Here is a 257185-nt window from a genome sequence, read left to right as displayed (position 1 = left end):
GATCTCGGAAGCTAAGGTCGGGCCTGGTTAGTGTTTGGATGGCAGAAGTACTTAGAGTTAAAAGGCATTTTTTACATTAATAAAAACGTGTGCATTTGAAGAGGTAGATGGCCTCTAAATCCATTATCTTAAAAAGTCCTGGCCTTTTTAAATAAAAAGTCTTTGCAAGTATTATTTTTCTAAGCTATTAAGTAATATTCAGACTTCCTGAAATTTCAGAGAATTTTTCTAGCTCCCTCTTCAAGGTGAATGCAAATGTTTTCAAGTGGAAGGACTCAAATGACAAAGAGTAATACACACACACACACACACACACACACACACACACACACAGGTCACCAGAGCAGGAAGGGTCTGCATTCAGGACTTGCCCCATTCTCTGTCCTGTGGGAATGCAAACATGCATCTGGCAGGTGCAGCAGGGCGCCTGTGCTGAGTCCATGTAGCAAGAGGATCCCAACATCAGACATATTCAGCATGCTTTCCGCACACTTGCATTCTTGGAGCCACACAGCTTGCTGCCCTCACTCGGTGCTAGCAGGCACCCACCATCTGACAAGCAGACCAGCTGCAGCGTCAGTGGCCAGGTAAGGCTCATCAGCTTTAGCAGACACATCTCCTATCCATTCATTTAGCAAAGATGACACTGAGCTTCCACTCTTGAAGAGCACTGTGCTAGGTCCTGAGAGTATAAAACAGGACCTGAGCCTTTGAGGAGCATGCAGTCTGCTGTATGAGAAAGAAAGATGTACAAAGATCTGTAAAACAAGCAAAAGAGCCTCAAGGAGCTGCCAGCAAGATATAAACACAGGCTTTCACAGCACGGAACAGGGATCAACTCATTCTGGGGTGGCCTCTAAGAAAAGGTGGGATTTGAGCTAAGGCTTAGAGGATGAGTAAGAGCTCAATAGGCAGAGAAAGAAGGGATGGGCTTTCCAGGAAAAGCAGGAGCAAGGACTCACAGGCCTGGAAGTACAGGGCATGTGTAGATGATGTCAAGTTTTCCCAGGAGGATGGAGTATTGGCAAGGGGAAGGGCATAGAAGAAGAGGAAGCTAAGCTGAAGGGATGATTTGCATGGCCTTGCATATCTCTTGAGTACTACTAAGGAATTTGAACTTTAACTTGCACTGAGTCGCACAGCAGGCATGGCGCTGGCACTGTCTTAAGCTTTTGATTCCTTTATAATTGACCACCCGTCTTCTGTTTCCCTAATGTGCACCACTGCTGACATCTCCCTAACAATGAGATATCTATGCAAATGAGTAGATGTTAATGGGCAATGTTGAGGGTAGGAGGTTTGCCAAAGCAGAAAAGATGAACACCAAAGTGAACAAAGCATTTTGTGGGAAAACCTGGAGTGAGCAAACCAAGGGGAACTGGCTGTGACGGATTCTGGGGCCACAGCTCTGAGAAAGGACAGAATCCGTTCCTAGGAAGCATTGCCCTCTGGGTTCTAATGAAGCCTCCAAGGTAGATCCTTTTAGGAAACACACTCATTGAAGACACAGAGTTTCATGATCCTGTTCACTGCGTGTCACTTAACAGGTGCTTCATAATTATTTATGAATAAATATAAGAACTGCTAGCCTCCTCACAGTCCTTTCTGAGACCCAGCCCTGGCTCCTCAATCCTAGACCTGCTGGGTCCCTATAATTACCTTTGTAAGGTCTTGCTCTTCACTCCATCTTTTGTTCCCGCCAGCCTTGCAGGGTACAAGCCCTTCTCACCTCTCACCTCAATTATCATGAAGGCCTTCCCAATAGAAAGTCAGCTCCAGCCCCTTCCTGCTAGACTGTCCCACGTACTGACCACCGTTGCCCCGACCACTCCTCACTCTTCTCTGTCCCCTGTTGTGACCAGGCCTTGCTGCCACTCTGAGCATTGCTAAAGCTGCAATGCTCTCCTCTTGCCTTTTTTCTCACTTCCCCTCCCAATCCCTCAGTCTCTCAGTTCCTGCCTCTTCCGTGAAGCCTTTCTCAGCCACTCGGTCCCTCTGTGTGCTCCCTCTACACATTTGATCATCACTATTGTAATTGTCAGTGCATTGTGCACTGTTACGATCTGTTCCACACCATTTCAAAATTATTTTAGATGTTACCTTTGTGTTTTTGTTTGGGTTCCCCAAAAACATTAGGCAAGCACTTCAGTGCAGAAATGTATTTGGGAGGTGATCACAGAAAACAGGGGCAAGGGAGTAAGAAATGGGGGGCTGAAAAAGAGGAAAGCCAACAAAGGGGGTGCACTTGAGATGATTACTGATGCAGCCAACTGTGGCTTGGCCCCTCTGGGGACCCTCTGAGGAAGCACGTACAGCGTACTTGGGTGTTAGGAGGCTGGGCGTTCATCCTCTGGCTTACATCTTGGGTGCCATGGTAACCAGTGGCCAAGGTGGCTCAATGATTCTTGTCTCCTGATATTCATGTTCTTGTGTAGTTCTATACCAAATTGGACAGGGCTGGCCTGTGTAACCAATACACTATTGCAGAAATGACAATGTGTAATTTCCGAGGCTCAGTCACAAAAAGCATCATGGATTCTGTATTGCTCTCCTGGATTGCCGGCTCTGGGGGAAGCTAGGCACCATGCCGTGAGGGCTCTCAACTGGCCCTGTGGAGATTCCATGTGAGGAGGACCTGAGGCCCCTCACCAATAGCCAGCACCAACTTCTCAGCCACGTGAGTAAGTCATCTTAGAAGCAATCCCTCCAGTCTTGGGTTCATTTCCCTTCCACCTCCAAATCCCAGGGCTATGCTCACTTACGGGCTTTGGAGACAGAATTGAGACAGAAAAACCAAGAGAAGCAAGGCAGACCCTAGAGGCGGGATGCTGTTAGCATGCAAGGGAATTGTCTGCCACAGCTTCAGCTGAAATCAGAGGTGGGTTTCGGGAATGTGCCAGGGACACCATAAGCAGCAGCTATACTCGGAAACTGCCTGAAAGATGGTTCCTGGATATTCTTATTTCCCCCTCAAAGGGCTGCACATACATGTAGGTATTTAGCAAAGGCATCAACAGCAGCGTATGAGATCTCCTGCAGCACCACAGTGAAAGTTGTTCCCTCCTCTGACACCCACAGTTCCTTCCTTGTACCTTTACCAAGCATTGAGTTCAGTCTGCTCCCAACTTCAAATATATATTATTAAGGATTCTTTTTGTTGTGAGTAACAAAATCCTAACCCTAGCTAGTGTACACGTAAAGGAGACTTTGTTGGCAGGGAACAGAGCATCACACAGAATTCAAGAGAAGAGAAGCTGCTGACCCTCATGCAATAGAACCAAATACTGAAGACCTGCAGGATTCAGGAAGTTCTATCTCACCTTATCTCTTGTGTTTACTGCTGTTCTACAGCCTCTTTGCTCTCCCCTCTCCTTGTACGCTGGTTTCCTCTGGTCCCGGTAGACCGGACAGAAAACGGTCACTCTCAACCTGCTCATGTTTGACATGCTGATCTCTTTCATTCCCAGATACAGAAGTCCTAGGGAAGGACTGAGTAGCCCCACCTGGTCCAGGGGCCTGACTCTGAACCAACCAACAGAGGTCAGGGAGATGGAGATTAGGCACCTGCCACTGCCAACCGGCAGATATATTAGACAGAAGCGATTCCTAAACAAATTCTGAATGTGGGTGGCAACAACATCCCAATGTCTTAGGGGTGAAATGAGGCTATATATATGAACTTCCCTTTGTATACTCTAAAATGTTAGACAAAGGTACAACTTTATAGGCATTTGGAAACCAGTATAATGTAGAGGGGAAACACACACACACAAGAATTAGAATCAAAGACCTGGCCTTGAAGCCCACCTTGTGCTGCCATCTAATAGCTGTGTGATCTCTTTTTAAAATTTGAGCCTCAGTTTCCTTATCCAGAAAATGGCACTAATAATGTCTACTTTATAAAGTATTCATGGGAGTTAAATGATTAAGGGATAACACTTTGTACATTGTAAAGTACATGTCAAAATAGATGCATGTGGTTGTGGTAAGAGTCCGTGTTTACATATGTGGTCTCCCACTAGCCACCACGTCCCTACCCCACACAGAGATGCAAATACACACGCACTCCAAACTCTTCATGCCCACCACAGCCCCCGCCACGCCGAAGCCCCAGCAAGTAAGTAGTGGGTACGTGGAGTGCGGACTTATAGCGCAGGAGGGAGCAGGGAAGAGGCGAGGAGGGAGGCAAGGAATCAGGCAGGCAGGCGAGCTGCCAGACTGAGGCTGGGAAAGGTGGCCAAGTCTACATGGAAGCCCAGAGAAGGGACTGGCTGGAAGTCAAAAAGGATATAATTAACTTAAGAGTCACAATAAACTTGTTGCTATGCTTAATAGGTTTCAAATATTTTCTCAATTCATCCTGGTTTCATTATTCTGGGTTTGGTTTGCTGTGACTGGGGAAGAAGGGAGAGGAAATAGCAAGGAAAGGACTTAAAGGGGCAGCACCCCCAAGTTTGGAAAAGGGGGGAACTGGTCTAAGCTGTGAACAAACTCCCAGTGGCCTGCCATGACATCAAGATATCTGCAAGGTCACTCCTGCGGGAACACACTGAGCCAAGCCCTGAGCCACGGACTTGAACTGCAGCGACAGGAGGACGCACACACATCTGAGCTGGCTGGAAAGCTGCCGTCCCAGGCCCCGGGCCCAGGCGTTTCAGGTCAGTGTCTCGGGAAGAGTTGAGGTAGGGTTTCCTCAGGATGCCCCACTTGTTTGGTCATTCCAGCTTTCTTTCTTTGTTTCTTGCTGACCAGACAGAAGTGGACGTTGGTATTTCTGGAGCAAACGTAAAAGCATCTGGAAATGAATTCACAGTGTGCATAGGAAAAGAGACCATGTCTGATAACGGAGGTTCAAGTTCAGAAGCAGGATGATTGGGTGTCATAAGAGCAGCTCCTCACTCGACCTTGGGTTAACTGCTTAATGCCAAAGCCCGATCTTCATGAGGCTCAGTTCTCTCTCCTCTAAAACTAAGAACACAAAACCTCCCCAGCCTCTGTCCCGCGTACGGTGGCCCAATCAAAACCCCCCGGCATGCCTGACCCTGTGGCCCTCTGTAGGATGTTCCCTTTTATCTGTAGCATAGATATTAGCTGCCTGTCTGTCTGCTGGTTCCTGTGTCCCTCCTGCGGCCCCTGGCTTCCGGCCTCCTAATAGTCTACTCTCAGGAGATCATTAGTGAGCAATGTAGGTCTCACTGATGTTTCTACGGGGGAGAGAGCAAAGGGGGTTTTATTGCACAACCCACGGCAAGAAGGGGCCTCTCTCTTGGCTTTCCCTAACCCTACTGGATCCTCGGTTCTTCCTATTCACCTCAATTTCCCACCATCTTTCCTTTCAAGAATGAAGCAAATTTCTTTCGACACCGTGAGCATAACAGTTTCAAAGATGCCCCCTTTATTTTTTGCGTGCACGTCCTTGGGATTTTACCCTCCAACTCAAGTAATTTATCGGAGTATTTCTTTCAAACCAATAATATACCCTCTCCAAAAGAAATTCTAGTAAAAAAATGTATCTCCAGCTCTTTGGATGGCCATAATTTGGAATTAAAGGTAACATTGTTTTTTTTTTTTTTAGTTTGCTGTCAATTTTATATTTAATTTTAGAGATTAAAAACAGATACTGAAAATCGTAGTTAATTTTTTCTGTTGAGGCCTGGTTTTTAAGCCATTGTACTGAAGAGAACTTGAGGTGAGTGTGTGTGCAGTTATGCTCATAGATGCTGAAGAGAGAGACGTCAGGGTCCCTCTGCAGGCTCCCTCCCCAGTTTACTCCTGTGGATTATATGATCTGTGGTCTGGGCAATCCATGCTGTTAGCCTCTTGGCTTCTTGGAAGGCCAGCAGGACTCCTCCACAACACCCAGCATGGTGTTGCCTTCTGAGAAGAGCTCAGCACATGGGCCATGGGACCTTGCTAGAGGGGAGGGGCCTGCGGGGGTGCTCTCTCAGCCCCTGAGGCCCGCCATTAGGGAGCCCCGCAGGCCTTGAGGGAGGGCCGAAGCTGCTACCAGGGCCCCTGCAGAGGGCCCAGGGTCTCACAGCCTCAGCGATTCAAAGCTATAGCCCCTGCCGCTGTGGTCCTGTTGCACCACCCCAGTCCCAAATCTAGAAACCTGAGTGTCTGATGTGGGCCCCTGAGAGCCCAGGTGTGCACTCACACTCATACACTTACACTTACACACCCATCCACAGCGCCCAGCAGAGAGATGTGAAAGAAACAGACCTGGAAACCTAAAACTTCACTGGGGCCACCATCAAATTTCCTCTGGAAGGTTGAGCTCCCTGAACTCCAGAAATCACGAGGTTAATTAAGAAAGAGAGGCTCACATGCCAGGTGATCCCAAAGAGGAGACAAAATAGCAAGCAGGCAGGGAAAGGGCTCTCCTAACCGAGCCCTCACCTGGTTAAGGCTCATCTCCCTGTCCTGACCTCACCTGCCCTCATGCCAGAGGCTCGGACACAAATCCACACCGTAATCCTGCGAGGCCCCTGCATGAGCTGCCCTCTCTGTTACTTCCTCCCCAAACTCACAGCAACATTGAAAACTGGTTCAAGGCCTCTTCTTCCAGGGAGCTTTTCTCACTGCAAGGTCTGACCTCTCTGGGGCCCCAGTAGCAGGACGTGCACTGACAAACACTGCCTGCTCCCTTCTCCTCTGCCTGCTTCACATAGGGTGAGCCTCACCTCCCCAGTTAGGCTGAAAGTCGCTCCAGGGCAAAGACTGCATCCTCCTCCCTGCATCTCTCAACACCCAGCCTAGAGTTCATGTGCATAAATTAACATTTGATTCCCTATTCACTGGGACAAAATACATTAGATGGAAGATGGCTCAGTGGCTTCCAGAAAGACACTTGTGCTTCAGTGCTCAAGGAAGGCAGGAAGAAGGAGGGAGGCAGAGAGGGTGGGAAAGAGGGCGGGAGGGAGAGGAGGCACTCGCTAAAAGCTTGTGGAATACACAGAAGAGCTGAGCACCAGAACAAAGCCTCATTTAAAAGGGCAAAGGAAACACTAGATGTCTGTTAATGGTGAACTGAATATGATAAATTATTACTTAAATCACTTGGTTTCACTCCTTGTTGTTATGCACAGTTAATTGGAGGGAAAAAAAATGCTGCAGAGAAGAGCCTCAGGGCTGTGCCTGCCTAAATGGGGGTGGGAGGTGGGAGCCTGGGGAGCCTCCTCGCAGTCTCAGGCCTGTAGCTTCTCAGGGACCACAGAGCCTCCAGGGAGAGCTGATAAGCCATCGCCCACGCCCCAGCCCCCTGCAGTGGCCAGGTCCCGTTTCCTACACTCTGGTCCCCTACCAGGCTTGAGTCATTAGCAGCCAGGTGGCCTAAGGAAGACAGAATCCCAGAGGTGGGCTGAGTGGCCTGACATCACCTAAATGATGCCCCAGGCTCTGAACAACCAACCAGGGCCCAGTTGAGCCCCACTCAGACGTCTCTCACCCTAAAGAAAGCCAGGTGGCCTCAACAGCAGATTTAACCTCAGCTCAAAAACTTGGATTGTGGCTCTGTTTTCCCTTACGTTTCATATATATATGTATATACATACACTGAGTTCCTACTAAATTATAAAGCACTTAGTGGGAAGGGGGTCAAAGGAGACATACAGAAATGAGTAAGATACAGTTTCTCCCTTCACTCACTTACAAAGACAGATACGAGCATATTGAACTCATTGTGGGCTGCATAGGAAAAAAAATCGTTCTAACGCTTAATTTAAGACGAAGAATCTGTTAGAGTTTGGCATTTTATTAACAATCCTGTGGCCAAAGGGAGAAGAGGCAGGCAGCGTGTGCCTGATAACACCATCAGCAAAGAAAGAAATTCAGGAACAGAGAGAGCAATGTTACAGACCAGGATTTCACATGCAATGTTTACGTGGGAACTAATTAACAAGGCTGAAACAGTTTAGTTACATTATGTAGGAGACAACATTAAAATGCTGAGGTCCACATGTCTGTAAGATAGTTTAACAAATATTATCAAAAGTCATTTTTATGATCGTAGAAGTAGAAAAAGAGGATTCTTAAGATATACCACAAGTGTAAGTTTGAAGACCATGTCACCTTTTTTAAACATGCATCTAAATTTATATTTAATCTAATGTTTTAGAGACTATTCTCAAGCTCAGTTTTATCACAAGAAAAAGTTTTTAATTGCTATACTCCTTTGAATGTAGCTTTTTAGTATAGGAATGTTATCTCAGGAGAAAAAGCTTTTTCACAGGTCTGTTAATTAGAGGCTCACAGTTTTTTTCTTGTAGTCAGAAGTCAACACCAATACCACGTATATGTTATGTTGGTTTATAAATATATATATATAATTATATATATAAAACAAAATCAAAATGCTAACAAAGAAAGGAATAAGAGATAATGGTTTTTATACTAAGAAACTGGTGCTTAAAGAAGAGTCAATATGTCTATCAGCATAAAGAGTTAGATAACTTGAATAATTCTTGCAATTGAAACAACCAAAATCCTGGATAAAATATGAAAAATTAGGACATTTATAAACTGATGATTTAAGGAATCTCCAGATAAATAGAAAACAGAAACCCTAGGATAGAACAGAGTGCTGGAACCTGCTTTTACCTGAAGGATCTCTGCAAACCCTGGAGATTTTATGCTTCCATTTTGATGACAGCACAGGATTAGGGACAGAACAGAAGGCCTGGGGACCATCTATAGTGGGATACATAAGAGGAGTCCACCATGTAAACCTGGAGCATCAAAGGGCTACATCCACAGGGTAAGGTTAACAAGAAATAAAATCTGCTTTTAGAAAGAGGCTGAGAGAGGCCAACAAAAACCCTTTCTGGAGGAATTCCTCTCTGACTCAGGCCTCAATTCCCACAAATAAAGTTTTAATGAAAATATCAGCTTACAGTCAAAATCACAAAACATGTAAGGAAATAAGTCACCATGAGTGAGAAGCAGTCAAAGCAATAGACAACATAAAGATTTTGGGTACTAGAATTATCAGACAGAAAATGTAAAAACCAATAGAAAATATTAAAAGCATGAGGGTACAAGAGACCATAGGAATAATCTTAGCAAATTTTAAAATAAAAGAAATAGAATTTCTAGAAAAGAAAATATTTAGCAATTGCAAGTAGAAACATAATGTACAAGTTAAACAGCAGATTAGACAACTATGAAGAGAAAATTAGTAAACTGGAAAGTAAATGTAAGGAAATTAAATGAAAATACAGCACAGGAATACAAAATGATGCAAAATAAGTAAGGGGCATTAAGAGACATGGAGGATAAATTAAAAAGGCCTAATATAAGTCTAATTGAATTTCCAAAAGGAAATGATAGAAAGAATAAAGAAAATACAATATATAAAGTATTTTATAATAATGGAGATATTTTCAGAATTGTTAGGAAAACACCAATCTTCAAATCCAAGAAGCTCAATAATCCAAAGCAAGACAGATTTTTTTAAGAAATCAATAATTACATGCATAATAGTGAAATTTCAGAACATCAAAGGCAACTAGATTCTGAAAGCTGCCATAGAGAAAACACAGATCACATACCAATGAATGGCAATTTAATTGACTGCTGACACCTCAATTGCAATAAAAGAATCCAGAAAGCAACAAATCAAAATGTCTAATGTACTGAGAGAGAAAAAAACCCAAAACGGTCAATCTAAAATTCCATGTTCATGAACCTATCTTTCAAGAACAACTGCAAAATATAGACAATTTCAAACAAAAACTAAGAAAAGTTTATCACCTAAAAAATTTATATTTCAAGCAGAAGAAACATTTTTCCAGATGGAAAGACTGAGACATTGAAGGGATGTAAAAATATGAGATAATATGTGGATACAGCTAAGCAAACACTGACTGTGTAGTTGATAATAACACTAACAATAGTAACAATCTAATCTGAGGAGTGAAAAGGTAGGCTGGAAACAAAATACTAAATAACTAAAGAGGCTAACAGCATTCTCAGATCCTTGTATTGTCTGTTTCAGCAGGAGGATTAAAATATTGATTGGCTTTGAACCTGTGTAGGCATGTTAAAATAACTTTCTAAAGAAAGAGACAGAGAGTGTATAACTTTTTCCAAACAAGTCGAGTGAGAAATTATAGTAAGAAAAAGAAAAGAAATCAAGAATGAAGATGATTGGACATTATACAAAGTGAAATAAGCCAGTCACAAAAAGGCAAATGCTGTGTAATTCCACTGATATGAGGCACCTAGAATAGTCAAATACATAGAGACAGAAAGTAGAATGGTGGCTGCCAGGGGCTGGGGGGAAGGGGGAGAATGGCGAGGTGCTGTTTAATGGGTACAGAGTTTCAGTTTGGGACAATGACAATTTTCTGGAGATTGGTCTCACAACCATGTGAATGTGCTTAACACTATTGGATGGTACACTTTAAAATGGTTAAGATAGTAAACTTTATGTTAGGTGTATTTACCACAACTTTTTAAAAAGAAAAAAAAAGTGGAGATTGTTTAAAAAAATTTTTTTAAAGAATAGGAAATGCAGTATAAAAAGAAGACATAATAAGACAGTGGAGATAGATCTTAATAGATCAGCAATCACTATAAAGTTAAATAGACTGAATGCTCCAGTTTCAAACAATTTATTACATTGAATTTAAAATTAAAAATCCAGTTATGTGCTTGTTAGGAGACACAATTAAAATATAAGAAGACAGAAATATTGAAAGTCAAAGAACAGAAATATATATACTGTCATAAACCAAGTTTCCATATTTCTGAGGATTGTTTCTCAGTTTTCACACACTGGAAACACCCATTTACACCTCCCACAGGACACTTTTGGGTGCAGCACACTTTACTGAAGGCCTGGGGAGATGCCAGCAGTAGCCTTGCATCACAAAACTACAAACCATTTTGAACCAAACATCGCACACTCCTGATCCCCAAGCCTCTCCCTCTGCCTTCCCCCCTCCCTCCCTTGCACCCAAAGTCCCTAATTCTTCCAGTCCTTCATACTGAGCTATTCGGCTTTCTCCTGTTGCTCTACCCAAATCCAGTCCACATCCAAATCCATATAGACGCTTGGAATATTGACAGGCCTTTTACTTAATGAGAGCCTTCCTTCTCAAAAGACAGTCATTTATTATTACATGTCGAATTAGAAGTAGCTGGGAAAGTATTTCAATATCCAATGCTGCTCAGAGTGTGGATCATTCGAGAGCACTGGTTCCTGACCAGCAGTGAGAATCAAACCTTTAGAAAGCTTCTCCGTGGACCCTCCTATAATGGATTTGGAGAAGCCTGTGAAACAGAAGAGAAAACTTGAAAGAACTGCTGTTGCTGAGTAGTTCGTAATCATTCAAAATGAGAAGAAAAGAAGAGTGGGTTTCTGCCCGACTCTTGACTTCCACCGGCCGAGGCTGGCTCTAGCAATCTGGCTGGAACGTTGCCATGGCGTCTGCTCTGGGCGATGTGCCTGCAGCTCCTCCTCCTGCCATTGGCCCCCAACGCACCATTTGAAGACCAGGGCTGCTCAGAAGACTTGGAGGGCTCCCCATTAGTGTTGGATGAGAGTCACACAACCTGAACAGGTTGCTTCACCCCTCTGTGCCTCAGTTTCTTCATCTGTAAATTGTAGATAACAATAATTTGTGGGCGGTGATGAAGTTGATAGAAGAATGAAGAATCAATATTTGAAAAGCATAAGTGCTCAACAAATGTGAGCCATTACCACTGTTCCTGTTGGTTTTTTTCTCTTGTTTTGATCACAACTCTCTACCCTGCAGGTAAAGCTGCAGAATATGGCCCTACGTTCACCTGCCTTTCTAGACCCATGTCCCACTGTGACCCAAATTGGATCATCTCCACCCCACCCTCCCCAAACATGCCTATGAGTTCTCACTTCCACAGTTTGCTCACTCTGTAACTTTCATTGGCAAAGTGTGTTTTTTCTCTCTACCTATTGATTAATCGGCAGGTAAGCCATTTTTTAAAGGCATAACTGAAGTTTACCTCCTCTACAGACTTTCCTCTTCTTGACAACTTCCTATATTAAATCAGCATCACTTCTCACCAGGAATTTTTAAAGAGTCAAACTACCCTCAGCCTCCACCTGCCATTCTTAATGCTTCCAGAAAATTATTTTCCCCTTAGAAGCACATACATTCACTGATTGCCTATGATGTGCCGAGCACTATTAGAGCCTTCTACAGCATTTTCTTACTCATCACAGCTACCCACTAAAGCAGGTATTACCATCCACATTTTACAGGCAAGAAAACTGATACTCTGCACCAAGATCACAGAGCTGGTGGTGGAGAGGCCAGGGTTCACTGCTCAATCCGCTTCCTCTAGCACCCAGGCTCCTTCCACTGCAGGCATCTCTGTGCCAGGTTTGCAATGCTTGCCAGTTCTACCTACCATCCGTATAGCCACTAACTTAACTATTTTTATTTATATCAAGTTAACTTTTAATCTTAAAAATATTATTTTAACAAAATTTTTATGTCACTACTGTCCATTAAAAACTAATAAAACTTGCCATAAATAGAAAGGAGGCTAAAGATAACACAGTGGAGATAACAAGATTGATTAAGTTTTAAACCTAATAAGCAAGAATAAAGAAAACCCCCCTAATGTGGTTCACAGGCCAGGCCCAGTGTGATCTGGCCCTGGCCCCTCAAGCCTTGACCCCTCCACTCTCCCCCTTGCGCTTTTCAATCCAGCCACAACAGCTTCTTTCTGCCCTTAATGCTTACCATGCTTCTGCAGCCACAGGGCCTTTGCACATGCTGTTCCCTCACTCAGAACCCTCTTCTCCACCATCTTTGCTTACTTACCTCCTTTCAGCCCTTCAAATAGCAGTGTAGGAGTCATTTCCTCTGGAAACCTTCAAAAACCTCCTAACTGGGCCAAATCCTCCCATCCTTGGCCTCAGAGCACTGTGGATCTTCCCTTCATAGCACTTTTCCAGTGGCAGGTTTTTTTTTCATTTGTTTATGAGATTGATTGACATGTTTCTCCCTCTAGATTATGTAAATTCCATGGGGGCTATGACCATGCCTGGTTTTGCTCACCACTGAAGTTCCAGAACCCAGTATGGTGCCTGATACATTGTAGGCATTTAGTAGTATTTGCTGAATGAATGAGTGAATGAACGAGTGATTCCCAGATTTCTGAGATACAGCTAGCAAAGTCCTGCAATTCCTTGTGGGCACAACTTTTCTCTCCCTACTCAACAACTGTGTTCTGATTTAATTATGTGGCATGAGAGATATTGCAAGCTGTCTCCAGCGGGACAACCACTGCTTCCTCAGCAGCAGAGGAACAGGTGGGTGTGTGGCACACAAGTTCTGAGAGTCAGTGCTGCCCAAATCTGAGTTCTCCAGATACTACCATTTCCACGGTCCATTCTCTGCAGATTGGTGCCATGTCATTCACATGAAGCTGTGACAGATGGCTTCCACATGGTAAAATAAATATGTAACTAATAAAATTTAAGACAGACTTCCATTAACTTTTAAACTTCATTCTTCATGAAACACCAAAAATCTGATCATTTCTCTGCCAAATCTTCATAGCGTTCTTCTAAAATCTCTCCTGACTTTGTTTTCTCATCTCCACTGCCAAACTAATTCACTCTTGTCCTCTGGCATCTAGACCATTCTAAAAGATCTCTCCAGCCCTTTTCTTCCCTAATGGGTTCTCTAGACCAGGGGTGGGGAAACTTTTCATGTTGGAAGCCCACATTGAAGAAACTTCGGTTAGATATACTCAAAAATGTACATTATTTTGTAAATATCAAACTACTATGTACTTAATAATTTCAAAAAATGAAAACTATTTGTTAATTTTAAAGTTAACTAACCTTTTAATGACTTTGTTGTGTCTGCTTTTTGTTGGAAAGCATTTGAATATTTGGTTGCTGCATGGAGGTCTGCATTTTCAGTTGATCTTCCAGATGGGTATCAGTCATTTGTGATCTTAAGGGCATCCTGGTTTGGGTTACGTAGAAGACTGTAGATTCACAGCAATAAGTGTTTGAAAAGCAAGAACGCATTTTTCAGGAATGTTGCCGAAGGTCTGGGTATTCTACTGCATTTTTCCATATTTCAATTGGATCTTTCTTAGCATCGATGACTTTAAAATGTCATCTGCTGAGAGCTCAATCAATTCCATCTGTAGTTCTTTAGGTGCCTTGGTGATACCAACTAGGTGAGGCTGAAATGCTAATCTGAGTACGATGTTGTGATTCTCAAAGTCAGTGAACCTTTCATTGTATTCTCCAATTAATAGGTTTATAGCAGCTGTGTATTCTTCAAATGATTTTAATATATCATCCTGCTCATCAGTAACCTTTGCTAACTGGGAAAAATGTTCATCTGAAATTTCCTTTTGAAGAAGAACTGTTTTGAAAAAAGATGGCTTTTTTTGAAATGCTTGCATTTTTTGCCACATATCATGTATAGACCGAGTTTTACGCTGCAAAGAAATAGCTGAGTCTTTTTGATTTGACATGATATCACACAGAAATGCTGCTTTCCTATAGAAATCTTCCTTCAATAATTCACATTGCTGATTCTGTTCTTCATAAAATTTAACGATCTGTTCTTCCAGAGATAAAATTTTGGCTAACACCTGTCCCTGTGATAGTCAATGCACTTTAGAATGATCTGTCAAATCCACACTGAATATTTCATCATTCAACTTTAGCATATTATGAAGCTGTGGATGCCATGTTGCATTTGCGGGAATATCGTTAACAATACTTATAATTTGTTGCAAAATGTCACTTAAAATAGTAGGTTTAGCACAGAGATTTGGCTGATGCAAAATACAATGAAAAGAAATGAGAGCATCTGGATCTGTTAATACTTTTTTTATCTGTGCAATAAACCCTTCGTGTTTTCCTGTCATGGAAGGTGCACCATGTGTACATAGGCTCACTAAATTTACCAAATTCAGTCCAACTTCACAACATTTATCTTGAAAGTTGTTAAAGATATCTATTCCCTGTGTTCTGTTCTCAAGAGTACCCAAAGCGAGTAACTCTTCATAGCAAAGAAAACCTTCTGTCATGACCCAATGAAGTATAAAACCTGCACTGAGTCAGTAGTATCTGTTGATTCATCCAAAGCAATTGAATAATATATATTTTCTTTTTGAAGTACTGCATGAAGTTGTTCTGTTAAGTTGAAGGCTAATTCATGCTGCCGGTCAGTTATGGTTCTCTTTGAAAGAGGCAGTTGTTTGTACTTTGAAACGTTATTGGGGTCTAAGCATTCACAATTTCTACATCACTGAATGGCGTCCTTTTTTTCTGAGTATATAAGCTACTTTATAAGTTGCTTCAGTGGCATTATTTCCAGGTCTTGTTGCTGCTTGAAAGAATTGTCTTTGCTTTTGCTTTTCATCTTTTAATTTCTGCAATACAATCTTCTACACCTCTACCTCTAATTTAAAGTATTTGTGTTCCTTATAAGTGTTATAATGCTGATGAGCATTGAATTTCTTTCATGTCGATATTGTAGTATCACAAAGCAAGCAAATCATTTATTTTAGCAGAAACAAGCTAATACTGCAGTTCCCAATCCTCATTTAAAAATCGTTTTCTTCCTTCAGCGTTCTCTTAGTCTTCTTGGACATGATGGGCTATTAAACAGACAGAATTAAAAAATACTGTGGAGCTGTGCAACTGTTCACAAATTCCACTTCAAACAGAAACACAGTGCACCACTGTCAAAAGCTGATAAAGACTGATGTGCTCGACCCCAATAAACTCTCACCAACCAGCCTCATGTGGTAGGGGCACCAGTCAGGCGGGGGAAGTCAGAACTAAATCATGAATGTAGCAGCTGTCAATTTAGCCCTTATGGTTCACTAATGTTCTAATTGTGCAGGCCAATCTGGGAGGATTATTTCACTGAAAGTTATCTTATTCTTGATATTTTAAATACATTCATTTTAAAAATAAAATAAAAATATAAAAGATGAACAAAAATGTATTAATAAAAATAAAAGGATTTGTTCTATAAAATTCAGATTCAGTCAAAAGGCCACGCTTAAGGACCAAGGATGCAGGTTCCCCATGCCTGTTTTAGACAGTCAAAAATTCATATATGGGCAAGTTACCTCTTAGCTGAGAAAACTGGGAGGTCCCCCAATTCCCTACAAAATCACATCAAGACTTGCCAGCAAAACATTTGACTCTGTTCACATTCTCTTTTTCTTCTTTGAACATCTGCCATTAAATTTATGGAGTTCTTGTTCAAGTGCTCGCTTTTTTTCTTCTAAACTTAAAAGGAATGGTCAAGCTTGCGTTATGGTTGGTTTTCCTGTGGAGAAATCTGCCTGAAAAAAAATGTCTTACAAAAAGTTATGTGCAAGAACCTGTATGTTCATTAGAGTTGATTTAATGGCATATTAGTAATGTAACAATCCAAAGATTTGGATATCTTCACTCATATTATGCCCTGCGTAAAGGGTATAAAATACTGTCTATATTATTGACAGTAACTAAGACCCATTCTAATTAGATGTTTTATTTGTGTGTGTGTGTGTGTGTGTGTGTGTGTGTGTGTGTGTGTGTGTGTGTATAATCTGTGGTCATTTACCCATTTGAACTTAAAGCTTGACTACAAAGATATTCAATAGTCTTAAAACGGTGGGGGGGAAAAAACTTCCCAGTAAATATTGAAGGCCCCCCTCAGGGTGGCCCCAAGCCTACTGTTCAGCTTCTTTGCCCAACAAGGGAAAAAGCAGCTGAGCCGGCTGTTCCATAGTCACCCTGAGATTCAGCCGAGGCCTGCAGCTCACCCACAGCCCACACCACACCCACACCAGTGCCAGGCCCCAGGGACCACACGGAAGGAGAGTGTGAGTGGCCCGTGTTAGTCCCCACAGCTGGGGAAACTCTCAGAGGAGCAGGTGACCCTTGCTGCTTGCTTGCTGCACATAAATCCTGGTGGAGACATCACTTTAGGTCCAACTCTGTGTATGCGAATGAAAGGATCTTTTTCTGTTTTCCTTGAGGAAAAAAAAATTTCCAACTCCCCTTGAAAGAATATAATCATTAACTTTACACAGATCCTGGAAAAAGCATGAAAAACTGCATTCAGACAGAAGCATGGCAGAAACGAGGGAAATCACTTCTAGGGGCAAAGCCATTTTTAAATCACCTCTCCAGGAAGGGAAGTTAATGCAGGAGCAGCCAACAGAAGACCCAGAACCACTAGGCAGCTGTGAGTCAGTGATGTCAGTCATCGATGGGAGGTAGCAGTGGCAGCTGCAATAAGCTCTCACTGCGGGGGCCCAGGAAAGTCACAGAACCTGTGAGCCTGTGATACGGAGACTGCAGAGTCCACGCCATTGGAGAGGTGGGAGCATAAGGGGAGATATGAGAAAAGATGTTACAAACTGTAACCAGGCTTCAAGTGTATATGAACCCAGGTGAGAGATTTGGAGGCTTTTTGAGTTTCCTGTAGGTGGTTGTTTCTGGCAGGAAGGAGCTCACAGATGGATCACGTCAGACCCAGAAGCTTGTCCTCAGCTTTGATGGTTCAGAAACGTTTCATTTAACTAACAAAATAGTCCTTCCCAGCATCGGGATACCAAGGAAGCCAAATTGATAACCAGAGGTTTACTCACTGTGGGTGGAAGCTGAGGCAAAGGGGACCAGATAGGCATAGATACATTTTTTAAACTAAAATTTGCACAGAGCCTGAAATTCTGATACAGTGGAGAAATGATCTAAAAGCCAGGGTGAGATGACTCAGAACACTAGACATAGTATCTCACTACCTTTGTGGCAGCTGAACAAACCCTGAAGTTGGTTTTCTCCAATTCGGGAGAAATCCTTTGTCTACCCTTTCTGTAGACTTCCACTCTTCTTTCTGCATCTGTCACAGTTTCCAAGGTTGCAGTTTCTCTGACGTGGCTCTTGGTTTTCATCCTTATCCTCCTAATTCAGAAAAACTCTAATCTGATCAACCACATGTTTACGAGCCTTCTCTGAGTTGGGCTTCCCATATATTATGGAAATTCTTATTATCCAGGAATGTCACTTTCTTTTTTTTTTTTTTTTTAATCTTATGTGCAGTAAAGGAATGTCACTTCCTGACCTGATTCAGAGTGTAAATGTCTCCTGTTGAAGCTTAATTACATTTCCGAGAAGTTCAGCAACACAGACCTGGGAAATGGCTTGAAGTTGGCTCCAATATGAATAGAGCTGTCAGGTGAAAAGGACTGAAAAAGCAGCAACACTGAACACCAAGGCAGCCAGTGCCTCTAGGGCCCGCCCCACGGTGGTGCCTTTAGGAGTTAGTCTTCGGTTTACTTTTTGGGTACTCTTCATCTATGGCCTAAGGAAAGGGCAGCAGATCATTCGATTTACGGCTAATTTTTTAGGTAAAGTGCCATAGTGGCCCTCACAAGGCAAAGCATGAGGCTAGCAGGGCAATCCACAGGGAGAATTCCTGTTCAAAAATGCGGGCACAGGGAGTGGCCCCTTTACCCTCAGACTTACCAGAATGGAGTGAATGTGACAGGGAATGCAAAGTGAGGTAGCATGAACTTAGAACCGTGGGAACGAGTGGAAGACGAAAGAACCAACCGAGGCCGACCCTGGGGCCCTGTCTGGAGCTGTGAGAGCCAAAAAGCCCAGTGCTAAGGAGGAAGTGATAGGCCTGCTGCCTACTCTGTGGGACCACACCTGGACCACTAGAGGCTGCAGAATTCCTGGAAGTTTTAATGGGAGTAAAGGGCATTTGTTTCCACAGAGTGAGAGGAAATTAGCTTTGCTCCCAACAAAGTGCACTAGTCTTCCTGGCCCTCTAAGGAGTTGTTTTTTTCTTAATGGTTTAATGGGCCCTGGGTAAACTGTAGGTGAGCCCCTTACTTACATGGAAAAGTCTGAGTTTATATAATACAGCCCTGCAGAGCTAATAAGGCAGGGTGGGGAGCTGCTTTAAAGCTGTTACTTTTATATGAACCTAAAGGGAGATGAAAGAATCCTGTGGATTGTTTTACTGGAACAACCTTAAAGAAAGGTTTCATTTATTAGGAGGAAAAAATGTCTCTGAAAGTAGGGAATCCGTAGAAATAATACATGAAAGATACAGTGGTGAGGCTGTTAGTTAGCATGTGTCATGGTACACAGTGACAACGGTGATGGCTCAGGAACGGGGTGGGGTCGGGAGAGGAAACCAGAAAGGAAGATCCTGGACCCAGGGTCAGGAGCCTGGGCTGTCATGTAACATCTGCTGCTAACTGCGATCTTGAGGGAGCCCACCATGGGCCTTGGTTCTGACATCTGTGAAATGCTACTATAAAAGCAACGAACACTTACTGAGAGCTTATCCCATATGCCAGACACATATTCCAAACACTTTGTATGAGTTACTTCACTTAATTGTCACAACAACATGAGGTAGGGGAAAAAAATTCTGACTTCTCTTGAAAAATCAGAAAATCGAACAGTGTTGGCCATGAGTCCAACATAGCAACAGTGCGCCAGAGCTGAATAGAGAAGGCTGCTTCAGATGAGACCATAAGCACAGACCTCAACCCTCTTACTGTGCTGCCCATTTTGTAGACAGCACCAGAGTGGTTCTGGCAGCATGTGGGTTTGTGACCCTGATCGGATGGTCTCCATGATTCTTCCTTCACTCCTGAGAAGTGATGCTCTTTGCTCCATGCTGCCCTGCCCAGAGTGGTCAGGCCGTTCCTCAATATTCAGACCTAGGCAAAGTGTGCAGGGTGACCTCGGCTTCCCCCTGTTAAGCCTCCTAGGAAGCAGGGCCACTGAGCTGGGGGAGGGTGCTCACTGTGCCCTGTGAATAGAGTTTCAATGGGACGGTGGGACTTGAAAGGGGGAAGGAGGTAATGGAGAAATTTATAAGGAAATTTTGAAACCCCTAGGACAAAGAAAGAAACCCCTATCCTAGAAGCAAGACCAAGTGTGGCCATAAGTCAAGTTACTTAACCTCTCTGTGCCTCAGTTTCCTCATTTATAAGTTACTAATAGCTTATACCTCGTAGGAGGTTGTGCAAAGCAGAGTGGGAAGCTCTTTGGGTTGCTAATGACTCTCAAGTTTCTGATTCTAGTCCTTTGACCATCATGACTGTCCTGTGGTTTCATTAAAGAGCTATTTATCTCTATTTTAAAAACACAAAAAACATAAAAACCTTTTCAGCTTAAGCTAACTTGTGTTGGATTTCACCCACCAGGAAGCTAGAAACAGAAATTACTTACGGATAAACTAACACATTACAAATCCTTCAGTTCTGTGTGCTTTTTCAAATGTTCTGTTTCTAAATGGGCCTCTGGTGAAGATAACGATCAGTTCATTGATTTGTTCCCAGGAGAATAGGGTAAGATGAAGTCCTGCTGATCACATTTCTAATTCTTTTTAGTCCCGTTGCTTTGGGAAAGTCTCTACACTGTCAAACTTCTCCAGGCTCTCCCCCTCCCCCCCCAACCCCACCCAGGCTCCTCTCTGTAACCACCAGGACATAGGAGAAATCAAGAGCAGCCTTGCTCCATGAGCAGCAGGTCCTTTTCACTAAGAATTCGCTTAGACCACAGTCCCCAAATTGTGCTTACTCTTTCTTCAATTGAGATCCCTCTGCTAGGGCAGGTGCCCTATTCATCTGGAGACCAGCATGTTCAGAGCTGCTTGTATCTGCCTCTTCCTAGCTTTTCAACATGGCCTTCAATCCAATGAGCTCCCCCTACCTTCCTATAATTGCTGCTTTGGAAAGACCTGATTTCTACTGCTTGCAACCCAAGAACCCTGACTCTAATATGACACCTCAGTGGTGAGGACAGGAAGTAGATGGTAAAAGGGAGGTATCGTGTTGGCAAGGAAAGGCTTTTAGAGCAAGTGAAATTTGTGCTGAGCTTTCAATAAAGTGCGGGAACAAGGCAGGCAGAAGTCTGGAAGGAGGAGCATTCCAAGGAGGGAATAGCAGATGCAAAGACTTTGACTTGTAAACACAGTCAAAGAGCACATGGAGGCCAATGTGACCAGAGTCAAGTGAGTGAGCAAGAGAGTGGTAGGAGATGAGGGCAGAGGGGGATGTAGAGTCTCTGGGCTGCAGTGAGTAATTTGAGTTTTATGATGTTGTATGAACCACTGAGGGGCTTGACCAGAGGAATAGCATACTCTGATTTTTAAAAAATACCTTTCTAGCTTGCTGTCTTCAGAATTAACCATGTAGAACAGTCAATTCACTGAGGGACAAGTGTAGACATGGAGAGACCAATTGTCACTGCGAGGATGCTATTGTAGGAGTCCCAGCAAGAGGTGACCATGGCTTGGGTATGAGTTATGGCAGTGAAGATGGAGAAACTCAAACAGGTTTGTGGGATGGCTTTTAAGAAAGCTGCCTTAAAGAATTTTCCAGCCGGGCGCGGTGGCTCACGCCTGTAATCCTAGCCCTCTGGGAGGCCGAGGCGGGTGGATCGCTCGAGGTCAGGAGTTCGAGACCAGCCTGAGCGAGACCCCGTCTCTACTAAAAACAAAAAAAGAAATTATCTGGCCAACTAAAATATATATAGAAAAAATTAGCCGGGCATGGTGGCACATGCCTGTAGTCCCAGCTACTCGGGAGGCTGAGGCAGTAGGATCGCTTAAGCCTAGGAGTTTGAGGTTGCTGTGAGCTAGGCTGACGCCACGGCACTCACTCTAGCCCAGGCAACAGAGTGAGACTCTGTCTCAAAAAAAAAAAAAAAAAAAAAAAGAATTTTCTGAGGTGGGGTGTGAGAGGAAGAGAAGAATCGAGGTGGAGTCTGGGATTTGGGACTAAACGACAGAAGAAGTGAATTTGCCATTTGCTGGGTGGTAAAAACTGGAGGAGAGAGACTTGTCATTTGACAGCCTATGTTAGTCATCTACTGCTGTGTGAGAAAGGACCTGAAAACTTGCTGGCTTAAAATTACAGTAAACATTTACTATCTCACAGTTTCTGTGGGTCAGGAATTCTGGAAAGCCTTCTCTGGGTGCTTCTGGCTCGTGGTTCCTCCATGATGTTGTAATCAAGATGTCTGCTGGTCAGTCTTGGTTGGGGCTAGAGGATCCACTTTGCAGGTGGCTCAGTCATGCGGCCAGGTTGTGCTGGCCACTGGTGGGAAACGACAATTTCCCACTGTCTGGACCTTTCCACAGTCTTGAGTGTCCTGTACAAGTGATGTAAGAAAGTAAGACAAAAGTCACAACGTCTAGCCTTGGAAGTCACGCTATTCCCACAGTATCCTGCTGGTTGCACAGGTCAGCCCCATTCATCGTGGGAGGGAACTATGCAGGGGCACGAATGCCAGGAGGTGAGAATCCCTGGAGGCCCTCTTGGTGGCCACCGTGCCATCCACACAGATGGCAGAAGGAAGTGCAGACAGAGCCAGCACTGTGCCAGAGGGGCCGGGCTAATGAGAAGGAACTGGAGGATGGGCGGGGCTGGCACTGGAATAAGCAGATTCCGAGAGACACAAATGGCTGAAAGGGAGTGATTGCAGACACACGGAATGGAGATGTCAGTGGAGCTGGATGTTCTCCAGTTAAGGGGGAGATGGGCTGGAAAACCCTCCTTCTGCCTTATTTGTCGACATCCCTGCAGTTTCCTGCTTAGGGTTCAGGACACACTGAGTAGTCCGCCAGAGTGTATGAATGGGGATGTGGTGAGGGGACCAGCAGAAGGAAGAGGGAATCCCAAACTGAAGACGTAAAAATAAATCAGTCCAGACTACTAACTGGAGTTAAGATGCAAGCATATCTCTCTCTACCTCCCTCTCTTTTCTCCCTCTCTCCTTCTCTCTCCCCCCCCTCCTCCCTCTCTCTCTCTCCCTGTCTGTCTGTCTGTCCCTCTCCCCCTCGCCACTCTCTCCACCACACAAGGGATTTAGGCACAAAGTCTGCAGCTGAGCCTCAGAATTAAGCCTGAAGGCAACACAAATGCCACCCTGCCTGCAGGACTAGCTACATAATTCATAGTGCTCAGTGCTCATGGGAATTTGAGGTCCCTTGTTCATAAATAATTAAGAATTTCAAAACAATGACAAGAGAACATTCAACCAAGCACCAGGCTCTTGTAAGTGCAGGGTGCTGTGTGACTGCATAGGTCACACAAACACAAAGCCAGCCCTGCCTGCCTCTTGCTGCTCCTGAGTCCATAGCCTTGATGCCTGCCCTTGACATTCTTCCAGCCAGTCTCCTTACACGCCGCTCTAGCCCTGGGTTCAGCCACACAAGGGCTCTGAAGGAGAAATATTCTTCCTTCCTTCCTCCCTCCCTCCCTTCCTTCCTTCCTTCCTTCCTTCTTGCCTCTCTCTCATTCTCTGAATGTTGGCACTTCCATCTTCCCACCTCCTGGGGCCAGTACACACCCTGTGGTTTCCATCATAGTCTCTGAGCTCCTCCCTCCTTCTTACAGCTCTTTTCCTTTATCAGCAGCAGCGACACCACACAGCCCACATCTGCCCTCCTGGATCGCACTGCAGCCTCTTCCCGTCTCTTCAGCTCTTCCTCACACACACCTCTCACCTCTGTCCAGCCCTTACTCCATCTCCTCAGTGTTGTTTCTGAAAGCCCTGTGCCCACTTCCCTCTTGTCACCAAGATTCTGCCCAACAAAAGAGCTCTTCCTGCAGCCTGGCAATATTCCAACCCCTCATAACAATTCGGTTCAGTTTTATAAGACAGCTACATTTTAAAGCTATTTTATTAAGTGACAAGAGATATCGAAAAGCTTATTTTTGTTACCACTCTGATTTTATCAATGAGGAAATAGAAATGTGGATGGGTTAAGTGACTTGTCCAAGGTCACAAGTGGCAAAGCCAAGGCAGGATTCAAGTACCTGAACATTACTACTACAATTTTTAAAGTAATTAGAAATTAATGGGGTCATAGAGGGAAAAAGGAATAACACAATATGTGGATTTTTAAAATAGTGGCTGCATAATTTTGGCACCACTGAGAGGTGGGGTCTGTGTCCCTTCCCTTGAGTCTGGGCAGGTTTGTGACTGCTTTGACCAACAGAGTATGGTGGAAGTGATGTCAGGCCAGCAAAGGTCTGACTGGTTCTCTTGTGGTGCTCACTCTGGGGGGAGCCAGCCTCCATGTAAAATCTCTAAACATCCTGGGACTGCCATGCTAGGGAGGGCACATGTGGGTGCCCTGGTCAACAGCCCCAGCTGAGCATCCAGATGACAGCCAACATCAACTGACAGCCATGAGATGAGCAGTCTTGGATATCCAGCCACTGGGCCTTCGGAAAATTCCAGCCCCTGCCTGTAAGTTTTTCCAGCTGAGGCCCTGGACACCGTGGAGCAGAGACCTGCTGCCCTGCCCGAATTCCTGGCCCATAGAACCTGTAAGTATAACAGAATGGTTGTTCAAGGACAATAGTTTTGGGGTGAATCCTTATGCAACAGCAGTAACTGGAACAGATACTTACAGCCTGTGCATCTGTCCACTGATGTTTAAGTCATAAATTTCCCGTTACTTTCTCTGACAGCTTTCAGAATTCCCTTCACAGGCAATGAGAAGGTGATGCTTTTGAAGCACGTGCTGAAAGAGAGCAGGGCTTCCCCTTCCTCATCCATGCTCCTCACTCCAGCTAGGTCTGCTTTCTGAAAAGAAGTGGACGGGCTGAGGTTTCAATGCCAGTTCCATATGGAACCTCTCTGGACTTCAGTTCCTCCTCTACGATATGGGAATTAGGGACGTGGAATTGTTGGGGGATTCCAGGAAAGAGAAGGTGTGAACATGCTCTGGGAACTTTACAGCACATTGTAAGGATAATCATTAAGGCTGCGCACAGTCTGCTTCCCCCTCCACCCCACCCCACCCCTTGCCTTGGCGCCTGGTGCATACAGCCTGATGCTGTCGAGAGAACTTTCCCAGCCCAAGCTATTAGCTTTCTACAGCCTTACACAGCTGTCATCCTTCCCCTCCAGTTTGCACCTTTCCAATAAAAGCATTGCCTCTTTTGATTACAGGAGAATTCTCCACTCTAATTGACTTCCAGGCATTAAAGTTTTACTGAGATGATCTCAGAGGCTCTCTGGGGAGCAAGGGAAGTGCCGAGCATTGCTGCCTTAGGCCCTGGTGCTTGTGGAGAGTTCCTAAAACTGTTCGCTCTAAAATTTTGGCAGAGTACCTACTGGGTAGTATAAAGAGCAGCTCAAGGCAAGGGAAGCATCCCGTCTCCATCTTGTCCTGGGTGCAGGAGGGAGGAGCTGCTGTGCCCCAGGCTCCCTGCTGCCACACACTGACCTCTGACACAAGGGGCAGAGCAGCACACAGACCGGGAGGCCCTCACGCCTGCATTCCTGCCCCAGATCTGTCCCCACGACGCCTCTGTGGGGACACAAAGGAACGAAAGGCAAGGTGTCCGCCCCTGAGAGGTCAGCAATACACCTGCACATAGATAGTGAGATAATAGGAGGCAATAGAATTAGGTACCAATTGGGTGGCATAGTTAGCATGAAAAGAGGTAAATTGGAGGAGGAGAGAGGAGCAGGGATTAGGGATAACTGAGAGAGGTTTCCTACTAGAAAGGAAACAAGTACTGGGCCTTCGAGAACAATAATAGTAAACAGTTATATACCACTTGCTTTATACCAAACCTTACCCCACCCCTTTGTATATTTTAACACATTCGTTCCTTCCAACAGCCCTTTGAGACAGATTATACTTTGAATCCCCGTTTTGTAGATGAGAAAATTATGGCATGAAAAGGTTGAGAAACTCAGCCCAGGTCTGAGCTAGTGCACGGTGGAGCCGGAGAGTCTGACTGGAGGGTCTGTGTGCTTCCCCACTGCACTGCGCTATCCCTCCGGGCACGAAAGGAGAAGGAAGAAAGGGAAATACCCTCCAAGCAGGACGCAGGGTCTCAGAGGTGGGACTCTGCTCTCTGTTCAATGGCCAATCACATCTTTTCTCCATTTCCTGGGGGGAAAAAGAATGTACATGATTTCTTATGTTTAGGAAATTTCTGGAATGATACAAAAATGTGATTGGTGATTACCTCTTAGAAATAGAGGGGAGTAGGCCAGGCGCGGTGGCTCACGCCTGTAATCCTAGCACTCTGGGAGGCCGAGGCGGGTGGATCACTCGAGGTCAGGAGTTCGAGACCAGCCTGAGCAAGAGCGAGACCCCGTCTCTACTAAAAAATAGAAAGAAATTATCTGGCCAACTAAAATATATATATATAGAAAAAATTAGCCAGGCATGGTGGCACATGCCTGTAGTCCCAGCTACTCGGGAGGCTGAGGCAGTAGGATCGCTTAAGCCCAGGAGTTTGAGGTTGCTGTGAGCTAGGCTGATGCCACGGCACTCACTCTAGCCCGGGCAACACAGCAATACTCTGTCTCAAAAAAAAAGAAAGAAAGAAATAGAGGGGAGTACAGTGAAGAAAGAGGAATTCTTACTTTTTATTTTATACTCTTCAAAAGTTAGAAAATTTTGCCTTGAATCACTTTAACAACTAAATATTCTTTTATAAAAAACAAGCAAAGGAAAGACTCTCCCCCACATGCCTAACATTCCACTGAGGGAAACGGCAGCTCAGATGTGGAAACAGACCAAACCATGACCAGTGCTTGGGCTGCAGATGTGGGGGGGGAAGATGAGCCTCTGGATTCTTCCCTCTGCCCAGCAGGAGCGGGGTACCGCTACTGGCTCAGAGGGCCCCTCCTGCAGTCTCAGGACGCCAGGCTCACTCCATCCCCTCCTCCCTCCTCTCCAAGCTTTGCAGCTTTCCACTCACCACCGTGTGTTTGCAGGGCTCACAAACAGAGCTGAAGACACATTTGTTTGACCCCATGACGTTTTGCAATTTTTAAAAATTAGTTGAGAACTTACCAAAATTGACAAAATTTATATAAACATCTGGATTCTGGATTTCCTTTGATTAAAAAACAAAAAACAAAAAACAAAAAAAAAGCAGAAGATCTGGCCATCCTAGGCCTGCATTCTCCTCCAGCACCTTGGAAGCTGAGTTGATTCCATCATCCCCTTAGACAGGACACGTGCCCTCAGTTTGACCCTATCCTCACCACTTCCTATATTCTCACAATGTCAAGGTCAAATGCCATTTATATTGCACCTATGCTATTGTTTTTCTTATAACTAGCAGCTTCCTCAGCTACATCACCTGCCAGGTCCTGGTAAGCAGTTGAATTTGCAGTCTGTGGTTTAGGTCGCAAATAACATCCAGTTGTTTCACAATTCTGTTCTTCCGAAGATCCCTGAGCACAGGAACAAAGTCCAGTACATCCTTCGCATTCCACACATCCTCTAATGGTGCAGCTTTTCATTGAAGGCCTGATGAATTGATCTGTCATGATTAAGTTAGAGAGCAAAGACCTGGTTTCAATCTACCCAGGACTGGCTGTGGCCACATTATCTGGGCAGCTCAACAGTCAATGCTCCCCGAGAATGCTCTGTGCTTTTATACCTCAGAAAATTGATAGACAACATGCTGCTCTCCCTAGACTTGTGGGTTTACTAAATATAACTGCTGATTTCTGTTCTCTGTCTTTAACAACCTGCATCCTTCTGGCTGATCTATCATCCCCCCTTGACAGCCAACTTCCCATTACATCTCTCTCCTGCTCATGCATATTATATGAATGACTCATGTATCCACAAAAGGAGGAATCCCTATACCTTCTACCTGATTCATTTCAAATAGTAAAAATACTCTGACAGTCAATGTGTCCTGCTAAAGCTCTTTCACATCTTTAATTTCAATCCTTACAGCAACACTCTGAGGGTGGCATGGTCACTATATTGCAGATTAGGAGAACAATGCACAGATGGGGTAAGTGACTTGCCAAGCATCGCATCTCCCAGCTGGGACCTGAATCTAATCCAGTGCCCTTTCTTAATACTTTAAGGACAAGTAGAGTTTTACTGGGTACCTTTGCATTTTCCATCGTGTTCTTGTCCACTGTCTAGCCTTCAGCTGTGTATCAGGCTGAGGGCTTCCTGCACCACTCTCCTTCCTCACTGCACATCATAGGTAGATACAGCCATCCTTGATTCTCAGGAGCAGTGGCTGATGCTGCACTGAGCCCACGCGATCCCAGAGAACCAGTCCTTAACGTGCTGCAGTGAGAAGAGGAAAGAAAAATGTCATTCTCCCAAGGCACCTCTCTGCCTCAGATGACCTGTGACTGTGGCTGTTTGGGATGACTTGGGGATCCACTTGGACGCCTCTGGGGTGGCTGTGGGAGAAGAATAATCCTTTTTGAGGAGCTTTGTGAGGAACAACAGATCCCAGACCCTGGAGCATGCCTAGGAGTCTTATTCATCAAAGAATCCAGGATTGAGGTTACTGGAATCGGCAAAAAGGAGCCCTAACAAAAGCAAATCCCAAGTGCTGCTGAGAGGCACTCAGCCAAAGCTGTGTCGCACCTCTGCTCAGCCAGGTCGGGCCACATGTGGGTGTCTCAAAGCTCTGCTGACCTTGGCTCCCTTCTCTGCCCTCTCAAATTACTAGTTTCTAATCAAATACTTTAATGCTAAAGAGGAGGCGGTTTGGTTTTACTATAAGAAACAAGTTATGTGTTGACCATAACACCAGGCCGATGGAAGCTTCCAGTCACTGAAATAGATTTCATAAAATTACAGGAGGCACTGTAAATCCAGAAGAAACAGAGGTCTGAGAAAGAAAAGTCTGCACATTCAAGGAAAGAAACACCCAAGCGGTTTTCACTCGTCACTTCCCTCCCAGCCTGTGTGCAATGGTGGCCGTCGCTGTTCATGTCCTGCCTGACATCCTTCTCAGCCCACCTAAGTTCCACAGCTCCGGAGAGGGTGTCCGGCCCTCAAGTGCCTGCATGTCTCTCTTCTTTTCTGCCTGATGGTTTTCTCCTGCATCTAGGGAACTTTGGGTGCGGGGCTGCTACTGATACCCCTGGGGGCAACTTCTCCACAAATTGGGTAGAAAGCAGCCTCCCCTTCCTCTGGTGGGAAAGTTGTGAGGCATCTCCCACCCAGTGTCTCAGAGGGTCCCCAGTGAGGTGGAGCCCGGGCTGTCCCCGTGGGAACCATTCATTAGTGTACCCTATATTGGCCTTTCTCCTTTCCCTGCCGTCACCTCTGTCCACTATTTTTCTTCTGGGGTCACCTCCCAAATAAACTATCTGCACCCAAGTCCTTGTTTCAGAGTTTGAAAGAAAGGACTCAAACGGGATGCAAGATGAGACTGAAAGCTAACTCCACAACATACTTTTGATAGCAAGTAATCTTATTTTTCTTAATTCTAACTAAAAAGTATTCCTATATATTGTTGTAGCTGAGCGAGGGACCAGCTAAGTTCCTAGATCCCTGAGTAGGGACCTGTAAAAGCCATGTTAAAATGAACACCCAGGATACCAAGTGCTACTTTTAGTGAAGTGAAGTGCTAGACTTGGATAGGACATATTCGAAACAGGTTTAGGATGTTCAGAACATGTCTAGGACTTACATAAAAATCCCACTTCCATGAAACTAGCAAGCTTTACAGGAAAGGGTAGAGGAGACAGAGTGTGACCTCCAGACCCAAAGTAGGCCCACATGGAGGGACAAGAGCAGTCTTAATTTAAGAATTTGAAGCAGGGATATAAACGAACCTTTCTGGATGAAATTAGTATTTGAATCATGGATTCAGTGGATTACTTCCCCAGTGTGGGTGGGCATCATCTAACCTATCGAGGGCCTGAATAGAACAAAAAGGCAGAGGAAGGAGGAATGTATTCCTTTTTCTTCCTGCCTGCCTGTTTGAGTTGGAACATCAGTCTCCTTTTGCCCTTGGAATGGGATTTACACCATCGGCCTGGTTCTCAGGCCTTTGGACTTGGATTAGAATTGGATTACACCACAGTCTTCCCTGGGTCTCCTGCTTGCAGACAGCAGGTTGTGGAGGCTTCTCAGCTTCCATAGTCACATAAGCCAATTTACCCCAACTAATGTGAAGCCGTAACCCCCCCATGTGACTATATGTAGAGACTGGGCCTGTGAGGAGGTGATAAGGGTCAAATGAGATTGTAAGGGTGGGGCTTTGATCCCATAGGGCTGGTACCCTTATAAGAAGACAAAGAGAGGCCACAGCAGCAGTGCTCATGCTCTCACGTGCGCTCTCTCTCTTCCTCTCAGTCTGTTTCCACCATGTGAGGACACAGTGAGAAGGTGGCCATTGGCAAGACAGGAAGAGAGCCCTCGCAAAGAACCTAATTGACTGGACTTCCCCAGCCTCCAGAACTATAAGAAATAAATTTCTACTGTTTAAGTCATCCAGCCTGTGGTATTTCATTTAAAGTGCTGAGCTGACTAATACATTTACACATAGTAAAAAGTGGATGGACAAAGGGGCTGGTTCACAGAGAAAATGCTGTCAAAAGGCAGAGTCCAGCAGCACCCAGGAAGCATTATCCTGGGCAGGGAGTGCCTCACAGATACAGCATTTCCATCTGCTTGGAGAATCTGTCGTTTTAAAAGACGGGTGCATCTAGCTGTCAAGCTCCATGACACCAGCCATCAGTCATCGAATGAGCCTCATTTGCAGGAATCCCTGGCGTCATGATTAGGTGGCTTTCAGGAAACAATTTCCTAAAGGAGGACTCCAGTAAGCTGCCATAAAGACCCAGTCCTCTTGGCAGTTTTGCCACTAGCAAATGAATAAATCAGCGTGCTCTTGGTGTGGGCTTTGAACTTGAGACCTTACCTTTGAGAAAATTGAAGCACTCAGAGGAGGATTCCCCCAGAATCCCACAACCACATCGGCCCACCTAGTAGTATCTGCATCTGTAATCACTGTCTTTCTTCCTCTGGCATATTGCAAAGGTGACCACAAAGTCTTCCCCTACCTGAATCTATGCCCCATTGCAATGTAACTTTGCAGTTTCTCCCATCAAGAAGGAACATTGCCAGGCACAGTGGCTCATGCCTGTAAAACCAGCACTTTTGGAGACTGAGGTGGGAGGATCACTTGAGGCCAGGAGTTCAAGACCAGCCTGGGCAAAATGGTGAGACCTTGTTTCTACAAAAAGCTTCTAAAATATTAGCCAGGCACAATGGCACATACCTGTAGTCCCAGCTGCTCAGAAGGCTGAGGTAGGAGGATCACCTGAACCCAGAAGTTCATGACTGCAGTGAGCTATGATTGCACCACTGCACTCCAGCCTGAGTGACAGGATGAGACCCTGTCATTTTTATTTTAAAATATAAATTTTAAAAAAAGAAGGAAAGTCTATTTTTCTAACTCTTGAATCTGACCTTGGCCACATGACTTGCCTTAGCCAGTAGAACATTAGAAATGTGATACAAACAGAGGCTTGAAAAATATTTGCACATCGGCACTTGCCTTCTCTTGCTGCATTTGGAACCCTGAGACCACCACATGAACACTCTTGAGCCAATCTCCCAGAGGATAAGAGACAATGTGGAGAACAACTGACACATCTCAGCTGACAGCCAGACAATTGTTAGGTTTATGAGTGACACATGACTATCAAACAGATGATCTGAGACCATCCAACTTGCAGCTAACTCCCCAGTTGACCACAGCTAGCCCAGGAAAGATCAGTCAAGCCACCCAGACAAAGGAACCCTCAGCTGACCTGCAAATCCACCTGATATACCTCCTATTACTTTGAATGAACTCTGAACGGTCCTGCCTAAAGCCAGTCTCTCCACTTGCACATCTGCCTCATCCTACTTTTAGCTTTAGAGACATTGTGTCATCATTTCTCTCTTCTCTCTCCTGCATCAAAAATGTTTCCCATTTTAATGAATAATTTCCATTACTTTATAAACATGCTATAAAAGAGAACAAAACCTTCTTTTGACTCCTGATTGCCAGCTTCTGCCCTGATTGTCTACTCCTTTTTGCAGCAAACTTCCGTAAAAGCATCATTTATTCTTACTCTCTCGATTTCCTTTCCTTTTGTTCTCTCTGAAACTCTATACAATCAGACTTTTGCCTGCACCCCTGTAACAAAACTCCTCATGTCAAGATCACCAGTGATGCCTAAGTTGTTAAACCCAATGCCAGTTCTCAGTCCACATGTTCCTCAATCGTTCAGCAGCATTTGACACAGTTAATCATTTGCTTCTCTTATATACAGTTTCTTCTCTTGGCTTGTAGGTTACCATTCTCTCCTGGTTTTCCTCCTATCTCTCTGGCAACTCCTTCCCAGTGTTCATTTATACGTTCTCCTGTTCTCAACAACTTAACATGGGAGTGCCACTGGCTCCATCCTGGGCCTCTTCTCTTCTCTACCTACCTTTGGTGATCTCACCCATCACTGTGGCTTTACATACCATCTATTTGCTGCTGACAGTCCATATTTATATAGCTCCAGCCCACATCTCTCTCCTAATCGCTAAACTCATATTTTCAGTGCCTATTTGATATCTCCACTGGGATGTCTAGCAGACATCTCAAATTTAAAATACTCTAAACTATTGAGAATTTCTTGTGCTGGAACCACAGTCTTCCCCATGTCAACTGAGGGAAATTCAGTTCTTTCAGTAGCCAAAAAACTTCACATCATCTTTTCTTTCACACCACATACGCAGTGCATCAGGATAAATTTTGGGTGTACCTTCAAAGCCAATCACTTCTTACCATTTTTGCCCCCACATGGGTTAAAGTGAGCATAAATGCCCACCTCAGCTATGGCAATGGCCTCCTAACTGATCCCCCTGCTTCCACCTTTGCCCCCTGCCACCTACTCTCAACACAGCAGTCTAGTGATCCTTCAGTAAAGTCATGTCATGTCATTGTTCTGCTCAAAACCTTCCCATGGCTCTCTGTTTTACTCAAAGTCTTCACAATGACCTACAAATCCCTGTTTAATCTGCTTCCCACACACCCCCATTTTATCTCTGACCTCACTTCTGATCACTCTCACCTAAACTCACTCCGCTCCAGCCACACTCAGCTCCCTGATGTTCCTGGGACAAGCCAGCCATGCGCTCACCGCAGGGCCTTAGCCCTGGCCATCCCCTCTGCTGGAGTGCTCTTCCCCAGATGTCAGCGTGACCAGCTCCCTCATCTCCTTCAGTTGTTACCTTCTCTGTGATGTCTACCCCAAATACCCTACTTAAATTATGACCCACAAGGAAATCTCAATCCCCATATTTTGCTTTATTTTTGTTTATTTTTTGTTTCCATAGCACTTATTCCCTTTTAACATCCTATACAACTTACTTATTCGGTTTGATGCTTACCCTCCCCGCCCCCAAGATTGCTATTTACACAAGAGCAGGGATTTACGTCTGTTTTGTTTACTGACAAGCCCAAGTGCCCAGAACAGTGCCTGGCACACAAATGAGGCACCTAGCAAATGTTTGTTGAGTGAATGAATTAGTGATTGGATAATAGAGATAAATGAATATGGGAATCCAAAGATTCAGAAAGGAGCCTAGGCCTCAAACAATGGAATAATGGGGCTTCCCCCCACCCCCATCTGCATTATCACATAATATCTGTAAGTATTCATTGTAAATACTAACCAATGTCTGTTAAGTTACATGTTTATGGATTAATAGTTTTAGTTTAAGCTATTCTCACTTAGGACAATGATGGTGTCTGTTGATATGAGAAAACTCAATTTTAAAAATAAATACATTAGACATCTATAAACTGGGAAATGAAGAGGGAAGGATTTCCATAATCCCCTTCCAAAAAAGGAGGGATTCTTTGCTTTAAGAACCTCCTCCCATAAAAGGAGGAGTCTCTGCTTTTTAAACATGAAATTTCCCCCAGGCCTTTAGAATTGACTTGGATTATAAATATTTCATTTACATGTACTGCTTTTTAAGAAATACAATTACTATGTTAAAGGAAGGAAGGAAAGACAGCTATACAGCAGCCGTATTTCTCACTAAGTCCAGAGAGCAGCTTCTATGAGCCAACCCAGCATTGCTGTAATTCAAGTTTGGAGCAAGCAGATGTAGCTGTCATAGGGAAACATCAGTCCTCTTGGGGGAAGGAGCTGGATTAGGGAGTCGGGAGCCAGGTTTGCAATCTCCACTAACCAAACACACAGCACATTTATGATGCTTTTATGCCTCATGAGCCCTACCAGTTCTTATAACATAGAATTAAGGAGTTCCTTAGAAAAAAAGCCTATGTGAGGATAACTGTTCCTGGGAAAAGGTCATTTAATGTGAATCCACTTAACTGGGAAGCAATGTTTTATAGCAAATAATGGAGGTAGGGGAGAGTGTGGATTAAGGCTTTATCTTAAACAGAACTAAAAATTGTAACACTAAATGTATTTTATTTTATATATAACTACATTTTGATTATAATTGCAACTATGGACTAATTCTTAGGACAGGAAAATGAATCAAGACTTGTTTTTGGTGTGCTTTTTTCTGAAAAAAAAAAAAAAATTGTAACATATCAAAATATGGAATCCATCACTTCTCATTTGACCTTCACAGCAAAACTTCAAAGAAGGTAAATTTTGCAAGATAGTCAAGGGCTTTACTTTCCCCAGGACCTCTCCTAACCCTTTGAATTGCCAATTATCCTACTTTAAAGACTCTGTTATGTCATGATCTTTGTTAATTTTCTCTTCTTCAGCTGTAACCAGACAAACTCTGCCAGAACCTCCCTTTTTGGAGGCATTCTAATAATTATTACATCAGTTCTCCACCATCACTTTCATTGTCTCAGTGAAATCCTACATTTTTGCAGATTGACAATTTCACTTCACAATTGGTTGGCATAATAATCACAATAAAAATGTCTGACATTAAGGAGTAGATGCCAGCGTTAAGCCGAAGGGAGGTGTAAGTGGGGACTAGATTTATAAGGTTCTGTTTTTAATGAACATTTCATGTTGGGATGACCTTTGCTTCCCACTTTGTAATTATGGGTTCCCGCATGCTCAGAAACAGGAATTAGCATTGCAGGTTCGGGGTGAAAGGATTCCTTGGGCGAAGGGTGACGATGGGCCCAGCACTGAGGAAGGTGGGCAGCTGTAACCTATGAATGCTGGCGGAAAGATTGACCAGGGTCCCTTCAAGCTCCCAGCCCCCCTGGGTTTAAGACCTAAAACCGTGGTCAACATCTAAAGCTAGAATACAAAAAAAAAAAAAAAGATAAAGTATCCAAGTAGCTTTGTGGTTACTGCCATCTACTGGATTTAAGCTTCATTTCCTATTTTATTGTTGTTGACATTATAACTTACTCTAGTGGGCAATACATTGTATGCAATCTATGACTTGGATAGGTTAGCTACTGATCTAAGGAACTTTGTAAAATCGGACAAAACTTAAAATCCCTTCCTCCTGTTGGAGATCTGTTGGGAGGTCCTGGATTTGTGTCTGGTTTGGTCTGGACTGGGAGGAGTCTGACTCTGCAAATCCTTAAGGCATGCATGGTGACTGGGACATTCAGTCTTGGGATAGGCCTGTTTTTTCATGTCTCACTTTGCACATGTTCTTTACACTACTGACCCACTCTCCGGATTCTCTTCGATTGCTCAGCAAAATGTTCTCCTTCAAAATTCAGTCCAAATTTCCCTCTAGAAGGATGTTCTCAACTCCTCCTGCCCCAACACACACACACAGCTTTAGATATTGACCACAGTTTTAGGTCTTAAACCCAGGGGGGCTGGGAGCTTGAAGGGACCCTGGTCAATCTTTCTGCCAGCATTCATAGGTTACAGCTGCCCACCTTCCTCAGTGCTGGGCCCATCATCACCCTTCACCCCATGGAATCCTTTCACCCCGAACCTGCAATGCTAATTCCTGTTTCTGAGCATGCGGGAACCCATAATTACAAGTTATTCCCACTTTCTTTCTGTGCTTTTAGATCAAGTTTTACTCAGTTCTGTTACAACTTTTACCACATGCAACTTAATTATCTCATAGTCCATTTGCCCCCTCTAAACTCAAGATTTTAGGGTGCAACTGTCATGATGACATCTTATTGGCCTATGTTCCACTACCTAGCACATTGAAGATACTTATTAAACATTTATTAATATTAAATGAATAAAAAAATACCACAATCCTGCCAAATGGCCCTTGGTTTCACCAAGGTTACATCAACCTCCTGAGCTCATTGTTGTAAATGAGGTAAAATTTACATAACACAAGATTTACAATTTTAATCGTTTGAAAATGTACAAGTCAGTGGCTGTTGATACACTACCACTATTATGCGACCATCACCACTACATAATTCCAGAACATTTCATCATCCCTCAGAAAAACTCGATGACCATTAAGCAGCTGATCTCCATTCTTCCCAACCCCCAGCCCCTGGAAATCACTAATCTACTTTCTGTCTCTATGGATTTGCCTCTTCGGGACATTTCATATAACTGTGAGCATATAATATGTGGTCTTTTGTGACTGGTTTCTTTTACTTGGCACAATGCTTTCAAGGTTTATACATGTTGTGGTACGGAATAGTATTTAACTCCTTTTTACAGTCTCATCAACAAAGTATGAGGGTTCTAATTTCTCCACACCCTTACCAACACTTGTTTTTCTTTTTATTTTTTTATTTATTTATAGCCATCCTAGTGGGTGTGATGTGGTATCTCATTGTGGGTTTGATTTGTATTTCTTTAATAACTAATGATCTTTTCATATGCTTATTGGCCATTTGTTATCTTCTTAGGAGAAATATATATTGGGTTCTTTGTCTTTTTGTTGTTTTGTTGTAAGAGTTCTTTCTATATTCTGGATACTAGACCCTTTTCAGGTCCTGTGATTTGCAAATATTTTCTCCCATTCTGTGAGTTGTCTTCTCATTTTCTAGATAATGTCCTTTGATGCACAGAGGTTTTTAATCTTGACAAAGTCCAATTCTTCTATTTTTTCTTTTGTTGATTGTGTTTTTGGTATCATATTTAAGAAATATTGCCTAATCCAAGGTCAGGAAGATTTACATCTATGTTTCCTTCTAAGAGTTTCATAGTTTTGCTTCTTACATTTAAGTCTTTGATCCATTTTCAGTTGATTTTTATGTATGGTGTGGAGTAGGGGTCCAATTTCATCCTTTTGCATGTGGCTATCCAGTTTTCTCAGCACCATTTGTTGAAAATACTCTTTCTCCACTAAATGGTCATGATACCATTGTCAAAAATCAATCGACCATAGATGAATGGTTTATTTGTGACTCTCAATTCCATTCCATGCAGCTATATATATCTATCCCTATGCCAGTACCACACTCTTTTGATTACTATAATTTGTAGTAAGTTTTGAAATCCGGCCAATGATTCTTAACCTGTAAGATTCAAAGAAGTCTATATGAGAAGCAAATATTGTGTATTGTGTACTTGTAAGTTTCCTTTGCCTACAATATGACCCACAGTCAGTGCTTTAATAAATTCTCCGTATTCATATATGCTTTGTGTAAATGGACTATGTTTGTTAAGTAAAAAGAGAGCTGAGTTTCACTATCTGGGGTGATTCATACAAGCAAAAGGCCAAAGGCAAAAGGGATCATGAAAACATATATAGTCCAGGAATTTGCTGGCTTTTGAGTAGGGATTTAGATTTCCACAGGCTTTGCAATTGAAGATGCAAAGCCATTTTACTGAGATCACACAAACCATGGAGGCTGCCACAGACATTAGGGGTATGAAAGATGTCAGGAGACAGAATCCAGTTCTTCACCCTTCCCTATATTCACGCTCTTTGCCACATGACTTTGAAGTTCCTTTCACTCCTTGATTTTTGATTTGGCTGTATGATTTGCTTTGGCTGATAGACCAAAGCAGAGGTTATGGTATGCTGGTTGCAAGTCTTAAGTGCTCTTATGTAATTTTCTTTGCTCTCTTGAACCACTAACACAGCCAAAGAGAAACATGCCTAGGTTATCCTGCTATGCCGGGAGAAGGACAAGAGATCATGAAGCCAAACTGAAGTACCCCAGATGAGCTCAGTCTAGATCAGCCAATCCCCAGACACATGAGAAGGCCCAGCCAAGATCAGCCAACTTTCAGCCAACTTACAAATCTATGAGAATAAGTTATTATTGATAAGCTACCAAATTTTAAAGTGGTTTGTTCTACAATAATACTGTGGAAAGAGCCAGCTAATACAGACACATATGAGGAGGGATATTCACTCCAAATTGGGTATTTTATTGGTATTTTCAAAGAATCAGCTTTAAGTGTTTTGATATTTATGTAATTCATTTGTTTCTGTTTAATTTTTTTCTACTCTTAGTGTTTATTTCCTTTCGTTTTTATTCTTTGTATTGTTTCTATTTTTTTCTAGCTTCTTGAATTGAATGCTTAGCTTACTTATGTTTCATCTTTTTTTATTCTCTAGTAAATACATGTAAGTCTACATGTTCACTGTAAGTACCACTTTGGCTGCAGCCCACAAGTTTTATTATATATCACTTTCAGACTTGGCCCTTAAAACCGTCTGATTAGTGATGCTCCATAGTCTTTGCCCCTCTGCCTACTCAATGGAGAAGATCTAGGGGAGCAATAGGTCTACGAGATGAAAGGATCTTGGGTCCCGCAGTCACTGTGTGGAGAATAGCTGCTTAGGAAAGTTCCCCAACCAGGACACCTGAATTGGACTTTTGTATGAGCCAAAGATAAACTTTTATTGTTTTTTATTGTATTTCTATTGTGTTTATTGAGATAAACCACTGAAAATTGGGGGTTGTTTATTACAGCATTTTGCCTACCCAACTAATATGGGATAAACTTATTCAGTCTTTGTATGAAAATATTTTCACTTTACCCTCACACTTCAACTAGATGTAGACTTCCAGGTTTACAGTTCTTTTTCTTCCACTCTTGGTAGATATAATTCTATGTCTTCTGCGTCAGTCTCATAAGATGCAAGGGTCTGAACAAAATCTGCCATCCTGTTCCAGAAGCTTCCCAGACACTGGCAAGTGACTACAACTTTTATCTTTAGCCCCTGTTGTATAGGCATGATCTAATTTGTTTAGGAGTGACAGGTAGATGGCCAAGTTATTTCTTGCACATCTATTTTTTTGCAGAAAAATAATAGAATTTGGAAAATGGAATAGATTAGTTCATAACAGCTAGTGGCTTAATGTTTTGATTCAGAGACCACCAGAGTAAATTTGGGATTTTAAATCTTGACTTGAGAAATGGAAGATTATAGTATGTTTCCCAACTGGGAGAGGGAATATAAAAGAGAGTCACAAGGGTGGGATTGCTAAGTGGGAATGTGCGTGGTTTGAAGAAAAACAACTGTTCTTTTGAGAACCACTAATATTTAGAAAAAGTGATGGTATAATTGAGAGATTGTGGATTGTGGTTCCAGCTCTGCCACTTACTCCCCTAAGTCACTTGGTCTCAATAAATAAGAGGGCTGCACTTGATGGTCACTCAGATTACAATTGAGTCTAAAAAGTATTGTATGTTCTACCAATAATATTCTGAACAGCAAGGGCAGGTCAGATTGATCTAGATAAGGAAACTTTTATCCTTTAAATAGAAATAAAAATACTTTGGAAAAGAAAATAATATTTGATTTGGGCCTTGAGATTCACAAATTAAATAATATAGAATTCTGTTGGTTGAATAAAATTGGTGAACTGGATCAGTTTTTTGTTTTAGAGACAGGGTCTCACTCTGTCACCGTGCCATATACCATGGTGTTCTTATGTGAGATCCTTGCCAACAGCTTTCCTGCTTCATAAATTCTACTTAGGAGTTGTTTTCTCTTCCTGATCTCTATGTGGGCAGAAAAAGATAGCAATGCTTGAGTAATAAGTGATGATGCTCATCTCTTACTTTTTCTTATGTTCATTTCTACAGTTTCTACTGCAATTATGTTTCTTTACTGAGGATGGCTAAAAATGTGCCTGCAGCTAGAGCTTGTAAATGCAAGATAAATGCTTGATTAGCTGCAATTAGGGGTTCCTGAAAATAAATACCAGGTGACAGTTTGCACTACTCATCAAAGAGCATTAACAGGTGAGAGGGGGCATACTTTTTTCCTTTTTAAAAAACAATCAAATGAAGAAAAGTCATTAATAATGCTACCACTTAGAGATAACAACCTTCAGTAGATTGCATCATTAATAATGTCTCCCAATCCTTTTTCTTGGCGGCTTCCGGATTTCTCTGGAAGCCTCTCTTCCACACAGAGGTCTGCGGGCTCTCGAAGCCACAGCAGTAGCGATCCAGGCAGTCCTGGACCTGCAGAGACACCCAGCCTCTGAGGTGGGTGGCCTGGCACCTGCCCCCACCACGCCCAACAATTAGGCCACCTGACTGCTGCTCCCTGTGTGACCCGAGAGGCTCTCTGTGCTGGTCAGCTGTGCTGCCGGCCTCCGCCACCAATGGGGCCTCTGCTCCGCCCCTCTGGCCAGCTCTGCACGCCAGGATTCCCACCCGGTGCCACTGCCTGACCTGCGCTGCTGCTCCTGATCGCCTGCCTGTCGCTGACAGGCCACAGAGTGCTGGCCATCTGTCCCTCTACCTAGGGAGCCCTGCACAGGGCTTTCAGCAGCAAATAATACATCAGGGAGTCCTCCCTTTATCCGAGGTGCAAGTCCTTTCATGAGCCGTACGAGGCTGCCTTGGGTGCCCCAGGGAATCCTCCCCTCTCCCTGCCGCGCACTGCAGGAAATTTGCAGAGAGTAGCGCGGGTTCCGGCTCAGCCAAGGGGTGCGGGTGGGGAATGGAAGGTGCCTTATCAAGGTCTTCCCCCTGCCCAAGAGCAGCAGTAAAGCTGATCGCCCCCAGTTCTGGGGAAGAAATGAAAGCCATCGCTGCCCTACGCAACTTTCCGGGTACAACTCCAGCCCCGGGAGGCCGCGCAGGCTCCGCGAGCCCATGGCCGTTGCGCGCCGCTCGCGGCCGCGTGCCCGGGGGCCGCCCCAACCGCCGCTCGCGCGCGCCCCCCTGCCCCCGGCAGTTCCTACCGAGTCCTCCGCGGCGGCCGGCGCGCTCAGCCGTCTCGCCGACTCTACCCGCCGCCACACGCCGCCCCAGCGCCGCGGCTCGCCGGTTCCTAAGGATTCGTTGCTTGGGCGAGTTTCCCGCCCTGGAGGTCCACACCGTCCCTGCCGCCGAGCGGCCCCGCGCCAACTCCCGGGCGAGCGATGGGCGCCCTGATGCTCCACAGGTGGGGAAGGCAATCGGGATCTGCAGAGATCTGCGGGAATCTGCGAACCTCTGGGATCTGCGGGGACCTTTGCAGAGTTTTCAAAGTCCCCGCGGCGCGTCCTGGCCCAGTCTCCCTATTTCCCCGAAAGTGCCAGAGGGGGGAGCTCCTTTCATAATTAAAGCGCTGGGCCAGCTGCAGCGTTCTGGAGCAGGGGCCCAGGTGCTAGGAACAAAAGGGCCCCGCCCTGCCCGCCAGCCTGCCCGGGGATGGCCCTGGCCCAGGGTCGCCAGGCAGGGCCTGGCTGCAGGGCCCATCCTGCCTCTAAGGTGTGGGGGTGCTCGGTGAGCTCGCTGCCACCCTGCCGGGCCCACTGAGGGTCGCCCAAACTGCCACCCTCCACTGCAAAGCCTCAGAAAGACAGGTCTTTTTTACTGACACCTCTTCACCTTGGGCTCAGTTCCGAAGGGCAGTTTGGAAAGAAAATCGGTTGACCCCTTAAGGTCACTAACAATGAACGGTTTTTCTCCTTAAGAAGGAATCACTGTTACGGTCCCTGGGGTAAGTGGCTGATTCCCACCTGTCCGCTTTGCATGCACAGACAGTGCCTTCTTGTTCCCTGAGTCACCCACTGCTGACAGCGGCACAGTGGAGGCAGGACCTGAGAGTCTGCAGGCTCCTTGTTGGGGAATGCTGGGCTTGGGGTCTATAGCCCTGGAATCTGGGCTGGCCCCACTGTTAACACTCTGATGACCTTCAACCAGCTCCTGGGCCTGTTTGAGACTTGTGTCCCTCAGTAGCCCAAGGTTTGGACCTCAGGATCCTTAAGAGCCAGTAGGCAATAGATGGAGTGTGGGCAGAGTCAGCAATAGGGTGCCCTGAGAGAATGGGGGGACCAGGCTGAAAAATTAACCTCCAAGATTGAAACTAACGGAGTCATCATTAGCTAAACAGAGACTGGCATCTTCCAACAATCACCTGCCCCAGAATGACAGGAGGTTGTCACCGATGGCAGTGCTTCTAAAGGGACCAAGGATCCAGAGGGCACCCTTAAACTGTGTATGTGGGGCAAGTATTCAGTCCTTAATGTTCCAGTGCTTTCTTTACATTATTTCATTTAATCATCACAAACAATACTAACAGGAAAAATTTATTATCATTTTACAAATGAGGAAATTGAGGATTGGGTAGTTAAAGTGACTTTCCTGAGGCCAGTACAGTAAAGGCTTCAGCAAACCTCTGTCTGTCTGCTGGAGCACGAGAGGAAGGGCAGACACTGAGACAGCAGGACCAGGAGGCAGGTGCAGAGCTGCAAACTGCCCCGTGTCTGAGTGCACGGAGCACTGAAAGGACAGGGATGTGAGCCCTGGATGCGGAATGAGGGAAGGGGGAGGGGGCAGTACTCACTATTGAGAGGTTTATTTAGATGTTTAGGGAGACAATGTGATCTTTTGAGTCTCTTTTTCTGACTTTGACCCCCATAAGAGGTACATTCTATGTCATGACCTTTTACACAAACATATATGTATAAATGTAACTAGAAGAACATTTCATAAAACATCACTTCATGTGATGCACTCTGATATTTTCTATTCTAGTCCATTTTAATTATTTTTAATGGCAGTCTCAAATCACTAACTGTATTTCACTAATTCACTGAGTACAATTTGCAAAACACTACACTAGACAGTACAACAGAAATACTTCTTTAGATTAATGTTTTCCAAAGGGTATTTTTTTGGTGTTCTGCAGAATATATCTGTTATAAATGAAAAAATCTTAAATGGCAAGGGTTCTGTGGGTTGAGTTTGGGAACACTGAGAACAGTTAAACAGGTTAGAGGGAGGGGCAATAGGACTTAGCAGAGCCTTCGATGCCAACCTACACTGAGATTTTCTGAGACAGGAAGAGAGAGCGCAGTGTTTCCCAGGCTTGCTGGAAGCAGTTCTGAGGACTCATGGCATACACATGGGAAAAGCTGCTGCAGGATGTGACCTAGCCAGGTGAAATGTCACACAACAACACAGAGTCCGAGTTCAATGTGTTGTTATAGGTGAAAACATAAAAGAAAAGAAAAAAAAAAAAAAGAATAGAGAGTCAAACCTTACATTCTGAAGCCAGACTTCCAAGCTCAGCATCGTTGTGTTCACCTGATACTCTGCTCAGGTTCGGTGCCCACATGGTGAGTGTAGGAATTCCATTTGTAAATGAACAACTGCCACTTGACTTATAAGCCAGATAGAATGTGAGTAGTCAGTACTGCAGGAATGACCACAGCTGGGGACGCAGATAAAACTGAGCTCTGGACCTATCCAGCTGAGGACGCACCCTGGACATGCAATGACTCCACCAACGGAGGACCTACCCTTCACAGAATACACCCTAGAAAAATCTACTTCCCTTTCTTTACTAACTTCTAGTTGATACTGATTCCTTCAAGCTCTGAAATCATAATTCAGACCACTGGTCCATATTATCTTAGATGTGACAATTTTTTCCCTGATAACATCTTTCTCCATAGAGCCATACTATGACTCTGTGACCCAACATATCTACAGTGCTCACAAGCCTTGTCATGCCCTTTCTCATTGCCTTTCTCCCTGCTCCCTCACTCCCCATGCATTCAGGGGACACTTTTACCAGTCACCTGTAATGCAGTATTGCAGGTGTTTGCTGCTAAATGTCAAGAAAAGAGGTCCATCACACTAGAAAGTTGCCTAGCAGTATGTAACAAATATACAGGTGCCCTGTGACCCAGGAAATCCACTCCTAGAGTCATACCCAAGAGAAACACCTACACATGTTCACCGAAAGCTATGTATGAGATGTGCCCAGCAGCATTGTTCATGGTGTCTTCAAACTGGAAACAACCTTGCTACTAGCTTTGGCCAGTGACATGGCAGTGGAAGTGACATTACTGCAGGGTGGAGGCTGTAAGGGCCCACGCACGATGGCCACATGCCTGCTCCTATGCACCTGTGGAGGTGGAGGCCCCATGAGCCTGTGTCCCTGGGTGAATATGGTGAGCAGAGCCCCCAGGAACCCTCACTGCATATGAGGGTCAATGGCAGAGGGAGGGCATGGGTAGTTGGTCACAGGGCACAGAGTTTCAGACAGGAGAAAGAAGCCCTGAAATCTGTTGCATAGCAGAGTGGCAAGCCACAAAGAGAATGCATTGCACGTTTCAAAATACCTGAGAGTCCCCTTCAAATGTCTCCTTACTTTTAGAGTGGAGAGCAAGAAGACCCAGAGCTCCCCAGACCCTGACAACACAGAGTGGGAGGTCGGCCAGGCGTGGACTCACAGCTCCAGGTGGGAGCCGGCAAGAAGCAGCCCGCGGCCTTCAGAGGCATCCAAGCCACAGTAGAGTGAGCTGAAGCTAGGCCTGGAGCCCTGGAGACAAGAGGGCCCCTCCGCCCCTACCAGGTCCCTTTTCTTCCTCAGTGTGGATTTTCTTTATGCTTAACAACCCAATGAGCGATCACCCAGTGCTGCTGTCCCTAAAATCCATACCTGGCGCTCACCCCTCCAGCAATACTTTTTTTTTTGTTATGTCATCACACATTACAATCCAAATATGGGAAATTCAAATACATTTGAATTATTTAGTGAAGAAACTTTATTTCTAGGGACCATAGTTCCAATTCTCTGGAAGCTTTCATCCTTCGGAGCTCTTCTGGACTTGAAAGCTACTCATTAGGTTGGCTGACCTACGTTCCTGGCTCATTTTTACCTCGAGGTCTCAACAGATCCTTTTGTTAAGGAAATAGAACATTCCAGATTGATATTCTATTGCCCTTCAGGTCTTTCTTGAGAATAGATCGATGTTGAAGGATCATTCAAACCTGTCTTGTCTTGTTAGTTGACTTTCTGCAGTTTTTACATGGAAGATTTTAGGTTTTATGGGTAGCTTTCAGAAAAACGGGTTCTGGCCTTTATGACCTGCCTTGTGGAAGAGGAATTTTGATTTCTATGCCTAGCTTGAGGGAAGAATTGGTACAAGAGGCAGGCAGAAAAGGCAAGGTTAGAGAATTTTTGCTTCTGAAACCTTCATTTTAGGCTAGTTTTCTGAGCCCTATCAACAAGATATTACTTCACTTTAAACTGAAAAAGAAAACTTCAACACCAATCCTTAGCACCTCAAACATTACAGAAAGCTGTAACATCATTTTTTTTACATGAGGATCAATATTAAGCTGTTTTAAAAACAATCTAAATAGTCTCAAAACATTTTTTCTCCACTTGGGTGTAAATTTGAGTACATACACTATTTGTAAAGAGTAAGACTGTTTTGAGATTCTCTTTGAATGTTAACAATCATTCATTTTTTACCTTCAAATAAATTAGTATACAAAAATTAACAGGTTAGGAATTTTTTTCTAGGCAAAAACTTTGTTACAGCAACATAATTTATGCCTAACGGGCTAGCCTGTAAAGAGTAAGACAAAAATGGACAAGATCAAGGGAAAACTAAAGCGTTCAATTTAAGCTCTTCTAACCACAACTTCTAAAACTAATTTGAATCTCTAATAGTACTTTTAATATCAGATGACAGTGAGTTAGAAACACTTTTTGTGTACCTTTCTACAGACATTGTATTAGTGGAAAGAAACTGTATCTGCAGTTAGGATTAAAAGAGCAAACCCAAACATTTTCATAAACCTTTTACCCTAAGTATGTTTTTGTGCTCTGTCTATTTGGTGTTTTATTTATTCTAATTTGCTGACACTTGGGCACATTTACAATTTTAAAGTTAAACACATAGGCATTTTTTGTTGGTAACTCAGATTTAATGATTATGATTAGACCAAATATTAAATTTGCCGTATTATGAAGAATCATACAAACACTGATCATTTTGTCTTTGGCTGAGTTTATAGCTTTATAATATTTATGTCAAATCTTGACACCTCAAGAATATAAAAAATGTCCAGTAAAACCCAGGCAAAAACAAACGTATGCTGACAATTCGAAAAGATTTTTACTGTTACTTTACTGATACCTTTTTATTTTTTATAATAATCCAGTTTATTTACCAAAGATTACTAAATTCACATGAACCAATTGGGTTTCTTTAATTAATTTATGAGGGCTCCCTTATTTTTAAGCCAGTCCAGAACCATGTAAGCACAAACATGTAATACATGGACATACACACAATATACCTAAACATAAACACTGACACACACACACACACACACACACACACACACACACCCCACACACACACACAGACACACAAAGTTCTAGTAGATTTTACCCTAGAACTCTATCCATGAGATGGTAACACAGCTCAGCAGTCTGTAAAAGACACCTGGATCCAAATATCTTCACATGAAACTGCAACTTGTTCACATGGCAAACTTTAGTTGCCCTGATTAGTAAACTAATCAGGCCTGTGGATCAAAGTTTTGGGAAAAGCAGTTTCCATTGCAGTTTAGTTTTTAAAAAACCTCTTTTACCCTTTTTGTTCTTCAGTTCAAAACGAGTTTTCAATGTTTGCATTTTAGCTACAGCTGGCAACAGGATCTCCAGGTAGACTTTCAATTTTAAATACCATAAACAATGAATTATCTTAACATGAATAGAAAAAGTTCGCAGGTTTTAGAGTAGCCAGAAAAGAAAAGAGAAATAGCATGTGAGACATTTTTATTTTATAGTGGTAGGTGGACCCTTTGAGCTCTGAATTTTCCTTGATGTAATTTGCCCTTCTGTAAAAACTTGTGCACAAGAATTGGCTATAACCAGCTGGAGCCCTAGAGAACCTGGCATGCCTTTGCACCTTTTCATTTACAAAAATATTTGCAAGTAAAGGTGCCACAAATCAACTAGGGTGCCCAAAGGGGGTCATTCTCCACATCTTTCCTCATTTTTAAAGGATATTTTCCCGTTTTTTTTCTTTTAAAGAAGCAACCAAACTTTAGTCTAAGGTTAGGTGTCATGGATCAGAGTGTGCTGATTGTGGGTGGAGCTAATCAATGTGTCACCAATGAGTTGGTCCCACCCTCTTATGTGTCTCAGTTTCTCTCTTTGGGAGTCTAGCACCTAAGAGAGGGTTGAAAATGTGGAGTGATCACTCTTATATGTGTTTCCTAGGTGAGACTTCTTTTAATTAATTGATTTGGAGTTTCCTATAGGGCCACTCACTCCTTGGGGAATCACCCCAAGCAACTCCCACTTAGGACCCTGGTTGCGCAGGGCTGCCTTTTAGCTAGGAGGAATAAAATGCCCCTTGTCTTTGGAGGTGTGAAAATTAGTCTCTAATTTATCTACAAACAAGACAGTTTAGTTTCCTCTTTCACAAATGCACAGAAAAGCTACTTGAGATTAATTTTAGGATAAAAAGACAATGGAAAGCACCCTTTGGAATGCACCTCCAAATCTTAAATTGGGATCGCAAACAATCCCTAGGAAAAGATCCAGCTGAGAGGAAACCAAGACCATCAAGCAAAAAACAGGAGGTCTGGAGCTCAGGAGGCCTTACCAGTTCCATCAAAAAAGAAACTTGGAGATGCAGGGCCCAAAAGGGCCATGCCAGTACCTGGAGCTGAGTTCAGACTGCTCCTTCAGCAGTCCTGAGTCTTCTCTGAGCCCCACATCTGGGCGCCAATCTTGTCAATAGAAAAGATGCCAAACTTTGTAAAATAATTTTGAAGAGATTTATTCTGAGCCAAATTTGAGGACCATGACCTGGAGCCACACCCAAGAAATGCTGAGCAAGTGGACTTGCTGTGGTTGGGCTACAGTTTGGTTTTATACGCTTCAGGAAGACAGGTATATTCATAAATCAATACATGGAAGGCACACGCTGGTTTGGCCCTAAAAGGTGGGCCATCTTGAAGCAGGGGGCCTTACAGGTTATAGGTGGTTTTTCAAAGATTCTTTGATTTGTAATTAAAGTCTGCAGGTTTGTCTAAAGGATTGGAATGTTTTAAGATAAGGAAGTCTGTTAATGAGAGGCAAGCTACTGGACATATATTTGTTGTGGAAATTGGGGACCTGAAGGTGGGTCTTGTATACCCTTAGGCCTGTTTTTTTGGTTTTTTTTTTTTTTGAGACAGAGTCTCGCTCTGTTGCCTGGCTAGAGTGAGTGCCGAGGCATCAGCCTAGCTCACAGCAACCTCAAACTCCTGGGCTTAAGCGATCCTACTGCCTCAGCCTCCCGAGTAGCTGGGACTACAGGCATGCGCCACCATGCCCGGCTAATTTTTTCTATATATATTTTTAGTTGGTCAGATAATTTCTTTCTATTTTTAGTAGAGACGGGGTCTCGCTCTTGCTCAGGCTGGTCTCGAACTCCTGACCTCGAGCGATCCACCCGCCTCGGCCTCCCAGAGTGCTAGGATTACAGGCGTGAGCCACCGCGCCGACCAGGCCTGTTAATGGGTTATACGGGATCTCTCCAGGGAGGGAGGGGGGCAGGATTTGAAGCATGTGTGACCTCCCTCCTTGTGTCAGACAATTTAGTTTTAGGATACCCCCTTGGCCAAGAGGGGGTACATTCCATCAATCAGAGGGAGGGGGAGCCTTAAGATTTTATTTTAGTTCAAAGCAGTTGTGCAGTGATCACTGAATTTTTGGCCTCAAAAGATTCAGGATCTGTGCGCCTGTGCGACCAAACGCACTTTTCATGGATACAACTGTCTCCGTGTCAGCACTTACAGAGTGATTACTAAGGGAGGGAAGAAAAACTGCAAATTAATCCCTTGATTCCTAACAAAGCCAGCGTGAAAAAGAAAACAGACGCCACCTAGAAAATGAGCTGTGCCCAAAACAAAGTCATGGGGGTGGGGGAAGAAAACACTAGAAAGTTGTCTCACACACGTTTCATCTGAATTTTATGACCATTTCTAATCAATTTCTAAGACTTCATTGTGCCTTTTACCTTCAGTTATTCAACCTATTAAAAAGTCATCTTGTTGTAGCCCCATTGGAAGTAAGAGTGGAGACTCTTTTGATGTTGATAAGAGAAAGAAAAAGGAGTCCCCTCCGGAGAGGAAAGTGTTCTAAGTAGACACCTGGAGCCTAATGGTAAGAAGTGGTGATACTTTGTCACTTGCCTTAACCCTTTCCAAGATTCATCAAACCAGAACATAGAAATTCATGTAATTAATGAATACAGCTTTCTCAGTAAAAAAAAAAAAAAAAACAGAAATTTTTCTTTACAAAAAAAGAACAGAAATCAGTGATATCTTATCATTCACCCATTTAGTTCTGCCTCTTGACCATTGTAATCCAGTGGCTTCTGCTTTCTGCAACATGAAAAGGGAAGTCATTGGAGTTCCCTGTCTGACATTATTTGTAAGTACTGCACAACAGGACACGTTTCAGTTAAGAATGTTCTGGTTTGCAGTTGAGGTATCTAGATTATTTTAACATCCTCTGTCTCCTCTAAGGCTCATCTTCTTCTGTATTTTTGAGTAGATTTTTCTTTTCTTTTTTTTTTCCACTGCATGATGTAAAGAGGTACATACGTAACTCCTTGCCCTAAAAGACTCCCCAGGAGAGATCTGATCTGAAATGCATAAAAGTGCTTTTTAAAAAGCTATTTTGCTTTTATTTCTATCCATAATAAAAAAAATATGACCACATTCCATAATTACATAAATTAGTGTTTTAGGAAATTAATGTTTTTCAAATGATCAAGATTTTCTTTATATTTCATATTAAAGGTATAAAATTAATGTTGATATATTGCTTTTCACTTTAGAAAGCACTTGTAAGCTATATTGGCAGCCAAAAGCAAGTCTAAATGTAAAAAGGAATACATAAGCATTCTATTAATAATTCCAAATAAGAAACATTTGCACACTTTTACTTGGTCAATTTCCTGTTTCTTGCCAAAGACAACCACCTGTCAATCAGTTCACCTAAAGCAGAGGGATAAAAAGCTGGCAGAATTCATCAGTGCTCCTTCAAGAGTTGGAAAGTATGAGTGTCTAAAAATATTATAAGTAATTTAAAATATAAATTATTAACTATAATTCCACACTCAACACAGACCTGACATGAATGTATTTCCAATTATCTTGAGAATTTATTCCATTGCTTTACTTGACAGATTTTTCTGGTAGCACAGTTGTTTTTGCCTTTTGAATCAAAGTTTAATATTATCTATAAAGTATTAATAATTAGTTTTTGTCATTTTGTCACCTCCACTCAAATCCCACAACAAAGAAAAAGCACATGAACACCCCTGCCATATATGCGTTCTAGGAAAACATGTGTTTATACTTTTCAGGATAAAGAAAACTTAGTCCATATTGTTCTGTGTGTGAGAATCTTCCCAAGGCTACATCAACACAAAGTAATCTGAGCTAGGATAACTTGCTTTGCCTTTTACTTTTGTTATCTGGGTTAGCAGCCAGTGGGTACTTGGTACAGGGAGACAACAATGACATGTTTTAAGTGTCTACATGCCAAATGAAACTTTCCTCTTTCTCTCTTCCATCTGCTTAGTAAAAAATAGATGGATATAGATGATAGTGGGTAGACAGACAGGTAGATAATAGATACAATAAGCCACAAGATTTCTCACCAAATAACATCTTCCTAATCTGCCATTACATTGTAACAGGTCCCACGAATTAATCCAAAGTTTACAAAGTTGTAATGTTAACTCACATTTTTTGAGTATTAGAAAGAGCCCAAGCACTGGGCGAAGTCAGTCATGTGTTACTTTAATCATCACAGCAGCCTTATAAAGTGGGTATAGCCATTTCTCTTGTTTTGCAGGTGAACAATTAAGTTTTCCATAGGTTACATATATAACTCACCCCAAGTCACACACCAGAATGAAGACCACAATGCCTATGTCAGAGGATTAAAGGAGATAATATATATATATATATGTAAATTGGCTGACAAAAGCTATGGCATTTAGTGGGTAGTCCAATGTGATTTCTTCTCTCTCCCCTTATTTTAAAAGGCTACCCTTAGAAAGAATACCTACCACTTCTGTACCTTTCCTCAGTCATTTTCCAAGCATTGTCTTACTTAGGTAGGGCAGCTATTACTTCTCCTGTTTCAGAAACAAGAGATGAAGCAACCTACTCATGTTCATAGGTAGTACAACTGAGACCCAATCTGATTCCAAGGCAGTAAAGGGTCTGTTCTTCAGGGAGCTATTCCCATACAGAATAAAACTAACATGGGAAAATTTAAAATATAAAACATAACCTCCTAAGGTGAAAATCAAGTTAGTTAGAAGTATAATATTGCAAATTTTCCTATAAACACATGGATAAGAGCAGAGGTTGGGAACCAGGAGAATATTTCAATTCTGACTTCAGGGAAAAATTGAAATGACTACCAATTTTTTGCTATTCTAACTGTTCTCACTATATTGGATATGCACTGTGATGAATTATGGATACAGCCAGAACTCTCCTACTCCAAGTCAATCATGCATCTGTGGAAAAAATGAGCTAGAAAAATATTTGGATGTCATGGTTCCTGTTTTGTTTTCATGCATTTTCATGTTTTTAAAGACTTAGACCTGCTGAACCTAAGAGTCTATAGAGTCCAATATCCAAAGTGTAGAAAGTCACATTTTATTGGTTTCAGTTGCTCTTTTAAAAAATATAAACAGCATAAATCAATGCGCACTGGCATCAAAATCAACTGGGCTAATCAATCAGACTAAGCCTTGAGGAAATTCTCATTTTGCTTTTTTGATTATCCCATTCTGTAGGTTTTCCAATTTTAAGTACAAGACTTTTAGACTTGAAAAATGTTACAATTTGCTATGACACTAAATTTTTCAATAGGAAACATAAGTAAATCCCATCATCCATTGTAGTTCTTTCTTATTTTACTCAAAGAAGCCCTACTGTCAACTTCTATGTCATTATTTTGCACACACTTATTTTCACATGTACAAACACTGAATTAAAACCAAAAGCAAAGCAACAGAAAAAGTATCATTTTCAAAATTTAAGATTCTCCTCCTCCAAATCTTCCCTTTGCCTCTTTTGTGATCAGAAAAATTGATAGCAATGATACAAGATTTCGCAGATTCCCTTCCAAAAAAACTTATTCTTACCCTCAACAAAAGAGAATGTTGACACTATTCCTCACTAAATCAAAGACAGTATGCCACTCAAAATTGTTCAGTGTATTAACACAATATAAAATAGAGCAATAGACTAAAATACAGTCAGTTTTTACACTCACCTTTTTCTCCTGGTTGGCACAACAAGGATTCATAACTAGAAATGTCAGCATCTAGGACAGTGCAATTCAGTTTCCACCTTGTGTCTTCTGCTTTGCAAACTGCAGAAAGTCAACTAACAAGACAAGACAGGTTTGAATGATCCTTCAACATCCATCTATTCTTAAGAAAAACCTGAAAGGCAATAGAATACCAATCTGGAGTGCTCTATCTGCTTAACAAAATGATGTATTGAGACCTTGAGGTAAAAATGAGCCAGGAACGTAGGTCAACCAACCTAATGAGTAGCTTTCAAGTCCAGAAGAGCTCCGAAGGATGAAAGCTTCCAGAGAATTGGAACTATGGTCCCTAGAAATAAAGTTTCTTCACTAAATAATTCAAACGTATTTGAATCTCCCATGTTTGGATCATAATGTGTGATGACATAAAAAAAATGTATTGCTGATGGGGTGAGAGGGACAGATTTTAGGGACAGCAGCACTGGGTGACTGCTCACGGGGCTGCTAAGCATAAAGAAAATCCACACTGGGGAACAAAGGGGACCCGGTGGGGGCAGAGGGGCTCTCTTGTCTCCAGGGCTCCAGGCCCTGCTTCAGCTCACTCTACTGTGGCTCGGATGCCTTTGAAGGCCACGGGCTCCCACCCAGAGCTGTGAGTCCACACCTGGCTGACCTTCCACTCCGTGTTATCAGGATCCAGGGAGCTCTGGGTCTTCTTGCTCTCCACTCTAAAGGCAAGGACACGTTTGAAGGGGACTGCCAGGTATTTTGAAATGTGCAATACATTCTCAATGACGTTTGCCATGTTGCTGTGCACCATATGTCAGGGCTTCTTCCTCCTGTCTGTCTGAAACTCTGTGCCCTGTGACCAACTACCCATGCCCTCCCTCTGCCATCCCCCAGCCTCTCATCACCATCAAGCTACTGTACTTCTATGAGGTCAGCTTTGCAGATTCAACATGTAAGTGACATCATGCTGCATTTGCCTTTCTGATGGGATGGATATGTTAGTTAGCTTTATGTCACTGTTCCACATAGTGCACATGTATATAAACTTCACATTGTACCCTATACATGTATACAACTATGACTTGGCTATTAAAACTAATATCATTAAAACCACAACACATACAATAGATGCAGGAAGGGTGGCTGGACCACCCCATATACTTGCTCTTGCTGCTTCAGCTGTCCACATTCCCTGGTACCACCCTGTTTAGCCTTGTGTGGCAGATCTTTTGGGCTGGCAGAATGCAGCAAATTCTTAAGAGAAAGTTGGCAGATTTCCTACTGAGCCCCATCTGGCCCTGGCCCCCTTCAGAGGGAGAGGTCGAGGTCTTCCTATCTGGCTGCCCACCTGGAGAAAGTTGGCTTTGCCAGATGTTTCCTGGGGAGAGGTGTGTCCTCCTTGCTCTTCCCTGTGGCTGCTGGTGCTGTGGGTGGAAGGGAAGGCCCTGGGGACATGCTGGGGGGCTGTGCCTTGATTGGGACATGTGCGCAGGCTGGGTAGAGGACTGGCTGTCACGTGGCTTTCCTGATCTCCTCTGGCATCTCCTGCCCATTGATCCAAATGCCCATCGTGATTTGAGGGAAGGTGGGCCACTCTCTGGAGTCAAGGGTCAGAAACTATTTCAGAAATGCTTTCAGCTTCTCCTAGAAAAAAACAGTTGTCTCCACCTTGCATGTGTGGTGTTGCTTTTAAGGTCCCCCTAGTTCTCTCCATCAAATGGAAGAGCCTTGGCTGTCATGGTGTAGAGGACAACCTCCAAGCTCCACACGTCCACCTCTGGTCCCATGTGGTCCTCATTCAGGAACATCTGGGTCACAAAAACAGGGAGTTCCACAAATCTTTCCAGCTTGATTTCTTCACTAAATGTCATGGCAAAGTCAAAGTGAGGTAGTTTGATACTGTCATTGTCTTCAAGTAGGATGTGGGGCTTCAGGTCCCTGTGGACAATCTGGTTCTCGTGGCACTACTGCATGGCGGCCAGGATTTGTCAGAATTTGGTCATAGCCTCCTTCTCCTCCCTGTGGCCATGTCCCAGTATATGCTGGTAAAGGTCTGAGCCATTAGCACATTCTGTTATTAAATAGAGGGTGTCTTCAGTCTCAATGACATCCAACAGCTTAAGAATGTTTGGATGATTCAGGTTCCTCTTGGCTTTGACCTCCATATAGACAGTTTCCAGGCCATGGAGGCTCTACTTGGACATGATTTTCATGGCTACCTGGGTCCCAGTAGGAAGGTGTAGGGCCAGCATCACCTTGGTGAAGCTGCACCAGCCAATTTTCTTAATGAAGTTGTAATCATAAAGCAGCCTCATGGACAAATTGGAGGCCATGCTCTGGTGCTTGGTCACCTCTAACTATGCTAAGTCTACCCTAGTTATGCTAAGTAAGTAATGAACAATAACAACTACACTTCCTAGGCTAGGGGTACTAACAATACTAGCTATATGAACCAGGCTAACAATCCCATTGATACTAACTATGCTCACAATACTAAGTATACTGTGATAACACTAGTGTCAGACAATACTAACTGTACTAACTACACAAACAATGCTAAGTATAAAGTCTGGCTATGTTCAAACTCTACAAGTCACCAGCAGCTTCCTGGGTGATAAGGACTGGTTATGGAATTACTAAAACCTAAGTTTTAGTAACCTAGGGTAAGCCTAGGTTTTAGTAATGCCTAGGTTTTAGTAATTCCATAACAATGGCTCTTTCTGAGGTCAGAAAAAGAAATGGGCAAATCAGGGCTGGGGAGAACCCAGAATGGTTTTTTCCTTTTTTGGTCATAAGAACATTTTCCTCTTTAAAGAAGTGTTTTTTGTTCACATGGCTGTAGAGGTTGATATTAAAATGTAAGGCCATACCACACTGAATGCACCCAATCTCAACTGATCTCAGAAGCTGAGCAGGGTTAGCTCCGGTTAGCACTTGGATGGGAGATTGATATTTAGTTTATTAGAAATTTGAACATATACAATGCTTCAGGGACCTTTCTATTTATACTAGGCGTTCACAGTGCAGGTGGAGAAAGATTTCTCACGCAGCAATTAAGATATAAATGTAAAAAAAAGTTTATTTTACCCTTTGGAGGGACAGAGAGACTGAGAGAGAGAGAGAAAGAGAGAAGGGGGAGAGAGAGCAGGGAGATGAAGTGGCATCCCAAAGAAAGAGAAGGGAGATGCCAGCAGCAAGGCCATGTGGCTTGCTGCTTTTATGGGGACAAAAAAAAAAAATAGTAATTGTTCTGGAGTAATTAGCAGGCAGTGGAAAGACATCAAGTTGTCTGTCTTTCTTGTTTCTTCTGTTCCTAGAGACTTGGTTATCTGTGAAATGTAGTCAGGCTTATCATAGGGCATGTGAGTTTTGCCCCTGAGATATGGTTTTGGGCAGGAAATGAAGGCCTGGATTTTAACCTCCTGCCCTCTAGTCTGGGAGCTTCTCAGGAACACCCTTAGGCTATAGAAACAAATTCAGAAGGCTGTGAGCTGGTGAATGTAAGAGAAAGTTTTACATTTCATTTCTTTTGGCTCTTTTCTGATATTTATGAAAACAGAGTCCTAGCAGGTTGCCTGCGAGCAGAGAGAGCTCCTAGGACTGATCTTTAGCTGTCATTAGAAAATTAGGGGATTGGATATTTTCCTGTTATTTCAGCAAGGCCTTCCTTACAGTTTGAAAATCTGTAATAACTTTAGGCTTTTAAAGATCTCATAATATCTATACTTGTAATATACCATTTCTTTTACTTTAAATTCTGATTGGTGTCAGAGTGATGATAAAATTTAGCTCACATCATGACACTATCAAAATGTGTTTTGTGGCATGTGATACACAATAAGCTCCATTGTTAACATCTATAGCTCTGCCAGGAAGAGAACTGTCATCATAATTTCCCTACACGATCATTGTTAGATTTGTCAACAAAAACCTCAGAGGCCAGGAAGGTAGACAAGATGGTGGATGAGAAACACCTGCAGCCAGAGCATCTGTGCAAGAAGGAAAGATTTTAGATGAATGTGAAAAAAACCAAACAGACAGACAGTCGTAGATTGGATGAGGGTCAGAAGGAAGGGTGCCTGAAGCTACAGGAGACTCCACGGGAAGAGGTTGTGGAGCAGAACTGGAAGGAGAAAGGCATCAGCACGGTCTAAACCCTGCGAGGCTTGGAGACCACTGGCAAGGGTAGGTGGAGTGGTTAAATTTCCCCTCCCTTGCATCTTGGACTGCTGGTGGAGTCCTGAGCTTCTGGAGGAACCTACGGACACCAGCCCAGACACAAAAGCCGCCAGTGAGTGGTGTGCCCCTTGGGGACAGACAACTGGGCTTTCAATTTCCTTGGGGCACGTCCCAACCCACAGACCCAACCCGATTGGCAGGTGCCATATTGCTTCATTCTCCCCTTTTCCTCTCCTACCTGTGGCTGCCAGAGACAGACAATTTAGCCACCACCCAGAGCCATCCACAGAGAATGGGACCTTTCCTTTTCTGCACCTGCAGCAAACTGAGGGGTACTCGGATGGTGAGCTCCATACCCACTGGCCCTCCCTGGTACTGCTTGCCTGGTGACTCCGGTAGAATGGGGCAAACCCCAAGACAGAGAGACATTGATCCATCTTGGGCACCCCATGGGTGACTTGAGATCAGCATTCATCTCCTTGGTAGGGTCAGTGATTGATCTGCAGGGCCCGGGGGACAGGCCTGCAGGCCAGATCCTGTACAACCAGGTCTCGATTGAATTGTGCATAGGCACAGAAGGGATATTTGTGAAGTAGTCTACTGAGGTACATGTGCCTTCAGGGGCAGATCGGAGTGCGTCCTAGCTGCAGCATGCTTGGGAGGCAACCCTCCTGCCATAAAAGGTCCATGCTCCCAGTTCCGGGCATAATCCTTGGAAGGGAACATCCTGGCTTGCATCATTGTCAGGGAGCTCTGCTGGCTTGAGGTCCTGCCTGCCGGCAAAGGCCTAGCAAAAACTGAGGAATAGGGGAGGGTGGAAAAGAGCAAGGCCTGCTCCAGACTGTGGGTCTCAGTCAGCCCCACCCCCACACACAGACTTTTTGGCTTAGTGGGGCCATTTCAGCCCTTCCTGGCAGCTTTGCCCAGAAGCAGAAAACAGACATTTAACCCCTGATAATAGTATTTGTGGAGATTGAGCACAGGCTCTTCCAACCCAGCCCCACCCAGCCTCACTCCCTCAGCTCCCTCTCCTGAGGTGGAGAATAAGGACACACCTGGAAGTCCAAGGACCCCACCCACTACCTGAGGCACTAGAGTGTGTCTCCAGAGGAATGAGAGCTGGTTACGGGACCCAACAACATTGCAGCTTGCCCCTGCCAGCAAGGGACAACTACTGACAGGGAGGTCGATTTTCATGCCCTTTTACTGCATTTACTGACTCACCACACAGGGTGTGGTTGAATCTCACCCACAAACACCACCTACTGCCTCAGAGACTAAACTGGGCATGTCATTATCTAAACGAAAATCAAAGGTAAGAAGCAACAGCCATTTCAGATGTGAAGGAATCAGCAAAAGAACTCTGGAAGTATGAAGCATCAAACTGAAAGGACACCCCCAAAAGGGGAACACCAGCTCTCTAGCAATAGATATCAACCAAATTCAGAACACTAAAATGACAGAAGAAGAATTTCAAACATGTATTGTAAGAAAACTCAATGACATGACATGCAAGAGAAAATGGATACACCACACAAAGAAACCACAAAAAAAAAAAAAAGAAAAAGAAAAAGGAAAAAAAAAGAAACAAAAAAAAAAAGCCAGAACTTGGAAGAAAAATTCACTAAAGAAATTGAAATATTAAAGAAAAATCAAACATAACTTCTGGAAATGAAGAATTTATTCAAGGAATTAAAAGACCCAGTGGGAAGCCTCAAGAATAGGGTAGATCAAACAGAAGAATCTCAGGGATTGAAGATAACACCTTTCAATTAAACAAGTCAGTTGCAGAGGTAGAGCAGAGAAATAACAGAAAAGAGCAAAGCCTATGAGAAATGTGAGATTATGTGAAGAGGCCTAATATGAGAATTATAGGCATCACTGAGGATGAAGAAGAAAATACACAATGGTTGGATAAACTATTTGAGGATATAATAGAGGAAATTTTCCTTGCTTTGCTAGAAGTCTAGATAGCCAGGTACAGGAAGCTCAAAGGACTCCTGGGAGATTCATTGCAAACAGGAAGACACCACAACACAAAGTCATCATAGAGGCCAAAATAACCATGAAAGAGAGGCCCTCCTATGAGCTGTAAGGAAAAAGCAGCAGGTTATCTACAAAGGAAAATCCATCAGACTAACTGCAGACTTCTCTACTGAGACCTTACAAGCCAGAAGAGACTGGGGCTCCATTCTCACTCTTCTCAAACACAATAATGCCCAGTCTATAATCTTCTATCCTACAAAACTAAGTTTCTTATATGAAGAAGAAATAAAGACCTTCTCAGACAAGCAAAGTCTGAGGGAATTCATCAAGACAAGACCAGCCCTCCAGGAAGTACACAGAACAGTGTTACGTATGTATAGGAACAATAATGACCAGTGTAAAATCATCTAAAAACTAAAGGACAAAGGCCAGATACCACAATGGCTCAAGAGACAAATGGAAGCAACAAAGTTCAACTCAACAGGATGAACAGAAATCTTCTCCACTTATCATTTCTTTCAATAAATGTGAATGGCTTGAACTGCCCACTAAAGAGACTTAGGCTGGCTGAATGTATAAATATACACAAGCCAAGTATCTGCTGTCTTCAGGAAACACATGTACACATGTAATCCACAAGGATGCATTCAGGCTCAAGGAAAAGAGATGGAAAACAATATTCCATGCAAATGGAAGCCAAAAGAAATCTGGCATAGCAGTTCTCATTTGAGACAACTTAGTCTTCAAATCAACAAGAATAATGAAACACAAAGATGGTCACTACATAATGGTGAAGAGTACAATTCAACAAGAAGACATAATAATTCTAAAGATCGATGCACCTTACTCAGGTGCACCCAGATTCATATATCCTACTTGATCTAAACAAAATGATAAACAGCAGCATCGTAATAGCCGGGGATTTCAACACCCCTCTGACAGAACAGGACAGATCCTCCAAACAGAAAATAAACAAAGAAACAATGGACTTAAAGAGGACTCTGAACAAATGGGCCTTGCTGACATTTACAAAACATTCTACCCAAAAACCATGGAATATATGTTTTTCTCATCAGCGCATGGGACATTCTCTAAGATTGATCATATCCTAGGCCACAAGGCATGTCTCAACAAATTTTAAAAAATTGAAATGATACCATGCATCTTCTCAGACCACAGTGGAACAAAATTAGAAATGAACTCCAACAGAAACTCTCATTTTTATATAAAGTCCTGGAAACTAAACAACCTTCTGCTTAATGATTATTGGATTAAGGAGGAAATTAAGATGGAAAGCAAAAGAGTCTTTGAAATAATGACAAAGGGGATGGAAGTTATAAAAAATCTGTGGGACACAGCTACAGCAGTCCTGAGACGAAAATTTATATCCACAAATGTCTACATGCAAAAGACAGAAAGATCACAAATCAACAAGCAAGTGAATTGTCTCAAAGAACTGGAAAAGGATGAGCAAACCAAGCCAAAACCCAGCAGAAGAAACAAAATAACAAAGATCAGAGCAGAACTAAATGAAATCAATAATAAAAAAATATACAGAAGATTAATAAAACAAAAAGTTTGTTCATTGAAAAAATAAACAAAATTGACACTCCTCTTGCTAGACTAATGAGAAGCAGAAAAGAAAGGACTCTATTAAGCTCAATCAGGAATATAAAAGGAGAAATTACAAATGATACCATGGATACAAAATATCGTCTGTGAATACTATAAAAACCTCCATGCACATAAATGTGAAAATGTAAAGGAAATAGACAAACTGTTAGAAACACACAGCCTCCCTAGGCTCAATCAGGAAGAAATAGAATTCCTGAACAGACCAATATCAAGTACTGAAATTGAAGCAGCAATAAAGAAACCTTCCTAAAAAGAAAATCCTGGACCAGATGGTTTCACACCAGAATTTTGACACTGGGTGTGGTGGCTCATGCCTGTAATCCTAGCACTCTGGGAGGCTGAGAGGTGAGAGGATCTCTTGAGGTGAGAAGTTTGAGACCATCTTGAGCAAGAACAAGATCCTGTCTCTACTAAACATAGAAAAAAATTAGCCAGGCAATTAAAAATAAAAACAAACAAACAAAAATTATCCAGGCATGGTGGCAAGTGCCTATAGTCCCAGCTACTTGGGACACTGAGGCAGGAGGATTCCTTGAGCCCAGGAGTTTGAGGTCGCTGTGATCTAGGCTGATCCAGGGCACTGCTCTAGCCTGGGCAATAGAATGTAACTCTGTCTCAAAAAAAAAAAAGTGTTGGTGAAGATGTGGAGAAATTGGAACTCTCGTGCACTGGTGGACAGAATGTACAATGCTGTCACTGCTGTTCAAAATAGCATGGTGGTTCCCTAGAAAATTAAAGAGAATTTCTATGTGATCCAGCAATCTCACCTCTGGGTATATACCCAAAGGTATTGAAAGCACAATCTCAAAGAGGTATTTATTTGTCCACTCACAGTCATAGCAGTGTTATTCATAAGAGCCTAAAGGTGGAAGTAACCCAAGTGTTCACCAGTGATGAATGGATACACCAATTGTGGTCTATCCATACAGTGGACTATTATTGAGCCTTAAATATGAAGGAGATTTTTACTCATGCTACCACATGGATGAACCTGGAGGACACTGTGTGGAGTGAATAAGCCGGTCACAAAAGGTAAATACTGTCAAATTCCACTTACGTGAGGTACTCAGAGTAGTCAAATTCATGGAGACGGGAAGTAGCAGAGTGGTTGCAGGGGGTGCTTGGGAATTAGGGACTTAATGCTTATTGGGTACAGAGTTTCAGTTTATGATATGAGCTGTGCAGATAAATGGTGGTGATGCTTGCACAACAGTGTGAGTGTACTTCACGCCACTGAACTGTGCATGTAGAAGTGCAAGGCTGGGAGGTTTTTTGTTATGGGTATTTTATCATAATCAAAATAAATAAGGTTTTAAAAACCTAATGAAAACATTGATGGAAAATAAAGGCAGGATGTAGGGCAACTGTCAGTAGCAGCTTCAGTTGATGGAATGACTTTGAGAAAGATATTTGGCAGTAACAGTGCACCCCCCATGGCCTAGGAATCTCACCTTTAGGGACACACCCAAGAGATGTGCCTAAGTGTGTTCCCAGAAAAGGAAAGTACATTGATGTTCTTAGCAGCCCTGTGGATCAGAGCCCCAAACTGAAAGGAACCTAAGTGTGCACGGCAGCATGGGTAAGTCTATTGCTCTGTATCCACACAATGGCATAATATATGTAATGTGGATAAAGGATGTACAATGTACAACATTTGAGGAATCCCACGAACAATATTGAGCTGAGGAAACCAATACAGAAGAGTTTATGCTCAGCAATTTCCTTTATAGAAACTACAGCATCAAGCAAAATTGAGCTGTGCTGGGAGAAGTCAGGATAGTGGTTTCCCTGGGGCAGGGGCTAAACATCAGATGGGTCTCCAGGAGAGTTCGTGGTCCCGATCATCTGTTTCTTGATCTGCATACAGGATATAGTATGTGTTCAATATGTGGAAAAAATATTATAAATTGTTTATCTGTGTGAATTATATTCAATTAAAACTTTTTAATTTAGAAGCATCAGATTGCATATCAAGCCTAGTATGAAAGAGGCTGTCATGACTTTCGCAGCAAAAGCGAGTTCACGGTGACCATGTGGTTCCCTTTGTGTGGAGAGGGTGCCACCACTCTAAGCAGTACACCCGCATCAGGGAGAGAGACGAGGCCCAGGGCTCCACCACGCTCCTGGTGAGCTACAAACACGCCAACTGCCACCTGAGTGCCAAGATCACCATCGCTGCCCACCTGCCGCTCAAGGTGAGTCAGGGGCCCTGCCCTTCACCACTCACCCTGCCCCCTCCTTCCCTGATGGGAATTACTTACTTGCTCTGACAAATTTGAATAAAAACCCCAATTGTTCAGAATAGCTATTGGCATAATGCCATCTCCCTGTGATTTTTCTGGCTGAAAACAGGAATTGATGTAGAAGGAGCAGAGCCTCCCCCACAGGGGACAGTGTTTGGTGACATCCATGTGATCACACGAGATAGTGCTTGGCAGGCTTGGCAGGCTGACCTGCCAGGGCCTCCTTATGAAAGCAAGAGTGTGGGCTCCAAAGGCTTCAAAATGTTTCCAACAAGGGTCAGAACAGAGGGGCACTTCTGGTCCACTCCACAGTTACCCTTCAGGGTCCCCACAGATCCCCAGAATTGGGACAGTGGCCTTTGGTGTGTTAGATTCTGGGGCCTTCCAAGACCTGGGTCCAGGGTGGATTCTGCCAGTGCCTGACATCTGTGAATCCCTCTTCCCACTGAGGAGGGAGGCGGTCGTGGCGTGTGCATGCGGAGCATGTGGCCTCAGCCACCACACCAGCCTCTCCAGGCTGAGTCCAGGTGTGACATGCAGCAGCTCTGTACTCTGCTCATTTAATTTCTCTGGCATCACATTCCCTGCCTGTAACATGGGGTGGACAGCACCTACCCTGTAGGGTTGTGCTGAGGATGAGCAGAGCTAATAAATGGAATGGGTTAGAAAGCATCCTGGGAGGGAGTGAGCGGTCACTAAGGGTTCTTTAGTAAAACATGAATAAAGAGAATTGGGCCTTCCTCCAAGGGTGGCTATGAAGGCTTCGCCCAAGGCCTGCCACACAGTAGGCTGGCGACTGCACTGGTTACTTACTGGGTTTGAACCCTGCCTCGTCCACAAGAGGCCCAGGGTGAGCTGGTGGGGAGTTCCTGCTCCAGGAGGAGCCCCATCCTCCCAGCCTGGGCCAGGCAGCCCTTGCATTTCCCTGCCACTCAGAGCCAACCTCGCAGACAGTGCTGGTCCCCATGGTCTGTAGTGATTTTTCTCCCTCTCTCCCATTAGAAGCAAGCTCAGTGCCCTTAGGATCTTCCAAGTCTGCCCCTCTAGGCCTGGGCATAGTGCCTGGCACAGAGAAGATAGATACCAACCAAGGGGGTTTTGTTTAGAATGAATGAGTGAGGAAATGTGCCCAGGGTCACCCAGCCAGGGCTGACACCAAGCCCATCTGACCTCCAGAGCAAACACAGCAACCCCTGCAGGTGTCTGCTGGTGACCAGAGGCCCAGCCCTGCCCCTCCTGCTCACCCATCCAGTTCTGCAGCACTTATCTGTGAACCAGGAAGCCCTTGGCTGGAGCTAGGGGCCTCCTGGCCTCCTGGCTGGGCCTAGACACCCTGACAGGATTTCTCCAGGGCCTTTGCACTCATGCTCTGCACCCTGGGGGCTCCCTGTCACTGGTGTGGCTCATGTGTTCCTCAACTTAAGGTCTCTGTTCCCTGAGAGCTGCTCTCCCTCCCAGACCCCTCCTTGCCCGTGGCACCCACACTGCACCCAGCACCTTTCTGTCCTTCACTCACTCTTCTCTGAGGGCAGTCACTGCACCCCCAGTGCCTTGCACGTGCCTAGTGTAGAGTGGGTGCTCAAACAATCCCACTGTGAGTGGGCCATATCTGGGCTGGTCTGGCAGTCTCCCTACAGTGACATGTGGCAGGAAACAGAGCTATGCAGTGTGCATCCCAAGACAGTGAGGGCTGTGCTTGTCCTCTTGGGAGACAGCCATGAGGACTCTTCCCATGGGACCCTTCCCCATATCCAGTGTGGCCAGCGACTTTCCCGTTTGCCCAGCCCCCATCAACTTCCCCAACACAGTATCTACCACGTGCTCTCAAGTTGGCCATCTTCTGTGAGGTCCTGAGGGTCAAGGTATGTGAGTCACCCACGCTGTGGGGCCTGGCAGGGTGGGGTGGGGCTGGCATCAGAGCAGGACTGTTTCTCACCCCACCTCTGTTTGGAGTGGAGGAGCCGGCAACTCACTCTGCCTTGGTTGAGGGAGGCCTCAAAGGGGATGTGGCCATTCAGCTGGGCTCAGGATAACCCTGATTTTATTGGGGTTTGTGTCCCAGACATAATGAGTGGCCAGGACCTGGGGCTTCTAGGCCTGCTCTTCCCCAGGAGTGGCCTGTGGGTAGGTGTACTTTTGGCCTGCAGTTGGCCATGACCTCCTGGATCTGATGGTGTTGGCCTTGCCCCTTCAGCACGACCCTCCTGTGCCCGTGTCAGCCTCCATACACCTCATCCTGGTGGAGGACGTGAGGGTGAGTGTAGAAGAGGTGACCAACCACAACCACCCTGGCATCCAGGTACGGCCCTTGCCCTGCCACGGCCCTGCTGGGGGCAGACTGACGGGGCAGCCCTTCACCCTCCAGCATGCAGCCCAACCCCTCCCTGCCTCTCCCTCCTGCAGGCCGAGCTGCACATCAGAGGTGGCTCAGGATACTCCTTCCTCAACACCAGCACTGCAGACGTCGGCAAGGTGGCCTTCCAGGAAGCAGGGGAGTCGCCGTGGTGAGTTGGCTTTAGTTCCTCATCTGGGCCACTGTGTGGTTGGTGGATTGACTATTTTAAAAGCTGGCACTTAGTCACATCAGCTATAATTAGCAGCGCCTTTAGATCCTCTGATTCATTCAGCAACTGCAGTCATTGCCATGCTACCTTTGTGGGTTTTAGTTCATATCCACAAAGTACTCACTCTATTAGTTACCTAATGGTTTCCTTTCAGTAATCATTTAATTAAGACTAAAATATTACTTCGTATGCAGCACTTTAACAATCATAAAGAAAATTGTTTTTAGAGGATGCATCAGCTTTTTCTATTAATATTTTTCCCATGTTTCTTTCTTGACCCTCTCCCTATCCTTGTGAGTATTGACTTAGGTATGCCCGTGGGATGACAGATTAGCATTCTGCCTTATCCAATTTTGTTATCCTAAGATTTTATATTTTTCCAGATTGCAATATAGGCTAGGTGGTTATTTTTATGCAGCCATTTATACTTTAGCCATTCCCTTTTTGTAGAGCATGTGGGTTGTTTAAAGCATCTTGTTTTTTAAAAATATATACAAAAGCATAGAATAAAAAGAGTAAAAACAAAGAAATGCCAATATCCTACATGTCTGTGTATCTGCACCATGGATTACCAGGCAATCGTGAAAACTGAACTTACTTTTAAAGGAAGCTCTAACCACTGAATGTGCAGTAAAACCACTCCCGTTAAGTCATAAATATCAAGGTTCAGCACTGACCTCCCCCCATATGATTTCAGTATAAAATTAGAGATGGGGACCAGGCTGAAGGACAATCCGAGGGAAAGATTCTATACTGTACAGCAACCTGCACAAAGGTGCTTGATGAATTTCATGCATGAAAACACCACATGTAACCACAATCCAGATCAAAGTATTGAACATTTTCAGCCTCCCACAAGATTCTACCACGCTAACTCCTAGCCACTAACTCTCCGCACCCAAAAGTAATAATGATCCTGATTTCTACCCTCACAGATTAGCTGTGCCTGTTCCTAAACTCTGTGTAAGTGGGACAATACAACATATACCTTGTTGTATCTTTTCTGTGTGTGAGACTCACCCATGTTGTTACTTGCATGCAGCTGCAGTTTGTTCTATTTCATTGCTGTGCAGTGTTTCATTTCTTGGAAATGGTACCACTGATATTTCCATTCCTTTGCTTTAGTCGTTACAAAGTATGTGATTTTTGTGGGTATGTGCACTTTTTTTAAACAAATAGACTGTATTTATTTAGGGAAGTTATAGGTTCACAGCAAAATTAAGCTGTGTGAAAGTCCAGAGTTCCCATATCCTCCCTCCCCCCACAAACACACAGCCGCCTCCACTACCCGCATCTCCCAGCAGAGAGGCACATTTGTTACACTCAGTGAACCTGCACTGACACATCCCTGTCAGCCAAACTGCCTCCTTTAGCATTAGGGAATGCTTTTTCCTAAATCCCTGATAACCTTTCTTGCTCTGAACTCTGCTGTGATCCCTGCTTTCTTTTGATTAGTGATAACATGATGTATTTTTCTCCATTCATTTACTTTTCATCTGGTGTGTCTTTGTATTTAAAGTGGGTTTCTGGTAGACAAACTACAGTCAGATCTTGTTTTCTGGTGCACTCTGACAATCTTTGTCCTATATTTTAACCATTGACATTTAAAGTCATCATTGATAGAGTTGGATTACTATCTACTACATTTGTTACTGTTTTCTATTCACTGCCTGGGTTCTTTGTTCTTATTTCTGAATTCTCTTCCTTTTCTGTCTTTTGAAGTTTTAATCAATCATTTCATATGATTCCATTTTTTCTCCTTTCTTTAGATACTTCTTTTTTAAACTTTTTTTTAGTGGTGTCTCTAGAGTTTGCAACTAATCCAAGTAAACTTTCAAATAACACTGTACCCCTTCACGGGTGGTACAAGTATCTTATAATAAAAAAATTCCTATTTCTTTTTTCCTGTCCCTTGTATCATTGCTGCCATTCATTTCATATAGACATCAGCACACACACACACACACACACACACACACACACACACACACACACACACATCTACTTACATTAAATGCATGTTGCTACAATTATCTTGAAGAAACTTGTCTTTTAGGTCAATTAAGAATAAGAAAAATGAAAGTTTTCATTTTTCCCTTACTTATTCTTTTGCCAATGCACTGTTTTTCTTTACATAGATCCCAGTCTCTGCCCTATATCATGTTCCTTCTCTCTGAAGAATTTCTGTTAACATTGCTTCCGAGGCAGGTCTACAAGTTCTAGATTGGTGGCTGTTTTCTCTCAACACATCCAATATTTCACTCTACTCTCTTCTTCCTTGAATGGTTTCTGAGGAGAATCTGACATAATTCTTATCCTTGTTCCTGTATAGGTAAGTGTTTCCCCCTTACCTCACCTGGCTTCATTCAAGATTTTTTGCTTTATCTTTGATTTGCTACATTTTGAATATGATATGCCTGGGGGTATGTATGTGTAAGGTTTTGTTTTGTTTTTTTTACATTTATCCTGCTTGGTGTTCTCAGAGCTTCCTGGATCTCTGGTTTGGTGTCTGACATTCATTCTGGAAATTCTTGGTCATTATTGCTTCAGGCATTTTTTCTTTTCCTTTCTGTTTTTCTTCTCTTTCTTGTATTCCCATTATATGTATGTTTTTGTAGATGACCCACAGTTCTTGGATATTCTATTTTTTTCAGTCCTTCCTCTTCCTTCTCAGTTTTGGAAGTTTCTGCTGGTGTTTACTTGAGCCCAGAGATTCTTTCCTCATCTATGTCCAGTCTAATAATGAGCCCATAAAAGGCATTCTTCATTTCTGTTTCTCTGTTTGTGATCTCTTACATTTCTTTTTTATTCTTTCTTAGAAATTCCATCTTTCTTATGTTACACATCTGTTCTTGCATGCTCTTGGCTCTTTTCATTAGACCCCTTAGCATATTTATCCTAGTAGCTTTAAATTTCCAGTCTGGTAATTCCAACATTCTTGCCATATCTGGATCTTCTGGATCTGATACTTGATCTCTCTCTTTTTTTTTGAGACAGAGTCTCACTTTGTTGCCCGGGCTAGAGTGAGTGCCATGGCGTCAGCCTAGCTCACAGCAACCTCAAACTCCTGAGCTTAAGCAATCCTACTGCCTCAAGCCTCCCGAGTAGCTGGGACTACAGGCATGCGCCACCATGCCCGGCTAATTTTTTCTGTATATATTTTTAGTTGTACAGATAATTTTTATTTCTATTTTTAGTAGAGACAGGGTCTCGCTCAGGCTGGTCTCGAACTGCTGACCTCGAGCGATCCACCCACCTCGGCCTCCCAGAGGTGATCTCTCTTTTGAAACTGTGATTCTACTTTAATTTTGCCTTTTAATATGCCTTATGATTTTTTTCAAAGGCCAGATAGGATGTTCTGGGTAAAAGGAACTCCAGTAAAGGGGCCTTTAACTGGTGTGACCATATGGTGTGGGGGGAGGGGAGTCATTCTGTAGTTGCACAGTAAGTCTCAATCTCTTGCGGAGCCTGTGCCCTTGAGCTGTGACCTTCCCCTGTGCTTCTCAGTCTCCTCCTCCACTCCCTTGGGTGGAACAGGATGGAAAGAGTGGGCTGGAGTTGGGAATTTCTCTTACCCTAAGACATTCAGGCTCTGATGGAGCCCAGTGGGTTAGACCCTGGTTAAATAGTTTCTCATGAGGGGTGTTGTTAAGAAGAACAGAGTGCTCTGGCTTATCTCCCATCCCCTTGTGGGAGGCACAAGGGGGATTATTCTCCAGTAGTTCCTATAAGAACCTGGTAGGACTCCTAGAGGTAAAACTCAAAAAAGTGTTGGGTCCCCCTCTGACTGGGCCTCCTTGGAGTGTTTAACTCTCAGACTTGTCCACACGGAGCCTCCAGCAATGTGTCAGCTGCAGGTGAGGTTTTCCCGACCTGGTGGGGAGGTTTCTGCTGTTTGGTCTGTTCTGGTAAGCTGTGATCTCTGTATTGTCTGTCTGTCTGCCTCCAAGTTTCAGGAAATGCTTTGCCCTGTCACCTCCCTTCTCTGCCAGATCTAACAAGAGTTATTGTTTCTGTTTGTTCAGCTTTTGCCTTGTTAATACAAAGTGATGACTTCCAAGCTCCTTGGACTGGAAACTGGAGTATGCACTTACTTTGTCACCTAGGGATGAGACTGTGGGATCATGAGGCATAGGTATATTATGAGAATACTGCCAAGGAATTTTCCAAAGTGGTTGTGACAATTTACATTCAATAGTGTATAAGAGTTCCAATTACTCCACATCCTTACTACCTCTTGGAACTGCTAACTTTTAATTTTATCCATTCTGTTGTGTGTATGGTGGTATCTCATTGTGTATCTGACTAATGATGTTGAGCACATTTTCATTCCACTGTATTTAACTTCGCTTTAAGTTCCTTCACTTTGTACTTATTTACCTGAGACTCTTCTTGTTTTCTGCAGTTAGCTGTAGTGGTATTTAGAGTATATTTCCCCTTTACCTTATGCCTGCTACTATTTGCCTGCTCTGCCCAGTGTATCCTCTCCCAGCTTCTGGGGAACTCAAGCCTCTTTGTGCTCCAATGACTTGTGAGAGTAATTAAGAAATTACCAAATTCCAACCTTCTGTTCCTATAACTCACACCCTCCAAACTCCCGCCAAAGCACCTTAGATTCCCATGTGAATAGACCCTTAGGGCCCAGCTGGGTCTCTTGACAGGTCTCATTATACCCAGGGCTCATGGTGGGTTAAGCACCATCTCAAGCTGGGGCTCTGCTATGCTTTAGTAAATCGAGGCACAAAGAATTTCACATTTTGATTCTGTGGATTTTTATTGAACATAAAATACTAGAGATAGAAACTGACTCTTCTTTGTCATGGCTATAGGTTTCTTCTAAAGGCAGTCAGAATTTGCACTTCACAAAGACCCCAAACCAAAATGTAACTATTGAGTGACTGTCATCAACACCTGACATGAAGTGCTATTTATTGTGAAGCCACAGGCTTGATTGAGGCCTTTAGATACTTGAAGTTCTCATGTACATTTGTGCTAATAAAAATATCTATCTTTACTCCAACAGAAACACATATCTATACACAAAGTCATGGAAACTAAATGCCTACTGCTGAATGATTATTCAGTTAAGGAGAAAATTAAGATGGAAATCAAAACATGTTTGAACTAAACGAAAAAGGGGATACAGTTATCAAAATCTGTGGGGCACAGCTAACGGAGTCCTGAGAGGAAAACTTATAGCAATGGACGCCTACATCCAAAAGACACAAAGGTCACAATGTAATGAATTATCTCAAAGAACTGGAAGAGGATGAGCAAAGCAATCCCAAACCCAGCAGAAGAAAAGAAATAACCAAGATCAGAGCAGAACTAAATGAACTTGATAATAGAAAAGCTATATGGAAGATTAATGAAACAAAAAGTTGCTTCTTTGAAAAGTAAACAAAATTGGCACGTCTCTCACTAGATTAACCAGAAGCAGAAAAGAAAAGACTCTCCTGAAAGCTCAATCAGGAATAAAAAAGGAGAAATTACAACTGATAGCATGGAAATGTAAAATATCATCTATGAGTACTATTGAAACCTCTACACACATAAACTTGAAGAACTGGATGAAATGGACAAATTCTTAGCAATACACAGCCTCCCCAGGCACAAGCAGGAAGATATGCAATTCCTGAACAGACCAATATCAAGTACCAAAATTGAAGTGGCAATAAAAAACCTTCTTAGAAAAAAAAAAGTCCTTGACCATATAGTTTCACTCCTGAATTCTACCAGACTTACAAAAAAGAACTGGTGCCTGTCTTACAAAAGTTATACCACAACATGGAGAAGGAAGGAATACTCCCCAACACATTTATGATGCCAATATCACCCTGATACCAAAGCCAGGAAAGAATTCACCAAAAAAAAGAAAACTACAGAGCAATATCTGTTATAAATATAGATACAAAAATGCTCAATAAAATCCTCACAAACTGAATTCAGGTGCTTATTAAAAAAATAATCACGACCAAGTGGGCTTCATCCCAGAGATGCAAAGATGGTTCAACATAACACAAATCTATAAATGTAATTCACCACACAAATAGAAGTGTGTCTGCAGGAGTGTGAGTGGACGAAGGTCCTCTGAAACCACGTCACACTGGAGGAGCCAGAGCCTCTTACAGCAGAGGGAAAAGAGGTTTCAGAGTTCTGACTTCTAGTCTCAGCTCTGCCACCTCCTGGCTGGGTCTCCCTGAGGATATCACTCAGAATCTCCGAGCCAGGTTCTTCAACAAGAAAAGCAGAGATTAAGATCACACCTAATGGGTGCAGTGCACACTGTATATGGGATGGACATGCTTGAAGCTCTGACTTGGGTAGGGCAAAGGCAATATAACCTAATGTAACCTAAACATTTTTACCCCTGTAATATGCTGAAATTAAAAAAAAAATAGAAAAAAAGAAGAACCACAGAAGCTAATTCAGGGCTGCTGTGCCCTACCTGAGGGCAGAGGATGTGAGGTTCTGAACTCACAGAGAAGGCCAATTGGCTTGGGGACCCAGAGGGTGAAGCTGGGTCTCCCCAGCTAGTCCTACAGTCAACTCCCAACTCAGATCATGCAGCTATGGAGTGGACTTCCCAGAAGGTAGTGAGCTTCCCATCACCAGAGGTATTCAAGCCAGATTTAGATATGCACCTTCCAAACTGGGAGCCACCAGCCACGTGAGTGCTTGAAATGCCCCTAGTCTGAACTGCAATGTGCTATAAGTATAAAACAAGCACCGGATTTCAAAGACTTATTATACAAAAAAATGTAAAATATCTCCATATTTTATATTGATTACATACTGAAATGATACTATTTGAGATAAATTAGATTAAATAAAATATCTTATTAAATTTAATGTCACCTCTTTTTACCTTTTTCTTGTGGCAACTAGGAAATATTATATTACATTATGTGGCTTGTATTATATAATATTTCAGTTGGACAGCACTGGTTGAAATCCTTGCCATTCAAAGTGTGGTTCCTGGACCGGCAGCATCCGCATCACCTGGGAACTGATTGGAAATGCAGAATCTCAGGTCCCGCCCCAGCCCCATACAGGGAATCAGAAGCTGCATTTCCACACACTCCCCACGTGGTTCACGGACACACTAAAGTTTGAGAAGCCCTGCAGAGCCCTTGGCTGGAAGTCCCAGAGGGGATCCCATCTTCAGGCAGACGGGGTGGGAACACCTGGCCTGAAGCCCAGCCCATATTATGTGAAATATGAAGTAATTGATGCCTTTGTCCCTTAGTCACACACTCAGCCCGGGGTGTCCTTTAAACCCAGCTCTCTCACCAGGAAGCACCCACACACTTTAAAGAGAAGAGGGCAGCTTTGCAAGGGATTAGGCTCTCTTGCTTAGAAGTGAGCACTATCATAGACTACACCAACAGCTGCCCTGTAACCTTTAAAGGATGGGAAATAATCTCAGAAAACAACTGAAATAGAGGTCTGTGTGTTTAAAACCAAAAACAGAACACAAAATTTAACCAACTCCCTGCTGCATTAATGGCACTAAATATAGAAATGGTGAGCAAGTAAACCACTCAGAGGTGCCACATGTTGCCCAGAGCCTGTGTTACGGTTGAGCTGAAAACCATTGAGAGCTGGGAGGTGTAATTAAAATGCTGACAGCCTCCCAAACATGATCCCAGGAGAGATCACAGCCAGGAATCCATCCCTTTCAAGGGGGTGCAGGGAGGCGGGGCCTTTCCAAAGTCAGATCAGCCCAGGGTCAATGTGTTTCATTGCTGTGCAGGATACAGCTAAAATCCAATTCCACACTCCCAACACACCTATCTGTGACCTCATCTCCTCCCTGAGAGCCACACTGGCCTCTTTGCCTCCGGGCTCTGGAACCAGTTCTTCCCTCCGACTCAAACACAATTCCCCAGATGGCCTCTTCCTCACTGCCTGTTCACAACTCACCTTCTCAGAGAGGCCTCTCCTGACCACCCACAACATAATGCCTCCTCCTGCCATCTCTGCTCTCTCATCTTGCTTTATTTTTTCATCATAGCATTTGTCACTCTGTGATGGTATAGAGTCTACATACATTCTATTATTTCTTTGTCATCTGCCTTCCCCCAGAATGCCAGCTCCATAAAAGGCAAGTACCATGTCTAATCCCAGAGCCTATAACAGTACCAGACACATAAGTAGGTCCTTAATATATATTTGTTGAATGACTGAATGCATGGATTTTCAACCCTTTCTTTCAGCTGGTGTAGTGATCTCACTGGGAAAATGTCCAACTTTCCAGCAATGGCCCCAGCTTTTCACTCATCTGTTCACCCAGCCATCCTTCCAAATAACGATTCATCCATCCATCCAAGTAGCCAAGCATCTGTCCAAACAGCTGGTAGTATCTATTCACCTAACCAACAATGCATCCAGCTATAACCATACATTCAACCACCCTTCCAAATACTGTCTATCCATACTTCCAATATCTATCTATCCACGGATCCATCCACATATCCACCTACCCATCCTACCACTCAGCCATCCATGAATCCAACCCAACCCCCCCCCAATTGTTAGACCTAATCTGGGGCCCACAGTCCTCCACACTCACCTCTACTAAAGCCACTTCATGCTGTCATGCTTATGTGCAGTAATTCACACTTCTCCCTCATGATCAGAATGTGAGACCCTCACAAGTAGAAATTCTTATTTATTTCTGATTTCCATGCCTAAAGCAGAGCTGACATATAGTAGGTGTCAGGAAATGTCTGCTGAATGAATATGTTTCTCCTTTTCCTTTATTTCCTTGTTCAGCATTTCCTTCTAGACTGCCATGATGCCATTTTTTGGTCATCTGTTGGTCTCTAAAATCTTGCACCTAACAACAAAGAAGACACTTTATAAATATTAAATGAACGAGTGAATGAATGCACAAAAAAGAGGAAGGATAGCGGGAGTGTGGACTCTTGCAGCCAGACTGCCTGGATTCATATCCTAGCTCTCTCCTTATTAGCTGTGTGACCTTGGGTGAGTCACTGAGCCTCTGTGCCTCAGTTTCCTCATTTGTAAAAGGGACGTAAGGGTGCTTACCTCACCAGGTTCTTCTGAGAATTTTATGAATCAATATATATGTAGTACTTAGAATAGCACCTAGAGTAAGACAAAAGCTATATACATACTTTAAAATAAATTATCCATTCGCTGCTAGCCTATTGGAACGGGGTTAAGAAGGTGGGAAGGAAGCATCCATCTGAGCCTGTGCTGTCCCACAGGAGGCCTTCCATAGCAAGCACTTGACTCTTATCAGCTGCAATGGGGGATTACTTGGAAAACTACGAATATTATGTCAGGTGGTCACAAGTCCTATGTAGGAAAATAAAACATGGGAGGCAACAGGAAGTGGTGAGACGGATGGGAAGGCAACTTCAAACAGGGTGGTCAGGAAACGCCTCCTTGAGAGGTGATGTTTGAGCACAGACTTGAGGAGGTGAGGGGTGAATGTCTGCGAGGAGAGCATCCAGGCAGAGGGAATGGCAAGTGCAAAGGCCCTGAGGCAGGAACATGGCCGCTGTGTGTGAGGAGCTGTGAGGAGACCAGTGTGGGTGAGATAGTGAGTAAAGGGGAAAGAAAAGGGGCACAGGGACCCAGGTCACGCATGGCCCTGTTGGCCACTTGGTCTTCTACTCTGAGAAAGAAGGGAGCCATTGTGAGGTTATGAGCAGAGGGGGACAAGAGTGAACCCACATTTGAAAAGACTACAGGGGCCAAGTACGGAGGCTGCTGTGCTACTCCAGGGAAAGGATGCTGCTGGATGGGAGCTGGGGTAGGGGGTGATTGTGCCACTGCAGGGAAGAGAGGATGGTGGCTTCAACCATGGGATTTAGGATGCAGCTGGCATAAGGGGCAGATCCTGGATAGATGTTGTAGGTAGAACTGACATATTGCGTGTGGGGTATGAAAGAAGGAGAACAGTCAAGGCCAAGGCCAAGATTTTGACCTACAAAACTGGAAAGATGGAGACACTATTTACTGAACCAGGGAAGGGGAATGAGGCAGGAGTGAGTCTGTGGGGGACAGATCGGGAGTTTGATTTGGGCTAGGTGAGTTTTAACATCTCTGAGTACCATGTGCCTGTCAGAGTGCCTGGCACAGAGCAGGGACCGGGGATCCACGGACAGCACACACACAGGCGCGATTTCTGGTCCAGCTGTAGAACCCAACAATGCTTTTATCATGTGAAATGAAGATATGCCGTGTAAGGTCTACCAATGCTGGGCTGGGCCACAGCAAGACAAAGGAACCTCTCCAGGACACATGTTGAAGACAGAACCAACAGCAGGGCAAGGAGGAACAGAATGTGGCTGTCCTTGTGCTGCTGGGCTCTGCAAAGGAGGGAACTTTCAAATTAAGGGCATGAGGGGACAGGACACCAGGCCTTGAGCTCTGCTGAGGCAAGATCTAGGAAAAGAGTTAGACCTTGATGGATAGACCCCCAAGGAAAGGGCAGATGAGAAAAATCTGCACCCCCACCTCCCAGCAAAGCTAGACAACAAGCAAGCAGGTCTGTTGCAGCCAGAGCAGGAGCTGGGGGGCTGCTGGGGCTGGTGGGGAATCCAGGATCTCCTGGAAATCAGTAGCAACATTCCTGCCTTTGCACAGATTTGAGACTTGACTTTACCCCGCTGCATGCTCCAAGGATGGCAGGCAAACGAGAAGACTTCCAAGGGACCATATTTCTGAGACACTGGGCATCTCAGCCCTAACCACTGTGGCCTGAGGATCTTCGGTGCCTCCTGGTATATAACCCCTTTGAGTGACTTTATGGTAGATTAGGGTGGCCAGGGGAGTCTTAACAATGACAGATGTTGAATTTTCCATAATTTTGGCTGTATGGTGACTCAAAATTATATTTACTAGTCTATTTAATAAAATGACATCTAACTTGCCACATCAGAGTTTGTGGAATAAAATTTACATCCACTACACTTTTGGGAGCTAGTATTGTAGGAAGCCTCAGCCAGTTCAGCTCCTGTACAAAAATTCTACCACAAAAAAGTACATTTGTCACATAGTTTTTATATTGTTTTTATTTTGCCCACTTAGTAAATATTTACAAACACATAAATTTTGCTTTAGTTTCATGATCAATTATGGCATTTTTATGGGATAAAATAGGTTTTCTGAGAAGATACTTTGGTTATGACTTTTTATCAGTGGGAAATAAGTACTAAGTCCGATTTGTCATCTTGGAGCCCGTGAGTTCCACCATCAAGGATGGCCTGGATGGTTCTCTACTGCCCTCCCATGGGAAAGCTAGATAGAGGGCAAAGCATTTTCGGAATGGAAAATGGGCTGATTTATGTTTCTAATATTGGGAAGTAAAACATATAGACAGAAAGAGATAAAAGAACTGAAGGCTATTTTCTTCCCACTGTGTTCAGAAACAAGTGAACTGTTAAATGATGGCTCATTCAGCAACATGACTTCTTGCCACTTAGAAAGGAAATTTTAAAGACTGTATTGAAAACTGAGTTCTTTCTGACAACACAAAAAATTTTATACAACTTTGGGCATAAACATCCTGAGTCTATCTTTACTTATATAATCTTTCTTTACTTCTGCATAATTACTTAATTATGGCCCTGTAGTCTATCATGTATTATAACACCCTTTTTAGAAGAAAATCATTAAAATGCTATAAAGAAATTATGTAATTTCTCCATGAACCTGATTATATCCATGACAGGCTTGCATTAAAAAGTTTATTTAGCACTTCTACATTACCTAAATGAGTCTTAAAATGCTATTCTTTTTAAAATCCATCTTTAAAATATCCAAATTAATACATTAATCACTAACAGACAGTGGCGTTTGTAAACCAAGGCTCTAATGATTTCATATTTTTAAACTAATTTTTAAATGTATTAATTCCTCTTAAACAAACAAACAAAAGAAAACAAAAACCATGAAAACATTTACGTCTCCCCTCTGGTGAACCAGATGGAAAATCTGGATATGGTACAAAAATATACCTGGATATTTTCACTTTGTTCAGCAAATGGACTGAACATGGAGCCAGAAATACATTCTTGGGCACCAGGACAATCTATAAGAAGGACTTACTGCTTCATGAGCTTTTTTCCCAGTCTGTGACAGCAAGAGAGGAGGCAAGAACGGTAGATAGTAAATTTCAAGTTGACTTGAAAACTTTTACAAGAGTTTACATTACATAAAATTTATGAGACGTCTACCCTAAGAAATTACAACATTTTGCCAATGTTTCCTGGGCAAAGCAATCACTAAAAATAATACCTAAAATACACTGAACATTTTCTACATACCAGGTACGGTGCTAAGATTAACTCTTTTAACATCACAAGACCCATATGAGATAGGTACCATTTTTATTCTTACAAATAAAGAAACTGAAGATGAGAGAAGTTAATTAACTTGTTCAAGTCGCAGGCAGAGGAAAGGACCAAACTCCAGAGCGACATTTAACAAGAATGAATCTGGTTTATTTGGAAGCAGAAGACTTCTAGAACTCTTATTTACTTTTTAAATTTACTGAATTTCTCTTTAATATGCATGTGGGTTTTTTCACTATGTTACACTTTTTTATGTACATTATATACTATTTTATCACACAGAAATGTTTAAAACAAAGTTTCAAACCTCAGAGAGAACAGAACTACCATGTACCTCAGAAGTATTTTGTGAGAAAAGCATTGTTATTGCTGTTTTACAGATCAGTTAAGACCTTTGGGGCTCAGAGAAATGATGTGAATTTCCAAAGGGCAAAGGCTGACCTGGGACTTGAACCTGTATGATGTGAATAACTCCAGGTGTGTAAGGTTAACTTGAGAATACTCCCCAAACCATGGCACACTGCCATCATTAGGCACTGATAGGGAATCTGAGAGATTCTATGGACACATTACAGTACAGGGGTCCCTCCGTATCCATGGGTTCTCCATCCACGGATTCAAACAACTGTGGATCAAAAATATTTGCAAAAAATTGCATCTGTGCTGAACATTTACAGACTTTATTTTTCTTTTCATTGTTCCCTAAACAATATAGTATAATAACTATTTACATAAAATTTACATTGTACCAGGTATTACAAGCAATCTGGAGATTATTAAAAGTATATGGCAGGATGTGCATAGGTTATATGAAAACTCTATACCATTTTATATCAGAGACTTGAGAATCCTCTGATTTTGGTATCCATTGGCGGTCCTGTAATCATTCCCCCACAGAAACTGAGGGACAACTATACTTATATGTGGACAGAAATGAGAATAGAAATCAGGAATAAAAAAGAATGTTAAACTTCTCATGTTGTCTAGGAGTTTTAGCAGAGCTCTCAAAAGCTGAGAACAATGTAATAGGTGTCAAGGCTTTGTACAGTTTGAATAAAGATACTAATCTTTCCATACAGAAAATGCTAAGAGATTTTTAAAGGAATTCTGCCAGGATAAGCCTCCTGGCAGTTACAAAAGGAAAGGCAAAGAACTAAATGGGAGATTGAAGATAAAAGTATCTCTGTAACAGTTGTAAAGGTGCTGTGACATTTCCCCTCCCCATGAGGAAGGAAAGGTGTATGTATTGCTGCATAACAAATTATCCTATAACTTAGCCACTTAAAACAACAAACATTTATTATCTCACACAATTTCTGTAGATCAGGAATTGAGGAGCAGTTTAGCTGGATGGGTCTAGCTCAGAGTCTCTCATGAGGCTGCAGATGTTATCTGATTAGTCAAGCTGAGGTCACATGCACACACTCTTAACTCTAAGGAAACAAGAAAAAGTGAGCAACCATCCTCATTATCTGTAGTGGAAGCAGTACTCACCACTACCAAGACACACACAGTGGGGAATTTCCCAAAGATATGAAGAGGACTCAGATGGTAGACAGCAAAAAAATCGAACCACAAAAATGTGAAACACAAAGTCCTCCCTTTGGCTGTCCAACACCAATATAAATATTACTTCTAATGTTTGTACTTCAAAAAAAAAGTTGTGGCTGGGCACGGCGGCTCACGCCTGTAATCCTAGCACTCTGGGAGGCCGTGGCGGGTGGATCACTCGAGGTCAGGAGTTCGAGACCAGCCTGAGCAAGAGTGAGACCCCCTTTCTACTAAAAAAATAGAAAGACATTATCTGGCCAACTAAAAATATACATAGAAAAAATTAGCCGGGCATGGTGGCGCATGCCTGTAGTCCCAGCTACTCAGGAGGCTGAGGCAGGAGGATCACTTAAGCCCAGGAGTTTGAGGTTGCTGTGAGCTAGGCTGACGCCACGGCACTCACTCTAGCCTGGGCAACAGAGCAAGACCCTGTTTCAAAAAAAAAAAAAAAAAGTTCCTACTTAAAATACTTCAACTGTCCTTCATACAATCAAATATGTACTCACTGTGTCACTCTCCAAGGAAGTCAACCCAATGTTTCATTAGTTATCACATCCATCCATACATCTCCAAATCTAGAACCTCCAGTTGATGTCCATTCCTCCTCTAGTTCTGTCCTGATCTCATATCTACATTCTGTAACATATAGACTAAATAATGAAGTTTATCAACAATAACACTCTCCACATACAATAATGAAGTAAAAGCTAAAGAAAAAAAAGTTAAAACACATAAAACCATACATGACCCATCAAGAAAGAAAATACAAGTAAAGATGACAGCTCTCATTTCTTCCCCTGATCATGAGGACTTCACTTCCATTTATGGCTTGCTTTCTTTACCAGCTATTCCATGTTCCCTTTACTTTCAGCCAATACCTCCATTTCTAAGGTATCTGAGTGTTTGGTATATCTACTGACTTAGAGATATACTAGCAAATCCATTTCTGCTTGATGATCAGGGTTAATCACTCCAGCCAATACCATAACCATCTTCTCCTTCACTTTCTTCTTCACCTTTTGCTTATCTAATAACACAAGACATATAAAATGGTCAAATGGAAGTCTCAGCTCCAAATCAAAGGATCATTCTTTAGTCCTTGCTGTAAGAATTCTTTTCTTTAGTAACAAACCTCTAGACCAGCAAAGCCCAGAATGTCAGAGAATGCAAGTTATAAAGAAATTTTAAGTGGGCCATTGAGTATAATATCCTTTTGTTCCGAAATCCATTAAATTTGCCTGTAGAAGTGTGGTGGTTTTACCATACATCCACAAACACATATTGAGTCCCCACACACATACTCCCAGGGACCCAAGCTGCTATAGCACAGTGCCATTTTGGGAAGAGTCACTGCTGGAGTACATCCTGCCCTGGGAGCCAGTAGCCCTTACATCTCTATATCCGATCATGCCCACACAGAAGGCTGAAGTGCTGCAATCCTATCTAGACTCAGTGGTAGAACCATGACCCCAGCACTCAAACTCCCATAGCACCCTACACTCCAGAAAGCAGGCAGTCTAGCACAGTAGGAGGTCACCATCAGGACTAGGGGAGCCAATGTGCATACCCAGCCACCCAGCACCTAGCACTACCAGCAACCCCACCCCCTCCAGAGGTGGAGCTGCTGCACACCACTGCGCACCTGAGGGACCGAGGACCAACCCCCCAGTGCCCATCACATCTGGCAATGTTGCCTCCTGAAACCAACAAAGCTGCCATGTCAGGCATGTGATGCTCCATAACCTGAGAACTGGCCCCAGCAAAACCACACCATTGCCTCCACAAACATCCTCAGTCTACAACACTGAGGCACTCAGAGACACTGCTGACAATGATTACAAATCATGCAGAGGCTACACTACTGCATCCACCCAGAACAAGCCATAGCACACTATTCAATTAACACTATAGGAAACATATGCAATAAAACGTCTTTCACCACAATAGCTACTCCAGGAAACTGGAAGAGGGGATTGTTCTGCCAGAGGCACAGACATCAACACAGGGACACAAAAAAACAAGATAAAACAAAGAAACATAACACTTCCAAAGGAACACAACAATTCTCCAATAGAGACCCCAAAGAAAAGGAAATCTATGAAATTCCTAAAAAGAAATTAAAAATAACAATCCTAAGAAACCTCAATGAGATACAAGAGAACAAAGACAATTTCATAAAATCAGGAAAACATTCATGATGTGAATAAGAAATTCAAGTAAGATAGATATAATTTTAAAGAATCAAACAGAAATCTTTCAGTTGAAGAATTCAAAAAATGGAATAAAAAATACAACGAACAGCTTCAACAACAGACAAGATGAGGCAGAAAAAACAATTTCTGAACTTGAAGACAGGTTTTTTGAAATAACTAAAAACAGACTTAAAAAGAATAAAAAAGAATTTAAAAAGCCCATAGGATTTATGGGACACCATAATGCAATCAAATACTTATATTCTGGGATTTAAAGAAGGTGAAGAAATGGAAAAAGGCATAGAAAATACATTTAATAAAATAATAGCTGAAAACTTCCCAAGTCTTGAGAGAGATATAGACATCCAGATCCAGGAAGCTCAAAATTCACCAAATATATTCAACCCAAAAAGGTCCTCTCCAAGGCACATTATAGTCAAAGCGTCAAAACTCAAAGACATAGAGAGAATTTTGAAAACAGCAAGAGAAAAAGTGTCAAATCACATGTAAAGGAATCCTCATTAGACTAACATTGATTACAAATCACACCGAGACTACACTACTGCATCCACCCAGAACAAAAGCCATAGCACACTACCCAATTAACACTATAGGACACATCTACAATAAAAAGTCTTTCACCACAATAGCTACTCCAGGAAATTGGAAGAGGGGATTGTTCCACCAGAGGCATAAATATCAATAGAGGGACATACATTAAAAAAAAAAAAAGACAAGACAAAACAAGGAAATATAACACCTCCAAAGGAACATAACAATTCTCTAATAAAATGCCCCAAAGAAAAGGAAATCTCAGCAGATTTCTCAGCAGAATCTTACAGGCCAAGAGAGAATGGGATGATATATTCAAAGCACTGAAAGGAAAAGAGAGAAGACACCCTGCATGCCAAGAATACTATACCAAACAAAGCTAATCTTCAGAAATGAAAGGGAAATAAAGCCTTTCCCAGAAAAGCAAAAACTAAGAAAATTCCTAATAAGATCAACCCTTCAATAAACTCTTAAGGGAGTTCTGCATCTGGGAGAAAGAAAATAACTACCATCATGAAAACACACAAAAGTAAAAACTCACTGGTTGAGCAGATACACAAATGAGAAAGAGAATCAAACTTTGTCACTACAGAAAACCACCAAACTGCAAAGATAAACAATAAGAGAGGAAGAAAGGAACATATACAAAACAACCAGTAAACAATTAACAAAATGACAAGAGTTAAGTCCTCACCTACCAATAATAACCTTGAATGTTAACAGATTAAATTACTCAACTAAAAAATATGGACTGGATGAATAGATAAAAAAAAAAAAGACCCAACTATATGCTGTATATGCTGCCTACAGAAACTCATTTCACCTGTAAAGACAGACATAGACTGAAAGTGAAGGGATAGAAAAGATATTCCATACAAACAGAAAACAAAAATGAGGAGGTATGGTTATACTAGACTTTAAGTCAAAAACTGTAAAAAGAAACAAAGAAGGTCATTATAAATGATAGAGGGATCAACTCAGCAAGAGAAATAATAATTGTGAATATATATGTACCCATCACCAGAGCACCCAGATATATGAAGTAAATATTATTAGATCTAAAGGGAGACATAGACTTCAATACAATAATAGTTGGGGACTTCACCACCCACTCTCAGAAATGGACAAATAATGTACACAGAAAATCAACAAAGAAATATAGGATTCAAACTGCACTATAGGTCTAATACACACTTACAAAACATTTTATCCAATAGCAGCAGAATACACATTCTTCTCATTAGCACATACAACATGCTCCTCCAGGACAGACCATATGTTAGGCCACAAAACAAGTTTCAACAAATTTTTAAAAAATCAAAAATCATATTAAGTATCTTTTCTGACCACAATGGAATAAAACTAGGAATCTTTGGAAATAAGAAACACTTTGGAAACTGTAAAAATATATGAAAATGAAAGAACATGGTCTTGAATGACCAATGGGTCAATGAAGAAATGAAGAAGGAAATTTAAAAATTTCTTGAAACAAACAAAAATAGAAACACAACATACCAAAACCTGTGAAACAGAGCAAAAGCATTACTAAGAAGGAAGTTTACAGCAAAAATACCTACATTTAAAAAGTAGAAAGATTTCAAATAAAAAAGCCAATGATGTACCTCAAGGAACCAGAAAAGTAAAAACAAAACAAACTTAAAATTAGTAGAATAACAAGGAAGGATCAGAGCAGAAATAAATGAAATAGAGACCAAAAAAAAAAAAAAATACAAAAGATAAACAAAACAAAAATTTGGTTTTTTGAAAAGATAAACAAAATCAACAAACCACTAGCTAGACTAAGAAAAAGAGTGAAAAGACACAGAGAAACAAAATCAGAAATGAAAAAGGAGATATTATAACTAATCCTACAGAAATACAAAAGATCACTGGAGACTATCATGGACAACTACAGGCCAACAAAATGAAAAATCTAAAGGAAATGGATAAATTCCTGGACACTTAAAAACCTATCAATATTGAACCAGGAAAAAATAGAAAACCTGAACAGACAAGTAACAATTAACAAGACTGAGGCAGTAAATAAAAGTCTCCCAACAAAGAACAGTCCAGGACAAAATGGCTTCACTGCTAAATTCTGTCAAACATTTAAAAAAGAACTAAAACCATGTTTTTTTCTCAAATTATTCCCAAAAATTGAAGGGGAGGAATTCTTTCAAACTCATTCTACATAGCCAGTATTACCCTAATACCATAACCAGACAAAGACACAACAAAAAAAAGAAAGCTATAGTCAGTAAGCCTGGTGCACATAGAAGGAAAAACCCTAAAAAAAAAAAAAAAAAAGAATCCAACAACACATTGAAAAGATTATATACTACAATGAAGTGGAATTTATCCCAGGGATGCAAAGATGCTTCAACATATGCAAATCAATAAACGTGAAATATCATATCAACAGAATGAAGGATAAAAACCATATGATCAGCTCAATAGATACAGAAAAAGCACTGATAAAATTCAACATCCTTTCATGATAAAAACTCTCAACAAATTAGGTACAGAAGAAACATACCTCAACAGAATAAAGACCATACATGACAAACCCACAGCTAATATCATTCTAAATAGTGAAAAGTTGAGTTTTTCTCTAAGAACTGGAACAAGACAAAGATGCCTACTTTCACCATTCTTATTCAACACAGTATGGGAGATTCTAGCCAAAGTAACTAGACAAGAGAAACAAACAAAGTACATCCTAACTGGAAAGCAGAACATCAAATTGTCCTTATTTTCAGGTGACATGGTCTTATACATAGAGAAACCTAAAGACTCCACCAAAAAACTATTAGAACTGATAATAAATTCAGTGAAGTCATAGGATGCAAAATTGACATACAAAAATCAGTAGCATTTCTATGTACCAATAACAAACTAGCTGAAAAAGAAATCAACAAAGCAATCCCATTTACAATAGCCAAAAAATAAATAAAATACCTAGGAATCAATTTAACCCAGGAGGTAAAAGATCTCCACAATTAAAATTATAAAAGAAATTGAAGAGGGCATAAAAAATGGAAAGACATCCATATTCCTGGATTAAATCAATATTGTTAAAATTACCAAATACCCAAAGTGATCTATAGATTCAATGCAATGCCTATCAAAATACCAATGACATTCTTCACAGAAATAGATAAAATTTCTAACATTCATACAGAACCCCAAAAGACTGCAAATACCCAAAGCAATCCTGAGCAAAAAGAACAAAGCTGGAGGAATCACACTACCTAACCTCAAAATATACTAGAAAGCTATAGTAACTAAAACAGCAAGGTACTGGCATAAAAACAGACACATAGACCAATGGAACAGAATAGAGAACCTAGAAATAAATCCACATATTTACAGCCAACTAATTTTTGACAAAGGCACCAAGAAAATATACTGGGGAAAGGACAGCCTTTTCAATGAATAGTGTTGGGAAAACTGGACAGCCATATGAAGAAAAATGAAACTAGATCCCTATCTTGCAACATTTACAAAATCAACTCAAAATGAATTAAAGACCTAAATGTAAGACCCAAAACTATGAAACTACTATAAGAAAATATAGGGGAAATGCTTCAGGACATTGGTCTGGGCAAAGATTTTTATCAAAAGCACAGGCAAAAACAAAAACAGACAAATGGGATTATATCAAACTAAAAAGCTTTACACAGCAAAAGAAACAATCAACAGAGTAAAAAGACAACCTACAAAGTAGGAGTATTATAAAGTATTCAGATGGCAATGGATAAATATCTAAAATATACTAGGAACTAAAACATCTTGACAGCAAAAATAATAATAATAATCCAATTTTGTAAATGGGCAAATGATTTGAATACTTATTTCTTAGAAAAAGACATACAAATGGCAAAGACATATATGAAAAATGCTCAATGTCACTAATCATCAGGGAAATGCAAATCAAAACCATAATGAGATATCAACCACAATGAGAGATCTCATTGTGTTAGAATGGCTATTATCAAAAAGACAAAAAATTAACAAATGCTGGTGAAGATGCAGAAAAAAAGGAACTCATATACATTGTTGGTGGGAATGTAAATTAGTATAGCCATTATGAAAAACAGTATGGAGATTCCCCCCAAAAAATAAAAATAGAACTGTCATATTATCCAACAATCCCAATATGGGATATATGTCCAGAGGAAAGTAAATTAGTATACCGAAGAGATATCTGCATTCCCATATTTATTGCAGCACTATTCACAATAGCCAAGATATGGAATCAACCTAAGTATCTATCAACAGAGGAAAAGATAAAGAAAATGTGGTATATATACACAATGAAATACTAATCCACCATAAAAAAGAATGAAATCCTATTTGCAGCAACATGGATAAGCCTGGAGGACATCATGTTTAGTGAAATAAGCCAGGCACAGAGAGATAAATATTGCATGTTCTCACTCACACATAAAAGCTAAATAAATTGATCTCACAGAAGCATAGAATAGAATAGTGGTAACTAGAGGCTGGGAAGGGTAAAGGAGAGGGAAGGTTAGGTGGAGGTTAGTTAACAGATATGAAGGTACTGTTAGATAGGAGGAATAATTTCTAGTGTTCCAAAGCACTTCAGGGTGACTATAGTTAAAAATTTAGTCTATATTTTCAAATAGCTAGAAGAGAGATTGAATGTTCCCAGCACAAAGAAATGATAAATGTTTGAGGTGACGGATATGCAAATTATCCTCATTTGATCATTACACATTCTATACAGGTATCAAAGTATTGCCCTTTACCCCACAAATACATGCAATTATTACATAGCAATTAAAATTTTACAAATACATCCACAAATTTGTTGACACTTCTCCCATAAAAAAAGTTGTCTAACTCCCTCTCCTTAGACATTGACAGTCTTAATGACTAAGTTCTGATGTGACTGTGGTTTGAAGTGACACTGCATGACTTCCACTTTTAGTTTAGAAAAGGCATTACAGCTTCCAATGAGGTTTTTCTCTCTTGCAATGTTCACCCTTAGAACCCAGCTACTATTAATACATTGAGAGGAAACAAACAGTCCTGTGGAAAGACCATGAGTAGGAGTTCTAGCCACAGCTTTACCTAAGAACTCAGCCAACACCAGTATCAGTTACCAGACATCTGAGGGAGTGGACCTTCGGATGATTTCAGTTTCCAATTTTTCAGTCGTCCCAGCTGGCATCAAGTAGAGAGTGGAACAGAGACAAGCTGTTCCCACCAAGCCCTGCACAAATTACAGATTTGTAAGCAAAGTAAATGTTGTAATTGTTTTAAACCACTATGCTTGAGGGTGGTTATACAGCAATACATCAAATGAACAGGAAGAAAGAGTGCCAAATATTGGACACAAGTTTAGAGTATGTACTGCAACCTACAGGACAGCATCAAAAAGGGTTATCTTCCAGAAGGCATCACAACTAAGTCTTCAATATCGCTTTAATAAGACAAGGTGCTTCTTGGTGATGGAGTACACCATTAGACCAATAAATGCCATGGCCAATACCTTAATGCATTACTTCATTGTAGAGTGATTTTTTGTGTGTCAGAAACAATATGGCATGAGATACAATAATGGTGTATACAGCATTTAGTAAGCCCTTTGATGGCTGTGTTGGCAGAAGTATAACAAGCAGGGAGAACAAAATCTAAATCTAGAATATTATAGTATATTTTAGAAATGACAAGTAACAACCCCACACACACCAAATAATGGGGGAGGGCCAATGGAATAGGTCTGCCTACACATGGCTGGCTCATCCTTCTGGAGGATATGTATCAACAACTCAGAACTAGTCACTGCTGCTGAACCTAAACACTCAGCAAAGTGGCTTGGTGATCCCTTGCCATTTCATTCATGATTCCACTGAGTAAGCACCAAGCCTGGAAAAGGAAGATACTTTCATGCACAGAGCAGTTCATTTCATACATGTGATTCTTAAAGATTCATTCTGAGAGATCCATCACCATATCTCTTCCTGAGTCTTCCTTGTCACCAGCTCTCCAATCTTGTTCTTGCTATGTCCTTGACAAACTGGCCAAACAATTATCCTCTGACCCTGAATTGATCATAAATTATTATAGCTATCTCTCCTTTCAGGCAAAGTGAACATCAAGACGTACTGCTGGAAATTCTGCCCACTAAAAGAACTTCACAACTTCGACATTCTTCAGGTTCAAAGCAGGGCTACAACAATATAACGATCCATTTCTCACAAGTACCAGCATATTATGCAGAGCAATATACTTGCATGGTGCCTGGCACATCGTGGGTGCTCAATAGATACTTGTTGAATAATTTTTTTTAAATGTAGATCATCTCTCTCCCCTGGTTAAGTCCCTTCAATAGCTTTCCTTTAGTCTAAAACATTTTACTGCATGTGGCCCCTACATTCTTCTTTCCTTTCGTCTCTGTACTCTAAGCCTTGGCCTTCAGTTCCCCGAATGTTCCATGCTTCCTCCTGCCCCAAGATCTTTGCTGAGGCTGTTCCCTCTCCTTGCCTAGTTAACTCCATCCTTCAGGTCTTGATTCAAGAATCACTTCCTCCCTTACAACCATCTTTCTTCAGATTACTTACCTCCATATTCATTTATGTGTTTAATGAATTGCTGGGACTCTAAGTTCTATGACTTTGTGCACTCACCACTGATTGCTCAGCACCTAACATAGTGCCAGGCACTTAGTAGGTGCTAAATAATATTTTCTTGAATGAATGAATTCATGAATAAATGAATGAATGCATCTGTAACAAAATATAGTAGAGGTAATTTACCTATAAATTATCATTGACAGTTTTGCTTAAGAAGCTGTCACCAGGCCGGGTGTGGTGGCTCATGCCTGTAATCCTAGCACTCTGGGAGGCCAAGGCGGGTGGATTGCTTGAGGTCAAGTGTTCGAGACTAGCCTCAGCAAGAGTGAGACCCCGTCTCTACTAAAAATAGAAATAAATTATCTGGCCAACTAAAAAATATATATAGAAAAAAAAATTAGCTGGGCATGGTGGCGCATGTCTGTAGTCCCAGCTACTGGGGAGGCTGAGGCAGTAGGATCCCTTAAGCCCAGGAGTTTGAGGTTGCTGTGACCTAGGCTGACGCCATGGCACTCACTCTGGCCCAGGCAACACAGTGAGACTCTGTCTCAAAAAAAAAAAAAAAAAAAAAAGAAGCTGTCACCACAGTTTTTACTCCACTAATTCACATTTTTTTATTTGAAAAACAAGGCATTTGTCAAGATAACTTTCCTAAGTGTTTATATACTAACACTACACAATAGAAACATATAAGCCATGTATGTAATTTTTTTTTTTAAGAGATAAGGGCTCACTATATTCCCCAGGCTGGACTCAAACTCCTGGGCTCAAGAAATCCTCCCACCTCTGCCTCTAGAGTAGCTGGGACTAGAGGCATACCACCACTGTGCCTGGCTCATATATAATTTGAATATTCTAACAGCCACATTATTTAAAAATATATTAATTTTAATATTTACCCTAATGTATCCAAAACATTATCATTTCAACAGGTAATCAATATAAAAATTATTAATGAGTTACATTCTTTTCTTCATGCCAAGTCTTTGAAATTCTGTATTTTACAATTACATATGTCAATCCATACTAGCTGTATTTCAAGTGCTCAATAGCCACACATGACTAGTCGATGCCTTATCAGATGGCATACTGGACAGTGCAGTTCTACAGGATTCACTTTCACAATAACGAATATGACCATCCTTAGCTCCCATAATTAGCGTCAGGAAAACCACCTGAAGTCGAACTTTCATCCAGAAGGATCTAACTGGCCCAACATAACAGATGGTTTAAACAAGAAGTGAGTTTCAGTTCAGGGTTTGTAACTCAGAAAGTTGTCCCTGGGAACAATTTTAACTGATGTGTCCTTTTCACCTTCCTATAACATCTCTGTATCTCGTTTATTTAAATGAATTCTTTGCTCCTCCCCAAGATGGGGGCCACCTCCTTTGCAAAGGTATCTATTTCTCCTCCTTTGAGGCCAATTTATAATTCTCCGAATTTTCAGGTACTTCCTGGCAAATCAGTCGGTTGCCCTGCCTACCTAGGAAAGGCTGGGGGTTGGGGGAGACAGCCTGTCCAGCCGCCTACGTCAAGCATCACTGAGTACTTCAGTGCTTTCCCTTTGCCTGCTTGGGCCTCTGGAAAAGAAGCCTGGAAAACAGTGCCAGCCAGGGTTTAGGGGCACCCAACAGTTGGACTCAGATTCCTCCCTCGGTTCCGAAAAGTGGCTCTCCCTCCATCAGTATTCTATCCGCACACGGGTTTTGTTTTTAGGTGCATCTATCTCACCATATGGCCACCGGCCACAGCAACCAACAGCGCCTAGAAAGCACACGACCGGTCTACTTTCAGCAGCACTACCGTCCCCGGCCAAAGGGGAAGGGGCAGGACATCCGCCCGGTACGAGCCACTTCCGGAAGTGACGTAGGAGTGTCAACATGCAAGATGGCGGCCCATCACCGGCAGAACACGGCAGGGCGGAGGAAAGTGCAGGTATGGAAGCCTGGCTCCTCGGCCTTCCGGACGCGGCCGGCAGCTCTGGGCCTGCCTCCATCGAGCAGATGCCTCGGGCCGCAGGCGGCTAGGGTAGTGGCTCGGGGCAAGCGGGGCGGGACACGACCGGAGGCGAGGGGTGGGGCCGCGGCGCTAACGGCTTGAGGAAGGGGCGGCGTGGGGGCGGCCGACTTGGCAGTTGGGGCCCAGTCCCGCAACCCTCGCGTGCGGCGTCCTGAGCCCGGGGTTGTTGGTTGCCGCTTTCCTGTAGCAAAGGGCTTGCGAGGTCGGGATGGGTTCGCTCCCCGCCCACTTTCCTCCTCCTTCCCCTTCCTTTCTTAAAAGCGCTGTGCCCCCGCCTCGCCTCGTCGGAGCGGAGGCCTCCGAGCGCTTCCCGGCGGGGGGGCGGCGGCGGAGTGAGTGGGCTTGTGCGGGGGCGTGGCGAAGCGGCAGAGCGCGGACTTCCCTGAGGGGTTTCTGTGCAGGATTCCGCACGTGGGAGCCCCCCAGCCTTCTCTTTTGTGAGAGCCGTCTCCTGGGTGAGGTGGAAACGACGTTGTAGTGTGCTGGTGTTCGTGGAGAAATTATAATTTTAATTGTCTTGGAATTTAATTTCGTCTTCACCATTTCTTTATCTTCTGTGTGCATCGTTGAATCTTTGTTTCTATAATTTGTCATCCAAGGGTAAAGAGTTATTTAATCCTACCATGTTTGGGGTACGTTTCAGAGTTATTGCCACTTACTATTTTCGGGGAGTAAAAGCCCTATTACAGGTGTTTGCCTGCAGGTATAGTGTATGTAGTAGTGGCAGTATGGTGCATTTATTGATTAAACATTTACCAAGCACTTGGATTAGCTCTAAAAGGGGGAAAGGATTGAGATGGTACAGGAATAAGTAACACTCAAGTTTACTTTATAAAACACCGCATTATACTTAGTTCTACAGCTTGACATGGACGAGTGTTTAATAGGTAGTCAAGACAAAGTAGTCCTTCACTGAGGTAACCCCAGCAGAAGGCTGTAGACTATGTAGTCTTCTGAGTAGTTCACATCTTTTTTTTATTGATCACATTGATTAGTACAGTATCTTAAGCACTCACTAGATACTTGTTGGATTGAGTAAAATTAATAAAAATCTGAAATAACTTACCCTGTTAAGTGATTTTTTAAAATACATTAGTGACAGCATTTAAATAACCCCAGTATCCAAGCCAGGGGGTGAGAATATCTCCTCAGGACTAAAATGTAAGTTAGTTGTATTATGGACTTTGGTAGTATACTTCTTAAGGGAGTAAGGGTAGTTAATAAGGCCTCTCAATTCCTTGCATTAAGACTTAAAAGACAATTATTCAAAAGTACAGGATGAGGAAGATGTAAATTAACAGTAGCAGGTGTGGAAAAACTGAGTGTTTTAATAAGCTGAATGTGAGCTAGTGCATGTAGAACGAGGGAGGTGATAATTCCACTCTTCAGTGGTCTGAGTACAAAACTAGTTTAGTGTTCAGCAGTTAGCACTTTTGTTCTTCATAGGTACGTCAATCACACTGAAGAACTGGCTTAAAACTACTTCCTATGAAGAGCATTTGAAAGAGCTGTTTAAGATTAGCTTGCTGAAGAGAAGATTCAGGGAGCTTTCTCTGAATATGTGGGGAATTTGTCCCTATATATAGAGGCAACATGAGAAGCGACAAGGATTGATTTCTTCTCAAACGACATTGTGTATGGACGTGTTTTAAACTAGTGCATGCGTGTTTGTTGCAAACAAAAACCCACAAACAGTACAAAAGTATAAATTACAGTTGTCCTCCACTTTTCAAAGAAAGCTACTGTGGGCAGTGTGATATATAATGCTAGAACAGGGCTTCTCAACCTGAGCACTGTTAACATTTTAGGCTGGGTAATTCTTCATTTGTCAGAGGGCGGGGGCTGTTCTATGCTTTGGCTTCTACCTGGTTGCTACCCACTAGATGTAGTAACGCCTTCCCAGTTGGTGACAACCAAAAATGTCTCTAGACATTTTCAAATGTCCCCTCAAGGGCAAAATTGCCACAGGTTGAGAACCACTGTTCTAAACCTCTTCCTGTTTGTATACCTGACTTGCATGATTTTTTTAGTATAAATAGAGCCATCATATCAACTGTTTTGTGTCTTGCTTAGTCAAAATTTTAAATAAGCATTCTTTTTGACCTAGCATTCCTTACCTAAAAATTTATTCTACGAAGTATGTATGCATGTATCTCTATTGGCACAATGGCATTTGTTGTAGGAATGTTGTCATTGTGAAACACAATACCTAAATATCCATAATTGGAAATCTAAATGTCTAATAATCTAAATTGTTAGACAAGTTACAGTCCATTCATGCAGTGGACTAATTTGCAGTTGTTAAAAAGGCAAGCTAGATCTGTATTATAAAAAGTAAATGTGTCCAGAAGTCAAAAAAGCAAGTCAACATAATATGGCACCATTTCCACAAAGGAAATAATGCATTTTAAGTCTGGAAGGATAGTTACAGTGATTATTTATCCCTTTGGGATTAAATTATGTGATCATGAGTGAAACAGGACATAGGATATCTTTAACTTTAAAATATATGTACCTTGCCAGGCGCAGTGGCTCTCGCCTGTAATCCTAGCACTCTGGGAGGCCGAGGCGGGTGGATCACTCGAGGTCAGGAGTTCGAGACCAGCCTGAGCAAGAGCGAGACCCCGTGTCTACTAAAAATAGAAATTAGCTGGCCAACTAAAATACATATAGAAAAAATTAGCTGGGCATGGTGGCGCATGCCTGTAGTCCCAGCTACTGGGGAGGCTGAGGCAGTAGGATTGCTTAAGCCCAGGAGTTTGAGGTTGCTGTCAGCTAGGCTGACGCCACGGCACTCACTCTAGCCAGGGCAACAAAGTGACACTCTGTCTCAAAAAAAAAAAAAAAAATACATATATATATATATATATATGTACCTTTATATTTTTGAAAGGAAATTTTTACATTATTTGCTTTTATAAGTAAAACCTTCCATTTTGGAAAAAGTTTATAATGGATACTTGGGGGAGTAAATATATTTTGCCTCTTGAATGTCTATGTCTTGGACCAAGAGACAGTTGCCCTCTGCTCCATTGTCAAGTTGTAGGCCAAGATGAACCCTTGAGACTTACCATAGTGCTAAAATAATCAGTGGGTCCAAACATACTGCTTATTAATTAAAGACATAATGAAAAATGAGCACGTCCTAGCATCTTTAGCTTCTAAGGAAACTGGAGGTATGAGGGGGAAGGGATGGATTTGTAATTGTCAGAAACATCAAACAGTCAAATATTTGAATTCAGATATGATTCAGCTTTGTTCCTGGTAATCAGGATTTCAAAGCAAGTCTTTTCAGTCCCGGGTGGTCCCTTAGTGCTACAATTTTCCAGCAACCTGAGTTTGTTAATTGGCTCTCTCTGCCTCCAACTTTCCTCCTGTTATGGTCTTCCTTCACTTGATTCAAGAATATAAGTACTTGGGCTTCCATAACAATAGGATTCTTTAGGCTGGAAATGTCCCCAAATTCAGCTTAACCAGGCTCACATAATAAAGGACATGTATTGGCTTATGGAAATGAAAACTCAAGAGTTAGTGCTAGATTCATGCAAGTCTTTATCCAGCAGGCTCACCATGACTCTCTACGCTAAGAAGTGATGTAAAGTCAGCTTTACCATGGGCTGCATACAAGTGGTCCTCTATTCCCAAACCCCAGTTCCAGGGCTTCCCTCTCAGTGGCATGGTGACTGCACTTGCCCCAGACCTCATATCCTTTCACCACACTATCTAATATAGCAGGGAGTTTCTGAAGTAGCCCCAGTATATGTTCTGCTAGGATTTGTTTGCCTTGAGAGAAATTTTGGGAGCAGAGGTAGGGAATGGGGAGGCAACCAACAAATGTTTATTCTACCACTACTTACTCCCTTTCCCTGCCAAATATTTAGTCCTTTCAAAGCTCAAAGTGGTCTTTACTTCTGATTTTGATCTGGGTTGATGATTTAATCTTTGAGACTTTTTTAAGGAAGTAGAATGCTGCCAAATACTTAGCCATATGTCCAAGGTGAGTCACTTTTTGTGTTAGGATGGGTAATAAAAAATATGCCTGTTTGACATCTGTTGGAACAGGTGTCAGCAAACTTTTTCTGTAAAGGGTCAAATAATAAATATTAGGGTTTACAGGTTATTCTTCAGTGTTATAACCACTCAAGTCAGTGTCCTTAGCATTCAGTTCTGCCATTACAGCTTAAAACCAACCATAGACAATACCTGAATGAATAGGTATGGCTCTGTTCCAATAACATTAGTTTACAAAAACAGGCTTTGGGCTTAATTTGGCCCATAGGCGGGTTTTTTTTGCTAACTCCTGGTTTAAAAGAAGGTTGGTTTGAAAGTATCCTAGTTTTATTGCAAGGCTACTTTTTACAATACTTTTAAAAATCAATATTATTGAAATATAGTTATGAGCAGAAACTCATGGTTCACAAGATTGGACAGGAAAAACAAATGTGGGAATTATTGATATTTAGCCAGATTTTCTTGGAGCGGACTAAACTAGCCTGATAGCTAGAAGTAGTTTTACATAAAAGAGCTGTGTGACTCCATTTATAGCAGTGGTCTCCAATTTTTTTGGCACCAGGGACTGGTTTCATGGAAGACAGTTTTTCCATGGACTGGAGGTGGGGGGTGGCAAGCGATGGGGAGCAGCTGTAAATACAGATGAAGATTTGCTCACTTGCCCACGGCTCACCTCCTGCTATGCAGCCTGGTTCCTAACAGGCCACATACCACACCGGTACTGGTCTGAAGCATGGGGGTTGGCAACCTCAGGTTTACAGGATGTTGTAGGACAGAACTAATCTATGGTGAAAAAAGTCAGATCTAGATTGCCTGGGGGTGGGGTGTGGAGATTGGGAAGAGAATGAAGGAACTTTTTAGGGTGGTGATAATGTTCTGTATATCTTGGTAGGGGGTTGTATTACACAGATGTATTCATATTCTGAAGTATCTGTGGTATACTTCAGATTTGTATATTTGACTGTATACAAATTTTACCTTAAAAGAACTAATATAAACATGTAACTCTAGTTAATGATATACATGCTGAAGTATTTAAGAGGAAGTGTGATTGATGATGTGCAATTTATTTTGAAAGACATCAAAAAATAAGATGAATCAAATGAATGGGTAAGTGTGCAATAAAGCAAATACAGAAAATGTTAAAAAAAACAAAAATGTTAATTGACTGTAAAAGAATAATGTGGTGGGTATAGGGCTGTTGGCTGTATAATTCTTCCAACTTTTGTATGAGTCTGAAATTTTTAATAATAAAATGTTGAGGGGAAATAGGCTTTAAAGATTAAAAATGGTTAGATGATGATAGAAAAGGGGGAAGTGAAATTTCAGTTATGGTGACCAGAGAAGGCCTTGCTGAGAAGCTGGCTTTTGAGTAAGGATCTGATTGAAGGAAATGATAGCCACAGAGGCATCTGGGGGAAGAGCATTCCAGTGAGGATATCAAATGCAAAGGTCCTGAGGTGGAAATGTGCCTTGCCTCTTTGTGGAATAATGAAGAAGCCTTTGTGGCTGACATATGATGAGTGAGTAAAGAGGAGCAGAAAATGAAATCAGACAGGTGACTGCAGGCCAGATCATATAGGGCCTTACAAGTCATAGTAAGCTCTGAATGAGATGGGAAGTAGTTGATAGATTTTGAGGTAAGGCATGTTTTATATGGGTTTTAATAGGATCTGCCTGGCTGCTTTATTCAGAACAGACTGCAGGGCAGAGCAGGGAGACCAAGTAGAAAGCTATTTTAAAAATCCAGATGCTATGTGATAGTCATTCCAACCAGCGTGGTGAGAAGTGGTTGAATTCTGGATGAGTCTTGAAGGTCAGGCTAACAGGCTTGCTAGCAGGATGTGAAATGAGAGAGAAGTAAGAATGGCACCAAGGTTTTGGGCCTGAGCAACTTGAACAATGGAGTTGCTTGTAACTGAGATAGGGAATACTGCAAGAAAATTTAGTTTGGAGAGGACTATCAGGAGCTCAGTTTTGGACTTGTTCTGGTTAAGTTGTCTATTAGACATCAAAGTGGAGATGAGGTAATGCACATCCTGAAGGAGCCTGGGGGAATAGCCCAGAGTGTCCCCTTTGTGAGCCTGATAGGCTTTGAAGTCTGTCTTATCTTTTGTTTTTAAGTGAATTTTGTGCTTATTTTATACTTATTCCATAATATATCCACATTTGTTTTCATATAAAAAATTGTTTTGTTACTGTGGTAAGCAGAATGAAGTCCTCCTAAAAATGTTCATGCCCTAATCCCTGGAACTTGTGAATATGTTATGTTACATGATAAAAAGGATTTTGCAGCTGTAATAAGGTTACAGATTTTAAAATAGGATTATCCCTATGGGCCCATTCTAATCATATAAGGCCTTAAAAACAGAGGACTTTCTCAAGCTAGAGGCATTAAGTGTAAGAGATTGTGAATGGTGAGAGATTTCAGTTGTGAAAGGAGCTCAACCGTTCATGGCAGGAGAGGACCACTGGAAAGCATGAGAAGGAATGCAGACCCCCTCTGGGAGCAAAGACAGACTCTTGGCTGACAGGCATCAAGGAAACAAAACAGGGACCTCAGGCCTACAACCTCAAGGAACTGGATTTGACCAATAACCTGAATGGATTTGGAGGCAGACTCTATCCTAGAGCCTCTAGTAAGGAGCACAGACCTGCTGACTCTTGTCAGTTTGGGACTGCAAGACCCTAAGCAGAGGGCACTTTTTATGTATGATGTCTTTAAAGCTTGTGTTGATTTGAGGCTAACCCAATTGGACATAAATTACCTAAAAATTACTGACATTCTTTGTAGTACAGTCTTCCTTGCCAGGAATTCACATGTATACCTGCTAACTTGGCCCTGAAATAAATCTTCCCAGGTAGTGAAACCAAAAAAAAAAAAAAGACCCTAAGCAGAGGACCCACTTAAGCCCAGCCCGGACTTCTAACCTTCAGAACTGAAATAATAAATGGGAGTTGTTTAAGTCATTAAAGTTGTAATTTTTTACATCAGCAGTAGAAAACCAATCTGATTACCTTCAAATAAAATGATCGAGGAAAGATAAGTTTCTCTCTCGATTGTTTCTACCTTATCACACTACCAATAACTTGAGGAGTATTTAAGTTTGAAATGTAGAGACAGATCACAAGAAGTTCAGTGGATAGTTCTTACCATCTGATTTCTTTGTTTTGGTTCCCAGATAGTTGCTGGAGATACTAATCAAACAATGCTTGCTGAGCCAGCTATAAATGCTTACAATGTAACTTAACTGGATACTTGTGGCTAGGGGACTACCCTATTATTTTTCTCCCACTTGGAGTCCCTTTAATTGGCTTTTCCAAAATGTATATTTCCTACTAAAGGCCTGGCTTCTCATCCTCTTGCAAAGCTCATGTAGTACTTTCCCCCCATTTCTAAAGCAAATCAAGATAGTCTGATATGAATCCTCATCTTCTGTGCCTTAGCCTGTACTCTTGGCTGTATAAATGAAGTTTTTCCATGACCATATTCACTCAGTTATTGTTTCTATCTCTAGCACCTTCTACTTTTATCTTTCCTTTATCTCCATTACTTCTGTTTGCCTGTATCTTGGGAAAATATATTAATATTTCACTTAACTTACTGTCCCATCTGGTTATGCTGTTTCCTCAACTAGAGTGTAAGCTCCAGGAAGACTTTTTTGTTCTTACTGTTGTATCCTCAGCATTTAAAATAGTGCCTGGCAACTAGTGGGTGCTTAATCAATATTTGTTGAAAGAATTAGATCCTGTTTTCCTCTATCTTTCTGTAGCCAGACATTTAATGTGATGTGTCTTTGAACCTATCATTATATATAGTTTATTTTCATTCCTTAAGGACCACATAGAATGGAGGTACCATAGTTTAACCATTTCCTTTTTGAAGATACTGGCTCTGTTTTTTCCATCATACTATAATTGGCTACAAAAAAAACTAATAGAGTTATAAAATAGTAAAGGAAGTCTTACAAAAGTAAACAAAAGGACAAAAATAGATAATATAGGATGCACAAAAGATGAGGGATCAGTTTCAAAGTACCAACATCCGATTTATGGAAGTTCAAGAAAGAGCAAAGAAAACAGATGGTTATTTATAATGGACACAAGAAAATTTCCCAGAGCTGAAGTACCACAAGTTTCTAGATTAAAAGGGCTTTCTAAATGTACCGCAAAATTAATGATAAAAGGACCAAATCAAGAAATGTCTTAACACCAAGAACAAAAGAGAAGCTCCTAAAAGCTTGGCGAAGAGGGTGGCACAGTGGTTGGGAAGAACAGGAGAAGGAAAATGGGGTCGCTCCAAAGTTGAATGGAGCAGAATGGCACTGATTACAGTGGCAGCATTGGACACTAGAGGAAGTTAGAGCAATGCCTTCAAAAGCTGAGGGGATTTTTGTATGTAGACGTCCTTATCCTGCTGAATCAAGAAGTATAAAGGTAGAGGAAAAGGACCTTTTCTAGCATACAAGGACTAAGTCACCTCCTATGTACCTTTTCTGATGTTACTTTCTTATGATTCTGGGGATGTACTTCAGCAAAACTGGAGAGTGAACAAAGGAAGAAGGCAGCATTAGAATTCAGGAAACAATGGCTCTAACCCAGAAAAACAGTAAAGGGGAGCACCAAAGGTGTTAGCTGTGCCAGGCAGACCTAGGGGGCATCCAGCCCAGACTGGAGTGAGAAGATGGAGGGTTCCAAGGGGGAAACCTTATGGTAAAAAGAGGGGGTAGGTGAGTTCTGTGATACAACAATTGAAGAAAATTGAAGTTAAAGTAGAGGAAAACATTGAAGAAGGAAAGAAAGACACTCTCGGGAAAACAAAAAGCTCTCTGAGGAAGGAAATGTATCCATAATATAGTACTTAGTAGATAGTCTTACAGAGTCACAACAATGTTGCACAGATTATTTATTCAACCCAAAATAATGAAATATCTGTATTAGAAGAGTAGAGGGAGGAAATATTGAGGGTTATTTCAGAGCCACATCCTAATCTACAGTAGCATGAGTAAATTGGTAATGTCTAAAGGACTAAGTTGTCAGATAAGCATGATATTTAGAGAAATGCAGTGACTATCCAGTAGAAACAATGAAGAGTTTAAATTAATTACCTTTAGGGATAAAAACTGGGTATGGGAAGTTTTACTTAGATAGTAGGGAGATAGCTTTTTTTTTTTTTAACTTTTTTTTCCTAAACATTATGCTGTAAGAAGTAAGAGATTATTTTTCATTACAATCTTCAGTACTATTTGATTTTCTAAATACAGGCAAGAATTACTTGGATAAAAATTAAATTATAAAATTCAGAAAACTAATATATGCCCATTGTAAAACGTTTACCACATAAAAAAGACATGAATGAGTGAACATCACCATAATCCCATCACTCAGGAATAACTACTGGTAGCTTTATATATGTATATCCTTCCAAACTTGTGTATTTATTTTAAAATATGTCTTTAACATTTTGAAACATTTTTATAATAATTGTTATTGTATACTGCTATGTTGGACCACATATATTTCACTTAAAAATATATGATGACTTTCTTCCTATATTGATCAGTCTAGATCTACATCAGCATTTTTAATGATTGAATAGTATTCTCTTTTATAGGTGTGTGTGCCAAAATTTATCCTAGGATACTTCTGATTATTTTGCATTTTTTATGTGTATCACACATCTGTATTAGATACCCTGGAGGTTGGCCCAGACTTATTTTGCCAAGAATTACTTTCTACCTAGAATAAGAACCCTGACAATCATGATATTCTTTCACTCTTGCCTACCAGACCAGTCAGATAATCTCCCAGAATTCTGGATATTGAGATTTAGATATGCTACACAGTCTCAGTTATGGAAATGTATTCCAGATAAGCAGCCTTGGAGCCCTAGTGAAAAAAAAAAACAATTGAGAGAGGCTGAAGTTAACATTGAAGCCAGCTTGGTTCCTGATGGCTTTCCAGCATCCGATTCATGCAACAAATACGTTATGTCTTTTATATGCCAGACACTATAATGGGGATACAGTGGTGGGAGGAACAAGGCAGACAAGTTCCTTACCTTCTTGGAGCTTTTATTCTAATGGAGATGATATAACAAAAAAGATTATACGAAGTGTGGTAAGAACTGTCAAATAAGTAGGGTAAGTGATAGGGTAATGCCAGTGAGGGAAATGGGTTGAGGAAAGGCCTTTCAGAGAAGGTAGCCTTTCTACTAAGGCTTGAAGAGTAAGGGCATGTGAGACAAGATAAAAGCTGGAGGAAGAATACTGCTGTGGGGGTTGGAGGGGTGGGGAATCTTCTTGGCACAGGGAACAGTAAATGAGAAGGCCCTGGGATAGGAAAGAGCTTGATGTGTTTGAGGAACAGAAAGGAGTTTGGGGTGACTGTCATAAAAAAAAAAAGCTGGGTGCAGTTTGCAGGGTATGTGAGGATGCAGAGTTGGAACCAAACAAAGTATTTAAGGAATTTGGACTTAAAGTTGATGAAAAGCCATTGGAAGGTTTCCACAGAGAAGTGTCATGATTTGATTTTAAAAATGTCTCTTAAGAGCTATGACTATATTTCCTGTCCTTAGGCTCTGTTAGATACCCTTGTATCCTTATGTTAAAATTTCCTTAAAAAAAAAAAAATTAACAAAACACTTAAGCTGGTTTAAGTAGATAGATCTCAGTTACAGTTACTTGCACCCAAAACACTGACTTAAGACAACATGCTTGTAGCTATTTGTGTCTGTGGCCCTGACCCTTTTTGAAGGATAAATTCATTGAAGTAGAATTTCAAAGAGCATTTTCAAGAATTTTAAGCTTTTAATAGATATTTACAAGTTGTCTTCCAGAAAGGTAATTATTTTTACTTCTATCAGTGACATGTGAAAGTGTTCACTTACCTCAGGGAAAAAAAGTCAGTTATTTTTTAAAAATTTTCTTGTATGATAAATAAAATAATCTCATATTATCATATCTTTGGTTATTTATGTTTATCAGCCATTTTCTTTTTAAAAAATTTCCTCTTTATGATCTTTGCTCTTCTGTTGGAAAATTTGACTTTTGCTTATTGTTTTATAAGGAATTTTTTTATGTTGAGTAAAATGTATTTCATATTTATTTCATTATTTTCTTAGTTAGATGTTTGCCCTTTAATCTTGCTCATGTTACTTTTTGACACTCAGAGGGTTTTCTTTTTTAAAAAATAACAGCTTTATTGAGAAAATTCACATACTGTAAAATATAACATTTCAAAGGGTACAGTTAATTGATTTTAGTATATTCACAAAGTTGTGCTTTGGTCACCTAAATCCAGAACATTTTAATTATCCCATATCCATTAGCAGTCGCTCTCCATTCCCCCCTCCTTCAAGCTTCTGGCAACCATTAATCTACTTTCTGTTTCTACTGATTTGCCTATTCTGAACATTTCACATAAATAGAATCATAAAATATATGACCTTTTGTAGCTGGCTTCTTTCACTTAACATAGTGTTTTCAAAGTTCATCCATATTGTAGCATGTATCAGTACTTCATTTTATAGCTGAATAATATTCCATTATATGGGTATACCACATTTTGTTCATTCATTTCATCCATTGATGGACATTTGGGTCGTTTCTCCTTTTTGCCTATTGTGAATGCCACAGTGCCATAGACATTCTTGTACATACAAAAGGTTTTGATCTATATTTGGTAAGATTACCATTGCTCTTTTCCTTTGTAAAGATTACCATCTTTCTTATGTTAGAAGAGCCTTCTCTAAAAACTATGTAAATATTCACCTGTCTTTTAAAAATTATTTTTATGATTATTAAATTTCAATCTTTAGGCCGGGTGCAGTGGCTCACACCTGTAATCCTAGCACTCTGGGAGGCTGACACCACTGCACTCTAGCTGGGACAACAGAGGGAGTCTCTGGTCTCAAAAAAAAAAAGAAAAGAAAAAAACTTTTCAATCTTTAATCCATATGAAAATTAATTTTGGTTTCAGATGTAGAGAAAGGATGTAATTTTGACTAATAGAAACACTAGGTGCTGCTAGATAATTTATTATAAGTTGTGTCCTCATTGATTTAAAACACTATATTTATATCAAGATTAAAAAATTGTAATAGAAAATGTTTCCAAATCTTATTTTATTCCATTGATCCTTTTATATATTCTTATTGTGGTACTCCAGTGTAATTCTGGTAGCTTTATAATACCTTTTAAGATCTTTAAAGAATATCATCTCAGTTACCTTCATTTTTAAAAATGTCTGGGTATTCAACAAAAATTATACTGTTAACTTTTAGAAAGAACTGCAGTGGGATTCTCACCAAATTTGGGTTAAATTTAGAGAGTTAGGAAAGAATTATCAATTTTGAATCTTCCTGTGCTGCAATATGACATGTCTCCTTCCAGTTTTTCTTTTGTGTACCTGTTCCTGTCAGTTACATATCTTCCTCGTGAAATGTATTTCTGGGTATTTTTTCTTATTGCTATTATAATTGGTTCTTCTCCCCCACTCTGCCATTATATTTTAAAATGGTTATTTCATTACATTAGAAAAGTTTTGCTTTGGGCTGCCTCACAGCTTACTGACTTTTTCTTAGTTGTAGTTGTTTTTTTTGATCTTCATGTGTTTTCATAAGCAACAGAGGTCACCAACAGTAACAAAGTAGAGAAAAATACCCTGAAGAAAAAGTTTAGTATGTTATAGGAACTCAAAACCTCATTTTGCTTGACAAATCAGGAAAGGCCTTTTTGAGAAAGCATCATTTAAACAAAAACCTGAAGGTTGCAGTAGAAGTTAGCCAGACAGGTGGAAGGAGGAGCTTCCAAAGAGAGGCGTCCAGCACGTGTGATTGTCTGGAAGCACAGTGTGGGTAAGGAACTGGAGCAGAGGTGAATGGCCAGAAAGGTGAACAAGGCCGTGCTAAGGAGTTCATATCAAATCATGAATCTAGTAGTAGTCAGCAGTTGGAGGTTTTTGAGCAGAGGTGAGACACATTACAATTTATATTTTTAACAGAGTACCCTAGCTGCCTTGTGAAAAATGGATGAAAGACAAACAGGAGAAGGAGAGAAGTCCAATTGGGAGGCAGTTGCAGGAGTTAAGCAGCAAAGTTGCCCGTCTTGGACTAGGCTGTCATTAATATCATCCTTCTCTTCAGCCCTTTAGTCTTTAAAGAGTAAAATAAAAATTGAATTTTATTGGACTGAAAAATAAGTTTTATATTTGAAAACATAAGATTTTCAATTTCAGATTAGCCACTAGTAGACTGCTTTTTTTTTTATTGCGTGGTTTGTTACTCCATAAAAAGAATATTTTGACATATTTGTCAGGTTTCCTATGTTATTCGAGATGAAGTGGAGAAGTACAATCGAAATGGAGTGAATGCCCTGCAGCTAGATCCAGCACTGAATAGACTTTTCACAGCCGGTCGAGACTCCATCATAAGAATATGGAGTGTCAATCAGCACAAGGTAAGGCTGGGATTAAGTTTACAATTCAAATCTGTACTCTGTACATTTTAGACAAATGGTTTTCACTGTCTAATAGGATGCCTTTGACAGTTTCAGATTTGATCTCTTTGAGTACTGAGTTATTTGGTACACTCTATAAAGACATTGCAACCAGAATTCTCTAAACCTCTGAGAAAAACGATCCCTAGGAAAGTTTCAGAAAGTTTTAGCTAACGTGGGGACTCCATAAACTTGGTATGCCGGAAGAGCTCTTCTGCTGCAAAGGAACAAAGAGATTTGGCTGGTGGGGGATTATTTTCAACAATTTATTCTTTTGTTTTAAATATGTTCCCCAAAAGCCTCTTGGCGACCCTACTAAAAAAAGGTTGAATATGCTTTTACATTTAATTTTGAAAAATATTTGCTTTTCTTCATTTAAAAGTGATTAGGGCCCCCATAAAACCCATAAGGCCTTATTAGATAATATGGTTGGTATAAAACTTGTGAAGGCAATATGTTCCCATTCTTCAGGAGTTTTAAAGTCTGCTTTTTTTTTTTTTGTGAGGCAAACTTTCACTCTATCACCCAGGCCACAACCTCAAACTCCTGAGCTCAAGTGATGCTCTGCCTCAGCCTCCCGGGTAGCTGGGCCTATAGGCACATGCCACCACACCCAGCTAATTTTTCTACTTTTTTGTAGAGATAGGGTCTCACTCTTGCTCAGGCTGGTCTTGAACTCCTGGCCTCAAGCAGTCCTCCTGCCTCGGCCTCACGAAGTGCTAGGATTACAGATGTGAGCCAGTGCTATAAAGTCTACTTTCTCAAGCAGAAAACAGGATTTAAATATATGTGAAACAAATGCCCAGTCAAATGAGAAGGACCTCTTTTGGTATTTTGTTTAAATACCTGTATTGTGAATAACATAGAAAAGAAGATTCAGGAAAGGAAAAGAAGCATTTATTGAGCTCCTAACTATGTGCCAGACACTCTTGGCATTTTTATGTTCAACATGATTTTAATTCTCACAGTATCCCTCAAGGCAATTGTTATGATCTAGACTCTAGACCTTTTTTTAGAGAGATAGCTATGTTGCCCACCCAGGCTAGAGTGTGATGGCACAATAATAGCTCATGGCTACATTCTCAAACTCTTGGACTCAAGCAGTCCTCCCGCCTCTATCTCCCAAGGTGTTGGGATTATAGGTGTGAGTTACTGCACCCAGCCATATCTTGTATTTTTAAAAGCCTTTGTCTTTATAAGTCTGATGTTCAATGCAGTAAAAGAACCACTACTTTGTATAGTTGCTAGATAACATTTCTTTAAGTGGACTTTATTCCAGTGGGCTTTGAATTCTTTAGACAATGGAAGTAATGGTGGTCCAATGTCAAAAGCATGGAAAGTAAAGACAACTATTTATGTTTGTATTTAAAATGCTTTTTGATACTTCTGTTTGAATTGGAATGTCTTTCTGGGAATTTACAGTATTTAAAACTAAGGAAAACATAAGAACTAACCTGGAAGAATCTGGAAATTTGCCTATCCTGCCCTAAACATCTTTTTTCTGGTCTTTGTTCTCTAACAAGATTAAATAGCATTTCTCAAACAGACATGTAGGAGGTATTCTTTTTGCCCATGAAATGTCTCAAACTTGCCTGTTTTAGGTGTAAGATGTGACTAAATACTCTTCTTAAAAAGGCCTCTCCTGGTAACTAAGCCAGATGAGAGGAGTAAAAGAATCTCGAGTTACCTCATTGAAATGGTTACACAGGTAGTACTCCCTCAGCTCTTGGGTTCCATTTCTTCTCTGAAGGACTATAGATATCATGAGGAAAACATTTAACTCCAAAGGTAAAAAAACAGCAGTAGAAAGCTAAAAGCAGAAGTGTTCATCTCCCTCTGCCGTAAGGCCAGGCTGCTCACCACGCGTCAGACTCATTCCTGCCCCTGCTGTCAGCTGTGAGCCTTCACCACCACTGACTCAGATCCCTCCAGCCTGCAGGTGCCATCAAGTCCTGTCCTTTCCAGTAAACCCCTTTCTGTAGCACTTCATGTCGCACTTAGTGCCTGGCCTAGAGTATGTTGCCTTCACTACCATTACCACAAGGCATAAAAATGAAGCATTTATCCTAGAAACCCAGACTTTCATTAATAGTAAAACTATCCTGAAACAAAACTATTAATATCTGTTATCTGGAAGTATTATCTATTTGGTAAAATTCTACTCTAAATTCAGTTGTCAGTTTTAATGCCTTTGAGCAATATGTCACATTAATTGAAGAATTTAAACATATCTATAATTTGTAATATTTTCATTCTCGAATATAAACTTTTATAATTTTTCTTTTAATTTCAGCAAGATCCATATATAGCATCTATGGAACACCATACCGATTGGGTAAATGACATCGTACTCTGTTGTAATGGGAAAACATGTGAGTATTTCTTTGGATTATTGGGCTTCTGGAAATTTTTAATTCGATTTGATATATTTTTTATTTTTTTATATAAGCTTTTTTGTTGAAATATAACATACATACAGAAAAGCAGGCACACCTTGAGATTGCAGTTCAATAAAATTTTATGAAGTGAATACCTAAGTCAACAAACAGAATATTACCAGACGCCCCCTTGTGCCACTGTTTCCATCGGTACCCCTTACCCCAAGGTAACTGGTCTCCTGTCTTCTGAACACCATAGATTAGTTTTTCCTGCATTTGAACTGTATACAAATAGACTCATACGATATATATTCTTCTTTTAGCCTTATTAATACCTCTTTTTGTTCTTTTGTTGTATAAACCATTAATACCTCTCTTTTGTTGTATAAACCATTTCTTGGTTTATAGTTTGAGTTAGAGAAGTTTTTCTCAACCTAATTAGTTGAGCCTTCAACTAGAACATTAAAAAAGATTGCCCTTCCTATTTAAAAAAAATATGAGGCAATATACAGTAGGTTCTAGAGAGAGCTTTTAGGGATGGGAGTGTGTGTGAGAGAGAAAGAACATTAGTTTGAAATAATGTTACATTGTTTTAATATGATACGAGTTTTCAAAGTTGTTATAAGTGACCCTACTAAGGGATTTGTTAATTCTTTGCCTCTTCTAGTAATATCTGCTTCTTCTGACACGACAGTAAAAGTATGGAATGCACACAAGGGATTTTGCATGTCAACATTAAGAACACACAAGGTAAAACAACTAATACAGTTCTCAGTGTTTTTAGTGTAATATTGGGATATCAGTACATTGTGTGGCTCATTTTCTTACTGAAGTATGGAGTAGATCATAGTATATCCTTTCTGTTACAGGATTATGTAAAGGCCTTAGCATATGCCAAGGATAAAGAACTGGTAGCGTCGGCTGGGTTGGACAGGCAAATATTCCTTTGGGATGTGAATACTCTAACAGCATTGACTGCCTCAAATAACACTGTCACAAGTAAGGTGTTTGAAAACAATTTCTTTGAAAGTGATCCAAGTTGACATAAATAAAGAATGGTTTATGAAACATTTTTGATAGGTTTGCATCGAGACAGTGGTTCATATTTTGAGAGTGCTTCTACCTACAGCGTTCTAGCCCCCAAGAGTATGATTGAACAACAAGGAGCTAGTTCCTCACTGCAGTCTAAAAATGGTAACTTCTCCAGGTGTAACCTGGTTATTTTTTGTACATGTGCATGTCTTAGCTCCCTAGCAAAAGTGTAAGTCCCTGCAGGGTAGATGAGTCTGTCTTATCACTACTTTGTATCTCCCACAGCATTGCCTGGCCCAAATCCATACACTCAGCAGGTATTATTGAAGGAGGTGGTGATTACCTGACAAAGTAGGCAGTTTTCTGATTTTTAAAAGTGTTACTATATAATTAAAAGCTTTTGAGTTAGTGACCAAGACAGAAAATACCCAAGGGAAAGAAAGAAAAGGTCTTCAGTCCCAAGTTAGCCCTAAAGAATCAAGCCAATTCCAGAAGAGCCCAGGGAGGGTAGGGTGCTTCTAGAGGCGATTCAGAGACATTCACAGCAGGTTAATAGCATGGATGCTTCATCAACTAAGAGATCTCAGACTACCAAGTCAAACTCACATGAGTCTAGACTTGAAATACAGCCTCATGCTTGGCCCAGCTTACTAGAGTCCTCTATACCAGGTGTCAGAAGGTACTCTTAGGAGCACATTTTTGGCTAAGCCTGGCCTGGAAGGTCTGTATTAAAGAGACACGGGCCTAAATTATTTAGATCCTTACATTATAGATCCAGTTCGTCATGACTCTGTGTAGTGTTTACATTGAGATAGATAAAACAGTTCTGCTAATATATGATATGTGTCAAGAAGGGCAAGTTGGGAGACTGGCATTTATAATCTCTTGAATTTTGTTTTGCCCTGTTTGCTAGGAAATATGTAAAGGTCTAAACACTATGCTTCCTTTGTTCTTGATTCTTCACCTGTGTACACTATCGTAGTGATTCAGCAGCTGGTCCCTACTGGGGGCTGTCATCATCATTAGGCTCTAACTCTCTAGATGTAAGGCCTGCCTCAAAGAGATGCTAATGGGAGGGAACAAAGCAAAAAAAAAAAAAAAAAAGGCAGATGCTTACAGGGTCAGAGACCAGGCTTAGTGGATACAGATTCTACCATATAGATACCTCTTGCTTAGAATTGTTTAGAGAAGCTATCACAGAAGTTTTTTGTTATGATTATAGAAATAACACTAATAATAGCTAACATTTATTGAATACTTAACACAAGCAGGCATTTTTCTAAACACTACATGTGTTAACTCCTTTACTCATAACTTTCAGTATGTTTGTGTATAGTTATTTATTGTAAAATTAGGATCATACCATATAGACAGTTCTATGTGCACCTTTCTTCACTTCAGTGATACTGAGTTCTGAATCAAAAGGCATGAACATGATTTTTGCTACACATTGATTTCCTTCTAGAAAGGTTGTACCAATATATCTTCCCAAAAGTAATGTATTGAGAATGCCATATTACTGTACTCTTTTTAGAATTAAGTATTACCTTTTTTGTCTGATTTGGTGTATGAAAATGGTATTTTTGTTTTGATTTGTGTTTCCTTGAAAAAGAAGTGAGATTGAACATTTTTTCATATTGGCACATGTATATCTTTGAAAATACATTACTTATGTGGATTGTTTTTAAATGACAGTACAAATCAATTTAGCAGGTATTTATTGAGCACTTGTATATACTTAAATTCGAGGAAGATGTAAATTTTGATAATGACACTATTGTTCAGAATTATCTCCATTATAAGTAGATTGCTTTTCCTTAGGGTGCTCATAAAGATAAGATTTTCTAAATGGAATAATTAATCTTACAGTTTTTGCTGACTAGTTACTAAACGGCTGATGATTTTGTTAACATTTAGCTCCATTTATCCTCAATAGCTTCTTCTTTAAGTGGGAACAAAGATTCCATTTATAGCCTGGCCATGAATCAACTGGGAACAATCATTGTATCAGGGTCCACTGAGAAGGTAAGGGGGAGCTTAAAGAGTGTGTTTGAACACTAGAAAACAAACCAAAAATAATTTGATCTATGTAATTTTTAAAAATATAGACAGTAGTTTTGCCTAATGGATGATGCTGAAAGAGAAGTTTTATTTGAATAAAAATGACTATATAACTAGTGGGTGTGTAGCAACAGTAGGGTGAGGGGGACTGTGCATTTTTGACATTAGAAAGGCTTCTTCCCTAAGGTTGAGAGCCTTAGACAGTATCCATTGGCAGAAGCAGTATTTCCTTCTCAAAATTTAATGGTTGTCATTTGACTTATGAAAGTCATCTATTTAAATTTGATCATGTATATATTCAGTTTGCATGATATTCTGTTAAAATTTGCAGGTGTTAAGGGTATGGGATCCAAGAACATGTGCAAAACTAATGAAGCTTAAAGGGCACACAGATAATGTAAAAGCATTGCTGTTGAACAGAGACGGCACACAGGTACGCAGTTTCATTTGGACATTTACCTATTGACCTTGTCAGAAATTTTCCCACTTTGTATGCTATTGGATAGGTTGATTTAAAGTGAAAGCCACATATATTATAAATTGTGGTCTAATTTTAAATCTTTTAAAACTAAATTGCACATATAATAAGCCACATTTTAAAACTATTCATTTTTAAATAAAGGCAAAACAAGAAACTTCCTTAGAATAATTCTAATGCAGATGAGTATATGCATTTATTGTTCAGAGGGGCTAAAATAGCTCATGTTACCTGTGTAAAGCATAAGGAGGCTTTGGTATTAAATGCTTTTTGCCGGTGTATTAAGTGGAAAATTTCCTCACAGTGGATTTGACTTTGGGGCAGATTTTGTCAGTTGACTGTGTACATACATTCTGTAAGTTTAGTTTTCTAACATAATGCTTAGAGACAGCATTTCAAAGAAGAACATTTTGGTAATGTTCATTAACTCTGTTGCTACATAATTTTTACATTATAAATCACAATTCTGTTTATTCTGTAGCAGTGGAAAAATAATTTGTCATCAATGGAGATAATAGAAAGCAAAAAAAACTGAGCACCATTTTATGAAAAGATATACTTCTACCATATACCCCTCCCTCCTCCAGCCTTTTTTTTTTCCCAGAAGGCAGTGATAAGTTCAGAGATAACTGGAATGACTGTGATGGGGTTAGAAAAGCACAAGTAGAAAGATGATGAGATGAGAAAAACCATCAGTCTGTTACTCCTGTGGAAATTATGACATAGAACTGCCTCACACGTGAATCAGAGAAACCTTTATCTCCAGGGGTGAAAGGGAGGTTTGAAAAACTAGCCAAAAGAAGGAGATCACTTTTCCGAACCAGGAGAAGAAAGGCTTGAAGATACCTTTGGGGGTCTTTGGAGATGTGGAAGGGTCTTGATTTTCTTCGTGGCCATAAGGGGAGAGGACTTTACTAATTTTGTTCATCTACAAAGTGGGAATCATAATATGTAGTTTCTGTAGTTGATGTGTGAGAGTGTGTGTGTGTGTGTGTGTGTGTGTGTGTGTGTGTATTTTCTTGCCCGTAAGCCATGGCATTTTCTAGAGCTCCCAAGTTCCTTTGCAGCTCTATTTTCATGTGAATCCAAGAAGCCCAGTGCAGTGTGCTCCTCACTGTTTTGCAGTATAGCTGCAAAGCTGCACTTGAGATGGTTGCTTGTGCCTGTTCAGTTAGCTTTCTTCCAGGATCAGACTGGATTACATGGTCTCCATGGTTTCCAGAAGGGGGCTATAGGCCTGGCAGACCTTCTGAAGATCCTCCTATCTGCTACACTCTATGCCTTGTTTTCTATCTATACAATTATTAATATGAATGTGCTTCTTTATAAGATGATTTAAATATGACATGTGCAGTTACAAATGCACATCACCTGAAGTCAGCTACATTGGTTGTACTTCAAAAGCTGCCTGTCAGAGTGCAAAATTGATAGGTATCATTCTTTGTCTAGTTTCTCTTCCATCCATTTTCCCTGTTGACAACTGTAAACTAAATGTAAATTTAACTACCAACAACCCAACATATTTACATTAGTGAATTGATCAACAAAACTATAGTAACTACTCATTTGAGAAAAAGAGGAGAAGAAAAGAGAAGAAGTATCAGTTTACTTAACTGATACTTGAACTCTTGTAATATGGAAGAGATACTTATCAGTTACTGGGCTAGAGTTTATATTACATTCTGCTGAAATGCCCTATAAGCTTGTAATATAGGGTCTGTGGTAGCATTAAGTCAGGGACTTGTGGTGAGATACATTTCTAATAGGCCAGTGAATCCCATGAACATCTGCCTGTTGCCTCACCCCTTTGTTGTAGAGCAAGGTTCTTATTTACTAAATCTATTTGAGGTTCTGCCTGTGAAGAGGTCTGTCAGATTGCAGCTGCTTTGATTGGTGCCACCATTAATGGACAGAGCCACCTCTCTTCTCATTCCTTGTACTCAGGCAGGTCACTGAGGAGCTGGGACAACCTGCCATCTTAGTTTGAGTCATCCACGTCCTTGTATATCCGTTACAGGGTTTTCCTGATAATATTAAATACAAGTCCTGCTGAACCTAGCTTATGAGTCTGGCGGTCTCAGAGCCACTCTTTGTCCCGACTTACCTTGCCCCTTGGCTTGCTCTCTATTGGCCTTTGAGACTGTGTATTAGTGACCATCCCAGGAACACTCCTGTTGGTCAGCAGCAACTTGGCCCCAATAAATTGTCACTTTCCATCTTCATTTTCAAAAAACACAGAGCACCTGATCAGGGCTACAGAATCGGTTCCACTGAGTCTGATTTAACAGAACCATTTGAGACCATCTGTCCTAGTCCCAGGAGTCACCTCATAAGGGACATCTTCATGTTTATCTAGTGGAAGAATGGAGGCAGTGGAAAATGCTTCGATGACCCCTCCAGCTCCTGCAAGATATCAGCACTAGAATTCCTATAAAATAGGACATTATTTAATCATACTACCAAATGCTACAAAGAAGTTGGCCAACATTATACTTTTAAAGTGGTTGCTCTCTGTTTGGAGGCCTGCTTTTTTGTAGTCTTAGAATACCAACTGCCATCAGAGATTATTTTGTATTCTATATCAGGGTTGATACAACTCTGTGATTCCTTACCTGCTTCCAACTGTGCACTCTGGGTTTGGGACTCATCTCTTTCCTTTTGCAAGTTGCCCCGGCTGTGAGGACATCCCACCCATCTCTTTACTTTTCTTATCCTCTTTAAGTTGTCAGACCTTTCTGTAGATGTGTGGTCTAGAATCTAGGGATCAAAGCTTTACTAACAGCTTTGCTGCCTCAGTAGCATCTCTTCCTGGAATGGGGAGCCCTTTCTTGACCCATACCTCATCAGATTGCCACACTTCTCCCATACACATTTGGAAGGTCTGCCTGAAACCCTACCTCTGATTTCTTTATTAGTCTCTTGGTTCTCTTATGAACTAATTGGTATAGGTGATTAAACCACTGATGCTTCTGGCAGCTTGCAGGGGAGTCTCGTAGTATGTGTTCATTTCATTAAACATGCCTAGAGTTCCAAAGGTCCTTTAAAGTCACAGGGCAGGCCAGTAAACCCTTACTCCTGAAAGCATATATTTGGGTATCTTCCAAATCTTAAAGTCCACAACTGTCTTCCATTCTTTTAAGCTATTTGCTTACTTAATGTTACACTCCAGCATCAGCAGTTGCTTTCTCCTCAGGGCCATGCTTTTTCCCAAGGAAATGAATTTTTTATTTTCTTCTGCAAGTCACCACATTGACATGTTGAGTGTGGATGGTGGGTGGCTAATTCAGCCTGTTTCTGTCAGACTCACAGTGTGCTCAGCCCTAATTTGTGTGCCAGCAACTTTTATGTAGTTGACTTTCCTGAGCCTTCAGAAATTGTCAGAATTACAAACGTTAACTCACTTGAGGCTCATGTGGGAGGTGTCCAAGGTTACAGAGAGTGAATGGTAAACCTGAGACTAGCTCTTGGCTTCTGACTCCCATTGGTAGAATCCAAGGCTGGCAGGCCATTGGAAGTCCAGAACCATGAGAGAGGGGATGAGACAGATGTGTAATCCAGGGCTCCAAAAGGCCTAGTGTAATGCTTGTGTACAAACTTAGTGTACATCAGAATCACCTGGAGAGCCTGTTAAAGCACTGATTGCTGGGCCCCACCAGAGCTCTGGGTGAGACCCAAGAATTTACATTTTTAACAAGTTCCTAGAGGAGGCTGATGCTGCTGGGGCCACACTTTGGGAACCACAGAACTAGTACAAAGTGCTGTCTTAGTTTCAACCGCTTTCAGACTCCATCTCCCTTAGTAGATAGTCTGAATAGGACTTGCCTGCAGGATTAACTGATAATCAACAGGTGGCCAAGTAGAGAGAATAAAGTTAGTTTTGCTCAGAAGTTTCCCCTGCTTAAGCATGCACTATTGACTTTGCTCATATCAGTCTGTGATGCATGCTTGTCAGAAGCCTTTATCAGAGGCAGAAACACAAATTATTAGAGTGTGTATGTTCGGCAGTACAGAATCGGGAGAAGCCAAGCACAAAGCACAGGAAAGCAGAAACTTTTTGTCAAGTTTCTAACCTGACCCTTTGTTTGCAGTGTCTTTCTGGCAGTTCTGATGGGACAATTCGCCTTTGGTCCCTTGGCCAGCAGAGATGTATAGCAACATACCGAGTCCATGATGAAGGTGTTTGGGCCCTGCAAGTCAATGATGCCTTCACACACGTGTATTCTGGAGGAAGAGACAGGAAGATTTATTGTACAGACCTAAGAAACCCTGATATTCGGGTGCTAATTTGTGAAGAAAAAGCACCGGTTCTCAAGGTACATCATATATATTTTAGTTTTATAATTAAGATTGTTATATATATTAGCCAAATAAAGCAAAATATACATTAAAACAAGAATGAACTGTGGGGTTGTAAAAAAGATATTTCATAATAGGTAGAACTTGATAGGTTAAGGAATAGTTGGCACCTGTCTGGTGGAAAAGTGTCAGTGTTAGATACTCAGGGTCAATGCTGGGAGAGTTTGTGTTTTCCTTTTTTTTTTTCCCCCTTTGAAAGTTTTGTAAGTCATATGCAGAAGAAATTGTGACTTCTTAAGTTTGTCAGTGATGCACATCTTTCCCTCTGGTGAAATTGTCTCACACATGCTCCTGAGCTTGCCTGGCTTTCCTGCCTGTCCTTAGGAGGAAGAATATGAGGAGTTACAGTTAACCGTGAGCAGACAGCATAGCAGAGCGAGGTGTGGGAAATGTGTCTGTGTTCTCAGGAGCAAGGATGTGGAAGAGCACTCCTGAAGGAGAAAAGGATGGGGAACCTGTGGTCTTCTGATTTCAGGATTGTTCTTTTTTAAGCAGCAAAGGAGGCCAGAAAAGCTTCATCTTTCTCTGCTGCACCCCTTTTAATAAAAGGATTTGTTATGTAAAATTTGGATTCAGTCAAAAGGCTGCACTTAAGGACCAGGAAGGCCACACATTTCCTCGAGGCCACAGGTTCCCCACCCTGGTGTGAAGCCTAGACTAAAAATTGGGCAGTCGGCATATGACAAGATGTTCAGCCTCGCTGGTAATCACAGAATTGCACATTAAAACAACTGTGAGGAAAGTTTTAAGATTTAAAATGGGCCGGGCGTGGTGGCTCACGCCTGTAATCCTAGCACTCTGGGAGGCCGAGTCAGGTGGATCGCTCGAGGTCAGGAGTTCAAGACCAGCCTGAGCAAGAGTGAGACCCCCGTCTCTACTAAAAATAGAAAGAAATTATCTGGCCAACTAAAATATATATAGAAAAAACTAGCCAGGCATGGTGGTGCATGCCTGTAGTCCCAGCTTCTCGGGAGGCTGAGGCAGTAGGATGGCTTAAGCCCAGGAGTTTGAGGTTGCTGTGAGCTAGGCTGACGCCACGGCACTCACTCTAGCCCAGGCAACAAAAGCGAGACTCTGTCTCAAAAAAAAAAAGAAAAAAAAAAAGATTTAAAATGGAGGCATAAAGACAGCATAAAGATGATTTCTTTTCTCAGAAATCATCCAAAAACAAGAAAAGCGAGAAACAGAACTATTATACCCATTAACTACAATACTAAGTGATACCTGAAATCTCAGACCACTGCATACAATGGAGAAAGGGCTAAAAAGGGAACAGAGCTCAAATGAGATGATTGAAAAGATCCCTGTGGCCTAGGAGCTCAGAAAAAACTGTTCAAATACGGTTCTTTAAAATAGATAGCATAGGCTGGGCGCTGTGGCTCACACCTGTAATCCCAGCACTCTGGGAGGCCAAGGCAGGAGGATTGCTTGAGGTCAAGAGTTTGAGACCAGCCTGAGCAAGAGTGAGACCCCATTTCTACTAAAAATAGAAAAATTAGCCAGGTGTCATGGCACACACCTGTAGTCCCAGCTACTTGGGAGGCTGAGGCAAGAGGATTGCCTGAGCCCAGGACTTGGAGGTTGCAGTGAGCTAGGCTAACGCCATGGCACTCTAGCCTGGGCAACAGAGTGAGACTCTGTCTCGAAAAATAAATAAATAAATAAAAATAGATAGCATACCCTAATGGACCAAACCAGTAATCCTTTAGAGAAGAAAGGAGTTGAGGCTGCATTAGTAATCATATACACAGCATGTATGCAGGCAGCAGTCTGATGAGGAGAGACAAGCATGGAGGAGAAACACTCTGCATTGTGAATCCTGCAGCTGCCAGGATCTCTTGACCATGAAAAAAAGACTAAAAGAACTTGGTGCAAATATTACCATGTGTTATAAGGAACATCATTTTGAACTGAGGAGGATTGCTGCTGGCTAAGAGTCCAGCTCTGGCCCCGTCACTCTAAACTGCAGTTTCCTGGTACAGGAAGGATACTGAATGAATATAGAATGATTCCATTTGTGTAATATATACACGCATATAAATATATATTTTTATATATGCAATATTTTAAAAATACAGAAGAACATACAGTAAACTGTTCCCAGATATCCTGTCCTTAGGTAGGGGGATACTTATTACTTTTGCTATGTTAGAATGTTTTTTACTGGAAGCATTTTCAAAGAAAAAATAAATGTATTTCCTTGTTATTCACAAAAAACATAAAAACTAGAGTAGCAAAAACAAAAAATTAATGGAAAGTCTTCATCCTTTTGACTGTATCCATTTAGATCCCTCAAATTAACCACACTTAAAACTGTTTTTGGTGAGAAATCACCCCTATTAATCATTTTTAGGGCACTGAAGTCCTTTAGCAAAGAGACTCCCTCATTTTTCTGTATATCCCTCATTTTTCACACATGCCCAGGTATAGTCAACACATAATTGTTGGATGAAGGAGTTGATATTTAATAATTTATAACTAGTTTTGGCAGTTCAGAAGAGTTGACATTCCACAAACCAATATTTTGTGCTTTGTTTCCAGATGGAGCTTGATAGATCTGCTGATCCCTCCCCTGCAATCTGGATTGCAACAACTAAGTCTACAGTAAACAAATGGGTAGGTGAGCCACTGAATACCTGGCGAAAGCTTATAAACATGTAGTTTGTTATCACAGACCTGCCAGACTCCAATAGCAAATGCTCAATGTGACACTGACTCTAGCATGATTTGGGGCAGTGGCAAAAACCTGTGAATGCAGGTGTGATGTTAAAGATCATACTAAAATTAAGACAATAGTCAGAATTCATTCTGACTTCTTTGTTAGGAGCCAAGATACACATTTGATGTGCCTAGAATAGGCACCGTTGCCAGGTAAAACCAGCAAGTATAGCTTCTGACCTCATGAACTTCCATCTGAAAATAGGCAGCCCAAGTACCAGCAAGGGTGGGAAACTAATCAGGATTCTAATGTTTCTAAACATGACAGAAAGCAGAAAATTGTGTTTTCTAGTTCATTTCCTTTTTCTTTGTAACATGAAGAACAGGAATAGAAATAGAGGATAAGTAGAAGTCATCCAAAACACTGTTGTTAGGATATTAAGTATGGAATGTCCGATTTCCTTAAGTACTGAGTTTGACAGTTGATATCTCTGACAGTTCATTTTGACACTTGATTTATTTATTTATTTGTTTGTTTGTTTAATTGTGAAGGTACATCCTCATTCTTTTAAATGCACGTTTTGGCTTGTGATTATCTTTCAGATTTTTTTTTTTAGAGCAATTTTTGTGAAACGATAGATAAATCAAAAAGTTGTGTTATTTTTTAATATGGGTTCCATCACAGAACCAATGCAACGCAGACAGATGGAAATATCAACAAAGCATTTGGGAAGGATGTGGCTAATGGACGCACAGTATGTCGATGGTTGAAGTTCCATTCTGGTGATTTTAACCTTGAAAATGAGCCAAGTGGGTGGACCTGAGACCGAGGTGATGGTGATGAGCTGAAAGCTGTAGAGGAAATGAATCCGTGTCAATCTATATGTGAATTAGCAAGGTTTGACATTACTATCCCAACAATATTGGACCATTTGAAACAAATCAGCAAGGTAAAGAAGCTGGATAGATGGGTACTGCATGAATTAAAGGAGCATCAAAAGAGAAATCGTCTTGAAGCTTGCCTTTCTTTGCTTTCATGACATAAAGGCAAACTATTTCCATACCATATTTTACATGTGATGAAGAATGGATTCTTTCTGACAATTGCAGATGTTCAGCACAGTGGTTGGATAAAGATGAAGTGCTGAAACACAGTCCAAAACCGAATGTTCATCAAAAAAAAGCTAATGGTGTCTATTTAGTGGTCCAGCACTGGTTTATCCACTGCAGCTTCATGAAACCTGGTCAAGCAATTATAGCAGATGTCTATTGCAACCAGTTAGACGAAATGATGAGGATACTTGTGATTAAGCAGCTGAGATTGGTCGATAGAGACAGGCCAATCCTCTTGCAAGACCACATGTCACAAAAAACAACACTGCTCAAACAAACTACAGAAGCTGGACTTGGAAATTCTCTGTCATCCACCATATTCACCAGACCTTGCACCAACTTCTTCCAGGCTTTGGACCACTTCTTGCAAGGAAAAATACTCAATTCTCAACAAGCTGTGGAAAATACCTTTCATGATTTCATTACCACTTGTGCTCCAGGCTTCTTCGCTGCTAGCATAAGCAAGCTACTGTTAAGTTGGCAAAACCGTGTCGATAGTTTAGGCACATACATTGATTAATTGTACTGCTGCTTGTTTGAGATACAGTAAACTGAATTTTTGATTCAAAATCGGACATTTCATACTTAATGACTTAATAATTCTTAAATCTTAATTAAAGAAGATTTAAGCTTTCTTGCTACCAGACTATTTGTAGATAACAAAAGAGAAAGTGTTTGCATTTATTTCTGTTGATATGCAAGTCAAGTGTTCTTTCTGTGTACTTATAAAAGAATGTTATATATCTTGTGTAAATTTCATTGTGCCAACTTGGTAATCAACATAATTTTACATGGAAGAGTATTCCTGCTTTTGTACCTAGTTTTCTCTCCCAAGGGACATTTCCTTCTTAATACTTGGTTTTTTTAAAATGATGGTAGATAATTGTAGTATGACTAAATATTTTTTGGTTGATCTGGCAGTTGTTGAGATTTTCTTTTTCTTTGACTTTATTTTTCTTGCCACTTGAAACAGACTGGCAAAACTTACAGAACATAAAATGATTCAGTAACAAATTTTGTTCCTTTAGACATTGAAGGGAATTCATAATTTCAGAGCCTCTGGAGATTATGACAATGACTGTACAAATCCTATAACACCCCTTTGTACACAGCCTGACCAGGTTATTAAAGGTGAGTAAGAAAATTGGAAGATATTGGTATTGTACCTTTTATCGAAATTAATTATAGTTATTAAAAGATTGACAAAAATAAAGGCAATAACCTTTTTTTTAATGTAAATCTGATGTAAACAAAAGACTAATAATATATTGGGTTATGTTTAATACAAGAAAAAGTTATTTTTAAAAGTGCTATTTAGACTTTAAAAAGTGAGCTTTCTTGAGTTAATTTTTTTGCCTAACATCCAGAATAGCCATGGTAAAACCAACAGCCACTGTAAAATATATAGGATTTAATGTTGTCTTTTGGTATAAGGCAGAAGAGGACATATACAGTCCTCAGATTTTCAGCTGGTTGTGACAAAAAAAAAAAACAAAAACTAAAACAAAAAAATCCAAGGTGTATTTGTCAGAGCTTGGAATTAGAGTTGTTTGTGGCACATTCCTCTGTAGTCCAGAGATATACATGCTGTGACCTTTAGAACAGAATATCCATTCAGGAGACATAAAGGAGATGGATGGTAGGAAGCAAAAGTTAATGCAAGATGCAACTAATTGAGAGATTTCCTGTTATCATTTGAATTTTTCCCTGTGGGTAAAACTGTTGCTTCTCAACAGTTTTCCACTAGGAGCTCCTTAAAGTGAAGAGCCCTTTAATCTATAATCTGCTATTAAAATCAGGTTTTCTTTGAATGCTTATAAATGAACATAAATAGTTGAATAGCCTTAAATTGCCTTAGATATAATTATGTAATCTTCTGGTTCACCTTCTCATTTCTGGTGACTGGTATGGTTTATGTTCCTGTTACATTTGAGTTAACAATTATTGGCACACTGTGAACTTTAATGTAGCATGATTGTTTTGCTAATTGTGTTTTTTTTTTTCCATTAGGGGGTGCTAGTATTATTCAGTGCCACATTCTTAATGATAAGAGACATATATTAACCAAAGATACCAATAATAATGTGGCATATTGGGATATATTGAAGGTGAGTATCTTTTTTGGATTAAATATATAGGTTGTTGGATCATGTACCCCCTTTATTTTTCATATATATATTTTACATATATGATAATCAAGATAATATATAAATTAAGATTTAATTACAGTAATACCTTTTTGGGGGGTGGATACTTTCTTATGCAAATATTAGATAAAGCCATAGTTTATCTTTAGGCACCTAAACTGTTTGAATGGAACCATTTTCTCTTGTTAGTACATTGCAAACAGTATTATGTAGTATCTTGCGTTAAAATGAATGCATCAGTGTTTCTCATCCTGGACTCTACTGACATTTTGGGGGGGTGGTACGGGGGCGTTCTGTGCATTGTAGGATGTTTAGCAGCATTCCTATCCTCTACCCACTAGATGCTGGTAATACCCCCCTCCCCTCAGTTGTGAGAATCAAAAACATCTCCAGACATTGCCAAATGTTTAGAGGGAGGAAGGAAAAAGTGGTGCAAAATCACCCAAGGTTGAGACCCACTAGGGTGCACAAAATAAGTTTGGCTGTTTCTTGGGATTTATAACTCTCACTTTGAGCATAAGTTAAAAGTCTGGGTCGTATTATGATGACTCCTTCTGGGACAGTTGCCTTATGCTATTTAACCACATTCTAAATAGCATTGAAGAATTTGTAGGCAGATTGAAAAGTTAGTCTGCCTTTATGATTCTCACCAATGTCCATCCCCCTTAGTGTTGATAATGTATTTGTTCATTTTTCCAACAAATATTTCCTGGATTGAATGACTATTGTGTGCAAGGAACTACCTGTGTTTAAGAGTCATAAATGATGGAAAAAATCTGCACCATGATCCTTTCTGGTAGGAGGGACAAGAGTACCTCTTGTAAAATGTGAAAACCTTACAAAGAAGAAACAGATCACAGGATAGCTCATGGACAGGGGCAGTTACAACTGGAGAAGTCAGGAAGCTTCATGGTGGAGAAATTATTTGAACAAGGACTTAAAAGTTTCCAGCAGATGGTATTGGTGAAGGGCATTTCAGGAAGAGGAAGTGAATGGCAAAGGCACAGACGAGGGATGGTATATTCTTATTTAGGGCAAGGTGAACAGTTTTGTTTATTTGAAGACCAGAGTAAATATAAGGGAGTGGTGGGGTGAAAGGATGAAAAGATGACATATATAGGTCATTTCTCAAAGAGTCTTAAATTGTAGGCCCCAGAGTTGGCCTTTCTTTGGTACTCCCAGAAGAATCTTAGATAATTTTAAGCAGGAAAATCATGTGTGTAGAGTAGTAATAGTATATATAATGGGAAACCAGAAGTTGAAAGACAGTTGTCTTAAGCATAGTGATTTTGGGATCTAAAGGAAGAGACATGTTGTGTATATTATAAAGGAAGAATTGAAAAGAGCTAGTGTTTTGGTTAAGATCCTGGTTATAAGGAAGAGAGATTGGTTTATGTTAACTTCATGATGAAACAATAAGATAAACAAGTTTCTTGCTGGGAAAAAGGGATTGTCTCTCAATAGAAATCTTGGCCTGACTACCACTTACCCTCCCTGGAGGGTAGCTATGTGGGAAGTCCATTATGAAACAGTTACTTGGTGAGCATGGTTTCAGAACAAGACACTTTAGTTATTTGAGTAGAAGGTTTAATTGCAGTAGGCTCCAAAAATCTGATTAGTTTTTCTCTATAATAGAAAGATGCCTTTTAGGGGGCTGGAAACTCACATTTATTTCAGAGAGGGGTCCCATGGGCACCAGAAGGATCCAGAGCAGCCCTAAGGGAACTCATCAGCAGAAATTCTTTATTCTTCACTTTGATACCACTGATGTAGCCCTAGCTCTGTCCTGTGGCTGGACTTCATTCATTTCATGCTGCCCAGCACCTGATTGTCTCCAGAATACCCAAGAGAATCTGACCAGGCCAGCTATTCTTTAAGAGTTGCCCTATTGATTTTTTGTGTATGGATCTGTTGTCCACCTCTTGACCTAGTTAGCTGAAGCCTAAGTCCTGCTGTCTGAATGGGAAGTATAATAGTTTTACTTAGGTGTCTAGCATACACCATGATTGGCATTTCTGTGGATCTAGCAACTTCCTATATCTGGATACTAGACCTTGAAGTTTTCAGATCAAATGATCAGTGTAATTGACACGAAATTAAACTGTTGGAAAGTCAGGAATATTTAGGAACATAGGCTTATGGGTTGGACAGAGCTGCATTCTAATCTTGGCTCTGCCATCTATTAGCTGAGTGGTCTAGGGAACATGCTGAACTTCTTTAAACCTGTTTCTTCCTAAAATGTTGTTGGTACCTGTTTCTTGGTGATGTTGAGAAGTATTTAGCATAGTGTTTGGTACATAATAGTTAGGAGGCTGTTGTACTAATAATACAAGTGAAAGATAATATTTGTCTAGACTAGAATGGGAATAAGGGAAAGGAGAAAATGAATGATTAGAAAAAATATTTAGGCCTAGGAATAAGAGTGATACTTTAATGAAAGGAGTATGACAGAAAAGAAAAAACAAGGATCAGTACCAGGTTTCTGGATTGGTTAGTTTGATGAATGGAAGTGATAGAGGGAATATAAAATGAAAAATGGTTATTAGGAGAAAGGGACATGCTGAGAAAGATGACAAATTTGAGTTTATATGGGATATCTGGGTAGAGGTGTCTGGTAGGCAGACAGCTGTACAGTCTAATGCATAGATTAAAGAACTGAGCTGGTGAAAAAGGTTCAGGAGTCATCAGCTTATGAATTACAGTTGATGTCATGAGAAATGTCAGTGTCTCCAAGGGATGTGTCTAAACTAAGAAGAAAAGAAACTGGGTCATCATTCTTTCAGGGATGTTGGGAAAAGAGGAAGCCACAAAGGTATATGATAAAAATGGGTAAGAAAACCAAGAACCCACAACAGCTCAAGAGCTAATTGAGTGTTTGAGAAAGGAGCTTGTTGTTAATGGCATCAGCCTGCTGAGAGTTCATTTAAGATATGACTGTAGGCCGGGCGTGGTGGCTCATGCCTGTAATCCTAGCCCTCTGGGAGGCCGAGGCAGGTGGATCGCTCCAGGTCAGGAGTTCGAGACCAGCCTGAGCGAGACCCCGTCTCTACTAAAAATAGAAATAAATTATCTGGCCAACTAAAAATATATATAGAAAAAATTAGCCGGGCATGGTGGCTCATGCCTGTAGTCCCAGCTACTCGGGAGGCTGAGGCAGTAGGATCGCTTAAGCCCAGGAGTTTGAGGTTGCTGTGAGCTAGGCTGACGCCACGGCACTCACTCTAGCCAGGGCAACACAGTGAGACTCTGCCTCAAAAAAAAAAAAAAAAAAAAAAAGATATGACTGTAACATACACATGGATTTAAACAATAAAGTCCTTAGGGCAAAAGCCAGCTGGAGTGGGTTGAGTTGTGATTGGGAAATGAAGAAATGGAGAATTTGAGTGGAGATAATCTTGAAGAAATTTAACTTTGCCGAGGTGTAGCTGGAGAAGATTTAGGGGTAAGAGAGGGCCAAGGGAGTAGTTTTTTTTTTGTTTGGTTTGGTTTTGGCATGTGGGTATTATTAAAATGGCAAAAATTTGAGCATGTTTCACTGCTTATGGGGGGAAGCCAGTAGAGACATGGGAGGGTACATGATAGGACAAGGTCCCAAGAAGCAAGAGGTGAGGGGAACCAGAGCACAGCCAGAGGGACACCTTTTCCCTTGTACTGGGAAGAACGGTACCAGAATGTTACAGGGATTTTGTCAACGCTTCTCTCTTTTTTTGAGAAGAAAGAGTCAGAGTCACGTGCTGATGTTGGTGGGGAGGTGGCAACTTCAAAAGTATGAGTAGAGATTTGACAGACTTCCTATGGAGAGCTGACTTTGGAAACAAAAGAAATCCCAGGTGGCATTAGTGATCCAGTTGAGGTTGGAGACCATGCATTTATATTGGCAATATTATCAAGGAGTTGAGAGGCTAGTAAGTCATCCATGTCATCCATGTAGACAATAATGTTGTCCAGGATGAAAGCAAGAACTTGAGGTGGACTGCAAGACAGTGAGCCCTAGGGCTTAAGTCTCCAGTAAATGAGGGAGAGTGACCATGGAGGTAGCTAGATGGCAATGAAGGCAAGTTTATAGCAGCTCAATGACACGAGCCTCAAAGAAATAGGAGTTTTTACATGGAGATGGTGGAGTAATGATCTCCGTGTGGCATTGGGGAGCAATGGGATATGGGAGAATAAGCACAGTCTACCTTTGAAAAGATGCCTGACAAAGTGGAACCCTCAGGAAAGAGCCAAGTTGCTGTTAGGATAAAGAGGAAGGGAGTGTTCTGTGCTACAGTTCAGAATTGATGTGAGCTGCAATTGGAAATACCACTTGGCACCAGAGAAAATTCAAGATATACTTTTGGGGAGCACACATATTTAGAGAATGAGAGAAGAAATAAGGAAGGATTATAATAATCAAAAAGAGAAACTTCTAAAATACTGCCTACTAGCACTCTGGGAGGCCGAGGCGGGAAGATCTCTTGAGTTCAGGAGTTCGAGACCAGTCTGAGCAAAAGCAAGATTCCATCTCTACTAAAAATGCAAAAATAAGCTGGGTCCAGTGGTACGTGCCTGTAGTCCCAGCTACTCAGGAGGCTGAGGTAGGAGGATCACTGGAGCCCAGGTGTTTGAGGCTGCAGAGAGCTATGATGATGCCACTGCGCTCTACCCAGGGCGACAGAGTGAGACTGTCTCAAAAAAAAAAAAAACAAAAACAAACACACACAAGGGAATTAAAATACTGCGTATAGCTGTTGTCTTCAGCTATAGGATAACTTTACAGTTCTCTTAAAGTAAGCACTTAGTAACTTATTTTTTCTTTGAAGATTTGTTTTTCCCCCTTACTTTTGAGTTTCTTTTGCTTCCAGGTAAATGTGGTAGTATGTCAATATCAACAAAATTAAATTATAATTTAAAGTAATATTTTGGGGTTTTTTAATTTAAAATTTTAGTAGCAGCAAATAGTTACTTAAAGGCAAATACTTTAAGATTAAAAAAGAAATTGACCACTTTTTTTTGAACTGTATTTTAGACTTTTTCATTTAGACAAATGTGAAAATGTAAACTTTTGAATAACAAAATCAGAATCAAATGAATTAACCACTTAGTATTGATCATTATACTTTGTTTTTGATGTATAGGCATGTAAAGTTGAAGATCTGGGCAAAGTAGATTTTGAAGATGAAATTAAGAAAAGATTTAAAATGGTGTATGTGCCAAATTGGTTCTCAGTAGACTTAAAAACAGGGGTAAGTTACCAGTCGATACTTGTATAATTTGGGATAGTTGAAGATTTCCCATATAGTTCATAATTATTAATAGTTGCAGAGTCCTTTGTTTTTAAGTATGAAAGAAAAAAATTTTTGTGTTGATACTTACGAAATGCAGTTTAAATGCCTTTGGTATCCCAATAAACTAAATTGTATTAATAGTTGCATTGAATCACATGAAACACATTTTGGTCCTTGAATAGCACTTACCACTTTAGTCAAATAGTACAAATAAATAAAGGTTTAGAGACTTATTTGGAGAATGTATGCAAAGGCATGCCACTAACAGCTTTTTCCTTTGACAGATGTTGACTATTACTTTGGATGAAAGTGACTGTTTTGCTGCTTGGGTTTCTGCAAAAGATGCTGGTTTCAACAGCCCTGATGGGTCAGATCCCAAATGTGAGTTTAAGTGTCCTTCCATTTTCTTCTTCCCTCTGAAAGAGAAGTGGATCTGTGCTGTTTTATTGCTATCATATGTGTAAAAGTCCTTTAGATTTTGTTAGTTATATCCTGGGTAAGTATTCTTCTAAGAACGTGATATGTAGAAATACCTGATGTATGTAAATACAGTTTTAGTGGCTTCATATGGAAATAGCCCTTTAAAGAACATAATTTTTGTTTTTGTTTGTTTTAAAGAATGACTGTATCTGAACAACCAAGTAAAATATCGATTTGCTCTGTATTATCATTGCTTTAAACATTCTAAGATAAAATTTTAGCAGACTTGGCAGAATCTCTGAAGTTTTGATTTTAAACATCATTGGCATTGGAATAAGATTTTTAACATCAGAATATGTGGAAACTTAAAATTTTTGTTTCTTTTGTTCTATTTTTAGGTTAAAACCAATTAACTCTTCCATTTCTTTATCTTTTTAATTAACTTTTTTGCAGTGAATTTGGGAGGTCTTTTACTCCAGGCACTCCTAGAATATTGGCCAAGAACACACATAAATCCAGTAGATGAAGAAGAAAATGATGTAAACCATGGTTAGTATTTTTAGATTCAGATAATTGGTTAAGAATTACTCAGAACTAAAAGATACTTAAACTGTTTGCTAAGATGTGACACAATAAATATTTGTGGTGTGCCCAATTTATTATCCTCCCTTCCACATTGCAAAGTAAGAGCATCCATCCAGTCTTAACCGAGACTGTGATTCTAAGAGAGCTGACTACCTTGTGGTGTGGCTTTCACTTAGATTGCTCAAGATAGACAAAATAAACCCTATAGATATTTAAATGACCTTTGCCTTAAAATTAGGCACGTTAGCAGGCTTATTCCAAAAATATTCCTCAGAGTATCTGTGACCTTTTGGATTTACCTCTAAAGCTAGCTAATTAGCTGTACCAGAAAGCCAGATTTGTCATTGCATGGTCATACTTCATGTTGGCTTGAAATGTTGGTATTTCCTAGCTTGATGATCTACCTGATTTTGACTCTGAATGTTTAAAAAAAAAAAAAAACCAAAATCCTAACTTAGAAGTGGCAGGATACATGAACAAGTGTGTATAAAGAATAAATGTCATTGAGGACATTCAAAAGATGTGTGTGCCACAGGCAGTGGCAGTAACTTTCTCTGGGCAGCAGAGGAGAACATGTTTTGTATGTATGCATTTGGCTCAGTTTGATTAAAGGAAGGGGGAAAGAAAAGAACTTAGAATTTCACATCTCATGTAACCTACAGCTGGTTGAGGAGTCATTGAGTCCCACCTACTGAGGCTTACTCTACTGAAGATTCTCTGCTGACCACCAGGAGTGAGCAACAATGGCGAGTACCTCCTGCCAGGGACTTTGTTCTGGCTGACAGATTCATCCATAATGATTTGTAGAATTTAAATCTCTCATGAGAGGATGACATGCTTCCTTAAAAACCAGTCTTCTGATGTCCCTGTCAGAGAGAGGGCACTGGCCCTATCCATAGTGGCTTTTCTTTTACATCACCTGGCCCACTTTGCTCCCTGTCAGAATTGTACAGTGGACTGTGAGCCAAAGAAACTAATGGGAAATCTTTCCACAGAGAGTCAAGAAAGCTAGGTTCTGGTGTGGGCTTCTATTGATTAACAGCTATGTTGCTGTTAGACAGGATGCCCTCAGAGGCCCAAATAAACAGTAAAGATTAAGTAATCAAAAACAGTGGTAAAGTCAGCACCCCTTGGATCCAGGTTGGGAAAAGGTGGGGACACTGCAAGGAAGAAATCACCAGAAACCCCACATCATCCCTTATATCACACTGCCATGGGAAAGAAGGCAGGGCAGGGCTTGCCCACCTCCTCAGCCAGAGCTCAGGCTGTGGCGTCTGCACCATGCTCAGTGGACACTCCAGAATTGTTCAGATGGTGTTTGGTTAGAGCAGCTTGAGTTTTCAGACCCCTTAGCAAGCTGCAGGTGGGGGTACTAAGGACACATGGGCATGGCCCTTGTCCTTCAGGGGCTTATGTTCTAGTAGGGCAGAGAGCTACTTACAGAAAGTATTCTGAGAGAGAGAGAGAAGTATTGGGTGCTAGGAGAGAGGTTCCACAAGTGCTGTAGGACTTTAGAGGGTGAGAATTGCTTCCAGTTTCAATAGGGAAATGGTCATCAATGAGTTGGCACTTGAGTCGGAGTCAACTGCGCTGGATCAAAAGATTACAAAGAATGCAGAGTGGAAATGAAATCTGCAGAGAACAATAAAATTGTGGCCTCTTTGAGGATTTTATTTTTCCCTCATACGTCTGTCATTAGCTGTGGCTGCCCTTAAACATGTTTTTTTTTCTCAAGAAATTTTTCAGAGCTTGGCATTCTACAACAGAAACCCAGATAATCATTTATAAACAGGCCGTCCTAGACTTCCTTGTGGCTGAAGTAGTTGTTTATGTTTTTGTTTTGAATCTCAAACATTAATCTCCTCTTTTATTAAAATCCTCCAAAATGTAGTCATTTCTCATGAAGTACACTACAAGTTGCCATGTTTCTTATTTTCAGGAATTTAACTTTTGCTTGTTTTTTGACCTTTATTTCTAACTGGCTGACTTATAGGACTTTTGACTTTAAAAATCCTGAAATTTTGGAAGCTTGTGGAAGTAAAATGTTTAGAATCTGTGTTTTTAGCACTAACTCTGGATACTAACACCACCTGCATCTTTTCCTAGTAAATGGGGAGCACGAGAACCGAGTACAGAAGGGAAATGGATATTTTCAAGTGCCCCCGCACACACCCGTGATCTTCGGCGAAGCTGGAGGTCGCACACTGTTCAGGTATGAGTAAGAAGGGCCAGAGGCCCTGCCTGAGACAGCTTCCCATTTGCTAAGAAGTATTGACTCAAAATAGATGTTAGAAGTTTATTTCTGTATTGTTAACTTTTAGGGATGCCAGAGATTGGAAACTTTCCCACATCTATGAGATAGTGAAATGCTTGTTGCTGTTAGACCACATTGTATTAATAGTTCTATCTAATAATTGAGAAGACAACCTCTAGTGTTAAAATGAGTTAGATACTTTGCCTCAGGCAGCTCCTCTGGTGGTCTCTGCACGAAACTCTCACTTTGTCTTACTCTGCCTGTGTGACTGCAAGAGTCAGGGAACAAATGGCCTCACCAGAAGTCTCTGGCCACAGATGAGCATTAGAGTAGGTTAATACCGTCCTTCAAGCTTGGCCAGCCAAGATGAGCGGGGCAGCTCTTGGGAACTATTGTGGCTGATGCTGGCCTGACCTGGAGTGCCAAGCAGTCATGTATGGGGCCCTGCAGGGAAGGGCTGGACTGGTTCACCTCCCAGCTTGCCACTGAAGCCCTGATGGAGCCAGAGGGAGAGCCTTCTAGTCTTCTATAGGTGCCAGAAGTAAGAAAAATGTTTGTCTTACCCTTGAGTGCAGAATTCTCTCTCTTTATGGTAGTTTCCTGAGAGTGGTTATCAGAAATATCCTGGGCCCCATTGCATGTGAAGGCCTTTGCTATGCACTGTAGCACTGGCAGGTGACCTTTATTGAGTGCTTTGCTTGCACCCAGGTTTCCTATTGTCACTGAAGGACTCAGAGAAGCAGCTATAGTATATGTGCATGGCCTTGTAATCTGTGGGCCTCTAAAGTTTGTTAACAGTGATTTTGTCATCTGCATTTGTTGTGCCACTTACTACCTGCTGGATTATGTTTAGGCTGCTGTGCCGAGATTCCGGGGGTGAGACAGAGTCAATGCTTCTTAATGAGACGGTGCCACAATGGGTAATTGACATCACTGTGGATGTAAGTGTCCTCCACTCTCACTTTGTCCTTTTATTTTTTCCAACTTAATAAATTAACTGATTTAGACAACATAATCTTAAATCTTAAAAAACACTAGATTCCCAAGTGGAATTCTCATCTGCTTCCTTGCAGTTCCAAAGTTGCAGAAGTAGTATTGATAATTATTTATATAGTTATCTTGGTTGGGTTTTAATTATAAAAATAATAAACGATTTTTCAATAAATAATAAATGAAGTAAAACTCCCATTTCTTCCCCATTCATTCTTGCCCATTCATTCCCTATCCTTCCTCCCAGAGATAATAACTATTAATAAGTTAATGCATAGCCTTCAGTACTTTTTTCTTTGCATACACAAGCATATATTTATTTACATATATGTATAGTTCATTTTGTTTTGCACAAAATCTCTTATACATACTGTTCTGCAACTTTTTTTTCCACTTAAAAATGTATCTTAGCCATCTTTTCATGTCTGTACATATGGACCATTCCTTTTTAATGGCTGCATAATATTCCATGTTATAAATGGTACCATAATTTATTTAATCAGTCCTCTATTAATGGACATTTAGGTTGTTTCCAATGTTTTCTATTACAAACAGTGCTTCAGTGAACATCCTTGTACATATATTTTTGTGTACTTTTTAGGATAAATTCCTAGAAGTGGAATTGCTGGATCAAAGGGTATGCACATTTTAAATTTTGGTAGATATTGCCAAATTGCCCTCCACGAAGGCTATACCAGTTTACACTCTCACCATCAGTGTATGAGTGCCCATTCCCCCACATCTGCACCAATGCTGGATACTTTTAATCTTTGCTAAAAGATAACCAAATGTTATCTCATTGTTTTAATATGGATTTTTTAAAATTTCATGGTGAGGTTAATCATCTTTTCATATTGGCCATTTGTATTTCTTCTGTGAATTGCCTGTTCGTATTCTTTACCCATTTTTCTATTGGGTCACTTGTCTTTCTTATTGATATATAAGAGTTCTTTATATTGAATATTAACCCTTTGACTATTATCTGTGTCTCTCATTTAAATTTTTACTTTGTTTATAGTGTCTTTTGCCAGGTGAAAAGTTTTAATTATATAATCAAAAGTTTAATTAATCAAATTCATTCTTTGTGACTCTGAGTTTGATGTCTTGTTTAGGTATTTCCCACTCTAAAGTAACAAAAATGTTCTCCTATATTCTCTTCTAGTACCTTTATGATAATTTTTTATGTCTAGATCTTTAACCTACTAGAATTCATTCTTCTGCTTGGTGTGAGATAGGAATTCAAACTTTTCCCAAAGAGATAGCCAGTGTGCCAGCACAATTTATTAACTAATCTATCCTTTTTCTGCTAATTTAAAATGCTATCTGTATCATGTACTAAATGTATACCTGAATCTCTTTCTAGACTCTTGTTATGTACTCTTGGCTTATTTTATATATTCCTAAAGCCGTATGAAAAGGAATTTAATCTCTAGAACCTTTAGAAAATATATTTTCTATCCCAGACATACCTCCAAGAACTTAAAGCCAGTGTAACACCTGATGGGTATTCTGTGGTCTTCTCTATGTCCGAGCTACCCATAAACCACTACTTCCTTTGAGTGTGAAACTCACCTGGGGTGCATTGCTGACCTTAGACCTGTGGCCTGTTGCTGAGAGGAAACATCCAGATAGGATTTGACATGGAAGCTCGAAGGGGATTAATACCCTGAGAAAAGATGACCAGATAATTTTCTCCTTCATCTAAGTATGTGGTTTACCTCATGGGAGACATCTAGGTTCTTGGCTGACGTTTCCACTCTTTCTTAAAACCTCAGACCTCATTCTGATGTCAGAGGGAAAGAAAATGGGAGGACCTGATTGGCCTTTTCAGTTGGATAATGGGCCTCACCAGCGTAGAGTCTGTGGCTTTGCTCAAAAGTGAATGTTGTGGGTTTCTCTCAAGACACCCAAGTTTTTCTTTGGGCCTTTAGGTGTTAGCCCCAACATTTTAATGCAGAATACTGATATTTTGGTTTTTATGGCTTGAAAAATTAAAGTTTGTTTCCCTTTAATACCTTGTAATGTTATTGAAGAAGAGCCATGCTATAATTTGTTATTGCCACTAATACTACATATAATTTGTCTTTACATATCTTTTATTACAAAACCAGATGTTATACTTTTCTGATAAATTTTTTTCAGAGGTTGACTTAGATAATTTGATTGCTTACTATAAACATCATAGAAAGTTACTTTTAATTGTAAAATAATTATTACTTGTAAATCATATTTTCCTGTTGACATGATTTTAGTTTGTCAGCTAATAGAAACTATTATACCTTTTTAACTTTTGATATTTCAGAAAAATATGCCCAAATTCAACAAAATTCCTTTCTACCTCCAACCTCATGCATCTTCAGGAGCAAAAACCTTAAAAAAGTAAGTAAATGTAGTGTCATGTGGTGCCTTAATCTAATTAATTACTGGAGAGAATTCTTTTTCCTTATGATTGCTTTTATAGTAAAGGAGGCAAGTGCTAGATCTAAGGCTGAGTTTTATAACATTAAAAGTTTATACATTAAACCCTTTACTAAGTATCAACTGTGGTAGACTGCAGGTGTTCAAAAATAAATAAGACGTGGTTTTTTCTCTTGTCATAACAGTTTAGGACACAACCTATGTATAAAACTGCTTTTATGGATACTTAGAGAATAATGAGAGTGGGAAAAAGAAATGAGTTTTTGGCTGTAGCCTTCTAGAAGGCTTCTTGTTGAAGGACATGAAATTTGAGCTGGACATGTAAGAATGGGGACAGCTCCAAAAGATAGATATTCTAGGTCCAGAACACAGTCTGACTGGGGATGTGGAAGTCAGAGCATACACAGGATACTGGAAAATAGCATGAAGACCCATGTAACTGCAGCATAGGCTGGAGGGGCAGCAGGGAGATACTAGGAGGTAATTAGAAAGGCAAAGGTTTCACTGACGCTGGATTTGGATGCCAAGCCCACAGAGCATGCAGTGACTAAACACTTGAGATTTTAAGCAAATGTGGGATGTGACTCAGGCAGAGGTTCAAGGCAGGGAGACCCAAGAGAAGAATTTTAGTAGTGTAGGGATGGCATGCTGAACTGTGAACAGTATGTATATCCTAGCAAATAAAATCAACAAGAAATTTTAAAATCTTTTTATTGCAGAGATTTCTAAATTTATACAGAAAGTAGGATAATGAGCTCCCGTTGGCCCATCAGACAGCTTCTATAATTATCAACACCTTGCTAAACAGTTTGCTTCATCTATACTTCTACCTACTCTTTCACCCACCTCCCTCCACACAAATACACACTGGATTATTTTAAAGTGAGTCCTAGACATCACTTCAACTAAATTTAATGACTGAAGTTCATGATGGCTTTCAGAGTTTTAAGCTTCTTGGTTTAACAATTATTGACTTTTGTCAGAGATACAGAAGTAGGTTTGGGGGGTGAGGGAGTTAATGAGTCTAGTTTGGGACATGTAGAGTTTGAGGTGCCTATAGGACGTTCAGCTGTAGACACCCAGCCAGCTGTTGGGTTTGTGGTCTAGAGCAGAAGGTTGAGACTCAAGGTCTAGAATGGGGCATCATCTGCCCACAGGTGCTAGTTGAAAGCATGACAGTGGAGAGGAGAGCCCAGGGAAAATTGAGCACCAAGAGCATCCGTCCCTCGTAAGCACTGGGGGCTGCCTTCCTGTCCAGGATTAGTTTGCCCTTGCTCTGGGAAAGTATTCAAGGGAGTAAAACCCAAGGCTGCTATTCTATGTGTATATGTAAGTTTTAAGAACATGAATTAATCTCATTTAGTCGCATATAATCTGTGTCTTAGGAGTACACTGTACAAAATCTTCCCAGAGGTGGGGAAGCTGTGGCCTTCTGATTTCAAGATTGTTCTTTTTTAAGCACCAAAGGAGTCAAGAAAAGCTTCATCTTTTTCCACTCCTTTTAATAAAAGGATTTGTTCTGTAAAATTTGGATTCAGTCAAAAGGCTGCACTTATGGATCTAGAAGGCCACATGTAGCCTTAAGGCTGCAGGTTCCCCACCCCTGGAAGGCCTTGACATTTATTGGTTTGTTTCTGTGGTATGTTTTATCTTTATGAAATGTTAACACCAAAGAAAAATAATATGGTAGAGATATCTAGTGATTTCCCTGATGTCACAATATGCTGTTGCTTTTTACAGGGATAGACTCTCTGCTAGTGACATGCTTCAAGTCCGGAAAGTTATGGAACATGTTTATGAGAAAATTATCAACTTGGATAATGAATCTCAAACAACTAGCTCTTCTAATAATGAAAAATCAGGAGAACAGGAAAAAGAAGAGGATATTGCTGTATTGGCAGAGGAGAAAATTGAACTTTTATGCCAGGACCAGGTAAGTGGACTTGAGGACCACATCCCCATTTTTTCCAGTGCAGGTGCTCAGAAAAAGTGACATAATATGGTGTGATTATAGTTCCCAAATCTATTGCCTTTGAGGGTGCTTCTGCTTTTAGAGAGAGGCTCTAAGGAGTCCTGGGTCTTTCACCCACCTATTTGTGAAGCCCCTTCGGAGTGGCTCTTCAGTCCACCCTAACACTCCTGTTTACCCCTAGGAAGGTTTTCAGGAAAAGGATGCATAGATTTAAATACACACATAGACAAATGTGGATGTGCTGGTAGCTTTTTTTTTTTTTTCCTGACAAGAAAATGACACATAGTCTTTCTGATTTGCAGAGCAGCATATGCCATGTTAGTTTAAGATTTGGAGTGGAGGTAGGTGCAGAAATGGCAACACTATTTTTGTGCTCAAGGCATGGCTTCAGAGGAATGGTTGAAAGAGGGCTTGGTTTTTCTGGCATAGTCACAAAAGATGCACATCTCACTGTGCCCAGTTTCAGGCCTGCATGCATGGAAGCTGAGACAGCCAGAGCAGGCCACCAGGCATGAGAAAGGAGTGAACAAGCTGGATCATCTGATGAAAGTCCCTGAGTTAACAGTTAAGTTTTAGATACTAGGGACTGAAATTTTTTATTTTTCGCTATTCAGGTTTTGGATCCAAATATGGACCTTCGAACAGTGAAGCACTTCATATGGAAGAGTGGTGGTGACCTCACCCTGCATTACCGTCAGAAGTCCACGTGAAGGGTGGGCTAATGCTCCTGGGTATTCATTTACTACCTTCCTCTATGGCCCCAAGAGTAGTCCTAGGAAGCCCACTGAGCCCCAACGGGAGCAAGACTCCTAATGGCCGACTTGGTATGGACTGAGATTATCTTTCAATTGAAGTGACTAATTGAGATGTAATATAGAAACCAGTCTCCATGTGTAGATTAAGCTGTCCCCAGAGGAGCAGAGTGCAAGAGCAGAAGAGCCCCAAGCAGACACTGTCTTGCGAGATGTACAGAGAACTGACAACAGGCCAGTGCAGACTTTGCTTCCTCCTTTTGTTTCAAAGGACCTTATCTTTGTTAGCACTTGTTAGTGACACATTGGTCAGGACACATCTGTCACTGTGTTTCGACATCAAACCTGCATACTCTGTAGCTTTTCTAAGAGAGTACATTCCATTCATGCAGTAGCTATGAAGGCTTTTTCCAAGTTTGTCATAAAAAAATTGTTTTCACCATTTAAGATAGTTATTTTTAATGGGTATTTGCTGTTGCACAATTTGAGAACCAGCCCGTTTCATAATAAATGATTAATGTTGGGCTTGTTTTTAATATTGCATCTCAGATGTGTTCTTGTAAGAAGATGTGTTGAAATTCCAGGTGCTGGAATCATAGCGCTTGGACTGCTGGGCCAGAGTTTGCGCAGCCTGTGCCTAGCGATGCTGCACTCCCCCATAACGCCCTGGCTGTGCAGCAGCCCCAGGGAGGTGCAGCTGTTTCACCCCTTCCTCCACTGTGTCCAGTTTTATTTATAGGCAAAGCCAGCTGAGACCACAGGGTCTTGCTCTAGTGAGCAGCATGACATCATCAAAACTTAAGACCATGATGAAATTTTAATTTCATTCAAATGTTACTTAAAAACTTATAGTGTCAGAGTAAAGGGATATCATAGTGAGTTAATTTGATATTCATAACCTAGAAGTATACATATTTGTTTTTCCAAAGTTTTATATGCAGGCTTTTGTTGTACCTGTATCCTGGTCTTCTTTTCACTGTTCTTTCTAACAGTCTAAAGCTTTCATAGAATCATTTGGATCTTGTACAGAATATAACTTATTGGGGATACATACTTCAACTTTTGGCAGAAAATACTTTGGATTTCCCCAAGGTCATTTGTATTCAGACTAGATTAATGGTCCACCCCCATAAAACTACATACGACAAGCCTCCTGTACGAAGCCAGAAGCACAAGTGCCTTCAGAGGGCAGTTTATTCCAGTCCAGTTGCCTCCCCAGCTTGTGTGTGGCTTGTCCCCACAATAGCAGGGACTGGGGAGGGGGGTGGGGGAAGGTTTTTTCTTTTCTATATCTTCACAGGTTCAGCTGGGGGCAGCTGATGGGCCCAGGTCCATACCTTACTTAAGAGATATTCTGATCCGCACAACTGCAGAGACAGGGTTCCCTCACTGCTGGCCAGCTTCCTTTGGAACGTGAACAAGCCATTGTCTCCTGCACTTTGAAGTGAACAAAGACATGGCCACATTTCCAATGAGCTGAAATGGTCATTATCCCTTCCTCAGAGAGCAACCAGCTTCTTTTTTTTAAAAGTCCTTTCTATCTATCTGTTGGATACAACAGTGCACTTTTGGTGTACATTTTTTAGCAATAGTTGTGAATTAATGGCAAAAAAAAAAAAATTTACCAACCCTCAGTTGTGTTTGCACGAGGGGCCTTTGAGCTGAAGAAATGGGTTTTGCTGGGTTATTTTGCCCTGTGTGCTGAGCCTTGGGTGGTTGCGCTCCCTTCCTGTCATAGATCTGACCCCCAGCATGATTGTACATTTTTTTCCCCCTCCAGTCTAACCAGTAATATGATTTCCAGAAAATTTGACAGTCTGCAATGCCAAAAGAGTAAAAATCTGTATTTCACAGTTGTATAGAATAAAGGCTTTAGTTAAAATATTTCAAAGTGTAGTACACATTTATTTTTTTTCACTTGTCATTTTCCTTTATAGATTACAGAGAAAAGTAAGAAACCTCTGGTTTCATGTCCACCCTGGAAAGTAGGATTGTTACCCATTTTATCCCCCAGTTTAAGTGGGAGGGGAAAGTAAAAATGAGGGAGGGAAGAGCCAGAACCTTCAGGTGAGGGCAACTGTGGGTCCGACTGCCAGGCTAGAGTTAAGGGAAGCTGGCCCCAGAACAGCCCTGTGGCAATCCTGTTCTACTTCCTGCATTCCTGCAGACTGGACACGGGGCTCCCAGACAATCCAGGACACAACAATGGCTCACTGTTCTGCACACTTATTGGCTGCTCTGGTAGGCTTGACAAGGGTTTGCTTTAAATGTAGTCACAGTGCCTAAAACTTAGTGTTTGTTGATTTGGGGCCCTCTCCATATAGTTGGTCTGTGCCCACCCACCCGGGAACAGACAGCCCTTGTCCTGCAGACCTGCCAGAGCTTGTGAGTTCCCTATACATACACCAACATTACAAATCATGCTACAAAGGTGAGACTTTAAACTGGGAAGAGGCTAGAAGACAAGGCCAGAGGCAGCTTTCACAGTTATTAGCAAGGAGCATGGATAGGACGGTGAGGATCCAGTCAAAGCAGTATGAGACTGCAGCTGGTAAGGGGCCATCCCTCCTCCACAGGAACTGAGTCCCTAGCCTTAGCCTCCAAAGGCACCTGGGGGTGGGCAGAACAGCTTCCTCCCATACTATAGGAAAGAACAGAAGGGCCCTTACCCACTCTTGTCTATGCCCCTAATTTCTCCTTGGGTTGGGGGCTGTATGTGAAGAGACCCCGTTGGCTTTGAGAGTCTGCTTAGGATGGTGAACTTTAATTTGCAACTTTAATTCACTATTGGGGCTATTTGGATGCCTTGTATATTTAGAAGACATAGTAGTGTTAAGTTTGGGAGCTAGCAGGTGTCGCCACTGCGGATACTAGCTCTGTGGCATGTAGACCCTGGGGAAGAAGAAGCATCATGGTCTCTGGCACAAGTGGGTCTCTGCTACTAAAGGGCCTAGAACTTCCAACCCGCCTCCCTCCAGGAGAGGTGGGCAAGTACACTGCCTCTCTCCTCCAACCATGACTGGCATGTTGGCTAACCTGAGCCAACTGGCAGTGTAGCATAGGGATGCGGGCACTTGACAGAGTCAGTGATGGGTGTTTGGGGGCCCCTTCCAGTACAGACAGAGCTGGCTGAGCTATGCAGGAATGATCAAAGCAATCAGGCCAACACTCAACACCAACCCTTTTCCTTCCTCACCCCGTCTACATGCTAGATTATGACCTGACTCTGCTGCCTCCTGGGTAGCACCAGTGACCAGAGCAGGAACAAGCACTGGACCCAAGGGGGCATGGCCATAAGATGACCTCCTCTTGACTATACACTAAGGCTTCATATCCCACCTAAGCAGCGAATCCTTCCCCTTCCCCTATCTCCTACAAAACATAGTCCGGGGTGCTATTCCCAGCCCTCTATCCCCCCAGAAGGACTTCTTTGAAACCCCCCAAACCAGGAAATCAGTCAGGATAAATGCTGGGAGGTCATCTCCCAGAAACCAGAAGTAGGGCCTGAGCAGACACACAAGCCCCCTGCCAGCAGAAGTCCCTGCACGTCACCTGGAACTGCTGCCTAGGAAGCTGAACATACAGGGATGGGATCACGCAGGAGCTGGGCTGCCTGCCCACATCTGGGCCTCATGAAATGTCATTAAGAGCCCTGTCACAGCCCAGGGTATTATTCTGGGGTAGAGACTTGGGCCTGTTTGGCCAGCCCCTCAACCTCCACCCCGAAATCTGAGCTCTCTGTGCTTGCTGGCTCCTCCTCAGCCTGGGCTTCAAGCAGCTCGGCAGATAGCCCGTCTTCTGGTGAGGCTGCAGAGGTGAGACTGTCGGGAAGGGTCAGCTGAGGTAGGTGATCCAGCTGGGCTTGGGCACCTGGGCTGTCCAGGAAGGAGACCTCAAACTCTGACCCAGACCACGTGGTCTCACCTGGAACACAGAAGGTGATGCTGAGGAGGCCTGCAGAACACAGGGCCGTGTTCTGTCCGTAACCCCACAGACCCCCCACTGCCACCGCAGGCCTAATGGAGGATGGGAGGTGGAGTGTATAGATGCCTTGATGTGGCTGGATTCAACCAGATGGTCAACCTCTAACCCAGCTGAGGAATTCATGGCAGCTTTCCCAGCAACCTGGGGTCCTTGCCAGAGGACTTCAGGAGATGCTAGCCACTCACCGCCCCGCTCGTGAGAACTGTTGCTAGAGCAGACATCCTCTGGCCCTGAGGCTGAGACAGCTGTGGAAGTCAGCACTGTGGAAGAGGGCAGGCTGGGCCACACGCTGGCATTGCTGCTGTCCGAGAGTGAAATACCTGACACGTCCAGGAAGCCTAGGGGAGGGGCACAGTTCTTTGCCAGCACAAAACCCTGACCACTGGAAAACCAATACCCTGGGCTCACCCTTCCCTGTTCCTGGGGCATCTGGCCCAGCCTGTGAGACTATCTTCTCCTCAGCCCTGGTGATACCTCTCACCCAACCCCAGAGGAGCCCATTGCCTGTTTCTGAGGAAAGAAAGGGGTCTGGGGTTGGTATCAAGGGAGTAGCACAGCAGCAGTGGACCTAGACTCTGCTGTTTCCAATTTGCTGTGTGACCTGAAGTAGGCCACCTCTCGTCTCTGGATTACAGACTCCCCATCCCTGCACTGGACTGGATGATCTGCAACTATCTTGCTGTATATGAGATAGGAGGAGTCAGCAGGCCCCAGGGAAAGTTTTGGCACTGCTGCCAAAGCCCAGCCCTGAGCCCAGGGCCCACTCCTCTCCAGGGCCCGCCCAATACCTGGGTCCATGACTCGCTGCACTGGAGGTGGAGGGTGAAGAGGAGTCTCCAAGGAACGTGGAAGTCCCCCAAGGTCTGGAGCATCATGGCTGAGATTCCCAGGCCCAGGAAGTGGGCCCTTCATGGAGGAGCCAGGGGCCTGCAATAGGGCCTAGGGGAGAGGAGGAAACAGGGAGGGGTCAATCAGGACAGGGCCTTGAAGTGAAGGATTCCCAGTTCAACCTAACCACCAGCCCAACCTTGCCCTGTGAGCACCTCTGCCTGAAGGAAGGGAACAGCCCTAGTTACCTACCCTTCCTCTGTAGGCAACATGAAGTCAGGCAGAGGGGCCTGGCCAGGCCTCCCCTGCAGTGTGGACACAGAAGGAGCACTCTCCTTGCTGTGCTGAGAAGCCCCAGCTGCTCACCCGGCCCCCACACATTCCCTTTGCTGCCTGGGCCCCCATCAGTGACCCACAGAAGAGAGGGCCTTCCTTGAATTCAGGTGTACCTGGAGAGCATTCTCAGATGCCCCCGCACAAACCCCAGGCTCCAACCCAGTGCCCAAAGGTGCTCTCAGGACCCGCTCATCAGCCGCGAAGGCAAGGCCAGTGCTTCCCTGCAGACTTCAGCTGGGACTCTGGAGGCCCAGCTTCACCACAGACTCACTGAAGCACAGAACAAGCCCATCTCAGCCTGTTTCCCACTCATGAAACGGAGATGACAACTATTGCCTCGTCTCCCCCCTCACCTCTAGACAGTGAATTTCACTGTTCCAGGCAGGGCCATCTGCTCCCACTGGGTCCCAGAAGCAGATGGGCCTCCCAGAGCACAAGGGACCCACAGACGCCCCTGGTGAGGGTGGCTGATGGCTCCGCAAGGGAGTCCTCTCCCTTCCCAGCTGGCAGGCCCCTCTGCCCACAGGAAACTCCCCTCCTCCCCTGGTTGGCAAATGCTCCCCACATACCTCCACGTATTCACTCTGCCTGGAACATATCTCCAGGGCAGGAGAGTCCAGTGGGATGGGTCCAGGTGGCAGGGCACCAGGTGGCGGGGCACCCGGTGGCGGGGCACCCGGTGGTGGGGCACCCGGTGGTGGTGCAGTAGGCGGCTTCTTGTGGTAGCTGGGGGGCCGAGTTGGGATCCGGTGTAGATACCCGTAGCCGATGCCACACCCCAGACTGCCAAAGGCCAGAAACATTCAGTCCAGGGGCTTACCCCACAGCCCTCCCTACCTTTACCACCCCACCCGCTACCAGCAGTAAGAGGGCTGGAAAGGGCACTTCTGGACCAGTGGTCAACCTCAGGATCTCCGTGGGACCGTGTGGTACATGCCCCCTGGTCAGACCTCACCCCGCTGGCCCTGCAGCCCTCCAACTCCAGGAAGTACCTGCCGTCTCCACCCCAGGCTGCATTGGGAGTTAGAGTCACCTCCCGGCAGGAGTCAGTCTCAGTGTTATAAATCATCAGCTTCAAGGGCCTCCCTTCATGGGACTCGATGAGCGTAAAGAAGTCTTCAGACTATAAGAAACACACAGCACCTGAGGCGTGCTCCCAGGACCAGACTGGAAACCTCAACAGAATGAGACACTTCTCGTGGACAGCACCCATCTCTCCACACCTCATCCAGGGGGCCTGGGGAGGGGCGGGCCGTGGGTTCCTCACCTCCTGGAGGAGCTGGTCTGCACCAATCACATAGTCTGTGTAGGGCTGCAGGCCGGCAAGGGCGGCAGGTGAACATGGTTCCACATTCTGGGGAAAGAATCACAAACTATCGGCCTTAGTGATGACGGGGTGGGGGGGGGGGGGGGCGGGGGGGAGCCACCTCTCCAGGTAGTGAGGACACTTGTCCTCTGTCCCCAAGCAGGGCCTCAAGCCCAGACTCCCTCCTGCAGTCTACAGAATGCCCAGCAGAGGGCAGCAGCATGCCACGGCTCAGCAATGGGCTTTGGAATCCAACTGCTAGCTGTGTGACTGAACAAATTACTGAACTTCTCTCAGCCTCAGTTTCCCCTCAATTAACAGTAAGATACATACCTACTCATAGGGTTGCTGAAAAGGTTAAATAAATATATGCAAAAAAAGAAAACCACACCTTGGCCACAGTAAATGCCCAACTGCATTGCTGCTACTGCTGTAGGCATGTGGCTGAAGAGCCCTAGGGGTTGGAGGTGAGGGAAGTGAGGAAAACTGGATACAAGCAAAGACTGCCCTCTCTCCTGGAAAGCTCTACCACTCCCAATCTCCCAGCCTCCCTGGGAAATGCAAAGGAGTTTGCATCATCAGTCCCATCTCACTCATGGGCAACTTGAGGCAGGCTGCAAAGATTGAGAAATTTGGCTGGGCTCCCCCAAGAAGTGAGGGAGCAATAGAAGAGGCTAGAAACCAAATTTCTAGCTTCTAGCTCAGGCACCTTCCTTACATTAAGCCACAGGACTGAACATTTGAGAACCTGGACACCACCGATATATTCAGGAGTCAGGTGTGCATGTGTGTCTGTGAACAGACTCTAACATCTATGACAGCTTAGTCGCTGAGGTTCATTAAGATATTTATTGATCATATAACAGTATATCAGAAAAACCACTACATAGAGAGTCACATAGCTTAATGACAGGGATACATTCTGAGAAATGTGTCATCAGGCGATTTCATCATTGTGTGAATATCCTAGAGTGTCCTTACACAAACCCAGATGGTGCAGCCTACTACACACCTAGGCTGTGCGGTGTGGCCCATTGCTCCAGGCCACCAACCTGTGCAGCATGTGACTGTAGGCAATTCCAACACAATGGAATCTATCTAAACATGGAAAAGACACAGTAAAAATACAGAGTTATAATCTCATGGGACACAGACAGATATGCCAGTTTGTTTGTGTGTGTGTGTGTGTGTGTGGAGAGGGAGAGGGAGAAGACAAAAAGAGAAGGCAGAGGAGAGACACTAGCAGCAGCAGCAGCATTCTGGCGGCACCACGACCGTTCCAGTAGATGGCATTCCCGCCTTTCAAATTAAGTAACCTCGGTATAGAGGGTAAGAGTGCCCAAAGTCACGTGGCTAACAAGAAGCAGGGCACCCTGTTCGGGTAGTAATGAGCTGCTTTCTCTGGGGTGGACCAGACTCTGCCTTCAGAGAATCCTCTGGTAAACCCACCGGCTGTTGGCCTCTCTAGCCATCTGGCTCTGGTCCCACCCGCCTCCTGCAAGCCCCCCACCCCCCAGCCTTGCTAGCCCCGCCTTCTCCCTCACGCTGGGCGGCCCCCCACTCACCAGCACGTGCCACACGTACTCGTGGGCCCTGCTGAAGCTGCAGAAGCGCACACTGGCACCCAGCAGGCCCCGGCCGCCCCACATGTTGCTGGGCACCACCTCCACCTCGCGCACCCTCATGGTCTTCGTACTGAACACCTCTAGCTTCACAGGCTTCTCCACATTGGCCTTCAGCAGCGCCATCAGTGTGTCATTATCCTCATTCTGTGGAGGCAACGGGGCTGACTCCGAGGCTCCCCCATGCCGGGGCTGGGACCCTCGTACAAGTCTGGGCCTGAGATGGGGCAATGGCCTTGGTGGCCAGCAGTCTGGTGTGGGGATGGGCTGGGGTGGGAGCTAGGCCCAGGTTCACAGACCAGGCTTGGGCCTGCAGCCACTGCCACCCACCCCCCACCGCACCCAAACCTTCCTCCCTCAGCCTGCCAGAAAACGACAAAGCAAGCAAAAAGCCTCCTCAGTCCACAGCACTCCGGTGCTGCCCCTCTGTGCTTCCCTTGGGCAGAACCCTCACACATGTCCCAAGAGGCAGGCCCCTTAGGTCTTGTGGCCACCTCCAAGAGTCCATCTGTGCCTAGTCTATCCCAGAGGGCTCAGGAGCTCTAGGTGGGGTCCCAATAAGGCTCCGAGTATAGCCTAGGAGGAAGGGGAGACAGGGCTGGGCCTCCCCCTAGAAGGGAGGCAGGAGCAGGCTGGGGCCTCTGTGGGGCAGAGGGACAGACACACAGACAGACACACACACACACAAGCACAGCGGAGACAAGGTAGGGAGCCTCACCAGCCTCGCATGCCCAATGGTGAGGATGAAGTCAAAGTAGGCCTCCAGGCCCGCCTTCTGGGCCGGTGAGTTCTCCTGCACCTGTCCCAGAGCAGAGGCCACAGTCACTGCACCAACCTGATGGCTGTCTGAGAAGCCCCCGTCCCCACCCCCGCTCCCACTCTCAATTTAGAAACCATCACCACTCCCAGTTCCCCGTGAGGACAAATGTCTGGCATGAACTATTCTGGGAATTCTCAAGGTTCACTCCATCCATCCTTTCTCCCTACCTTCCTGGGCACCAATCCTCTTCTTAGGAAAATGGTTCTTTCCTGATCATGATGCACAGATGCTTCTAGAGAGGCTCACGGCCCAGGGCAGCCTTGGGGACTACCCGAGGCAGCAGGGAGACAAGCCGACACAGGCCTGTGGGAATGCTGCCCCAGAGCACTGGGCTGGGGCTGGCTGGCAAGCCAAGAGGGTTTACCAGAAAGGTGTAGACTGGACAAAAAGGGAGGGCCCGACTGCAGTGGAAGCGGGCAGGCCCCAGGAAGGATGCAACCAAGACTGTGCCCAGAAAGAGTGGGAAGGGCAGTCTGTGGCCAGATCCCAGGGGACCCCAGACCCTGAGTTGGCAGACCCAGGCTCAGTCTAGCAGGTGATGAGAGCCACTGAGCCATGCTGGCACAGGAGAGCAGACCCCAGGGGCAGGACTCACATGAGCTGGGGAGCCTGGTGGGGAAGCAGTACCAATCCCTGCAGCCTGGCTGTGGCCTGAGGAGCCTCTCCAGCGGCTCAGCTATAGCCCCAGCCTCAGTCTCGCCTCCATGCCCATGCGGAAGACCTTCTCCAGGAGGCATTCCCAGCCCCAGGATGCTCCCTGTCCCTCCCCGAACTCCCCAGCTCGCTGCTGTCTCTAAAAGCACAACAATCAGCCCTTGCAGGCTGTGGCAGAAATTCATCTCAAAGGCCCTATTTTACAGAGCCTTGCTCAAACAATATGGCCTTTGTCCCAAGGTCCTGGACTCTGAAGGTGGGCCCACACCCTCAGGCCTTTGGCTGTGGGCACTTGATGACCCATTGGTCAGGCCAGGCCCCAGCCAAGAGGGCACAGGGCTCATGTGGTCTCGGGTTCTTGCTGCTCCCTCGGGGGAAGGCCCTGTGGCTCCTGCTACCCACCATCAGCCCCTCCAGCCTTAGATTCCCCAAGCTGAAGGAGAGCTCACAGAGAACCAGCTGAGAACAAACTGCTGAGCCTTTGTATCAGGGCCAGTTTGCCCCTGGAATTAGAACTCCCTTCTGGCACTGTCACCAATTAAGCCCTTGCTTGTCACCTCCAGAAGCTGCATGGCTTCCAATGGGAGTGAGCCCAGCAACCAACCCCAGCCCTAACTGGCCTGGCCCAGAGGGTGAGTTGCTCCCAGTTGCAAGGAAGGGAGCTCTGGGCCCTGCCCTGTGTCTCTTCAGGGGTCTTTTAAAAACCATAGGACAAGCTTGGGCAACATAGTGAGACCTCATCTCTATAAAAATAAAAATAAAAATAAAATAGCCAGGCATGGTGGCACCTGCCTATAGTCCCAGCTACTCGGGCGGCTGAGGCAGGAGCATTGCTTGAGCCCAGGAGTTTGACATTGCTGTGAGCTACTGTGGTGCTACTACACTCTAGCTGGGGTAACAGAGCAAGACCCTCACTATCTCTGATCCCTCAGGTAAGGCCGCTGCTCCCACTGCCTGCCTGTTCCCCTCCTCTGATTGTGTGTCAGCTACCCTCTACCATTAATGAGGTCCACAGGCCCCGTCCCCAGGCCTGGCCCACCCCTAGTCCATCCAGTCTGCCTATCCTCTCCTGTGGCCTTGTCCTCAGCCCAGCTACACTCCCCTTCCCTCACTAGAGCCTCATCCTTACTCACCATGGCTCCGTAGTGGAAAAAATCTAAGATGCTGCTACTGCACCTCACTCCTACAAAACTACCAGCTCCCAGCTCCACCCTGCTCCTCCCACAAAGTGCTGCCTTTCATAAAACTTCCACCGCATTTTCCCCATCAGGGAACCTAATGGAATTCACAATGATAGTGGCTTACATTTTCTAAGGGTTGGTTGACTGGGTGCCAGGGGAGGGCACCACCTTCCCTGTTTTGTCCATCATTTAACCGTTTCTAACTCCAAATTACAGATGAAAACAAGTACTCAGTAATTCAATAATCTGACCCCTGGAAATCTAACCCAGAGCCCTCCCCCAACCACTGCTCTGTAATAGCAGTTTCCAGGTGAATCCTCTAAGTTTCCTGAGGGCAGGGACTTCTCCAACATGTGAGGCACACAATGGGAAGGCCAATATTTATAGAATGCAGGACAGTTGTTCTTCTTTTTTTTAATATAAGTAGGTCATTTCACTCCTACAGTTAAAACTTTCCAATGGGTCCACATCTCAGGATAAAATCCTAAATCTTTATGACAATATGCAAGGTTCCATGCAGTCTGGTCTCATCCTCTGCTAATCTCCTCCTTATACCCACCACATCACCCAAGCACACCAGCCTCACCTCCTGGCATTTCCTCAAACACAAGTACAACCCACCTTATGGCCTCTGCACTTGCTGGTCCTTCTATCTGGAATAGTATTTCCCTAAATATCTGTACTGTCCACTCTTCCTTCAGAAGCATCTGTTCAAATGCTACTTGAGCAGAGGCCATTCCTGACTACTCTATCCAAAATACACCCATTTTTTTCTTTAGAGACAGGTCTCGTTCTGTTGTCTGGGCTGGAGTATAGTGGTGCAATCGTAGCTCACTGTAGCCTCAAATTCCTTGGTTCAAGCAATCCTCCTGCCTCAACCTCCCCCACTCATCACTCTTATCCCATTAACTGGCTTTATTTTTCTTGATAGCAGTTATTACCACCTACTATATATTTCTTTATGGTTTCTCTGCTCTCCCTACCAGCATCCAAATGTAAGCTCCATGAGAACAGGGACGTCTGTTCTGTTCACTATTTTACCTCTGGTGCCTAGAACTCTGCCTGCCAGAATACTCAAAAATATCTGTTTTTGTGAATGACGACCTCTGATCCGTTGTCCTATCTCCAATCTGTCCCTCCCCATCAGGCCCCTCCTGTCTTCACTCCCACTATCACCTCACCACCCCATCTTGCCAATATCCCGTATTCTGCCTTCCAGCAAACCTGTTGGAAGACACTCCTGGCTGGATGCACTCCAGTGTCCACATTTTCTTACCGGTGCCTCACCGTGAGAAAGCCCATTACCAAGCACAAGCCCTGTCAGCTCTGGATCCTCAGAGCCAGCCTGGCTTTTGTATTAGAAAACTCCTTATTTAGCCCTCCCATGTGGTAGCCGGTAACAAACCCTTCCTTCCACGCAGAGACCATCAACAGGCACCAAACCAACAAATCTGCCTGTCTACACCCATTTCTGCGTCTATTTGCTTTTCACAAGGGAAGGGTGGGGGGCGTCCTTCTTCCCCGCTGCACTCAGGGGTCAGAGACCCTCCGGCCCCTTTCACCCTCACTGCAGTGCCCCGCACCTCCAGCGCTGGCACAGATCTCCACCCCCAATCTCCATCTGGCTGCGGGTTCCTCTTGTCACCTTCACAGCTCGTCCAGACCTCCCGATAGTGGCATCTAAAGGCCATCCTCCGCCCCCTCCTGGCCGGCCCTCTCCGCAGTGTTTCACCCTGGGGACCCTCCCCAGCTGCAAACGCTCTCCCCGAGGCTTCTGCCGCGCTCGCCTGGCCTTCCGGTCCCCGACTGTCCCCCTGAAGCCCTTCCGAGCCCACGACGGGCGGCAGGCTTGCCGACCGGCTCCCCGGCAGCTGGCGTCCGCCTGGCCACGCCGACCCCAGGGACTGACGACCCGAGGCGGGGACCGCCCGGTCCTCGGCGCTGCGACTCTCCCCAGGCCCGGCACGGAGCGCGGCACACAGCCGGCGGGCACGAACGCGTGCCAAGGGCGTCCCGGCTAGAACTGGTGCGTTCTCCAACGGGGAAGAAGAGTGCCGTTCGGGGCCAGGCCAGGAAACGCTCCCGCTTCCCGCACAGCTAGCACTCGGGACGGCCGCAGGGCCCGACCGCGCCGCAGACGGGCCGGGGGCCCGGAGTCCCGCGAGGCCGCCTCCCGAGGCGGTTCTCACTAGGCAGGGTGCACCGCCCGCCACCCGGGTGACAGCGCTTTGCCGGGGCCCCGCCGCAGTCGCCAACCGGCCGGCGACCGGACCTCCGGGCGCGGCGCTACAGGCGCCCAGCAAACGCCACCGGCGCCGTGGGGGCAACTCACTTGGAATAGGTGGTAGCCCTCGGTCCCGCCCACGGTCCCCTCGGCGCTGTTGCCCAGGCCCATGACAGCGGCCCCGCTCGGCGCCCGCGGCCGGTACAGCTGAGCGGACGCGGCAGGCCGACCCGGCGTTCCAGCGCCCACCGGCTCTCTCGGCGCTCGATTGCCTTCGCCTCGTCACGTGCGGAGCGAGCTACTCCCGCTCCACACGCTGACGCCCTAGCAACCGGCCGGCAGCGCGGTTTCCAAGGACGCCCGCGCCTCAGCCTTTCGGCCGCGAGAGGCGTGCCTAGGACCCTGACTCCGGAATCCGGCTTCGCTCGGCCCAGCAGACCCGGACTCGGAGCCGCCAGCAGCCCGACATGGGCAGCAATGACGCCTGCCTCATGGTGCGTGGACGGGAGCCGCCCGGCCGCTCCCCGCGGAACACCCCGCCCCTGGCCCAGAGACCCCGCACCGTGCTGCTCTCCTGCCACCTCTGTGACCGCCCTTCGCTGTCCCCAGCAGTCTCAGGGGGTCCTGCCCTTTCTTGCCGCACTCTCCCTGGCAAGTGCATCGCCTTCTGTACCCTCTGTGCACCCTGAGCCCCAAATTAGCATCTCCCACCCAGTCCTGTCCGCTGAGCATCCCCAAACCAACTCAACCATCTCCATCATCTTGTCATCATCCCTTCCCCTTCCATCCCCCCCCCGCCCCGCCTGCTCCTCTTCCGCATCCCCCACCTCAGTAGATGGCACCCCCATTTGAGCTCCCAGGCTCCATTCGTACCTCTTTCCCATACCCATCTTATAATCCTATCTAGCAAGAAATGTCAGCTTCTAAATGTCTTCTGGGTTCATCCACTTCTTTTTCTCTCCTAGCCCAGGACCACCACCATCTCTTCCCTGGGCACCTGCAACAGCCTCCCTCTCATCTGGTTTCCCTGCTTCAGCATTCTTCACCACCACCACTGCACACACACAGCAGCCAGAGTGGTTTTTGCAAAAACATATGTCTGAACACATCCCTCTGTTTGAAACCATTCCAACTGCTTCCTATTCCCTAAGCTTAGGATGATGTCTGGGCTCTTTCAAATGGCCCACAAGGCTGCTTACAATCCAACCACATCTGCTCCCAACCCAACACCCACAAACTTTAGGGGAAGTGAGATTTAGCTTTAAAATCTCAGCCCCTATGACTGCATGACCTTTGTCAAGCTATAGTCTCCATGCGCTTCAGCTTCCTTAAGTGTGAAAGATGTAGAGAGGATCATGCACAAGATAATGTATGTAAAGCCCTGGATAACAGTTCTCAATAGGTGGTTAGCCCACGATAACTTTTAAGTACAACTATTGGTATAATTTTTCTTATTATTGGTCTTCACTCTTTCCCTTTATTCCATTCATAACACAAAGCCTGAGTTGAATTCCCTATCACATTTGAACAAGATTCTGTTGATAATTCCCAAACAAACACCTCCAAACTCCTTTCCAGGGAACTGCATGGAGTGGTTTCCAGGGCTGCTAAAAGACAGGACGGGCCTGAATGTTCCCTCTTTCTCTTCCCTTTGCATAACTGAGGAGGAGAAGGGGGTAGGGAAGGGAGCAGGTCTCATCCCATCTGGGACAGAACAGAGAGAGAGAAAGGACAGGGGCTACTGCAACTGTGTCTTCCTCCATGTAGGCTAGGATCATTTACTATGGCCAGGAAAAGTACTTCCATCACATGCAGCAGGCTGTGGCTGTGGGCTTGGAGAAATTCAGCAATGACCCTGTGTTGCAGTTCTTTAAAGCCTATGGAGTCCTCTCAGAAGGTAAGTACTTGTCAGCGTTGGTCTTCTGACCCCAGGAGTTATGTTCCCATGGAAACAGTCTTATACCCAGTGGCCGGATTCCCACATCAATCCACAGAAGCCTATGTAATCCCTATCTAGTTGACTTTTGAGACCTCAGAGTGCTCACAATCCCTGCTCTGCTGCCTCAGTTTCCCTATCTGTAAAGTGAGTGGTTGGAGAGATGGCTGCATGACTGTTGAACTAATTCCAGGCTTGGGAGCTGAGAGCTGGTAGTACAAGAAAAGGAAGAGGAAGTGGTAGGTGTGGGTACAGACAGGTATGGTACATGTACAGGGAGAGGAGTGGGGCCCATGCACGTACAGACTTGCCAACATGCAGAAGGCAGTCCTGGGATGAGGGCTGGCTGAGCTGCCCATGGCCAATGTTAGGGGACGTAGAGGGACAGATGGAATCAGTGGCTCTTGAACGCTAGCTGGGAATGCCCTGCCTAAGTTCCTTCTTCAGAACTGACCCAGCCGATAATTCTAGCCTCACAAGTATCCTGCAAGTACTCATAGGTACACTTCTCAGCTATAAGACCTCCAGCCCCTGGCAACCTGGGCCATGGTAGCAGCAACCCTTTCAGGGAGCTTCAGTCTTCGGAGAACTCGGGTCATTGGGCACCTTTCAAACCAGTTAGTTTTCTGATTCTGGGTAAAGCCAGGTAGTGCCAAGCCATGGGTCAGCAATGATAGGGACTGCATGTGTCTGCTACAGAATCTCCTGGCATCTGGGACTGGAGCCTGAGAATATAAACATGTGGACTCTATTTGCAGAGCACATCCAGGATGCCATCAGCGACCTGGAGAGCATCCAGAATCACCCAGACGTGTCCTTGTGCTCCACCATAGCCCTCATTTATGCTCACAGATGCTGTGAAACCATTGGTGAGTACAGCCATGCTCAGCCAGATCTGGCCCCACAGGAGAAAGAAAGCCCCACTCCAGAGACTCAAGGGCTGCCAAAGGAGATGTGTGCACTGGTGACTGTGCAGATGCTGGTGGCCAGCAAGGAGTGGCTGCTGCTCCCCTCCCCTTGAGGCCTCAGAGAAAGCCCCATGACTGTGCCCAGTTGAGTGGGAGCAGACGGAGAGCATGACAGTAGGAGGAGTCCTCCCTCCAGATCCCAAGAGTTGGGAAGACACTCTTCTTTTCTTTGCCAAGACCTTGTCAGAAAAATCAAGCCAATGTAGATAATTCTACTCCTAATCTCCACCTCTCCAGAGTGTCGGGAAGAGGTTCCAAGAAAGACTATAAACTGCTATTTCCCCACCCAGCTTGAGTTATGGGCCTGAGGCGAAGAATTCAGTTATGGTCTATCTGCTCAGCACACTGCTGGGCACAGAGAAGAAAAGATAAATCTCAGACAACAAACTTGATTCCAGGCCTGGGCAGCCCCATGGCATCTTGGCATCTCAGGGATGAGGACTGCTGGTCTTCAGGTCCTGCGGCATGCAGTCAGCTACATGTGTTGAGAGAGACCCACAGTGTCTAGAGGTGGTTCCCTGGGTCCTCGATGCCCCTGCAGAACCAGGGGCATCCTAACTCTTCCTCTCCTACTCTTGGACTTACAGACCGAGAAGCCATTCAGGAGCTAGAATGCAGCCTGAAGGAATTACGCAGGACAGCCAGTGATACTGCCCTGTACTATGCCAGCCTCTTCCTCTGGCTCGTAGGCCGCCATGACAAGGCCAGAGAGTACACTGACCGCATATTGAAGGTCTCCTGTGGCTCCAGAGAAGTATCCACCACAAGCATCACGAGGGTAACAGCTGAAGAAAGTAGTGTCCCACAACATCAGAGCAGGGTAGCCCATTATGCTCACAAAGTGCCCTGAAACTGGGGGAGGGCCGCACCCAGGCACCGGCAAGCCTGGGTCTCACACGTGCCCCACCCACATTGTCTCAGGGCTTAGTGGAGGTTACACGTTGGCATTTGTCCAGCGTCCGATCCCTAGATAGGTTTTCTGTGGCCTGCACTATTTTTTAAAGCCTTTAATTAGTTGCTGACATTTAGAAATCAGAAGATTTTTACCTAAGAAGTCCAGATTTCCTAACTCTTTTGAAAATCCAGCTGAGCTGCCCCACTGGGCCACTCCCTCCCTGGAGTGATCTGCTGGAATGAGTGGTGGTTTAGGTCATGGGCCTGGGCTGGCAGGGCTGGTATCAATTTTCAAGGCCATAAAAATTGGTTCTTGGGGGAGGGGATAAAAAAATCTTACTCTTTATGTATAAAACATAGATATACGTACATTACACAATACACAGATATGGCATATCTAGGGTATTAAAATTTCTTAGAGGGAGAGAAATTGGTTAGAAGAAAATATCAAAAAAGGCTCCTTCAGAGAGCAATAGTAGAAAAAGAGAAACGCTGGTCTGGGCCACCGAGGGAAGCTTCAGGGCAGGGGTCTTCCAAGTGCCCCTTCAGTGCTACTCCCAGGCCTAGCCCTCCCCACCTGCCAGGACGGGCTGGGTGGAAGGGCTTCTGCTCACCCACTCAGAGGGCCTTCCCAGGCTTCGCAGGCAGGACCAGGCCCCATGTTGGCCTATGGAGAGGAGAGGTCATGAATGGCCCTGCCCGGGCCCTGTGCTGGCTCCTGACCCCAGAGTAAAACAGGCAGGAACAATAGTGCAGAGCCTCCTAAGGGGCCGCCTAGGCTGGGTTGTGAAGACCAGTAGTAGGTCAGCAGCTGAAGGGACTGGGTTGGGGGGGGGAGGGGTGCTGGACAGGTCACTCCAGGCAAAGGAGCAGTGGGAAACCTGGCCACGAGAGAGAGCAGGGATCCCCTGGGATCTGCATGTGGTTGTGCCGAGCAGGGCCTCAGGGTGCAGGGTGGCAAAGGGTGGGTCATGAGCAGGCTAAGTTGAGGCTGTGCAGGACCAAGGACTTCATCTTTCATCTTGTTCTCTTCCCAGACCCTTATACTCCGAGGCTGGATGGACCTCACCTCAGACAAGCCCCACATTGTGAAGAAAGCCATCAGGTACCTAGAACAAGGCATTCAGGACACCAAAGATGTGCTGGGGCTGATGGGAAAGGTGAGCAGTGGGAAGGGGAGAGATGGGAGCATCCCTGGCTGGGCCACTGGAGGGAGACACCTACCAGGTGACCTCAGGCCAGACCCTCAGTCTCCAGGTGCCTCATCTGGTAGATGAAGAACAGAGGCCCAGAGGGGGCCACCAACCAGCCCAGGTCACACAGCGGCCGAGGGCCCACTTTACTTCTCACACTCCTGTCTCGTTCTGCATGGGGAGCACGGCTCAGGGCTGCCTTCTCAGTGTCTGTCCTGCCTTGGCTGTCTCAGGCTTTCTCTCTTTGCCTCTTTCTTGGTTTTACTCACTGCTCCTTTCCTTTCCTTCCTCCCTTCCTTCCTTCCTCCCTCCCTCCCTCCCTCCCGTTTCACCTCTTCTCACCTGTTAAATTCACTCAGTTGGCCATAAGAAAAGGAATGCATATTTTATATGTTTTGTATTTTCTGATCTTAAGTTTCTTTTTCTTTTGTGACCCTCATTGAATTAATCTTTGAGAGAAAAATCATTTTCTCATTCTCTTCTGTTTGTGTATGTTTTTCTTATAAATATGAATACCTACTCATTAAAAAACAGACGTCAAAAAAAGTCAAAAGATGCATTAAAATGACAGCCTTAGTCTTACCACTCTACAACAACTCATGTTAACATTTGAGGGCAGTGTCTTCCAGCCTTTTTGCCATGCTTGGGTTCAGCTGGTTTTCTGGGCAGCAGCAGCAGCAATGGAGGTTATTGTGAGGAGACTTATCAGGGAGCACCTTGGGGGCTAGCACCTGTGGGGAGAGAAGGTGGACTGTGAACAGTCATAGCAAAGGTCTCAGCCAACTCCATGGGGAACGCGGGGGCTGGGATTGCCCTACAGTGAGTGCCCCTCAGTGACAAGCTCCTGGATGTGGGCTGCTCCAGGCAGGGGTGTGACCTGGTATGAAGCAGCTCCCTTCAACCATGGGTGATCTCAGGAGGGAGACAGCACTGAGCGTCATCAGCTGCCAACTCCTGGGCCTGAAGGGGGCTCACACATAGCAGTCACTAGAGGGTGGGAGATAGAGTTGTTTTGTAATACAGTTTTAATCCCAGGGCATATTGTCATTTAATTTCTTTTTCTTTGTGCAATATATTGTCATAAGCAAATGTCAGTTTGGGCATCTACATAAAGCCAATCACTCTTGTGTGGGCATAATGTAATTTACCAACCCAATCCTTGTTATTTAGATACTGGAATTGTTTCCAGTTGTACACTTTAAAAGAGTGATGCATTGAACATTGAACCATTTATACATAAATCTTCATTATTTAGAATAATCCTCTTGTTTTCAATGAGAAGTCTCTTAATAGAGGGTTACTGTAGGTCTGATATAAGCCATCCTTTCAGAGTTCAATTTCAAGTCTTTTGGAAGCATTGTGCTCTGGCCCTCAGGGCACCTGTGTCATAGCTCTCCCAGGAGAACCTGGTGACCTGCCGCTGGCCTGCAGAAGCCGTGACCCCAGCCTAATAGGCCTTAACAGGAAAAAAGAAAAAAAAAAAACTCCACAGTCTTCTGTAGCAGGAGTTGCCCACAAATCCTAACTGACGCACAGTTGCTAAACTGGGTTTCAGTGAGCAGTTTCAGTGATGAAATTCAGGAAAGTGAATGGGAAATGAATGAGCAATTTGTGGTATTGGAAAATGCCCAGTTACCCCAGCTCATCCCCTAGGGGTGTCCCTCACATGACCTTGCTATATCCCAGACCTACTGAGTTTCCCAAACTCAGGGCTCAGCTATCTCCCTGAAGCCCCTGCCCTGCCTAAGAGCCCAAGACTGTCATCAACCTTGATTTGCCACTCTGAGTGAGGACTCCTTCCTCCAGGATCTGTGAGGGGCTGCTTCTCTTGGCCTGAGGACTCCCTGGCCCAGCCGAGAGGACCCACAGTGCCCATGTGGCAGGTCTGATCCTATCTTGTAGAGACACTGACACCCCGCCCCCTTCATGGGCGCTGATGGGGGCTCTTCTCTCTGGCTCCCGACAGGCAACGTACTTCATGATGCAGCAGAACTACTCAGAGGCCCTGGAAGTGGTTACCCAGATCACGGTGGCCTCAGAGAGCTTCCTGCCAGCCTTGGTCCTGAAGATGCGGCTGTTCTTGGCTCGGCAGGACTGGGAGCAGACGGTAGAAATGGGACACAGGTGAGCCACGGTACAAATGTCCTGCTTCCTCCCTTTCCAAGCCAAGGGTGCCAATGCCTAAACTACCATCTTACAAGATGGGGAGGCAGGGAAAAAGACATAAAGGTAAATATCGCCAATAGAGGAGTTATGAACAGTGTTATGATCATATTGGGAGGAGGAGGAAAGGGAGGACCTGTGTAAGCAAACTAAGTACCCATCGTAAGTCGAGGCCAGGAGCTGTGGCCTACAATGGATAAATCAAGAAATAGAGGGGTATCCTTGGTAGTACAGTGCTGAATAAAATAAACACATTAATTAATTAATTAATTAATTAATTAAAGAAATAGAGGGGTAGGCATATGGTATAGAAGAGATATGGAGGGAACCATCAAAAGAACCCACAGCAATGGGAGTGACCAGGTGGAAAGCAGTTGCCTCTGAGGAGCGGCAAGAGAGTGAAGGGAGAGTGGGACTAGGGACTATTGCATTATTCAACTTTTTAAAACTTTAGGTACATACTTTAATAAAAACTTCAGCGGAAGCCAGGTGCAGTGGCCATGCCATAGTCTTAGCTACTCGGGAGGCTGAGAGAGGAGGATTGCTTTGCTTGAGCCCAGGAATTCAAGTCTAGCCTGGACAACATGGTGAGACCCTGTGTCTTAAAAAAAAAAAAAAAAAACTTCAGGAGTAAAAGGTCACTGGTGACTTTGAGAGAAGAGATTTAGTAGCAGGCCGGCTACCTAAGCTAGAGAGCAGAGAGTTCAGGAGTTACAGGGACGTGTGAAAAACAGACACCAAGTGTAATCTTGAAGCATTTCGAGTAGGAATAGAGACGGCTTAAGGAGGGAGGAATGTTTGATGGGAGGCTCTTTGAGTATAAAATTTCCTAGATGCTAGATCACTGAAGCTTACCTCTTTAAACTCAAACACTTTAACTATTGTTATCACAGTAGTTCTAAAATGTAGCATCTTAATTTTCTTCCTAAGAAGAGTTAATGGCCCATGAGCCATCACTATGAATTGCAGAAATAATTATGTGGGAATATACAGGGCAGTTCTGAAAAAAAAAAAAAAAACACAAACAAACCTCTTCCTTCCCTGTGGAGAGATGCTCATTCCCCTGATGGTAACTGGAATTTGAATCTTATAGAGAGATGCTGGGAGCTAATCAAAAGTGACTCCACCCTGCCCAGCCCACAGATGCCACACCATATATGCAGTGCCTGTGTGGGCCCTCAGCTTCCCTGTCTTGCAGTGCAGACCTGGCCAGTGTCCTGGCAAGAGCTTGCTATGGAGGTTTGGTCTTGGGCCAACCACTTACCTGGAAGCACCTGGCTGAAGGCTGCACATGGGTGTGTGCGTGGCCCCTCCCTGCCCTGGCCCTGCCATGCCCATGCGCAAGGAGGCAGTGTTTGGTGCCAGCAAACTGAGTCCAATACCTTGGTGCCTTCCATCAAAGACACGTTCCCATGGAGTGGAGTTCATAGAATTCCCTCATTGTTTTTTAAAACTCTGCTCTAAAGCCAGGTATGGTGGCTCACGCCTGTCATCCTAGCACTTTGGGAGGCTGAGGCGGGATGATTGCTTGAGCTCAGGAGTTTGAGACCAGCCTGAGTAAGAGAGAGACCCTGTCTCTACTAAAAATAGAAAAATTAGCCAGGCATGGTGGCGCATGCCTGTAGTCCCAGCTACTCGGGAGGTTGAGGCAGGAGGATCACTTGAGCCCAGGAGTTTCAGGTTGCTGTGAGCTAGGCTGACGCCACAGCACTCCACTCCTACTGTAGGCAACAAAGTGAGACTCCAAAAAAAAGAAAAGAATTCTGTTCTATCTGGTTGTGTTTCTCCTTTCATCCCTGATATTATTTGTTTTTCTTTCTTTCTTTTCTTAAACAATATTAAATATTAAAATAGTTTGTCTCTCTTATTAGTTTCTTTAAAGAACCAGCTTTGAGTTTTATAGATCCTATTTTTATCTGTTTTCTAATTTATTAATTTCTGTTCCTAACTTTATTACGTCCCATCAACTCCTTCCTTTGGAGTTATTCTGTTGTTATTTTCTAACTCTTAAGTTGGATGCCTGGCTTATCCATTCTCAAGCTTATTTTATAATATAAACATTTAAATCTATGATATCCCTTGAAGCACCATTTTAGCAGTATCTATACATTTAGATGTATAGTGTTTTCAGTATCATTTGGTTCTAAGAATTTTCTAATATCAATTCTGATTCTTCTTTGGTTCATAAGTTGTGTAAAAATGTGTTGTTTTTTTTTAATTTTCAAATGTATGCGGTGCATAGTACTTTCAGAATCATCAGAAATGGTTAGAGCTTTTTGAATGCTGATTGTGCCTAATTATGTTGGCATTTTGTATGTTAATTAGAGTAGCCCTTGCCATTCCCTGACCAGGCTAAAAATATTCCTTGAGTTTCTCTATAAAGAAACAGAATATTGAAAATCTTATAGTATGATCACAAGCTGCATGTTCACAATGACACAGGATTGAATCAAGGTTCCCTTTCCATCTTATGGTCACAGGCTGCCCCTAAATGCCTTTCTGGCCATACCCAGACCATGGTACCGTGGTTATGTCCAGTGAGTTGGGTTAAGAATAGGTTTCTGTGACAAAGACACCCCAAAACACATAGCTTAAATAACATAAAAGGTTATTCCTCTCTCAGGTAACGTTTTGGTGGTGTTTTAGGGCTCAGATGGTGGCTTAACCCTGTGGGGTCCCAGCCCCCTTCTGTCTTGTTGCCCTACCATTTCTAGGATGTTGCTCATGTGGTCCACATTCCAAATAGCAGGAAGAAGGAAAGAGCAGAAAGGGAAGGCATACTGGTGGAGCACAACTGAACATCACACTCATCACTTTCACTTATATCTTTTTGACCAGACCATAATCACGTGGCCACACTTAAGCTGCACAGGGAGGCTGGGAAATGTAGTCTTAATTCTGGGCAGCCATGTGCCTGGCTAATTTTGGACTTCTGTTATTGAAAGAAGAAGGAAAGAATGGATATTAGAAGGCTATCAGAAGTTGCCAATATACTATCCTAGCCTTGGCTATCAATACTCTCAATTCGTGTGCCTCCTTTTCGTCTTTCAGAATCCTAGAAAAAGATGAGAGCAATATTGATGCCTACCAAATTCTAGCTGTGCATGAGCTTACAAGAGAAGGAAACATGGCCACAGTAAGTTTTTTCAAGCCTCAGAAGTTAAACCTTGAAATAGGGGCAAGGAGGAAGTAACTGTGTCCCCCACCCCCAACACAAAGGCCTTGGAGGGTGTCCCCTGGATCTTGGTTTCCTCTTCCTCACCCCACCCCCATGTTCCCTGCCAAGGAGGGCTGCTCTGGCTTGGCTCTTTGGGTGGTACAGCTTGAGAGTCAGGCAACTCGGGCAGTAAGGTTGACGCTGGCTCTGTCACATGTCACCTGTGGGAATCTGGGCAGGTGTCTCCACCTGGATAAGCCTCAGGCTCCTCATTTGTAAAATGGACATAATTCCACACAGCTGTGAGGTTGTTATAAGGACTACATGAGATGAGAATTGGAAAAGTTTGGAACAGTGCCTGGCACACTACAATAATTCAACCAATGTTAACTGATAGTAGAAGTCATGGTAGTGTTTCAGAATTCAAGAAATGCTGGTTTTGTTTGTTTGTTTTTGTTTTTGTTTTTGTTTTTGTTTTCTTTTGTTTTTTAAGAGAATGGTTGGAATTACTTATACATTGGCCAGGTAGTACCTGGCCTAAGACTTGCTCCTAAGCCTTGTAATTTTCCAAAGAAACCTAAAATAGCCCTCAAATGTAGTCAGAAACACCTAGAATTCTTCATGAAACTTCAGTGCCTAAACAGGTTCTCATTTTCAAAAAGGCCAAAACATTGCCTTCTGAATAAACAAAATACATGGCCTTTGTGGAGAGTATGGCAAATCACGAGTCTCTAAGGGGTCATGGTGGAAAGAGGAAGTTTCTGGTTCCTTTTGCATAGCCCTGAGACTGTGGGTTTGTGGGGTAGGGTGAGGTGAAGGGGAATAGTCTGTATTTGGGTGAAATCCTTGAAAAGGGCCCAGCACTCTCTGGGTAGTAACAAGAAAACAAGCCTGTCCTCAGCTCCCTGTGACCCCAGAGCCCTGGGCAGGACTTCCTGGGACCTGGCCTGAGGGTTAATCTCAGGGGCAGTTAGCATTTAATGCCCCTCCTTCACTCCCACCTCAAACCCTGGGACCTGTTCTTTGCCCCAGCCTGGCTGCCTAGTTCTAATCTTTGTGCTTACTGAACAGGGTGGACCCTCACCATCTAGGGTTGCTCTTTTGGCACTTTGTAGCTGGAAGCTAAGAACTCCCTACTCCAATGGGAAAGAACCCAAGCTTTGGCATCAGTCAACACCTGGCTATCTGGGTGACCTCAGACCAATTGCCTAACCCTTCTGACCTCTCCCCTGCTGTACTGGAAAGTTCACAGTTACACTGACTTACAGGGCTATTGGGAGGGCTCCCTAGAATGACAAAGAGGCACCAATGTGGTGACTCATGTCAAAGTGGAGCAGAGGCTTCTGGGCCAGCACGGGTGGTTTGCTGCTGGCATGGCGGGCCACGGTGCAGACACAGCGAGGGCCGGCTCCTGGTGCTGCCTGCGCGAGTCGAAAAGGTCAGCTCCTCTTCACAAACTCAGGAACAGAGGGGCAGTGTCAGCTCTGGGTGAATAATGTTCCCCAAAGCTCCACCTGCAGGGCTTTGCGATAATTCCGGTGCCTGGACCACCCCAGTCCAATTAAATCCAATCTCCGGGGGTGGTGCCTGGGCGTGGGTATTTTAAAATCCCCCCACTGATGCTAATATGCAACCAGGGTTGAGAACAGCGGCCCAACTCTGGCTTTGTGTGTTGCCTTCACCATCATCTGTTTTCTCCCTCCAGGCTGCCGATCACATTAGAAATCTGATTAAGGCACTAGAAACGAGAGAGCCCCAAAATCCAAGCCTCCATCTTAAAAAAATTCTTGTGATTAGCAGACTGGTAAGATTCTTCCCTGGCTTCTGAAACGACGCTTGTCTCTGCATTCCTCAGAGGAGACCCTGCTCCCCCAGGAAGCTCCCTGAGCACCCTACCCCTCTCCTGCAGCTCAAACTTGGCTTTTAGGCTGGTGACCCACACCCTGTGGGCCCTGCCTGCCTCTGGCTGATAACTGTGACATGTGGGCTCTGTGTCCTTGCCCTAGGTGCCCCTCAGAGATGCTATGAAGATCAGGGAGTTGGGGTCTGAACGTGCTTTTGGAGTGGGTGGTACCATATTTGGGGAGAGCAGGTAGTGTTACAGCTGCCAGACAGCAGAGCCATGCCCAGCTCTGGCCTGGGGTGCCAGGCTACCCAGTACCTTTTTTTATTTTTTTATGTAAGTGACCTGGGAAGGCTGGCCTGCCTAGGCCTCTTTGACATGAAGGAAGGTCAAAATAGACCAGGATGCCAAAGAATCTGTGTCTCTGTCAGACCCTTCAGCCCCAAAGCAAGATTTACTAGAAGGAATTGTCTTAAGAATGAGGGCAGCTCTGGGACCTCAGGGACCAGAACTGTGGAGTTGCATGCCACCAAGACACAGTCTCGCCCTCCTTGTGCGTCTGATTCTCTCTGCCTTGTTCTCACACATAGCAGGGATCGCGGCTGATGGCAGCCCGCAGGGCCACTTCTCATCAGTGGACACAAAGAACTTCTCTCACTTTGAAAAACCTCTTGCTTCAAATTTTGAAAAACCTCTCCGTGACTCCTTGGACCACTTACTGTGGCCAGACAGGGCATAGGTCCCTCAGAGGACCCTGTGGCTGGAGGCAGAATCCTCAGATGTGGCCAGTGGGAAGTTCTTTGAGAGTTAGGACAGCTCCACAGACCCAGCTGCCTAGACACAGGGTGCCTCCTGGGCTCTCCTGAGCCTGCCACGCCCAAATTGTCCCCTGTTCCTGACAAGGCCTTGCTCAGACAGGTTGCACTGACTGTTCTCCTCCCATTCCCGTACGCCTGTCTCTTACAGTGTGGCAGGCACCAGGCAATTCTACAGCAAGTGTGTAACTTCATCGAGCGCATCTTCTTGGCCACACCCTTCCATGCCGGTGCAGCCACAGAGCTGGGCTATCTCTACGTCCTGCGGAACCAAGTAAAGGAGGCCTCCCTGTGGTACTCGGAGGGCATGAAACTGAACGGAACGGCTGCTATGACAGGTCTATGCAGGCTGGGCAGGCAGGGGTGGAGGGTGGGTGTTGGTAGCCAAGCTGGGTGGCTTTCGTGGGTCCAGAAGAGAGGCGATGGGAAGCACTCTCCCTGAAGGGAGTGTGAGTTTAGGGGTGCAGTGTATGATGGGGTGCTTTTCTGGAAATCCACAAGAATAGATGTAAGAGGCACAGGAATGCTCAGAGGTGTGATCAAAGCCACTCTGGGCCAGGCACAGAGACTCACACCTGCAATCCTAGTACTTTGGGAGGCTGAGGTGGAAGGATCACTTGAGGCCAGGAGTTTGAGACCAGCCTACGGAACACAGCTAGACCCCATCTCTACAAAAAAATAGAAGAATTAGCTGGGCATGGTGGTGCTGAGGCAGGAGGATCACTTGAGTCCAGGAATTTGAAGTTGCAGTGAGCTATAATGATGCACTCTAGCCTGGGCAACAGAGCGAGACCCTGTTTCATGTTTCAAAAAAGAAAAAAAAAAAGCCACTCCGATCTCTGTCAGACCTGTGATGTCTACACTGTGATTTCACTGGAAGACTCACAGCCTGAACTTTATACTCAGAGGCCCTGCCTCTCCTCAGTCCCCACAGGAGAATGTTGGAAATGGTTCTGCTCACCACCTCCACGCACACACGGCCTCTAGACTCCCCTCTGTCGACCCTCCTACTGTAGGTCCCTGAGCAGAAAGCCACCAGAAAGAGTAATTTTGAGAGTTTTAGTTCCCTATCTGTCCAGATGCTCTTTTTTTATCCTTTCTATAAATGTCAAATGAATTTTCTAGAGCTCCATTTTCATTGCACACATTTTTTTCAAAGCTCCCAACTCCACGGTCTCTGGTGAATACCGAAGAGGCAGTGTTTAGTTTGGGTTGAGGAATTGGTGTGGTCCAGTGCTCAGGGTAAGCTGATTCTTGCCCTGGCTCTGAGGAGCTGTGTGTTTGGGGACAGGTCACTTCTCTTTTCTAAACTCCAGGCTCCTCATCTGTACAGCGCAGTTGTCAGAGTAGTTGATCTTGACTTCTGGTTCAGCATGTCAGGCTGACCTCCTCCAATCCATGCCTCTCCTCCACCATACCGAAATCCCATGAAAATGATGAAAGACATTTTCAAAAGGCAATGAGTCCATTACAGCACTAGAAACAGGGAAAAGTGCCTTCAGTGGACCAGAAACTTTGAAGAATTTCACATTTCTAGAAGATGTAAGGCAGATGGTATCAAATACATGGAAATTCCAAGCAGCTAGAAACCCATAAGCAAATGTAGGCAGAGATGGGTCAGTGAAAGAAATGAGTAGACCAGCTTTTCCCAAAGAGCTTCAGGAAAAACAAAAATTGAAAAACCTAAGCTCAGGGTCACCAGAGGCGAAGTGAAGAAGTATGCATGCCATGAGGCAGTGGGCAAGATATAGGAGGATTATTGGAACCTTGCCCAAACCAGAGCCTGGAATCCAGGAGGGTGTTATTGGGCACTGGGGCAGGAGGGAGAGGAGCTGAGTCCCAGATGACTTCCCACCATCACCAGGGACTTGAAGGACAAAAAGACTGGGATGCTTGGCACAGAGGCAAAACCTCCTAAAACATTCCTCCACCAGGCTGAGTCCTTCCCCATTTCCTCCTTCAAGGGAGAGCCCCAGCAGTCAGCCAGAGGGAAGTCCCCTGGTCAGAATGCCTGTCTTACTCATGTATGTCCTGGAGTCACCATATTATCTGGCCTGCTGGGAAGATCAGTGACCTTAACAATGTGGGAAATCTGCCCGGCTGCTAATACTCATCAGTCTAGTCCTTTGTAAATCTGCTAGCAGTCTGAAAGGGTGGCTGAGTTGAACATGCAAAGCAGTGGCCCTCTGAGGAGCAGAGTTAAGGCTGGATACAGAAAAGAGTTTGCCCCCTGAAATGCCTTCAGTGTTTGGAGAGACTGTTATGTCAATGAGTGAATAACATGCTATCATGAAAAAGGTACAGAGAACAAAGAAGAGGTTGGCGAAAATTTAAAACATTATTGTAAGGTAAAAATTCCATAGATGGGTCAAACAGTGGGATGGATAGAATTAAAAACTAAGCTGGTGATTAGGAAGGCAATCAGGAATAAATTCTTAGCCAAGAAATATCTGTAAAAGAATAGTAAGGGCAGAGATTTTTTCCCTTCCCAACATCAAAACATCATAAAACCACAGTAATTAAGTCAGCTTGAGGCCAGTGCTGGCTGGAATAAACAAATAGGCCTTATTACAAACTGATAGGCTGTTCAATAACTACTCGTTAGACACCTGGTTATCCATTATGAAAAAAATAAAGGCAAGTCCCCATCTCTACCATACTCAAAAATAAATTCCAAGTGACTTAAGTATTTAAACATAAAAATTAAATAGGACTTGGGTTTCTCTGGGGATTCTAAGCCCAACTGCAAACTCAGAAGCTGAAAATATTTTACCTGTTTGACTGCATAAAAATTTAAAATTATTAGATGGCAAAAGATGCTATAAAAATAGTTAAAAGATAAATGGAAAACAAATCAAAAACTTTTACAACAAAGAATTAATAATGTTAATATATAAAAACAAAAATATCACTACCCAATAAACCAGAAAGAAAAGGCTATTTAATACATGAAAAGATGTTCATTCTCCCTAATAATAAAAAAAATGTAAATTAAAACTAGTTGCTTTTCACTTTTTAGACTGACAAAGATTAAAGCATGGCTGTGAGGTTGTAGGGAAAGGATGCTTTTAAATTCTTGACAGTAAGAAATTCAAATATCTTTGGAGGGCAAGTTGGCCCTACCTATCAACATTTCTTTTTTGAGGGGGATAGACAAAGTTTCCCTCTGTTGCCCAGCCTAGAGTGCAGTGGCGTCATCATAGCTCAAGCGATCTTCCTGCCTCAGCCTCCCAAGTAGTTGGGACTACAGGCATGTGCCACCATGCCTGGCTAATTTTTCTATTTTTTATAGAGACGGGGTCTCACTCTTGCTCAGGCTGGTCTCAAACTCCTGACCTCAAGCAATCCTCCCCCCTCAGCCTCCCAAAGTGCTAGGATGACAGGCGTGAGCCTCAGCTGGCCCCTATCAACATTTTAAAAATGCATGTCCTATGACCCATCAGCTCTCCTTCAGGAATTTGAACATGAGAAAATATTCATCATAGCATTGTAATATCTAAGCATTGAAAACAAAGTAAATGTGAAATGAGCTTGTCCTTCAATAGGGCAGTAGTCAAATAAATGATTACATCCACAATGGAATATTACGTTGTCATCAAAGAGAATAGGGTAGATTCGCATAAAGTGATGGGGAAATATATCTATCACATATAAAGAGGAAAAAAACAAGTTGTAGAATGGTATATATGGAATTTGATTCCCTTTGTGTGTGTGTGTGATTTAAACCCCTTGGTATGCTCACATGTGTACATATAAATATATATGTTTCAATTGTGTTGTATGTGTGTATACATTAATAATATATAACACATACTTGGAAAAATGTTTGAAGGAAAGTACTCCAAATTCTTAATAGTGATTATTTCTAGAGACAGACATTGTTAAAGCCAGAGAATGAACTAAGGATGTTTTTCTATTTTTTTATTTATTTATTTTTTAAAATTTACTTATTTAAATTTCAGAATATTATGGGAGTACAAACACTTTGGTTACGTACATTGTCTTTGCACCACCCAAGTCAGAGTTGCAAGCATGGCCAAACCTCAGACATCATGCCCCGCACCCATTAGGTGTGAATTTACCCATCCCCTCCTCCCCCCTCCCACCTGCCCGATGCCCTATGAATGTTACTTCCATATGGGTACATAAGTGTTGATCAATTAGTACCAATTTAATGGTGAGTACATGTGGTACTTGTTTTTCCATTCTTGTGATACTTGGAAGAATGGGCTTAGGGATGTTTTTCTATATTGCCTTATGATTTGAATTCTTTTCCATAAATATGTATTGCGCTTTAAGTCTGTGAGGATGTTAGAACAGATCCCCTGCTCTGGAACACCTTCCTTCCCCCGTCTCATCCATGCTTCTCGACTTGGTGAACTGCTGACTCTGCTTTGGAGCTGGCTGCTCATCCTTGTTTTATCCCACTTACAGGAATGATCTGGTGCCAGATCTTAGAAGGCCAACTGGAAGAGGCTGAGAACCAGCTGGAATTCCTGAAGGAAGTGCAGCAGTCCCTTGGGAAGTCAGAGGTCAGAGCTCCCTGGAGACACGGATTGCTCCAAGACTGTGTCTCCAGCCCTCCTCCCACTGCCAAATTCCAATAGAAAGCAGCCAAGATGGCCTGGACCTCCACTTGCCCTCACCTACCAACTCTACCCAGGCTGGCATTGGCTCTGAGACTTGGGCCTCTTTTCCACAGGTGCTGATTTTCCTTCAAGCCCTTCTGGCATCCAAGAAGCACAAGGGGGAACAGGCAACCACGGCGCTCCTGAAAGAGACAGTGGAGCTTCACTTCTCCAGCATGCAGGGCCTCCCCCTGGGATCTGAGTACTTTGAAAAGCTGGACCCCCACTTCCTGGTCTACATTGCCAAGGAGTACTTGCTCTTTTGCCCCAAGCAGGTTAGGGGAAAGCCCATCTTCATGGCGGGGGTCTGGAGTATAGGATTGAATGGTGCCCACTCAAAGGACAGAGGCAGAGACCTCACTTGGTCAGTTGCCAGGTTGCTCTGAGTCTTGGGTGGTTGGGGAGCCCAGCGCTTTTCAAACTTTAATGTGCAGCACGTGAATCACCTGGGAGGTTGTTCCGGTGCAGATTCTGACTGTGTAGGTGGAGCCCAAGGCCCTGCGTCTCCAACAAGCTCCCAAGTGATGCTGATGCTTTTAGTCCAGGGACCACACTTGGAGGAGCAGAGCACCAGCCCCTGCCTGTGCCTTTATCCTAGGCAAGAACTGGGCTCCCTTTTCCCCAGAAGCCTTCTAAGAAACATGTTAGTCTTTACTTGTTTGTCCTGCTTTCCCAGCCAGCCAAGATTCCTTGTGGGCAAGGATCATATTTTTACATGTCTTAATATCCTCCCAGTACCTTGTAATAAGTCATTCAACAAATATTTAAGTACATTACTATGTGCCAGACACCATTCTAGGTACTGAGGACACAACAGTGAACAAAACAAAATCCCCATTTCCTGGAGCTCATGCTCTAGGACTAGAAGGTACACAGTGGATAATAAATAAGTGTGGAATAAAGTAAAATCCCTTCAATGGGAGTCTCTCTTAGAGTAGAGCAAACCATATAACCATCCCCTCTTATTCCTACAGCCCCGGTCACCAGGCCAGATCGTGTCTCCACTTCTTAAACAAGTTGCAGTGATCTTGAGTCCTGTAGTCAAAGCAGCACCAGCTCTGGTTGACCCCCTGTATGTAATGGCTCAGGTCAAGTATCTCTCAGGTGAGCCATTGGGTCCTGGAGGCCAGGTGGGGCCTTGCCTCTTCTCACATCTGTTCATCTGCTCAGTCACCTGATGGGGCTTCTGCCCCTGGCTTTGTGTCCACAGGCTCTCTGCCTGGGATACTTTACACATGCACACGCACACATGTATGCACTCACATGCACACATGTAGACATGCCCTTCACCAGGCCTGTGTACTCCTTCAGCCTCCAACCTGCCAGTAACCTTCCTGACCCCCTCACCAGCAGGGGTCTCTCCCACTCAGCCTTTTTCAGATTACTCACTTGATCTGTGCAGGTAACAGTCATTGAACTTCTGGGATACAGAACTTCTTCTGGGACACTCAAAAAGAGTAAGGGGAAATTGACAAGCAATAAGCTAAAGCAGGGAAGGGTGTGCAGGATAGCGGGCTGTAGTTTTAAAAGGTGTTAGGAAAGATCTCCTGGAGAGGTGATGCCTGGTACCATTAGGCTTTCAGAACCTCTGGGGGCCCTTCTGCCTCCCAAGGCCCAGACCCTGGAGAAAGAAGGAAAGAGAGGAAGAACACTCATGGGTGCCCTGTTGTCCTTTCTGGCACAGAGCCTTCCCCTGAAGTACTCTCTCCCTTCAGCTTTCATCCCATCCTGTCTGCCTAAAAACCAGGCCTATCTCTGGTGTCCCGGGGCATCCAAAGGATCCAGAATACTATGGCTCTGTATCTGTCCTCTAGCCACTACACTGTGTTGGTCGCACTCTGCTGAGAGTTGCTGTCTTCATCCTTGGTCCTCCCTGTGTTTATCTGGGTGCTAGGTTAACCCACAGCTTCAATGTCTCCTTGGTACAAGGCCAGGATGGGAGGGCTCTCCCCAGGGTACTGGCAGCTGCCAACAGGTTTGAGGCCAAAGCAAGGTCTCCAGCTGCTTAGGTTGCCATAGTGACCTCTCCACGTTTCCACAACACACAGGGAACGAGAAGGGAGCTTGGGATCCAGAAGCAGGTGCTCCCACCCACCAGGTTATGGACCCCAAGAGGAGCCGTTGAGGGACCTGGCAACAGAGGGAGGAGGGCTTCCCTACCAACTGACCACACACACCCCCTCAGCCTGCCACTACCACCCTGTAAGGGTCAGCCGGGCTGCAGGGAGGCCCCTCAGCCCCCTAGTGCCAGGGGCTTCCGAGCTGAGGCTCAGGAGCCCAAGGGGCCTACATTTAAATGCCAACTTGGTCCCTTCCAAGCTGAGTGGCTTACGTCACTGGAGCTCTAGGTCCTATATTTAAAAGCCAGTAATAATACCAGCCTTACAGAGCTGGGCAGACTTTCTAAAGTGCTTTGCGAGTGTTAAACAGAGTAGATGCTTCATAAATTGTGGCTGCTATAGTTGCTGTTATTATTAGGTTTCGTTCTGCTCTTAGATGTGGGAATTGAGACTTCTGTGTTCCCCTGAGCCTCCAGATGGAGCAGTGAAGTGACTTAGCTGTCTCCCTCTGGGTTGTGAGACAAGGAGGTTACACTGAGGTTTGGGTTTCATGACTTTTGCCTGGATCAAGGCAAAAACTTTGCAGTTTTAACTTCAGAAAGGGACCTCTGAGTGAAGCAGAATAGAACTGGGTAAAATATCCAACTGGGTAACAGGACACATAAAATTCATTCTGCCTTTACATATTGAGTCTCAGGAGTCCCCGAGGATCCCTGCATGTAGAGGTGTGTGTGTTATTTCTAGGAGAGCCAGAGAATGCCCAGAGCACCCTGCAGCGTTGCCTGGAGCTGGACCCCACCTCCGCGGACGCCCACCTCCTCATGGCCCAGATCTACCTGGCCCAGGGCAACTTTGCCATGTGCTCCCACAGCTTAGAGCTGGGTGTCAGCCACAATTTCCAGGTGGGGATCCTCTGTGCCCTGTCACACACTCAGCATCCCAAAGTCCAGCTAGCTGAGCCCCCATTTGGCTACCTGTGTCCCTCAGACTCTTCTGCTGGCCCAAAGGCAGGGGCAGGCTCAGTGAGCTCCCAGGGCATTCTTGGACCTGGCTGCTGTGAGCAGCAGCAGCAGCAGCGGTGAACTGCAGCCCCACACAGCCTGCTGTGCTCCTCCTAGGTTCGAGACCACCCCCTCTACCATTTCATCAAGGCCAGGGCCCTTAACAAGGCTGGAGACTATCCAGAGGCAATAAAGACACTGAAAATGATCATGAAATTGCCAACTCTGAGGATGGAAGAAGGCAAGAAGTCCCGCAGGCCCTCTGTGCAGCCCAGTGAGCGGGTGTCCATCTTACTGGAACTTGTCGATGCCCTCCGGCTGAATGGGGAGCTGGTAAGAAATGCTGTGCTCTCTTCCCTGGGGACTGGGGCACGTTGGAGGGCCAGGGTAGGCCCGGGAGCCAGGCTCTTTGATGGCCTAATATATACTTGTGCACCAAATGGAGGCTCTGTTCGGTCCCATGTTTCAGCATGAGGCCACCAAGGTGTTGCAGGATGCCATCAACGAGTTCAGCGGCACACCAGAGGAGGACCACATCACCATCGCCAACGTGGACTTGGCCCTGAGCAAGGGCAATGTAGACATGGCTCTGAGTGTGCTGAGGAACATCACACCCAAGCAGCCCTGCTACGTGGAAGCCAGGGAGAAGATGGCCAGCATCTACCTGCAGACCCGCAAAGACATCCGCCTCTACATCGGATGCTACCGGTAAGCCCCACAGGCCGCACAGGGGCAGCTGCTTCTCCAGTGGTATCTTAGGGAGTGTTTCCTTCAGATTGTAGTTCTTCAGCCTAGGTCTCTGGACTGTATCCTCAGGGTGTGTTTGATAAAGGTATGGAATTTCCCATGGGTTAGAATCTGAGCATGACAGACAGGTCAGTAAGCTCTGGCTGAGGGATGAGTCCTGAGGACACAGAACGGAATCAGCCCTGAGTGCTGTTTGCCTCCCCTACTCCCCTGCACCCCTTGCATGGCTCACATTCTGGTGGGAGATTGTGGGCCTGGCTCCAGGAGCAGACGCCAAAGGAACCGTGGAAGCACACTTCTGCCCTGGCACCTAGTTCTGCCTGTCCTTGGGTAATGTCCAGTGACTTGGATGTGGCCAAGGTGGGGTTGGCTGAGGATGGAGAGCAGGGATCTGAAGCACCAAGCTGCTGTCTCTGTATGATTTGGCATTGGGACCTTGAGGGTATCTTCCTACTCCTTTCTTCAGGCAGAACTCCATCTAGGCAATTTCAGGTGGGGGTCGGGGGTGCTGGGGGAGTAGCGGAGGCCATCCAGCAGAGGGATGGCATGGTAGGGAGGCAGGGTCAGCTTGGAGTTTTAGAAAGAGCAGTGCGGCTGCCATAGGGAAGGGGTCTGGAAGGCTGGGGGTGGACCAAGAGGAACAGGCAGAGGCCCTGGCCATGGCCAGATGACAGATGAGGAGAGCCTATCTAAGGTAGCTAGCACAGGGCCGCATGTAGGGGGGCTTTCTATAAGCTTTGGTTGATGAATGAGTGAATGTCAGTCAGGATCAGTGGGAAAGAAGAGAAGGAGATGGCTTCAGGAGTATGGGGGCTGCGCAGGCCTGAGACACGCTTTTGGTTACTCTTGCAGTGAGCTTTGTGAACATCTGCCTGGCCCCCACACTAGCCTCCTACTGGGCGATGCTTTCATGAACATTCAGGAGGTGAGTAAGGGGTCTCATAGCCTTGCCAAATGCCCCCCCATTCTCAGTTGTCCAGTGGGAGAGAAGAGAAGGAGCCCTGGACACTTTTCCCTGCAGCCCGAGAAGGCCCTGGAGGTCTATGATGAGGCCTATAGGAAGAACCCGCATGACGCCTTTCTGGTCAGCAGGATCGGGCAAGCTTATGTGAAGACCCACCAGTACAGCAAGGTCAGGCTGGGCTGGGGTGGGAAGGGGTGGGGAGGTCCAGCCCAGCAGGAACTGTGGAAGAGAGTGCATGAGGTGGGGGGGTCTGGGTGAGAGGGGAGTAGTTGAGTTTCCACCCCAGCTCCCTGCTCAGTGGGGTGCCAGAGGGAGAACTCAGCAGCTCCCCACCACCCATCCCTGCTTACACTGAGGCTTGAGCCCTGGGAGGGCCTTTTCGCCTTTTCACCAGGCGTCTGTGTTCTGGAGGTGGCCACTGATGTGGTGGCCACTGAGTGGAATGTGGTGTCAGGCACTTCAGTGCAGAACCAGACCAGAGGCCAGTGTTTCTTGTTTGCACTAAGGCAATTAATTATTATGAGGCTGCCCAGAAGATTAGCGGACAGGACTTTCTGTGCTGCAACCTGGCTGAACTGCTCCTCAAATTAAAGAAGTTCAACAAAGCAGAAAAAGTTTTGAAGCAGGCACTGGAACATGAATTTGGTAAGGCAGCATTTTAACTCACTTCTAGCATTTGGAGCAGGCATACTGCCCACCCATCTCTGCCCCCCTTAGCCAGAGTCCTGAACCCAGCCCTCCTGAACCCAGCCCTCCCGAACCCAGCCCTCCTGAACCCAGCCCTCCTGAACCCAGCCCTCCCCACCAACCCAGCTTCCCAGGAGCCAAAGAACGCTAATACAAGTTTCCATTTGGCAGCCAAAGACATCCCATCCATGATGAATGATGTTAAGTGCTTACTTTTGCTGGCAAAAGTTTACGAGAGCCAGAAAAAAGAAGAGGTGATAGAGACTTTGAACAAGGTAATTGACAAATAGACTCAAACTCTTCATCTTGCCTCTGCTGATGGGAGCTGAAGGAGAAGGAAGGGTAGGGCTCCAGGCCTGGAGGGGCCCCAGACCTCTTCCTTAAAAGAGGACCTAGGTTACACCTCTGACCTCCCCCTGTCCTTGTTCATTCAGTGATGGTGTACTGAAATGCTCTGGGCTGGGCTGCACTGGGCTGGGGAAGACAGGAAGTAAGACAACGCCTTTGTCCTAAAGATGATGGCAATGACAGGAGCTCCCATGCATTGAATGCTCTGTGCTAGGTTCTGTAATAGGCTTTTTGCTTTCTTATTTAATTCTCACAGTAGCCCTTTGAGATATGCACTGTGACATTTCCACCTAAGTTAAGGCTTTAGGAGGTTAAAAAGTGTGCCAAGCTGGTCCGAGTAGAGTGGTGTTTACAACTAATTGATAACAACCAGTTGCAGATTCCTTTGTTCTTTCTACACTCGTACTGCTTCACTTGACCAAATTTTAAAAAATTAAAAAGAAAAAGAAATGTGCCCAAAAGAAATGTGCCCACAGTTGTATTAGTCTGTTTTCTCTTGGTTTATAACAGAATACCTGAAACTGAGTAATTTATAAAGAAAAGGAACTTACATCTTATGGTTATGGAGACTAGGAAGTCCAAGGTTTAGGGGGCCCATCTGGTGAGTGCCTTCTTGTTGGTGGGCACTTTTTGAAGAGTCCTAAGGTGGCACCCAAGGTGGTACAGGGCATCACATAGTGAGGGGGCTGAGCATGCTAACATGCGACCTAATTCTCTCTTCTTCTTATTCTTCCTATAAAGCCACCAGTTCCACTCCCATGATAACCCATTAATCCATGAGTAGATTAAGCAATGATGGATTAATGAGGGCTCTGCTCTCATGATCCAATCACTTCTTAAAGGCCTCACCTTTCAATACTGCCACATTGGAGACTGAGTTTCCAACACATGAAATCTGGGGGACACATCCAAACCATAGCAAGAGTCATGCATTGCTTAATGACAGGGATATGATTTCATCCTTGTGTGAACATCACAGTGTCCTTATACAAACCTAGATGGTGTGGCCTACTACACACGTAAACTATATGGTATAGTCTACTACACCATACTACTCCTAGGCTACAAACCCATACAGCATGTTACTGTACTGAATACTGTAGGCAATTCTAACACAATGGCGAGTATTTGTGTACCGAAACATATCTGAACATAGAAAAGATATAGTAAAAATACGGTATTATAATCTCATGGGAACACCATTGTATATGCAGTCCGTGGTTGACTGAAAAGTCGTGATGGTGCATGGCTGTACTAGCAAGCAGTAGAGCTGAGATCTTGACCAGGTCTGGCCTGTCCCAACCCATGCTCCTTCCACGCTGGGCTGATCTGAGAGCCCCTGGCCATTCCTGTCATGTCTCTCTCACTTTTTCTACCAGGGGTGTGGCCTCTCACTTGTTCCGGGGTCACACTCTGTGGTTATAGAGGAAGACTGCTTGAGATGCTTTATTCCCTTGTTTACCACTGGATTTCCATTCCTTTGTTTGTCCCTTGGGAACCAAGTGCTGATTCGTGCCTACTACCTACAACTTAACCCTGGCATCATCATTTCCTGGCCCCCATGCTCTCTGGTTGCTCACCTGATCATTCTATGTTGGGAATATTTGTGGATACTTCCTCAAATTCCCAACAAGGCAATATATTCAGAACAAAACACAGCCTGCATTGGGCACCTACTGTGTGCTTGTTAGAGCAGCCAAAACAAATTAGACATAGTGCCTCAAGGTGTGATGGAAGCAAGTAAACAGGTAAGTACAATGTTTTGTTTGTATGCCTTTGCTTCTCCTCCTGCCCCCAGAGGCAGTGCCAGCTTGCCTCCTGTATACTCAGCCAGTGGCTTTGCCTGTCTAGAGTGACTCAGATTTGCTCAAGGGCAGTTAAGATGTCCTTTCTAATACTGCTGGCTTTGAAATAAGAGTTTGGGACTTTCTGTGAACTGACATGTAAGGCTCTGGGGTTCTGATCCTGGTTTTATTGGTTTCCCAAGGCCTTGGACCTCCAGTCTCGGATACTGAAGCGGGTTCCACTAGAGCAACCAGAAATGCTCTCGTCCCAGAAGCAACTGGCTGCCTGTATCTGTATCCAGTTTGGAGAGCACTACCTGGCAGAGAAGGAGTATGCCAAAGCAGTGAAGGCTTATAAGGATGCCCTCTCCTACTCGCCCATTGACAATAAGGTGGGTGGCCCTCAAAGCAAGACTCTGCTTTCTCTCTTGGGGACACAATGCCTTGCTAAGCTCCCTGACCAGGTATAGGGTCAAGTTCCTTTTCCATCCCTCCCTAAGGAGCTGCAGATATGATAGCATGGGAGGCCAGCCAGCAGTGGCCCCTGAGGTGACATACCTGCTCCTGCTGACCCTAGGCCCTCACCTGCTGCAGCCCTTGGAGCGAGGCTGGGAAGGCTCACTTTGGACAGCCATTTGTGGGGGGTGGAGTGGAGAAGACATTGCTGAAAGTGATGTTAGTCTGACATTTTCAGCTCTCCCTTGGAGGTGGGGAGATGATGAGGGTTGTGGCTACAGGGCTCTTTGGGCATGAAACCAAAGCTGAGTTTCCAAGGGGGTTAGAGCTGTGAGGGAGGTGTGGCTCCAGATGAGGGAATGGTGATATTCACACCGAACGTAGCTGGAAAGCTTAGTGACAGATCCATTCATTCATTTAATATTCACTCATTTAAGAGATACCTAATATGTGCCAGGTACTGTGCCGGGCCCTAGAGACAGTGGGGCAAGATGTGGTCCCTGCCCAGCGGGTACAGATGAGAGCATGGGCAGTTCTGATGCTGTATGATACAGCTCTGTGTGTGGGTACAGGGCACCATGGGAACTCAGAGGAAGGGCACCTGCCCCAGAGTCTGGGGCACAAAGGGCTCCCAGAGGAGAGAGGCCAGAGCTGAAGCTGAAAGATAAGACTGGGTAGCCAAGCTCAACTTTCAGAGGTTCGTTGGTACGACATGTGGTATGACTAGAGATCTGGGGGGGAAAAGGCGAGGGCCAGACATATCATCCCAGGGAATCTGAGACATATTTTGAAGGCAGAGCTAATGGAAGTGGGTATGAGGGAAAGACTGGCAAGGACAATCTCCGGGTTTTCCCACAGTGTTCATTACTTAGTTTATTATGTCTGGCCTTGTCCCAGGTGGTGTTGGAGCTGGCGCAACTCTACCTGCTCCAGGGGCACCTGGACCTGTGTGAGCAGCACTGTGCCATCCTCCTGCAGACTGAGAAGAACCACGAGACCGCCTCTGTGGTAGGAGGCCACAGGACCCGCTTCGCCTCCTCCCCAGGGTCCCTGTGACCACATGCAGGCTGCTTGCTAGCCGCATACCCTCAGGTGCCTCACTGACACACCTCTGAGGGGCTGTCAGGCAAACAAGACTCCTTGCTGCACCTGCTCACTCTTCAGCCAGGAGGGGTGGGCTGGCTGGCATCATCTTCCTGGGCCAGTCTAAGGGGAGGGGTGAGGCTGATTCATTCCAGGGGAAACTGCATCTACTGTAGGTGAAGGCAAGGGTGGGACAGGTTCCTGGGGCTTCAGGAAGTATGTGGAAAAGCCCTCCCTCCCCATCCTCCCTCTCTCCTCCCTATCACCCAAACCTCCTCCAGGGCTGCCCCAGGAGCAGAGGCTAAGCCCCTGCAGAGCAGAGAAGGGAGTCCCCATCTCTCCCTCTGTTGTCTGGAGTTGGCAGTGCTCAGACCTGGGTGGAAGGTCTGGCTCTGTAGGCCATCAAAAGGCTCCACTGGCCTCTACCCCTGGCCTTACCCTTCCATCCTCAACCCAGCTCTGCTTGAACTCCTGCTCAGGCAGTCTCCACTTTCTGTTATCTTCTCCCAGGGTCTAGGGAGGTGTTTTGAAAGTTCTTTTCTACCTTCCTTCCTTATACCACCACCCGCTACCTCCCCACACACACCCTGTCTCCCCCCACATTCATGCAAGCTGCTGTCAGGAATTCCAGAGCCTTATGTGTTTTCTGATAGATGATGGCTGACCTGCTGTTTAGAAAACAGAATTATGAAGCAGCCGTCAATCTCTACCGCCAAGTCCTGGAGAAAGCGCCAGGTAATTCTGCCCATTGAGACTGTATACATCAGTTCCCACTGAGCAAGGGCTGCTCTCCCGGAGAAGGGTGGGCCCTCTCCCCTCCTTCCTGAGTGGGCAGAGGAAGCCCCTTCCTCTCTGATTGTTCCCAGAGAGGCAGGAAACTGATAAAGACCCAATGGAACGTGCCGGCCCTTCCCGAGTCCAAGGGGCCAGTTCCTGGTCTCAGGCACTTGGCACTGGACCCAGGACAGCCTGTCTGTCCCCAAATCACAGCCCAACACAGTCCCCTTCTGAGGTCACAGCCACCTGGAGAGGACTAGAAATTCTCCCCTGATGTGTTAGCTCCATTCCTATTCACTGCAGCATAAAACTTCCCCTTCAGAGTCTGCCCATGGGCTCAGCAGGTTGCAGTGGTTAGGAGTGTACATCCTGGGGCCAGGCTGCCTGGGCCCTGGTCTGCCACTTACTAACTGTGTGACCTTAGGCAAATTACTTTACTTCTCTGTGTCTCACTGTCCCACCTGTAAAACAGGGATGATAGTAGTTAATATATAGGTAAAAACTTAGTGCCAGGTACGATACTATGTAAGTATTAGTTGCTATTATTGCTCTTTTTAAGCATTATTCTTCACTCAGCCCTGGAGACCAGAGGAGACACTGGAGTTGTTGGAATGTCTCTGCTCAACCGAGAGGGGCAGTGTCTCCTGGCTCCTCCTAAGGGCCCAGCACCCCCTGCTTCTCTCTCTGCCAGGCCACTGCACCCCTGCTTGACACAGCTATTGGCTATCACAGCCTGGAGATTTCTGCTCTCTTATTTTAGATAATTTTTCGGTATTGAGGAAATTAATCGATCTGCTACGAAGAAGTGGCAAACTTGAAGATGCTCCTGCCTTCTTTGAATTGGCCAAGAAGGTGTCCAGCCGGGTGCCTCTGGAGCCCGGGTTCAACTACTGCAGAGGCATCTACCGCTGGTGAGCTGGGTGTGCTGCAGGGCAGCTGTGTGCAGGAGGCTCAGCACCGGAGGGCAGAAAGTCAGTCTCCAGGACAGGGAGCCAGGAGACCAGCGATCCAGCCCTGCTTTGCACAAATTCACAGAGTGACTACCGTATATCCCTGCACTCTCTGAGCCTCAGTTTCCCTAACTAATTCTTGGTGTTTTCTCCACTACAGGCACATAGGGCAGCCCAACGAAGCCTTGAAGTTCTTAAACAAAGCGCGTAAGGACAGCACTTGGGGCCAGAGAGCCACCTACTACATGGTGCAGATCTGTCTGAACCCAGACAACGAGATTGTGGGCGGAGAAGCTTTTGAGACCCTGGTGGTTGAGAGCAAGTAAGGACCAGGGGGGCAGGGGTGGAACCCTGGGTAAGTCAGGGAGAGCCTGCAGCCTCTGGGTGGAGACCAGGGGAGGGCCATGCGGCCAGGCTGCCTGCCAACGTCCGATGCCCACAGCTCCAGCAACAGAAAGGAGACCGAGCAGCACGGCGTGCGCACAGCCGAGAAGCTGCTGCGTGAGTTCTACCCGCACTCGGCCTTCGGCCAGACCCAGCTGCGGCTGCTGCAGGGCCTGTGCCTGCTGGCCACCAGGGAGAAGGCTAACGTGGAGGTGGCGCTGGGCAACTTCATCGAGATGGCGCAGGCCGAGGTGAGCGGGGTCGGGGACCGGCGGGAGGCAAGGCAGAGGCCGACCCACCGCCATGACGTGGCAGCACCTGCTTCCCACCCGCTGTGCAGGACAGCGTCCCCGCCCTGCTGGCCTTGGCGCAGGCCTACATTCTTCTGAAGCAGATCCCCAAGGCACGCACGCAGTTGAAGCGCCTGGCCAAGGCCCCGTGGGTGCTGGCCGAGGCCGAGGACCTGGAGCAGAGCTGGCTCCTGCTGGCCGACATCTACTGCCAGGGCGGCAAGTTCGACCTGGCCTCGGAGCTGCTGCGGCGCTGCGTGCAGTACAACAAGGCGAGCGGGCGCGGTGGCGGCGGGGCGACCGCGTGGGGGTGGGGGCGGAGGTTGGGGGCATGGGAGGGTGGTTGCAGAGCTCCAGGAAGGGCGCGCAAGCTTCGGGGACAGAGGAGACACGAAACAGGGACCAGACGGGAAGAAGTGGGACGAGAAGGGCACGTGGGGGATAGATGAGGACAGGAACTGCAAGCTCAGGCGTGCAGGGGTGTGGCCCTGGCCAGAGGAGGGAACACGATGGCGGAGAGAGATGGGACCGGTTCGTGGGGTCTGGCCAGGAAGGGCATTTGCAGGTGAGAGCGTGCCGCGAACCGCGGGACAGAAGGGCTGCACGGAAAGGGGTTATGCCGGCATCGGGGTAGCCGGGCCAGGGGCACACAGTTCGTCGTCCCTCGCAAGGGTAGGGGTGCCCCTGGGGCCCCTTTGTGGTTTGGTTTAATGCGGCTTACCGCCGTTCCTTGCCCTCTCCTGGTCCCGGTACCACCTGGCCCCTGTGGCTAGCGCTCCACAGAGGCTCTGACCGCCTTTCCCTGCAGTCCTGCTGCAAGGCCTATGAATACATGGGCTTCATCATGGAGAAGGAGCAGTCCTACAAGGACGCAGCCACCAACTATGAGCTGGCCTGGAAGTATAGTCATCATGCCAACCCTGCCATTGGTAAGGCAGCCAGCCAAGGTGCACATGGGTGGGATGTGGAAGGGAGGTGGGCTGGAGGACCCCCAACCTGACCCCAAAACTCGAGGCCTGTACCCTGTTGTGGGAAGCAGAGGGGTTCTCAGATCATCAAGGTGCTACCATTTGTGTTCTCCACGTCCCTGGACAGGTTTCAGACTCGCTTTCAACTACTTGAAGGACAAGAAATTTGTGGAGGCCATCGAAGTCTGCCACAGCGTAAGCCACCCACACTGGCAGGGAGAGGGCCTGGTATAGTGGCGGGGACCTCTGTCTGATGCTGCACATCCATTCTGTCTCTATTCTAGGTCCTCTCAGAACACCCCAACTATCCCAAGATAAGAGAGGAAATTTTGGAAAAGGCCCAGGGGTCCCTGAGGCCGTAGCTGTGGTTCGAGAGGCCCAAAGCAGCGAAGCCATCAATCTACTGAAGTTGTATGGAGGGGCAAGAAGAGGGTCAGTAGAGAAGGGACTCAGAAAATGACATATTCTTCCCTGTTTCTATGCTGTTTGTGGTTTATTTTGATTCATGTCTCACCTGGCCTAAGAGACATCCCAAAGCTTTATGTTTTTAAGGTACAGGAAGTAATTTTGCTCTGGAGGGAAAGATATCAACTGGCTTAACATCGCTGGGCTCATTGGATACTTTCTAATAGACCTGACTTTTATCCCAGACTCTGGGAGAGGGCAGCGGGGACAAAGATGGAGCTCCCAGTAGAATGGTGGTTAGAAAAATACCCTACAGCTATTTTTAAATTGTTGCCTTCCATCTCTTGCCTGGTTCCCAGCATCCTGGAGCAACTGTTCCCCCCTGCCATGCTACCCACCAAGTCTGCCTGGCAGTGGGCCCAGGCAGGAGGACCAGCTGCAGGAGGCCCTCACAGCGGAGGCCCTGTGTGAGAGGGCAGGTTGCAGGGGCCATTGTCCTGCACTGTTCCTACGTCTGTCTCCCCTTACCCACTCTCCAAGTCTTCAGCTGGCTTCTGCTGGCCTTTAACAGTTCAGGACAAACCTGTTTACCCTTGCCTGGCACAGAAAAATACATCCCAAGAAAAAATAGTCTCCACTTAGCTTTTGTAAAAGATATTGGCCAACTAATTCATCCTCCATCACCTCCTGCAATGCCTAAGGTGGCAAATGCAGTGGTCCCTATTTAGATAAATAATGTTAATTGCAACTAGCAAGAGGGTGACAGAGGTCACCTTTGCTGTGCTCCCAATACTGCTCTTCCTGGTTTTCAGGATGGCAATAATGGGCCAGTCTGGCCTCAGGGGAAGGAACTCTGAACTGGGAGTCAGGAGGCCTTTGGATCTCCCCATGTGACCTTCTCAAATCCCTTCCCCTCTCTGGGTGTCAGTGTCCCTATCTGTAGCAGGAAATTAGATTTGTTTCCCAAATCATGGTACAACTCTCTGCCAGTGATATACAGCAAACATTTTATTTAAAGTTTAATAACTATGTGTCTATACATCATTTTTATGTAATAGAGAAAAACTAGCACAACAAACTCAGGAATTCATGGGTGCTTTTCCAAAGGATGGATAGGATGGGTCTAACTTTTAAACATATTGATACAATTGATTTAAAGGAAAATACTTAGGTCCAGGTGCAGTAGCTCACACCTGTAATCCCAGCACTTTGGGAGGCTGAGAGAGCATTTTGAGAGGATTGCTTGAGCCCAGGCGTATGATGCTGCAGTGAGCTATGATTGTGCCACTCCACTCCAGCTTGGGCAACAGAGCAAAACCCTGTCTCTTAAAACAAAGAAAAGAACAAAGAAAAATACTTAGAATGGGTAGAATGCAGATACGGGCAGTTTTCAAGAGAAGTCCAGTGACTGAGGTTTAGGAACAGTGAACAGATAAGGATCCCTTTAGAGCAGCATGCACCATCCTTGATGGCTGTGGAGCCTTGTTTTTATAACATACTCCTGGTCACGTGCATGGCCTCTCGGTATGAGCCGGCGATCTGGAATGCTTTCCCCAAGTTACTCCATCTTTCCTGTGGGAAAACCCAGTCCCCTTTCCTGTGATGTGCTTTACAACCCAGTTTTGTTGGGACAGGTTTATTGAGAGGCAGGTCTGTCTGTATGGAGAATGATGCTGTAAAGGGATTGTACATTAATCATGTTTTTGTTGTTGTAAAACCTAAGTTGTCTTCATTTACCTAAAAAAAAAAAAAAAAGGTCAAGAATTGATCCTGTGGCCCTAGATGGGAGCAGGCAGGACTCAGTCCAGCCATGGGCTGAATCCGTGGAGTAGAAGCCTGTGGAGGCTTCCTGCCATGGCACTGGAGCTGCTGAGGGCTGCCACCTGGACCCCCAGACCTGTCAGAGCAGACCCTCAGAGCCCTTGGAGAGGCCCAAGTTTTGGATCATGCATGCTGAAGCAGTCTCTACCAAAGGGTCTCCAGGCACTAGGGAAGGAGGAAGAGACGGGACAACTGAACATACCAGGGTACTCTACCCTGAGAAGCCTAAGGCCTAGCTATCCCTAGCTAAGCTGGTTATAGGGACATACTGCCCCACCACAGGCCAGACTCCAAGCCATGAGTCCTCTAATGGCCACTGATACGGCCATGTGGCCATGTCCATGCATGTCCAGAGTCAAGAGACAGATAATTAAAGGACAGGCAAAAATGAAAGGATTAAACATAGAAAAAGAGTGGCAGAAACATGAAAATAGAGTGGAAGTTGCAAACTCAGGGCTTGCATGTTCTAGGCACTCTTCTAAATGCTTTGTATGTATGAGCTAAACAAGCCTATGAGCAGAACAGTGTTGTTATTTGCACAGTATTGAGGACACCCAGGCACTGAGGGGTTAGTAATTTGCATGTCACTTCACTAGGTAGAAGAGCTACCACTTGAGCCCAGTGTTGTCTGTGCTCTCACCAGTAAGCCAGAGATGACTCAACCCAGCACATACCAACAGAGGCAGAGAATCAGAGCAAGAAAAGGAGACCCAAATCTTATCTCCGTCAGTGGTTTCTGTTGGAGAAATCATTGTCATTCCTAAGGGGGAGGTCGACCTTCCTCTGGCCCCCAGACTGAGGCTCCCCAGAGCAGGGTGCGGCCTGCTCCTCTGGCCTGCAGCCCAGACAGGTCAGACAGGTCTGGCTGGTGCAGAGAGATGAGGTTCTGCAGCTTCCGGTGCCCAAGTCCCCAGGGACAACAGCTGCTGAGCCCATGGCCTCCATCAGCCACATCTCCTTGCCCTGTCCCCACCCAAGTGGGTGACTTCACCCTCAGGGCCAGGCCTCAGCTCAGTGTGCGTGCATGGGAAGGAGGGAACCCTCAAGTCAGAAGACCTTACTGCTGTTCCCCACTACCACCCGAGGCAACCGCCAGAGAAGAATGAGTTAATCCAAAGGAAAAACTGCTCCATCTGCCTCTCAGCTGGCTCCTGCCTCCAAGCTGATTGGCTCACCTGGAAGGAGGCCAAATGTGCTGTGTACCCCCACTCCCACCCCCCAACACAGCCTCAGTGTCCACACTGCCCTGTAGGGCCTGTCTCCCCCTCCCTCCCCACTGCCTCCTGAGAGTGTACCCTGACACCCCATCCCACAAACGCAGACCACACTATTAAAAATAGAGCCTCTTTATTGGTACCTGTAAGCTCAGGTACAAGGTGTTCCCACAAGCATGCAGGCTGGCAAGGCCTCCTAGGCAAGGGGGCATGTCTAGAGCCTGGGTTTCTTGGCACAGACACAGGGAAAAATGAATAAATTATAGTTCTGACACTTAGGGACAATATAGAAATTATGATGCAAAATTCAGTATCAGCAAACAAAAGCCCTAAGGAGCCACCCCTCACCAACTGGCCTCAGGGCACGGGCAGGTGTGCCAGACTGGAGTGCAGTGCCCAGAAAGCCCTGAGATAAGTAGTCTGGGGCATGCTTTGTGCTCCGAGGTAAACCCCTTGCCCTCTCTGGGCCTTCAACTTCTCCCTTCCCCCTCCTACATAAATGGGCCTGGAATAAAGGCTGTGGCCCCTGGGGAGGAGAAGATGGGCAGAGGCAGGAAGTAGAGGGGGCTGGTGGGACAGAAGGGAGTTTTGGTCACAGCTGGTCAGCCCAGCCCCTCCCCTTGCCCAGACGGTGTTCTTGACTAGCCCCCACCTGCTCAGCCATCCAGGAGCCAGGTAGTTGACACAGTAGATCACAGGGCTCAAATCCAGACCTGGTCTCCACCAAAGCTCAGGCAGGGCAGGGGGCAGGACAAGGCAAAGGGGATTCACAAGGGTCTGTGCCCACACCACCCCCAGCACTGCCCACCAGCCACAGAGGAGTAGCCAAAGCCGCCTCAGTCTCCAAATAAATTATGGAAATAAATTAAGTCTTCACAGTCCAGAGGATTTAGCCACCCATGGGTCTAGGGCTCAAGGTGGCAGGAGAAGCCACCTGATTTCAGCCCTGTCTCACCATCTTTGGCTAAGGAACATCATACAATGACCAAAAAGTGGTCTGCCGAGCTCCAGGGGAGCCACGTTTTCTCCTCGTCCTGGCTCGTGTTGTGGAGGTGGAAGATCAATGAAGGGCATGGGGGGCTGGGCAGCTGAAAGGGGAACCCCCCTCCCCACCCTCTCTTTAGCACAGAAAAGTTAAAAAAAATAAATAAATAAATCCAGAGTGTTGCATGAAAACCTGGAGTGTGCACATGGCACCCATGGGTGAGCCAGCCAATGGGAGACTGTTACATACAGACTTTGGGGAGCCCCAGAATTACAAAAAAGCAGCAACAGGGCTTTTGGGGCTGGGAAAAGGCATTCTAGTCCTCAGACCAGCATAGGCTCCATGAGAGATGCTGGAGCAGGGTCCTCAAACTGGCTGTCGATAAAGGGAGCCAGGGCTTCAGCAGCTGGCTCAGCTAAGCCCATGAGGGTCTCCAGGAAGCAAGTGCTGACGTCCCCAGGTGGAGAGAGGCCGGGCAAAGGGAAGTGGGGTGACTCGAAGTTGTCCAGGCTGTCAGACACCTTCTGGGAGGTGTAGTGAGGCCCCAGACTATAATCTGGCAGAGCCTGGAGCAACTCAAAGGAGTCACAGGAAGACAAGCTGAGATCCGCTGAGCTGCTCTGGCCAGCGTCCACACTGAGCGGCACTGAGGTGCCAGGAAGGCTGCCTTCTCTCGACCCTTCACGGCTACCGTTTAGGAAGCAGCTGGCATCCAGGTTGGCGTTTTCATCCAGGATCCCTGACGTGAGGCTAGAGCCAGAATAGCTGTGGGTCCAGCTGGTCAGGCCACCAGGGTCACCAGTACCAAAGATGTCAGCTGGGTGGAAGCAGCCAAAGTTGTCCAGGTTTGCCATACCCACTTCCTCCTTCTCCTCCTCTTCCCCGCCGAGGTCAGAGTCACTGAAACTCAGGATCCGCGCCAGGCTGTCATCATCCATACCAGGCTGGAAACCAGGACCAGGCAGGCCTGGGTGAGTGGGGCAGTCGGGGGCCTCGCTAGTGCCCGATGCTGAGGAAGATGCTGTGGAGGAATCGGTCATGTAGCTGCTGCAGCTGTTGTCTCCCAACTCACTGTTCACAGGGGGCTTGGCCAGTGGGAAAGTGGGGACCGAGGTCTGCTCCCCAGGGCTTGGTGGGTTGCCCTGGGTGGGGCTCTCCAGCTCCCCAAGGCTCTCGGCCCCCTGCTCCAGCTGCAGGCGGGTGAGTGTATGGATGAAATGGGTCTGAACTCGTGCCTGATTAAATTCCACACGGCCCTTGGGGTTCTCACAGCCCTCCTTGCAGCAGCCACAGGGGAATGCTGTGTGGTCCATCTGCAGAGAAAGTAGAGGCAGCACGAGTGAGGATTTCATGGAGCACAAAGAAGCCCCCAGGTTCAGCTCCCCACCCAGCTGGGTCCAACCACCGCACCTGGCACTTGATGCCCGCCAGGCTGCAGCTGCAGGTCTCAGGGTCACAGACCCTATCGCAGTGACAGCCACAGTCCTCCCGGGATTGGCGCAGTGCCTGCAGCTCCCGCTTCTCCTCCCGATCGATCCTTCGAATGCCCGCAGCCCGCAGTAGAGCCCGTCGTCGCCGGGCTGGGTAGGGCTGTAGGAAGTTGACTTCCTCCAACCGGCCTCCTGCCACGGCCACTGCCAAGTCCTCTTCCACAGAGGCATCATCAATGGCATCCACCTCAAGAGGTGGGCCTGCCTCCGCCTTGGCTACCCCGGCGGCCGACAGCTGCATCCATGGGAGAAAGGGATGTGAGAAGCACAGACAGGGCACAGACTTAGCCCCAGTCACACAACAAACACTCCCCAAGTGCTCACTCTGCGCTGGGCACTGTGGATATGACAGTGAACAGGACAGTGAAGAGCACTGCCCTCAGGGCATTTGCACAGTGATGTCCTATTCATGCCATTTCCCAGATCACGGACATACTTCCTCCCCAGCCAGCCAGATATACACTGCCAATGTCACATCAACTGCACATCCCCTCCCCAACAAGGTCAGACAGATTCAGGCACCATGCCCGCAGCCCCTGGTACAACTAGACAGGCGCCCCCACGTGCCTCCCCGTCTGCAGAGAATGTAGGCAACAGACTCCAGCTGAGCCAGTCACTGGGCTCATGGGCCCGTTTCCCCATATACATAGTGAGCAAGTCAGCACCAAGCCTGGTGTGCCTGCCCCTCAGGGTTAGGACCCCAGGAGCTACCTGAGGGTGTGGGCCACAGAGAGGGGTCTCCCTACCTTCCATTGCAGCATCTCCAGCTTCTCCTCCTTCAAGCGCTGGCGGAGCTTCTCGCGTCGTGCCCGGGCTTGCTCCTGCGTAAATTCGGCCAAGGAGAAGTGGCGACGAGCACTGTGGCGAGGGGCCATGCCCAGAGTGCAGCCACCACGGCTGGGCACGCTGGTGAAGCCCTGGCACCGGGGGAAGTAGAAGACGGTGATGCCATCAAAGGCTACTCGGCCTGGGCGCTCCCGGGGAGCCCGCTTCAAGATGGACAGGGCTGGAAAGCAGGCAGGGAAGGCCCGGGGGTTAGCTCTCTGTGAGGCACAGCATAACCTCCTGGAAGATCCTGCCCGGCCATCTCCCGCATCCGTCCCCGCTCCGCCCACCTCAAATAAAGAAATGGATCTGAAATTAGGAGCCAGCCCGGCTGAGACTGGAGCTGCTAAAACTGAACACCACACCCATGTCCACAATGGCTTATTGTTATTTACCAGGCCAAATGACAGTATTTATAAAATTAAACATCTTTCCCATCCTTGTACAATTTTCTAGTTTTAAAAATTGATTTGTAGGACCTCTTTACATATGATATTAGCAACAATAATTATCTGTCTAGCCTACCTAAGGGGATACTTTAGTCTTACATTTTTGTTTATGGCATTATACCAAATAATTTTTAAGGTCTATGTAATCAAAAGTATTATAATCTCTTCCTTTAGAGCGTCTATATCTTGCAATAGGCTTAGAAAGGCCTTCCCTTTACAAGTTATTGATTGTATATTGATTAGCAAGCCACGTATTGGTCTTTACATCCGGTTGAACCAAAAGAAATTACCATAAAATGGTTGAATACAGGCTATTCCACATTTTCACTTAATATTTTAATTCTGTACCCAGATGCTCGACGGAATTCTCTTTTAAAAGGTTTTCTTTTTGTATTGTTAGATTCTGTATGCTAAAAATCAGTTTTTATGTATAATGCGCAGATACACATATAGCACATAAAAAGGTAAAGAGCACGTCTGTGGTATTAAAATTTCATGGAGGGGGTGATCAGAAGAAAATGACCTTGGGGTTGAGGGGAGTAATAATGAAAAGTAAGGTTGAAAAACTGCTCTAGGGCCATCCTTGTCAGTTTGCAATCAGAATTATACAAGGTTGCAAAATTAGGGGGAAAAAACCCTTTTCAGTATGTTCGGGCAAAGCCAAACAACATTTTGACAGGAGAGGGACCGGCTTGACAGGCCCTGTGGCAGAGCAGTGCGGGGCGTGGAACCCCAGCAGTTCCGTTTGTAGGAGGGCAGGGTGCGTGCTGGAGAAACGAAACTGGAACAGAAGGGAGGGGCCGGAGCGGGAAGGCCCCAAGGCCACTCTGAGGAGGTGCATCCTGGACATCATTACTCCCAAGGTCAAAGGTGAGTCAATCTGGGCTCAGGTGCCTCTGGGCAGTGGGCACTGACCGGCCACTCTGTCGTGGGAAGTGGACACAGTGGGGAGGCAAGTAAGGGAGATACAGCCATGGGGACAACCTCCAGAGGCCAAAAGGGTTGTCAGGGGCCGCTAAATCTCATTTTTCAGGAAGGAAGGAGTGTGGTGGGGTGCCCAGGGGAGGGAGGACTCACGGGTGAAACTACGGGGGCCACAGAAGTCATGGTCAGGCAGGGGGGTCTGATCCCTGAGGCCCTCCTCGTCTGAGTCCCAGGCAGGGGAGACGGAAGAGCTCGGGGAGCAGGAGCGAGAGTGGCAGGTGGAAGAGGAAGAGGAAGAGCAGAACGAGGAGTCGTCCTCATCCAGCTGGTCAAATTTCCTCTTCAGCAGCCCAGTCATGGTGGCGCAGGGGTGCTCCAGAGTCTGGGGCAGACAGCCTGCAATGGGAATGAGAAGGCGCTAAGTGGCAGGCTGACAGCAGCAGGCGGGCCACCAGCCAGGACTCCACCCCTCCCACCTACCCTCTGAGGCGTCCCATACCCTCGCTCAGCCCTCCAGCCCTGCCTGAGGTGCTCTTGTGTGCAGGGGACACGGTCTCCAGGAATCTTCTCTGCACAAGACACAGCGCCTCCCTCCCTCCAAACTAATAATGTGCAAATCCATAGCCTGGTGCTTTCAAACTCCCACGACCTCTGCCCAAAGCCATCCCAGGAAACCACCAAGCACCTTCCCCACCACCCTCTACAACCCACCTACACACGCGCATCCACACCAGCAAGGGCAGGAGGCAGACAGGCCTACAGATGGGCTGACAGACCTCAGCCCGGTTTCACTCATTCCCCGACAGGAATCCTGGGGGCTGACTCACTGGCTGGGTGATTCACACGGCTCGCATCTGTGTGCCTTTGTGTGTGTGTATGTGTGTCCCCATCTGCACACCCGACTGCCTACACAGCCCTGGTACGGTGGCTCTGCTTCCTCCTCCTCCTCCTCCTCCTCCTCCAGCACACCCACACAGACTCGCCACTCTGCACAAAGATGAGGCCGAGGCCGCAAGCCCTTGCTCTAGGGCCAGGCTGACCAGGCACTCTGGGGAACATGCTGGCTGTGGCGCTGGTCCCCATTCCCACACGGAGTACTTTCCCGAGCCCCTCCCCTCCTTGTGATGGAGCTTCTCAGACTTTCCCTCAGAAACCCCCGCTCTGCAGAAGAGAAGTCCCTGTCTCTAGGCCTGTGTGACCACAGCCGCTCAGTGGATTTTAATGTCCAGTCTTTCCTGTCTATGGCTTTGCCATGTGGAGCACCCCAGGGCACATCAGGGTGTCTCCCCTTTGAGGGTCTCTGCCCTCAGCTGAGTGTAACCAGAGACTCCCACAGCCAAGCTGGCCGAGGGGAGGGGGCTTGGACTCCTGCTCCTGCATGCTTCCTTCAGCTAAGAATAGCCCCTTCCAAGGCCTGGGATCCCCAGCGGACTCAATCCTAAGGGCTGAGCACAGCTACCTTGTCTCTGTTGCTCCGTCCTGCTGCACTCAGGGCTGGCCCCCAGGAGGTCACCAGAAGGAAGGGAAATGAAGCCAAGCCGAGGCCCCAGTGCTGGGGAACCCTCCCCCACTGCCATCACAGGAAATGAGAACAGGAAAAACCAACCAGAAGGCTGTCTTGGTCTCCTCTTCTCAGGTGTCCCTTCTTAACACCCCTTCCCTTTCTCCCAAGCCTCTCATTGTGTCCCTGAATCCTGGAGGGCGGGCTGTCAACCTCCTAACTGGATAAAATTCATCCCAGGGGCAGCCTCCCCCAGGCAGGCATGAGAGAAACAAGAAAATCTCCCTCCCTGGCCAATCCCCCACCCTGGGCCTGGGGGAAGAGGACTCACAGATGTTTCCGGGGGCTTCTCAGCGGGTAGTTTCTCAGGCTTGGCACCCTCCTCCCAGGGTCAAACCACAAACAAAAACAACCCAGCTCCCAGCTGACCTGCAGGCCCTCCCAGGAGATGGGGGACTCATGACCCAGAGGTGGGCATGCACACATATGAACACATGCACGGAGCACACAGAAACACACATGAACAAACACCCACATACCCTGTCCCCATCACAGTTCTGCAGGGAGACCCCATCCTTTCCCAAATTCCAGATGTTGTCTACAGGGTCCCGAATGCCTCCTTCATCACACTCCCAAACCTAAGACCCCCCAGGGCCAATGGCCCCCTTGATATCTCTGCCTGGCCATCCCTTAGAAACATAAAATTCCACAGGCCCCAAACTGAACCCCTTGTCTGTTCCCCACCCCCCACCCCGTGCCATCTGTTCCTCTTCCTGTGTTCCCTATCTTAGTAACAGCACCGCCACCCACCCAGTTACTCAAGCCAGAAACCTGCATCATCCTCAACTGCTTCCCCCCACTCCATCTACACCCAGGCACACAAGCCTGGAAGTTCACATAAATCCCTTTAATCCACACCAGGCCAGGCACAGGCCGGGTAGGCATCAAGGAGGCTGCCTGGTGTGGTGTTATGAACTTCGGCTCCAGAACCCGACTGCCTGCACTTGAACCCTGGCTCGGCTATCAGCTGGCTGGGTAATCCTGGGCAAGCTCCCTAACCTTTCTGTGTCTCCAATTCTTTATCTTAAAACCTCATGGAGTTGGGAGGTTTACAGGAATCAATACATGTCAAGTTTTTAGAACAGTGATAAGTGCTCAGTGAATGTGTTATTCTACACTGCAAAAAAGAAAAGAGTGAGCTCCTGGCTACACACAACACAGATGAATCTCAGAGACATCATGTTAAGTGAAAGAAGCCAGACACAAAATACATGCGAGTGAAGCTCAAGAAAAGGCAAAACCAATCTGTGACGCTACAAGTCAGAAGAGTGGTTCCAGCGGGAGGGGCATACACCGACGAGAATCACGAGGGAATTTTCTGGGGGGTTCTGGATATGTTCTATGTTGACCTGGTTACATGAGTGTCTAAAATTATAAAAAATTCATCTAGCTCTACACATAAGGTTTGTGTACTGTATGCATTTTATGTGGGTCCCTATCAATTTAAAAAGTTTATTGCCCTTATCACATCTTTGACCCCACTACTGCTACCCACACCCCCTGCCACTGCTCCTGCCTTCTCCCCCAGCCATTCTTTACCCTGCAACCAGAATGATCTTCTTAAACCGCACATTTACCCACCACTGCATGCTCAGAAGCACTCCATAGCTCTCCTCAGGGACGCCTGCCCTCAGGATCAAGTCCAGAATTCCAGAGGCTGAAGCAGGCCTGGCCCTGGCTCCCCCTCAGCCTCATCATGCAGGACTCTCCCTAACCCCTCTCTATACTCCAGCTGAACATGCAGTTCCCCCAGCGGCCATGTCCCTGCTCACCTCCTGACCTTTGCACAAGATAGATCCCCCCAGCCTCATTCCCTTTCAGACGTCATCCCCAAAGGGGCCTTCTGAATCCCCCACTCCTTCCCCCTGCCTCTCTGGCTCCTGCTATGGACTGAGATTTGTATCCTACCAAAATTCATATGTTGAGGAGGAATTTCCAATGTGATGGTATTGGGGGTGGGGCCTTTGAGAGGTATTAATTAGGTCATGAATGAGATTAGTACCATAAGAAGAGACACAAGAGAGATGATCTCTCTCTCTCCACCATGTGAGGACACAGCAAGGTGTCCACCTAAAAACCAGGAGGGCCCTTACCAGGCTGGCTGGCACCTTGATCTTGGACTTCCCAACCTCCAGAAGTATGAAAAGTAAATTTCTTTTATTTAAGCTACCCAGTCAATGGTTTTTTTGTTAGAGTAGCCTGAATTAAGACAGCTCCCATGGGCCCTGGAATTTCCCCATCACAGGCCTTATCTGACCATACTGCAACGGCCTCATTGCTCATCTGCCTCACAGCAGGCTGAGGCCATCTCTGCCTGGCCATCACTGTGCCCAGGCCTAGGACAGAGTCTGGTACAGAAAGGGCACCTGACAATGTCAGAGGTAGGCAGGCTGGCCCCACACATCAGGTATAAACGCAGAAACAATCTTTATGCACATGAGGTCACTCGGGGCAACCTCATGTGTGGGGTGAAGACAGTGTGACCTCCTCCTGCTCTTGTCACAGTTAATTTAAGAAGGGGGTCATATACCCATCCCCCAGCCTGTGCCAGAGGGTTTAAGCAAGAATGGTGTTCAAAAAGGGTGGCTCTGAGGGCAGGAGGGGGAAGCTCAGGCTGCAGACAGGTGCCCACGTAGGCATCTCAGGAGACCCCCTGTTCCCCAAGAGCAAACAGATGGAGAGGGAAGCCAAGGACGCAGGCTCAAACCAGACACCATGGCCCTGCCCCAGGATGTCCACAGGAGAAATTAAGGTGAGGGGCTTAGACCACCAAGGCTGCAGACAGGGAAGCAGAGGCACAGGGAAGCTACGGCCAAGCTGCAGGTTCTAGTGAAGAACCCCTTGCAGGATCTGCAGGCCTGGAATGAAATGATAAATTATCTCCTCCTGGATACTCCTTCAGGGAGGCAAGAGGGGGGAAGTGCCCCTGGATCTCAGGTTCCCTCTGTCCCACCTGGGAATCCGGAGGCTGAGAGAGAGGCAGAGGCTGGAGATGAGACAAAAAGACTGAGCCAGAGACAAGGAGAGGCCAAGTTAGAAAAAGGAATGAAAGATAGTGAAAGAGTCCAAGAAAAGTGTCAGACAGTGAGTCAGAGGGTGGGGGAGGGGCCCTCCGCAGCTACCCAGGAATCAAGATCCTGACCATGGCACTGTTCCCAGGGTGAGCACAGCCCCCTCCTAGGGTCCTGGAGGAAGGAAAGGCAATTCCCAGGAGCTGGCTCAGACAGAAATACCACACCCCCGAGGAGCCCCAGAGACAGGCCCTGAATCAAAGAGAACCAGGCTTCTTCCGGATCTGACTGAGCCCTGAGAATCAGGAGGCCCTCCTGCCACCACACACAGGCATGGGGGGAGGGGGGACCCGCCCTCAGTCTCCAGGCCACAGCAACCTACACACTCAGGCCTCACTATGAGAATCCAGGGAAGGTCACCTCACCCCGCCTCCACCATCCTCCAAGCAACCAAGGGCTATTTAGGGGAGGAGGGGGCATCTCTAGGCCTCTGAAAAGTCACACCAGCTCTGGTGCCCACCTCAGCAGTCCCACCAAAGCCCCAACCCCCAGCAGGAGCTGGTCTTAGGGAGGGGTCACCTTTAGCTGCCTCCATCCCCCTCCAGGAATCTGAAGAATGTGTCCTTTAACCTCAGAGACGCAGGCCTTGGCCAGTCCCCCCCAAAAAACACCTGGGGTCACATGACCCCAGGCCCTCAGGAACTACTTCCTGGGAGAAAGGCAGGGCACTTCTAATCACCTCTGGCCCCCACAGAAAAACCAGCCTGGGCAGCCCAGAGAAGGCAGACAGAAAGCTTTGGTACCCCTCCCCCACCCATTCCTCAGAAAGTGATCTCAGGGGAGGGGACAGTTCCTCAGCCTTGGCCTCCAGCACCTGGCACTGGGTAGGTGCCAAATGTTTGCTGGCTACATGAGGTACTTGCTCCTGCAGAAGAGAAATTGCACCTGGCAATGACTGCCTCCACCTAAGCAGGGCCTCCTTTGCTCGCTCATTCATTCATTCAACAAATATTTATCAAGCCCCCACGATGTGCCAAGCACCGTGGCAGGCACTCCACATACAGGAAGCGAGACCTACACAAATGCTGCCTGCCCTCTAGAAGCTGTGAGTTGAGCAGGGAGGAGAACAACCAGTGTAGGGTGCTAGGATGGAGGCTCAGAGGGGTGAGGAAGGAGGGGTGCAGGTGGGGGTGAAGGCAGGTCTCTCAGAGAAAGCAATGTTGGGAGAGGGTTCCAGATAGGGGCTCAGCACAGGGGCAGGACCTAAGGAGGAAGAGCCAGAGTAGCCAGTGGGGGAGGGGCAGCCCCAGAGCTTCAGTGCCAGGATAGGCTTTAGCCTGAGGGCACGCGATGCCACAGAAAGGTTTAAGTAGGGAGTGACAATACCAGATTTGCATTTTCAAAAGATGGCTCAGCACAGGGACTGGAGGGGGTGTGGCCGTTGGAGGTGCTGCCAGCCCAGGTGAGTTGACAGGTCAAGGGCACAGGAGAAAGACAGTGGACTTGGAGACCAAGGCAATTGGAGAAAGAAGAGAGCAGGGCTGTCAAGATTTGGGGGCGGGTGAGGTGATGAGTTACTCTCCAAAGGACTGTGAGACTCAGAGTGGAGGTGTTGGGTGGGCATGGGGAGCCGGGGAGGGACCCTCTAGTGTCAGAAGTGTGGGCTATAGCTGTGTCATTGTGCCGGGGAGCGGGAGTGACTAAGTGTGTGACTGTTGCTGTGATGTGGGCATCTCAACACTGCGTGCCTGTGAAAGGGCCCCCCGGGAGGGGAAACTGAGGAAGACGAGGAGTACATGCTGGGGAAGGGAGTGGAGTGCGTGGGAGAGAGCCTACGTGTGCCCGCGGGTGGCCGGTGTAGCAGCGCCCGTGACTCACAGCGGTGGCCTCTGCGTGTGACGGTGACTGACAAACAGGTGAGCGTACGACACAATCCCTCCCCTCCCTCCCTCCCGGGGTTCGTGACTCACCGAGCCACACTCCTAGCTCATGCCTCCACTACCTCCCTGACCCCCGCCGGCCGGCACACGCCACGGCCCGGGCACCCCCCCCGGGGGGGGTGCCCGAGAAGGAAGGCGACAAATGTCACCTGCTCTGGCCACGCGAGTAACTTCTGAAAAGTTCTTAGGCAACTAGGTCAAAAGGAAACTCACCCGCGGACGTGCGCACCCCGTCACCTGGCCACCTGCGCGCAACCCTAGCTCGGCCGCCACCCGCACTGAACTCGGGGCGCCGTGACTTCTTAGGGTAACCGCGGCAGGGCGGGGGAGGGGAGCGAAAAACCTGCGACTCCCGCCTCCCAGGCTCCCGGCCCCGAACTCCGGCCGCGGCGCGCAGTCTGCGGCTGAACTGGACAGTCCCAGCCCCGACGTCCGCTCAGGGTGCGGGGGAACGAACGGCAGGGGCTGGAGCAGCGGTGCCGCTCGCGCCGGACAATCCCTCCCCAAAGTCCCGTCCAGCTGGGCTCCGAGCCCCTCGGCGCTCACCTGCGACCCGGGCGCTCGCCAAGGACACCGACGCGATCCGCGTCCCAGCCGGGGACGGCCCCCGCGCCGCGGCAGTGTGTGCGCTCGGCCGGGGAGCCGTCGGTCCAGCAGCCCCTCACTCCGCGCGTCCGGCAGCGGCGGCGGCAGCGGGAGACTGGCTGCCCCGGCCCCGCCCGCCGCTCCGCCCTCCTCGTCAGTGGAAAACTCCGGGGCTCACGGCGCTGACGCACGCCGGGCCTCCTGCCAGGCCGCCCCGCAGCCCCGCCCCGGAGGCGCCGCCTCCTCCCCCGCCCCGAGCCGGGCGCCGCGGCCGCGGGGCCTAGCTGCGGACTCTGACCCCGCGGCGGCGCCTCGGGCGCTCTCCGCCCCCCGCACCCTCCCGCTCTCGCCCGCCGTCGCCCTCCCCCGCCCCGCCTCCCGCGCGCTTCCTACGGGCTCTGACATCCAAACCCGCAGAGCCGGGTCGTAGAGATCCCCACCTCGCCCCGCCGCCCCCATGTACAGATGGGTAGACTGAGGCCGGGAGCAGCGCGGAACTCCGCTAGGCCACCGGGCTAAACAGAGGCAGAGCTGAGGTCCCCTACACGCTCCCACCCCCACCCCGGCGGAGGCAGGTTATTACAATCCAATCTAAACGTTCCCTCCTCCGCCCCCACCGCACCACCCACTCCAAGATCCGCCGGAAAAGTAAACTCTGACTGGAGATGAACCTGGGGTGTGTGGGGAGCGGGGAAGGGGGAGAGGAAAAGATGTCATCCGTGGGCCTGACCACAGGACCTGCCCATGGACCACAGATCCTTACCCTGCATTAGTTCTGAACTGGGAGTTCTAGGAACCAGCTTCCCCACTCCCATCCCATCCCTTCTTTAAAAAAAAAAAAAAATCTAGTGTCTTCCGGGCCAGACCCTGGCCACTTAAAATGGCCCACTGCCTTCTTTGCTCCAGCCAAGGCCTTTCCTGACTCGGGGCCAACGCTCCCTGTACTGCATGCCCAGGCAGCCAAGTCCTGGCCCAGAGTCCACCCTCGGCCCCACTTCCCAACCCAGGTCCGATTCCACCCGTCACCTTGAGCGTTTCCACCCGCACACCTTTGCTGCAGCTTGGAACGCCTCGTTGCCCTCTCCGCTTACCAGAATCCCAACGCCTTTAAGGGCTCAGCTTGCACTGCCTCCTCCAGGGAGCCTTCGAGGGAGCCTGACCCTCCCCCTCCCAGTCCCGCTCCCGCTGCATTCTGGGTTCTTCTGCCTGTCCTAGATGAATACTGTCAGCGACTAGCCCAGCCCTCGGAATTCCATCCTACCTTCCTCCAGGTGGGGGATGGGGGGACCTCCTGTCCTGGATGGCATCTGGGGTGGAGGTGATGGCAAGGGCCCCTCTTCAGTCACAGGTGTGTATGTGGAGGGGCCAGGCAGGGGTCTGCCCACCTTCCATGGAAGAACAATAGGAGGAAAGCAGATTGGGAGAAGATAAAGCCCCAGTCCCTCCTGATGCGTTGAGTGTGTGTACCTGGGGGCCTGCAGCGGGGGTGTCTGGGCAGCTGGAGCCAAGCTTCCAGGGACTTCCCAGTGCCCTCCGGATGAAGTCTCAACTCTGTGGGGCTTACAAAGCCAGATAAATCTGGCCCGCGCCCACCTTTGCAGTCTCACCTCTCTTTTCATAACGCCATTCCCCACTCCCTTCTCTGCCCCTCCATTTCAATGTCATTAGTGTGTATATATGTCTTTTTGTTCATTTGTGTGCTTTTAACATTAGTCCTGCTGCACTTAGTTTATTTTACACACAAGGTATTATCTGTTCCAGGCTCACCTCTACACTCCCACCTCACACCCTTGATAACTGCAGCCCTGTTTGCCAGCGATCTGTTCTCAGGGTGTGTCCTGGTTCAAACTCTCAGGGATGCTGTTATCTACCTGCACCTGCCTTGCACCCACTTAGTTGTGTGGTTTCCTGGTATGTTGTCTGTGTTGGACTTGATCACTCCTCTGTCCCTGTCCTTGGTAAGAACTTCTGGAATAAATTAAACGTATCTAGTAAATGGGTAAAAATTGCTAGGGCTTAAGGTGATGGCATGGCTAGAGATGGCAGTGGAGGGATCCTCAACACACAGCACCTTGAAGTTATGGTGTAGCTGGGACTGCTCAAGAAGGGGTTTAAAGGCTACACAGCGGGGTGTCAGTTGCTAGAGGTGACTCAGCTCTCAGAGCTTTAAGGGGCAGCCCCCCAGGCCACCCACCCACCACAACTACCCTTAGGCACTCAGCCACCCTCTCCTTGCCGCTGCACTGGGCTGCGCTGTGGGCTGCAGACCTCAATTGTCCCAAAGAATCTTTCCACTGCCGGCCTTCCTGCTTGCCTCTAATCCCCAGGCCAAGTCTTCAACAGAAAGGGTGTTTCTATGATACCTAGAAGTGCAGTTCTAGTTAGATTCCTGTCCCTGACTGCCTCCCTCTCTCTCTCTCTCTCTCAGTTTCAGCTTTCCAATCTGTAAAATGGGGGCATTAGACCAGGGAACTCCACCAGCTTCAGCATTCCTTGATTCAGTTTCTAGAAGATGCTGCCTGCTGGTCAGGGAACCAGGCAGGGTTGGGCACTACTCAGGCTGCCTAGGTTTGCATCCTGCTGGGCTGTGTATTGAGAAAACTAGATGAGAAAGAAATCAGGGCAGGGAGTTGGCAAGGGCTGGGGTGTCGGCTTAGAGCAGGGACCCCAATGAGTGATGAAGTTTAGGGAGGAAGAGGAGAGAATAAGGGAAAATATAGGAGAATCAAATAAGCAATGTGTTTTCTCCAGAAAAGCATCTCTTTGTCCTGGGATGGGTTCACCAGATGTCCCCCAGATGTTGCTGGTGATAGGAAACATCTCCCTCTGGGATCCCAACTGAGGTCTTCCTGTTCATGGGGAAATGAAGGGTCTGTTCCAAGGCAATGAGGGTGGGATCTGGAGCAGCATCCATCTGTGACTATGGCACATATATAAGCAGAAACACACCCACACATCTTCAGGGAATTTCTGAATACTTGGAAGAGTCCTACAAGTTTCTCAAATATTCAGCTTCCATGGACCACCCATCTTTGGTAAATAAAAATTATCACAAGTTTTAAATAAAAATTTTGAAAGTTAAAAACTAATGATATATTCCCATCAGTAAGGCTAAAGTCAAAAGGATTAACAATACCAAATGTGACAAGATTGAGAATTAAGCAGATCTGTCATGCACTGTTGATGGAAGGGTGAATTAACACAATAAGTTTGGAAAATAATTTGGCAGTACCTACTAAGGCTAAACATAAGTAAACTATGATCTTGTAATTCCACCCCTCAATGTTTAGCCGAGAAACAGGGTACTTATATCCACCAAAAGACATTTACAAGAATGTTATAGTAGTTTCATGTATAATAGCCCCAAACTGAAAACAACCCAAATGTCCACTAATAGGTGAGAGGAAATTAACTGTGATTTATCATATAATAGGATATTATATAGCAATGAAAAAGGACAAACTATTGCCTCATATAATGTTATGGTTCGAATATCCCAAAACTCATGTTGAAATTTAATTGCCATGTGACAGTGTTGGAAGGTGGGACCCTTAACAGGTGATTAGGTTATAAGGGCTCTGCCCTCATGAATGGATTAATGCAGTTATCTGGAGAGTAGGTTAGTTGTCCTGGGAGTGGGCCCTTGATAAAAGGATAAGTTGCACACCCATTTCTCTCTGTCTCATGCACCTGCCTGCCATGTAATGCCTACCACCATGGACTGACCCTCACTAGATGTTTGTACCTGCTCTTGGACTTCCCAGCCTCCAGAACTGTGAGCCAAATAAATCTCTTTTTTTGTAAATTACCCAGTCTATGATATTCTATTATAGCAGAAAAAGAATGGACTAATACATACATCTTAAAACATCTTTAAAATCTTAAAAACATTGTATTGAGTAAAAGAAGCCAGGCACAAAAGAAGAATAACTATAATTCCATTTATTTATATGAAGTTTAAGAACAGGTGAACTAAAGCACAGTAATAGATAATGTTGCCTTTAGGGTGTTGATGAGGAAGGGGCCTAAGAGCCTTCTGGGTTGCTGGAGAGGTTCTGTCTTGATCTGGGTAGTGGTTGGGCAGGTAGGTATGTATATACATATAAACATTCAAGTTAAGTTTTGTTCACTTTACTGTAAGTTTTATCCTGATTAAAAAAAAGAAAAAGAGGGAGGGGGAATGATAATTATAGTGCCATAATTGTGAAAATGAAGCCAGTGTTTTCAGCCTTCCACTAACAAGCCTACATCTGGACCAGTGAGGGACATCTGGGGTCCACTGGTCAGGTTCAGCTGTTTAGGTTTCTCTCCATCTGAATTAGTGTGATGATGGTCTGGAGAGTTTTCCAGTACCCACAACCAATTCTCTGATTCTTGGACACAACAATTCAATTCAACTCTAACACTAACTACCTGGAGTTAGTGCAGACCCCACAGCTTAGGGCTCAGTCCTACAAGACTGACCCTCGCAAACTGACACCAATCACAAGTCCAGGCCTCTAGTACTTCTGACAAGCTATAAATCGGGGTTCCCACAAGCCCCTCCTAAGATTCAATAATTTGCTAGAACGGTTACTGGACTCAGGAAGACACTTTACTTATCTTTTTATTACAAAGGATACAAAGGAACAGCCAGATAAAGAGGTACTGTCATGGTCCATTTGTGTTGCTAATAGATGAATACCTGAGGCTGGGTAATTGATTTATAAAGAAAAGAAGGTTATTTGGCTCATGGTTCTGCAGGCTGTGCAAGAAGCATGGCGCCAATACTACTTGGCTTCTGGTGAAGGCTTCCAGCTGCTTCCACTCATGGCAGAAGGCATTGGGGAGCCAGCTGTGCAGAGATCACATGATGAGAGAGGAGGCTAGAGAAAGCGGGGAGGTGCCAGGCTCTTTTTAACAACCAGTTCTAGTGGGAACTAAGACAGCAAGAATTCGTTCATTACCTTGAAGACAGCACCAAGGCATTCATAAGGGATCTGCCCCCATGATCCAAACATCTCCCACCTCCAACACTGGGGATCAAATTTCAACATGGAATTTGGAAGGGACGACATCCAAACTATAGCAGGTACATAGGGCAAGGTTTGGAAGTGTCCTGAGCACAGAAGTTTCTGTCTCAATGGAGTTGGGGTGTGCCCCCCTCTTGGTATGTGGTTGTGGATGTGGATGTGTTCACCGGTCTGGAAGCTCATCCAATCTTGTTCAAGAGTTTTTATAGAGCTCAATCTCTAGCCCTCTTTCCCTTCCTGGAGGTCAGTGGGTAGGGTTGAAAGTTCCAACCCTCTAATCACTTAGTCTTTCTGGTGACCAGCCCCATTCTGAGGCTATCTAAGGACCCCACCTGAAGTCACCTTATTATCATAAATTTGGTGTGATCCAAAGGGGCTCCTTATGAATAATAAAAGATACTCCTGTCACTCAGGGAATTTCAAAGCTTTTAGGAACTCTGAGCAAAGAACAGGAGGCAAAAAAGAATATATTTCTTATTCTGCTATAAATAGGTAAGAATTTTATTCTATTATGGCTCTCAGGTGCAAGGAGCTTCATATTATTTTTTACCTAAGAGTTTCATAGTTTTAGTTCTTAATGTTTAGGTCTTTGGTCCCTTTATAGCTAAGTTTCGTATGGTACAAGTTAAGGATCCAACTACGTTCTTTTGCGTGTGGATATCCAATTTTCCCAACACTATTTGTTGAAAAGAAGTTGTTTTTTCCCCTTTCTTCAAAATCAGATCAAAGCAGCTGAGTTTGAAGGAGAACTTCCACCTCAGTCAGCAAGGATGCTCTCCCATGTGCCATCTCAGCCCCATGCCCTCCAAGGCTTATCAGAGGAATGGGGCTGCCTTCCCCTGTCTAGGATGGCATGGCTCTCTGATTGCCAGTCCATGCTGTCTGCTGGTGGCTAGTGTGCCCCTTATCCAAACCTGTGGATTCACTGAGAGTATATGGTGGGCCCTGCTGTTTCTGAGCCACCTTGGTTGTAGGGAGAGAAGGAAGGACTCTGGTGAGGCTGGGAACAGGGATTAAGGTCCTGTCTCTTTAGGAGGCTCAAACATTCCTCTCTGGACAGCCCCACCCCAACTACCTCCTCACCTGCCCAATCCTCTCTCCACCTTGCCTCCTTTGCTCCATATCTGCTCTCAGCCTCCATCCTGGGTGGATGTGAGATCGAGAGGGGACAGACTTCTCCCCAGTTCTCTCAATGGGCTAAGGCAGTGGTTCTCGGGTCCTAGCTCCTGACCTGCAGCATCAGCCATCACCTGAGAACTTGTCAGAAATACAGATTCTTGGGTGCTCCCTAGACCTCCCGGATCAGAAATTCTGCAAGTGGGGACCCCAGCAACCTGTGTTTTAACAAGCCCTCCAGTTGATTCTGGTGCACATCAAAGTTTGAGAGCCACTGAGCTAAGGCACAGGAAAGCAAAAACCAGGAAAGGAGACTGAACATTCTCACTTACCTAAATCAGAAGACTTTTGTGTGTAGATCTGTGGATTAAAAATCTGAGCAGTTGAGTTCTGGGTCAAAGGATTTTGACAGATATTGCCAAATCCCCCAAATTGCACCAATTTCACTCTCAACCAATAGTGTCTGGGGGTGACTGTTTCCCAACACCCTCTCTGGCACTAGGTGTTATCAAACTATGGATTTCTGCCAATCTGATAGGAGAAACAAAGAAATCCTACTTTTCATATTGGCATTTCTCTTATTACGAGTGAAGTTGAGAATTTTATACACCATTTGTATTTCTCTCTAAACTGCTAGTTTATATTCTTTACTCATTTTGTATCGAGTTGCTTTCAGCCTTTGTGAAGGAAATGAGCTCTTCTGTGTTACACAGTAGCGTTTATTCCTGGTTTGTCTTGCACCTTGGTTTATAGAATGTTTTACCATACAGAAGTTTTAAATTTTTATATAGTTCAATTTCTTAAATATTTACTTTAGGGCGCCTGGGTTTTATATGCTGCATTCTCTATCATAATATTTTAAATAAATTCACCTATCCTTTTGTCTACAGTTTCATGGTCTTATTTTTAATATAATATATCTTTTGTCCATCTGGAACTTATTTTGATTTAGGGAATGGAGTATTGTTCCCACTTTATTTCCGCCCCCCAATGGTTAGCTAATTTATTACCACTTTCTCTACTAATTTAAAATGTTGCCTTAAACATAAACTAAATCCTCATTTGTATTGGGTCTATTTCCGGTTTTCTATTCAGGTCTACTGAGTTATCTATTTCATCTTTGGATACCAAATTGCTTTACAAATTATAATTTCATAATATGTTTTATCATCTGATAGGTCTAGTCCCATCTTGTTGCTTTTCTTTTTCAGGGCTTTCTTGGCTCTTATTTATTTTTCCATTTGGAATTTCATATCATTTTTTGGCAAGTTCCCCACCAGCTAAACAAACAAACAAATCCTATGGGTATGTTAATTTGAATCACAGTGAATTAATAAATTAATTGATAAAGCACTGACATTTTTATAATATTGACTCTTTCTATTCCAAAAGGACAGAATAGAATGTTCTTTGTATAATTTTAACATTATCTTTGTAAAGGCCCCTAAATGTCTTTTAAATATTTTTCTAAATATTTTATCTTTTTGATTGCCATTGTAACTGCAATTTCTTTCTATTGTATTTTTGATAGATTTTATATATATATTTTTTTAATGTAAAGGAGGGATACTGAGCTTTGTATATTAACCTTGCAGACAGCCATTATCCCAAATTCTCTTATTGTCTTTAATAGTTGTGCATTTTTCAAGCACATAATCTTTTCTACACATAATTTTGCTTCCTCTTTCCAATGTTTACATCTCTGATTTCTTTTTTTGGTCTCATTACATTGGTTTGAACTGCCAGAGCCATATTAAATGACAATGATGATGGTGGTCACTCTCACCTTGCTCTTGACTTTGATACGGATGTATTTCTTCTTTCACTCTTTTTTTTTTGGAGACAGAGTCTCACTTTGTTGCCCAGGCTAGAGTGAGTGCCGTGCCGTTAGCCTAGCTCATAGCAACCTCAAACTCCTGGGCTTAAGGGATCCTACTGCCTCAGCCTCCCTAGTAGCTGGGACTACAGGTATATGCCACCATGCCCGGCTAATTTTTTCTATATATATTTTTAGTTGGCCATATAATTTCTTTCTATTTTTAGTAGAGACGGGGTCTCACTCTTGCTCAGGCTGGTCTCGAACTCCTGACCTTGAGCGATCCTCCCACCTCGGCCTCCCAGAGTGCTGGGATTACAGGCGTGAGCCACCGCGCCGGCCTTTTCTTTCACTCTTAAGCATCATGCTGGTTTTTTTCTTTGAAACATGTATATACCTCCCCCCCCCATATGTAGGTATAAAACCATGTTAAGGAACAGCCAGTCTACCCCTAAACCCTATTCTGTTATGGTTTTATTTGTTTTAAGCAGGAACAAATGTGAGATTTTATTTTTTTTGGAGGCAATCTCGCTCTGTCACCCAGGCTAAAGTGCCGTGGCATCAACCTAGCTCACAGCAACTTCAAACTCCTGGGCTCAAGTGATCCTCCTGCCTCAGCCTCCCGAGTAGCCTGGACTACAGGCTTGCGCCACCATGCCTGGCTAATTTTTTCTATTTTTGGTAGAGACGAGGTCTCACTCTTGCTCAGGCTGGTCTCAAACTCCTGAGCTCAAGCAATCCTCCCACCTTGGCCTCCCAGAGTACTAGGATTATAAGTGTGAGCCACCACACCTGGCCTCTTTTGTTTTCTTGATATGTCATGAGCTAATGGGATCTATTAAAAACTACTCTTGAGTTTCATCCAATTTCTACTTGCATTTGCTGTATATTATTGTTCTTAACTATCATATCTTATTCTTGATTTTGAAGCTATGTATCTTATTTGGTGCAGAGAGATTTCTCATAACTAGATTCTTAATGTGAATACTGAATTCTCTCCTGACCTCCTTTTGTCCCACTTAACATTTTTATTTCTAATTTAACCTTGGCTGATGGTAACATTGCAGCCTCAGCTTAGTATATTCTGCTATACTTTGGTACATGTGTGTGTGTGTGTATATAATTTTTATATTATACATTATATATATATATAAAATATATATAATTTTTATATATATAATTTTTTTGAGAGGGGGTCTCACTCTGTTGCCTGGGCTGGAATGCAGTGGCGTCATCATAGTTCACAGCAATGTCAGACTCTCGGGCTCAAGCAATCCTCCTGCCTCATCCTCTTGCCTCAGGCTTCTGAGTAGCTGAGGCCAGAGGCGCACGCCACCATGTCTGGCTAATTTTTCTATTTTTTTTGTAGAGACAGGGTCTCATTCTTGCACAGGGTGGTCTCAAACTCCTGGCCTCAAGCAATCCTCCTGCTTTGGCCTCCCAAAGTGATAGGATTATAAGCGTGAGCCACCACGCCCAGGCTGTATTTTATTTTTAACCTTTCTAAGTTATTTTGGCAAAGATATGTCTCTTGCACACAACATACAATAGGACACTGTTTTATCATCCAATGTGAGAATCTTTTTTCAATTATAAGAGTAGATTTATCCCATTTGTGTTATTGATATTCCTGATATATTAGTCTTAATTCTGTCATCTTATGCTATGTTTTCTCCCTTAATGCTTCCTCTGTTTTCTATATTTTATTATTAATATGTGTATTTTTTGTTTTCTTTGGTATGTATATGTGTGTGCACATATGTTTGTATTTTTGTCTGATGTTTTAAAAGAGTTATAGTCTGTTTTTAATTTTTCTAGTAGTTGCATTTATATCAATTTCTTTCTCTGCCAAGAGAAAAATATCTTCAAATGTAGAGAAAGAGTTATATTCTCAAAGGCTTAGCTTTGGCACCACAGTTCTGTCTTCACAATCTTGGTGTCTTTTCCTCAGCATGAAAGATGATGATAGCCTTGTCCTGAAGCCAAAGGTTCAGGGTAATCCAGGTACTGGATGTGCCACCGGGATGCTGCTTGAGCCAGCCACCTACTTCAAAGAGCTATCAGTGCCACAAAGTCATGTGTATCTCATCTCTTCTTTCAAAACTCCATGTGAATATCTTTCCCTCAGCAGCCAGCATTTGTTCCAGCGTCTTTGACTTGCTGTCCATTTCTACACAGAGTATTCTGAGAAGACGTAGGAGGAGATGTCGTGAATTGAAAGCGTTGACTCTTCCTGCTGTTTGTTTCTGTACACATCAAGATTGGGAGCCAGATTGTTGCCTGACAGCTGGTCTTTGTGAAGACAGTGGTATGTGGTTAACATTCACATGCAAGTTTTTTTGGTTTTAGTTTTAAATCTGTGAATTGCTGCTGGTTGATCAGTCAGCATACCAAAAAATAATGGCACACTCAAAAACAGGATGATTTTAGGAAGGCTCCTTTACGGAGGGACTATTCACAGATGTGTGGATGTAGAAGCACTCCCAGGGATGGTGCAATAACCTGGGTAAGCAGTAGCAAAGCTGCTACCACCAGTAAGCCTGAAGAAAAAAGGAGAGAGAGTGGGGAAGGGGTCATTAAAAGAGAGAGAACTAGCAGAGTGGGCAGCCTTGGGAGGACCAGTGGCTTCCCCCTGAAGGATGCATCCAGCCCATGGTGACTCACAGGCAGGAAACCAGGGGATTAAGTGCCCTGATCTCACTCTCTTCCTTCTCCATTTCCTGCTGGGGATCCCCATTGCTGAACCCAACTGGAAGCTAGAAACTCATTCATCTAATTTTGCAAAGAACTCCAGTGATAAACAAAACAAAAAGCCATCAAGCATGTTTCCCACATGCATCTTTTGAAAATATGTGGAGAGCAGACTCATACTCCACACACCAGTGGTGCACCCATTAGAAATACTTTCAACTACCAGGAATAAAGAAAAAGTTACAGTGGCTTTAAACATAGAGGAGTTGGCTTCTGTACTGTAACCTGACGTCTTGAAGTAAGCAGCCACTGACATTCATTCAGTGGCTCAGTAATGTCAGTGCTGGTGTCTCTAGAATTCTCTCAGCCTTTATCTGGTGCTGGTTGATTCACATTTGCAAGATGGCTGCCAAGTTAGGGGAAAGCAGGGGAGGAGTGCTACCACATGCACCCATTTTATTAAGAAAATGAAAATTTTCAACAAGTACCCTCACAGAGTTCGCATAATATTTCATTGGCCAGAACTGGGTGTTTCATGGTCTCCTGCAGCAGCAAGGGAGACTGGAAAAGTGGGAAATGGGATGATCATGCTTGATTTAGACCCCTTGTAATGAATTGCCCGAGACTGGAAGCTTTGGTGCATCTGGCAACATCAGGGATCTGTTATCAAGAAGGAAAGGATGAAATGAATTCTTGATCAACAATGAATGAGGCTTGCCACAAGTGGTTTTATTCAACAATAAAGCCAATTGTCTGTTAGCATTCATTCAGGACAGCAATTGCTCTTTCACACTGTGTGCCATTGATTTTATGTGACATCCCAAAGTGTCATTTGATCAAGTAATTTTGCCAAGAGCTTGCCTTGCTTTTCCTCTGATCATCATATTCCTCAGTAGCCTATGGCTTGATTTATAAGTCATAGAGTGAATTGTGTTGGTTTGCACTATAAGTTAGATAAGTTTAATGATTTTGTTTCAAAACCATTAAATTCAAAGATCAGAGGTTTTGATCTATTCTCTGTCTTTAGTGAGAAAATGCATCCATATTACACTGGACTTTATTTTACCCATAATTTAGAAAAACTTGATTATAGGGTTTGATGTGAACATGATTATAGGGTCTGATGTGACTATGATGCAAATGGGCCTCAATGCCACTATTTGACAAAGTTTCACGGTAGATGATGCCTTGGGGACTAAACGAAACGCATTATCAGTTATCAAAATCCCATTTTTGGCTATTCGTTCCCATACCATGTCTTTCTGATTCACATTTTTTTCCCGTTTGTATAAAATCATCTCATTCTACATACTCATCTACCTTAGTATATATAGTCAAGTTTTATACTGCAGTATTGTTGTTACTATCTTCAATACCATTCTTATTCTTTAATGAACCTCTTTTGAACTATAGATCCATCTTTATGATATGAGGCCATACTGTCATTATGATATTATAACATAATATAATAATAGTAATGATAAAATGGAAATATAACAAATGTAAACAGTTAATATTAAAATGGTGTGAAAATCATTTTAGCAAGTTGAGCTACAGTTAATGACATTCACTTTGCTAAATATGAGCTGAGCTGAACTGGCCAACTCAGATCTGGTGGCACAGGTGCACACCACAAAACCATCATAATTATTACAAAGGTAATGGGATTTCTCTGGAAATTATCATTGATCTCACATTTATGAAATGTATGTGAACAAAATTGCTTGTCTGTGTAGCAACGCTTGCCTATGCCCTGCTCATATCCCCTTTGCACTCATAATTCTCACATGAGGCTTCTCACGGCAAACACAGGCAACTCAGCCTGGAGGCTGTCTCTGGCCACAGGACCACGCTCCATGGGCACACAGGGCAGGCTAGAAGTGCCTCTAAATGCAGCCCTTAGCCTGTAACGGGCTAGGGTGGACACTGAAGCATGTTCCAGACAGTATCCAGAGGTCAGTACAATTAAGCCACAGTTGCCCACCGTAGTCATCATCAACACACCCTGTGCTAATGTCCTTCCCTCCCCCATCCACCTTCTTTTCTCTCCATGAGTGCTTCCTGGGATCACCCGGGAAACACTTGCATCACCCAGGAAACACTTGCACTCAAATCTTTGTCTCTGGGGTTGCTTCTCAAGGCAGTTTTTCCTCCGAAAGATCCCTCCTGGCCATGAGATTTCACTTAAGGAAACACTGCTCTAGACAACTCTGCTTATTTCACAAATGAACAGACTGTGGCCCAGACTGGGGTCCCCGATGTGCCTGGGGTTACTCTGTGGTCAGAGGCAGTTGGCCTTGGCATTCCCTGTGATGGAGCCAGCATAGGCCAAGGTCCTGATGCTCCTTGGCAGCTGCCTTGGAGGGTCTGAGCAGAACTCCCCGACCTAGGCATGTATGCAGGGGCCTCCCCTCTAAGACTTACCTGGAAGACCCACAGGAACCTGCTGGCATAAGCTGGGGCAGGAGGGGAATAAGAAGGGGCAGCTAAGGCTGGAAGGGGTCTCTGGCCAGTTGAGGGGCTGGCCTGACCACTGTGTACCCCCTCTGTCCCCTGGGCCCCCTGCTTGCACTGCCAGCTCTTGTGTGGTACTACTGCTCCCTCTCCCCACCAGTGAAATGAAGCGTTTTCAGGGTCTTTCCTTTCTGGGTCACTTCTAAAGAAGTCCCCACCCAAACATCCCATATACGGATGCTCTTCCACGTACAATGGGGTTACTATGTTCATCATAAGTTGAAAATATCATACGTCAAAAATAAATTTAATACATCTAAACTACATTAGCCTATAGCTGGGCAAAAATCATTTCTAACACAAAGCCTATTTTATAATAATGTGTTGAATATCTCACGTAATTTATTGAATACTGCACTGAAAGTGAAAAAGAGAATGGTTGTACGGGTATACAAAGTATACATTCTACAGAATGTGTATTGCCTTTGCACCATCACAAAGTAGAAAAAGCGTAAGTAGAACAATCGTAAGTCAGGGACCATCGGTATACACATGCATGCTTCTCTCTGGGATTAGGCCCTAGGTCTGCAGATCTCAAAGAAACTATGAGATGGATTCATGTCCCATAGAAGAAAGCAGGTTTCTTTCTACTTTAGCTTTTCCTGTTTCCTATGAGAGAAGCTTTTGACCCTGTCAACCATTTCAAGAAGAAGCAATTGGCTTCTGACCCAGCTTTCTAAATAATATAATGATCTGTTCCAAATGTCCAATACATGGACATTTTCTTATTTCTATTTGAAAGACTGGGAAACCTAAGGCCAAGAAAGAAGTTATATCATGAACCACTGACTCCCAGACAGTGATCTTGCCATCCCAACTTCAGAGCAGGCTTTGGAGGGAGTTTGTTTAAACCACAAACTCACAATCACCCACCACCCCAAGATGAGCAGGGCCTGTTGGAGTCATGGCCCTGCTGGTAAAGCCACCTGCCCTCTTGGCTGTGTCCTGCCCAGGTCCCTCCACCTCAGTTTTTATGGGGCCAACTGGATGTCATTCAAGGGAACTGGAGCATGAAAGTCCAAGGCCAACTCCGGTGTGAGGAAATTCATTTCTATAACATTTACTGAATTCTGCAGTAGGCAGGGCCCTAGGCTCACCTGGGGACCTGATTCGGGAGATGGACCTCAATGAATCCAACGGATCCCTGCCCTCCTGCAGGAAGCTCATAGGCTAGCAAGTGGGATAATTCACTTGTTAGCAAATAGAGTATACTAACAGCAACAACGATAATAACTGTGATGGTTTAAAAACGTGCCTAGCCATTCTTTCATGCTCTTCTTATCAAAGTGGGGATCTAATTTCCCTCCCTTTGAAAACGGGCCAGCCTTAGTGACTTGCTTCTAATAGGCAGAAATACGAACGAAGTGATAGTATATGATTTCTGAGGCTAACTTTGAAATGATGATACAGCTTCTACCTAACTTTTTCTTGGGATACTCACCCTTGAAACCCAGACACCATATTGTAAGGAGGCCCAGACCACATGGAGAAGCCATGTGTAGGTGTTCTGGTCAACAGCCCCAGCTGACAGCCAGCCTCAATTGCCAGATGCGTGAGTGAACATGCTTTCAGATGATTCCCACTTCAATCCTTGTGTCTTTCCATTTATGGGCTATCCTTGCCAAGTTCTGCGTGAATTATAGATTCATGAGCAAAATAAATTCTGTATTAAGCCACTAAATTTGGGGGTTGGTTTATTATGCATCAATAGATAACTGGAACCATACTGAGTGTTTACTAGGAGCTAAACATGTTACAGGATTCTAATAATATTTAATCCTCCAAAGAATCTTTTTTAAAAATTTTTTTATTTCAGCATATTACTGGGGTGCAAATGTTTAGATTACGTATATAATCTTATTAGGTAGATATTATGGGATCTCCACCTTACGGAGAACCGAAGCTCAGAGCAATTGAGTGACCTGACTGAACATAGAGCTTGTAAGTGGCAGAAACAGGACTGGAGGCAGCACTGTGCTGGTAAACATTTAACAACTAGTTCTCTGGTAGTGGTGGGGAAGCCATGGTTCATAGTGCGTTCCAATTTCCATGGTGTAAATCCTCCCACCATGGCTGACTGCAAGCTACTGGTATGGAAAGCGAAATTGGGAGGAGATGTGCACAATCGGCTCTCCAAGGTTCTAGTATATCACTGAATGGAGGCTGCCAACCCTAGGACCCAAATGTACAGTCTTCTAAAAATAGATGGTTGGAAGAGTTCTGAGGAGATGACGGAGATGGTATGGGTGGTGAGGGCTGCTCAGGGGAGTCTCCTTTGAAATACAGTTTGAGCTGTGGAAAAGTCATTTCGGGCATTCATTCATCCTATTTACTAAACTCAGTGCCAGACATTATTCTAGTCATTGATCATTAACAGAAAAAATACAGACAAGCTGCTCTCATGGAGTTTTCTTTTTATTGTAACAGAGGCAGGGTGACTCAAAGGCACAGGTTAAATTGAGAAGTTGGAGTTATTCTGGGAGTGGGCGATAGAGAGGGAAGTGGAGCTCACACTGACCTTAGCATGCCACAGTCAGGCCCCAAGAAGGGAGATGGCCTGGGCTGGTGGCTCCCTTCTGTCTTCTGGCCCTTCCCTTTTGGGAAACCCCTGTGTCAGAAAAGTCTCAAGTCTCTTAGATTGGGAGTCCCCCTTCTAGCCCAAGGAAGCAGCCCCCGGAGAGGAGGGCACATAGGTTTCTGAAGCTACCTCCCCCACTACCTTTCCCCATTCTCACCCCTCCATCTGTGGGTGAGAGGCCTCCTGAAGTTGGCCTGAGGCTCCTGGGAGGCTGATTCTACTAGAAACTTTAACTGGGACCCTATCCTTGGAACCTGCAATAGAGATAAGAATCAGAGCACAATCCCCAAATAATTTCTTCAGATTTGGAGCTGATTCTTAACTGGGGTGGGGGGAACCCAAAAAACAAAAAACCTTTCCATCCAAAAATTTCTGTGCTCTGCGGGGAAGAAATACCTTGTCTAAGGCACAGCTTCATCAGAAAGACAATTATGAGGAATCTCTCTTTTCCAAGATGACATCATCCCAACTTGTGTGATTTCATCTAAGGAGGGGGATTTATTTTTGATGTACAAGATTGAAAACACTTAAAGCATGACATGTAAAATTTTGTAAAAGGTACAGCAATGTGAAGAATTAAGCTTTCTTAAAATCTTGGGTTGGGCAGAGTGGGGGGCAAGTAATGAAGGGTGATTACACACATAGCAGGACATAGTTTAAACCAGACTTCAGAGGTCTCTGCTCTTAAAGCCATTGGCTGGACCAACACAGGGAGGAGATCCTTCCAGCAACAGCCTTCTCCACCCTGCCCCTCCCAGACCCCATCAGCTCTCTTCCTCAACCCCCAAGGCTACCCTAGCTGTCTTCCAGGCAATTAAAGAAAACTGTGGGTCTGCTTTTTCTATAACATTATCTCTCTCTTGCCATGGGAGAACCTTTTTAAAAAACTATATTTTCTTCCCTTTGACAAAATTTATACATGTATATGATTTAAAAACATCCAAAATGGAAGAAAATGAAAAGTTGAGTCTCCTTCCTTCTTTTTACCCCTGGGTATCTCTGCTGGAGGCACTATTAATAGTTTTTGTATGTTACTTCCCAGAAATAGTCCATTAATATGTACATTATATACACACACGCACCCCTCATCCTACTAGACCTGTCTGGAGTCTGTCCCAGCCCTTCCTCCGTCCCTCTCTCCTAGACACATTTGCTTCACTTGGCCTCAGGCATGGCTCTCTTTGTTCTCCTGTCTCACTGACTGCTCCTTTGGCATATCCTTTCTTGGTTCCATTTTATCTCTCAATCTCTAAATATTGGAGGGCCTCAGGGCAGCGACCGGGTCCCCTATTCTATCTGCTTCACTGCCTAAGAGATCCCTGCTCCAGTCTATGGCTTTGCCTGTCACCTTCACTGCCCCTGTGCCAGGTGGCCTCCATGCATAGCTCCAGACCTGCTCACCACCCTTCTCCCTGCGGTGGGCAGGGGACTGACCCATATGGGCTCCATCAATGGGCTCCCTTTCTTCCAGCTTCCCACTTTGGAAGAAGAGAGGAGGACAAGGTCAGGGTACATGTTCTCCCTGTAGGGTTGCCATGGACTGACTGCATTCTTCCTCCAAACGGCTCAGCTCCTGTCGGTTGGCCACATACAAACTTACATATCAAAAAAATAAATTCTTTTCCTTGGATGAAATCACACAAGTTTAGATGTTGTCTGCTCCTCTCAGCTCTCTCGGTCCCCAGGTTCCAGCAACTCCCTCTTCTCACACCTTCAGAGCTACAGATGGCTAAGTCCCCATGTTTCTAGCCCTCGGGGCCTATGCTGTCCTCAAGGTTTTTCTACACCCTGTTACTCTTTTGTAAAGACTCCTTTCATTAAACCCTCCTCAAATTTCTCAATTCCAGTGTGCCAGCTGTCTCTCCCTGGGACCCTCTCAGCTACAAATTCCAAACAGCTCTCAGGTTTCTATTACCCCTGAACTCCTGACCCATGTGAGCAGCTCAGACTACTGATTCTTCACCCCAGCCCCTAAAAATCTTCTGCTCCCACTGTCTGCTCTCTCCTGATAAAAGATAACGCCATGCTCACAGTTACGCAGTCCCTCCCTGACTCTTTCTTTCACAGCCACATCTGGTCTATCAGCAAATTCTATCAGCTTCACTATCAAAATACACCCAGAAGCAGATCACTGTGTTATATGTCCTACCACCGTGGCCCAGCCACCGCTGTCTTTCACATGGGTTGCTGCGGCAGGCTTGCCCCTCTGTAGTGTCTCCACTCAGCAGCCAGAGGGATCTTTCTAAACCTAAGTCAGATCCTGTCACTTGTTTGTTCAAGACCCTCCAAAGGCTTCTCATCTGACTATAAAAGCCAAAACCCCACAAGCCCCAACAAGGTCCTACCTGACCCCCCTTCTCCCCCCTCGCCCCCCACTTCCTCCTACCGCTCTGCCCTGCCCGCTCTGCTTTAGCCACACTGGCCTCCACGCTGGGCTTCACGTGCCACGTAAAATCCTGCCTTTGCACTGGCTATGCCCTCTACCACGCAGACACATGAATTTCTCTCCCCTCATTCTGATCTCTTCTCCAATGTCAACTTGTCCAAGAAGCCTTCCCTGACGGTCAGATCTAACACAGCACGACCCTGACATTTCCTACACCCCTGGCTCTGCCTGACTCTGCTCCACAACAGCACTTAGCACCACCGGGTGCATTTTATTTGTTTACCCCACCTCCCATAAGCTGCACAAATCACAGCCTTCGTCTGTTTTGTTCACTGCTGTATTTCTGTGTGTGCAATGTGCCATGCACTTTGTAGGTGCTTGATATTTTTGTTGAATGAATATGTACCTTTAAAAAAATGACCATAATTAGGGGGTCAGATGTGGTGGTACATTCTTGTAGTCCCAGCTGCTGGAGGCTGAGGCAGGAGGATTGCTTGAGTTTGAAGTTGAGGTGAGCTATGATTGTGCCACTGCACTCCACTTGGGCAACAGAGCGAGACTTTGTCTCTTAAAAAAAAAAAATCATAATGGGGCACAGATTTGTCCCATAATCATCTGCCTCATTCTTTTTCACAGCACATAGTATCCCAGAGTACGGAGGTACCACGTCATTTTGTTAACTCGTTTCCTATGATGGACATCTACGTGGGTTATCTAATCTTTGATATTTCAAACAATGCTGCCAAAAACCACCTTATGCATTTATCCTTATATTTTTGTCAGTAGTATAAATCCCTAGATGTGTGATTTTTAGGGCAAACGGTATGTTCATTTAAAATTCTGATCATATTTCCAAGTTGTTCTCCAAACTGGCAGACCCAGCCAGTTCTCTCTCCCTGACAACAGTGGATAAATACTGCTGTTGTCCCATCTGCTCCAACACCACGTAGTATCAGACTTTTTGATCTTGGTTAATAAGGATCGGTAACTCTGTGTTCAATTGACGCAGTTTCCTTGGGAACCTTTCCTGGGGTCAGACCAGGCGAGACCAGGTTAGAGACGAGCCTGGAACCCCGCCCAGCTAGCCGGCCCCCCGCCCCCGACAGCACCCACGGCTTCACTCGCTGCTCCCTGGTTTTCTGCGTTTTCCTTTCTCCCCCACAAGCTTCTGATTCCTGGAACCAGACTCAGTGACCTCACGCCGGTGACTTCACATCCGGGACCTTCTGGGAATTCTCAGCAGCACTTTTTCGTAAGAAAACTCAACAGCGGAGGGGAGATGGGGGAGGGGCGGAGCCTTGGGGAAGAAGAGAGAGCAGCGCGCAGGGCCAGCTTCCTTCTTCCGATTAAGCCGGGTGGAGCTGGGAGGGCCCGTGGCCGAGCCGCAGCCGCGAGACCGAGTACCCGCCCCTCTGCCCGCAGGCGCGCACCCGCGCACCCCTCCCCCGGGACGCGGGGGGCCGGGGCGCAGACCCCAGCCCCATCACTCCTGGTTTGGGATCAGGGGGAGGCTGCTCAGGGCCCCCAGGCCGAGCCTCTGCTAGTTTTCTTCTGAAGTTAGCCGGGCATCTAACGGGGCAGTTCTGCCACAGGTGGGAGCAGGTGCCAAGGTGGAGACAACTTGGTACCGACTTGGAGGTACTAACAATCTAGTGAGGTGGATGCGCACAAAATCAAAAACTTACAACCGGATTTTCCAAACTGCAAGACTGCATAAGGTGGGGGTGGGGGGAATTAAAGAGGAAGGGACAGGGGCCAAAGGAGGACACTCCCGATGGCTTTTGTTTCCTCAAAGAGGTTACCTCAGGGCTGAGTCTTCAAGACCAAGCTTTCTAGAAATGGCAGGATGGACGATGGTGGTGGGAGGCACAGCATAAGCAAAACTGGGGCGCCATTATACTTTGTGGGCCCTAGGCATTTTTGCCGTCATAGCTCCTTCCCCATAAAAAATATTTAAAAGTATTTTTTATGACTGTGGTGGTATAAAGACAAATATGTTCATGTTACATATTAAAACATTTTCTTCAACCTGAAGGTTCCTCCCCCTTCTGATTGTAAAATAAGTTAAAACATTTTCATGGGCCCCTAAAAGTATAGTAGGCCCTACGCACTGTGTCTACTGTGCCTAATGGGTAAGTTGGCCCTGGGTGAAACCAGGGTGGTGTGACACAGCCTGGATAGAACACGAAAGGACCTAGAACATACGACTCATATGGGGGAGGCAATAAACACAGTAGCAGCTGCACAGGAAGGCCCCTGAATGACCTAAGGAGCGTGGATTTTAAGATGGAGGTGGTGAGGGGCTGCTGCAGGGCTGGACTGGAGGAACGATGGTTTGGGGGTAGCACTGGTGGTGGGGAGAGCAGTGAGCAGGCTGTTGCCACAGTATAGTCTAACATTGGAGCTCAGGGAGCAACAGTAGAGACGGAGGGGAGGGGCAAGGGAAAGAGATTTGGGAAGCTGAAGCTGAACCTGGCAGCCACTGATGTGAGGGGGCAGTGCAGGGAGAAGGCCGGGCTGTCTTCTCTGGCTTGTGTGAATGGCAGATGCTCTTGGAAAAGGGGAAGACAGTTGGAGAACCTGTATGCACTCCAGAACTTTGGGACGATCAAGTGGGAGGTCCTTCACAAATAACAAAACAGGGAGACCTTAAGTAACTTAGGCTTGTGGGCAGCTTTCAGGGCCACCTCTTGCCCAGATCTCTGCAACTGCTTCTAACAAGCATATTGAGTTTTCAACACCCCTTACAGTAGAAAACTGTCTCAGAAAAGACCAGGCCAAAATCAAGGGCTGGGGCAGGAAATACTCTTACCAGGAGAAGAGCTGGGCTTGAATGACTCCTTGAAAGATAATCCTTTATTCACTCTAAAACATGAATTGAACACCTACTATGTGCTTTGGCACCATTCCAGGCACTGGGGATGCAACAAAAAACAAATGAGAAATGGTTCTTCATGGAGATGATATTTCAGTGGGGAAAGACTGACTGTGGAGATGTCACTCTCCAAAGGTAGATGCATGTTCTTCTAGAATTTTGCCTCTTCCGCTCCAAAAGGTGATGTCTAATATCTCTTCCCTTCAATCTGGGCAGACTTATGACTCAGTTGTAAACCAACAGATTGCAGCAGATATGATTTGCATGGCTTCTGAGGTTAGGTCATAAAAAGGTGATGTAGCTTCTGCCTTGTTAGTTGGGACACATGTTTTTGGAGCCCTGAACCACAAAGTCCAACTACCCTGAGACTACCATGCTGTGAGGAACCCCAGGTTACAGGGAGAGGCCATATGTGTATGTTCTGGCTGACATCTCAGCTGTGGTCCCAGACATTATGGCATAGAGACAAGCCATCTCCACTGGGTTCTGTCCAAAATCCTGACCCACAGAATTTATAAGCATCATAAAATGGTTCTTGATTAAACCACTAAGTTTGGGGTGGTTTGCCATGCAGGAGTAATATCTAGAACACTAACAATAAATAAGCAAATAAGTGAGCAAGATAATATATTGTGATAGGTCCTAGGGAAAACATAAAAGCACATGGAAGCTTGGAGAACCGTCTCTTTAGATAGGGATGGATCAGGAAAGGCCTTTCTGGAGAGACATTTGAAATGAGACTTGAATGAGAAGGAGCTGAACCACTAAAGATCTGGGAGAAGAGACTTCCAGGAAGAGGGTACAGCAAATACAAAGGCCCTGAGGCAGGAATTAACTTGGTACGTTCTGTGAAGAGCAAGAAAGCCAGTGTGACTAGAGGGACGTGGGTGAGGAGAGAGTGGGAACACTGAAGTTGGAGAGGAAGGCAGAGAGGCAAGGCATCCTGTTCTTACTGGTCACCGAGAGGAATTTAGATTTCAGACTGAGTGAGCTGGGAAGCTGATGGAGGGTATTACACAGGAGTGACTTGATCTGGTAAACTCTTGATAAGAGCTCTGGCTAGGCTGGATGTGGTGGTTCAGGCCTCCCAAATTTGGGAGGCTGAGGCGGGAGCATCTCTTGAGGTCAAGAGTTCGAGACCAGCCTGAGCAACATAGTGAGATTCCCCTTCTCTACAAAAAATAGAAAAATTAGCTGGGCATGCTGGTGTGTGCCTGTAGTCCCAGCTACTCAGGAGCCTGAAGCAGAAGGATCGCTTTAGCCCAGGAATTTGAGGTTGCAGTGAGCTATGATGACGTCACTGCACGGTAGCCTGGCGGACAGCGTGAGACTCTGTCTCAAAAAAAAAAAAAAAAAAAAAAAAAGAGTTCTGGCTGCCCGATGGAGGACAGAAGGTAAGGATAGACCAGGCAAAGAGAGGAGGCTATGGCAGTGCCTCATGCCCCAGGAAAGGGGGTTTGAATGGTTGCCTGAGGCAGAGGGATGGCGGGAAGATGGGACTGGTGGACAAATTCCGGACACAAAGGCAGTAGCGGAGAGTACCAAAGAGGGAGGAGGCGCCCTGCCCGGCAGGTCGGTCCCGGGCGAGGCCGAGACGTGGGTGAGGACCGGAACCCGGCATCCGTCTGGAATCCGGGAGGGAGGCTCCGAGCAAGAGCTGGCCAGGACGGCGCGTTCTGGCGTCGGGCGTCTGCAGTGCGGAGCCAGGCCCTGGCTGCGAGCCTGCCGGGCGTTTCCCAGCAACGGCCGCCGCCGCCCAAATGTTCCGAACTTGGCGGCCCCTTGGTCTCATCGTAACCTTGGCGACGGCCGGTGGAAACACGCCCACAGGCTCCGGGGGCGGGGCCTGGGCGCGGCGCGCTCCGCCTCTGGCCGGGCCGGCTCTCAGCTCCGCCCCCTACTGGAGGAGAGGCGGAGCCTCGGCCTGGGCCGCACGTGTCCGGGCAGGTGTGCAGGGGACTGGGCCCAGCCTCACCGAGTGAGCGCTGCTCCCCCTGGTGCACGCTGCTGCCATCTCGCTCGCCGCCCGCCCACCTACCTTCCCACTCTGCCCCCTAGGCCGCCGCCGCCTCCAATCAGACCGGGTCCTCTGTCATTCAGGTCACCTCGGTAGAGAGGCCTTCCTAGAGCACCCAAGCTGGAGTTAACTCTCAACTCTCCCCTAGTGCACTGACCTTGTTTTTTGTTTCCTCCACAGTATGTCTCCCCTCTGGAATTATCTTATCTGCTTATATTATTTTCCCTCTTTAAACCTAAGTTCCATAAGATCAGGGACAAATTCTGCCTTGTTCATCTCTTGTTCAGCGCCGTGAACAGAACCTGGCAGGAGCGAGGTGCTCAATACGTGTTAGATGAATTGGCAGATTCACTCAATCATTTCATTCATTTGTGCACTCATTTATTTGACATTTATGGAATGCCTTCTAGGCACTTGTGGTAAAAGCGCTAGAGATAACGTAATGAAGAAGACAGGGACCACCCTCCCACCCCCTGATGAGAAAGAAGATATATTTAAAAAATAATTACAATAATACAAAAAGCAAATGTCTTTGAGTTCCAGATGCCAGGCATAGGTTCAAACACTTCACTCATAATAGTCTTCACAATAGTAAGCACTATAATCATGCACACTTTACAGATGAGAACTTAGAGGAGAATAGTCATGCTATAAGCTGCTGGGTTCTGTGATCACGTAAGATCCTGTGGAGGGCAGAGAAGGACCTCTGGTGAGGGGCTCAGCAATGTGGGAGTACCAGGCCCAGGTAGGCAGATTTGGTTCCTTTCTTTTCTTTCTTTTCTTTCCTTCTCCTTCTTCCTTCCTTCCTTCCTTCCTTCCTTCCTTCCTTCCTTCCTTCCTTCCTTCCTTCCTTCCTTCCTTCCTTCCTTTCTCTCTCTCTCTCTTTCTTTCTTTCTTTCCTTCTTTCTTTTTCTTTCTTTCTTTCCTTTCTTTCTTTCTCTTTCTTTCTTTCTTTCTTTCTCTCTCTCTCTCTCTCTCTCTCTCTCTTTCTTTCTTTCTTTTTTTTGAGATGGGGTCCTCCTGTTGCCTGGGCTAGAGTACAGTGGCATCATCATAGCTCGCTACAACCTCAGTCTGCTGGGTTCAAGTGATTCTCCCACCTCAGCCTCCTAAGTAGTTAGGACTACAGGTACTTGCCACTACACCTGGCTAATTTTTTTATTTTTTGTAGTGACAGGGTCTAGCTATATTGTCTCAAACTCCTGGGCTCAAGTGATCCTCCTGCCTCGGCCTCCCAAAGTGCTGGGTTTACAGGTGTAAGCCACGGCACCCAGCAGATTTGGTACTTAATTGTTCTCTGCACACCACGGTCTTCCACAAGATACGAGGTCCTTCCAGATTAGAGTGATGTTGTCTCAGGCTAACCCACCTATATGGGCTGCAGGAAATGAGAGGCCTGTAAAGGTATACAGGGTTGAGTGCTGGGCTGGGGGTAGGGTAGGAGCCTGCTGTTCAACTGAAGCAGAGTGTGGACAAGTTCCCCCATAAACTTGCTGGGGGTAAACCTAGTTGCTAAAGGCTGGGTATCTGGGAAACCCAGGAACCAAACTTGTTACACTCCTGGGTCTTTGCAAGTGCTGTTCCCTCTGCCACCATGTTTTTCCTTTTGATTTTCACATAGCTGGCTCTTTGCCATTCAGATCTCATATGAGATGTTTTTCCTTTGAGAGATCTGCCTTGCCCACCCTCTCTAAGGCAATCATCTGTCATTGTCACATTATTATGTTTTAAGACTCTTACCCCAGAGTGAGACAGTGGCCTAGTCAGGGGCATCACCCTATTCCTGATCTGATTTTTCTTTTTATTTATTGCCTCTATGTTTCCTCATTCTAAAAAGTCAGTTCCCTGAGAGTAGGACCCCATTGGATCTCACCTCTGTGTCCCTACTGCCTAGAATAGGCCTGGCATACAGAAGGTGCCCAATGCTTTTTGAGAGACAGAGTGAAAAGGGCCCTTCACCAAATCATTCTGGCTTTCTAGTCCAGGATCCATGCACTTCCCTTCCCTGGAATCCCTGCTTGGCACACAGTACCTGGCCTGAACAGGGAGAAGTGGCCCAGCCATCTTGGGCACCGGGATTCTCCTGGCATGAGGTCCTCTTGCCCTCCCAGGCCTGGCTGGGCTGCTTTCCCACTCTGGGGCAGGATTTCAAGAACCCGCTACCCGCAAGGATGATGTTCAAGAACATCCAGGAGGGGAAACCAGAGGTGGAGGGAGCAGTGGGGCGTGTGTGTGTGTGTGTGTGTGTGTGTGTGTGTGTGTGTGTATGTATGAGGGAGGCAGGAGGGTGGGGACAAGGAGTATAAGGGAGTGGGCAGGGCCTTTCTGGTTCCCAGCCAGGATGGTGGAGAAAGGGTGGCTTTTCAGAGCTTTCCAACACTGCTGTTGCTAGGAAAATGAGGCACCTGGAGGCTGTGGCTGTTTTTCCCCCCACAGTGGGAACACATGCTTTGGAACAGATGTACACGCACTCAGACACACACAGAGCAGAGCATAAAACTTGAGTTTATTCGGACTGTGTCCTTCCCATTTGGGGTGCACAGTGGAGGGCAGTGGGGTGGGGACAGAGAGAGGTAGTGCATTTGGCTTCTACGGGCATTGCTGATTGCTGACTGTGTGTGTGTGACCTCTGGGTCACCAGGATGACCAGCTGAACGGTGGAGATGGTGGTGAGGAGGCTGGCAGCCAGGCCCTTCTGGAGCCCTCAGACCAGTCCCAAATAGAGACCAGTGCTGTGTCCAGTTGGGCCTATTCCTCTCCAAGGATTAAGGAGCAGATGGCTGAGAACATTCAGACTAATAAAAGAAATAAAGGCTGAGGGTGGAGGAAGACGGGCAGGGGGCATCTCAACTCAGGCATTGGTGTGAAGATTCACACGTGTCCATGCATGGGCCAGGCCTGTGTGAGGAGCATGTGTGTGTCTGTGGGCATTACATCCTCCACCAGCTGATGGGAGCCCCCACCCCACCCCCATGCCAGTGCTACTTGGTGGGCCTCTTCCTGACATTTCTTCCCCCTTTTGGAAGAACTGGGCCTATTGATGGAACCAACAAAAGGGGAATGTCCCGTAACAGTTCTCTGAAGATGCCCTTTCTTCTTGGTCCTTGCCTTACGTATGCAGGAGGTAGGCACCCACCTCAGTCCTGGGGCTGTAAAGGGAGGTACCCCAATGATGGGTGGGAGGCTGTGGTGGGAAGTGGAGGGGCTCACTGGGTAGCTGGCTGGGAGTGGCTGTAGGGCACCTGTGCCATCTCAGCTTCTGCCAGGCCACTGCTGAACCCAGCTGGGCTGTGCAGGAACTGCCTCAGCAAGGGAGAAGTATGGAACCCGAGGTGGGGGCCCGGGCCCCTGGGCGGATCTGCCTGTTCAGTGACTGTGGTGGAGGACATGAGGACTGTGTTCCCGAACTGGTCCACCTCTTCATACTGCTCGGTCACGGTTCTTGTGGCTCCATAGTGCTGGGAGCCACCTGGCCCAGTCTGCAGCTCCAAAACACTCTTTTGCCGCCCTTTGGGCAGGGGGCTAGCTGAAGCAGGGGCAGGCTCGGGCTGTCCACAGCACTGGGAGACCTCCTTCTTCCCAGCCTTGGTCTCAGTGCCTTTCTGGTGGAGCAGGGCCTGGCCCGTGTCCTGAGCCAGGTGTGTACTTTTCACCGAGACATTGGGGTTGGCCGTAGGGCTAGGAGCCTCTGGAAGCTTCCTTGTGGCTGACTGGATAGAGATGAATGTTGGGGAGGAGGGGGAATCTCTATTGGAAGGCAAGACTCGAGGGAGGCCCAAATCTTCTCTTGATGTCTCCGGGCTCCTGGTGGGAGGAGCAGTTGAGGCTGCTTGACCTCTGACCTCTGTGAGATTTCTGGCCTCGGCTTGACTCTGGACCTCAGTGTGGCATCCAGCCTTGGCTTGACTCTTGACTGTACTTTGACCTCTGGCCTCCTGGCCTGAGCAGCTGGGCCTGGCACTACTGCTGACTGTGACACTGACCTTGTGGGCACTGTGGTCCTTTGGGGGTCCCTGGGAATGGCCTCTGGCATTAGCCTCAGGTTGCAGGCTAGACATGGAGCTGAGGGCCTTGTGCACAGCCTCTTCAATATCCAGCAGCCTGGCCAGGGTCTGTTCTTTCAGCTGGGCAACCTCTGCGCTGACCCGTGTCAGCTCCCCAAAGGCCTGCTCCACTGAGGCCTCGGGCTTTTGGGGGGCAGCAGGAGTCTGAGGAGCAACCCCTCCCAGTTGGGGCACAGTCTCAAAGAGCCTCCGCAGGGCCCGCACATCCACACTGCTTGCAGCTTCCTTCTCCAGAGCTTGAACCTGGCTTAGGAGGCCCTGGAGCTCTTCCCGGCTTCCCTGTAGAACCTCAGGGCTCTCAGGGGACCCCTGCTTGGAACCTTCCATGGGCTGCTCTCCTGGGGGGCTGGGACCCCACTGTGGTGAGGTGGGGTGGCCTTTGAGAGCATGGAACTCGGGGGGCTCAGAGCTCTGGGCACTGCTGTCCGCAGTCTGACTGTTGATGGGCCTGGGGACCACGGTGCTGAGGCCCTGCTGGGGGCTGAGCTGGCTCTGTCCACTGGGGCATCCAGTCCGAGTTATGTGGCCCCGGTCTGTAGTGGTGGGAACCTTGGCTGGCTGAGGAATGGCTGCATCCGTCTTACCTCGTTTATGTTCTCCTTGCCCCCTCTCCGAGGAAACGCTGGGAGATAGAGCTGAGGGCTTGGGCAGCCTCTGAGGAGGGTGGATCTGGGTTAGATGTGCAGGTTTAGGGGGCAGCTGGGGCTTCTTTCTTGGGGGCATGGTGGACTCCAGTTTTGCTGTCTTTGTTTGTGACTCCCCAGGGGTTCTCTGGCCAGCAGGGCTGCTGTGGGAGTGAAGGGAGTTCTGCAGGGGCTCGGAGGCCTGCTGGATGGAGTCCTCATCGTGGCAGGCTCGGGCTGGGAAGTCAGGTCCTGTCACAGCAGCTGGGAGATCAGGAGGGGGAGGAACAGAGGCATTATGGGAGTGCAGGCTGGCACCTGCAGCATGGGGCCCAGAGGCCAGAGTGTGGTGCGATAGATGGGCAGTCTTCAGAGTGGTCTCTGTAGCTTGGAGGCCCCCTGGACAGAGTTCTGCCATCACCTTCCCTGGAGGCTCCCCAGCCCTTTGTGTGTGGTCCCCAGGCTCCTCCCGCCCTGGCCCAATACTCTGACTTGGGCCTCCCTGGAGTGGGCTGGGAGCCTGGGCCGAGAGGGCGGTCTCCTCCCTGCCCCTGGGCTGCGATTTTCTTTCAGAAGGCTGGACACCCCCAGGTGGATCAAAGGTCCTCACGGGGTGAGCAGTGTAGATGCCATCCTGAATTGTTACCCACCCCCCAGGCAGCCCTCTGGGTAGTGCTTTTTCTTCCCCACTGACCTTTCTGGGGGCTGCTTGGATCCTGGGGTCACCTCCACCCACAGGCCTGGTGTTGCTCTGGGTAGCCCCAGTGGCCTTAGCCGGAATTCGATGAAGACCATCCTGGATGGGCGGGGAAGTGGCTGCAGGGGCGGAGCCCTGCTTGTGCTTGTTCAGAACCTGCTGGTGCAGGTTTTGGGCCTCAGCTGTTGCCATCCGCAGACTCTGCATGGCGTCCAGGAGGTCTGGGGCCCGAGGTCCTGGAGGGGTAGCTCTGGCTCCTTCTGACTTTCCCAAGGCTGCCTTCCCTTTCTGCCCAGTGTGGCTGTCTTCCTGCTTTTCTGTGTCCTGCTGTTGGGCTGGGGCTGCAGCTTTCCCAGCCAGAGACCCTGCCTTTCCAATGGCCCCTGGGCCTCTCGGATGCCCCATCCCCATGCTGGGGTCCAGCGGTGGAACATGGATGATGCTCTCAGTTGGGGGCAGCCCCTGGGCCCCCTCGCTGGCTGGCACTGGACTTGGGTCAGCTGGTGGCTCCCACCGCAGACTTTGCAGGCCACTCAGGTCTCCCTTGTCTATGCAGCTGGCCAGCAGCTGCACACTGCTCCTCTCCGGAGCCCTGCTAGTTAGCCGGGGCTGTAAGGAGTAGGCGGTCAATGCGACCAGGCCCTGCTCTGTCTCCTGCATCACCAGCCCTGTCCTTGCCACGGAGGTCCCAAGGCCACAAGCCAACAGCTGCTGGAGCTCGGGATCCATGTCTTCAATACCCCCACTGCTACCGGGCGCTGGCAGCCTCAGCGGCTTGAGCTGGAGCCGACCAGCTGGATCCTCCTGCACCAGCAGCCCCTGCTGGTCCACGTCTGGCCGGTGCAGCACTTGGCGGACAATCCTGGGAAGTTCTCCAGACACCAGTTCCTCCTTCCGTATGTAGGGGCGCCCTTGCCCTGCGTCTGGGAGCACGTACTTGGCAAGGCAGAGCTCTCCCGGCCCTCGGGCCTCCATGAGGACGCCTCCGTGGTGCAGGATGCCAGGTGTGGTGTGCAGAGTCCTCAGCGTCTCCTCAGCTGCGGTCTCCTGCCTCTGTGGCGCCTCGTTGCCTGAGGAGCTCACAGGCTGCTCTTCCTGGAGGTTGCCACCTCGGACGCTCTCAGCTGCCAGGGAGCCCATGGGGCAATTCTCAAAGAGCCAGGTGAACTTGTGCACAGAACCTGCAGGGATGGGCCCAGGGCTTACTCGGGACCCCTGCTCTTCTCTCTTGCCTGCCTGCAGGGCCTGGAAAACCTCCTTCTGACGAGACACCTGCCCCGATGGGATCTCCACCCGGCTGCAGTACCGCACAGGCCCTCTTCCGCAGGGCTGGCCTGCGGCCTGAAGAGGCTCAATCTCAAAGACATGTCTGTCTGTCTGTCTTTCCCCAGCCTGGACCTGGCTAACCTGCAGGTGCTGCTCCCTGGAGCCCTCTGGCCTGTCCAGGGCTTGGGGCTTGAACATCCAGGTGCAGGACTGTGCCTCGGCCTTGGTAGTGGGATCTGCGAGCCCTGACCCCTGCTTTTCAGCCAACTCACTCATTGGGCATGTCTCGAACAACCACCGGATGGTCTGCACATCGCCCTTTGGAGGTGTCTCAGGCTGGAAGCCTCCCTGACTCTTCCTCTCTTCTTCCTGTCGTTCCTGTTGCTCCCGCTGGTGGATCACCTCCAAGGGCTGGGTCTCAAAGAGCCACCGAGCAGTGCCAACATCCCCTGCCACCACTTCCTGCCGGGTGATGCCCCGCACCACATCTATGGTACTGGGGCTTTGGCCCAGTCGGTCTAGGGGCTGTGTCTCAAACATCCACCTGTAACCCTTCACATCGCCTCCAACTACCTGCTCTCTGCTAACCGAGGTCAGAGCATGGAGGTGGCCCTTGCTGTCCTGCATAGCATACACTGGGGACCCTATGTTCTGGGAATGCCCAGCACAATCAGTTCCTTCTCTGCTCACACTCCCATGGGCTGAGGGCTCACCCTGCCCGATGCTGTCCAAGGGAAGGGTCTCAAAAAGATTCTTAAAAGTCTTCACATCTCCCTTCAGCCCATCCCTCTGGGGGGTGCTCTGAGAGAGGGGCAGTGCTGAGGAGCTGCCACTGGATAGACGCTCATGCGTGAGCTCCTCATCCTCCTGGGGATCCACCCGCTGCAGGTGGCCCACTTGGACATGGTCTCTGAGAGCGTCCAGGGGCTTTGTCTCAAATAGCCACAGGGTAGAGCGAACATCACCAGGGACCACTTCCTCCTTGGGTGGGGCCTCTGTTCCAACCTCCTCTTCCCCCTTTAGAGTGTCCAGTGCTCGGGTCTCAAACAGATGCCGCTGCTGCTGAACATCTGGACCAGGTGGCATAAGGTCTGGGGACGGCTGGAAGTCCTTCTCATCCACCAAGATCTCCCTGATGGCATCTAGGGGCTGTGTCTCAAAGATCCAGCGAGTTGCGCTGACATCAGGCCGGTCCCCCTCCTCCAGGGAGATCCCCCGGATCACCCGCACCTGGCTTGGGTCCTGATTGATGGCATCCAGAGGTTGGGTCTCAAAGAGCCAGCGGCCGGATCTTACTGCGTTGCTTTGGATCTCCTCCCGGCAGGCGGCCTTGACCTCATGGATGGCACCCTGTGCATCCTGGATGGCACACAGTGGCTCTGTTTGGAACAGCTTCACCGTCTTCTTCACATCACCTTTCAGCTCCTGGATCTCTGAGCGCAGCTCCAAGGGGCTCTGCTCCTGGACGGAGGGGCGGGAGCCCAGGCGGTCCAGTGGCCGCGTCTCAAAGAGCATCCTGGTGCCCTGCACATCCCCGCTGGCAGCAGGCTCCCTCACAGTAGCCTCCAGTGCCTTGGCCTCCCCTGTCAACTCATCCAGTGGCTTTGTCTCAAACAGCCAGCGGGCTGCCCGAACGTCCCCTCCGCATGGCTGGGGCCCAGCTGGCTCCTGGTCTGTGCTGCTGGCAAAGGAGCCTTCCTCAAACTTGCGGGAGGTGCCCTGGACGTCGCCACCTGACACCGGCTCCTTGGCAGCTGGCTTCTCGTGATCTCCAATGGCGTCCAGTCGCCAGTTCTCAAAGATCCAGCGCATACACTGGACATCACCCTCAGTGGGCTCCTCAGAGCCCAGGACCTCAGCCAGATCCTCGGCCACGGCCTCAGCCAGATTCTTGCGGAGCTCAGGGTGGATGTGCCTGTAGAGGCGGCGGAGCTCACTGGCTTGCCGCTGCTGGTGGAACTTGGAGAAGGACTCCTTGGGTGGTGGCAGCGGCAGATCTTCCAGGGCTGGGGGTGGAGGGAGGGGCAGGTCCTCTGCAGTCGCCATCCGGATGGTTGGTGTGGGAGCCACCTGTGTCTGGGCGTCAGCCACCTTCTGAGGAGAAGGGGAAGAGATGAGGATGGAGTTGGGGGCCTGAGATGGGATGAGGGCTGGTTGCTGGGAGAAATACAGGGAACGGGAACTAAGGGCAGAGTAGCTCTGCATAACTGTGCTCAGAGACCCACACCCCCCCCAAGCCCCACCAGGTAGGCTTGGCCAGGGCCTCATTTAACCACCTGCATGGTTGGCGTGCAACAAGTCTTGAACTTAGGACATGTGGACCATCACAGTGGGTCCCTCACTCCTCAGCGTCACCTGGGTGGCCAGGGAGCAAGCTGGACACTGCTGGTCATGAAGCTCTTTCCTCCAGCTCCACAAGGGATTGCCCAAACCTTCAGTGGGCAGACTGGACTTGCCCCGTCCTCGCCTTCCTCTGTTAAAATCAGTTTTTTCCTGGTAGACTCCCAGGGGGGTGGCCTGGGGCGATCATGACTTACAGAGTCCCAGCCGGGGAGAGGTGCAGCCCTAAGCTGGAGACTTGTGATCTCCCTCGAGGTGAGATCCCTTTGCAGGACAGCAGAGGGCATGCTTGCCCCTTTGACCCAGAGCCCAGACTTCACCTCCTGGCTCTCAAAGCACTCCAGCCTTTCCTAGGCCCGGGGGCTCTGCAGGGGTCAGCGGCCCCCTGCCAAGCAGAAGCAGTCGAGACTCAGGGAAAGAGACTGCTCACCTGCTATCTCGTGGTCAGGCAGAGCCAAATTCTGAATCCCAGGTCAGGGTTTTCTGTGTTATACTCCGAGACGCAGAAGGTCTGAGCTAGGGGTATTTTAAAGGTCTTACAGCCCAACCCTTTATAATTAAAGATGAGGAAACTGAGGCCCAGAGTTGGTGAATGAGTGGCAGGCAGTGCCAGCTTGGGGGTCCCTAGACCCCATGTAGGGCCTGGCCCCCAAGAAATAAGAGGGTGGGGGTGGAAAGCTTTCTTATTGACCTTGGTGCCCCTCTGTTCCCCAGCAGGTGCCCCTGGGAGGATGTGAGGGGGACACCCATGGAGGGCAGGGCAGTGGGACCAGGGGCCTTTCTGCAGAGACAGCCTTCCCCTTGTTCACGGAGCCTCTCTCTGATCCTGTGCAAGCGAGCACAGCCCTGGCTGCAGGGCCTCAGGCTAAGACCTACCGCGAAGGCCTCCTGGGTTCCCACACCCAGCCCTTCAGTGGCCTCCCACCCCTCAAGCCCATCTCTGGTCTCTGTCCAATGTATGTCTTATCTGTCTTGTGACAGGTTGCTAACAGTACCCAAGGGCCCGTAGGGAAAGAATGAGAAACATGTCCCCCCTCCCGCTGCCCCGACCCAGTGCTCTGAGCCACACTCGGTGCTAAAAATAGCCGAGATCCTGGCCTCACAACAGCAGCTTTGTGCTTTGAGGGAGGCTCAGGCTAGCCAGCAGGGACCCTCGGTGCCCTTAGCCCACCTTGTCTCCTTTGCTACGCTGGGCTCCCTGGTCCTGCCTCCTGCACTGGTGTCAGGCCCCTGGCCTGCGGGCCAGCTGGGTACTAGAGCCAGGACACCTCTCCTGGACAAGGGCCCTGTGGGTGGGTGGATGTAGGGACACTGGCTGCAGTTGAGGTCAGGACTTTCTCCTTATGGCTACCTCAGAAGGAAGAGAGGGGACTGAGACCTACTTACCCCACCCTCACCCTGGCATGCCCACCAAAGACACCAGAGCCCCTGAGGCATGTGAGCTCTGAAACCTACAGCCAGAGTCTCATCAAACACTCTGGGTGGTTTCCTTTCATCTCTGAGCTCTAATGAGGATCCCCCGCCAAAGGCAAGCCATGCCTGTCCCCACCTCCACTCCATCCTGTCACCACCAGGGTGGCCTGAGCAGATGGCACGGGCAGGCCACCAACTTCAGCCCAACCCCACCTTCAGGAATTTCCAGAATCCCTGCAAGGGTCACAGATTCTTATTATCACAGAATCCAGGGATATCAGATCTAAAGACCTTCAGAGGTCACTGAATCTAATCCCCTTATTGTTCAGATGGGGAAACTGAGGCCCAAAGAGGGGAAAGGAACTTTCTAAGGAGGCTCAGTAAGGCTGCAGCAAAGCCTAAAGCAGATTTCCTGACTCCTGGCCTTCCTGCGGCCATCCTTGCCTGGCCTGAGACTCCTGGGGGAAGGGCAGGGTGGGGACAGGACTCCGGACTGGGACCAGATTTGGGGTGAGGTAACCCCCAAGAACCGTCCCAGAGCTTGGCCTCCCAGAGCTGGGCCAGCCTCTCAGGATGACCCCACTGCTGGCCTCAGGTCACCTCCTTGGCCCAGCTGGCTCCACAGGTCTTTGCATCTGGGCAAACTCAGATCTGGTCTCCCTGCCCTGATCCCCCCATATCTGCCCTGGGGCTTTCCCACCGGGCAGGACGAGGGACTGGGGCAGAGCCTGTATCCCACCCCTGATTCTAGGCCATGACATGGGCGCTGGGCTCAGGCCAGCCCTGGGAGGTATCCCTGGGGCCAGATATGCCAAGACTTTCACCCACGACAGCTGGGCACAGGGCTTGGGCCTGCTAGCAGTGCACACTTGGGCCTACTTACTGTCCCCTGCCCCCCATGCCCTCCCACATCTCTTCTGTCCCTCTGTCCCTCTGTCTTCCAGACACTCGGGAGGAAGCTCTGAAGCCTGAGGAGCTCCATATGTGCATTTTTAAAAATCACAGCTCCAGACCACCTCCTGGATGCCTTTCTGGATCACGACAGGCTGGCAAGAGCCCGTCGCTACTGCTGGCCTCAGGCCTGTGGCGGCCACTCGGAGAGCTCCCATGGGGCTCACACTAACTCTCTTTACCTTCGTCGTGAATTCTTGTATGAGACACTCTTCCACTCACCCACACCCATGCATGGCCCTCAGTCTCCTTCCACTGCTCAGAGCCACCCCTAACACGCCCATTCCAGCGCACCCTGAGGGGATCCCAGCCTGGAGAGCCAGCCCTGCCGTGGAAGGCCAGAGGGGCAGGTTACTCACCGAGGGTCCCTCTTGGCTGATGGGGCACTTGGGGTCTATAGCAGGTGTAGCTTAGGAGTTTGTCGTCTCTCTCGAGTTCCTTGTCTGGAGTTGGTTCTGTTCCGCTTGCTCTAGCAGACACCTTGCTGCTCTGGCTCCGGGTCTCTGTCCCCTGCCAGCCCCAGCAGCTGCCTTTATCTTGCTGGCGAGGGGGTGGGCCGTGGTGGGGGCGGGCAGCAGAGGCTAAGTTCAGAGTATTAAGTGGTTCGGTTATTTTTAGGGCTTGTGGAAGTCACTCTTCCATCCTGGGGAATCAGTTACATGTCCTTTGGGCTGGGGAGGGGAAAATGGGGGAGGAAACTCCATTCATCCAAAGTCAACCTGAGGATTGGGGTCACTGACTCAGCCGTGGGGTGGGGTGGGGGTGTCCCCGACTATTTTGAAGGAGTGAATAAGACGGGGCATCTGACACCTGGACAGCCCTGCCCCCTCATCCTGTGGCCCCCATCTCTCTTCTCCGGACTGGCCTCTGAGTCTTCCTGACGTGTGCCCACCGGGCCTGGAGACTGGAGGTCCCCGGAGGACAGGGCAAGCCCTTCCTCTTCTGTTCTAGCCTGGGCTCCTCTGGGAGTGAGCACCAGCTCTCCTTCTCCCCCATTCCCTTCTGCACTAAAGATTTCCCTCTTTCTTCTCCATTCCTCCTCCTGCCCCCCAGCACAGGTCAGCACAGCTGAGTGGAGCCGGATTTAGGGAAAAGACATCAGAATGGCCAGGCCCCAGCTCTTCATTAGGTCCCCGATTTATCACAGAATTCCATGGAATGGTTCTGTGGTTTTCATACCGGATTATCTGGGTCCTTGTTTGCTTTTGGACTCTTCCCTGTGACTCAGGGCCCAGACTTTCTGGGAATGGAGAGGAGGGGAAGGGCGGCACGCAGGGAGCTGACTGTGGGGTTATTTCTGACCCTGGAGTCATCGGCTTCACAGTCACAGACGGAGTTGGCGGGGGGTGTCACACTTGCTTCCTGCTTTGCTGCCCAGAGCCCTAGCATTCAAACCAGTGTGGTGAGGGACTTCAGGGGACCATCCACAGCAAACCCCAAAGAGGCATTTTGTCCCAGGTGGGAGGCCTGGCCCGCACTCCACGTCTGTGGGTTTGCAGGTGTGTTCTGTTACCTAGCCCACAGGATCCTCCTTCTGATGGCCCCAATGCCTTGGTGCCAAGGGGTGATACCAGACATTGCTCATCTTTTCCATGGAGTCATTGTCAGTCCTGCAGTGTCAGCTGTCATGGGGACGACATTTGGGAACCCCTTCTCCCTGGTCTCCCTCCCTCTTTTCTCTTCTTCCAGCCCTCCCTAGGAAGGGCAGGGAGACCAAGGTACCACCCTTTTAGGCCAGGGAAGGAGCAGCCATAGGCCTCTTGGGGTCTCCCAGGAGGGGCTTTCTCCCTGTGGATACTGAAAGTGCCTACTTTCTAGGGTGGTTTTGAGAATTGGACGAATTAATGTATGAAAAGCGTTTATGAGAGTGCTCAGCACATAGCATATACTATAGCAGTGCTTGCTATTATGCTGTATATACAAGAAAAGAAAAGCAGCTAGGCGGGATTCACTTTTGTATTCACCTCAGATGTGACAACTCACGGGAGAAATTACTCAGGCCTCAATATTAAGAAAGATGCTCTTCCTGAGCACCTAGTTAGTTTTTATCTAATATAGCTGTGCTGTCCAATACAGTTGCCACTAGCCAAATGGGGTTATTTAAATTTTAATACATTAAAATGAAATAAAATGAAAAATTCACTTCCTTCGCTACACTAGTCACATTTTAAGTGCCCCATAGAGACATGTTACTAGCAACTATTATATTGGATAGTGCAGAACATTTCTATCATTGCAGAAAGTTCTACCGGATGATGCTATAACAGACACTAAAAATTTCATAACATGTGGTGTTTCCCTCTTTGCCTTGGCTGCCAGGAAGCTTAGAGCTAAATTTTAGTCTTCCTTTAGCAAGTAGACTTTATGTCCTGAGTCCTGAATAATGATGGTGATCAATTGTTTCAGTTGTCTGTCTCTGAGGAATTTCCCAAGACAAGGGACTTTCAGTTTTAAAACTGGGAAAGTTCTAATAAAAACAGGAGAAGTTGGTCGCTTTGTGTGTAATAATCTAACAGTTATCACATCATCATGGTATCAATCATGAGGCTGTTAAGGCAGTAAACTAGGCATTATTTATCAAAGTATCTTTGGTAGTGTTAAAAAAGTAAACTAAGGCACAATCAAATTTTTAAAGAGTTTATTTGTTCAAACAACGATTCATGAATCAGGCAGCTCCAAACCTGAAGTGGTTTGGGAGCTCTACTGAGGGGACACAAGGAGCACGTTTTTAAGGATGGACACAGAAGTAAAGTAAAGAAAATATTTGATTGGTTATAGTTATACTGTTGCCTTATTTGGTCTATCCCATTGGAAAGTCTCTAGTTATATAATTATTTTGTTGGCTGCTTCTGATTAGTTGAGCTTAAGTTTTGTTTTTCTTTAATATAGGCATTTACAAGAAATACCTTATGTGAAGTTCTGCTCATGTCTGCAAATCAAGGAAGGTTAAGGTCACTTATGAGGCCTAACTGGCTTTGTCTGCTCAGAGATTCCTCAGGCCTGGTCTCTGTTCTAATTCACTTTAATAGTGGAGATACTGAGTATCTACTTTTTTTTAAAAAACTCCCTCAACTCGTTCCGGGAATGAGGCTGGGAATAAGTAAATACACTGAGGTTGAACCGCTGATCTGTCAGAAGGCAGAGAGGCGCGTGGGGAAGGGGTGTAGGGGAAGGGTGGCTGTTTTCTAGATGTTACAGCCCCCTTCTGGAGGCCACTGCTGCCCAGTCTCCAGGGCATCTTCCCTGCCAGCCCCTCCCTCCAAATGGGACTCTATCAAATTTGGGGTTGGTCAGAAATTCATGCATAATCTCCCTTCTCTGGAAGAAGGAGCTCAGAGTGAGCTGGCAGCTGATTCACCTGAAGTTTCAGGAAAGATAGGATTCAGGAATGACTAGGAGCCAGACTGCCTGAGTGTGAATCCTACCTGTGACACTAGCTGTGTGACCTTGGCAAGTTTCTTAACCCCTCTGTTCCTCATCTATAAAATGGTGATATAATTACATGTACCTCAAAGGGTTACTGTGAGGAATATATGTATATATGTGTGTGTGTGTGTGTGTGTGTGTGTGTACATATATCTTTACTATGGCATTCAGAACAGTGCCTGACATGCAGGAAGCTTAATAAATGAGTAAACTCAGTAAGATTTTCCCCGGACCCCAACTCCCCAGCCCTTCCAGGTACCAGATCTCAGTGTGTCCTCTTGGTCCAAAGGCGAATGCCCTTCAAGGCACTGGCTGGCAGCCCTGACTTCCCTCTGACTGGGAAGTAGACACTGGTGCCAGGGGGACAGCTTGGGCAGGCCAGGTTGGAGCTGTTCCAGGCCTGCAGGGGACAGGTCTGCTCAGCCTATTGGTACCAGAGAAGAATCATCTGAAGCCAGAGAAGGGATTTTCTGCTCTGCGATCAGCTCAAAGGGGGGCAGATTTGAAGGGAAAGCCTCCGCCTGCCTGCCACGGAAATACCGCGGCTGCTGTGTGAGAAGCCACAGAGCGTGGTTTTTGAGAGAGTGGGATCTGGTGTCAGATGGCCTGGGATCAAATTGCCAGTGTGTCTCTGACTGTTTATGTGACCTCTGAGAGTCTTTCAGCTCTCTGTACCTTAATGTCTGAGTTTGGGATCTTCCAAGAGCAAAATCTGAGTCAAGCATTTGAGTGCAAGTGATTTAACTGGGAGAGGATCCCAGGAACGCAGTGAGGGAGAGGAGGAATGAGTAAGGGAAGAGAGGAAAGCGGTTACCCCTGTAAACAACTGGGGCTTAATCTCCTAATTTCCTTTCCAGGTAGATCATCATCAGTGTATAGGAATGCAACTGATTTTTGTATGTTGATTTTGTATTCTGCAACATTACCAAATTTTTAAATTAATTCTAACAGGTTTTTTTTAATGGCGTCTTTAGGGTTTTCTCTGTGTAAGAATCTGCAAACAGGGACAATTTTCCTTTTCTGATTCAAATGCCTTTTATTTCTTTTTCTTGCCTAATTGCTCTGGCTAGGGACTTCCAATGCTATGTCTGTTCCACCTAGAAGTGGCAAGAGTGGGCATCCTTGCCTTGTTCCTGGTTTTGGAGGAAAAGTTTTCAGTTTTTCACCCCTGAGTATGATGTTAACTATGGGTTTTTCATATATGCCTGTTATTCTGTTGATTCCTTCTATTCTTAGTTTATTGAGAATTTTTATCATAAAAGGGTGTTAAATTTCATCAAGTGCCTTTTTTTAATCTATTGAGATGATAATGTGATTTTGTCCTTTATTATGTTAATGTGGTTATGACATTAATTAATTTTTGTATGTTGAACCATCCTTGCATCCCAGGGACAAATCCCACTTCATAAAACTGGGCTTAATCTCACTGGAGACCGTCTGAGAGATGGGGTAACACAGGCCTCATCCGGGGTGAGAAAGGTAGGTTCTATGGTTTGAATAGCTGTCCTCTCCAGAACTCATGCTAGAAGTTAATCCCTAATGTGACAGTATTGAGGAGTAGGGCCTTTAAGAGGTGGTTGGGTCATGAGGGCTCTGCCCTCACGAATGGATTAATTCTTTTATGGATTAATGGATTAATGGGTCAGCGGGTTAATGGGTTATCACGGGAGTGGGACTGGTGGCTTTATAAGAAGAGGAAGAGAGACCTGAGCTTGCACACTAAGTCTCTTTGCCATGTGATGCCCTGTGCCACCTGGACTCTGAAGAGAGTCCCCACCAGCAAGAAGGCCCTCACCAGATGTGGCCCCTTGACCTTGGACTTCTCAGCCTTCATAACTATAAGAAATAAATTCCTCTCCTTTATAAATTATCCAGTTTCAGATATTTTGTTATAAGCAAGAGAAAATGGACTAAGACCAGTGGGATACTTATCCACCATCCTCAACCCCCATTGGTGAGTGTTGTTCCTGGAAGTGCCAACTCCTTCCTCCTTCCTGCCTGCCCCTCAGGCAGAAAGATGCGAGTGTTTTGGTAGGAGTGTGCACAGGACTGTCCACTGGAGCTCCACGTGACCCTGGGGAGGGTGAGGGCATGTGGGGTGGGGCGCAGGAAGCACATGCTACATTAGTCCCCCCATCTGTGAGAAGAGGGTAATAATAATGAGCCTACGTCATGGGGTTGCCTTGAAGATTTAGACCAGTGCTACTGGGCAGAAAAATAATGCAATCCATCTAAATAAAGCAAGCCAAATAATGCTAATGAGAACCATATAAATCATTTAAAATTTTCTAGTAGCCATGTTAGAGAAAATAAAAAGAAAGAGGTAAAATGAGTTTTAATACTATTTTATTTGACCCATATGTCCAAAATATTATCATTTGTACATGAATCAATATAAAAAATATTAATGAGATATTCTGAATTAAGTCTTCAACATTCAGTATATATTTTATATTTATTATGTTAATACATCTCAATCCAGACACTAAATTTTCATCAGAAATACTTGATCTATAGTTAATAAAATTTACAGTTGAAAAAGTAGATTCTCAAGTTGTTCAAACACACAAGCTTTTTAGTAACTGAATTGAGTGTCACTTTTTAAATTTGAATGAATTAAATTCAATAAAACCAAAAAAGCAGTTTGTGCATTTTGCATTTTGTTGTAAGCGTCACATTTGAAGTGCTCAGTAGCCATATGTGGCTAGTGGCAGCTTTATTGGACAGCACAGATTTAGAGAGTTAACCCAGGTGAGGTGTTTAGGATAAGCAGTTGGCTCTTAGGAGCTGTGGCTGAGACTCTGCTCACTGACAGAGGCAGAAAGGTTCAGGGGCAAAGGCTGGCCTGGGGGTCGGGGTCCTTGGTCCTAGGCCCAGCTCTGCTTGACTACTCCACTTTCTGTGCTTCCTTCCCCATCCCTGAGATGTGTAAGGTAACATTCAGTGGTATCTAAAGGCCTCTCCAGGCATAAAATCTCACTGACAGGGAGAGACCAAGTCCAAGTTCCCATTTTCAAACAGAAAAAACTGAGACTCAGCAAAGGAAACCAGTTTAGCCATGGTCAACAGCCAAAGGGAACGGAAAGGTGCTAACATCTAGGTTACTTTTCTTTGCTTCGAACACCTTTTCCAGCTCTGTCAATGTTCAGATCCCTCCCCCTGCTTTAATTAATACATAGCCCCAATGTTCTGAGCTCCTACTACATGTGTTTGATCTTATCCTCACAGAAGCCTCGTGAGAACGACATTTGTGTGCCCATTTTACAGGTAAGGAAACAAAGGCTCAGAGAAGTTAGGTTGACATGTTAAAGTGACATAGTGAGACAGAGGTATAGCAAGGACTAGAATTCAGGTTTTCTGACCCCTAGATCAGGGTGGTGGGTATACTTCTAGCCCCAGGGCGTACCTTGTGAGGAGGGATTGATGGGGGACGAGCCAGACCTGAGTCTCTCCAAGGACATGGCCGTCATCAAGATGTCCCAACTCTGCCTGGGTAGGGGCTGCAGAAAGCTGGGAGATGGCTGTCCCGTAGTCCTTGGGCTTGGAGAAATGTGGTCGGTCCTATAGCACACAGTCTGGGGGCCCGGAACATTTGTGTCTAGGAAGGTGTGGAGCTGGCACCCCTGATCATTTCACCTGCATTAGGGGCCCTGCCCTTTGACCTGCTTAGCATCCCCTGCTCCTCCATCCATCCCCAACACTTACTGATGCCCCACTGGAAGCCAGGCCCTGTGCTGGACAATTCTCGGGACACACCAGCTTGTCAGCTGTGGACCCCTCCTCCTCCCCAGAGGCTCACACTCTAGTGGGAAACTGACCTGGCAGGGACAGAGGTGCCAGCTTGGTGTTGGGGAGCCCAAGTGAGGAAGACATAAATCCAATTGGTGGCATCCAGGGTGGTTTTATGCAAGAGGCAGCCTGTGAACTGAGTCCTCCAAATAAGATACTTGATGGACGGAGACGGTACATATTGTGGACTGAATTGTGTCCCCACCAGACTCATATATTGAAGCCCCAGTACCTTAGAATGTGACTATATTTGGAGATGGGCCCTTTAATGAGGTAACCAAGGTTAAATGAGGTCATAAGAGTGGGGTCCTAATCCGACAGGACTGGTGTTTTTATAAGAAGAGGAAGAGACACCAGGGATGTATGTGCACACAGAAAAGGCCATGTTGGAACACAGTAAGAAGTCTGCAAGCCAGGGAGAGAGGCCTCACTAGAAACTACCTTGATCTTGGACTTTCAGCCTGCAGAACTGTGAGAAAATAATGTCTCTTGTTTAAAAGCCACCTAGTTTGTGGTATTTTGTTATGGCCGCATTGGCCAATGAATACAGTGGGAACAGCGTCTAGGTTGAAGGCATGGCCTAAGTATAGACAGGGAGGTGGGAAAATCTGGCTGAGCACAAGGTAGAAGGGTATTGAGACAGGAGTCCCAGAGGCCACAGGGACAGTTTTGTTCATTTCTGCTTCCCCGGCACTACTGAGTACAGATTAGGTGTGGAGCAGGTCTTAGCAAATGTCTGATGAATGACAGACAGACTTCTAGAGACGGCCCTCCAAGATTCCTGTCACTTGGTTATTCAATCAAACACTAATCTAGGTGCCACTATGAAGGGACTTTACATTGTGTAATTAAAGTTGCAATTAAGCTGATCTTAAAATATAGATATTATCTGAGTGGGCCTGAACTAATCAGGTGAGCCCCTTAACAGTAAAAAGTTTTCTCAAGCTAGTGGCAGAAGAGACAATTAGAGAGGTTCAAAGCACGAGGGGAATTTGCCACACCATCACTGACTCGAAGATGGAGGGGGTCACATGAGAAGGACTGTGAATGGCCACAAGGAGCCGAGAGAGGCTGACAGCCAGCACAGAAGCAGGGACCTCAGTCCTACAGCCTTGAGGAGAGGAATTGAATCCCATCCCCAACCTGAAGGAGCTTGGAAGAGGATTCCTTTCTTTCTTCCTTTTTTTTTTTAAAAAAACATATCCATCTTTAACTAGAGAGTTTCGTTATTTTGTATTTTACTTGATTGTTTTTATATTTATATTTTAATGCACTAACTTATTTTATATTTTCTCATTTCCTGTTTCATTCATTTTCTTTTTCTTTTTTTTTTTAAATTAGTACAACCCCTGTGGAAAGTAATTTGGAGATACCTCAAAGAGCTAAAAATAGAAATACCATTTGATCCAGCAATCCCACGACTAGGCATCTATCCAAAGGAAAAAAAGACATTCTATAATAAAGACATCTGCACTTGAATGTTTATAGCAGCACAATTTATAATTGCAAAGATGTGGAAACAATCCAAATGCCCATCAATACATGAGTGGATTAATAAAATGTGGTATATGTATATCATGGAATACTACTCAACTACAATAAACAATGGTGATCTAGCACCTCTTATATTATCCCGGATAGAGACTGAGCCCATTCTTCGAAGTGAGGTATCACAAGGATGGAAAAACATGCACCACATGTACTCACCATCAAATGTACTAATTGATCAACACTAAGGTGCTCACATGGTAGTAAACCCACTGGGTGCTGGTCACATGGTGGGGGGTGGGGAATGGAGGGTAGAGGGGGTAGGGGCGTAAACTCACAGGTAATGGAAACAGGGCACACTGTATGGGGGAAGGACATGCTTGTAGCCCTGGCTTGAGTGAGGCAAATGCATTTCATGTAATCAAAATGTTTGTTCCCCGTAATATCCTGAATTAAAAAAAAAAAAAAAAGGAAGAGGATTTCTCTTTAGTGTCCAGATGAGGACTCAGCCTAGTTTCAGCCTTGTGAGACCCTGAGCATCAAACCCAGCGACGTCTGCAGAATCTTGGAGCTACAGAACTGCAAGCTAATAAGCATATAAGCTTTTAAGCTGATAAGTTTGTGGAATTTTGCTGGGCAGCAATAGAAAACCAACACAATGGAAACTGGAGAAGTCAAAGGCAGGCAGGAGCCCATGCCACCTACTGGTAACTGTGTTCTCAACCTGTGTGCACAGGTCATGCAGGCAGCCCTAGAGGCCACAGATGACTTGGCCTCAGTATTCTCCACCAAGTGGCTGGCGAGGGGGCCTGGACGGCTGTGTTCAGTACCCCAGGTCACCACTAGAGAGCCTCAGAGCATCTCAGAATCAAGAAATTTTGGTTAGGGAAAGTCAGAGCTAGAAGAGTCCACAGTCTTTCATTTCCCACCCCGCCTTTTTTTTCTTTATTTATATATATATATATATATATATATATATATATATATATATATATATATATATATATATATTTAAAAAAAGACGGGGTCTCACTCTTGCTCAGGCTGGTCTCGAACTCCTGAGCTCAAGAGATCCTCCTGCCTCGGCCTCCCAGAGTGCTAGGATTACAGGCATGAGCCAGTGTGCCCAGCCTCATTCCCCTTTTCATACATGGGGAAGCTGAGGCTTGGAATAGAGCAGAGCAGTGAAAGGAGCTGGTTTCAGACAGTCTTCCTTTGGATCCCTGGCTCCACTACTTCCCAGTTCTACAACCTTGGACAAGTTGTGTTGGCTCTCTGACCCTCAGTCTCTTCATTTGTACAATGAGGATGGGAAGCTTTGGACATAAGCAGATGAGGGAAGAGAGTTCCAGAGAGAGGGAAGAGAGTGGACAAAGGCACAGAGAGACATGGATGGCATGACCTGAGCAGTGTGATTTGAGGGCAGGGGGATAGACAGAGAGGGTGGAGTGTGCTCTTGGGTGACAGGCCAGGGCCAAGTTGTGAAAACTGAATGCCAGGCTAGGAGTTTGGGCCCCATCCTGAAGGGTTTAATCAGGGGGAAGTTGGAGCATAGAATAATTAGAGTTAGGCCACGGGGAGGAGGCGGAGGAGGAGGGTCTGTCCCAGCAGTCCAGCTTCCGGTGAGGAGGAGGGGCTGAGGGCTGCCAAGGAGGTAGGCAAAACCTACAAGAGCTAAAATATGCCAAAGTGCCTGGTGCACCTGTTGATGTAGCCGCTGAATACTATTTTAGTGAACTTGGAGGTGAGGAGAGGGAAGACTCTGGGTGAGACCCGGCTGTCTGGCTTGGGGAGGTGAGCTGGGCAGTGGGAGTGGGAGAAGGGGCGGGGTGGCTGGCGGAGACGGAGACCGGCTGGCTTTGCACAAAATGAGTGCGAGGTGCTGGGGTGTCCCAGGCGGGCCGGCCTTCAGGGGGCCGGGTCATCGGATCTGGAGCTCAGAAGGCTGGGCTGGCGTTTGTGTGCAGATGGGACCCGAGACTGAGAGGGGAGCCGCTCTCCAGGCGCCGTGGAGAGAATCGGACTTAGGCCCAGACCTGGGAGAAGGCCAGCTTTAGAGAAGCAGCAGCCAGAGAGGGAGGGAGGACACCTGGAGGACGATCAGTCATGGAAGATGTGGAGGGAAGAAGATATTTTGAGGGGGGAAGAGACCAAGGGTGTCCAGTGCTGCAAGGAGTTGCTGTAAGATAAGCAGGTAGGAGGGGCTGCCGGGTCCAACAAGGACGCCCCAAGGAGGCTGGGTGGCGGCGCCACAGTGAGGCAGAACGCACAGCTGAGGACTGAGCATGTAGACACCAGGGAGAGATGCTCTGTTCAATAGCTCCTCTGGTTCTCAGAGTTCTCGTTACTCAAGTGGGAATCAAGGCAGAGGCAGGATTGCTGTTTACAAAACAAAGAAACCAGCCATTAGGAGAGGGTAAATGGGAGTGGCTGAGACAAGAGAGGGGTGCATATCACCAAAGAGGGGACATGGCGAGTTTGAAATGGCTGGCCATGCCCCAGGCCCAGAAGGTGGCAGCACTTCATCAAGTGACACTGTGTAGCTGGACCAAGCAGGCGTGTGATTTATTTCATTCTACAAGAATTCTTTGCACAGTTGCTGTGTGCTGGACTCTGGGCTAAGCACTGGAGATTATATATGTATGCATATATGTGTATAAATATAAAATCTTACATATAAATTATATGCAGTTTTGTATATAAAAATATATAAAATAAAACCTCCTCATGGAGCCTACATTTTAGTTGAAGAGGCAGATAGTTAACATACATAAGTGAATTATCTTTTTTGTTTTGTTCTTTTTTATAATTTTTTCTTTTTTCTTTCCAATAAGTGAATTATCCTCATAACTGTCAATTAACTCTCCGAACTCCAATTCTTTATCCTCTCCAGGTTAGAAAGGAGTCTTTCTAGAATGTGTGACATACAACCCTTCATCCTTGAACAAAATGTACCGAACAGAACTTGAGTTCAAACACTGGGCCCACCAGGAAGTGAGAGTATTTGCTCATCCATGAGACAGATTAGATGTATTTTCCAAAGATGGCCACTCTGATATCTCCCATCCCATATGCTATCCTTATAATGTGTTTGACATTTTTCCAATTGAGAGAAAGGGGTCTAAGTGCCATCCCCTTAAATCCAGGCAGGCTTGTGACTACAGTGGAAGGACACTTTGTGACTTCTGAGGCTGGGTCTAAAAGGCAATATGGTTTCCACTTCTGGAGACATTGGAATGCAGCCACCATGCTATGAGGAAGCCCAAGCAGCCTGTGGAGAGATTATGTGGAGATGAACCAAAGGCCCCAGCCCACAGTGTTGGCTGAGCTCCCAGCCAACAGCTAGCATCAACTTGCTAGCCATGACAGTGAACCGTCTTGGAAACATACTCCAGTCTCAAGCTGAGCTGTCCCAGCTGATACCACATTGAGCAGAGAAGAGTTGTCCCTGATTGCTGAACTGTGAGCAAAATAAATGCTTCTCATTATTTGAAGCCATTTGAATTTTGGGGTGGTTTGTTATGCAGTAATAGAGAGAGATAATTCATTAAATTAATATTTACGGGGGCCTACTCTGTGCTGGGCTCTTGGCTAGGAGCTGGGGCTGTGGGATGAACAGCACAGACACTGTATGTGCTATCATGGAGTTGATTGTCCAGCTGGGAAAATACACTGTAATCAAAGTGCACTAATTCACTGGCTAAGCTAAACTTGAAGCTGTGAGGAGGTTCCCAGGCTCCGGGCACTTTGCCTTTTTGGCTTTTTCTCCAAGTATTAATATTAAATATATTGCATATACTAATAGCCTCCCTTTCCTCAGAGCCATTGTGAGGCTCCAATGGGATAATGGCTATTAAGGACACGCAGGAAGTTGGGAGGGGCCCAGGGGCAGCACTGGGGTGACTGACAGGCCATCATACCATCTCAAAAGGCCTTGCCTCAGCCCCTTCACTGGGTCACCATTTCTTATCTCTCACTATCTCATCAGCACCCCAACACTTCCTCCAGCTTCTGCTCTTGGTGGCCTCCCTGCCACCCCCAGGCACAGAACAGCAAGAGCAGTCTCTCTAGGATGCCAGTGTGTTCACACTGTCCATCTGCTTAAAGCACTTCAAGGCTTTCCATTCCTCTGCTATAAGATCAGAGTCTTTGCTGAGGCTCACAGAGCTCTGTGCAATGGCCTCACCTGCCCTACCTTTGTCCTCAACCCAGTCGCAGAGCACTCTCTCCTCCCCTCACTTTCTTATCCCCAGAATGCACAATGCTCTCTCCCACTTCAGGGTCTTAGCACCTGCTGTTCCTTCTGCTGAGCTACTGGGGACATCTCAGGCCCCTCTTCTACCCCACCTGCCTGTAACATTTACATACAGACGCAAGAGAATAAATAGATTCTGGCCCCATTCCTCTTTTCTTCTTGTCCCTGGTTCTGTCCTGCACCATGATGGGACTGTGCGTACGTGTGGACACCCCAGACTGCAGGTCCAAGCTGCATCCATAAACTCCCCTCTCTTTGGCCACCCCCAGGCCTAAAGGTGTATGCCTTGGTAGAACAGTCTGCCCTTGGGTGCATGGACCTAGAAAAGAAACCCACACAGGTCCTGGAAGTGAGCTGGGAAGTTTGAGTGGTGAATACTAGAGTCCCAGGTACCTTGAGATGGAGAGAGACATCTTAAAAAGACTTTCCCAAGGGGCTGCTGGGAGGGCCAACAGGAGCTTAAAAGATTTGTGGAGGTGATCTCCCAGGACCAATCATTGAACGAGATTGTCAGGAGCAGACTGGAAAGTGCATCACCTGTGTCAGTAACTGCAGGGGGTTTGGGACGTAAAAGTCCCCAAAAATCCTTCAAAACACTCGTGATAGAGTCAGCCTTGAACATCTGCCAACTCTGGGAGCGACGCATTAGGGAAGTCCCTGGCATTCAATCTCTTTCCTGCCCTTATCTGCCTCCCCACCCCATCCCCTGTGCTTTGACCCTGGAGGGGTCAGAAAACTTGGAGTGCAAGCTGAGCAGGCAGGGCAGAGGGACAAGGTGGAGATGTGGAAGGCTGCCCTGGCTGACTTGGAAACTCAGAGGGGAAGGGGAGGGCAGCTGGCTTCCTCACTGTTTCTTCTTCCTACTCTTCATTCCTCTCTACCTACTCACAGTGCCACTCCGGACTCACCTAGGCGTGGTAAGGAGAGGGAGGAGCAGTAAAGGAGCAGACAAGCATGGCTGATGCTCTCTGGGTGGGTCAGGTGCCCAAATGCTGGCTCTTTCTCTGAGGTGCACCGGTGGGTGCACTGGAGTCACCACCCCACGGGTACACCATTCCCTGACAAGGGTGACATGGCCTCAAGCCAACTGCTTACAACGGGTCCCCACCTGCACAGGCTGCCTGCGGGCATCCACCTGACTGGGCTCTCAGGAGACCTTAGCATCTCTCTTTACTCTTGCACCCCAGTCAGCACCAGGGGACTCAGGCCAAGCCCTCCCAGTGGCTCTTTTGGAGGCCCCCTGTCACACTTGAGGGAAGGGGAGGAACAACTCTTTGCTTTAAGAAATGCTCTTTCTAGCTTCACTCCTAGTCCCATGCTTCTCCCACATACAGCCTGGTGGCAGGTGACGGGCTAACAGTCAAGAACCAATTCATTTGTCACCTCTCCACAAGTCTGCACTTCACTCCAGAGTGTGGGGCATTTGGATGCATGTTTCTTACCTCTGGACCTTTGACCAAAATCGCAGACAGAAAAGGCTCCCTGAAAAGTCATGTTACATGAAGAATGATTTTGCAGCTGTGGGGATCCAAAATGCACTTCAATGACATAAAGATTATTTTAAGCTAAAAACATCTAAACAAACAGCAGCTGTAGGAAACACACACACACACACACACACACACACACACACACACAAACACACATGCACACAAAAAAAACTTACCTAAACTTCCTTTGCTTACTTAAGCAAACCCCCCTGAAAAATACTGCCACCATAAATCCCCTCTCCAGGAGGTCTATAGCCAGAAGAGACTAGCCAGTATCACCACAGTGAGTAACTGCTTAAACAAACTTTATCTGAAACTACCATGCCTTCCATTTGTCCTTCCATAGCAGCCCTTTCTCCCTTAATAAGTGGGTATATAAACCCGTATTTTTGGCTGTTTGGGGAGCTGATTCATCTGAAGCTTCTGTCAAATAAAGGAACTTCATCTTTTTTTCCTGTTAATATGCTGTTAATTTGTAGACCCTGAACCTAGAAACATAGAGGAAAAGTTTTTCCTCCCAACACACCTTTCTCTTGCCAACAAGAGTACAGATGACTGTCCAAGATTTTCTATGTGGTTCTGAATATCGTCTTCCTGCTCTGCCAGTGCTCCTGCACAGCAGTCTCTTGCTCTCTCTCATGCATGTTAATTGGATTGGAAGAAGAGATGGGGAAAAAGAGGCCATATAGGAGACTGTACTACTAAATTTTCTACTGAAAGGTAGCAGAATATGCTACCCTAAAATAGGTACTTTGGCATAAGGATTATTAATAATTTGAGTTGGGGGTAACTGAGAAGACACAGATATAAGAAAAGCTCTCTGCCCTTCCCCTATTGGTACATAACTTTACAAAGGTGTCCCTTCTCCCTTCTCTATCAGGACGGACAAAGGCTGAAGACAACTTTGGACCCTCATCAGCCCAGAGATGGCACTATAGGAATCTGCATAACAAACTTTACTAACTAGCTTTTGTCTACCATAAATTTCCCACACATTTGCCTTCCCACAATTTGCTGTCCCTGGAGACTCAAGGTCTTTTTCTTTTGTTTTGATACTTCCCTAAAAATTTGTTGTTGGAGATGCTACGTAGTTGGAATTCTAAGCCACTTCTTTGAGAGTTACTCTTTCCCTGAGTTTTCTCCCGTGCATGTATGAAATATACATATTAATGAACTTCTCTTTGTTTTTCTCTTGTAAGTCTATCTTTTGTTACAGGGTGTCCCAGCCCAGAACTTAGAAGGGTCCTCTTCTTATGAGAACACTAATCCCATCATGGGGTCTCCATCTTTGTGACCTTATCTAAGCCTAATTACCTCCCAAGGGCCCCATCTCCTAATACCATCACTTTGGGGGTCAGGGCTTCAACATGTGAGTTTTGAGGGGATACAAACTTTGAGGCCGTAACAGCTTCTCTATAAATAAAGACTAACCAGTTAAAAAGTATTACAATGAATATAATGCAAAATATTCATGTTAAAATGTGTTATTTTTGTTTTTCTTTCTGCCTGTCCTTTCTTGGATCTTGCCTGCAGACATCGGATGCACCTTCTCATTCTCCTCCTGCCAGAAATTCGGTCTTCCCTCCCTGAGACTTACATGTTGAGTACTTCCATTAGAAAAATCAAGTGTAGGAAAAAAAAACTTTGTGTTTCAATAGAAAACTATGCACTATCTGTAGTACACCTTTCTGGGTTATCAGATCCTAGACCTGTTCATTGTCTTTGAGCTATTTGCAACCCTTTGTAAGTTGTAAGTAACTGATATATAAATGCTGCCGTACTTGGTAGTGATTTAAATTGACTTTCTCCCCACTGTGGAAAACTTGGTTTTGTCCTCATTTGCAATTTATCTTAATATTCCTTTACTCCATCTAAATGTGTGCTGTATAGAGTTTTCCTCTAAACTGGTTTTAACATCTGCCTGCTTTTCTCCTATCATATAAGGAGAAAATGTGTTTAGCATGTGTTCATTTTTACATCTGTATGAGAGTCATGAATTTACCTTTTTCTGAAAATTATCTTTTAACACAGGGAAGCCTCTGGGAGGAAGCTACAGGACTTTGCTTCCAAAGAAGAATGGGCTGAATCTCTGAGCCCTGTGTCTTTCCCATCAAGGCTCATGGCCACCCCTCCTTCCAGTTGCTCAGGCCCCAAAGCATTGGGGTCATTGTTGACTCTTCCCTTTCTTGCACTCTGTATCCAACCCTGTAATAGGCTGAATAATGTGCCTCCCACCCCCAAATCTGTCTACATCCAAATCCTTGGAACCTGTGAATATGAGTGTTCTTATACATGGCCAAAGGGACTTTGCAGACATCATTAAATTAAGGATTTTGAGATAGGGATGGATTATCTAGGTGGACCCATTATAACCACAAGGGAGGCAGGAGGATCAGACTCAGAAAAAGGAGATGTGAGGATTGAAGCAGAGGTTGGAGTGATGTGCTTTGAAGACGGTGGAAGTGGGCCACCAGCCAAGGAGTTGGGTGGCCTATAGAAGCTAGAAAAGACCAGGGAATTGTCCCCTCAGAGTTCCCAGAGGGAAACCAGTTCTACTGACACCTTGATTTTAGCCCCATAAGACTTTCCAGATTTCTGACCTCCAAAACTCTAAGAGGATAAATTTGTCTTGTTTTAAACCAGCAAATTTGTGGTGATTTGTTACAGCAGCAATAGGAAACTAGTATTAATCCAAATACTACAGCAAATTATGCTGGCTTTATCTTCAAAATATAGCCAGGCTCTGACCACTTCTCTTCAGTTCTGCCACTAGCATCCTGGACCAAGCCAGCTCTGTCCCTGGCCTGGGCTGTTGCTGGTCTCCTTGTCTGCCCTGGCCCCTCAGCCATTTCTGTCCCCTGAATGTAGGATATGAATCTCTTTATATGCTGCCAAGGAGGCCCTCTGGCGTTCACCCTTGGCACTGTCTTTTCCCAGTGCTTTAATAGCTCCCAACAACAGCTATCCATTTCCGTTGTCTTTATAATTATTACACTATCTCTCTATGTTCCCCAAAGACCTGGTACATGGCACTCACCAGAGCATCCCCTCTCTCTGTGTACCAGTCCACTTCACCACCAGGGACAGTTTTGACCATGGTACTGCTTCAGTTTGCCAGGGGCTATTTGTTCCTCACCTACAGCCAGCAATGGTGTTCTCATGGCCAACTGGCAGGTAATCAGCTTCAAAATTCCATTTTAAGAGTTTGCTTTCTCCAACCACTTGTGCTGTCAGCTGCTGCAGGTCAGGCTCCCTGGGACTCTGACTGTGAGATGCAGATTTGCACGCAGGCAGTCTTTTGGGGAGTACCCATGAGACCAAAAGCTGTGGGAGAGGATGGAAGCAGATGGACTCCTGTGAGGAGTGGGGCAGACAGTGGAAATGCAATGCAGCCACAACCAGAGTCACAGCTGCCAGTCCCGTGGGCAGCTCTGGAGCTGGATAGCCCCTCCGAGTTGTCTGCACATGGGGCCACAAGGCCAGGCCTTTATGCTCCTACACTGGTGAGTCACTGGATGTGGGTTGGCTCCAAAAAAAGGGTGCAACCTTGGACAAGGCGACTCTCTTCAGTCATGAGCAACTCTTAGAGAGGGACTCACCTGAGAGCTTTTGGTTACCAAGATTCAGAATGCGTTTTGAAAGGGGTGGGGGTGGGGGACAGATCTGGGTGCCAAACTATAGCATCACAGTGATCTTTTGTAAAAGCTATATTAGATTTTATCATGATCTTGCTTAAATTCCTCCAATGGCTGAAAATAAAATTCATAGGAAATAGGCCCTATATTTTCTGGCCACCAGTTACCCCCAACATTGTCTTACCATGTTCCTCCTGCCTTGCACAATGCAGCCATACGAGCCTTCTCTCCAGTCATTCATTCAGCAAACATTTATTGAATATTTACTATGGACTAAACAATGTTCTGGATTGGGGCTTCACAAACAGTGGCCCACAGGCTAAATTGTGTGAATGTCTATTTCATAAATGATGTTTTTTGGAACACAGCCACACCTACTTGTTTAAATATTTTGTATGGCCGCTTTCATGCTACCGCAGCAGAGTTGAAGCCATATGGCCCACAAAGCCTAAAATATTTACTATTTGATCTTTACAGAAAAAGTTTACTGACATTTCTTCTAGAGCAGTGTTGTCTGATTTCATACTTATATATAGAGAGAGAGCTGGTCTCAAATTCAAGCCACATATGAATTCTAAATTTTCTAGAAGCCACATTAAACAAGTTTATAAAAGACAAACAAGTGAAATACATTTTATTAATATAGTTTATATAACCCAATATGTCCCAAATATCATTTTTAACATATATTCAGCAAAATAAATTATCAATGAGATATTTTCCATTAAAAATGCTAAGCCTTTAAAATTCAGTGTTTATTTTACACTTATGATGTATCTCCAAGTGGGCTAGCCACTATGTAAGTGCTCTCTTCCCACCAGCGGCTACGGTATTGGATGGTGGAGCTCTAGAAGCGGGTGACACAGCAGTGAATAAAATTCCCTGCCCTCATGGAGCTTATGTTCCTATGGGAGAGAGAGACAATAAACAAGTAGGTAAAGTGGATTTTATGCCTGATGGTGCCAAATGGCATCTGTGACTTCACGGGGAGAGGACAACTGGAAGCTTCATGTTTGGACCCTCATGGACTCTGCTTGGTTGAGTTTCATCCCTTCCCTGGGCTTATCTTAGACAGGATCGGGTGAGTTCAGTGTGGTATGGCCATAGACCCTGGGCTTATTTTAATCTGTGTCCTTTCCCTGTAATAAACCATAACCATGTGCATAATAGCTTTCAGTAAGTTCTGTGAGTCCTTCCAGCAAATTATCTAACCTGGGGGTGGTTCTGGGAGGCCCCTTGAATTGCAGTTGGTGTCAAAGTGAGGGTGGTCTCTTGTGGGGACTGTTCTCTTTAATTGTACTGTTGGCCTAAACTCTTCGTGGAACGTGACATCTGAGTAAAGACCTGAAGAAGGTAAGGGTATCGGCCGTGAGGCTGTGGGGCTGGGGCACAGTGGGCAAGGGAAGTGGAAGGAGATGCTTTCTTTACTCTGCCTTGATAAACCACTTTACGCATAGACCAAATGCTCATGCTTTAAAATCGTAGCATCAGGATTAAGGTTTAGGTTAATATTGAGATTAGAGCAAGGAGTTGGGGATTAGGGTGAGTTTTAGTGTTTTGTTTGGTCTAGGCTTAGAGTTAGGGTGCAGCCAGCATTCAGGCTTTAGTGTTTAGTGTTCAGTGTTTATATATATAAAGGACGTTTACAGTTATTTAAGAGTGTGTTCGTACTGAACGTGTAACTTGTGGAATTTGGTATTGGGAGTCATGTTTAGTTTCTGGTGTGTGCATTTGCATGGATTCTACTAAACAGCCAGGGATATACACCCTCTTTCAATCCAATAATATTAGGCAACTGAGCATTGTTTTAAAGGTTGGAAGGAGAAAATGTGTAACCCTAGAAATTATACCTATTTCATATATTATAATTGTGTGCAAGTCACAGAAAGACATTTGTGGACACACGAGGATTTGCAAAGTGTATCACCCATGAATTCTTTCTGGAAAGCATAATATGGCTGCAAGGATTCAGCCAAGTGAAAAATAAAATGAAGAGAGTGTTTGTAGTAAAGAGGCGTTTTATGTAAGGAGCAATGATAGACAATGCAACCAGTTATAAATAGTTAAATCTAAATACTTTTGACCATATGAAAAAGAAAGAGGTTTAATGTGAAAAATTAGTGAGGAATTCAGCATATGTCTTTTCCCAACACTTCAGGCCATATGTGAAGAGAAAGGGGGAGAAGTTAGTGTTCAGAATTTTGATGATTCGAGAGGTAAACAGTAGAGAGTTGTTTAAACAACAGTGGTTGTGAAAGTGACAGTTGCATAAGGTAAATAAAGTCACTCAAACCTTAGGAAAGGTGTGCCTTTAAGAGCAGTTAAAAGTAAGCCTCCGTTCTGGACTTCCCTGTCATTGCTCTCCTGAGATAAATTCATTCTTTCCTGCCCTTGTCTTTCTTCATTTATTTCCTTGTTTTGTTGGAATGCATCATAAATACTACGAAAGGTATGCTTATTCTAACATCACGCTGTACTGGTAATTGAGCTGGGTCTAAATTCTAGAACTTTGAAGCTTTGCTTTTTGTCTTCTAGCCCCCAGGGTTGCTGGTGACATTCTGATACTTTTTCCTATGCAGGTGACAACTTTTACTGCTGTTATCATTTATTTTTTTGTGTCCAAAGCTTTTAAGATTGCCTCTTCATTCTTGGTGTTCTGAAACTAAACCGTGAAGTGTCTAGTTGTGGGTCTTTTTTTCATTCAGTCTATTCAGCACGTGGGGCAGGGACTTTCCATCTGAAGATTGTGTCTTCAGTCACCTACAGGAATTTACCGCCCAGCCCTGCACTTCAAATATGAATGAGTCCCCAAGGACCACCAGACATTTCTGCAAAATCAACAGCAAAGTTGAGAGGGACCAAGATGAACAAACAGAAAAAAACAATAAACCCAGACAGAATTCAGGGAACAGAAAGTTTTAAAGTGCTGACTGGTTTCTCTCTAAATCCACGATCTCTAAAACGTCCAGGGGCTCAGAGTTCTGCTCAGCAATCGTCCTCTTTTCCCCATTCCATTCACTCCCCTCCTCCCCTAGACAATGCTTTTATTATATCCCACCTCTTTTCAGACCTCCAGCGCAGCCTCCCTTATCCTCACCCTCAGCTGATTACCTTGTTTTCTACTTCCCTGAGAATTAGAAGAGTCAAAAGAGAATCGTCATGGGCTCCCACCAGCAGATCCTACCCAGTACCCGTCTTACTGCTGTGGAGTAATTGTCTCTACTCTTAGCTGAGGCCAGGACCATCCCGATGCCCTAGATCCTACGCCCTCTCTCCACCTTATGGACATGGCTTCACCACTCTCTGCCTTCTCTCCTGAGTCCCCATTCCCTGCCTCTGCTGTATCACTCCCAGCTCCATGTAAACATACTGTTATTTTTCACATCTTAAAAAACAACAAAAACCCCTTGGCTTCCCCCTCCAGCTACTGCCTTTCTCTCCTGTTTCTTTTGCAGGTCAGCTTCTTGAAATATTTGTTTATATCTGTTGCCTCCAATTCCTCCTCTCCCATTCTCTCTTAAACAAGATTTGCCCCCTGCATTCTGCCAAAACAAATCTTATCAATAACGGCAATGACCTCCTTATAACTAAATCCAAACGTCAATCCTCAGGCCTCAGATTCCACTGGATGCCGTGGGATTCACTCCACCCTCCTTGAAGCACTGTCTTCACTTGGCTTCTGGTGCCCTGCGAGCTCCTGGTTCCCCTCCGACCTCACTGGCGGCCCCTTCTCGCTCTCTGTTGCTGGTTCCCACTCAGCTGTGCATCGGAATCTCCAGGACTCAGTTCTCGAATTTCTTCTCTTCTTTATCTACACTTCATGACTTTCTTTTTATAGTCCATCTGTATACAATATCTAGTCTTAACTTCTATCCTTTGATGTCAGGAGTCATGTATTTCACACCTATTTAACCTATTTAACATCTCCTTTTAGATGTTTGATACACACCTCATGCTTAACAAGTCCAAAGTTGAGTTCCTGACCTGTGCCTCCCCTCCGAAATGGCTTCCTTCATACTCCTTGTTGTCACTCAGTAAATGGTAATTCAGGTGTCCTGGTACTTAGTCTGAGAACATGGAAATCTTCTTTTCTTTACGTGACACAACACGTGCATTGTATATTATATAGTATATCCATTATATATCCAGAATCTGACATCTCATAGTCATCTTCTTTTATATATATAGCTGGTCCAAGCTATAATCATTTCATACCTAGACCTTCTGAAATAGCCTCCTGACTAGAGTGATCAGCTTGCCCAGTTTGCCTGGTACTTTCCCGTGTTTGCACTGGAAGTCTAGTTGCAGGAAACCCCTCGCCCCTGGGCAAACCAGGACGGTTGGTCATCCTACTTCTAACTTTTTTTCTTCCATTGTTTTCTTACAGTCTATTCTCAATGCAACTAAGAAATTCTTTTAAAAAGCAGTTTTTACCATGTCACTCCTCTGTTCAAAACCCTTCAATGGCTGCCTACTCTACTCAGAAGGAAAGCTGTTGCTCGTAGGGACCCACATGAATATAGCATCTATGGACTTGTAGGAAAGACGGAGAGTTCAATTCTAAGCAGGCCAAGAGTGCGGTACCTGTGGAATGTTCAATTGTCAATGTCCAGAACTGAAGGGAGAATCAACAACATAGACTGTTTGTAAAACAAAAACAGATGACTATGGAAGAAGTTGCAAGAAAGAATTCTAGGAAATTAGAAATATTTGTTAAATTGAAAAAAACCAATGGTAGGACTGAACAATAAAATTATAGATTCTCTGGAAATGCTAATGATAAATAAATAAAACAGACATATAATATACTTATATATTATTCAAAATAAAAATATGAATAAATATATACATTTGCAACATGATACAACAAATTCCCAAAATCTTCAGTGTGAATCTTCCCAAACCAAGGACACTCTTCTATATAACCAGCATACAACTCTCTAAACCAGGAAATCAGAAATCAGCACTGGTATAACCTTAACATCTGACGCAAAGACTGTATTCAGATTTCACCAACTGTCTCAACGACATCTGCATTCGGTAGTCACACATTAATTTCTCATAGAGCAGTTTTTATTGGTTTGTAGGTTTTAAGAAGTGAGGACATTTGGTAAAGATTTTGTGAATCCAGAAATTAAGGATCACTTTGGGTCCATGGACCAGTTATTGGGAAACATTGATCTAAATCCAGCACTTCCATTTCTCAGATGAGTAAACTGAGGCACAGAAAGGACAAGGGACTTGGCCCCATCTAAATGGCCTATCACAGCAGAGCTAGGATTAGAAGCAGGGCTGGCCATAAGGTGAGGCAAACAAGGCACCTAAGATGTGAAATTTAAGGAGACCCTCACTCTGAAGGTCGTCCAAGCACCCTAGATGCTTCCCCTGCCTCACCCTAGGCCCGGCCCAGATTGGAACTCCAGGGTCCTGCTTCCCAGGAGGGAGAGAACACGTCTGGCTTGAAGGGTTTGGGTGAGGGGGACTTATGGGGAGTTTTCCTGTATTGCTACCTTCAGGGGGAAGTAAGTCCCTAAGGAAGGCTGGTTAAGTTAGTTTTCCCAAGGTGTAGGATCTGGAGGCCTGGGATGGTTGCTCATAGAGAGGCTTAAATTATCTTGTGTATACAGAGCATTGAGGGCCCCTCAAGTCGGGCTCAGAGTTCTTTGCTTGGGTTATCTTTAGCTGGTTGCTTAGAGTTGCAGCATTTCTGAGCTCTGTTGATGGACACTTCTCTTTTTCTCTCTCATAAAAATAGACCTTCCCTCCAACGAGACCTGTCTTATAGGATCTGGTCTTGCAGAGACAGGACATGTAGGGTTTGGCCTTCTCTAGCCTCCAGTCTGGTGTCTGCTTCCTTCATGCAGAACTGCTTACTAAGAATTTTACCACAGGAAGATTTTAAGAAAGTTAGTGCTGGCTTTGTTGTTGTTGGTTGAGGTAAAACAAAATCACCAAAGTGGTCAGTAAAACATAGAAGAAATAAAGGCGAGAAGAACAAAAAAGAAATATCTAAACCACTTTGTCACCCTTCTGGTTCCATGCTAGCCCAAGGCACAACCCTTCCTTACCTGGACAACTGCTCCACTCACATCTTGGTATGGTGTCTTCTCATAAGGCAGCCAGAGGCATTTGCTAAAATATAAATTAGGCAAGAAAATAACAGTGACATAAAAGGCATTCAGATTGGAAAGGAAGAAGTAAAGTTATCTGTCTCTACAGATAGATGGCATGATCTTGTATATTAAAAATTCTAAAACATACACTAAAAATGATTAGAACTAATTAATAGGTTCAGCAAGTTTGTAGGATACATGGTCAATATACAAAAATCAATTGTATCTCTATATACTTGCAATGAACAATCCAGAAATGAAATTAAGAAAACAATTTTATTTATAATAAAATCAACAAGAATAAAACACTTAGAGATAAAGTTAACAAACGAAGTGCAAAACTTATATCTTTTTTTTTTTTTGACACAGAGTCTCACTCTGTTGCCTGGGCTAGAGTGCCGTGGCATCAGCCTAGCTCACAGCAACCTCAAACTCCTGGGCTTAAGCAATCCTACTGACTCAGCCTCCTGAGTAGCTGGGACTACAGGCATGCGCCACCATGCCCGGCTAATTTTTTCTATATGTTTTTAGTTGTCCAGCTAATTTCTTTCTATTTTTAGTAGAGACAGGATCTCGCCCTTGCTCTGGCTGGTCTTGAACTCCTGAGCTCAAACGATCTGCCCGCCTCGGCCTCCCAGAGTGCTAGGATTACAGGTGTGAGCCACCGTGCCCAGCCTATTTTTTTTTCTTTTTAGAGAGAGGATCTCACTCTGTCGCCCAGGCTGGAGTGCAGTATTGTTATCATAGCTCACTGTGACCTTGAACTCCTGGCCTTAAGCCATCCTCCTGCCTCAGCCTCCTGAGTAGCTGGGACTATGGGCATGTACCACCATGCCTGGCTGACACTTTGAAAACTGTAAAACATTGTTGAAAGAAATTAAGAAGATTTAAATAAATGGAAAAATATCCCATGTTCATAATAAGACTTAATATTATTAAGATACCAGTACTCCCCAAATTGATCTATACATTCAATACAATCCCTATCAGAATCCCAGCTGGCTTCTTTGTAGAAATTGACAAGCTGATCCTAAAATTTATATGGAAATTCAAGAGACCCAGAATAGCCAAAACAATTTGAAAAGTAAGAAAAGTTTGGAGGATTCATACTTTCCAATTTCAACACAACTACAAAGTAACAATAATCAAGACAATGTGGTACTGACAGAAGGATAGACATATAGATCAATAGAACAGAATTGAGAATTCAGAAATAAATCCATTTATCTATGGTTAATTGATTTTTGACAAGGGTCCCAAGACTTTTCAATGGGCAAAGCATAGGAGTCTTTTTAACAAATGGTGGTGGGGTAACTGGATACTCACACACAAAAGGATGAAGTTGAACTCTTACTCACACTATGTAAAAAGATTAAATCAAAGGACCTAATGTAAGAACCAAAACCATAAACTTTAAAAAGAAAATACAGGCATGAAATTTCATGACCTTGGATTTAGTAATGGATTCTTAGATATGACATCAAAAGCACAAACAATGAAAGAAAAATAGAGATAATTTGGACCTCATCCAAATTAAAAACTTTTGTGCTTCAAAGGACACTATCAAGAAAGTGAAAAGGCAACTGATAGAATGGGAGAGAATATTTGCAAATCTAAAATACATAAAGACCACTTACAACTCAATAATAAAAAAGGCAAACAATCTAATTAAAAAATGGGCAAAGGATTTGAATAGATCTACAAATGGCCACTAAGCATATGAAAAGATGCTGAACATCAGTAGTTATCTGAGAAATGCAAATCAAAACCACAGTGAGATACCACTTTACATCCACTGTGATGATGAGAAGTTAAAAAATCAGATAACGGTGTTAGCAAGGATGTGAAGAGAGAACTCTCATACATGGCTGGTTGGCATGTATAATAAAATGGGGTAGCCACATCAGAAAAGCAGTCTGACAGTTCCACAAAAAGTCAAACAGTTCCACTTGGACCCAGCAGTTCCACTCGCAGGTACATATCCAGGAGAAATGAAAACACATGTCCACTCAAAGATTTGTGCATGAATGTTCATAACAGCATCATTTATAACAGCCTCAAAGGTCTATTAACTGATGAATGGATAAACAAACTGTGGTCTATCCATACAATGGAATATTATTTGTCCATAAAAAGGAATGAAGTATTGATACATGCTACAATGTAGATGAACCTTGAAAGCAACATGCTGAGTGAAAGAAGACAAGTCACAAAAGGCCACATATTATATGACCCCATTTATAGCAAATGTCTGGAACAGGCAAATATATAGAAACACACAGAAAGTAGATTAGTCGTTACTTAGAGCTGGCGGGGGGAAGAGGGTGATGGGAAGATCGGGAAGTGATAGCTAAGAGTAGCATGTTTCTTTCTGAGGTGATGAAAATGTTTAAAAATTGGCTGTGGTGACAGTTGCACAGTTCTTGGACTGTATAATAAAGCATTGGGTTGTATAATTTAAATGAGAGAATTGTATGATGTATAAATTATATCTTATTAAAGTTATTTATATCTATTTTTATACAAATCAGATCATGTCCCTGCCTCTACTGAGCACCCTCCAAGGGCTCCCATTTCACGCAGAAGAGTAAATTTCAAAGTCCTTATAATGATCCCCAGTAGGGTCAGGAACCCCCCTCACCACCTCTCTGCTCTCACCTCCCACTCCTGTGCTCTTGCTTCCTTTTCTCCCATATATCTGCATGGCTCACCCCCTTCCCTCCTTCAGGTCTCTATTCAAATGCCACTTTCTCAGCAAAGTGACTCTGACCATTCTACTTAAAACTGCACTTCTTACCCCATCACCTTGCACCATTTTTCTTTTCCGTACCGTTCATCATCTTCTTAGCAGGGGTGATAATCAAAATATTTAACAGTCCATACTACAAGGTAGAGAACTACAGGGTATGGAACAAGGTATAGATCCTAGAGATCCCTGCTGGGCTGAGCATTAGAGATGGGTGGTGGTGTTGCTGGGAAGGGCCAGGAAAGCTAGGATGTACTACTGAGGCCTTAGGGCAGAGGGAGAGAAATACTTCAACTGGTCTGGCAGACTAGTCCATACTTGACAAATATCAGCTCTGCTTATATCATATCAGTTTCTTTTTATATTTACTATCAGTCTCCCCCATTAGAACATAAGCTCCATGAATGCAAGAGGCGGGAGGATTGCTTGAGCTCGGGAGTTTGAGACCAGCCTGAGCAAGACCATGTCTCTACAAAAGATAGGAAAATTAGTGGGCATTGTGGCATGTACCTGTAGTCCCAGCTACTCAGGAGGCTGAGGCAAGAAGATCGCTTGAGCCAAGGAGTTTGAGGTTGCTGTGAGCTATGATGATGCCACTGGCGACAGCGCGAGACTCTGTCTCCAAAACAAACAAATCAACCAACGGTACAAATGGAGGGAGATATTAGTGAAACAATTAGTCACGCAATCTGAAGTTCAGGGAGATGTCCAAGTGGAGAGTATAAAATTCAGAGTCATCAGCAAATGGATTATATTTAAATCCATGAGCAAGATGGGCACCTAGGGAGTGAATATGGCAGAACATTGGAAGGATGAAGGACTGAGCCTTGGGATGCTAAAGCATTGAGGTGGGAGATGAGGAGTCAGAAAGGAGGACTGAGAAAGAGCATCACAAGAGGTAAGAGGAAAAGCAAGAGTGAGGAGTTCTGGGAGCACAGCAAAAGAGTTTGTCCAGGAAGAGGGAGTTGATCAATTGTGTCAAATATGTAAAATACCGTTTATGGGTTAAGCAAGATGAAAACTGGGATTGAATATAGGGGCTAGCAATGTTGGAAATGATCTTGGCCAGAGGTGACCTTGGCTAGAGCTATTTTGGTGAATCCGTGTGGGCAAAAGTTTGATTGGAATGCATTTAACAGAGAATGGAAAGAGAGGAATTGGAGTCAGTAAGCAAAGAAGAAAACTTTTTTTTTTAAAGTTCTGAAAAGGATAACAGAGAAATTGCGTTGTGGTGTAGAGGAGAAGTGGTTTCAGGGGGTGTTTTTAAAATTAATGTTTTAAATTAATAATTTTTTCTGACAGTTTTCTTTTTGGTTATTAAAAAAATTTTTAATTAAAGTTTTTATCTGGAGGTAATATTAGTAATATATTAACAATTGGGAGAAATAATACAGAGAGAGCCTGTGGTTTTGTTTTTTTTTAAAATCCAGTTTCCCTAAATGGTGACACCTTGCAAGCTATGGTACAATATCACAAACAGGATATCAACATTGATAGAGTCAAGATACAAAACATTTTCATCACCACAAGGATCCCTCATGTTGCCCTTTAAGAGACACGTCACCTCTGTAACCCCAGGCAACCACTAATCTCTTACCCATTTTTATAATTTTGTCATCATAGAGTATGTAACATTTGGGATGGGCTTTTTTAAAAAACTCAGCGTAATTCTCTGGGGATTCATCCAGATTGTTGCATGTATCAATAATTCATTTCTTTTGACTCATGAGCAGTATTCCTTGGTACCGATAACTTAACAGTTTGTTTAACCATTTATCTGTTGAAGAGTATCTGAGTCACTTTCGCTTTGGGGCTATTATTAATAAAGCTGCATAAACATTTGTGTACAGTTTTTTGTGTGTGTGAACATAAGCTTTCATTTCTCTGGGACAAATTCCTGAGAATTTAATTCCATGGGGTAGATGCATGTTTAGTTTTAAAAGAAACTGCGAACTGTTTTCCAGGGCGTCTGCATCTTCAGCAATGTATCAGTTGATCCAATTTTTCCGTATCCTTGCCAGTATTTTGTGGTGTGACTCTTTTATTTTTAATCCTTGATGGATGTACTGTATAGTAGTATCTCGTTATGGTTTTAATTTGTATTTTCCCAATGGCTACAATGTAGACCATCTCTTCGTGTGCTTATTTGTCTTCTGTATATTTCTTTGGTGAAATGTTTCTTCATGTCTTTTGCTCATTTTTTAATTGAACTGTTTGCTTTTTTTACTGTTAAGTTTTGAGAGTTTTAAAAAAATATATTCTTGATATTAGTCATTTGTTGATATGTGATTTGCAAATATCTTCTCCCACTCTGTAGCTTGTCTTTTTATCCTCTTAACTGAGTCTTTTGCAGGGCAAAAGTTTTTTTTAACTTTGATGATGTCAAAAATTTATTGATCAATTTTTAATTTTATGAATTGCAATTTTGGCATGAAGTCTGAGAACTCTTTGCATCACTCTAGTCTTGAAGGTATTGGGCTTTTCTCCCTCTTTCTTATTTATTTATTTTTACTAATTTTTTTTCTAAAAGTCTTATAGTTTTATGTTTTACATTTAAGTTTGTGATCTGTTTTAAGTTGATTTTTGTATAAAGTGTGAAATTTCAGTTATATGTAAAGTGAGTTTCTTGGCTAGGTGTGGTGGCTCATGCTTGTAATCCCAGCACTTTGGTAGGCTGGAGCTGGAGGATCCCTTGAGGCCAGGAGCTCAAGACCAGCCTGGGGAACATAGCAAGACCTCATTTCTATGAAAACAAAATTAAATTAAATTAAAATTAAAAAAAATAAAGTGAGTTTCTTGTAGAGGGCATATAGTTTGGTTACGTTTTTTAACTCCTGCTAATATCTATATTTTACTTCATGTATTTAGACCATTTACATGTAATATAACTATTGATATATCAGGGCTTAAATCTGCTGTTTTACCTTTTATTTTTTGTTTTTCTCCTTTTATGTTTCCATTTTCTTACCATTGTCTCCTGTGGGTTATTTGAACATTTTTTAGAAATCAATTTTTATTTATCTCTAATGTTTTTGAGGGTTTTTTTGTATAGTTTTTTCAAGTGATTGCTTTAGGTGTTACCCTATATATACCTAACATAACAATCTACTGATGTTGACATTTTCTCAGTTATGAAAAAATAGAAACCTTGCCTCCCTT

At 45.1% G+C, this 257185-nt stretch overlaps 5 protein-coding genes and 1 long non-coding RNA gene across 18 annotated transcripts; 2 read left to right on the top strand and 4 right to left on the bottom strand.

The window, feature by feature from the left end:
* Positions 1 to 24426: 24426 nt before the first annotated feature.
* LOC123641129 lies at positions 24427 to 86617 on the bottom strand. 3 transcript variants are annotated; one of them, XR_006736227.1, is made up of 4 exons: positions 86584 to 86617; positions 27893 to 28079; positions 27124 to 27306; positions 24427 to 24595 (listed from the first exon to the last, which is right to left on the bottom strand). It is a non-coding gene; the product is annotated as an uncharacterized LOC123641129 (long non-coding RNA). The 3 variants fall into 3 exon arrangements; XR_006736226.1 differs by lacking the exon at positions 86584 to 86617 and adding an exon at positions 40858 to 41054; XR_006736228.1 differs by lacking the exons at positions 24427 to 24595; positions 86584 to 86617 and adding exons at positions 25898 to 25916; positions 40858 to 41054.
* Positions 86618 to 89909: 3292 nt separating this feature from the next.
* On the top strand, positions 89910 to 136348 carry WDR48 (WD repeat domain 48). Of its 2 annotated transcripts, XM_045536421.1 has the most exons (20): positions 89914 to 89991; positions 103404 to 103544; positions 105877 to 105955; positions 106629 to 106711; positions 106831 to 106960; positions 107042 to 107155; positions 108930 to 109018; positions 109386 to 109487; positions 113621 to 113845; positions 116430 to 116504; positions 118688 to 118790; positions 119670 to 119767; positions 124924 to 125031; positions 125358 to 125454; positions 125947 to 126042; positions 128185 to 128290; positions 129186 to 129273; positions 131625 to 131701; positions 133481 to 133673; positions 134327 to 136348. In XM_045536421.1, the coding sequence occupies exons 1-20, from the start codon at positions 89944 to 89946 to the stop codon at positions 134420 to 134422; spliced, it is 2148 nt and encodes a 715-aa protein (XP_045392377.1). In that variant the 5' UTR covers positions 89914 to 89943; the 3' UTR covers positions 134423 to 136348. The 2 variants fall into 2 exon arrangements, with proteins under 2 accessions (XP_045392369.1, XP_045392377.1); XM_045536413.1 differs by lacking the exon at positions 107042 to 107155 and having other exon boundaries at positions 89910 to 89991.
* GORASP1 (golgi reassembly stacking protein 1) lies at positions 136347 to 147680 on the bottom strand. 2 transcript variants are annotated; one of them, XM_045536462.1, is made up of 9 exons: positions 147528 to 147680; positions 143259 to 143339; positions 142484 to 142687; positions 140880 to 140966; positions 140605 to 140735; positions 140182 to 140395; positions 139237 to 139387; positions 138634 to 138786; positions 136347 to 138388 (listed from the first exon to the last, which is right to left on the bottom strand). In XM_045536462.1, the coding sequence occupies exons 1-9, from the start codon at positions 147588 to 147590 to the stop codon at positions 138135 to 138137; spliced, it is 1338 nt and encodes a 445-aa protein (XP_045392418.1). In that variant the 5' UTR covers positions 147591 to 147680; the 3' UTR covers positions 136347 to 138134. The 2 variants fall into 2 exon arrangements, with proteins under 2 accessions (XP_045392418.1, XP_045392426.1); XM_045536470.1 differs by lacking the exon at positions 147528 to 147680 and adding an exon at positions 143528 to 144801.
* A 45-nt stretch (positions 147681 to 147725) lies between these two features.
* TTC21A (tetratricopeptide repeat domain 21A) lies at positions 147726 to 185151 on the top strand. Of its 5 annotated transcripts, none has more exons than XR_006731106.1 (31): positions 147726 to 147913; positions 149187 to 149316; positions 150114 to 150224; positions 150911 to 151101; positions 152255 to 152377; positions 154377 to 154534; positions 157625 to 157709; positions 159436 to 159534; positions 160540 to 160726; positions 164823 to 164920; positions 165091 to 165291; positions 165991 to 166120; positions 167821 to 167978; positions 168195 to 168410; positions 168547 to 168785; positions 169677 to 169749; positions 169846 to 169956; positions 170295 to 170433; positions 170647 to 170750; positions 172811 to 172999; positions 173961 to 174071; positions 174800 to 174881; positions 175684 to 175834; positions 176034 to 176195; positions 176316 to 176508; positions 176595 to 176819; positions 177356 to 177476; positions 177643 to 177710; positions 177800 to 177947; positions 182836 to 182911; positions 183260 to 185151. XR_006731106.1 is itself a non-coding variant. In XM_045536389.1 (29 exons), the coding sequence occupies exons 1-29, from the start codon at positions 147887 to 147889 to the stop codon at positions 177875 to 177877; spliced, it is 3957 nt and encodes a 1318-aa protein (XP_045392345.1). In that variant the 5' UTR covers positions 147726 to 147886; the 3' UTR covers positions 177878 to 177991. The 5 variants fall into 5 exon arrangements, 3 of the variants coding, with proteins under 3 accessions (XP_045392345.1, XP_045392327.1, XP_045392355.1); XR_006731105.1 differs by having other exon boundaries at positions 183213 to 185151; XM_045536389.1 differs by lacking the exons at positions 182836 to 182911; positions 183260 to 185151 and having other exon boundaries at positions 176598 to 176819; positions 177800 to 177991.
* CSRNP1 (cysteine and serine rich nuclear protein 1) lies at positions 181072 to 192838 on the bottom strand. 3 transcript variants are annotated; one of them, XM_045536442.1, is made up of 5 exons: positions 192687 to 192838; positions 185782 to 186024; positions 184177 to 184436; positions 183351 to 183665; positions 181072 to 183253 (listed from the first exon to the last, which is right to left on the bottom strand). In XM_045536442.1, exons 2-5 carry the CDS (start codon positions 185984 to 185986, stop codon positions 182264 to 182266), a joined length of 1770 nt encoding a protein of 589 aa, XP_045392398.1. In that variant the 5' UTR covers positions 185987 to 186024; positions 192687 to 192838; the 3' UTR covers positions 181072 to 182263. The 3 variants fall into 3 exon arrangements, with proteins under 3 accessions (XP_045392398.1, XP_045392388.1, XP_045392406.1); XM_045536432.1 differs by lacking the exon at positions 192687 to 192838 and adding an exon at positions 187088 to 188356; XM_045536450.1 differs by lacking the exon at positions 192687 to 192838 and adding an exon at positions 186128 to 187041.
* A 25381-nt stretch (positions 192839 to 218219) lies between these two features.
* On the bottom strand, positions 218220 to 227585 carry XIRP1 (xin actin binding repeat containing 1). 3 transcript variants are annotated; one of them, XM_045536359.1, is made up of 2 exons: positions 227444 to 227585; positions 218220 to 220681 (listed from the first exon to the last, which is right to left on the bottom strand). In XM_045536359.1, the coding sequence occupies exon 2, from the start codon at positions 220515 to 220517 to the stop codon at positions 218937 to 218939; it is 1581 nt and encodes a 526-aa protein (XP_045392315.1). In that variant the 5' UTR covers positions 220518 to 220681; positions 227444 to 227585; the 3' UTR covers positions 218220 to 218936. The 3 variants fall into 3 exon arrangements, with proteins under 3 accessions (XP_045392315.1, XP_045392298.1, XP_045392306.1); XM_045536350.1 differs by lacking the exon at positions 227444 to 227585 and adding an exon at positions 221112 to 227431 and having other exon boundaries at positions 220594 to 220681; XM_045536342.1 differs by lacking the exon at positions 227444 to 227585 and having other exon boundaries at positions 218220 to 227431.
* Positions 227586 to 257185: the final 29600 nt, after the last annotated feature.

This window comes from Lemur catta, chromosome 1 (genome assembly GCF_020740605.2).
Source record: "Lemur catta isolate mLemCat1 chromosome 1, mLemCat1.pri, whole genome shotgun sequence".
Lineage (NCBI taxonomy): Eukaryota > Metazoa > Chordata > Mammalia > Primates > Lemuridae > Lemur > Lemur catta.
The sequence above is the reverse complement of the archived record's forward strand: the minus strand, read 5'-3'. Positions and strand labels throughout refer to the sequence as shown.

Coding starts and splice junctions, on each gene's coding strand:
- WDR48 (XM_045536421.1), top strand. CDS start 89,944: ATGGCGGCCCATCACCGGCAGAACACGGCAGGGCGGAGGAAAGTGCAG. Junction 118,791..119,669: donor GCCTGACCAGGTTATTAAAG/GTGAGTAAGAAA, acceptor TTTTTCCATTAG/GGGGTGCTAGTATTATTCAG. Junction 128,291..129,185: donor GGAGGTCGCACACTGTTCAG/GTATGAGTAAGA, acceptor GATTATGTTTAG/GCTGCTGTGCCGAGATTCCG.
- GORASP1 (XM_045536462.1), bottom strand. CDS start 147,590: ATGGGCCTGGGCAACAGCGCCGAGGGGACCGTGGGCGGGACCGAGGGC. Junction 140,736..140,879: donor CAGACCAGCTCCTCCAGGAG/GTGAGGAACCCA, acceptor TGTTTCTTATAG/TCTGAAGACTTCTTTACGCT. Junction 140,396..140,604: donor GCCTGGGGTGGAGACGGCAG/GTACTTCCTGGA, acceptor GGCCTTTGGCAG/TCTGGGGTGTGGCATCGGCT.
- TTC21A (XM_045536371.1), top strand. CDS start 147,887: ATGGGCAGCAATGACGCCTGCCTCATG. Junction 159,535..160,539: donor TTCTTGTGATTAGCAGACTG/GTAAGATTCTTC, acceptor TGTCTCTTACAG/TGTGGCAGGCACCAGGCAAT. Junction 176,820..177,355: donor GCTGCGTGCAGTACAACAAG/GCGAGCGGGCGC, acceptor CTTTCCCTGCAG/TCCTGCTGCAAGGCCTATGA.
- CSRNP1 (XM_045536432.1), bottom strand. CDS start 187,205: ATGGCAGTGGGGGAGGGTTCCCCAGCACTGGGGCCTCGGCTTGGCTTC. Junction 184,437..185,781: donor TGGCCCCCGTAGTTTCACCC/GTGAGTCCTCCC, acceptor CCTGCTTTCCAG/CCCTGTCCATCTTGAAGCGG. Junction 183,666..184,176: donor TGGAGATGCTGCAATGGAAG/GTAGGGAGACCC, acceptor CCATGGATGCAG/CTGTCGGCCGCCGGGGTAGC.
- XIRP1 (XM_045536342.1), bottom strand. CDS start 224,648: ATGAGGCCCTGGCCAAGCCTACCTGGTGGGGCTTGGGGGGGGTGTGGG.